We start from the raw sequence: 273,104 nt of genomic DNA, 5'->3' as shown, positions 1-273,104 counted from the left end.
AAGCCCCTAAGTTAGCGCTCCTTTGCTCTTAGTTTCCCGCTCGCTGCCGCCGCTAATCCACGCGGCAGCAGTGGGCGGGTGAGTGCGGGGGGCTGCCCGGGTGATCGCTAGATTGTCTGAGAAGCCCATAGAGGATAGCGGCAGTCTGCTGCCGCTGCTCCTATTCCACGGAGTGACGGCAGCAGATCATTGCTATATCAGTCGTTTGTTTTTCAACATGCTTGAAAGACAAACGACTGCACGATCAGCCGACATGATCGATGTCGGCTGATCGTTGGCTTGTATTCCACGGGACGATTATCGGCCGAATACGGCCGATAATCGTTCTGTGGAATAGGGCCTTTAGTTGTACAAGGCCTTGTCTTGTTTTTGAGTACTTTTGATTGTTGTCACTGTTACACTGTGCTGGATAAATAATATGTACTCTTGAGTCAGTGTCACTCCTATTAGTTCCCCCCTTCTACTTATTGGGTGCAGTGAGCCCTGTATAGAGACAGAGAAAGAAGCAGAGGTCAAATTGTAAGGAATCAACATGCCCCACACCATGAAATGCCTAGGTTTAGGTGATGGTGTGATGGGTCCACTAAGGGTGCATTCACATGTACAGGATCTGCAGCAGATTTAACGCAGCAGATTTGATGGCCCAGAGTTACTTAGCATTGAATCTGTAACTTCAAATCTGCGCCATCAAATCTGCTGCAGTTTTGCTGCAGATCCTGTACCTGTGAACGCACCCTAAAGGGGTAGTCCAGAATTTTTGAAAAAATTTTGCTTGAAATATTGCCAAACCCATTTACTAGTAGTTGATGAGGAGTGGAGTGACAATACCAAACACAACCCATGGACAGAAACTTCCCTGTTTTTGGAAAAAAAACAGCCTTGTTTTTGTTTTTAATGTTGGAAAACCCCTTTAAATTACAGGAACGCATGGCATCTGATGGGCCCTATTCATTATAATGGGGTCTGTCCAACATGGCCCTCGGCATCTCACTAATATAATATTTTGTCGGGAATTTTTACCAGAATCTATATAAAGTTCCTAGCTGAACCTCCAACACAAATGTGAACAGAGTCTCATAGTTCTGCGACATGGAGGAAAGTCCTGGCCAGTCACTACTAAGATATTTACCATTACAATGTCTGTTAAAACCAAAAACATCCCAGACATGATTGATGGAAAATTATTAAAATTAATATACTGTAGGTATGTCTTTTGTAGAGACAAGCGCAACTCATTGAATCTGATCGTTCGGCATTTGAATATTCAGAAGTTGTATGAATTGGCCACAAAACAAAAATGGAAGTCATATTTTTGGAATATGATCAAAATGTTGTACAATAGAGATGAGCGCAACTAGAGCATGCTGGAGTTAGATTTTTTGGCATTTGATTACCAGTAGCTGAAGAAGTTGGATGAAGCCCTAGGGAGTCCAAGACATAGGCCATAGGCTGTTCTATGTTTTCCAGGACTCCCTAGGGCTTCATTCAACTTCTTCAGCCACTTGTAATCAAATGCCAAACAATCGAACTCCAGCATGCTTTAGTTGCGCTCATCTCTATTGTACAACATTTTGATCATATTCCAAAAATATGACTACCATTTTTGTTTTGTGGCCAATTCATACAGCTTCCGAATAATGAGTCCAGATGGTACAAGCTTTCAAATCCTACGCTTTACCACTTAGATGAAATCAGTTCAGGTGATTCCAATGTTTCCGGTGGTTTACGTACAGCTTTATGAGAAGAACACATATTAAAGCGTAAGTTATCATTGATAGACGCAAAGCATTAATAACTCTGTATTTATTTTCATGCTTTGTAACATTCAACTGCCTCTAAAGTTGGGGTGTTCTTTTTGATTAGATTTTTTAACATCACAAAAAAGTGACCTTTTTCCTCCACCCTTCCCCATTGTGCTCTTACTGTCGCAGATATTTCAGCTTTGGAGTTATTGGATGTCTGATAGCTTTTGATATTTAGTAGTGCTAACACTGGGTTAAATTCTACAACTAGAATATTGTGCATGTCCCAAAACCACCTGAGCATATTGCCTCCCGCCGCAGAAAAAACGGCCGCCTGAACAATCCATAAGGGCAAATGAACAGTGACAGCGTGCTCATACAGTGCTCTTAATGGAACACAGTGTGAACGTACGGAATGGGAATATCTCATTATACGTCCTTGATCCCAGTGCCTGAATGCATCTGATGTTCACCCCAAAGCTGTATAGGCATTGAATTAGCCCTAATGCCCTAGTATTGGACATGTCCCAATGGTGTGCTCACACGGTTAGTCACCCAGCATGCCTATGTACTGCTGTAATGCTCCTCTGTGCAAATCCTGAAATGTGTTACTTGGCACCATGGCCTACGTACGTACCTGATCAACTTGTCACCATCACTTAGTATATACTGTGCTATGTTCTATTATAATCAGAAGAAAAACGGGTGTCCACCTCTCCAGTATTATAAAATACAAAAACTGTATTTCAGTCATCTTAAAACATGTAAAAAATTACTAAAAGTATACTAGCGCGTTTCAGGAAATATCCCTTAGGCTTCATTCACAAGTCCAGTGTTTTTCAAGGAGTGTGATTTTGTCTGCTCCGTAAAAAACACTGGACGTCTGTTGATTGCGGCGCTGGTGTTGTCTGTGGGTGCAGTGGGGGGCTGACAGGAGCCGACAGGAGCGGGGAGATGGGAGCCGGTGAGAGATGGGAGCGGGTGAGATGGGAGCCGGTGAGAGACGGGAGTGGGGGAGATGGGAGCCAGTGAGAGACAGGAGTAGGGGAGATGTTGGCCGGTGAGAGTCAGTAACGGGGGAGATGGGAGCCGGTGAGAGACGGGAGTGGGGGAGATGGAAGCCAGTGAGAGACAGGAGTAGGGGAGATGTTGGACGGTGAGAGTCAGTAACGGGGGAGATGGGAGCCGGTGAGAGTCGGGAGTGGGGGAGATGGGAGCCAGTGAGAGACAGGAGTGGGGGAGATGTTAGCCGGTGAGAGACAGGAGCGGGGCAGATGGGAGCCTGTGAGAGATGGGAGCGGGGCAGATGGGAGCCGATGAGAGGCGTGAGCGGGGAAGATGGAAGCTGGTGAGAGACGGGAGCGGGGAAGATGGGAGCTGGGGAGAGACAGGAGTGGGGGAGATGTTGGCCGGTGAGAGACGGGAGCAGGGGAGATGTTGGCCGGTGAGAGACGGGAACGGGGGAGATGGGAGTGGGGCAGATTGGAGCCAGTAAGAGATGGGAGTGGGGGAGATGGGAACCGGTGAGAGACGGGAGAAGGGGAAATGGGAGCCGGTGACAGGAGCAGGGGAGATGGAAGCCAGTGACAGGAGCAGGGAGTGGCATCAGTGCCACCATCCGCACTATGACCGGTCCTATTTTTTTTGTGGCAAGGATGACAGCATGGATGATGCCACAGATGGTGTGAATGCACACACAGGATTTAATCAGGAAAATCGTCTGTGGTCACAGTGGTCTGCAGCCTCGAACAATTTTACGGGACGTGTGAAAAGTCCTTAAAGGGGTTGGCCACTTTATAGTAAAATTGCTCAGTGTACAGTATTAGTAAGTGTACTCACTGTATATACTGACAGCAGCTCCCTGTGTACCTCATAGAGCTAATATCAGACACCCCTTCACCAGGCTGGGCTGCCCTGCGGTCCATAAGATTGCTGACATGGAGGAGCATGTGACCAAGCCCCGCACCCCTTTGTCCACCACTGAGCCTGTATATGTCTATGGAGAACACAGTGGACAGGGCATGGTCACATTCTCCTCCATGTCAGCCATTTTGTGGACTGAAACACCACAGAGCAGGGCAGCCCAGCCTGGTGAAGGGGAGTCTGATAATAGCTCTATGAGGTACACAGGGAGCTGCTGTCAGTATATACATTGAGCACACTTACTAATACTTTGTACTGACCTATTTTACTATAAAGTGGCCAACCCCTTTAATCATGGCAGTGCCATGGTGAAGGGCTATTTCCTGAAACGCGTTGGAATGCTTTTACTATTTTATATGTTTTAAGATGACTGGAATAAAGTTTCTGTATTTTATACTACTGGAGTGGTGGATGCCTGTTTTTCTCCTGATTATATTCATCACCTGATGGCTCCAGGTGCATCAATCCACCTGTTCCACGCTGGGAACCAACACCGAATGCCAAAGCACCTATGTTACAGTGGTGAGCTGACAAAGACTTTTTGTCGTTCTATCATCTATGTTCTATTATAAATAGCAGGTATATGTCTTTGTTTCCTTTCCCTATTTTTTTTAGCACCATCCAATTCACATTTCGAGGCGGCTTCGGAGCATTACTCTACAACGTATAGCTGACCCTAGGTAAAACTACTAATCGATTCTTAGTTCACTCTCATCCTATTCTTTCCGCTATCCCTCACGCTTCTTTTTTTAATCACCTTCCCCAGCCCCACTCTCTCGGTGCCAGTGTAATCTCCTCCTCATAATGAATGCAGCGCCTGCCCTGGAGCAGGAACAAGCGCTCATAATAAATGCTAGGAGTATTTGGTTTGTTAGGTTATTCCTTTTACTCTTATAATAAAATTGTATTTTCCCATCCTAGTTTTTTCCTCCCTTTCCTCCATTGACCGCGAAGAATAAGTAGCAATACGACTGTCCCTTTCTCCCGCTCGCTCTGAGAAATGCATTCGTGAGCGGTTTCCGAGAGGACGGCAGCAGAGCCAAGCAAGACAGACAAGAAGCTGAGGCTATGTGTCTTCTTCATGGAAAACCCAGTGACATAGAGAGTTCACCGCCCTCATTTATCCTGCGCTGGAGATCAGCAAAGCGCGGTGTTCTCTGCCAGATCTAGATTGTGTCTGTGTGTGTTCACTGGAAAGCCCTTGTGGTGAGCATGCTTATCCTCGCCAGTTCTTGTAACTCTTTCATTACCAGGGACATAGCTGCAATGAACAGCATCTAAAAAAATGGGTGCTTAATTGGAATCAATGTAAGATGCATTTATAAACATTGTCCTGCGTCATGAGTTGTGACCATAGCCCTTGTGAAAAGTTGATGCTATTTACTTTGAAGAGTTTAAAGGGGTACTTCGGTGATTTTTTTTTTTCCAAAACAACTGGTGTCAGAAAGTTATATACTGTAGGTTTGTAATTTACTTCTATTTAAAAATCTTAAGTCTTCCAGTACTTATCAGCGTTATTTTGTTTTCAGTTTGAGGATAACTTCACACGTACGGGATCCGCAGAGGATTTCACGCTGCAAGTTTGCAGCGAAATCTGCTGCGGATCCTGGTAGTGTGAAATTGAATGGGTCACAATATGTGACCCAGCCCCTTTAAACCCCCCCCGGCCCGCAGCCCCTGGTCCGGAGCATACATTACCTCGCTCCCAATCAGCCGTCAGCACTGATTGGCTGACGGGGACCGACGGGAGTCGGGAGCCTCACACACAACAGCGGGTTACATATTCTGCTGCGGATATGTAACCCCATAGACCTTCACACTACCAGGATCCACAGCGGATTTCGCTGCAAACTCGCAGCGTGAAATCCGCTGCGGATCCGGTACATGTGAAGCTACTCTTAGGGTATATTGGAAAATTCCATGTGGAATCCGCCACTTGTCCCCACTCGCTCCCGATTCCCTCTCCTCCGGCTCCATAGATTCCATTCTATGGTTGGGCGGATTCCACTGTCCGCCCAAAGAATTGACATTTCATTTCTTTGGGCGATGACGGAATCTGCCTAGGCATATAACGGAGCCTATGTGATGGGCAGAACTTCAAGTGGGAGCTCGTGGGAACAAGCGGCGGATTCCGCACGGAGTTGTCTGCGTATACCCTGAGACAGTGCTCTCTGCTGACATCTCTGTCCTGGACCAGAACCGTGTAGAGCAGTAGGGCTTTTCTTTAGGGATTTGCAATTGCTTTGGACAGTTCTCATGATTGACAGAGGAGGCAGCAGAGAGCACTGTGTCAAACTAAAAAGAATACACCACTTCCTGCAGAACATACAGTAGCTGATAAGTACTGGAAGACTTAGGTTTTTACTTAGAAGTAAATTACACATCTGTATAATTTTCTGACATTGATTTGAAAAGAAAAATATTACCGAAGTACCCCTTTAAGTCCATTCACACAGGTCACATTATTCATGGATTTCAGTGCAGAATACAAGTCAACATTTGCAAACAGCCTCCCATTGATTTCAATGGAAAATGACATCTCTGTACAGATATTACAGAACTTTTCACCACAGATTTAAGATCTATATTGCGAAAAACACATGACCCATGAGTCTCTACATGACTGTAGATCTTGTCATTATTACTGATGAGCTGATACAGGAAACCATAGAAAAGTATCTGATATAATGTGTTTTAAGTACCCACTATGTAGTCAAACATAGCTCAATATAGGAGTGGGTTCACATTTTTTTTGGGGGGGGGGGGGGGGCAGTTTTACGACCACTTTTTTTGAACGGCCATCATTTTGATGACAAAATACAGGTGCATTATGTAAATCGCAGCTGTAATTTGAATAATACATCCGTATTTTGGCACAAAAAAAAAGACTGTTTTGGAAACATAGCCATAAAGAGGATCTGTCACATATAGAGGAACTTCAGTGAAAGTGTCTAAACTGGGTTAGCCAAGAGAAGCACATGGCTGAGCACTTCACTCCCCGGCTCCCTGCAATCCCCATCTTGCTTTACAAGATGATCTCCATAGATTTATAATAGAGCTTTTCTTATGCAGGAAGACAGAGATTGCAGTGACCCAGGCAGTGCATGATCATATGCTTCTACTGGCTATATCTAGACATATGTGGGGTCTGAACACTTTTGACATGTCTCTGCATGTCTCTCTTGGAAATAAGCCACTGCCAGGCACCACATTATATGGTTGGCTGGCCCTGCCAAAATTGATGTCTGACATCTAATGTGTATGACCACTTGAACACCACAAAAGACTGAAGCTGGTCAATAGCAAATAATTGGCCAAACCCAGATTTGGAAGGGACTGCTCGATTTTGTCCAAACCCAAATGCTCTGTATTTGATTACTGGTGGCTAAAGAAATTGGATGCAGCCATGGATAGAGCTTATGGCCATGTTTACAAAACGTATGTTTAGCATAAATAACGGCCGTTGTTGCAATTTTCAACGGCGGCCGTGATTTCTGCTAAACATACGTTGTATTTGAATGAATGGAATCCCGTCTGGAGTGTATATACATAGGGGGAGATTTATCAAACTGGTGTAAAGTAGAATAGGCTTAGTTGCCCCTAGCAACCAATCAGATTCAGAGTCAGAGAGAAATGAAAGGTGGAATCTGACTGGTTGCTAGGGGCAACTGAGCCAATACTACTTAACATCAGTTTGATAAATCTCCCCCATAGTATACGCTCTAACCAAAATTGCATCCGGCCGCACAAAAAACTGACATTTCAGTTTCCTGCGGCCGCTATTCATTGAATAGCGGCCGCAGAAACATGTTAGTTCACACACTGGAGGGTGCGGCTCTGGCCGCACACTCCATTGTGTGCAGAGGTGAATTGGGATGCGGGCACACATGGGTGTGTCCACATCCCAATTCAACAGAAATGAAGATAATCCGGGTGGTAATGCAGTACTAGCCAGGATGATCTTCTCTTACACCAGCTGTTTTCATACGCCATGTGAACATGGCCTATAGTTGTATCCATGCTTTCCAGGCAGCCTTAGGGCTGCATCCATCTTCCTTAGCCACCGATAATCAAATGCAGAACATTTGGGTTCGGACAAAATCCAGCAGTCCCTTCCAAATTCTTGATAGATAAAGCACAGCATTAGGTGTCTGGCAGCGGCTCACCCACCTCCCCCTTCATTCTGAACATGTAAACACTCACCAATCTCAGCGTATATGTGTATGGGAGGATCGGTAGGGCTCGATGTTGGCTGAATGCTTCATGTGCGTGGTCAGCTTTATCTGCTGTAATAGCAGGAGTTCCTCAGTCCCAGTGGGGAATACTTCATTATAAAATGAAGTTCCCAACTGTGACAGTTCCTCACTAATTGAAATTGTAAATGAGGATAAAGGCTGCACAAAGGAAGAGAGAAGGCTGCATGTGGATCATGAGACACCAGTCTGACCTGACTAATCTAAGCTGGAAAATGCATAGTATCTCTGGCTAAAACTGGACTACATTCTTTATTTATTAGGCCTGAGATTCCTGCCCATGACATATTCTCTGATAAACAAACATTCTTTGTATATTATCAGGAGTAGGAAACTTATAGGAAATGCCCCAACACAAACCATAAAAAAAACCTGGAGAGAAAAAAACAACGTAAAAAAAAAGCTTTTATTCTATAGTACAAAGAGTCTTTCCTGAGCTCCTGAAGTGCAGCAAGCTGTAACACCTCCTTAGGCTATGTGCACACTGAGCAATTCTCGAGGAATTGTAGCTGAAAGTTTTCAGGCAGAATTCAAGCAGAATTTAAGCCCCCCATTGACTTCTATAGGATTCCTCTAGCAGATCTACAGAAGAAAATTCTGCTCGGAAATTCTGCAGTGTGAACAACAGAGCAGAAAACCCATTGAACACAATGGGACTTTGCTCTGCACATTTTTTACGGGAGGAATTTCAAGCTGAATTTCGAGCTGAATTTCAAGCTGAATTCCTCGCCTTTTCCTCAGTGTGCACATAGCCTTACTCCCCTCTCCCATACCTGAGCGTGCTGGAGACTCAGCTTCCAGGTGTCAATCAGTCAGGGAGAAGAAAGATTTCAGTCTGCAGAAGATCAGGAGCTTGGAAAGGCCTATTTGCATCTTATAGCATTTTCATACATTCTGGAAGCACAGCTTGAATGGTACAATGTGTCTCCTTGACCTATGTTGCGTTTACACAGGCAGATTTATCTGACAGATTTTGGAAGCCAAAGCCAGGAATGGATTTGAAAAGAGGAGAAATCTCAGTGTTTCCTTTATGACCGGTTCCCTGTTTATAGTCTGTTCCTGGCTTTGGCTTCATAAATCTGTCAGATAAATCTCTGTGTAAACGCACCCTAAGGGTAGCTTCACACGTACCAACTTGGCTAGGTCTTGGCAGATCACTTTCACTACATACACACAGCGGTCTGAACGACCGCTGCATGAATATAATTCTGCCGCCCGCTTAACCCCTTCTGATGCCGCCCGGCTCCTGCTCCGCCCCCGCTCTGTATACATTACCTGTCCTCGCTGCACGGGGTCCCGGCGTACTGCTCTCCCACCCAGCCAATCAGTGGCTGCGGCAGGGCAACACACTGATTGGCTGGGCAGGAGAGCAGCATTACGCCGGGACCCCGTGCAGAGATGACAGGTAATGTATACAGAGCGGGAGCCGGGGGGCAGCTGAAGGGGTTAAGCGGCCGGCAGAATTACATACACGCAGCGGTCGTTCAGACCGCTGTGTGTATGTAGTGAAAGTGATCTGCCAGGAGCTAGCCGACTTGCAGCGTTATTAACGCTGCAAATCGGTACGTGTGAAGCTACCCTAAGAGTAACCAATAGTGTGCAGCAAAATTCAGGCACAAAATCCTTTGTCTTAACTGAATCTAGAGAGTTTATGAATGCAACAGATTTATCAAACCGACTGGATGTGCGGCCAAGATTAATGACATGAACGATCCAGAGTATTGGTGCGTTTACACAGGCAGATTTTGGAAGCCAAAGCCAGGAATGGATTTGAAAAGAGGAGAAATCTCAGTCTTTCCTTTATGACCTGTTCTCTGTTTATAGTCTGTTCCTGGCTTTGGCTTCAAAAATCTGTCAGATAAATCTGCCTGTGTAAATGCACCATAAATTAGAGCTGTGTAAAAAGATCAGCACTCATTATAGCACATGTAATAGGGCTTTCCGTTTACTCTGTCCAGGACAGTCTGGGCCAATATGTACAGTAAGTATAATGGGAGATTATTTTTGTAATCACTTTACAGTCACGTGTCTGCACTTCAATATTCCACCCAAATTGTATAGAGACTGTGGAGGAAGAGCTATTTTCACATCCAGCCACAAATTCTCAATTGGATTGAGGTCTGGACTCTGCCTTTGCCGCTACATTAGTATGGTTGGATATAAGCCATTCCTGTGTAGCTCTGTGTTTGTGCTTCATGTTTGGCCTCATTGTCTCAGCTCTAAGACATTTTACCCTTTGCTGTCACAAACCTTATGAGATCCACCTCAATTTTTACAGCACTATCTTAATTTACAGTGCAGATGATGGGGGAAATTTATCAAAACTAGCACAAAGAGATATTGGTGCCGCTTCATAGAGCAACCACTTCCATATACCAAAGGGCTGCTGAAAAAATAAGATTTTTTTTTTTCTCTTAATTTTTTACTTGATTTCAAGATCTACCACATGAGGGTATGTGCAGACTGAGGAATTTGAAGCGGAATCTGCTCTTAATTTCCCCTTCAAATTCCTCCTGTAAAATATGAACAGAGCAATGTCCCATTGTGTTCAATGAGATTTCATTTCTGTTGTTTACACAAAAGAATTTTCTGATGCGGACAGTGTCGGACTGGCCCACCAGAGGATCGTGGGATCCCAGCTTTAGAACCTGCACAAACACTGACTGACATGTTTTTCACTGGTTCTTCATTGGTGGGCCCCCATGATCATTTCCTCAGTTAGGCCCCAGATACCCCAGTCCAACACTGGCCGCGGATCCGCTTTCCATTCAAAGAGGCGAAACATGTTTATTCTTTGAGCGGAGAGCAGAGACGCATGAGAAATCCCACTGAAGCAATAGGACAGGCAGAATTTCAAGCGTAATCTGACGTGTGCACTCTGCATTCCGCCTCTTTTGCTCAATGTGCACGGGACATGTTAATTCTTTGAGCAGATTTTGTTAGAGGAATCCTATTAAAGTCAATAGGGCTTGACTTTGCTTGAAGTCCGCTTGAATTCTGCTCAAATGCTGGATGGGTGGAGAGTCAAGCGGGGGCAGACGGCGGGAACTTCTGCGCACGGATTTCTCAGTGTGAACACACCCTTGGGGTGTATTCACACTAAGTATTCCCCGCTCAGATGTTTCCGTGGATTCCGTCGCTTGTCCCTGCTCGCAGCGGCGCATCTCCACCTGTTCCATATTCTCCATTCTTTGTACAAAAGGACTCCGCCGTCCGCCGAAAGAATTGACATGAAATGGAGTCTATGGGACGGGTGGAGATGCGAGCGGGGGCAAACAAAGGAATCCACACGGAGAAGTGATGAATTTCAAGCGAAACTTTCCTCTTCAATTCCTTGCTGAGGATACGTTCACACTAAGTAAAACAGTTGGAAATTTCAAGCGGAATCCTCGCTCACCATGTCAGTTCATTAAGCAGAGATCCGTGGAGAGCTGCGGAGAGCGGAGGCGCGTTATATATCATATTGAGACACTGAGGCAGGCAGGATTCCGAGCAGAGATCACAGTGGGGGTTCCGCTCGAAATTTCTGCCTGTTTTACTCAGTGTGAACGTACCCCTATTCCTTAGTATGCGCATACCCTGACTGACAAACTGTTGCCAAGACGCCATGTGCCATATTCAGCAATGTCCGCACCACCCATCCTTTCAAGTTGTAAAGAAACTTGTCACTCTTTCAGAGCTGTCCTAAAATTCTCGGTGGCCTAGTGCCCTCCTTGCATGCTCACAGTATTTAGAAGCAGTCTGCTCTAGTCAGATTTACAGCCAAGCTTTGTTCTGATACGGTCTCATCCTGAGAGTAGACAGCTATGGCCCATTATAAGAGGTCAGGCAGTGTGCCCTTAGCTTCTGATCTTCAGCCCGTCTGAGGGCAATGAAGGGACAAAGAAGCGGGACAGTAGTCACCACAGTTTGCTAAATTTCTCATTGTCATGTTAATTAAATCTACCTTGTTGGGGAATGACACGAGGCCTACCTGCAGAGCTGTGGATCCCTTGGGTTACAGCGGAAAATTACGCTATGGTGAAATGTATCAGCATAGAAAGGATTACAGGGAGCCAAAGTGAAAACCTCCTTTCTATCTTCAGTTGAATTTAAGCAGCGCTGAATCTTCCCTGGAGTGGCCCGCACGTGAAAATGACTCCAAGAGCAAAGTCATAACTCTTCCAGGAGGTCATAAAATATCCCAGAAGAACCTGGATAGCACCAGAGGCCTCTCTAATCTCAGCGAAAGTCAGTGCTCTCGGATCAATGGAATTCACTAGAGATTAATATTGTACTGCAATGTTCACACTCTGCAGATTTGTGGCAACTGAAAATAAGTTCCATTCATTTGAGTGGGGATGATTCTGTCCCATGTGCATCAATTTCTGCAAGCCCCATTGAGATAAATAGGGGAGGTGCAGGAAATACTACAACAGAAAGGCTATGTACACGTACTGTTGAAATTGAGTGGATGGCTGCTATTTAATGGTAAAAAATTGCTGTTGTTTTAAAACAACCGCTGTTATTTGCCATTAAATGGCGGCCATCCACTCAATTTCAACAGTATGTGAACAGAGCCTTTCTGTGTTTTCAATCCTGGTTTTGGTTGCAAAATACTGACTAAAATACTGAGCAAAAATATAGTGTGGGAACATAGCTTGTGGCCATGTTCAAACAACTTAAAAAAAAAAAGGGAAAAAATACGGCAGTATTTGGATAAATGCGGCCTGAAATAATGATCATGTTCTTTATTTCAAGCTGCATTTATCCAAATACGGCCGTATTTTGCTCTTATTTTTACGTTGTGTGAACATTGCCTGTAGGTGTAGGGCAGAAACAAGTATTCCGCTCCAAAACGTGCAGGAAAAACTACTTTGTATTGGAACTTAAAACTCTTATCCCCTATGTACAGAAAATAATGGATACGCGTCAGAGGAAGGGGACTTGAGTCTTACCTTGGAATAACTCAGGCACACAACCCATCCATTTATTGTCCAAGTAGATGCTGAAGAAAGCCGAGCCCTGTACCTGGTTATCTCCACCAGCATCATAGACAACAAAAATGGAGCAACAGCGATGGGGAAGGGGCAGTGCTCCAGACCAAGGATTACACTTCTAATAGCATGGGAACGACGCCGAGGAGGGGGGTAAGGAGACCTTCCTCCTTGGCGCCCTGTGCGCAATAGGGTGCTATCAGCAAGTTAGATTAGTCTAAGCTGATGATAGTTCCTCTTAAAGGGAGATCCCAGTAGTTGGACCCTCTGCAATGAGACAATTATCCCCTGTGGTGTTTTAAGTTGGAATACCCCTTTAAGGGAAATTCACTGTAAAAATAAATAAAAATAAATATAAATATATATATATATATATATATATATATATATATATATATATATATATCAGCTTGTGCTCAGAGTTTAAGGCCTCTCCTCTGTGCTTACACTTACATATTTTCCACTAATCCAAGAATCTCTCAGTCCTTACCTGACACTTGCTTCATGACTTCAGGGTTAATGACACACAGCCAGAGGCTGTAGACAGGCAGCAGAAATTCACTCACATTGTGCCACCTACTCAGCTGGTAGAGACAGTGCCCAGCCACCCAAGCTTCCATCCTTTATCAACCACTCCTCTGGGCTACTGCTTATAATGTATGTGGCTCATGACAGGTGCACGATAAGTCTTCACCTCAATATAACTCTACGGACAATAAAGGCCCTATTACACAAAGCGATTATTGACCGTACTTGACTGATTATTGGCCATTGCAGCCAATAATCGATTCGTGTGATAAAGGGCAACGATTAGCCGGCAGGAACGATGTCAGCAGATAATTGTCTTTCAACAGCAGCAGACCGCCGCTATATCCCCTATGGGCTCTCCCAACAATCTTTAGCTCCCAGAAGTTGGATGCCGCCCTAGCACTGCCAGGATACATGGATACAGCTGGGATAAGTCTGTTTTCCAGAACTTTCGATATACACTATATTGTCATTTGTCCACCATTTTCCAGTTCCTTAAAGCTGGAGCTACACAGCAAATCCAGAAACCACCAAATCACACTACCTACCACATATACAAGTCAAAAGGGTTGTGCGGCAACTCTCAGGTGGCTGCCACCTTGTAGTCACAAAAAAAATCCATCTTAGGTGGATTGTTTTTACAAGTGTCAGGTTGCAGTTGCTGCCACTTGTGAGTCGCAACGCAGTCGGGAAAGATAGCTGTTGGCTGAATGCCGGACAAGCTGTGTAGAAGCTACAACTACTACACATGTAATAGATTTTAGTTGTTTGAATGCTGTATCACTTTATGAGTGGCATGCCTGGGGTTCCGCTCACATCGTATTCAAGCCATTTCTGACATAGCTAGCTTTTTCCCATACTTGGAGCAACGAATCAGTTTGGCGCATTGTGTTCCCTCAGTTTGTTATAATGCACTCTCGCCCCAATAAGGAATAGTGCGCTGTGACCTCCCTTAATGGGGTATAATGTACTGTGCACCCTCAATACACTGTGCCCCCCCAATGAGGTATAATGCAATATGCCCCCCCATGAGGTGTAATCTTCTTTACCCCCTTAGCACACTGTGCCCCCCAATGAGGTATAATGCACTACGCCTCCCCCCCCAAAATGAGGTGTAATCTTCTTTGCCGTCTCAATACACTGTTCTCCCCAATGAGGAATAATTCACTATGCCCCTCCTTAATGAGGTCTAATATACTGTGCCCCCTCCATACACTGTGGCTCCCCTAATAAAGTATAATGCACTGCAACCCCCTCATGAGATATAATACATTATGCCCCCCCCCCCCCTTTAAAGGGAAACTCTGGAGAATCTCTTTTCTTTCAAATCAACTGGTGTCAGAAAGTTATATAAATTTGTAATTTACTTGCATTACTTGCAATTTGTAATAGTCTTGCATTACTTATCAGCTGCTGTAAGTCCTGCAAGAAATAGTGTATTTTCCCAGTCTGACACAGTGCTCTCTGCTGCCATCTCTGTCCGTGTCAGGAACTGTCCAGAGCAGGAGAGGTTTTCTATGGAGGGTTGTTACTGCTCTGGACAGTTCCTGACATGGACTGAGATTTTTTAATAGAAGTAAATTACAAATCTGAGTTTGTGTGATGGTACACTAATAAACCGTACAGCCTCCATGCACCGCTGTAGGGATTTGTTCACAAGACTGTGTTGTGTGCATGAGCCCCAACATTCCTATAGGTTTCTATGGGGTAGACATAAGCCAAGTCTCCCTCCGCATACAAGCTTGCATCCTAGCCTTATTTTTTGCATTAAAAATCAATGCATCGGCAGGTATAAATGAATAGCATCAGTTACTCCAAGAGCTTTGTATGATTCATTTACATATAGTTGACGACACTATTTCATTCATAGTCATAGAAAAACATATCCTGTGCAGTTTACGTTGTAATTTTTTTTTTCTATGAGTTCTAATGGATGGCGTCTGCCAGACTATACAGCGGCATACGCTGGATCCTTCCATCAGAGGTGTACCGCTGACATATAGCTAACCAACAAACTATGAACTGTTGTGGAAGCGCTGCACCGTGATTGGTTACTATGGGCAACAAGGTCAGCTTTTCTGCGATAATAATAATTTTGATAAATGAGGCTCACTAGATTCCCCTCCCCAGACCAGCTGCATGCTAGCTTACACGGCAGCGGCAGGCACATCGCTCGCTATTGCTCATGAAGCTGTTGTAGCTAGTATTGAGCAGATCTGTCAAATTGTTCGGCTTGGGCAACGTTATGCAAACCCGCATTCTTGATGTTTGATTCCCCTCGGCTGAAGTAGTTGGATGCCGCCCTAAGGAGTACTGGAAAACATGGAAACAGCCATAGTCCATAGGATGTATCCATGCTTTCCTGGCAACTGTAGAGCAGCATTAGAGATGAGCGAACCTGGAGCATGCTCGAGTCGATCCGAACCCGATTGTTCGGCATTTGATTAGCGGTATCTGCTGAAGTTGGTTAAATCTCTAAGGCTATGTGGAAAATATGGATACAGCCAATGACTATATTCATGTTTTCCACATAGCCTTAGGGCTTTATCCAACTTCAGCAGCCACCGCTAATCAAATGCCAAACGATCGGGTTCGGATCGCCCTGAGCATGCTCGAGGTTCGCTCATCTCTAAGCAGCATTCAACTTCTTTAGCCAAGAGTCACTAAACATTGAGAGATCGGGTTCGGATAACGTTGCAAAACCCGAACAATTTGACAGGTCCGTTCAACAATAGTTGTAGGTAAAGCTGGTCATTCATTACAGATAGCAGTCGACAGAATAAACGCTTGTTTATTTGGCTGTCTTTTCTAATCCCCACTTGCATGTACAGATTATGAATGGGAAAGAGAAGAAAGCCGCTGCCAGACTCCTGCGGCGGCAGCTTACCTCCTTGAGAACAAAAAGGAATGAGGATCATTATCCAAGATGCCCAATCCTTTTCTCCCCGACATCTGCCATTTGGGATAGTTAGGAGGCCCCCACATGGCGTGTACTGTAGACGGCTGTCCTAACTCGATGGGTTCATACCTGGATTATTCCTAATCTGTATACCTAGATGTAAACCAATGAGAGTTGAAATACGAACTGTCACATTGCCAAAGATTATGAATAGCCCCACCTCATTTGGAATGAGGATAACAAAGGGAAGACTTTAGTGTTTTATGTTTCTACGTAAGAAGAAGTGTAAATATTTGATTTGCACTTGAAGTAAAAACACACAATCTAATGTATGGGCTAAGAGAAAATGAAATAAGATGAATAGGGTTGTTAACTGCTTAAAAGACAGATAAGTCATCTTGAATGTGGAGTCTCGGCTATCAGATTTAAGAGAAAACATGCAGACCTGCGGATAAAGGAAAATCACATCAAGGGTTTATTTATTCCCATTGTTTATATACAGTAGAGTCAACATATTCTCTGCGCTGTACAGAGATTGCCATCATTCACACCAGTCCCTCTCTCCAGCAGAGATTGCCATCATTCACGCCAGTCCCTCTCTCCAGCAGAGATTGCCATCATTCACGCCAATCCCTCTGTGTATTTGTGGGTGGGTATAACAGATGTGCAACTGACAGTCGGAACGGGCCAGCGAGCGAAGGATCAAGTTTTCATTCATCAGCCCAAGAGTCCATGATTGCAAAACCCCTTATCTATCTATTAGTCCTACTACAGACAGGGCAGAGAGTAATGCTACGTTTACACGGAACGATAATTCGCCCGATCATACGAGTAACGATGTCGGAGTAACGTTTTTTTTTTTTCATAACAATCAGCGTTTAGATGGTACGATATATCGTAAGGAAATTCGTTTTGCGATCGCTTAAAGCCTATCTTACACATTGGTTAAATCGGCAACGGAAAACGATCTGCGAATTTTTTGCGAATAATCAACGACGATTTGAGAAGTTGTTTAAAGATTAAAATGAATGATTTCTCGCTCCTCGTTTGATCGTTCGCTGCGTTTACACGTACGATTATTGTAGGAATTCGATAGTTATCGTGCGAATTCGCATGATAATTATTCCGTGTACACGCAGCATAAGGGCCGTATTAAATGGCCCAATCAACAGTGTAAGGGAGTGCCGATCTAGCAGATTGGCACTCAATTACTGATCCTATTAGATGGCTCGACTATCATTTTGCAAGGGCTCTCTCTCTCTCTCTTTCTATATATATATATATATATATATATATTTAAATTAAAAGTTTATACTGTACTTACCCATGCTCCCCTGCGGTCCCGGTGCCTTTTTCCCCACATGTCCTTCTCCCTGCAGCTGCCTCTGACACTTCTGACCCCGTCTCTTCAGTGATAGGCGATCCAGCCAATCACTGACTGAGATAGAAAAGCCCCCCGGCCAGTGATTGGCTGAACGGCCTATCAGTACAGATATGGGGCCAAAACCGTCAGAGGCAGCTGTAGGGAATGGGAGACACTGGGAAAATGCACCGGGACACTGGGGGAGTCTGGACATGTAAGTATAAACTTTATTATTTTCCTTACACTGTCATCAGTCGTTTATCGCTATTGCACGTGTCAATGTACATGGAGCAATAATCTGCCGAAATGGGCTGATTTGGCAGATTATCGCTCTGTGCAATAGGGCCCTAAGCCCCTAATGCAGGATGTGAACATACCATATATTTCTCTGGAAAAGCTGGGTGACTATTAATCAGTTTTCCATTAAAGATCCTGTAGCTTGTATGTAGCTTTTTTATAAGGTCCCCATAAACCTTGGGGGAGATTTATTAAGACCGGAGTGCTCGTCTAAGGTAATGTAAATAAGTACACCTACCATTATGAAGAATGTGATATATCTGGGGTGTCCCGCATATGATGCTCATATTTGTCAATGTTAGACCAATGGGTGTATTTTTTATTTGTATTTCTAATCCAGCCGTTTCTATCGCTTTCCTCATTGGTACGGTAATATCTGCCTAGAAGTGAATAGAGCCTGAAAACATATGCAGCCTCTTATCTTCATCTGCATTCACATCCATATTTATGCCTGTATTTGATCTGTATTTGTGACTCGTCAATGGGAGAAAATATGGCTGAAAAAACACTGACATACGGGCTCATGCACACTGGCGGGGAGCCTGTACGGCGGTGCGCGGAGTCTGTAAAGCTCATTTAGTACGGAGTGGTGCAGCCTCCGCTCGATGCTGTGCAGCCTCCCTTGGTCTGTGTGTGTGGCTCATACAGCAGCTGATGGAGCATGCCACTATTTCTTTTTTCCTATGGAATAAAAACGGAGGAGGTACAGCAGAAGACTGGATGTGCCTTTATGGCAGCACCGTACAAAAGAGAGCAGTAACACGGCTGTGTGCGCCAGCTACAGACACATAAAAGAGACAATATACAGACACAATGGAGTGCCCACACACTACAACCCATTGCCTCTTTCTATAGCGAGCTCTTTTCTAGCCGTGCATTAATATGTATAGGCTTAACGGCAGCTTCTCCGCTCTTCAGTGTTAAAGGGTTAAAGGTTTTATCCGGGCCATAGATGTACTGATAATTTGCCCAAATGTCTAATAAATGATGCTCCTGCTGCTAAGCTATAATGAAGAATATCAGAACGTTCGCTAGGGTATAACTAGTGATGTTGATTTGTAGTAATGACCGTGCCAAGGCTACGACGTAAGTGCTTCTAAAGGGCGGACTAAATATTCATATCCAGCCAGAATTATACGCTGCTAATTTAGCAGAGGGTTGACCATGTTTCAACCTTCGCCGACTCTATATTCATATGGGTGTAGGCCGAGGTTTTTGCCCTTTATGTACGTGCTCTGCTGGCGGCCAGGCCCGAGCGCTCCCTCCTAGCGCAGGCTCCTCCCGACCGCACGAAGCGAGGCACACAGCGGTCTGACCTCTAGGTCAGCGCCCAAGGGCTGTGAGGGGGGAGAGCAGCCTGACAGACTCTGCAGGCAATCCTATTATGTCCGTGTTCACGCAGCTCCTCAGCCTGATCATCCGTCAACACACTGATGGAAGGGGAGCACATGTGGCAGGCAGGGCTCAGCCTCTCAGGGAAGCAATCATTCAGCGCGGCTGCATGCTATAATAATGCTGAGTAGATGCCCTCCTGGAGTTTATGTGTTTGGATAGGAGAACCCCCAGACTGGGCAGAATGCCTTCCTTCTCTTATCACAGATGAGCAAGCAGATCAGTGTGTAATCACAATATATACATTTCTACTCGCCTGTGGTTTTATTGAGAAAAAATACAATTTAATCATCCTGCTGCGTCTCTTAAATTGCGCCTTTGGGGAAGGAGGTGGAAGATGTTTATAATTTTTTTCCATCAAGGAGCGGTGCATGGAGCAGCCGTAAGAACAAACCGCATCTCGCCTTACAAAAAAATAAAACGGAGGCTGTAATGAGAAGCCATTTGGGCATTTGCAACAGAGTTCGCTATTTGACAGAACTGCATTAAGTTTATTTATGGGCAAGGAAAATGGTTTCCACTCACAAATCCCCCCAGAAAGACAGCAGTTATTTAGAGATCACATACTTGTGACGCCAGTATGCTAAAATCATGGCGGCATCGCTAAAGCAGAACGTAAATGGACGATCGTGCCTACTGTACCTCTGTGGTAATCAATCTAAAATCCAGCCATGTTCTAAAATTAGGATTCACCGCTAAGACAAGGGCTACATGGAGGCTTTGGCCGCAACCAGGGATGGCAGTGTTACGCACCATTTACACAGAAAGATTATCTGACAGATTATCTGCCAAAGATTTAAAGCCAAAGCCAGGAATGGATTTGAAAAGAGGAGAAATCTCAGGCTTTCCTTTATGACCTGATCTCTGTTTATAGTCTGTTCCTGGCTTTGGCTTCAAATCTTTGGCAGATAATCTGTCAGATAATCTTTCTGTGTAAATGGACCCTAACACTGCCTTGCAGCCAATGAAAGTTAGGGCCCTATTACACAGAGCAATATTCTGGCGAATCAGGCCAATTCAGCAGATCATTGCTCTTTGTAATAAAGGCAACGATCAGCCGATGACAATGATCATCAGCTGATGGTGGCTTTATGGTGCATTTACACAGAGAGATTTCTCTAACAGATCTTTGAAGCCAAAGCCAGGGACAGACTATAAACAGAGACCAGGTCATAAAGCAAAGAGGGATCTATCCTCTTTTAGGCCCTGACCTTAAATCATTGGCCGCCATGTGCGCATCACTACATGTAATAGTGATGCGCAGCCGACGGCTGATGACTGCATGAATGTTTTTAAAAAAAAAACTATACATACCTCTCCACGCTGCCTGGTGATTGGCTGTATAGTTTATTATATTACAAGGGCTGCATGGACATCGCTAAGGATATATATATGTATACAGCCCTTTTGCACGATTTTCAAGCCATATATAGGGCTCTGTAAGGGAGCGCCGAACCAAGCAGATTGCTTACACCAAGTCATCAGGCCATGTAATACTGCCCTTAATGTGGTAATATGACCCACGAGTTGCCATGACAGGTTTGAACCTCTGGTAACTGCAGAATAAGGCTATGTTCACACAACGTATAACCACGGCCGTAGTTCTTGCCGCAGAACTACGGCCGTAGTTTTGCGGTGTGGAACAAAGCCTTGTATGCAATGGGATCCCGGCCGGAGCGTACACACATCGTATTCGCTCCGGCCGGGATCTGTGCGGCACCGCAAATAACTGACCGGTCAGGTTTCTGCGTCCGGAATTCAGTGAATTCTGGCCGCAGAAAGACCTGTCAGTTCACACAGAGCTATGGTAAGCTCTGATGCGGGCGCACGCTGATGCGCCCGCATCAGAGCTCTGCGGCCGGAAAGATCATCTGGCCGGTACTTAAGTACCGGCTGAGATGATCCGGCCAGAGACCGGCCGTTCCGTGACCCGGCCGGGGTCACGAAACGGCCGGTCTCCTACGTAGTGTGAACATAGCCTAAGGGTGGTTCCACACTTCGGAATAGGGGTGAATAATCTGCCGCAAATTCCGTCTCTCACCCCCGCTCGTGGCCGCACACATCTCCGCCTGTGCCATAGACTCCATTTTATGCACAAGCAGATTTCAACATGTCAATTCTTTCGGCGGACGGCGGAATTCATCTGACCATAGAATAGAGTCTTTAGGATAGGGGGAAATCTGTGTGGGCATGAGCCGTGGCAAGAATAATATTATTCAACCCTATTCCGTAGTGTGAACCCACCCTTTTTATGTGAGGAGCTTATCACAAGTTATAACAAGCTGATTGGGGGGGGGGGGGGGTTCTACCTCCTGGACTCCGACCAATCCCTAGGACCAAAATCGCCCCCGAAATCGGTGAACTCCAAACTTGCGCAACCAGTGCTTCATTTATTCTCTATGGATTTTCTGAACACGAAATATTTCGCTACCCAATAAAGAATGGGCGAAGATTCATCCACGAGGGCACGGTGCACTCCGTTCATTCTAGGGACAATTTTGTGTATAGACTGAAAATAAATGTATGTGAAGAAGAAAAAAAAAGATAAATTTAGTTAGCTCTCCTAGAACACCATTCACACTAGGCAGGAGCACGTTGCTATGGCTAAAGTTGCAAACACACAAAAACACAGAAAAATGCAACAGCTCACCGCAATGGCAAGATACAGTGGGTCTGTATCTTGCCATTGCGGTGAGCTGTAGTAAAGGGTTGTATGGGGACATACATTTTTTTTTATATGGCTGGGGGTTATGTTAAAAAAGCAAGTCAAACTCGGCCTACCCTTCCCCCCCATCTCCAAAACTCCTGGCCTGACATCATCTGATTCCTGCTTGTGACCTGCTACAGAGGTGAGCCATCTTAGCAGGAACTGCCTGCTCTGCCAACCATTGATGCCGAATGAGGCAGAACAACAATACCGTTAGCGAACGGCTGAGCGGACAGTTCCTGCTCAACTGGTTCATCTCAGAAGCAGAAAGAAGTGAGAAGCGGAGGATGGGGGAATAGGGGGAGGTGAGTACGACTTATTTTTTTTATTTTAACACTACCCCTTACAATATGTTATGTCCCCAGACAACCTCAAATGTTACAGATCTTATGCAGAAACATCTGCCAGCAATCCACTCTGAAATTCTCCATAGAAATCTGTATGACTATTGTATAAAATTCACATGCGGCTGAGACTCTGTGCAACACATTTCCACATGTAATCAGGGACACCAATCGGCAGCAGCATTATTGTGTAATGACAACCAGTGGCTTCCTGGTGATGTCTGATAAATGTTCTTACCACACATGCTCAGATAAATATCAGGGGAGGTTGTTATCGGCCGTGTACTCAGAGTTACGCCTATGTATAAGGGTGGATTTCACGCTCGGAGTCTGCTTGCGATCTGATTAATTCCAACCGCATCTAACAATAATCGCTGCCTGTAAATGACCCAGAGTGATCGTTTTCAATTTACAATAATTGCTGCCATTGTAATTGATATTGATCTGACTCGTAAAAAAGTGTGTTCAGACAAGCCGCATTGTGGTGCTCGCTCAGTGTAAACAGGAGTCTTTTTCAGTCGTCTGCACAGGAATGACTGGCCGATGTCAGGCTGTGGTCAATGTGATACAGGAATCATTCATAATCTATCCACAAGTGACTGTATATCAACATACAGGGTGTACAGGGAAACCTTGAGTTACAGGTAACTTGGTCTGAAAGTGTTTTGTAACAAAAGCTAACAATTTTTGAAAAATTGTAACTTGGTAAATGAACAAGATTTTGTAATACAAGCCCCCCTTTCCCCACCCACATACCGTGTCCCCATCCTGATACTGTACTGGGTAGAAAGCCTTCTAATTTTAACCCACTGCTACCTGTTCAACTCTGCCCGTGATCAAACGCTTTCCAGCTCTCCACGTTAGGGATCCTGTAGAACTTCAGAGATGCTCCTGTGGAAGCGAGCAGCTCGGTCTTATCCCTGCTGCCGGAGGACTGAGTATGAGTGAGGCTGTGGCGCCCTCCTACTTTGGTGTTCGGCAGCCTAGATCCTGTGTGCACAGGCAGTACTCAAAAGTGAGTGCTTTTATTCTCCAGAACCTTGCCCGGACCTCTCCCATGCCACTGCCACGCACATGTTACTACCACCTTGCCTACACATGCCACTGGATGGTGTATAACCACTGCTTCCCTCTAACCCCTGAATTAACACCTTTGCTGATAGCTGCTCTAGGCAGTCGCACTACGACCAGCCTCCTAGAGAGTTGCGTGTGGAGGGAGAGTTAGATGATTAACCCCTTCTTCACTGATCGACAAGGCTCACATCACGTCTTTTTTGGGCCGTTCGACGGACGTTTTTGTGGACGTCAGTCATTTTGAGGTCAAATAACATCCATTATTTCAAAATAACAGGCGTTATTGGACCTCAAAATGACGGACATCCACAAAGACAGACATCGAACGCCCCAAAAAAGACACTGTGTGAACCTAGCCATGCAGCGTTCTTTATTAGAGATGAGCGAACCTCGAGCATGCTGGAGTCCATCCGAACCCGAACTTTCGGCATTTGATTAGCGGTGGCTGCTGAACTTGGATAAAGCCCTAAGGCTATGTGGAAAACATGGATATAGTCATTGGCTATATCCATGCTTTCCAGACAACCTTAGAGCTTTATCTAAGTTCAGCAGCCCCCGCTAATCAAATGCCGAACGATCGGGTTCGGATCGACTCGAACCCAAACCCGGTTCGCTCATCTCTATTCTTTATCCATACAGAACACCTTCCCTACCTTATCTTTGGGTTGTTAAACAATTCATCTGTGCTTTTATCATTTCTTATGGGAAAATTTGCTTTGATATATGAGACAACAAGCACATTCCCGGAATTATACTTGTTATCCAAGGTTTCTCTGTATATGAAAAATCCCATTGATAACATGGTATGACTAGCTCTGAGGTTCAAAGATTTATATATGAAGGAATTGCCTTTTATGCAATTCTCTAAGATTCCTTAATCGGCTCACAAAGAACGTGATGAGCTTCTAGTGGAGAAAATCAGATTCCCCATGGCTGTTCCTAGAGCCCCCAGTAAAACTACAGACTGCCGCGTACAATGATCTATAGTTTGCTTATGGAATGCAGTCTACAAAGTGGTGTTTTGTGAAAGGCTGCAGGGAAACCAAGGAGAATTTGATTTCCCACAGCTCCCTAGTCTAATTGCAGATTGGTCCTGTTCCCAGCCGAAGCATTGCAGCTAATAAAATCATCTAAAAGAATTGGAGATAATATGATTCCCTAATATATTACCTCCGAACCACTATTATTGCTGATATCCAGTTGTCCTGATGTCAGTTAGTAAAATACTGGAGTCGGTTTGATTGGATCACACATACACCTATATACCCGCACGCAACGTTTTACTGGAAAGCAATAGGCAGGCTGGCATTTGGTTAATAAATTGCTATATTGCTTTTCATTTCCCCCCTGCATTAATGGTGGCTTGCCGCATTATCCCTTAACAAATCAGCCTCCCATTGGTCACATACAGAAGGCCAGGGTATTTGTTAGTAAATTCAGCGCATGGTTTTGCCCCCATTCTTTGAACTTTTTGATAAATAACCTCGAGTTCTTAGACCATGACAGACATTTTAAAAGACACAATGCCGGTGCAGCTGCTCGGAGGCCAAATCATTTGCATAGTCTGGTAATGCCCCAAAACCACCTCTAATTTCCTGCGCATTCACAGCTGAGTGTTATGGACTATAAAGAAACATTTTAGTGGCATAATTGTGACTTCAAAGTGGGAGCCTCTATTTAATGAGAAACCGGAGCGGTGATGTGAGCTGCATATGAAAGTGCACAAAAAGCACCTACCATACACTCTCGCAGACTCTGCTCACGCCAAAGACTCGCTTTAAAAAAAACCCCAAAAAACGAGCGATTCTTCTCAAAGCCGAGGCGCGCAATAAAACACTCGTAACAGTTTGTAAACTGCCGGAGTGATCAAAAACTATTCTTTATAATATGCCCAAGTTGTTCCTATGGCGTCATGAAAGTACGGCACGTTTTTTTCTCCCCAGACAGCTAGTACATTCATATCTCCTATATCCCATTTATTTGCTCTTGCTTATAGAGCACCAACGTATTGTACAGAGATTATCATCACTCACATGAGTCACTTTTCCCAATAGGACAAAATAAATTCCCCATCTCAAACAGACACAGTAAGGTCAATTTCATAGGAAGCCGGCTAACCTTTCAAGATGTTTTGGAGTGTCTGAGAAAATAAGAGAAGCGCGCTCAAACTGCAGGCATACACTGATCAGCCATAACATTAAAACCCCCTGAGAGGTGATGTAAATAACATTGATTAGGTCGTGGTGATGATACACGCTGAGGGGGTAGGATATGTAAAAAAAGAAAGTGAACAGTCTAACAGTTTTGGAAGCAGGGAAAATAAGCAAGTGTAATGCTACGTTTACACGGAGCGATAACTCGCCCAATCAATCGTTTAACGATTTTAAAGCAACTATTTGGTTTTTATAATGATCAGCGTTTAGACAAATAAATCGTTAGAAAAATTGTAAGAAAATTCGCAAGAAAAATCGTTAATGCAATCGTTTTTAAGATCGCTTAAGCCCATCTTTCCCATAGGGTGAATCTTTGAAAGACTGTTTACATGAAACGATCTGCGAATTTTTAGCGACGATGAACGACGATTTGAGAACATGTTGAAAGATCAAAATGAACGATTTTTCGCTCATCGCTTGATCGTTTGCTGTGTTTACACGGAACGATTATCGCTCAAATGCGATCGTTATTGCGAAAATTCGAACGATAATCGTTCTGTGTAAACGCAGCCTTAGAGCCCTATTACACGGAGCTATAATCGGCCGAATCAGGCTGATTCAGCCACTTATTGCTCTGTGTAATAGAGACGACGATCAGCTGATGAAATGATCATTGTTTGTTTATTTAGGTCCACACCGAAAATCATCAGCCACCAAACTGCGCATCACTCTGTGTAATGAAGAACAAAATCAGCAGATGAAATGATGATCGGCTGATTTAGGTTTTAGGTTTCTTTAGGTACAGACCTAAAATCATCGCAGACTGCGCATCACTTCGTGTAACAATGTTGGCGGCTGACGATTGCCCAAACAGTTAATACACTACCTGTCAATGCCAGTGTTTGGCCTGTCAGCTCAGACAGGCTGCTCTGAAGCTGCAGCCCGTGGTGCCGGGACGTATACAGAGTACAGGAGAACACCGGAAGCGTGGACAAGTGAAGTATTAACTCTTTGGGCAAGGGCTGCATGGACATCGCTAACAATATCCGTGCAGCCCTTGTTAAACTATTATTGGGCTGTGTAATAGGCCCAGTAAAAGAACGCCGTTTACGGTATTGATTAGGCCTTCATCAGCCCGTGTAATAGGATCTGAGCGACACTGATAAGAGCAAAATGGTCATGAATTGAAACTGGGTCGAAGCATCTCCAATACGGCAGGTCTTGTGGAGTGTCCCTACGTGGAGTGGCCAGGGAAAAAACGGTAAAAACAGTGACAGGGTCATGGGCAGTACTCAAGGTTGTGTGGGGAGCAAAGACTAGCCTGTCTGATCTGATCCCACTGAAGAGCTAATGCAGCATCCATTACTGAAACAGTAACTGCTGCATAGACTAGACAGCCCACGCTGAGCCCTGTCCACAGCTGAAAGAACCTACAATCGGCATGTGAGAATCAGAACTATGGCATGGGCCAATGGATACAGGTAGCTTTGTCTAATGCATGTGTGTAACTTACCTGGGGAGGAGATGGCACCGGGATACACCATGCCAGCCAAGGCAGTGTTATTCTTTGGTGATACCTTAGGTCTTGGCATTCATGTCATTGTTACCTTGACATGTATCATTTACTGTTGCAGACCAAGTACATCCCTTTATGATAACATTGTTCCCTAATGGCAATGGCCTCTTTCAGCAGGATAATGCACATTGCAACACTGAAGACATTTTCCAGGTATGGTTTGAGGATCTTGATGACTTAAGATATTTACCTGGCCTCTATATTTCCCAGGTATTAAAGTGAAACTATCAACAGGCTAGAAGTATCTAACCTGCACAGGGCACTGAGGATGAAGGTGCATTTCTTATTTTCATCCTCAAAGCCATTTCCATGTAGTTAATCCTTATTCTAATTAGGCACTTTGGTGTACTGGAGACAAAACTACCGCCTCCAGTGCACCAAACCACCACCAGCCGCCCCATCCCTTCTAATGAATATTATCAGAGCGGGCCAGCGGGGGGGGGGGCGGGGCTGGTGCAGCCATAGGTGGATTGATGCACTGGGATCGATGCACTAGTTCCAAACTCCTAATTAAACAGCACCGAGGATGAAGGTAAGAAATATACCTTCATCCTCAGCGTCATGTGTGCTCCAGGAACATCAGAAGGTTTTAGGCTAGATACTTCTAGTTTCCCTTTATTCCAATTAAGCAACTGTGGTACCAGGGAAAAATGTGCTTTGAGTATTGCATTTATAAAGATATTCTCCATGCAGAGCTTGCATGGCAGCGTGGTAGAGTTCCCTGAGTATGTACTCGGTCAGTAGTTGAGCTAACCGTGACATCAATTCTATTGTGTACGGCTAGTGATGGTGGTTGTCATGACACCAGTGCTAGTCCAGCACACAGGTGCGTTGTTGGTACCTGCTTTGTATATAGCCGATTTGTACAGTTCCCCAATGGTCGGTGACCTGCCAGGCTGTGATGGGCTCCTGTCACAGTAGTCCTGAGTGACAATCGACCCACCCAGACTATTGGTACGGCCTACCACAGAAAGAGGAAAATGTAGAGGAGGTGTATAGGTGCTGGTGCAATGGAAGAGATGACTGAGTCCCAGTAGAATAAATAAAACAACTTTACTGAGTAGTCTCTTGGAAATACAGAACACTTTGGCAGGAGAAAGCTTATCTGGAAACAGGCTTTAGTGTTTTACTGGATCAGGGCTGAGAGATACTTGCAAGTGCTGATATAAGAGGTAGATGTAGCGGTACTTGTAGAGTTTAGAGTTGAGTAGTGAGAGGAGTTTGTTTAGAGGGTCCCAACCCAATGTAGTACTGTGCTCTGCCAGAAATTGAGAGAAGAATATTTAAGAGATACTTGAGAAAGAGAAATATTTGTGCCTGTGTTTAGACTGTGTTGTCTGACCTCCTTCTACCCTACAGTGTCGGGGTACTTGTCTTACTAGGGTAACACAAGCCCCAGTCGTGGTTACCTGGGTGCAGCTAAGTGTCCAAGGTTTCCTGGTTTCACCTGCGCTGCAAGAGTGCATAGACCTTCGTTACAGTAGCTTTGCTCTATCTGGGTCAGTCCTTGTCCTAGGATACTGCCCTGCACATTGTAGAGAGGTTCTTGGCGTGGGCTGGGATGATCTCTGACTTGCCTTCCTTGTAGCGTCTAGCACTGCATAGTGACTTTAAGTAGACTGAGGAAACTGAGAATCTCTGGTTGTCTCATACAATTGGGTCTCTGACTCACTAACTGGACTGTCCCTGACAAGGGTCCTGGCAAAGCGAGGACCTGGTTTAACTACAGAAGGGATGCCTTCTCTGTGTGTCTTCCTCCCATGAGAATATGCAAAAACTGCACTAGACTTCCTCCCACCAAGTGACTTCTTCCTACAGGGATGTGTATGGAGCCCTGTGAGTGGTGGAGAAGAATGTGTGTGTGAAGAGAAGGAAAGTGATTACAGCTGTGCAATAAGTAAAAGCTTACATAAAAACACTGACATCTAGTGGTGAAACCAATAAATACCTTCATCACCACCTGCCCTTGAGTAAAAAGCTTTTGCGACAGGTGTAGCACAAGAAACACCCATAAAGGGACACAACAGCAGCACATGGTATCCTTTCTGTTCTGTATAAAGCTGTGATAAATGTGATAAAGGTCAGTTATATTGAGTTTCTGTGATAATCAGAATTATACTGTTTAAATTAAAATTGCATCCTTCCCCATCCCTGGAAGCACTGCCCACACATAGATATATTCCTGAAAATGGCCATAGATATGAGATTTTTCTTGGTGGTTGTTAATGATTTTGTCAGATTCAAAATCTTGTGTCTATTATTATTGTATCCACTGGAAGACCCTCCCCTGATCATGACTGGGACAGATTACATTATAAAGGTCAAACACTATAAACTTTGCAGGTTACTCCTCCCCATAGAGAACACAGGAACGTTTGATCGAGATGAACGTTTATGTGTATGAGGAGGTCGGGAGAGACAACTGTCAGCAGAATGATCGTATGGCAGACAGTTACTGTAGATGTATGTATGTAAGATGTATCTATGGGGACGGGAGGGGTAAGCTGTAACCAAAGCGCTCTGATTGCAGCTTATCTTCCCAAGAACAAAGTTGTCGGGCAGTGAAATTCCATCACGTCTGACCCCTACACTTTATACTAAAGATGGTTGAACCAGGCTGCTCCGGGCCTCTTGAGTTTAAGGTGTGATGGATTTTCAGTGCCCTATCCCCTTCTCGGATAGATGATCTGCCACCAGAGCGGTCTGGCAGCAACTCATGCCTCCCTCCCCATGTGCTGAACATGTATATATATATATATATATATATATATAGAGAGAGAGAGAGAGAGAGAGAGAGAGGACTGGAGAAATCAGGGGAGAACAGGAGAGATATTTCGGCCAACTGTTAATGAAGGTGCGTGGGCGCCTTAAAGGGGATATCCGAAAAACAGGAAAGGTCCTCCACTTTTTCTTTCTTTCCATCCGTGCTGATACTTCCACAGATAAGAGGGCGGGAGCATAGTGCGGGCAGTGATCAATATCTGCGTGATGTTACGTAATGTTTCACCTGCGTGCAAAGCTTGCAGCGCCTGCATTATGCTCTTGCGCCACTCTTGTCTGCAGAAGTATCAGCATGGATGGACGGAGACAGAGGAAGTGGAGCACCAGAGAGCAGAAGAGGTAGGACCTTTCCTGCTTTTCTCCTCTGTTTTACGAGTTGCAATCCACTGATAGAAATGATAAAGGATGGACCTCATGTCATCTTTTTTGTATCTAGCCTTGACCTAACGTGTACCTCCAATTGTGATGTTAGTTTATTTGAAAAATGTCTATTGTGCAGCACCGTGCATTTCCATTTTTCTAATTTACATCAATTTGGTGCTGGAATAGGTTTCCGATCGCCGATTCTCCCTGCCGCATCTAACTATGCATTAGGAGAATTACATGGCACTGGGTCTCGTGCTGGAGACAGGAGCTATGGAGAGCGAGCAGGAAGCTCTGTCTCCTAATACATAGTTATATGCAGCAGGGAGCAGAAAAATAGGCACTTGAAAACCTATTCCAGCACCAAATTCAAAGCTGATGTATATTAGATAAATGACTACCGTGCACAGTGCCACACAATCATTTTTCAAAAATCACTGGAGATACACTTTAGGTTAAAATGTATTTATTTTATTAATATCCTGGATTAAGAGTTGCAAAATTTATCAAATTCTTTAATGATATTTACTATTTTTATGGTGCAAAACACTGGTTTATTTGGATTCCCTGGAGCTGTGGTCCTCTACTGCCAAGTTAGATACTATTATGCATTACGGAGTGTTGTGCTTCTTGCCATTGCACAGCTTACCCAACTGCAGATATACGGTTACATTTTCACCATCAAACTTTTTCCTCGTTTGGTTGTCTGCACCATGGAATGCCGTCTGTTTTTGCACTTCTTTGTTGGTCCCCATTGGCTTTAATGGGATCAATTGGGATTCCATTATGGCGTCTGTTCATTCAACAGGATCCAACCAGACAAAATCAAAAACTGCATGCTCTGTTTTTTTTTTGTGTAGACGTTTGGATGAATTCAGCGATGGAGCCTCCAACAGGTGGTGTAAGGTAGAGAAAACTGTCTAAAATCTCTTGCAAGGTGCGCAAAGTGTGATTCACTATTATAAATATGGGGCACCTTCTGCCTGTCTGATGTAGTTTAAAGCGACTCTGTACCCACAATCTGACTCCACCAAACCACTTGTACCTTCAGATAGCTGCTTTTAATCCAAGATCTGTCCTGGGGTCCATTCAGCAGGTGATGCAGTTATTGTCCTAAAAAACAACTTTTAGGCTATGTTTACACTACGTAAAACTACGGCCGTTGTTGCCGATGGCAACAACAGCAGTAGTTTTTGTGCAGTGGAACACAGCCTATTAAGCAATGGCATCCCGGCCGGAGCGTACACACATCGTATGCGCTCCGGCCGGGATCTGTGCGGCCCCGCAAATAACTGACAGGTCGCTCCGGCCGCTCGCTTCACTGTGTGCTATGGTAAGCTCTGAAGCGGGCGCGCGCTGATGGACCCGCATCAGAGCTCTGCGGCCGGAAAGATCATCCGGCCGGTACTTAAGTACTTAAGGGAGGAGGGACGGAGGGGTGGTGCAAAGTTAGGGCACAGATACTCCCATTTGGCACGGGCTGCAAGTTTAAAAGTTGTTTTTTAGGAGAATAACTGCATCACCTGCCGAACGGACCCCAGGACAGATCTTGGATTAAAAGCAGCTATCCGAAGGTACAAGTGGTTTGGGGGAGGTCAGATTGTGGGTACAGAGTCGCTTTAATGCAGTAATACAGTAAGTAATATACATTATTTAAGCCCCTATTACACGGGGCAATCAGAGGGAGCAAGCGAGCGAGCGCTTACCTGTCAGGTCAGCGCTCACCTGCTCCAATTTTCCTGCTCGCTGTAGGTGCTATTACACGCACCGACAGTGAGCGGGTAAGTGTGGGGAGGAACCACAGGGAGCTGTGGGGTGGGCTCCCCGGACGATCTTTAGATCATCCGGGGCGCCCTTAGGCCAGAGTGGCAGTCTGTTGCCGCCGCACAGAGTGACAGCAGCATTGTTCATGTCGGCTGATCATTGCCTTTTATTACACAAAGTCATTATTGGCTGTAACGGCCGATAATCGGCCAAATACGGCCAATAATTGCTTTGTGTAATAGGGCCTTTACCGTATATCTTACCTTTCCTGCCAGCGTCTCAGTCTTTTCCCTTTATACCATATCACTGTAGAAGTACTGAAGGTTATCTGGTCGGTAAAAACAGGGACAAGTATTTTGTAGCATAAGGCAGTTTGTGCCTAGTGTCATTATTAAAGGGGTATAAAGCATAAGATTTTTGACTTGAACTGTCAAGTACCCATATTTAAGAATTTCCTTAAGAATTTGCAAGGAAGGGAATGTTGTTCTCTATCTTACTTTGGAGCACGCTCTACTACACACGATCGGCTGGATAAAAGATACCTCTTGATTTAGGCTGCATATTAACTGCCAATAACAAAACCTGCTGAGCTCAGTGGAAAACGGCAGCCTGGCAGTGTGAAGGACAGACAAATGCCAAAAGACAATGCTATGACCCCCTCCTCATGACCCTGTATAGAAGTGGTTACAGCCAGGAAAAAGGTAACAAAGACTGCAGCGGTGACAAAGCGGGTCCTTCATTTTAATTACAGTCAAGAGCTTGCATGTTATATCCTATAACGCTATAGATTTGGGTGACCATCTTTAAAGGGGATGTCTGGTCTAAATAGCCTATTAGGAAACTGATGTTAAAGGAGAAGTCCTGCATTTTCTAAAACCCGACATCCTGCAGGGGGATGGGTGAAATTGTGTATATAGAAAAATACCGCTGGTGCTATTTACACTGTGTGACCAGGTCCCAAACCAAGCCGCTCACTTGGTATTAAGTCCAATGCAATAAGTAATGGGACACTACAACCTCTTGTTTGCGAAAAACTTGTTTCTCTTTATATATATATTTTGCAATTTTCACAATAAAGATGAAAAAATCTCCAACATACAGATAAACATTATAAAGAAAAACGTCACCACAGTGTGTTGGACAGACCCAAGATTATCTTCACACCCTGGCTTGGTGCTAGCAAGTCTCTGTCCTTCGAGGTTCTCACCCTCTGGGGAACGATGACGTCGACGCGTGCGCTACGTTTCGAGGGAGGAACCCTCTTTTTCAAGCGATGTCGGTAAGTGAACCCTCCACGATATTTATACCATACACGTAATTGATCACAAATCACTATAAGAATAAAGACATAACATATTAGAAAAATAGAAAATTACACTTACTAAAAACAAAGTCTATACATGTGCGTACATTACTTAACTTTTCTTTCTATAGGGTTAAATTGATCACAATTACTAACTTACCCCCACCTCGTGCCTGCGGTGAGCGGCAGGACCGGCCTCAGGACCCCCCTCACCGCAGAGCGCCACCTAAATATTCATAAAGAGTAAGAAGCTGGGTGGATTGGTGCACCAAGGGCTGTAGTACCACACCTAGTGCACCAAACCGCCTAATACATAGAAAAAAATTAGGATTTCAGGAAAACAGTGCTGAAGATGAAGGTAAGAAAGTAAGGTAAGGGAGCAGTGAAGACTGTTGGAACAGCATCTGCAGGGACTGGGCAAGGGTGCTTGCTTGCTTTTATTTTGGCAACCCAAGTCTGCTATAAAACCTTTGATATTGCTGGAATGGCTCTTTAGGCTGGTTTCACTCTGCCTTAAATTTTAGCAAAAATGTCAGTGTCCAGATCTTAGCCGTCATTGGAAGTTTATGAAATGCCATACTTGGAGTTTGTTGCCTTTGGTATTTTTCTATCCTCTCTGCCTTAAGTGGCTCTATGGTATATATTTTCCAAAATGCAGCTGAGGGTTTAGCGTTTAGGAATTTATCTGGCCCTTATTTGGAGGCCAGAAAAACGCCTCAAAAAAGCTGTGTGTGAAGCCACCCTTAAAGTGAGAAGAGGGTTTTAAAGCAATGTTTATGCCTGCTATCAGACTGCAGTGCTTTGGGGGAACTTGGGCAGGATCAGCCATGCCCTAGACTGTATTATAGATCTGTGACAAATAGCTATGCAATACGGCCCTCATACCCTGGTGTACCATTTTATACAGGGACACACAAATGTTGGGAGATATACTGTAGCCTGTATAGTGAACATACGTGAGTATGGCAGGCCTCAGTGCAAAGCTGCACAATCATCAGAACATCTGTGGAGCACAGATAAGTTAGATGCAGAACTTTTACAGCATCCCGCCCCAGTCACTGACTGGCTGAGTGGGCAAGCCATCAACCAGATCATGACGTTAACTCTGCAGAAGATGCTGGAGCCCCACGGGGGTCCCTGAGTGGCTATACAGAACTGGAGAGGCACAGGGAGAGGTGAGTTGGGATAGCTTGTTATGTTCCCCTTGCCCCTGCTGTTTGAAAAATGTTTCACATGGCCGGACTTCTCCTTTAAATTTGTTAGGAAACATGATATCTTATTTCCAAAAGTAGGTTTCTGAGCAAAGTGTAAGAGTAATCTGTGACAAGTTGTGTGTATCCCGGAATGCCCGTCCTGTCAGGGTGTCACTTGTTGTTACAAGTTCATTCTGGGCCCTCAGACTGCATTGTCCTGGAGAGTCAGCGCTCTCCCTGCATATGGCTTATATTTGGTCATAATGCAAACAAACCCCTCGCAGCACGTTTCACCTAACCAGATCGGTTTCACTCCCAGCTGTGCATGTTTTTTGTTCTCTCTCTGAGTATTTATTACTTGCACAGGAATTACTTAAGGCAAATTACTATAAAGACATCCCAGGTGTGAGACCACCTAATGGGAAAGTTCTCACCGTACTGAAACCCGCAATACTGCTATGGATCCATCAAGTCCCAGTCCTTTCTTCAGACCATATCCCTCCTTACACATTTAGCAGAACTACAGGGGTGATCATGGATCTCAGATAGAGGATAGAGATGAGCGAACTTACAGCAAAATCAGGTTTGCACGACTATAAGCATTTGGCATTTAAAGTGTCACTGTCGTTATAACTTTCAAAATCAACAGTAGATATGATACAAAGCAAGTTCACAATAAACATTCATTATTTTTATTATTTTTTTTGTTATCATGCTGTAAAACAAAGTTGAACTTACCAGGAATCCAGGTCCAGTCTCCTGAAGGCAGATTTTTAAACTTGTGCTGATTGAAAAAACAGACTAAACACAGGAATTCCGGCCAGTACAGAGAGTCACGGCTCAATATATCTGTCAATCACATGACTGTCTTCTCTCTGTGAGCGCTCAGATGGCCTGGGATACACGGCACTTCCTGTTTCCTGTTTTTTGAGAAAAAAAAGAGTCAGAAAACAGGAAGTGTTGTGTTTTTCATGATTCCATTATAAAAAAAAATAATGAATGTATATTGCAAACTAGCTTTATATCATATATATTGTTGATTTATATTTTGAAAGTTAAAATGACAGTGACACTTTAAATCCTGCTTGCTGAAGAAGTTGAATGCAGCCCCAGGACTACTTGGAAAACATGAATACAGCCATAGGTCTCTTGTGAGAACCCAAATTCACTGTAAGTTTGCTCATTTCTAGTCTCAGATATCATTGACACCACAAGAGTTTAGGCTTAATTAGAGAGGAGGTCATACAGTAGATTCCTGTTTAGTCAGTTGCTGGCTGAGGTGGGTCATCAATATGGCCAATGGTTGGCTGACTGGTCATTTCCTGTGTGTTGAGCTCGTAGGGAGGTAAGAAACACAGAGAGAGGTACCAGCAGATTTTATTGAGTGTTATATCTTACCTCCTTAGTCTTCTTAACCTTTACTTTCTATTCTTAAACAGCGGACATGGTGCGGACACATACTGAGCAGACACCATGTGAACGGAGTGGTGACAGCCTGTTTTACGCTCTAAGCCACTTCTAAGGACCTCCTATACTGCTATAATAATGTCCTCCATGCTGCTGCTGCTTTTTAGGGTATATTATATATTATATACATATACATTCTGTAAGCTCAAAATGTATCATCGCATACTTTTGATCTTCCTTTGTAACACTAAAAAGATAAATTTTTCATATGTTTCACTGCCATCGTAAGAAAACCTAAAAAAAAACTACAAAAAACTGACAAAGAGAGAAATAATGAATTAATGTTTATAAAAAGATTGTAGTAACCATGCTCATCAATCGTTGAGAAAGAGGAGGACCCCAAATCATATTGTCTTACATCACTTTCCTGTTTCACCTGGAGGATAAGAGTCTCTATGGACGTTTGGACCTGAAGAGCACTGCGGCGTGAAGATTGGATCCTGTTGTCCTGCGCACTGTGGTTATGTGTTATGTTTGTTATTGGTAGAACTATGCAAGTTTGATAGTTTTCAATGCAGAGTTACTTTTGTCATTTTGGGCTATACACGTTGGAGGTCTTATCAGAAGAAATGTGTCGTTTGTATGAAGTCCCTAAGGCTCAATGAGAATATACAAAAGAAATTTGGTATGCAGAAACTGTAAGCCTCCCTGGTAGAAGTGTATTTCCAGACGGAGGTATATTTTGATCCATTATTCTGGCTGTCGGGGGGGGGGGGGGGAGTCCTTTTTTTGCTGCTCCCCTTGCATAAGTGCATATACTTTAAACTGCTGATCATTCGTTACATTTGCATCAGTGAATAATTCGCTTTCCAGCTTTTTCTCTTTTAGATTTGGACTGTAAGAAAAGCAAAGTTTGCAACATCATTAGGAAATTTAGAAGAATCCTAGAATCTTCTATTCAATGAGGTAGCCTAATGTACATATCTAGTTAGCCAATCATGTGGCAGTAATTTGATACATAAAAACAGGCACACATGGTCAACGGGTTTAGTAGTTGTATAGGACAAACATCAAAGAAGAGATCTTATCCGATTGACTGCGACCTTGGATTGTAGGTACAAGATGATTGGTTTAAGGACGTCAGAAACTGATGACCCCCTGGAATTGTCATACACAACAGTCCAGAGAGTTTAGAGACTGGTGCATAAAACAAAACATATCCGGTCGGCGCTACTTATGAAGGTCGAAAATAGAAAATACCTTGGTATTAGGAGAGGTCAAAAAGAGAATGTCTAGACTGGTTTAAGCTGACAGAAGGCAACAGTAACTGCTATAACTCTGTTAGTATGCAGAAGAGCGCTCCTGAATGCACAGCATGTCAATCCTTGCAGTGGATGGACTCCAGCCAGCAGCAGAAGACAATAGCCGATTCCACTCTTGTGTGTTCCTCTTACCAAACCTGGACACTTGCAGAAATGTTTGCCAGGAGACATTTACATTTCTAATGCACCATGTCAACAGTAGGGTGAGAATGTGATGTAAATGACAGAGATCCTCGTCTCAAAGGTTCAGGCTGTATGTTGTGTAATGTCATCGGAAATGTTTTTTAGGATGTATTAGGTCCTTTAATAGGTATTATTGATGCTGATCAGCTGTTTATTGCCACTGTCTAAGGGTGACTCCCAGCAGCATAGTACAATGGCATAGTTACCTCATGCTAGCCCCATAAAGGTCACGTTCACATGCTGTAAGACATGCTGCCTGTGAAGTTCACCCCGGCCGGTACTGCAGTATCGTCTGAATGAACATTACTTCTTTGGAATTGGAATGCGGGCACATTTGGATGTGCCCGCACTCCAATTAACCAAAGGAGACAATTTAAAGTCCGTCCGGAGCCGCACTTTACATTGACTGCACAGTCAATGTCGTGTGACTGCTATTCAATGAATAGCGACCGCATAAAATTGACATGTTAGTTTTTAGTACGGCCGCATGGAATCCCAGTCGGAGTGTATACAGTGTTTATACACTCTGGCCGGGATTCCATAGTAATTAAATCGATCAGCCATTGTTTAATGAAAATATATGTTATGTGAACGTGGCCTAGTAGTGCATACTTTCGATCAGCACAGCTGTGTGATCTGGCATCTTCACCTGCTTCCTTACAGTGTCACAGATGCGTCCTACTCCCATGCTGCTCTCTGACCGCTGTATCTCCCCCTACTCCTCCCGCTGTCAATCATTTAGGAGGATTGGGGGCAGCCAGAAGATATGTCAGGTGAGCGGGGAAGTGAAAGGTCGCATCTGTCACACTTTTTATGAAAAAGGTGAAGATACCAGATCACACAGCGCTGATATTAAGTATACACTACTGATAAGATTGGCATCTGGAAATCTGGAAACTGGCAGCATAGATATATCCATACTTATGCTGTCAGTTTCCCTTATGCTAGTAAAGTGATTTGCAGCCGATAACAATACATTTTGAAGCCTGCTCTAAAGATGTGATCAGAGGAAGAGCAGGTGTTTTGTCCGCTCCTTGGCTGATTGCTGTCCCTTTTCCATGGGCTGATTATCGGCCATATGAGAGTTTCTAGGAATATTCATTTACAATAATCAGCTCATGTACAAGGCCCTTTACTTCTCACTCCTTATTCAGAATACATACATGCTTAGCCAAGCCAAGGTCTTTGAGTATATGGGCATCAAGCGTGACAGCTGTTGGACGAATAAGCTTGTTCGTCCAACAGCTATCTACAATGTATGGCCCGCCTTAGGCAATGTTCACATAACATTCGAGCCACATGTTACAAGTTTATGTAAAAAAAAAAAGCTCACATTACTATTTAACAATATACTCCCAATGCATACGCCAAACACATCCATAGAGTCCCCCTGACCCAGTATATGTCAAAATAATATCCTTTTGCTATATGTCTTGCTATTAGGTGTTGACATACCTTTTTTCCCTCTAAGGAATAGTGTAGTTAGTAGACTAAGCTTTTCCATGCAAAGTCAGATATTAAAAGAAGATGCACACATACTGTGTAGCATATGTTTCTTTTTTCCTATGAGTGAATTATAGAGATGTATATATATACAGTTACACACACTAGAGCCCTCCATTGAAGGTATATATGAATCCACTAGTACTCGTAAAAACAGATCAGAGGTCATATACCAATGACACTAAGAAACCCTTACTTCTGGATCCGTCAGGAAAAATATATCTAAATGACACCCAGTCAAATGTAGGTTAAAGGTGCACATTGACATATACATCACGTGAAGGCCAAAAACATGGTATACATAGCCCAAGCATGCCCATAACTTGAATTAACTCAAATAGGCTATAGTAAAGAAATCCTCAGTGCATGGCCTGTTGGGGCTCTTTGAGCAGTATGTTGACTATATATTAAAGCAACTCTGTTCCCACAATCTGCCCCACCCCCAAAAAAACAAAACAAAACCAAAACACATGGGATAGCTGCTTTTAATCCAAGATCTGTCCTGGGATCCGTTTGGCAGGTGATGCAGTTATTGTCCTAAAAAACAACTTTTAAACTTGCAGCTCTGTGTCAAATTGGCATGACCTAGAGTGTCTGGGCCCTAGGATTGCCACGCCTCTCCTCCCTGTCTGAACACTGCACCTGTGCCTTAATGATCCAACACATATGCAGTAATCATACAGGTGAGGAATAGGAGAATACCTGCCTAAGGCATTCCTAATGATGAAGAGTGCGAGAAGGAGGGACGGAGAGGTGGTGCAAAGTAAGGGCACAGACACTCTAGACCATGTCAATTTGACACAAGGCTGCAAGTTTAAAAGTTGTTTTTTCGGACAATAACTGCATCACCTGCCAAACAGACCCCAGGACAGATCTTAGAATAAAAGCAGCTATCTGATGGTACAAGCGGTTTGGGGCGGCAGATTGTGGGTGCAGAGTCGCTTTAAGTATGTTTGCATATTGTAAAGGTAGGTTTCTATATTGGGTATGCTACAAAGGTTGCTGTAGGGATATTACCCTGGGACAATGAGGCCAGTAATGCTAAAGCTACAACATGTATTAAATAGAAACATACTTGTTTTCTACATTCTGGAAATGTTTGCAGAGGTATCTGAGGATATTATATGGATAGTGCACATAATGGATCATCTAGTATTTTATGATTAGTGGTCCTTCAAAATTTGCACTCGACAAGCATTGCCATATGGTTTATCTTCTAATAAATTCATGAATTACGCTTAATTGCCTTTTAAAAACGTGCAGCAGTTTAGATTTTAATAAGAGCCGACTGGAAGCTTCACGCAGCAAAGACAAAGGCAGCAAAGTTAGTCAAAGGATTGTGTCCTCAAACAGTACCTCGAGTGGTACTCTACTTCCATCGGTACTCAGATCTTGTCCATGGAGTGCAGTAATATCATCTCTGGACCAGCAAGATCTGAAAAAAAACAAATTATGTTCAGCTGATCATTTGTTTCTCAAAGCCACACTGATCTGCCAGTTTTGTGGCTGGCATAATGATTTAAACAAACAATCCGATAGGCCATGTTGTTGCCAATCAAAGTCTCCCATGTGTTGCCAGCCTTAGTTTTGGTTCACATATGTCAAGTGATCCAGAGCCATCCCAAATGGGAACACCAGATGCAACAGACTTGATCCCTTGCAGCTGGAATCCCAGTGGTGCCAACAGGTAGGGCCAGACCTAGCAATCTTCCATAGTTACCCTCTGACTTGGTTGAGTTTGTTAAAAAAACACTACAACAAATAATAGCAACTGTGCTAGGTCGATGAATATATGTGACCCTAGTCTTTTACTTTATGGCATCAAGGCACTTGGAAAAGGAACTCCTTTAAAGGGAATCTGTCAGCACTTGGACCGGACCCCAGGTGCTAAGAGTATAGTATAGGTCTCTGTCCCCTTGTGTGCATACTGCATGTATTAAATGCATCAGTGCTGTAGATTTGATACAGTGTAGCCAAACACACTGTAACCAAGTGTCAAAGAGGAGTAGTGGCTTGGCATTTGTGCCCGCCTTACCACTACTTTGTCCTCCATCACCTTCTTCTGCACATGCATCATTGCTTGCATGGGCCGCACGCTGACATGCCAGTTCGTGTCTGCGCTGCTGAGCTCTTAGTCATGGCCCCCCTAATAACCACGATTGCGCAGGTGCCAGAGGAATGGCCCAAATGCGTTGTGCATCCCAACTGAGGGCATTGGCTTCAGTCTATCAGTGTGCATGCAGTTATCAGGTGTGCGCAACCGATAGCTCAGCAAGTGAACTGGAAAGTTGGTGCGTGCGGTCCTTGCCAGCACATGGCACATGCTCAGAAGAAGATAACGCCAGGGTGGAGGGGAAGGCCCAACACCAGTAAATATGCAGCAGAAATAGGCAGGAGGAAGTAGTGGTGAGGCGTGCTGAAGTGCGGCACTAACGCCAAGCCACTACTCCTCTTTGACACAGTGTGTTGGGCAACACTGTATCAAATCTACATCACTGATGCATTTAATACAGGCAGTATACACACAAGGGGACAGAGACCTACCCTACACTGTCAGTACCTGGGGTCCGATCCAGGTGCTGACAGATTCCTTATAACTACCCAACTGGTTGTATAACTGTATGTATGCTTTATGTAGCTTCTAAGATTGATCTTAAAAGTGATTTTTAGTACTTTCCGCTACTCACAGCCTAGAAGAGTCTTGAACCAAGTCTTAGGTACATTAGGGACTAGTATTTATGGGTATCATAAAGTTAATAAAATGAGGCTACAGTTACAAGTCATCACAATTTGATCTTTTCCTATTTGCTGTATTTATCCGCGTGGGATAGACAGATAATAAGGGGTACTCCGGTCAGATTAGAAAGAATACAGCACTTCCTGCAGGACATACAGCAGCTACTGAAAGACTTGAGATTTTTAAATAGAAGTAAATCTACCTTTATGTCTTTATTCCTAAAAGAAGTTCTACAATTGTATTGTGTGTGTCTATGTCTCTTGGGGTTTAAGAGCTCTGCATGTAGTCAATGAATAGGAATTCTGTGTACGTCAAGTGATGCCTATAGCAATAGCCAAATTATTACAATACAGAAAAGTGATATCTGTGACAAGCCAAGCAAAGAAAGTCGATAATACAGCTTCCCATTACCTGACTACAAGCAAAGATTTAAAGACCGAGAGGGCTCTAGTGGCGCAATTGGTCAGCGCATGGTACTCATAAAGATTTAAAGACTAATGCACAAAATATCTTAAGCCCCTATTACACGGAGTGATCTCCAGGAGCAATGCTCCTCATTCCCCGCCTGCTGCTGGCACTATTACACGCGCTGAAAGCAAGTGGGTAAGTGCAGGGGGGTGGCGGCACGGGAAGCTGCGGGGAGATCCACGAATGATCAACATTCTGAAAGACAACGATCAGCCGACATTGTTCATGTCTGCTGATCATTGCCTTTTATTACGAGAAGTGATTATTGGCCGTAATGGCGGATAATAGGCCAAATACGGCCAATAATCGCTTTGTGTAATACAGCCTTTAGGAAAAAACTGCACAACCTTTAATTACACTGTGGATTCTCTTTACCGATTTAAAAACTTCATGGAGTGTTCCACTATGAAAACAGTTACCGTGTTTACATCATTGGTTTCTAACAATCTCCATGGAAATTTGTGAAAAAAATGAGTGGAACCGAATAAGCTGAATTTGGGATGAGTGACTCACTATGTCACCAGGTCAAACCCAGAACGTCTGGCAGAGGTCGTCACAGAGCGTCAGAATCGGAACATACATTCCTTCCAAAGTGAGACATCTTATCCATTGCACAAAGCTCCGCTGCACTCTCCGCCTCTATGGCAGCTCATTATTAACCACATACACACACAAAATTTTTATCAGCTAAATGGAATGGAATTGATTGCATCTTCCAAGAATACTCGTGTGTATGTTAAAAATAACAGAAATAGAGCACTTAGTAAAAAAAAGTTGGATTGGATGTGAAATATACTCCAGTGTGGTTGGATCTGAGTCTGCCTGGGTTTACTTTAGCTCAATAGAGGAAATTACTTCTATAGTGGCATCCAACCAATCCCCAGACAGACACACACACACATACACAAATAAAGAGCATGAAAATGTCATGATTGGACACACAGGATATACCTCCAATAAATTCTAAAAGAAATAAGTATGATTAAAAAAAAATCGACCCTAGTAGCAAATTACTAGCACTAAATGGTGTTGTCTTCAGCTGGATCTTTGGGGACTCCTATGTGATTAAGGACCCCATTACACCAAACGATTATCAGCTGTACTTTGCCGATTACCGGCCATTCTGGACGATAATCATTTGGTGTAATAGGTCATGTTAAAAGGCAACGATGTCGACTGATTGTTGTCTTTAAAACATAACCTATCACAACGATAAAGAAAGCACAAGATAGGAGCAACGGCAGAAGACCACCGCTATCTTCTATAGGCCACCCTAATGATGTAAGGACCGTCTGGGTAGCCCCTCGTTCAGTGTAATTCCACATTGTTCCTTCATTTGCTGGCATCAGATAGAGTAAATGATCATAAGTAAGGGTACTATTAGACGGGTCGATGGGGGCCCGATAACAACTGTAAACGAGCGCCGATCTGCTAGATCGGCGCTAGTTGACTGGGCCTATTCCACGGCCCAATAGTTGTTAAACAAGGGCTGCAAGCAGCCCTTGCTTAGATGGTATACATTACCTATCCACGCTCCAGGGCTGCTGCTGCAGTCCGCTTCTCCCCAGGTCCCGCGGTCCCGGCCTGTGATTGGCTGAGTGGTCTGTCAGCTGACAGGCCGCTCTGAAGCTAGAGTGCGCGGGACCCGGGGAGAAGCGGTCTGCAGCAGCAGCCCTGGAGCGTGGATAGGTAATGTATATCGTCAGTCGCCGGCCGTGCACTGCTATTACACGTAGCGGTGCGCGGTCGGCACCCGACAATTATAGGTTCTAACCCATATCAACGATCAGCCGATGACAGCAATCATCGGCTGATCGTTGTCTTTATTACACAGAGCGATAAGCGGCCGATCATCGTTCTGTGTAATAGTACCCTGACTACTATCGTTCTGTGTATCATGGAGAACGATCGTTTATCGTTATTTGATAAAAATTGCTGAAGGCCCTATTACACAAAGCGATTATTGTTCCAAAACCAATTGATAGGTGTTATAGGTGAAAACGAGCGAACGATGAACACAAAATCGTTATATTCTCATTCATCATGATCTTTTAGTGTGTCAAAAAAAAAAGTTGTTGGTCTTTTTATAAGGCTCTGTTCACACGGAGTAAAACTGGTGGAATTCTCCGCTGCGCATTCCCGCCAGCCTCTGTGTCATACTGGAAGTCTATGGGAGGCTCGCCCGCCTCCCCTCTCCACGCTGAAGCCTCCCATAGACTATCAATGCGATATTCCGACAGTTTTACTCCGTGTGAACGGAGCGTAATAATTTCGCTAATTTGTTTTTTTAAAAAGACTCGTCGCGGAGATTACGCCGAGAACCTCCGCCCACAGACTCCGCACTGAATCCCTCATGCTATGTCCTTGAATGGGAGGGCTTGCGCACCTCTGCTCTCAGCTCAAAGAATTGACACGTCAATTCTTGGAGTGGAGAGTGGAGGTGTGCAAGCCCTCCCATTCAAAGACATAGCAGGAGAGATTTGGCATGGAGTCCGCAGGCGGAGGTTCCCAGCTGAATTTCTGTGCCAAATCCATAGTGTGAACGGGCCCTAATACAGTAATTGTTTAATAATCCTCACATAAACCTTTAATAGCTGTCAGCTGAATGTTTGTTTAGCTAACAGCTACCACCCCCAATCACTGCACACACTTCAATGTTCACTTTCACCAAACATTTGTTCGCAGGGGAAAGAGGAGGGGTAAGATGCTGTCAGACTCCTTTGGCAGTGGCTTATCTATCTGAGAACTAAAGAGTCCAGCAGCTGAAATCCAACTTGCCTAACCTTTCTATCCCCTCACCTCATTTGGGGCAGAGAAAGACTCTCCCCCAGCAATAATGGTTGTGAAAGGGGCCTTATTCTTCATCAATGAATGTTTATCTGAATAAGAGCCTACACACCAGTGGAAGAAAACGATTGATCTTCGGGTGAAATTTAACAACAAACAATTATTTTTGCCGACCGATGACAGACTTCCATTGTCTGGAAAGAAGTTGGCTGTAATTGAAATTTTTGTTCAATAGTCGGAAGAAAGGTCTTTTGTTTTGGAAAGAACTTTAGTCAACATACCATCTATGAAGAGAGAATGTTCCCATTAGGTTTCCAGAAAAATTGCAGATGTTCTCAGAATGTTCCCGAAAGGCAGCAACACATCCGGCTGTAAAGGCACACATGGGATGGTAGGTTCCCATTATTATATTCCGCAATATACATTTTTCCGGAATCTTCTAGGCTTTTGTATATCATAAAAAAAATGTATACTGATTCATACCAGACAGGGAGTCAATGGGGGCCTATGGGTCTGTTCAGCATATATGCTGGCAGCTTTCTCCAGAGTACAGGGCGAACGTAGAGCTGTGAACTGTCCGTAACAGGAAAGCCCCCGTTTCTCCCCACCTTGTAAGTACACATGTAGCTGCATTTATCTCATTTCTAGCTATTGTCTTAAGATCTAATTGATCTCCTTTGAAGTTAGCACAGTTGCCTTTTGGCAGCTCCCACGCAAGGAAAATTAACCTCATCAGCGAGCTTTTCTTGGTCTCGAGTTTCAAGTTTCAAATTGTACACACGTTTCACTTCTGCTTTGAAAGAGTAGACGTTTGGGGGGGAAACACGCCGAGATCTGGAACACTGAATAAGATCTGAATCGTAGCCCTGGATTCCTATTTGCATAGGAAACACATCCGGTGGATAGATCTAGTTTGCTAAATTTTTTAATACGTGCGTCGGTATCTATACTGGATGTATCGAATAAACACTGAGCAGACATTCCTGCCGCACATCAAACATGTTTTCCATTTTTCGAGTTTATCACAGCTGAAAGCATTTAGGTGAGGAAGGATGAAATTAGAGAAGCGAGTCCAGGAACTGCAGCACTGTAATGCACACCATGCCGTGGTGTGGGCTTCTCCATGAAGCGTGGTATCCTGCGGTTAACACTTGCTAGACCTGTCACTAAATCTTTCGCTTGCAGTGGTTGAGCAATCTCTCTGGCACAACACTACCGTGGGTCATTGCTAGGTAAAACTGGTTATCACTTCATCATGGGACATTATTAAAAACTGCTGGGATTGGCAGAAAATGGTTTCACCAGAGTTTTTGATTTTCTCCAACCATGGATTGGATCACTTCAAAGTGACTGAACACAACGGACATGACAGCTATTTATGCATGGTAGCAGCATGTGAAGAAAGAACTATTGGCTTAGGAGATTATATTAGGTTGCCCCTAGCAACAGTCAATTCTGGGTGTTGGTCTTGGTTATGTTCACACTAAGGGCTCTATTACACGGAACAACAATCTTCAGAATTGTCCCGATTTGGCCGATTTTAGCTCCGTGTAATAGAGACAAATATCAGCCGATGAAACAGACATCAGCTGATCGTTTCTTTAGGCCCTGACCTAAAATCATTGGCCACCAAGTGAGCATCGCTACGAGTAATAACAATACGTGGCCAACAGCTCCCGGTCTTCTCCTGCTCTCTGTATCTGTCCCGGCACCGCACGCTGTAGCTTCAGAGCAGCCTGTTTGAGCTGACAGGCCACTCAGCCAATCACTGTCCAGGACCGATGCGGCCAGTGATTGGCTGAGATTGCCTCTGAAACTGCAGCATGCGGTGCCGGGACGCATACAGAGCGCAGGAGAAGACCGGGAGCGTGGACAGGTAATGTATTAACTGTTTGCTAAATGACTATTGGGCCGTGTAATAGGCCCAGTAAATGAGTGCTGATCTAGCAGATTTTTTACAATATTGATCAGCCAGTGTAATAGGACCCTTACACATTGCTTTAATAAAATTATACTACATTGTAATATAACTTTATTTAAAAAATGTATATATATATATATATATATATATATATATATATATATATATATTTATTTTTTTATTTTTTTTTTATTTATGTAGTAAGTAGTAAGTAGTAAGGGGCAAGACGGCCAACTCTGCTGCCACAAACGTTTGTGTCTGGAACTACAGGGCTCTCTGTTCTAGAGCTGCTGAACAGCGCTATTTAGACCCCATGTGCTCTATTGTATATTCTTATATACAGTATGCGGGAAGGTGGATGCAGCCCGACACAATCGCTGTGTCCAGCAGCTCCTGCAGTGAGAGCAGTGATTGCTATCACCGCCGGCTCTGCTTCTAGTACAGTAAGAGGTGATAGGTCACTGTGCAGAGGCTGCCAGACACCGTGATAATGACGGGCAGCCTACACCCATGTCTGGTATATAAGATAATACAGTATCCAGGGGGAACAGGACCCTACTTAACATAGCATTGTTCAACAGCACTAGAACAGAGCAGGGGATCACAAACGTTTGTGGCAGCAGAGGGTCCACGTTGCTCATTACTGCTGCCACTAAATGGAAGTGTATACATAAATAAATAATAATAAAAAAATATATATATATTTTTTAATAAAGTTATATTACAAAGTAATATAAAGTCATTAAATCAAAGTATTGAAAATGAATGTTTAGTCTACGGAGTACCCCTTTAGATTACACATTAGAATAATGCCATCTGAACCTGCCGATTTCTGTGGGAACAAACAACTATATAATGTTGTATGATGGCCTCTCGAATGTCGCCCAACTTTCTTGGGAGATAAGCATTGTGTTGTGGGTGTTAAACCGCCCAATCCCTTCTGTTCTCAGGGAGATAAGCTGCTGCCAATATTACAACAACTTATTTCATTGAAGCACAAACATGCTTTGCTAGGATGAGTGTGCATGCGGATAGGGCAATTGGGTGAGACAACAGTCTAATGTGTATGGCCAGCTTTATCAATGAGGGAAAATCTGTAAGTGTTCTTTTACACAGCCCAATATGGGGCCATGCAAGGATGCAAGTGAGTGCCGATTAGCGAAGTTGCATGAATGATCACTGTATCGTTTGTGCAGCCATTTAAATGCATTGCTATTGGCCGCACATTTCCTATTTACACAGGGAGATGTGCGGCCGATAGCGGTGAACTTTGAAGTCGGACAAAATATCAGCTGACGAGCGGACATTTTTGTGCTCCTCTGTTGCACACTGACACTTTTGTGTCCCCACAATGTACCCAATGCGATTGGTTGAGCATAACTATGCTCAGACAATCGCGGCTGAGCAGCTGATGAGGCACCAGAGGGGGGCCGGCATGAGGGACGTCTGGAGCAGTCCAGTCGGCCTCCTAAAGGTTACGTCATTGTCCCAAGATGGCGGCCGGGGTTTACAGTAATGCGGTGAGTATAATGCACCACACTTCGGGGGTGGGGGGGAACACGGGGAAGGGGGCCTTTGCCTTAAATAACACACATTACAAAGTTGTATAACTTTAAGGCTCATGTGCAGTGTTTAGACAAGTGATGAATGGGAGAAATCCAGCCCAGGGGCGTTCCTAATGATGAAGAGGGCAGGGAGGGGCGTTGCAGGCCGAGGGCACAGACACTCTAGGCCACAACAGTTTGACACAGGGCTGCAATTTGAAATTTGTTTTTTAGGACAATAAGTGCATCATCTGCCAAACGGACCCTAGGACAGATCTTGGATAGAAAGCAGCTATCCGAAGGTACAAGCGGTTCCGGGGGCAGATTGTGGGTACAGAGTTGCTTTAAAGAACAGGATAGACGGAAATACTAAATGCAAATAAGTAAAGGTGGTAAATCATTGCCTAATGCAAGCTTCGATTAAATAGACTGGACAATTACACGGCTCCACTATGGTGCAGGCAGGGTCACATAAACCATTGCTGTATTGTTTATGTGGTTCTTTGCTTCCATCATTTGTCTGCCGCACATCCCCTGTTTACACCGGAAGATGTGCGTCCAATGAACAAGAATTTTTTACACTGTCAAAATAATGTGATCAGCTGACACACGAGAGACAAATGTTTGCCCATCCTCCAGCTGATCATTGAGCCATTGAGCTCGATAATCACCCCATGTAACAGTGCCCTAAGAGGAGACACCGATGCCTTTCAGGGACTAAAAATCATGAACACGAACTAGGCTGTAAGACAATACATGAACAATTTTGTTATCTGCAGTGTTTTTATACAGTGACATGTGAATGATGTGCTGTCTCTATAATGTGCTACTGCATAAAACAAGCAATAAAACTGCAAGAACAGGAGCTGAAGGATAGATTTAGCAAGTGTTATAGCTACATCTGTGACCCGTACATCCTGGTCGTGTATTGCACTTACACAATGGATGCAAAAGTAATTAACACCACCCAGTGTTGGCTGATCTAATGGAGACAGGTATTACATAATAGAATACTCTACCTGGTATTATATGCCCCCACCCTTGCAAGATGCTGCCAAACACTTTGATGTTTAACCCTGCTTTGATTTGTCAGGAAAAGTACAGTGACATGTCTCGGCTACGAGGAGTACAATGCGTGCGTGCGCATTTATAGCATCAAATGATTGATCACAGCTGTAATTGCTGCCTGTTAATGGGCAAAATGATGGCGTTCATTACGGGAGAAACCATCTGACAAAAAAAAAACGTTTAATACTGACTACACTTAGTATCTTTGTTTCTTTATAGAGCGTAGCCACTGCTGTAGGTGACCACATTATGGGGTATGACTATAAATATTTTGCTATGAATCACTAGTCCCAACATTCGGTGGGGCGCTACAGCTTTCAAATCTTTCATTAGCCATATCCTATTACTACTAAATATTTTATATATTTTATTACTGTATATGATGTACTGTATAATACTTTTTTATTATATTTAAGATTGAGGTTTGTTACTACCAAAAAGGCAGCGGCCGGTATGGGGCAAGACTACGGGTCCTTTTGGCGTCAAATCGATTTTTAACAATAAACGATCGCAAACGAGATTGTTTATCTTTAACCTGAAATTGCTCACCATATTACACAGAACGATAGTCGTTAGTTACGATCGTTACTACAGTCATTACTACGATTGTTTACTCCATCTGATCCCAGCAAAAGAAGGAACGATTTGGAACTACACTGAATGATTAGTGAACGATTAGCAATGATTTTAGGATCGGCTCTAAATCAACGACACACAAATGATTTTTCAATCGTTGCCTGCAATTACACAGAGCGATTATCGTTTAAATTCAAAGTATATAACGATTTTCCACACAATAATTATGCCGTGTAATAGGGCCCTTAGGTACCTGTCAGCTGACAGGCCGCTCAGCCGATCACAAGCCGTGGCGATCCCATCATGTGATTGGCTGAGCGGCCTGTCAGCTGCCAGGACCGGGAAGCTGCAGAGCACAGGAGAGAAGATCAGGAGTGGGAAAAGGTAAGGTGTTTGGGCAAGGGCTGCATAGACATTGCTAGCGATGCAGCCCTTACTGCCTGTTTATCGAGCTGTGTAATAGGTCCAGTAAACAAGCGCCGATCTAGCAGATCAGCGCTTGTTTACTTAAATGGTCAGGCCCTGAGGGCCCTATTACACCAACAGATGTCTGACAGATTTTTTCAGCCAAAGCCAGAGAACAGACTATAAACAGAGAACAGGTGGTTAAGGAAAGACTGAGATTTTTCCTCTTTACAAATCTATTCATGGCTTTGGCTTAAAAAATCTGTCACATATCTGTTGGTGTAATAGTGTCCTTAGACTGGTTGATTCATGCTATACATAAGATCTCAGATTACTTGCTATTAATTGCTATTACATGACTCTATTATTGCTGGATCATTTGGCAGCCCTTTGCTTTCATCCCACACAGGGTGATGTGTGGCCAAAGAACAAGGATTTCTCAACATGTTAATACAATGCAATCACCCAACTAACAAATGTTTACTCATTCACCGGCTGATCGCTGTTCCTAGTAGACATGGTAATGTCTAGCTAATAATCATCTCAGGTAATAGGGCTCTAGTTAAGTGTGATTTTGCAGTGCAGTTCCATTGGTGTGAATGGAGCTGAAGAACTACCATATCACACACAACAATGAGGACAGAGGTTGCACTGTTTTGGCAAGAAAGTAGCTGTGCTTTTTCTGATCATAGATAACCCATATACAGCGGATCTATCAGCAGTTTTTTGCTGACTAAAGTAAAGACAGCCTCTGCTGCCGCCTCTCTCCGCTCAAAGAATTGACACGTCATCTCCTTGAGCGGAGAGCGGAGGCACGCAAGCTCTTCCATAGTCAGGCTATGGCACACTGAGGCAGGCAGGATTTTGCTGCAGAGAGTTCCGCAGTCAGCTTTGCAGGCCATAGGAATGCCGGTGGGCTTTATTTTCTAATTTGTATAAAATCTATAGAGCTTAGCACTGGAGTAATGGATTGAAGTAAGTAAGTACATCTCCTGATTCATGGTAAGATGCCCTGTTGTACACTACTTTTTAGGCTCTATTCACACATCCGTGGTTCTGTCCATAGTTGTGAACCTGCAACATAGGGCCAATAAATTTTTGAAAAATTTTTGAACATAGAGCCAATTAATTTTCAATGACCCTATTCACACGTCTGTACGGGGGCTACGATCCGTGCCAAAGAAAAGCACAGGCCCAAGTGTGGACCCAACTTTATGTTATGGTTCGCTATCTTTAGGGTGGATTCACACATACCGTATCCGCAGCAGATTTCATGCTGCGAGTTCGCAGCGAAGTCCGCTGTGGATACCTTCCCCATAGCTTCAATGAGATTCCATACTCGCACTGGGATGACAATTCCGCTGCGAGTATGGAAATGCAGGTCCCCTTAACCCGCTGCTCTGGCGGCATCTGAGGCTCCCTGTCCCCATAGATCCCGCTTAGCCAATCAGTGCACGGCCTTGCCACACTCACTGATTGGCTGGGCGGGACCTCAGATGCAGCCGGAGAGTGGACCAGGTAGAGTATGCTCCCAGCGGCGGGAGGTTAAGGGGGTCGGCATTTACATATTCGCAGCGGGATGACAATCCCCCTGCGAGGATGTAATCTCATTGAAAATGACAGTTTGGGATCCGCAGCTGATATTGCTGCGAATTCGCTGCAGATTTGTTGTGTGTGAACCCACCCTTAATGTAGTGCTCTGTGAAGCATGGCGCACTACTGGTGCACGTTCTGTAGTGCAGTCGTGGGTCTGCAGTCACAAGCTGCACTACGGATGTGTGAATAGGGTCTTACTTTACTGACAGGTCCACTTTAAAGCTGTTACTTGGTTAGTTTGTGTGGGCAAAGCTCTCTGTCATGTTTTCTTTTCTTTTTTTTTTAAAGGTTTGTAAAATCTTTTTACTTTAAAGTCCTGTGCGGTTGCTCATTAAGGTATCACAAAGACATTGACATTCCCCTCAAAAAAAGTGCAAAGGATGCAGTCTAAGAGATGTATTATACAGGGTGCTTATCGGAAAAACAGACCAATCTTACTCCATGTTATAGTTCCAGCGATCATTGTTTTGGCATTTCAAAAAAAATCCTTGTTCAATGGCCGCACATCTCTCTGTGTAATAAGAAATGTGCAGCTGATGAATGATGGAAGTAAAGAGCCACAATCCTGCCGATAGTAGAGCCATGTCCTTAAAGGGATTATCCAGCGAAAATCTTTTTCTTTCAAATCCCCTGGTTTCAGAAAGTTATATAGGTTTGTAATTTACTTCTATTTAAAAATCTCAACTCTTCCTATACTTATCAGCTGCTGTATGTCCTGCAGGAAACTTTTCTTTACAACCTGGCACAGGGCTCTCTGCTGACATCTCTGGCTGAGACAGGAACTGTCCAGAGCTGCAGGAACTACCCATAGAAAACCTATCCTGCTCTGGACAGTTCCTAAAATAGACAGAGGTGGCAGCAGAGGACACTGTTAGACTGAAAAGAATAGACCACTTCCTGCAGGACATATAGCAGCTGATAAGTATGGGAAGACTTGAGATATAGCAGCTGATAAGTATGGGAAGACTTGATATTTTAAAACAAAAGTAAATTACAAATCTATATAACTTTCTATAACCAGCTGATTTTGGGGGGGGGGGGGATTTTCACTGGAGTACCCCTTTAATCTAGCCGATCGGCAGTCACATTAGGCAGGAATCTGCCCATATAATACCACCCTTAGGCAAGCCCTCAGCAAAAGGAGAACAGCTTCAGATCTATTCCCCAATCCTTTAAACCAAAAATGTTCTAAAAGGATCAGAGACAAGTGGCCTTTTCTCACTGAAGCTTATGGGCACACATCTGTGCTCTGCCGTACGCCTAGACTGCCACCCAAGCTTCTCCCAGTGATCTTAGCTGCCAAGAAATGTCTATAGAGATACAATGCTGAGACAAGCCGATGAAGAATATACTACAGGCCAGTTGGTGAAAACGGAATTCGGAATGTGTGAATGAATGGAAGCTGTACAGTCTGTTTATGGACTCATATTTAGGACTGGTACGAATAAGTAGCAAATGATGTAATAAAAGGAAATTTTTGGAGGCATGATCTGCAGCAGGGCATGTCACGAATGTCATGGAATGATGCCATCCAAGCAGATGCTGCCCAGTTCTGTAGCAAAAAGGAACTGGCAACGACTAACTATAAATAGGGAAGAATGAAGGAAGAAACCTCAGGAGGGCCAGGCTGCAGAGTCATATGATGTGGGGTAAACACATTTGGTATGCTATGACAGGCTGCGTAAAGCTGGGCATGGGCTGATAATTCCGCAGATACAGCTGATAATTAGCACTTGTACCAATAGCCGGTGCCAAAACTACTGTTCCAATCAATTGAAATCTGTTGAATCATTCATAACATCAGTCGATCCCCAGCATTTTTTTTGGTCGCTAATTATTCCACTAGCATTTAACAACAATCACTGAGAATTTACAATGGGAGGCACTGCGAGCTTTCAATCACGCTGAATTTTCCGATGATGAGAACAATTTGTAAATGAATAGATCATTCAGTCCTTAGGCTCGGTTCACATAAAGAAGCCGAAGCTGCACCAACGTGCGTATCAGTCGTACCAAAAAAAAACAATAACTAAAAAAAAAAAACACGCCAAAACTTTTTTTGTGAAACCGTGGGAAGAGAACGTTACCGGCCCACAGTTTCAGATCAGGTATGCCCCAACCCGAACGATCGGCATTTGAATCCAGGTGGATGCAGCCCTAGGCCATAGACTGTATTCATGTTTTCCAGGTAGTCCTTTTGGTCCTGACCCAAAATCGTCAACTACGCATCACTACACGTAATAGCGATGTGCAGCTGGCAATTCTGTAAAAAAATAATAAACTATATACATTACATCTCCATGCTCCCAGTGTCCTTCTGCCCTCTTCTCTCTTTTCTGAGCCGCAGTTGTAGCTTTACAGCGAGTCTCTAAACTGACAGGCTGCTCAGCCAATTACTGGCCGCTGGAAGCGAGCAAAGGGCAGAAGAACACCAGGAGCATGGAGAGGTAATGTATATAGTTTAAGGCAAGGGCTGCATGGACATCGCTACCGATTTCCGTGCAGCCCTTGTTAAACAATTACATGTGTAATAGGCTCAGTAAACTGAGTTTACATTATTGATCAGGCCATCATCGGTTGGTCTAATATGACCCTTAGGGCCCTATTACATGGAGCGATAATCACTCTGTGTAATAGGGCCTTAAGGTTCATATTAGGGAACAATCAGCCGATGATTATCGACTGATCATTGGTTTAGGTTTGGACCTAAAACCATTGGGCGCCAACCACACATCGCTACGTGTAATAGTGATGCATGGCTGACAGCTAAGGTTTGCCCAAACACCTGACCCCTTACCTCTCCCTGCTTCTGGTCTTCTCTCTTGTGCTCCGCAGGTCCCCAGTCCCAGTGGCTGCAGTGTCTGAGCGCCCTGTCAGCTGACAGGCCTCTCAGGTGCTGCTGCCGCTGGGAGCGGGAAGCTGCGGTGCACAGGAGAAGACCAGAAACAGGGAGAGGTAAGGTTGCAGGTGTTATAGCAAGGGCTGCATGGACATCACTAACGAGGCCCTGCAGCCCTTTCTGCACGATTATCGGGCCGTCTAATAGGTCCAGTAAACGAGCACTGATTTAGCAGATGGGTTTACTAAAATGATCTGGCTGTAGTCGGCCTGTGTAATGTTACCCTTCGGCAGGTTCACTTATCTCTAATGATGATGTATTGGAATCGGGGTAAATTCTTGTGTGTATGACATGACTATATAACTATGTATCTAGATTCTTCATGTACTGCAGACAAAACTGAGGCCAATGTCAGGCAAGAAAGAAGTCACTTCAAATATACTGCAAACATCTCTTAGCTCCAGACTTCATCCCTGTCTCACACTGCTCGGACTGCAACACTTGTAAAATAATAAAGAAAGTGAACAAAGTAACAAAAGAGCACATTCCTGCACTTCCACTTGACATTGCATTGTATTTGCCTGGCTTCCCATCCCCCACCTCCTGTTTACCATTTTCCAGCCTAGTCAGTATTCCTTAACAAATCCATAAAAACATTATTGAGGAAACTTACATGTGTGTCAGGGTCATTCTGGCCTTGTAATGAAAGATGCCTCCGAGCCAGACCTATTCCTTCCTGGATATAGCAAGACAGCCACATGGGATATAGGAACACTCAAAGTATCCATGAGGTTGGTGGGACAAGTATTGCTGATGAGTAGAGTGTGTATAGTTGTGGAATTTTGTCAAAAATGTCTCTAAAGGCCCTATTACACTAAGCAATTATTGGCCATATTTGGCTGATTCTGACCGCTACGGCCGATAACCGTTTTGTGTAATAGAAGACAACGATCAGCTGACATGCACAATGTCGGCTGATCGTTGTCTTTCAACAGGCTGAAACAGTAATGATTAGCCTATTAACAATCTGCTGCCGTCGCTCCGTCTAATAGGGCTGCCCGAAAGATCTAGTGATTACCTGAGCAGATCCCGCAGCTCCCCGGCTCTTACCCGCTCGCTGCCGACACAAGTAATAACGCTGTCAGCAAGCGGGGAACAAGGAGCAAGTGAGCGCTTACCTGACAGGTTGGTGCTTGCTTGCTCCCTCTCGTCGCCCTGTGTAATAGGGGCTTTAGGGTACAAACCCACACACCGTATACACAGCAGATACGAAACAAAAACGGTGCAGATTTGAAGCAGATTTGATGGTGCAGATTTGATGCTGTGTTCAGTTATTTAGATCTAATCTGCTGCGTATTCGTTGCGTATTTGTTGCGTATTTGCTGCGTATCTGCTGCGTATCGCAGCAGTAAATAAGCTGCGTATACAGTGTGTGGGTTTGTACCCTAATGGTGCGTTCACACCTACAGGATCTGCAGCTGATTTTCTGCAGCAGATTTCATTTAAATAACTGAACACAGCATCAAATCTGCTGCAGATCTGCTGCAGATCCTGTAGGTGTGAACGCACCCTAAGGCTGGGTTCACACTACGTATATTTCAGTCAGTATTGTGGTCCTCATATTGCAACCAAAATCAGGAGTGGATTAAAAACACAGAAAGGCTCTGTTCATACAATGTTGAAATTGAGTGGATGGCCGCCATATAACAGTAAATAACGGCCATTATTTCAATACAACAGCCGTTGTTTTAAAATAACAGCAAATATTTGCCATTAATGGCGGCCATCCACTCAATTTCAACATTGTGTGAACATAGCCTTTCTGTGTTTTCAATCCACTCCTGGTTTTGGTTGCAATATGAGGACCACAATACTAACTGAAATATACTGTGTGTGAACCCAGCTCAAAGATGTTTTTTAACCCTTCAGATGGTGGCCTGATACAAGAGACACTCTACACTGGTGCTTGTTAAAAGAGCCTATTAGGGTGCTCTTAAGCTGCGTTTACACGTAACGATTATCGTGCGAATTTGCGCGATAACGATCCAATTCGAACGATAATCATACGTGTAAACGCAGCAAACGATCAAACGACGAACGAGAAATCGTTCATTTTGATCTTTCAACATGTTATCAAATTGTCGTTCGTCGTTCACAAAAAAATCGCAGATCGTTCCGTGTGAACAGTCGTTCGCCGATTTAACCAATGTGCGAGATAGGCTTAAGCGATCGCAAAACGATTTTCCGTACGATATATCGTAACGTCTAAACGCTGATCGTTATGAAAAAAAATTGTTACTCCTACATCGTTAATCGTACGATCGGGCCAATTATCGTTTCGTGTAAACGCACCATTACACATGGCAGTACCGATCTGCAATAGCCACATGTTCCTAGGCTGCAGGTGGCAGATGGCATTGCCACATTAAGCAGGGGCAAGTTCAGTTGCCGTCTACAAATTTCAGTGATTCACTAAAGACATTTGTACATGCAACTCAGCAATAATTGTGGGTGACACCTGGACTTGACACTGCTCATCAGGTCATCTGCTCCTGCAATGAAGGGTCACATGCTTGTGTAAAGCCCCTATTACACGGGCCGACAGTGAGGAGCAAACGAGCGCTGTCAACACTCGTTTGCTCCTCGTTCCCTGCTCCCTGCTGGTGCTATTCCACGTGGCAGCAGCGAGCGGGTGAATCCGTGGAGGGCCGGGGGGAGCTGCTGCCACTCTTATTCAATGGAGCGGGGGCAGCAGATCGCTGCTATATAAGTCGTTTGTCTTTCAACGATCAGCCAACATAAACGATGTCCGCTGATCGTTGCCTCCTATTCCACGGAACGATTATCGGCCGTAACGGCCGATAATTGTTCCGTGGTATAGGGCCTTAAGAGAGTCCTTACAGGGCTCAATCATTGAGTGTTGAGCGCCACACCAACAATTGCTGGATCGTTTACGTGGACCTTAACCGTCATCATTGTTGGCCACACATCCACTGTTTAAACAGAGAGATGTGCGACCATGATGATTCTTAGGGCCAATGATCAGCCAAGAAAGTACCTATTGCAGGGTGTAGAGGGAGGGGGGTGTCTACCTACTGGAACAAAGGGGGTCTCCCTGCTTACTGTATGGGGTGATTACCTACTGACACAAAGGGAGTGCATGACTAATTGGGGGAGGGACCTGCCTACTTAATAGGGGGAGCTACCTCCTTACTGGGGATGCTACCTAATGGGGGGTGTTGATCTATCAGATGTTCATCCACCTACCAAATGGGGTGCTACCTGGCTACTTACAGGGAAATCCAATCTACCTACCAGGAAAGGACATGCCTGCTTAATGGGGGGGTAACACCGGTCTGTGTTGATGGTCTATATTCAGTAACAGTATGGTAGTTGGTGCTCAGTCACTATGCACCTGGGTGGACGAACAGAGTGGTTTGCGTGGTTCAGCCCAAGCACATGCATTGTGCAGTCCACATCTGTATTTACACATACACACAAGACTCTGTTTGGGGAGAAAGCCACTGCCAGACACTTCTGGTGGCAGCATATTTTTTTTTTTAAAACTAAGGGTTTGGGCATAGAAAAACAGAAAACGCCCTTCACTCCCCCATGTGCTGTAAATGGGATAGTCGGGGGACCCCTATACACATTAGATCAATGGCTGATCCTGTTAAAGTCAGAGGGATCATTAATATTATATGTATAGCTGGCTTGAGGGTTCCCATTCACATTTGACCTGCCCATAAACAGGCTTAGGGAGAAAAGTTGTTTCCAGATGCTTTTGGCAGCTTATCACCTGCAGAAACAAAGGACTGGGAATGCTGGCTTTCCTCTTTTTTCTCCCTAACATTTATGAAATTGTGCACGTTAGGTTTAATGGTGGTAGGAAGACGAGCGGCTGAGGCTTATCTCCCGACGAAACAAAGGAATCCGACATGCCTGATCCTTGTCTCCCCTGACGCTTGTCTGCGGATTCTGTTTATATTACTCTAACGTGTGTGGGCAGCGTTAGATCGGTCCTGACGAATCTTTACAATGGATTTTCAACGTGTTTACTTACATTTTTCACCGGACATCTGTTTTCAATCCATTTTTTTCCCTATTTTCTCTATTACTCTCAATTCCACTTCCTCTTCTTTGTGGGTTATTTTTTCTGTAGAACAAAGTAGATCAAAACCATTAATCTTCACTGCAATTAACTCACAATGACTTCAATGTAAGAAATAGTCTATTTCAAATAGCGTCTGTCCAAAAATGGAAAGAACGATAACAAAATGGAAATCCAGAAATGTATAGCAGAAGAAAATGTAAAGAATTCAAAGATCTGAACAGGTTATAATCCAGATTCCTCTCCAATAGTGTTTTTTTTTTTTTTTCCCTTGCATTCTCTGGCTGTAGTTCTGTTCCATAAGGAAATCCTAATTCTTGTAGTTCATCCTTGCTCATATTTTGTTAACAGGAGACATAGGTTAAAACATATAATGTCATTTATTGATCTAAATCTTTGCTCATTTTGGGCTTAGGAGTCAAGTGGGTGGTCCTAATCATTGGCTTATGGCTATACAACCCCAAGTACTAGAGCAAATGTGTCAAACTCAAGCCCTCCAGCTGTTACAAAACTATTGCAGCTCTTTACAGCTTGTCATAATATGGCAGTCTTCTATAGAAAGTCAATGGGTCTAATAGGAGGCCTAGTATAGATGTCTAAGACCCCCTTCACACATCAGGAAAATCTGATAAGAAATCTGGATAGATTTCCTGACACATAGGGTTCTATTAGGCACGGATAGCCACAGGGTCCTATTGGGCATGGATACCCTTCATGATTTTTCCCTGAAAAATGCACATGTGCAAAATGTCCAAAACTCAAGCGCAAGCACCGAGCAAGTGGTGGCAGGTGCTGACACTGGCCCTTTAATTGTAAAAATGGGGTGTTGTGTTTGACAGGGCCAGGAGCCAGTAGCTCCCAGCTCTGTCACTTTTCATAATGCTGCCTCCAGCTGGAAGAGGCCACTGTCTTTCTTACCAGCATTGTGATGTGCGGGTGATGTCACTTGTGCGCTCACGAGCCTGGAAGACAAAGAGAGAGAAGCCAGATGGCATTACCGCTGCAGCAGGTGAATATAGCTTCTTTTTCCTCCTGTTTTTATGGTCAGGAAACACTAAATGTGAACAGTGTTTCCTGACGGTAAAATGGCCACGGACGATGGAAGGGGGCCTTAGAGTATAATATCTTATCTCATAATGAAATAATATACAAAAATATTTTTATATGCATTATAGTTTGACTATATTTAGCAGTAGGGGGGCACTGATCATCCCCTGTCTTTGAATATATTTGCACCGCCAGGCAGGTCACACCTCTTGGCATTTATAGACAGTTATTTTCTTACATTACACTAGGAATGGCAGGAGGCAAGCCATTCACTTCTAGTGTGAATATAGCTCGGCCGCTCCGAAGAGCGGTGGCGGAAACTGCGAGTCAGACTGAAATGCCTGAAAATCTTGCACGCACGAACGAGCCTTAATTATTTGAATAGAGCGAAACAGGAGGTAATCACACAATCCCAGTAAGTTCAGCTAAAAATGGACCGCTGAAAAGTCCTAAGACTGCTTTTACTGTAGAGCATATGGCAGAAAGAGCACATTTTCTCCTAGCTCGGTTCGCGACGTACATTTTCCTCTCGGCAGTCGCCGCTCTGAATCCAGCCATCAGACAGCACTCTGTTTGCTCCCGCACCGGCTTCCTGTATACATCACAGCTGTCCTGCTCTGTGAGCTGGAGGAAGCCTGTTTGGCAGAGAACCTAACGGCAAGCCTGACTTTTCTTAAATTCCTTTTCTTATGGAATGCAATGAAAGAAAAATAATCTGAAAGTCATGCAGGCATTGCTGTTTTTTATCCTTTTTAGGACTGACCTGCAAATAGTAAAAATAAGCGCAGCTAGCAGACACTGGGGCTGGCCATATCTTTTGCAGTTGGAATGCTCATCTGGAAAGGGGCAGAGACATACAGATATTAATCAAGAAATTGTTGTGGCCTTTGAAATATTTAAAGGGAATCTGTCACTAGGTTTATGCTGCCTTAAATGATGGCAGCATAAACGAGTGACAGAAAAGCTGAAGAGATCGGTGTATTAAGTACATGATTCTATTCAGCCATTCTTCTAATATGCAGGAGAATAGGATTCTTGCAAAACCCCCTCTCCCCGCCCTCCTATACACAGCATGGATAGATAACTGCCAATCGGCAGCTGGTGGGTGGGGTTTTCTGTTACTCATGAATATCTGGGACTACTGGGCTCATGCACATAATGGAGAGGACTACTTATTGTCCATGTTATTTAGGAGGATATCTCTGGATCAGCTGCACAGAACAATGTAAGTGATATATCATTCTGTTCAGCTTCTCTGTCACTGGTTTATGCTACCCTTAAATAGGGCAGCATAAACCTGCTGACAGAGTCACTTTAAGTATTTGCATCACTAGTATATATCATCATGGGGATCTGACCGCCGGACCCCCACAGATCATTAGCATAAAGGGGGCACAGCACTGGTTGGGAGTGCGAGGTGCAGGGAGAAATTTAAAGCTGCACCCAGCGCTACAAAAACATGGCCACTTTCTACCAGAGACAGACCCACTCTTGTCTCTAGCTTGGGCAGGGTTTTGCTGCTCAGTTCCATTGAAGTGAATGGAGCTTAAAGGGGTTATCCAGTGCTACAAAAACATGGCCACTTTCCCCCTAATGTTGTCTCCAGTTTGAGTGGGGTTTTGAAACTCAGTTCCATTGAAGTAAATGGAGCTTAATTGCAAACCGCACCTGAACTGGAGACAACAGTAGGGGGAAAAGTGGCCATGTTTTTGTAGCGCTGGATAACCCCTTTAATTGCAAATAGCACCTGAACTGGAGACAAGAGTCGTACTGTCTCTGAAAGAAAGTGGCCATGTTTTTGTAGCACTGGATAACCCCTTTAATTCTTGCAATCATATACAGGCCATATGCAATCCCTTTATGATAAGTAAAATAGTACAATTGACATAAATCCACTGAGGGAGCAAATACGCATCACATCCAATCAGTTAGAAAATTGCAAAAATTATAAAATTGTGCAAACCAGGACTGCAACCCTGAAGATCAATGTAAAGAACAGCTCTTTTCTGCTGTTTTTGATCTTTTATTTCAAGGGAAAAAAAATAAGTATGGCAATGGCTCAGTATACGTCTGGCCTGAAACCGATGCTCAGCATTTTTTCTTTTCATGAGCAATTAGAGCCCAATGGTGTAGCTATAAGTAGAGCAGAGGTAGCAGACAGCACAGCCCGTACTCCAGAGAGGCTCATGGGCCCACAAGCTATAGAAGAACGGTAGCACAATATTAGAGGCACTAAAAAAAGGGTGTTCAGTGTGATAGTGATCGAGCTCCTGTTACCTGCAGGGGTCATAAATCAGCTGCAGCTTTTCTGTTGCACGCTACAAGCCAATTTTTTTTTAAAGGGAATCTGTCACTAGGTTTATGCCGCCTTAAATGAGGGCAGTATAAACTAGTGACTGAAATGCTGAACAGATCGGTGTATTACTTATATCATTCTGTGCAGCCGTTCTCCTAATATGCAGGAGAATAGGATTCTTGCCACACCCCTCCCCCCGCCATCCAGCTGCTAATCGACAGTTGATGCCTGTACACAGCTTGGATAACTGTCAATCAGCAGCTGGTGGGTGGAGTTTTCAGCTTCTCATGAATATCCAGGACTACTGGGCTCATGGACATAATGAAGAGGATTACTTATTGTCCATGATATTCAGGAGGATATCTCTGGATCAGCTGCACAGAACAATGTAAGTGATACATCATTCTGTTCAGCTTCTCTGTCACCCTTACATAGGTCACCATAAACCTACTGACACAGTCTCTTTAATGATATTTTAATATTCTCTTCTGATATTTTTCAAGTCTAATAGAGAAGCCTAAATGAAAAAAGCCCAAAATGGCATACCAGAATAAAGAAGCCCCATTGGCCCAATAGACCAGAGGAAGCATTGTTTAGTGTGTCTAATATTAACTGCACGCTCTCAGTTATCATCAGGCTGCAGCCATCGTGGGCAGGAAAAAGAAACTTCAAAATCTCACAAAAGATTTGAGGGGGAATTTACTAATAGCGATGTTTCACCCGCCGGTCTTCAGTAAAATCCCACGGCTATTGGATTTGGCAGACTCATTAGGATGCGTGCGCCCCTTGATGAATCTTCCACTGCAGCTGCTGCCCGTGCACTGCATGTAGAAGTGTACAGCATAGATCTCCACTATAGTTTATGGCGGCTACTAGTGTGAAGTATAACTGGAGGCCCTATGTCCTAGGGCAAGGGCAGTGCACGCTCAGTAGAAAGGCACAAATATTTGCATACATTTGCATATAGCAATCCCCCCCCCCCCCATAGTGGTTTTGTAAAGAACACCCTGTGTGACAGGCCCCCTAGGCACCCAGTTTCGCATACGTGTAATAAAGCTGCATTTTAGTATCTATAGCGCTGCCCAAGTCCCGGCACGACTGTGTGTCTAATGGCCAGAAGTGAAAGCATCATAGTGATCTATCATAGTGATCTACGATGCTGTCAGCTCAGGTCTCTAAACCTGCGGTCGCGCCACTTGCCTGATACTATATTCTGCTGTGACTTCGGCAGCCTTCGTATTGTGTGCCTTCTTTATGGTAAGAAAAATACAATGTGCACCTGGTCCTTTTACTGGTCCTTAGTATTGCCAGTGGCGTAGCTACCATAGAGGCAGTGTAGGCAATTGCTATGGGGCCCCTGGGGGAGGGGGGCCTGGGGATGCACAGGGAAGAGCGTCCTGTGTCCTTCTGCTTAACCCCTTATGTACTGCAGTGTGTAAGTGACCCAGAGTTCATTTAAATGCTGCAACACAAAACATGGTTAAAATCAGAAGAGAAAGAGATCACTGTTTCACAGCTCTGATAACCCCTGACCTCTGTTCTCAAGAGGTCCTGCAGAGGTCAGGGGTTATCAGTACAGGAGCCATCTCCTTCTCTTCTGCTTTTAACCATTTTTTGTGCTGTAGCATGTGAGGTTTGTGTCACTTACACACTTCAGTACATAAGGGGTTAAGCAGAAGGTAGTCTGCTCCTGCACCTATGTACTTAACCATAATGGCTCCTAATGGGCTCTTATAGGTAAATACAGTGGACTGACAGAGCAAGCAGCTATTGGCTCTTTGCTCTGCCAGTCACTCTTGTGACTGCCTCTGGCCACAAGAGATGTTATTTTTTGGCCATATCACTGAGCCCTTAACATAACATATATATATGCAGTGCTTTGTCTTGTTCGTGGTGCTTTGTCTTGTTCCTTTTCTTGACTACCCCTTTAAGAAAGGTTTGTTTGACCAAAACCTTCTGTGATGTATACTAACAGATTACCGGATGGATGCCTAATGCCAGTTACTAACAGATTACCGGATGGATGCCTAATGCCGGTTACTAACAGATTACCAGATGGATGCCTAATGCCGGATACTAACAGATTACCGGATGGATGCCTAATGCCGGTTACTAACAGATTACCGGATGGATGCCGAATGCCGGTTACTAACAGATTACCAGATAGATGCCTAATGCCGGATACTAACAGATTACCGGATGGATGCCGAATGCCGGTTACTAACAGATTACCGGATGGATGCCTAATGCCGGTTACTAACAGATTACCGGATGGATGCCTAATGCCGGTTACTGACAGATTACCGGATGGATGCCTAATGACGGTTACTAACAGATTACCGGATGGATGCCTAATGCCGGTTACTAACAGATTACCGGATGGATGCCTAATGCCGGTTACTGATAGATTACCGGATGGATGCCTAATGCCGGTTACTAACAGATTACCGGATGGATGCCTAATGCCGGTTACTAACAGATTACCGGATGGATGCCTAATGCCGGTTACTAACAGATTACCGGATGGATTCCTAATGCCGGTTACTGACAGATTACCGGATGGATGCCTAATGCCGGTTACTAACAGATTACCGGATGGATGCCTAATGCCGGTTACTAACAGATTACCGGATGGATGCCTAATGCCGGTTACTAACAGATTACCGGATGGATGCCTAATGCCGGTAACTAACAGATTACCAGATGGATGCCTAATGCCGGTTACTAACAGATTACCGGATGGATGCCTAATGCCGGTAAGTAACAGATTACCAGATGGCCGCCTAATGCCGGTTACTAACAGATTACCGGATGGATGCCTAGTGCCAGTTACTAACAGATTACCGGATGGCCGCCTAATGCCGGTTACTAACAGATTACCGGATGGATGCCTAATGCCGGTTACTAACAGATTACCGGATGCCTAATGCCGGATACTAACAGATTACTGGATGGATGCCTAATGCCGGTTACTAACAGATTACCGGATGGATGCCTAATGCCGGTTACTAACAGATTACCGGATGGCCGCCTAATGCCGGTTACTAACAGATTACCGGATGGATGCCTAATGCCGGTTACTAACAGATTACCAGATGGATGCCTAATGCCGGTTACTAACAGATTACCGGATGGATGCCTAAGGCCGGTTACTAACAGATTACCGGATGGATGCCTAATGCCGGTTACTAACAGATTACCAGATGGATGCCTAATGCCGGTTACTAACAGATTACCGGATGGATGCCTAATGCCGGTTACTAACAGATTACTGGATGGATGCCTAATGCCGGTTACTAACAGATTACCGGATGGATGCCTAATGCCGGTTACTGTGATATGGAACTGTATGTGTATTTAATAAATCTTATGGCCCAAGAGCACAAAATCTATATATGTGTCAAGTAGAGATGAGCGAATCTGCAGATCGTTCCTATCTGTATTCTGCTCATCAGGCTGTGAAGTCTGCTCTGCGCCTTTCCTCCCTGGGTGCTGGGAAAGATGGATCCAGTCCTGGGAAACTGGGAGAAGCTCCCCCGGACTGGATCCATCTTTTCCCAGCATCGGGGGAGGAGCGACACGGAGCGGAGCAGACTTCTAAGCCCCCAGCCTGATGAGCAGAATACAGATAGGAGTGTAGATGATATTTTACTAATGATATTTGCAAAACTACAACCTGTCAGGGCATGCTGGGAGTTGTAGTTTTGCAATGACTGGAAATCGATAATTTTTATACACTATATATATATATATCCTTAGATATAGGTAACATATATAGAGAGAGAGAGAGAGAGAGAGAGATCCATTTAGTTGTTTTGTCTTCATACAATATTGTAATACGTAAAGACTGCGTTTTTGTTGCGGTTTTTATTGGCCGTTTTTCTGTTCTCGGCAACAGCCGGCGATGTCTCCCGCACCGGGGCACGGCCGGTCTCCCGCTGTGCCGCGCTGTGTGGCTGATATTCCGGGCACAGCACGGAGCGCGGGAGGAGACGGTGCGGAAGCTTGCGGTGGTGACGGGCGGGCTGCGGGGAGACTTTGCGGCAGATGTCCGGGCCGCTGCTCGCTGACCCGTGCCCCGGCAGCCGCCTCAGACAAGTGATGGCCATTACCGCGCGCAGCGCCTCGGTAGCGTGTGACAGGCTTGTGTGCCAGGCGGCGCCGCTGAGGTGATGGTGGTGGAGGGGAGCGCGGCCGGGGAGGGCAGCCTACAGCCTGGAGGAGAGCGCCCGCCGCCGGCCTGCATCTGCTTCCCCCTCAATAACAATAACAGGAACGCGAGTGCGGGGAGCGGGGGTGCCGGGTGGGGGGTGATCCCGCCGCTCTATGGCAGACGCTCCGCTGACATTTAAGTGACTTCTACACACGCCGAGCGGCACGTGGTGAGGTAGAGAGCGGGGAGCGCCCGGTGCATACACGGAGACAGTCCCTCCCTGTAATCCGGCCACCTGCTGCCCGTCTCTCCGGCACGGAAGCCTCTGCCGGGCTGGGCGCGGAGGACGAGGACGGAGCTCATCGCGGATACGGAGCCCGGATGCCACCTTCCTGCCCAGTGGCCTAAACTTGGAAAGTAAGTCCGCGGCCGATGCCAGGAGAGCCTTGGGGCACAGGTCACGTGACGAGGTCCCTGCTGTCCGGCGCGGCCGATGCCAGGAGAGCCCGGGTCACGTGACGAGGCCCCTGCTGTCCGGCTCCTGCCAGTGTGAGCGCAGTGTGTGATCACAGCCCGAGGTCCGGGGGTACGGCGCGGTAATGCAGGCCATGAGAGTGACGCACGGCCATCCATGCGACATTGCTGCGCAGCGCGTCACACATTCCCGGCGGCGGAGGAAGCGACAAGTCTAACCAGCCGTGCGTGGCCGTGCTGTTATGGCGCATCTCTGGTGGGATGACAGAAGACATATGTCGCAGTAGTATCACGTGTGGGGCAGTGGCGCTGTGTAGTGATAACCTCTAGCTTTGGGCAGGGTCAGCGATCTGGCGCGCGGGATGCGACAAGCTGTGTCTCATCTGTGGGCACGGCCCGGGACCTGCGCCCCATCCGGAATGGGAGTGTCTAAATCCCATACCGCAAACCGGAATGAGGTTTACCGGATCGTAGACTCTGCCGGCAGCACCTGCACGGAGGATGATAGATAAGCGGAAACGAGACGCGACGTCTTTTGATAACGTCAGACGGACGTTTTTCTTGTTGTGCGTGTGATGGTCTGATCTATCAATAGGATCAGTAAGGGTGCGTTTACACAGAAAGATTTATCTGACAAATTTTGGAAGCCAAAGCCAGGAAGGGATTTAAAAAGAGGAGAAATCTCAGTCTTTCCTTTATGACCTGATCCCTGTTTATAGTCTGTTCCTGGTTTTGGCTTCAAAGATCTGTCAGATAAATCTGTCTGTGTAAACGCACCATTAGGGTCCATTTACACAGAAAGGTTATCTGCCAAAGATTTGAAGCCAAAGCCAGGAAGGGAGGAAATCTCAGCCTTTCCTTTATGACCTGATCTCTGTATATAGTCTGTTTCTGGCTTTGGCTTCAAATCTTTGGCAGATAATCTTTCTGTGTAAATGGACCCTTAGGGTACTATTCCACCAACAGATCAGACAACAGATTATCTGCCAAAGATTTGAAACCAAACCCAGGAATAGAATATAAACAGAGAACAGGTCATAAAGAAAAGACTGGATTTCTCCTCTTTTCAAATCCACTCCTGGGTTTGGCTTCAAATCTTTGGCAGATAATCTGTCGTCAGATCTGTTGGTGGAATAGTACCCTTAGACCTGTCAGCTGATCATCTGATGTGTACGGTGGATTCCCAACCGATGATGTCAGCGGAGAAGAGGATCGGTGGTCAGCTGCCCGTATTCCCGGGCAGAGAGGCAGCAGCTAGAGGAGGCGGCCTCCTTGTGTATATGGGGAGGGGGGAGCTATAGTATGTGTATGGCCGAGCAGTCTACCATCTGCCGGGACCCTGACAGCTTCCCTCTTATGCATGTGCCCCCACCCCCGTGTGTGTGTGTGTGTATATATATATATATATATACGCTCTTCTCGGCTGGGCATGCACACTAATTCTATAGAGCGGGGTAGACACCTCAGAAGACAGGTTAATACCCCAACCCACGTGTGTCCTGATGGTGGCTCCTAGGGCCCCCGCTGCCCCATATACAGCTCAGCTCCATCCAAGACTGACAGGATCTGCCGTCATATCTCATCTGTCATCAGTTTTATTATAAGAAGGAAGCGTCAGTGCCCCCCCATCATTACTGATACACGTCTGGAGGGGAGGGGGGTCAGGGGTGTCCGGTGTCCCGAGGAGGACAGTGAAACCAGAAATTTAAACCTTTATTTCCACGATTGTAAAAACGGCCGTTATTAGTGACCGTTATTTGCACGTCTTTTTACATCGTGTGAACATATCCATAGGATTAGGATACACGGGGTAGTCGCAGATTCGCATCGTCTGTCGGTGTTCTGTCCCCTCGTGTACACGGCCATCTGCCAGCAATTCACACACCAGACCGGCGTCTAGGCTCCGGTACCGTGCGCTCACACGTTATCCCCGTATATGATATCACACGGGTATACACTATTTATAATGTAATGGATACAAGTAATTATTGGAAATTGAGTATCGGATCTTGCTCAGAGATCAGACTGTGCGGTCGTCTTTATGCGATTTTACACTCGCTTCCTGCTCCTACACAGTATACGGTGCGGACACGGCGAGCGCCCGGTGCCAGCAGACGTGACGCCGCCGCCGCTCCAGACACGATGATCTCCTCACAATATGTTCCGTCCTGGAGCTCCTGCCGCTCGTCTGTGGAGCCGCCGGCGGGGATTAACCCCTCCCGTGCCGGTGTATTGTGTGAGGAACAATGCTGTGCAGGCGGCCCCGGGCCCGCACGCGCTCTCCTATCTCAAGGACATAAGCGGCTCCGCTCCCCGCGTGTGTGGGGATTAGAGCCGCCGCCGCCACCGTGTAATAGACGGGCGGTGATCATCGCGGATCAGCCGCTTCTCGCCTCCTCACCTATCGATTAACGCGCCCGCTGCTTATTAACCCCCGCGGCGGCCTCCCGGCTCCGCCACATTAGTATTCTGCTCGGTGCGCGTACTCCCCTGCCAACCGGACTGGAAGAAAATGGCGGTAAATGCGAGTGATAATAGCGGGGGCAGACGGTACCGGGAACGCGAGCCCCGCACATACTGCCTCCGGTAATAGTGGGGTGAGGAGCCCCGGTACTGGCGCACGGCTTAGGGTTAATATGCGGTGAGGAGCCCCGGTGTCGCACGGGTTAATCTCCAGTTAGGCTATCACGTAGGAGTGCCGGTTATATCCGGTGAGGAGCCCCGATACCCGCCGCTATCACATAGGAGTGCCGGTTATATCCGGTGAGGAGCCCCGGTGTCGCACGGGTTAATCTCCAGTTAGGCTATCACGTAGGAGTGCCGGTTATATCCGGTGAGGAGCCCCGGTGTCGCACGGGTTAATCTCCAGTTAGGCTATCACGTAGGAGTGCCGGTTATATCCGGTGAGGAGCCCCGGTGTCGCACGGGTTAATCTCCAGTTAGGCTATCACGTAGGAGTGCCGGTTATACCCGGTGAGGAGCCCCGATACCCGCCGCTATCACATAGGAGTGACGGGGTTATACCCGGTGAGGAGCCCCGGTGTCGCGCTGGGGTTAATCTCCTGTGAGGAGCCCCGGTGCCCGCCGCCGTCTCATGGGGTTAATCTCCGGTAAGGAGCCCCGATACCCGCCGCTATCACATAGGAGTGCCGGTTATACCCGGTGAGGAGCCCCGATACCCGCCGCTATCACATAGGAGTGCCGGTTATACCCGGTGAGGAGCCCCGATACCCGCCGCTATCACATAGGAGTGACGGGGTTATATCCGGTGAGGAGTCCCGGTCGGTAATTAGGGAGCCCTCCCCGGTGACCGCCTAATTGCAGGCTCGCGCTGCTCTCCCGGCCCGTATCCCGGCAATCAGCGATCTCCCGGCAGCAGCTGCGGATTAGGCGGCCGTCACGGCAGCTCCGGGGAGATTAGGCGGCTTAACCCCTCGGTGTCCGCTGCTGGCGGGTAGAGGCAGGTGCTGACTGACCGGCACCGGGCACCTGTATCACCCGTGCTGGGAGCTGTAGTGCCTCTCGCGGGGTGTGTAGGTTACGGAGCAGGCTGGACGTGGACGTTCACACTGTACAGAGATCTTTCTAGGACTGCACGGAAGATTATTTATTACTATAGTAACATAACAAGGACATTGGCTTATCTGTGACTGCGATAATGGCCAATGTTACTGTGTGTGAACAGCGCCTTATTATGGCCCCCCTTATGTCAGTGTATGGGGCCTGTGTGATCTCCCATAGCAGCAGTGATGCATCCAGGATGGCAGTGACACAAGGGCCAGATAGCTGGGATCTTCTGATTTTATATATATATATATATATATATATATTATATATACACAACCTGCTCTCATAGCCAGGAAGTGCAATGGCTGCTGCTATCAGACCCATAGACGTTAATGGTCCCTGTGGATCCATCACAGACAGGACACACAACTAGCAGGGTATAGGGATGTGTAGGATATGAGCGGCTTATTATCTGCCTCACCTACCACTAGTCAGATAGCAGGAGCCTGAGATACCAGTGTAGCCCCTGCCCCCCTTGTCCTGGGTGGGGGTAGATGAGGCTCACAGAGCACGGCAGAGATATCCTGGCTCCCATCACATGGCGGACGTCTCACATTCCTCCCGCTGTTTTCATAACATGGGCTTCTGTCTGTACTCTCCCCGGCTAGTCCCATCTTGCGGGTGGGGGGGGGGGGGTAGCCCTCCCTCTCCTAAGCAGATCATACATTAAGAAGCAATCTCCAGAAATGCGCGGTGTTCTCGCCGTCCTCTTCCCTCCGCAGCACATTTCCGACTATCGGGAACGGTTCCCAGATCCTGCGTGCAGTTATACATGTGCTTTTCTGTACACTGCGCTGGTGGTGACGGTCTGGCCCCGGTGTCTGCCGTCTCCGAGGATGAGCTGTGCCAGCGGCCACTGCTGGGCTATGTTTACACAACGTGGGGGGGGGGGGGGAAGGCGTCCGCTTTTGTTTAAAAACACATGGGCTAAGTTGATAGCAATAAATCACATTGCTGTCAATGGAATATCGGCCGTCTTTTCACAATTCTTCAGTTACGGCCACCTTCAAAAGACGTCCGTCATTGTTTTCATTGTGCGAAAAGGATGTCCGTTATTCCCAGACTTCGATGGAGTTTATTGATCTCACTTTAGGCCATGTTCATACTATGTAAGAGGCCGGCCGTTCCGTGACCCGGAGCGAGGGGTCCCGTCTGGAGCGTATACCATGCGTATACGCTCCGGTCGGAATCCCATAGAAGGAAAGGTAATGTATATTTTCGTAATAATCACGGCCGTTTTTACCGAAAATATAAGTCGTGTGAACATAGCCTTAATATGATACAATAACGTCCGTCGTTGTGCGAACATAGCCTAGTAACGTACCAGAATTAGGACTTCCATACTTGGTTTAGTGTCACGATTCTCTATAGCAAAAAGTGTTTTTTTAAATGGAAAATTACAAGTCCACGTAAAACGGTGAGGCCTGGTTATATATATATATATATATATATACACAAACACACACAAACATATACAAAGGGTTGTCCAAAAGTAGGTGCCTGTGAGGTATGAAAGGTGGAATCTGATTGGTTGCTAGGGGCAACTGAGCCAGTGTCACTTTACACCATGTTGATAAATCTCCCCCCTTGTTCACACTATGGAGTTTTGGTGCCAATTCCGTCGTGTGAATGGGCGCCACATACTGTGCACCTACTTTTGGACCACCCTGTGTGTGTTAGTTTATAATTATTATATAAAATATATATATATATATATATATATATATATATATATATATATATATATATATATATAATAATTATAAACTATGTCTTTGTCCATCTCGCACAGCAGGGATAGCTTTGGCTCTGTTCACATCTGCGTTGTGTTGCGGTAACCTGAGCCTCCTCCGGCAGTGAGCGGCAGCTGTGTCTCCGCGCGGTCCTGGCGCCGCCGGTCACAGCAGGCTGACATTGGGATGAGCGGAGCCGCGGGCGTCCTTCACGCTCCGTCTTGCACGTACACTCCATCAATAACACGAGTGAGTGGAGGGCTGATGGCTGCTAGTGCAAGAGCCGGAAGTGTGCAACACTATTGTAGACAAAACACGGGCAGCACCTGATGGCTATAACTCACTGGTGTCCGTGGTGCAAGGGGGATGTGACCCCGTAGGTTTCTATGTACTAGTGTGAACAGCCCCTTATAGGTGACCCCGGGTGTGAGCTGTCATACGGTGACAGGCACAAGCTGACAGCCTGAGGGATCGTGTAGGAGGATAGATGAGCTCAGTACATGAAGGGTTAATACGACAGCAAAGAGGGGGGGGGGGGGCGGCAAGATGTTCTGCAGCAGCGCTGCCCCCATACCTAGTGCAATGATCAGTATGCGGCCGCGTGATCTGCAGACACGGATCGGTCCCTTCCTCTCACAGTATATACAATGTACGATACAATGGCACGAGGAGATAGCGGTAACCGGAGGCGGCCGGTGCGCTGCAGGACCGTCATTTCACCGCATTATTAGTGATTGTATCTGCCCCGGGTCACGCTCATCCCCGCCCGGACATCCAGCCATCTTACGGGCTCGTGGTGTGCCCGGTATCGGTCATCCCCATACACGGAAGATTGGCGCGGATCGTTACTGACAGGCGGGGGCGGAAAGCCGTGTGTGTGATCAGACTGTAGTGTACACACGGTGCGTCCGGGGAGCCGGTGTCACTGCGGTGATCGGTCCCGAGCGGCTGCCCCCGGTGCCCGTCCCCCTCTATCACGCCCGTCTGTCGGGGCACACGGTCTCCTCCCGAGCAGCAGCACGGCTCCGCCACAATACATGGCAGCCATTTGTGAGGCGCGCGGAGTACACGGGAGGGAAGGAGCCGCGCGTCCTAATCTCCCGCTCACCGCACACCGGAGGCACCCGGGGTCAGCAGCACGGGGAAGCGCGGCGGCGGCCGGAGGCTTAACCCTGTCCTCTCCGGCCGGAGCCCACACACCAGCGGCCCCGGGAGCCTTGTGCAATAGCTGATTGTCAGCGCTTATCAGTGTCATTGTGTATTAGCATGGAATCGCACAGGCGGTTTTTCATGCAGTTTTTGAGCAGAGCATTAGGCTGCTTTCACACAGGGCAGGTTTTTTTTTTTTTTTTTTAACTGTCACTGCGGTTTTTCTGCTAAGGGCCAGAAGTGGATCAAACAGGAAGAGAAGTCCTTCCTTTATATTTCTCATTCCTTTTTAATTTATATCTGGCTTTGGCACCACAATTGCTGTGTGTGAAACCAGCCTTATAATAGAGACGTACCAGCCCTATAATGGAGACATACCAGCCTTATAATAGAGACGTACCAGCCCTATAATAGAGACGTACCAGCCCTATAATGGAGACATACCAGCCTTATAATAGAGACGTACCAGCCCTATAATGGAGACATACCAGCCCTATAATGGAGACATACCAGCCTTAGGGCCCATTCACACTACGGAATTGGCGCCGAAATTTTGTGCAGAACCCCCGAGCGCCAGTCTGCTCTCTGTTTGAAAGAGAGGGTGCACACGCCTCCGCTATAAGAATTGGCATGTCTATCAGACCGCCCTGTGGCCTCCGCTCTAAGAATTGGCATGTCTATCAGACCGCCCTGTGGCCTCCGCTCTAAGAATTGGCATGTCTATCAGACCGCCCTGTGGCCTCCGCTCTAAGAATTGGCATGTCTATCAGACCGCCCCGTGGCCTCCGCTCTAAGAATTGGCATGTCTATCAGACCGCCCCGTGGCCTCCGCTCTAAGAATTGGCATGTCTATCAGACCGCCCAGTGGCCTCCGCTCTAAGAATTGGCATGTCTATTGCACCGCCCTGTGGCCTCCGCTCTAAGAATTGGCATGTCTATCAGACCGCCCCGTGGCCTCCGCTCTAAGAATTGGCATGTCTATCAGACCGCCCCGTGGCCTCCGCTCTAAGAATTGGCATGTCTATCACACCGCCCTGTGGCCTCCGCTCTAAGAATTGGCATGTCTATCAGACCGCCCCGTGGCCTCCGCTCTAAGAATTGGCATGTCTATCGCACTGCCCCGTGGCCTTTGCTCTAAGAATTGGCATGTCTATCGCATACCCTAATAGTGATGTGTGGCCCGCATATTATTGTAAAGGGTCGCATGTACAATTTAGCGCTGGTTGGTGCAGCCCCTGCCTACAGGATCATGTACAGGGTTATCTAACCTGCATCAGGTGTGCTGGTGCTCGGGGTGATCGGATGCAGAGAATCTCGTCTCCCTGCATTCATCCATACTAAACCCTACTGGACAGAAGCCATTCGTTTCTATGGATCCATGTCTTCTTGGTTTGGCCAGGGATACATGGTTGCTCACGGTTGCGACACGGGTCGTGCGGCCAGAAATCACTGATCGTCCAGCATTGTGACTTATAGAAGGAAATCAGGTTGGATTGAGACCCTCAAGTCAATTGCAAGAAATCCATCCGAGATAGATGCCAGGCGACTCCTGGGTCACGGTCACTGCCATTTGTGGGATGCAACACCTCCATAGGTGGCGATGCCTGATCACTGCAGGCTGACATGGTGTGTCTATCCTCTCCGCATACAGGCAGGCCCAGAGGTCTTCTCCCCTAGATAAGATAGGACCTGTATGGTCTCCTGATGGTTCCCGCAGCTTTACCGCTTTGTTATTTCACTTGTTATCCATTGACTATAAGCATTTAGAACCAGTCCCCCATCTGCCCCCATCTCCCTGATTGTTGGGCTCTGGCTAATCTCTCCTTTATGTTTGCATTGTGTATTGTGTCGCACCTCTCTGGGCTTCACATGCTAATCACTGTGCAAGTTCCCGGCCCCTTTTTTTTTTTTTTCTCCTTCCTTTTACGAACTAATAAAAATGACGGCTGTTGATTACAAGTGCTCTTCACTCTCTGGTTACCATCCGCTTCTGTTGTAGTGTTTTCCCCTGTTGTTTACATGGATGTTTTTATATGCAGTCGTACTAAGGTCCCTAGTATAGAATACACTTGTGCTACACATTAGAGATTAGGTGGTAAATGTTACAGGATATATAATGAGCTTCGTTTTCCAGGGGTGAATATCAGGTGACCTATTGGGACTGATCTACAATGAAGCCGCCATTTTTGTGACCTAGGAATTGTTGCATATAAAGGACACATTGCTGAATCAATACCTATGCAGTATATAGGAGCTGCTTTTAAAGGGTTATTCTAAGTTGGAGGTTTTTTTTGTGTTCAGTAGATATTCTCCATTTGATTACCAGTGGCTGAAGACATTGGATGCAGCCCTAGGAAGTCCTGGAAAACATGCATACAGCCTATGGCCATGTTCACACAACATACAGTATGTTTAGCATAAATCACGGCCGTTGTTGCAATTTGCAACAATGGTTGTGATTTATGCTAAACATACGTTGTATTGCAATAAATGGAATCCTGGCCGGAGCGTATATTACCATGCGGCCGCACGAAATGCTGACATGTCAGTTTTCTGCGGCCGCTATTCATTGAATAGCGGCCGCACAGAACATGTCAGTTCACACAATGGCTCCGGCCGCTCGCTCCATTGTGTACAGCGGTGAATTGGGATGCATCCGAAATCACCAGAAATGTAGATAAATTAAGCCGGTACTGCTGCCGGGATGATCTCTGGACAGTGGACATGGACAGAGGTGGCAGCAGAGAGCACTGTGCAGACTGAAGAGAATCCACAACTTCCTGCAGGACATGCAGTAGCTGATAAGTATGGGAGACTTGAGATTTTGTAAATAGAAGTAAATTACAAATCTATATAACTTTCTGAAACCAAATGATTTAAAAGAAAAAAGATTTTCGCTGGACAACCCCTTTAATGTTTTACACAGGGCTGAGCACATAAAAGAATATCCCTTTAAATACACATGACCGCTTAGCTCGGCTGAGAGTGCACGTGTTGAAAACCGATGGAAGTCATCGCTATAATCCTCTGGCGGCAGCTTATCCCCTTGAGAACAAAAGGATCTGGCAAACATGACATCTGTCAGGGGAAAACTGGGAGGTTAATGGTTGATTGATCCTGCAAAAATTAGAACTTTCGGTGACTCCTACTGAATGGCGTGCAGCATGTGAATCTTCCCTCTTAACCGGGGGTAGGGAACCTTGGCTCTTCACTTGTTGCAAAACTACAACTCACACTTTAGCTTTGCTTTGGCTGTCCAGGCATGATGGGAGTTGTAGTTTTGCAACAGCTGGAGAGCCAAGGTTCCCTACCCTTGCTCTAAACAGTAGAAAAACTAGTCTACAGGCCTTTAAAACATGTCCAGGGATTGTCCAGCAAGGCCAGCCCTGTAACCATGTGCATATATATATATATATATATATATATATATATATATATATAATGGGTTTTTGTATACATCTATAATGTAAGGTTATCCCTTGCTAATATATAGGAACGTATACATGGCCTGTGTCTATAATATATCCCCTATATGTGTGTATACACAAATATTTATTTCTTTTTCTTCCTGTATCCTAGTAAGTGCTGTTCTCATAGCCGTTTCTTCCTAGGCCGGATGAGTGATGGGATTAGTGCATTACGTGGCACAAATAGGCCTCTCTTCTCTGCAGTGCAAGGCCGGCTCTTCCTGACAATCAGAGCTGTGCAGACTGATTCCCGAGCAATTATGTGGAGCCGGCACGGAATGATTTGTGTCGTCGTATTAGAAGTCTTCGTGTTTGCGTGCAATTTTTATCAGGCCAGGGGAAAAAAAAAAAAAAAGACTGCATCCCATAATTATGCCTTAAACGTGTAGCGGCCGTGAAAATATTACAATGCACAGCAATCCATGGCATCGATATAGAATTGGGACGCTGGAGCACTGATTTTCTCTCTGTTTTTTTTTTTTTTCCATACCGCTATGATTTAACACTGGAGAAGCAGACTATGACATGTTCTGCATATTTCTTCACTAATAGAGGCCTATACATATGCATATAGAGTATCTAGAGGTAAAATTAGCTGCGGTGTTAGACATGACCCTTCTGTGTGTACAGAGAACACAGTATATACGTACTGTATGCACATATTATACTGATATGTGATGACACTTAAAGAGGGCCTGTCACCATATTTTCTCCTATGAAGTAAACGGCTGGGTGTATAGTTCATCTAGACAATACTAGGGGTTATACATTTACATATCAATGGCGCTTGCTTTTAATAATTTGTATTAGAAGCTGAATGTATGTTCGGTCTCCGATACATCCTTCTTAGAGATGAGCGAACCTGGAGCATGCTCGAGTCGATCCGAACCCGAACGTTCAGCAGTGCTGAAGTTGGATAAAGCCCTAAGGCTATGTGGAAATCATGGATATAGTCATTGGCTGTATCCATGTTTTCCAGACAACCTTAGAGCTTTTTCCAACTTCAGCAGCCCCCGCTAATCAAATACCGAAAGTTCGGGTTCGGATGGACTCGAACCCGAACCCGGTTCGCTCATCTCTAATCCCTATACAAGAACTTATACTAAGGGCCCTACTACCTATTATCGCTCCTTGTGATAGAGACAACGATTAGCCAACTAAACGATTATCGGATGATCGTTGCTTTAGGCCCAAACCTATAATCATTGGCCGCCGACTGCACATTGCTACACGTAATGCGATGCATGGCCAGCAGCTAACAATTCTGCAAACAGTAAACATTACCTATCCTTGCTCCAGGGCTCCTGCTGCGGTCTGCTTCTTCCTGTCATGTCTAGTCGTGTTCCCACATTGCAATTGACGCAGGAAGCAAAGACCATGACCCAATGCTTGGATCAATAGCCGCGCAATAGTGCCAATTGAATCCCGTTGGTGATCACATGGGGGGGGGGGGACATATGGTGACTGTGAGAATGTGAGAACACGCTCTTAAAGGGACTGTACCATCAGGCCTGGGCTGAAGCACTGGAGGCGGGCTGACCCACCCCCAATGGGAGGAAACCACCGTTCCTCTATGATACAGCTCTATTGATTCTAATAGAGCAGTGTCATAGAGGGGCGGAGGTTTTCTCCCACTGAGGGTGGGTCAGCCCGCCTCCAGTGCTTCAGCCCAGGCCTGATGGTACAGTCCCTTTAAAGGTCCTTTTAACAAGCACTGATCAGCTTGTATGTTGTCTGCCCATGTAAAAGGAGGCTCAAACTTGAGTTGCTTAATATAGTAAGGTTTACAGTGCCATACATAGTGCACCCTAATAATAGTGCCCTAATAAATGTTAGCCACAGATCCACCCTCACCCACAAAGGTACCAGGTCCATGTGTGACATCCCAGTGGCCATGCACTTGCATGAGGGGATAAAAAAGCTGTGTGAACATGGCCAAAGATTACAAAGCCCTTATTTACACACCTGCTTCTTGTTTCTGTGTTGCACCTCTTTACTGACACGCAGAGCTCTACATGTGAGCAGCCAGAAGGTTATGCTTAGTGCACAAAAGAGAACAGGGCTGTTTGATGATGCCGCCGCCCTGTTCTCTGCTAGAAGGATGGGCCTGTGTTTTTAACAAGGCACATCTTTTTGTGTAATTTGGACATAGGCATGGGTTGTGCCCCCCTGACCTGGGGCATAGTTTAGCAACCTCATGTGTCCAAGGCGTTATGTATAGTGCACCCAGGCCATGCTTCTGTCACACACAGGCTTCCTGCCTCTTAGCAGACTGTGGCTAGGTTCACACTATGTAAAAATGACGTCCGTCTTTCATAACAACGGGCGTCATTGTGCAAATAACGTCTTATTTTTTAAATAATGGTTGCACATGGCTTAGAGTGGTTCTGTTATGAGGTCACTATATAGACTGCCTCTGTTATGAAGTCACTATATAGACTGCCTCTGTTATGAGGTCACTATATAGACTGCCTCTGTTATGATGGTACTATATAGACTGCCTCTGTTATGAGGGCACTATATAGACTGGGTCTGTTATGAGGTCACTATATAGACTGGTTCTGTTATGAGGTCACTATATAGACTGCCTCTGTTATGAGGTCACTATATAGACTGCCTCTGTTATGAGGGTGCTATATAGACTGGTTCTGGTATGAGGGTACTATATAGACTGGTTCTGTGATGAGGGTACTATTTAGACTGGTTCTGGTATGAGGGTACTATATAGACTAGACCTGTTATGAGGGTGCTATATAGACTGGTTATGTTAGTTATGAGGGTACTCTATAGACTGGTTCTGTTATGAGGTCACTATATAGAGTGGTTCTGTTATGAGGGTACTATATAGAGTGGTTCTGTTATGAGGGTACTATATAGACTGGTTCTGTTATGAGGGCACTATATAGACTGGTTCTGTTATGAGGGTACTATATAGACTGGTTCTGTTATGAGGGTACTATATAGACTGGTTCTGTTATGAGGGTACTATATAGACTGGTTCTGTTATGAGGGTACTATATAGACTGGTTCTGTTATGAGGGTACTATATAGACTGGTTCTGTTATGAGGATACTCTATAGACTGGTTCTGTTATAAGGGTACTCTATAGACTGGTTCTGTTAGTTATGAGGGTACTATATAGACTGGTTCTGTTATGAGGGTACTCTATAGACTGGTTCTGTTATGAGGGTACTATATAGACTGGTTCTGTTGTGACGGTACTATATAGACTGGTTCTGTTATGAGGGTACTATATAGACTGGTTCTGTTATGAGGGTACTATATAGACTGGTTCTGTTATGAGGATACTCTATAGACTGGTTCTGTTATAAGGGTACTCTATAGACTGGTTCTGTTAGTTATGAGGGTACTATATAGACTGGTTCTGTTATGAGGGTACTATATAGACTGGTTCTGTTATGAGGGTACTATATAGGCTGGTTCTGTTATGAGGGCACTATATAGACTGGTTCTGTTATGAGGGTACTATATAGGCTGGTTCTGTTAGTTATGAGGGTACTATATAGGCTGGTTCTGTTATGAGGGTACTATATAGACTGGTTCTGTTATGAGGATACTCTATAGACTGGTTCTGTTAGTTATGAGGATACTCTATAGACTGGTTCTGTTAGTTATGATGGTACTATATAGACTGGTTCTGTTATGAGGGTACTATATAGGCTGGTTCTGTTATGAGGGCACTATATAGACTGGTTCTGTTATGAGGGTACTATATAGACTGGTTCTGTTATGAGGTCACTATATAGACTGGTTCTGTTATGAGGGTACTATATAGACTGGTTCTGTTATGAGGGTACTATATAGGCTGGTTCTGTTATGAGGGCACTATATAGACTGGTTCTGTTATGAGGTCACTATATAGACTGGTTCTGTTATGAGGATACTCTATAGACTGGTTCTGTTAGTTATGAGGGTACTCTATAGACTGGTTCTGTTATGAGGTTACTATATAGACTGGTTATGTTATGAGGGTACTATATAGACTGGTTCTGTTATGAGGATACTCTATAGACTGGTTCTGTTAGTTATGAGGGTACTCTATAGACTGGTTCTGTTATGAGGTTACTATATAGACTGGTTATGTTATGAGGGTACTATATAGACTGGTTCTGTTATGAGGGTACTATATAGACTGGTTCTGTTATGAGGGTACTATATAGACTGGTTCTGTTATGAGGGTACTCTATAGACTGGTTCTGTTATGAGGGTACTCTATAGACTGGTTCTGTTATGAGGGTACTCTATAGACTGGTTCTGTTATGAGGGTACTCTATAGACTGGTTCTGTTATGAGGGTACTCTATAGACTGGTTCTGTTATGAGGGTACTATATAGACTGGTTCTGTTAGTTATGAGGGTACTCTATAGACTGGTTCTGTTATGAGGGTACTATATAGACTGGTTCTGTTAGTTATGAGGGTACTATATAGACTGGTTCTGTTAGTTATGAGGGTACTATATAGACTAGACCTGTTATGAGGGTACTATATAGACTGGTTATGTTAGTTATGAGGGTACTATATAGACTGGTTCTGTTAGTTATGAGGGTACTATATAGACTAGACCTGTTATGAGGGTACTATATAGACTGGTTCTGTTAGTTATGAGGGTACTATATAGACTAGACCTGTTATGAGGGTACTATATAGACTAGACCTGTTATGAGGGTACTATATAGACTAGACCTGTTATGAGGGTACTATATAGACTAGACCTGTTATGAGGGTACTATATAGACTAGACCTGTTATGAGGGTACTCTATAGACTGGTTCTGTTATGAGGGTACTATATAGACTGGTTCTGTTAGTTATGAGGGTACTATATAGACTAGACCTGTTATGAGGGTACTATATAGACTGGTTATGTGACGATGTACAGGTTTGTTACAGGTTGTCTTCGGCTACATGGAGCTCTTAGGTATATATAGCAGGCTTATTCCATGCAGTGCTGTGCATAATCTATATGGTTTCAGAAATGATGCTACACAATAAATTGGAGTAATGTGAAATGTAATACGTTCTAGTTACTGTCAGGTGGGATGTGGAGGAAGGGATATGTTAATTTAAGTTACCCCCTTTAAGGAAGCTGGATTGGTAAAAATTATACAGTGGTCAGCCCATCAAGGCAGCTCAGTTACCTGTGGTTGCACATGGCGTCATCATGTAAGTCATAACCACATGACACATGGTTCTCTACCCTGGAATGCCATCAGCATCCATTAAAATCAATTGACGCCCAATTATTTTAATAGGTGGTGAGAAATTCCAGTAGCAGCAATGCAAAGAAAATGAGAATTTATGTCCAGGCTCAACCAGCAATCTAAATCCCCATGATCATCATTATTTCACTCCATCGGAATAGGAAAAGGGATTGTCTGTGCTGGACAACCATTCATGATCTTTTTTCTTTGTAAGGTTCATACAAGAGGATGATGATTTCCTAGTGAAGCTCCACAATAAAGGGGACCTGTCAGCTTCATTGAACTATATAAGGCTGCATTCACACGTCCCGTAAAATTGGCCGTAGTCGCGGATCCGAGCAATTCACATGATCAATTCACATGATCTGTACATGCAGCAATTCACATGATCTTTAAAAATAGGACATTTCCTAGTGCGGATCGCGTCATGGATCCCGCGGCAGAGATGACAGGAGACAATGATGTGCTCTCCTGTCATCGCGTCTACTAGTCACCTCCTCCCCTGTGCTGACCGGCTTACATGTTCACGAGAAGTGGCCTGCCCTATGCTGCCTTCTTCTCCCGGAAGTGTAGTCCACGCCAACTCCGGTGAGCGTGTGTAGCCGGCCTGCACAGGGGAATAGGTGAGTAGTAGATGCGATGACGGGAGCGCACATCATGCACTCCTGTCATCTCTGCTGCTGGGGGGAATCCGTACCGGACGGCGGGGGCTCTCCGGTTAGGGGATCCGTGCCGCGATTCTCCTCCGGATAACGACACGGAGCGTGTGAAAAAGGCCTAAGCCTCAAGGCACCATAAAGGGATCCGGTCACGTCCCTGGTGGAGTGTGTACCGGCCCCAGTACCTTAGAGCTGCTGCGCACTGTGACAGTCTCCAGTGGGGCAGCAATTTATAAAAAACACTCTTTGATTGTTCTTCCCAGGACCTGGTAACTGGGCATTTTGGCGGAGCCACAGTGGCATGTAGTCACACTGCCTCCACCCTCTTCTCTATCACTCACATTTGAGAAGTCTAGTGCGGGGGTTGGGGGGATGTTTTTAAAAAAATCACTACGGGTAGTATTTAGGAGCTGCTGTATGTCCTGCAAGAAGTGGTGTATTCTTTCTCTCTGCTGCCACCTCTGTCTGTGACAGGAACTTCCAGAGCAGCAGCAAATCCCCATAGAAACCCTGTACTGCTCTGGACAGAGGAGGCAGCAGAGAGCTCTGTGTCCGACTGGAAAGAATACACCGCTTCCTGCACGACATACGGCAGCTGATCTGCCCACAATGTACACAGCCACATAGTCACAAATACACTACCTTTTGAGACATTGAAAACATGATGTGAATGGGACCCTGGGACAGATCTCTCCCATCACAGATTTGTGGTAAATACATAGTGTAACCATTGCTATCAGTACTCAGCAGCGTAGAGATGGCTAATGTCTGTCTATATTGTGTAGAGTGTATATATAGGTTACAGGGCATATGAATATTACAACCTATGGATTATGATGTGCCGAGTGGGTCACCTCATACAATAAAGCCGGCGGCGGCGGCAGCAGCGTGGAGACGAGCCACTGTTGGGCTGGTTGCTGGCCTCAGTGGCAGATGAAGGATTATGTCCCCCACCATCCTATAAACTAATGAGCTTTGGAGCCTTGTGATTAGACATGCACGGGAGTCCGCTAGGAGAAGATCCTGACAGCATGAAATATAATTTGTGATCTAGAAGACAGTTTCCAGGATAATCTCATTACGCTCCACAGACTCCCGGTGTTATTCTGTAGAAGGCGGACAATGATCAATTTACATTGACCTAGGGCCGGCAGAGCTTTTAGATGGTAATTGCCACATTGATTTGCATTGCAAAGGGGGGGGGGGGGTAAAATTAAAGGCGGAAGCCAAACAAAATGAAATGTACTGTGAAGGTGTGAAGCTGAGGATCGACATTACGTTCTGTGCATCATACTGTATATCTGCCATGTATTGCAGATTCACATGGCTGTAAAATGGTGGAGTTTTAGAACCTCTTTGTGATTTCACTATGGTCACATGATGTCAGAGGCAGTTTTTAAGAGGTTTGGAACTTTGATCCTCTTTTCACTGAATGATCTAACACCTAGGGGCACATTTATCAATATGTTTCCCTGGCGTATGCCATGGAAAAGGCGCAGATTTTTACAGCCAGTGATTGGCTGAGCATCCTGTCACTGCAACAATGGCTTCAGATGTGCCAGCAGTGGCTACGGGGATCAGGGAAAGCTAGGAGGACATCGGGGGAGCATGGAGAGGTAAGTATACATCTTTAAAAACTGTCGGTTGAATGATCGTTCTCTCCATTCATAGGAACATTCAGCATGGTGGAACGTTCCTGTGTTCTCTACGGGGAGGGGTAAGCTGCAGTCAGACTGCTTTGGTGGTGGCTTATCTCTCCAAGAACAAAGGATTCAGGCAGTGAAATTCCATCAAGCATGACCCGTTTCTCCACCAACATCATCAGTCAGTGGACTCCCACACATTATATATTGACAGCCGACCCTTGCGTGAGTTGACATAAGTATTGTTTCTGTCTGGTGGCTCATGACCCATTTTTTCCATATCAAAGAGGAGGAGTATGGGAGTAAAAATGGGTAAGTACTGTGGCCATTTCTGGGATCCCTATATATTGGCAGAATAGGGTTCTCTTGAGGCTTCAGTGTACACTTCTGAAAGGGAAAGATGAGATAGATGGCTCTCCATGAGTGTGGCTATCTTCATTGCATTGGGCCGGAAACATAGATGCTTTTTTTCAAAAACAGCACCACACTCAATTCTCAGGTTACCCACTGTATTACAACTAACCTCCTTTTACATCAATGAACTGAACTGCAATATCACAATATGTTTTTTTGTTTTTTTTTTCATCATAGTCAATGGGAAACATATGGAAGAATAAAGCCTGACATTTTCATGTTTACCATTGCCATTTTCTTATTATTAGACATGCACAGCGACGGGATCGGAACAAAATTCTACAACTTTATTTAGAAAGAAAAGAGATTACAGAATAAAACTGTTTATTTTAAATGTAAGAAATGTATATAGACTTATAGCTATATGTCTAAAGTATATAAAAAATAATAAACATGTACGTTATGTGTCTATTGTTTAGGCATCTGTTTCATGTAAAACATACATTAAAAATATGATTTGAACCCAGCTTGACACAAAAAGGAGCACCCCCCCCCCCCCCCTTCCCCATGTAGGCAACTGAGAAAAATTTTACTGAACACGTTTCTATCAAATCAGAAGAATAGTGCGCACCAGCTACAGGGGAAAAAAATCCTAATGGTCAGCTCCTCCCGAGGGTGATGGGTCCATGTAATACTGTGTATAGTCATTGCCATTAGGAGCAAGTTAATTATCTGGCGTCTGTGTCCGCGTTGTCGCGCTGGGAAACGCGGCTTTCATGGTACAGAGATGAGTAATATGCGGGCTCTCCTTCCACTATGGGTCGCGTAGAAAGATGAATCCTTTGTTATATGAGCTCTTATTGGCGTTCTCATGACATAAATCACAGCCGTACAGAGGCAGCAGAGGCTTTCGACTACCGAGACTCCGGCTCCTTATTATTATTACTGATGTCCTTGTGTGGTCGCTCTGGGGAGCTGCCTCTCTAATGTAAAGGTCACTGTCCCAGCTATCCCCAGCATACTGGGACATGTAGTGCATCATCATCATCATCATTATTTATTCTCTATTATTGTCACGTAGCATTTGCCGCTATGGTGCCTCGAAGCTTTTTATTCTACATTTCAAGATATTCCGACAGAACGGGGAAGGGCAGTTAGTTCTGGCACAAAGAAGGGTTCAGTGTAACCTCCTAGCATGCAGCCGCCCATCTGTCTATGTGTGACTTCAGCCTGTGTATAGTGATCACTGCGGGAAGGCACAGCAGCAAGCTGGTCTCGGAGAAGAGGGGGCACATGAGATCTTTGTCTGTCCCGTATCTCCATAATAGATCCGACATGTGTTAATGGTAGTAATGTGGTTCGTTATGTGGTTGGCGGTATACGATGTACGTACCATGTAGGAGCAGGGACTGGCTTGACATTTAGGCAGCAGTGAAGAATGCCTCTTTAATCCTCTAATTAATATTCACTGGGGGACGGCGAAGGGGTTAATAAGTACTTGGCTTTCAAGCATACTTTGTGTGTGCCCCCACACAGTGCCCTTTGTTTCTGCCCACTGGGGCATTCCCGCTTGTTACTGTGTCCTTTATCGGCGCCGTATGTCAAATATAAAAACCATTTCTAAGAAATATATATACTTACTAAGTGACTGGAGTGTGACCGAATCTACGAAAACGTAGAAGAGACTGCGTAAGGCGAGGCCTGGTGCCCGTCAACTGAGGTGTGAAGCTTTGTCCACCATGACTGATGTTGTAGGGAGAGCTCGGCCGTAATACGTTCTGTTGCTTAGACGTTCCTTATCTGCGTTATACGCACCGTTACTTAGTATACGGCACACCGGCATATCCGAGATAATGTTAACACAATGATGCACGTGTATAAAGGTGTCGTCTGAGCAAATCATGTCGCGTACGCAAATCAACAGTGTTGCTAGGTGACGGGATGTCATAATTGTCTGCAACAAATTTCGAAAAAGTTTGTTACCTCCCATTTTGTGATTTTGTTTTTATTCCTGGGGAGGTTATGACACCTACGGCATCTATGAATGACTTTATGTAGAAAACTGGTATCTCCGTCCACCCGCAGACGTGGCACATTGTGCAACAAGTTGGGACGGGTTTGCCCGTGCCCCTTACACTGGTATATGACACTTTCGTACATCCGGCAGGCATATTTTTAGCGTTTGCGTGTGCCGTGACTATATGTTTATCCATTTGCCCCCGTGTTCCAGTAAACAGGATCCTGGCATGGGCACCAATGGTCTGGCTCCAGCCTTGGGCTTTAGGCGGTCGCTCTTTGGTCCCCACATCTGTCTCCCCTGCCCGGAGATGACTGGTGGGGATTGAGGCACTAAGCTTGTGAGATCAGGTTTCCCGCTGAGCACCCGCAGGAGAAGTCAGCATTTGATTGAAGTTACACTTGGTTGTGAGCTCCCTGGGGACGGCCGCCTGGAAACACTAGAGCTGTCTCCAGCGCTCCCTCCTCCCTCCGCCTGTCTCTCTCGCTCTCTCTCCTAAAAGCCTTTGTGCAGTACGAGGCACGGATCGCTGAGCCCTCACAAGAATGTGCTGCTGTCTCTGCTGACAGGGTTGTGTTAGCTTTCCCCAGGCAAGTGGAATTATAGCTCCTTCACAACAACACAATATAACTCTTTAGCTGATGAATACGAAAAAAGCGCAGCCCACAAATACAACCCCGTGCTTTCCGCGTATCGATTGTCGCTATGGTTTCACCATATTATCCATCGTTTTAGACCGTCATCTGAATTTTGAAAATGTCATCTACATGTAGATTTTTTTTATTTATTTTTTTTTTTTTACAAGGAAACGTGACTATGCGGTAGATTGAACAGCCCCATTGTACCCCTTCAGTGTATAGAACAAAATCCGCAGCTAAATCTATGTGCAACAAATGCTAATGCTGGTGCAATTGCAGCACTCTAAGCATGTCTTCATACTGCTTTGTTGTGGAAATTGAAGCATACTTGCACTTTCAGGTGACTTTTCAGGATAAGCTGTCCTGCATGTGTACAATAAATAGCACTATTTCTGGCCATAGTTGTATATGGAATTTTGCACCAGTTTTCCGCTCTAATTTTAAGCTGTCCCTGGGCTATTGGGTGAAAACTAGCGGCTCTGATGTCTCCCATATTATGCACACACAGAAGAGGGTATCCTAATCCTTTATATAGTTATAGTATTTCCTCAGAAGCAGCAGCAGCATGGAGGATATTATAGAGCAGTACTGAGCAGTGTAAGCTGGGGGGGGGGGTAAGATAAAACACTAATTAGAAGCTGTGGCATGGAGGATATTAAAGAGTAGTACTGTGCAGTGCAGCACCATAGAGGTTATTACAGAGCAGTACTGTACAGTGTAGCAGCATGGAGGATATTACAGAGCAGTACTGTATAGTGTAGCAGCATGGAGGATATTACAGAGCAGTACTGTGCAGCAGCATGGGGGATATTACAGAGCAGTACTGAGCACTGTAAGCTTAGTGGAGTAGAATAAAAAACTAATAAGAAGCTACAGCATCTGTGTGTCTGTCTTCCTCTGCCAGCCGTCCCTTCCCCTCCCCTTTTCATAGACTTTTCTAGGCACCATAATGTGATCCCTCAATGATCTGATAAACTCTCTGCGTCACTTCACGGAAGAGGGATTTTACAAGTCACGGCCAACCCATTTGTTCAGCGAGAGATAAGCCGCAGCAGGAGCGCTCTCACTGTGGCTTACCCCTCCCCATAGAGAACACAGGAACGCTCAGCTGTGCCGAAAGTTCCTGTGTGTGGGGAGTATAAAAGGCGGGCGAGAGATATAATTGAAGGACGGATGATCGTTCGGCCATCAGTAATTGAAAGTGTATGTGGGCTTCAAGTGATCAGTGCAGGAGGCAGGGAGAGGAAGAGAGACAAAATATAAGTAGACATAGGGTTATTTTCTTATAAGGTATATTACAAAGGTAAGGTATATTACACATGTAAAAAGATTAATTCATGGCATATTTTTCTATAGTTAGTTTCCTGCAAAATCTACATGTGTTACTATTCTAATGTGGATTTCACCCTTGGCAAAGCAGATTAACAATGTCACTGCTGGACATGCCAAATAGTGCCTCTAGGATGAAGTGAACTTTGCTCCCTGCTCTGGGTACACACAATAAGATCACTTCTTTGTTCTGCCGCCAGTCAGCGTGTGCAGTGAATGTGACAACACGTGACAACAATCGGAAAGTACAGGTGTCACCATGATAAACAACTGTAGACTTCAGCTGGCGACATAGACAATAGTTGTCACATATTTTTTTAGGAACACCATAACCAGTGTGTGAAATCTGTACTAATTCATGTTCTCACAGAGGGGGCATTAGTGAGGGTTACACGTACATATAGTCTTACTGGTTTGTGCAATCTGCCTTTTTGCCTTGATTTTTCTACTAAGTCTGAATTATCAATATTTTTTCTGTCATTCACAAGAAATATAGATAGGACATTTTAAAAATTAAGGATTACCGTCTTTCTCCAAAAATAAGACCAAGCTTCATTTTGCAGGCTTTGTGGAATAAGCTTGAAATATAAGCCTTAGTGCAAAAATAAGCCTAGGTATGGTCAGCTGACCAGGTCCCTGACACTGGATGGTTGAGCATCAGCCAATCAGTGCCAGACTTGTTATGCTCCGCCCCCACCCGCTCAGCACAAGCTGCAGGGGAGGCAGAAGGGGTAATAAGATGCACAGTAGGGGGCATTGAATATGGGAGAATAGAGGGTACATGGGTAACAACTACAGGGGAGGAGGAGGGATGTATATAGTATGAAGGCCTAACTACAGGGGGACTTACAGTATAGGAGGCTAACAACAGTGGGACACAATATAGCCGCTAGCTACCATATAGAGTGCGGCTACAGTGTAAGGACATACAGTGTTTCTCCGAAAATAAGACCTACCCTGACAATAAAGCTGTAGCCCTTTTTTCAAGGGGGGGGGGGATTAAGACACTGATCAATTTTTGTAAAAACACGGTAGAAATGTATTTTGGACACCAAAAATATACTAGCCAATAATCGGATGAGATCTAATGATCTCATGATCTTTTCTGTCCTCTCTCTGGTCAAGCATGCAAGGAATTGCCACAAACAATGTGTTCTCCCAGTAGATAAGGAGAGCACAGGTGTTTTTGGCAATAATTTATACCAATTTATATGGTGAGTCAGACATACATCTTGGGCTCACAGCTATCCTTCCCAATTCCCTATAAACATGCATGCTTGGTGCACAGTTATCCTGATTCCATATAAACATGCATGCTTGGCGCACAGTTATCCTGATTCCATATAAACATGCATGCTTGGCGCACAGTTATCCTGATTCCATATAAACATGCATGCTTGGCGCACAGTTATCCTGATTCCATATAAACATGCATGCTTGGCTCACAGTTATCCTTCCCAATTCCCTATAAACATGCATGCTTGGCGCACAGTTATCCTGATTCCATATAAACATGCATGCTTGGCTCACAGTTATCCTTCCCGATTCCATATAAACATGCATGCTTGGTGCACAGTTATCCTGATTCCATATAAACATGCATGCTTGGCTCACGGCTATCCTTCCCGATTCCATATAAACTTGCATGCTTGGTGCACAGCTATCCTGATTCAGTATAAACATGCATGCTTGGTTCACATCTATCCTTCCCGATTCCATATAAACATGCATGCTTGGCTCACGGCTATCCTTCCCGATTCCATATAAACATGCATGCTTGGCTCACAGCTATCCTGATTCAGTATAAACATGCATGCTTGGCTCACGGCTATCCTTCCCGATTCCATATAAACATGCATGCTTGGCTCACAGCTATCCTGATTCAGTATAAACATGCATGCTTGGCTCACGGCTATCCTTCCCGATTCCATATAAACATGCATGCTTGGCTCACAGCTATCCTGATTCAGTATAAACATGCATGCTTGACTGTGATCTATCCTTCCCGATTCCCTATAAACATGCATGCTTGGATCAAGTAAGCATGCATGTCTATTTCAATAGGGAAACAAGGATAAAACATCCCCCTGGGCAAAAACAAAAATTATCTATGTTGAAATGCTACATGCCCGATTCTTCTTTTCCATCATGGCCGACATCAGGCCATTAGGCTTTCGCTCCATCTTGCCAAAGCCATTTGGATAGGCATCTTGTATGGTTAGAATTAAACTAGCCATATCCATTAGGTAGCTGCAGAGAGGAAGCCAGGCCACCGGAGCCACTGCCAGACATCTCTGGCAGCAGTTTATCTCTTGGCAGAAGATAAGAAGGTTAGGAGGCCTCCATACACATTACAGTGCTGGCAATCCACTGACAATCTAATGTATATGCTAAGTGGCTATACACTAGAGATTTTTCCCAGTTTCTGCTCACCGTCCATACATTTTTAGGTTAACAAACAAACGTGAGATGTCATCTATTTATTGTACTGGATTTTTTTTTGTGTGCCTGTTGTAAGGTGCTGTAGTAGAAATGACAGATCTGAGTTACAATACGACCCCATTTACTTATATGAGTGATGAAGTTGTGCAACACGGTGTTCACTGGTCATGCGACTAAGCTTAGTTGTGTAGCCCAAAAATGAGTTAGGAACTGTCTAGAGCAGGAGAGAATCTCCATGAAAAACCTCTCCTGCTCTGGACAGTTTTTGTCATGGACAGAGGTGGCAGCAGAGAGCACTGTGTCAGACATGAAAGGATACACTTCTTCCTGCAGGACATACAGCAGCTGATAAGTACTGGAATACTTAAAAACTTAAAATAGAAGTAAATGACAAATCTATATAACTTTCTGACACCAGTTGGTTTGAGAGAAGAAAAAAATGCCGGAGTACCCCTTTAAGCAGGGTATCCAACCTCTGCAACCTCCACCATTTCTTAGAACAGAAAGCCCCTAGCAGGGCAGAAATGCACTTTTGTTTTTTATGTAGTTGAATGGAAATGTTGAAATTGGCCAAAAGCGCTAATTCAGCTGTTTTTGACAGTCCCATTCATGTGTCTGATAGATAGGGGTGAGACCCCCCACTGATCCTACATTGATGGCCTTTCCTAAGTATACACTACCGAGTGAAAACTCCTTACAGATGGATTTTCCATGGAATTTCTTCTCTCCTTTGTTTTATGCATTATGTTTCTTGGCCAAAAATACTGCCCAAAAATTCTACAGTGAAATACGAAACAAAAAACACTACAAATGACACATTTTTGGACTTCTAGTGGTGTGTTTTTAACCCCGTAAACAAAGTATGCTTTAGGTACGGCTTTTATTTTCTCAAGTATTTGGCATAGGAAATGTACAAAGGGAAGACCTTTCTCATTTGGCCGGCTCAAAAACATCATGTGTGTCCTATGTGGATCCTACCATGATGCTAACGTGCTGTTGAGCAATAACAATTGCACATGTAAACTACATGCAAGCAGCGTCTTTTCAGAAATGTTCCAGTAGCAGGCTTCCCGGCACACCGCCCTCTTCTCTGACAGCCTGCCCGTGGCTGCCGCCGGACCTTCTTATCACAAATAAGCATGCTAGAGTTCAGGCTGGAGCTGTCAGTCAGGCAAGGCCATGCCACCCTTGTCCATGTTTGAACAGGGAGCTCCCAGATAAGCGTCTCCACTCCTTGGATGTGACAAAATAAAGGGCAGGATCGAAAATTACTAATCATTGCAGCAAGTCAGGGCCAAAGAGCTGGTGGAGATGAGAGCTTTACAGACAATGGGAGGTGGATATTATAGAAAGCTGAAATTATATCTTAGCTAGCTCAATTCCCAGCTTACACCGTCTCCTGAAGGGCAAATCTGCCTAGTTCTGCATAGATACAGGAGCAGAGGAGACACCGCAGTTTATCTAGATTAATTTACAATTCACAAGCTGACCATATACATAAGGCTAGGTTCACACTTCCGTTTGGGAAGCTTTGTGGTAAATTCCATTTATTCTGTAGGATCTGGGTGGGCAAAAAAAGCACTCGATATTTTTGTCCGTTCAAATAAACGGACGTCAGACGGAAACACAACGGACCCCATTGAAGTCAGTGGGATCTGTCTGGCATCCTGCTGCATTAGGACCTTATTACACAAAGTAATAATCTATTTAATCAGGTGATAACAATGGGACGGAAAAATGATCATTGGCTTATCGTTGTCTTTTAACATGTTCACAAATCATTGGCTGCGCAACGCTACGTGTGATAGAGATGTGATACTTACCTTACTGGCTCCCCCGGTGTCATGCTGCCTTGTTCCTTTTTTCTTCACTCACCTCAGCTGCCACCAACACTTCCAAAACCCTCTCTGAAGTGGCAGGCCGCTCAGCCAATCACTGGCTGGATGTCCCATTTTGGCCGGTGATTGGCTGTCACTTTAGAAATGGGCTCAAAAGTCCCAGAGGTGGCTGCGGTGATGAGCAAGGCAGCAGGACATCAGGGAGCCTGGACAGGTAAGTACAACTTCATTTTTTTACGCCAAAGCAAGGGCTACACAGACATCACTAGCAATGTCCATGAGGCCTTGCTGCACAAGTATTTCAACTGCCCGATCCTTTATTTCCTGGGGACAAAGGCTGCCACCAGCCAAGGCATGAGGTGTGTTTTTCTCCTTTAAGAATAAACACACGGCCGAGTATGCGTAAAATCAGGAGAGACAAACATTGAGGAGAATAGGCGTCCAGCCAACAGCTGTCTTATGTGTACTGAAGAACCGACCAGCTTTAAAAAAAAATTGGGTGACAAACCAAGGGGGGATTTCTAGGCCTGGTTCACACTTGGTGCTACTGTTATGGGTTGTTCCATGCTGATTTCCTTGGGGTAAATTCACACATAGCAGATTTCTTTACTAGGAGTTGGTTCCTAAAGCTGCTTCCATGGAAACAGTTAGTGGGTTTTTACTGGCTGTTTACTGGCTGTAATGAAGCAGGCATATTGGGGCAGATAGACAGGCTTATTTCCACCTGTGTTTTTTGGAGTATACAGTATACATTGAAATATACAGTCTGTGGACATACGAGTGATGGAGAATCAGCAGCAGGTGTGACCTGGCCTTATAGTATAACAGGGTGTGTTATGCTGAATAATGTGTTATACTCTATGCTGGCTAGACGATGTGCATATGATATGCCATCATTTATAATTTTACCCTCCCCCAACCAATATATATATATATATATATATATATATATATATGAGATTTTCGCACATCTTGTTGATGTAAATTCTGGATGTTGCAGTTTTCAAGCCAAAAACCCCCACTTGAGAATTGCAGCGCAATGCAAACTTTGAATCTAACCTAATCCTATTACAGGACACTAAAGCTACTTTCACATGGGACAGGATTTTCAGCAGCGGATTTGCGCTCAGAGAACCCGTAGCCTATTACTGTACCGGCATTATAAATGAGGTTTTAAAAAAAAATCTCTTTCTCACACTGCAGGAAACATACGCATGGGATGGTGACCTGCAGCTCCCCGCAAGTCAGTTTATATTGCAGGTCTGCTGTGGGCTTACTGCAGATTTTCCCATTGACTTCAATAGGGAAGTGGAAATCTGCATTAAGTGACTGTACCACCAGGCCCAGGCTGAAGCATTGGAGGCAGGCTGGGAAGAAACCCCAGCCCCTCCATGACATCACTCATTAGAATCAATGGAACCCTATCATAAAGGGGCTAGGGTTTCCTCCCACTAAGGGTGGGTCGGCCCGCCTCCAGTGCTTCAGCCTGGGCCTGGTGGTACAGTCACTTTAAATCCGCAGTGTTGTAGAGCTTTCAATGGAAAACTGCAGATGGGCAGCAGTGTCTGCTACTAGTGAATTGAAAAACATTCATTTTATTTATTCTATTTTTTTTTTTTAACATTTATTATAGGCCATCCTAACCCTGTCCTACCCAGAAGAAGGATGTCAGCTTGTTCATATGGGATATCTCCCCCAGTCTCCCAAATGCATGAACACTTAGCTCGGCCGAGCATCCATGTGTTCTGTATGAAGGGGAGAAAGCCGGTGCCATTATATCCTCAAGAACAAAATGACTGGGCAGTTTAAATCCCAAATGACTAATGCTTCCTTCCTCTGTGCCTACTAATAAAGGGGTATTCCACTTAAACATAACTTTTGACATGTTGCAACCATGGTGAGACTAACAATTCCTTCCATACTTCTTATTACCTATTCAGTCTCCTTCCCCCAGTTCTGAGCTGCTGCTTTCTGCAGAAAACACAAAGATTTGTGTGTGAACCTTTATCTCAGTCCCCCCCCCTCCGCCCTTCTAAGACAGCTGATGTAAACAAGTCCCTGGCAGGCTTTATCTGGAACTTTGTAGCTTCTTTGTAATGCTGGGAGGATTATTCTGAGGTCAAGTTGCTAATGAACTTACTGTGATTACCCCCCCCCCAGCATTACAAAGAAGCTACAAATGTTGCAGATACAGCGGGCCAGGGACTTTACATCAGCTGTCTCAGAAGGGAGGGGGGAGGGGGGAGACAGAGAGAAGGGCTCACATACACATTTTTGTGTTTTCAGCAGAAAGCTGATAAAAACACATATGGATGGCATTGTTGGTCTCACTATGGGCAGCAACATTTCAAAAGTTACGTTTGAGTGGAATATCCCTTTAAGGCTCCCATACACCTTCAATAACTAATCCGGCGGTCAATTGTGTTGCCTGCCTGCTGCTCGTCCTACCCAGACACAGGAATGTTCCTATGTTCTCTATGGGGAGGGGTAAGACACAGTGAGAGCGCTCTCACTGCTGCTTATCTCTTTCTTAACAAAGGGGTCGGCAATGATTTTCCATCACAACCGACCCCTATCACCCCCAACTTCATCTCTCGGTGTTTGATCGGGGAGACCCCATACACTATAGCAGGATGGGAGCGGCGGGTTCGGCCAACATATATCTAAAGGTGGCAGATTCGGCTGCAAGTCTATACAAATGTCAATGGTGATAGGGGTCGGTCGTGATGAAAAGCCGTGATGGCTTACCCCCTCCTCATAGAGAACACAAGAGCATTTGGCCATGCCGAACATTCCCCTGTAGAGGGAGGATGGCTGACGGGAGACATAACTGACGGACGGACGATTGTTCGCCATCAGTTACTGAAGGTGTATGGCTGCGTCAGCAAACCTCCATACACATCTGATGGTTGGCCAATCTGAAATTGGGTTTGGCCAACACTTATCTAATGTGTATAGCCAGCCTAGCCGAAATGTGAAATGGCCGATAAGAGGAAACAATAGGTTGTGTTCTTCCGCAACAATAGATGTCCAATTGCTTAGAAAACAAAGAAACTTTGCGTCTACTATCCCTTTAAACCACCCTGTTATCTCTTTTTTTATTTGTCCTCCACATTGGCTGAAGGTGAAAGTGACTTTATATCTAATGAATTTGTCCTTTCTATATGTCAGCGTTGTGGCTGGCGCTACACGTGTGGAATTTCCGTACAATTCTCCATAGCGGGGTCGGTGTTAGTAATGGCATGTTCTATCCTCCATCCAGTCCTACTGTGCATAACCTTTGACTGATTCAGCAGGCAGAGGGAGAAAACGAAGATAGAAAACAGGAAAGCACAGGGCGCTCGGCACTGAAGGCGTTAACATCTGCCTATGCAAATCCATCGACTTGCTTCACATCCTATTGTAATTATAATGAAGGCGAAGGGCAAGGACTGAACACTTTGCTAAGTCTAGAAGCCCCAGAGCTCAGGCTGGATGGGATAAAAAAAAAAAACCAGGGAAATGCTGATAAGACCAGATCCAGCCTTGTCACTGCTATAATGGGAGCGCTTACTGCATCTCAATCACTTCCTATGTATCATGTCTTCTGCCACCTCACCCTGTGACACAGTGATGGTGACATCCAGACAGTGTCACCACCATCCTCTCTGGAGATGTGATGGATGGCCTCACACATATTCATGCCGAGGGGGAGGGGTGTATTATAGCAGCATTACTTAAAGAAGACGTACGCTCAGGCGCTCGCTCAATGGATGCGTTTTCCTGCTTCCGATTGAACGGCTAATGAGGCAAGGGAATGTTCCTGCCAGATGAGCCATCGCAGATCGGATGCATAAAATATATACGGTATACGGGACTGTACGCTGCAAAGTGACTCTGCTTTATAGAGAAAAAATATTTGCTATCCAGCATCCATTTATATATGGCAGGATCAGGTAAGAGACTGAGCACAACATTCCCTGCCCCCAACCAATATATGCACTCTACCAATATATACATACGTATACATATATACCAATATATAACCAATATATGCACTCTACCAATATATACATACATATACCAAAATATACACTCTACCAATATATACATACGTATACATATATACCAATATAAACACTCTACTAATATATACATACATATACATGTATACCAATATATAACCAATATATACACTCTACCAATATATACATATACATGTATACCAATATATAACCAATATATGCACTCTACCAATATATACATACATATATGTATACCAACATATAACAAATATATGCACTCTACCAATATATACATACATATACCAAAATATACACTCTACCAATATATACATATGTATACATATATACCAATATAAACACTCTACTAATATATACATACATATACATGTATACCAATATATAACCAATATATGCACTCTACCAATATATACATACATATATGTATACCAACATATAACAAATATATGCACTCTACCAATATATACATACATATACCAAAATATACACTCTACCAATATATACATATGTATACATATATACCAATATAAACACTCTACTAATATATACATACATATACATGTATACCAATATATAACCAATATATACACTCTACCAATATATACATATACATGTATACCAATATATAACTAATATATGCACTCTACCAATATATACATACATATACATGTATACCAATATATAACCAATATATGCATTCTACCAATATATATATACGTATACATATATACCAATTTATAACCAATATATGCACTCTACCAATATATACTGTACATACGTATACATATATACCAATTTATAACCAATATATGCACTCTTCCAATATATACATACATTTGCGTACCAATATATGCATTCTACCAATATATACATACATAAATACCAATATATGCACTCTACCAATAGATACATACATATATGTAGACCAACATATAACAAATATATGCACTCTACCAATATATAAATACATATATATTCTAATATATAACCAATAAATGCACTCTACCAATATATACATACGTATACATATATGCCAATATAGGTACTCCACCAATATATATATACATACATATATACCAATATATACACTCTACCAATATATACCTACATCTACATGTATACCGATATATGCACTCTACCAATATATACATACATATACATATATACCAATATATGCATACATATACTGTAAATATATACCAATATACCATGATATGCACTGTACCAGTATATACATATATACCAATATATGCACTCTACCAATATATACATACATATACATATATGCACTCTATGGTGTATGCACTCTATCAATATACACCTACATTTTCACCTACATATACATATATACCAATACATACATACATACATATACATATATACCATGATATACAATGTACCAGTATATACATATACCAATACATACACAGAGGCTCATGCATACAGTTAGCTGATACTCAGAAAGTACAAGACAAGAAAACACTAGTAGGCTTCCCTGTTTCTTCTATGGAGAGCAGGGATGGCCTTGTCCTGAGCTTTTTGTATAGTTGGCTTCAAAGTTGAGAACTCTTGCACAGCTGCTTCCTCCATAAGGAAAGAAAAGGGGGAGGGGGGGAATCTCTAACTTCAGGTCAGTGGGGTAGTATACAGAGTGAATAAAGATTATGCATATAGCCTCAGCCACCTGTGGAAAAGGTGGCTTTAAATAAAATTGTGATAAAAAAAAATTCCCAGAAAGTTATATAGATTTGTTATTTACTTGTATTTAAAATGGCAAGTCTTCCAATACTTTTCAGCTGCTGTATGTCCTGCAGGAAGTGGTGTATTCTTTCCAGTCTGACACAGTGCTCTCTGCTGCCATCTCTGTCTCTGTCTCTTATCAGCTGCTCTGGACAGTTCCTGACATGGACAGAGGTGGCAGCAGAGAGCACTGTGTCAGACTGGAAAGAATACACCACTTCCTGCAGGACATACAGCAGCTGATAAGTACTGGATATTTTTAAATAGAAGTAAATTACTAATCTATTTAAGTTTCTATAACCAGTTGATCTGAAAGATATATTTTTCCCTGGAGTACCCCTTTAAACCAACAAGCAAGACAAATAGTTATTTCTACTATTAACTTTGGAGAAGATACTGCAGGCTATGACTTGGTTACAAAAATTGTGTATTTCTCAGATTTTATCCACTGTGGAATTTTCTTTGCAGCTGTAGTGTGATGCCTTACGGCATTGCCAATCCCATTTAGAGTACATCTACCAATGACAATCAGCTGATCACTCACCAATAAAATGGGGGGAGAGAAGGAATTCAACCGCCCGATCCTTCTGCTCTTTAGTGCATAAGCTACTGCCAGAGCTGCCAGAGAGTAGATCGGAAGGGCTAGCTGTCAGGAAGATATTCAGCTGACAGCCATTGAAGGTCTAGGGCCAGATTTAGGAGGGAAACACATGAATCTGTTGCGGTCTGGATGCGTTGTGGTTGGCGGCATGCAGTAGCTGCTTCTGAAATGTCGCTGTTATCCTGCGTTTTTTTAACACTTGCCAGTTTTAACAATTACACCCTAAGTGCTAAATAGCAAAAACTGCCAAGATTGAAAAAAAACAACACAGGTTAACAGCAGCATCATAGAGGCGGTTACTGCATATGGCCAACTGCAACGCAACCGCAATACAATCCGATGGTGGGTTTACACTAGAGAGGAACGGAACTCAAGCATGCGCCAGTCCGATCGCTCGGCATTTAATTACCAGTAGCTGAAGAAGTTGGTTGCAGCCCTGGGGTGTCTTGGAAAACATGGATATGGGCTATGGCGCGTGCCCGGGCCCAAGATAACCCTCCCCAGGCCGGTGCGGAGCGCAGATCCTAGGTGGCCCGGTGGGAGAGGGGCAGGGAGGCAGAGTCTCGAGCCAGTGGGACCGCCCAAGCCTCTCGCCGTCCCCCCGCAGCCACTGCCTCCCGCCAACCCAGACCGCCCAGGTGTCGGAGCAGACGCCGGTCGCGAGAGAAGAGGGGAGACCGGAGCACCACCCATGTGAGGGTTGCCGGGCGGGGATCAAAGGTGTACAGCTCGCAGAGGCACACGCACCGCCTCTCCTCCCAAACTCCCCCCGGGCGGCTCCCTGCAAAGGCGGTTGCGGGCCTCTGCTTCCGGCGCGCTGTTCCGACCGCCCCGGGCTCCAGCCCTTCGGGTTCTCGACACCTCAGGGGGGAGGCTCCGTCCTCCCTCCACCACCGTCCGCCCCGGGTACTGCTCGCCGCACACCCTCAACCCTGCTTGCTGCCTAGGGAGGAGGGTGCTGCGGTAGGTTTAGAAGTCTCAAGTCCTCCTCTGGTCCCTGGAAGGGGGGAGGCCGGGCACCCTAGCGCCTAGTACTGCATCCAACTTCTTCAGCCACCGGTATTCAAATGCCAAACGATTGGACTTGAGCATGCTGGAGTTGCGTTTATCTCTAGTTGTCACGATAGGAGACCCTACTTTATGATGTCCATATGCCCTAACAGGGCAACCTCTTAATATGCCATGGCTTTATTGTGTGCCACAATAACTGTCTGCAACCTTCCCATTCATCTGAATGAGGCTTACAGAAATCCAAATGACTTCCAGACAGTTGTATATGTCTCTATGTTTATATTATTCTGTACAACGCTACAGATTTGCTGTTCGGAACCGTCCTTATGGTCCCCATACACATTAGAAAAAAGTTGATGGAAAAAAAATGCTGATTTAGTATGAATGGCCAACTAACTAATTTGTAAGGGGACCTTCCCATGTAAGTGAAGAGGAGGATCAGGCATGTGGGACTTCAACGCCTTAATCCTATCCTCTCCATGAGAACACATGAATGCTGAGCTGAACCAAATGTTGAATGTGGTTGAAGCATGTACAGTATATGGCCACCTTAAAGGGGTTATCCAGGGAAAAAATGGGGCTGTGAAAAAGGGTACAAATAAAAAAGAGCCTACCCTCACCTGCCCTGATCCCCTGCAGCTGCCACATGTCACTGCCAGTTCCTGGTCCTCTTGGCTATTTCCTGGTTGCTGACCATGCGTTATCCTTACTGGGACATCTGCGCTTTACGACAGATTATCTGCCAAAGATTTGAAGCCAACCCCAGGAGTGGATGTAAAAGAGGAGAAATCAAGTCTTTCCTTTATGACCTGTTCTCTTGTTTATAGTCTGTTCCTGGGTTTGGCTTCAAATCTTTGGCAGATAATCTGTCGTCAGATCTGTTGATGGAATAGGGCCTTTAGCCAATCACTGCCTGAGGCGGGACACTGAGTGTCGAGTTCCTGCAGAGACGGTGTATCATCAGCAACAACTATGAAGTAGCCAATAGCATCAGGAAACGTGAGTATCAAAGCGGCAGGGGATCAGGGTAGATCAGTATGGATTCTTTTTTATTTTACCTTTTTTTTTATTTTATCCATGGATAATCCCTCTAAATGACCTTTTGACCACTTCTGCCTTGTAGAACCCAAGAATCAGCCAGACCAACAGCTGTAATCCGCTATAATCCTAAGGCTCTCTACCCATAATGAATCCCTTCATTTCTAATTGGACACCAGGTCAACTCTAAATACTCAAAACCGCCAAGACTGCTACAGCAGATACAAATACTCAATCATATAACCCAAGGATGCTACAATTCCTATCATGCCTGGACAGCCAAAGCCGAAGGCTCAACAGCTGGAGGGCCCAAGGTTCTCCATTCCTGATATAACCCCTCACAGAGAAGTCCATAGATTAAAGAAGCGATGTAGGCAGAAAAGATACACTGCGCCCTATTACACAAAGCGATTATCGGCCGTATTTGGCTGATTATCGGCCATTACGGGCAATAATAGTTTCATGGAATAAAAGCCAACGATCAGCCAATATGCACAATGTTGGCTGATGTTGAAAGACTTATGATTTAAATAGCAACGATCTGCTGCCGTCGATTCGTGTAAGCTCTGTGTAAGCCGCCGCTATCTTCTATGGGTTGTCCGGGCAATTGGCCAGCTCCCCGCGCGCCCCACCACACCCCCGCACACTTACCAGAGGGGAATGCGGAGCGAGCGCTGACCTGACAGACCGACGCTTGCTTGCTCTCGGAGATCGCCCTGTGTAATAGGTGCATTACGCCAAACTGCAATATGACCACATTGTATCAATGCAGTCATATGTCTATTGCAGGGTCCGAGGAAGCAGTGTATGACACAGGGAACCCTCCTAAAAACAATATGTTCCGGTTCGCACACATCCGAATCCAGCTGCCTGGAAAGGAGACCTTACGCTGTATCCATATTTTTCAGGCATCTCTAGAACCAACCGTACGTTCTCTCATCTCTAATTCTTTCTTTGTTCGTCTTTCCTTCATTTCACTCCGCAAGCATACCAACCAGCAGAGAGTCCTCCTAGCATTGGGGAAAGCATCCACCAGCATTGCAGACTCCTTCATTCCTTATATATTAGCAATTATACATATACCTGTTTAGGAAGGACGATGCTTGTCGGTAACAGACTGCTCTCGCTACCTGTCCAGCACATAAGCAGTTAACGTGCTGTCAGGTTCTTGAATAGCGCACCCCCCGCCCCCTCCCCATGTTGTTGCTCTGAGGGGAAAGGAAAGGTATTTCCTTAAATCCACAGAAGTGAGCCTGGAATGGCTCCTTAATTAAAATCCATTTAAGGACTGATTAGCCGTGTAATTTGCCCTAATACTGACGATTATGGAAATGTTCAACCTGACACAGATTCATAAGACGCTGCCACTCCTGACTGCAGGACAAGGGGGGCATCAAGTTCAAGGGGGGTGACTCTTAGCAGAGACCCCTACATTATTGTCATGGGACAATTAAATTGGAGTTTTTTTTAAAAAATTTATAAGATTGTTCAACTTGGCCTTGGTTCAGCTTTACTGCTGGCGGCTGTATGACAAGCGTCGTTTAACCGTACCACACGACTGGAAGTGGTGAGGAGCAGTAAGAGGAAGTATATGGTATCGGTAACTGACAAGGCTCGCCTTGCAATGTCGGGTAGGCCTGCTCTCTATTTTTAGATTTTTTTTTTGTTCCATACGGCAAACCGTCACGTAGGAACGGCAAAAAATTCACATTGACACACGGGAAACGCTGTTGATTAAAGAGAAGTTGGCAGAGCCTGGATGCTGCGGCAGGTGGGCTAAAGGGGATCCCTTGTAAGGGAGGTCGCCAGCTGCAACTCAAGCACCACGGGCAGACACAAGGCTGGTGCTGTTGCTGAGCTCTCGCTGTGAATTGTTAGCCTGGATTTAACTATGCGGTAAGGAGAGAATGTGAAGGCTGTTTACAGCTAGTGCAAATAATGTGACAGCTGTTAGATTGCGGGCAGCCCTCACCACTCTCCTGCGCTTACACAAAGCTCTGATTATGGGAGACACACAAGCGGGACTTACAAGAGCCTGGCAAAAGATAGATGGGGCTCGGATTGTGGATCTGCAGAGACAGAACAAGACTGAATCAAAGCTCTGTTTTATCCTACGCTCCCCTCTGTGGTAATAAATATGCCGGCGTATGACCACAGGTTGACTATAAAGAAAAGGAAAATCAAGCAGGTGCCACAGAGGCTGTGCCACAGCGGGCATGTTTACTGCATCCTCACAATGGCTTCTTCTGCGCCATCTGAGCCAAGTGTTTGAAGTGCCTATACACCGTCAGCCGATCTATTCTAGGCTCTCTATATACATGCATGACTTCTCTATAGGGAGGGGTGAGTTGCAACCAGACAGCTTATCGCTCCAAGAACAAATGGGTTGGGCAGCACAAACTCCTCATCCCTGACCTTTCTCTCTACCGACCTAATCTGTGGGTGGTGAGTCGAGAAGCCCACAGCAAGGGCTACCATAGAAAGGATGATACAGACCGGCCTTTTCTAGCAAGTGGACATGGCATTATACAGTAGTAATAATCGACGGAGTGCGCATACAAAGATAACTGTCATTTGCCGATTAAAGGGGTACCCCGGCGAAAATCTTTTTTCTTTCAAATCAACCGGTTTCAGAAAGTTGTATAGATTTGTAATTTACTTCTATTTCAAAATCTCCAGTCTTTCAGTACTTTGTCCTGCAGGAAGTGGGGTATTCTTTCCAGTCTGACACAGTGCTCTCTGCTGCCACCTCTGTACATGACAGGAACTGTCCAGAGCAGCAGCAAATCCCTATAGAAAACCTCTCTTGCTCTGGACAGTTCCTGTCTCGGACAGGGGTGGCAGCAGAGAGCATTGTGTCAGACTGAAAAGGAAACTCCACTTCCTGTAGGACATACAGCAGCTGATAAGTACTGGAAAACTTAAATAGAGGTAAATTACAAATCTATGTAACTTTCTGAAACCAGCTGATTTGAAAGAAAAAGATTTTCGCCATAGTATCCCCTTAAGGCCACTCACTGGGCTCCTAAGCCCAGATAGAACATAGGTTTTGATATATTCTACTGCCTAGAGATTCTTTTATTGATATAGCGCCAACTGATTCCATCTGATTTGTCAATTTAAACAGATTGAAGTGCCTTTCATTGTGAGGGGTTCCCTTACATGTATCCAACATGTATTTCCTCATACCACCATTAGTACTTGTATCTTGCTGGCTACACTAGGAAGTCGCTGTGAACGTTTCATCACTGGATTACTAAACATAGGTCACTTACGTTACAATATTACATCAACCCAGTATGTAACTTAAAAATATGCTAATTTAACACTACGACTCATTGAGTAACTAGTAGTTTGGTCCCATAACCCCATGTCACCCAAAATAAGAGTCATACAAAAAAAAGTATAAGGCTATAGTCACACACAATGAAAAACAAGAGAAAAATATGGACAGAATTTTGATTAATATTGATTGATTAATATGATAATGTGTCAGTAGGTTAGAGGCATCATATGCTGGGTTCATACTACATTTTTGCAATCTGTTTTTCTGCAAAAAAACAAAAAAAAAACCTAGATGCATGTGTGTGCATCCATTCTGATACATTTTTCCATCGATTTCCATTATAAAATATGGACCAAAACATATTTTTTTTTAACACACAAAAATGTGGTTAACCAAATTTTTTGTATGTTAAATAAAGATGCATTTTGATCGTTTTTTTTTAAATAATGGAAATCAATGGAAAAAACGGATGAGAAAAACAGATTGCAAAAACATAATGTGAACCCAGCCTTTCCTGCAGGTAGTTTCCCTTTAAGTGATGATGGCTCAAATATTATAACCTGATACCATTGTAACTTGGGGGATCCCTTGACTACTATAATTAAACTGCACCAAAATATTCTCTAATAAAGAACAATAGAAATCAAAATGTCAACACAAAACCACTTTCAACTATAAGATTGACAATATACAACCTGGCCCGTATAAGCCTTCAACTGTCCATGATTTATTTCCCGAAGGAGTCTAAAGGATATGACCGCCGGTGTACTGTATTTATACAGACATGCGTTCTTCATGGATTCCACAGAACAAAGCAGCATACATCCATGTTAAACGCAGTGTGCACAGATATAGGAGGGAATGTATAAAACCATGTACGCCAGTCAGGGGCGTAGCTAATGTCTCTTGGGCCCTGGTGCAAGGGGTCATTTTGGGCCCCCCTTCCTCGACCAAGTGAAGCTATTGGTATATATATATCTCAAGACTGATATTACCAATAATACCAGTATATAGGAAATATAATCACCATACATATTACCGCCATACTGTTACTAACCAAATTCTGTACACTGAGACCAATATTACCAATAATAACAGTATACAAGGGGCAGATATTACCGCCACACCATGGCCAACATATTGTAGCTGACCAAATCCAGTACACTAAATCCAATATAAAAAAGTACCAGATTACAAGTAACAAATACCACCACATACTGACTAACACCACTGTTGCTACTGACTTATACCACTGCTGCTACTGACTAACATCACCACATACTGACTAATACCACCACATACTGACTAATCCCACTGCTGCTACTGAATAACATCCAATATCACCTCATCCAGTCATATAGAGGTGGCCCCAGCTCTACACAGGTTCTGTACACCATATACATTACAGTGCAGTTATATCTGGTGACTCACAGGGGACGTCTTCTGATGAGAGTTCTTCCCTTTTCATCTTCTTCTCCATCTGCCCTGGGCCATTATGAGAACTTCACCGAGCCACTAATCCACAGAATCTGCCAGACAGACATATTAGGCTCCTCACTCACCATCCTCATCTTGTTACAAACTGCACATCTGTCTTGTCCCCTTTGTGCCCTCATTAGGTGGGTAGGCTGGCGCTATGTGATCCCCCTTATAGTTTATGCCCCCTCTGTGTAGTCCACTAAAGTACATGCCCTATTGCATACAGCCTCCACGGAGTCCCCCTTATAGGTGCCCCCCCCCCCCATGTTATCTCCCTTATAGATGCTCCCCCTATGTTATTTTTATGTTATGTTTTCTATGATAACTAAAATAATGAATGTATATTGCAAACTTGCTTTATATCCCATTTACTTTTGGTTTAGATTTGGAAAGTTTTAACAACAGGTACACTTAAGAGAAGAGGTCTGGGGTCGGCCTTTTTTTCTTGAAAAGAGCCAGAGGAGGTGGCTGAATATAACAACATACACCTGACATGTCATCCCCTGGATCCCCGCTCAGACCGAAACGGCGGCCGAGGGATCGGGAACCGGAGCGTAGGACAGCGGACCCCAGTGCTGGAGCCAGAGAGGTAGGTGCATGTTGTTATGTTCAGCCACCTCCTGCACGACTCTTTTGGGAAAAAAAGGCCGAGCGGACTTCTCCTTTAAGTTAAAACATGTTAGCGTAAGATACTACAAATATACAGTAAACGTGTTGGATCATGGGAGCCAGGGCTTCTCCTTTTAAGTATTCCACTAAGTAAAAAATGTTTACAATTGTTTCAGGGTAATAATTAGAGATGAGCGAACCTGCCGAGGTTAGGGTCGTATGAACCTGAACTCTCGGCTTCTGATTCCCGCTGTCTGCCCGCTCCGTGGAGAGGGTGGATACAGATGGAGGACCGCCTGGAAAACAGGGATACAGCCATAGCCATAGGCTGTATCCCAGTTTTCCAGGCGGTCCTCCGGCTGTATCCACCCTCTCCACGGAGCGGGCAGACAGCGACAGTCAGAAGCCGAGAGTTCAGGTTCATACGAACCCGAACCTCGGCAGGTGCACTCATCTCTAGTAATAATAATTTCATTTGTAATTCTAGGGTTACATTTATAGACGAAACCAGACATTACAGAGATTCACGAGTAACCGTCATGTCAAATATGAGGAGCGAGGGCCCTGATTGCAAGAGGGTAGGGTACTATTAAAAAAAAAAAAAAAAAGGCACTGATCCCATGCTGCTGCTGTTTTTTTTTTTTTTTTTTTTTTTTTAAGAAACAGCACGCAGCCATTAAGAACAAAATCTGATTATGTGTAAAGTAAAGAGAAAACACTTCCAAACAGTAGAAATGACCCCATTTACAGTAAGTAAATCTTCCCGGTGGCCTGAAGAAGATGGATACAGCCTTAGGCTGCCTGGAAAACATGGATACAGCCTATGGCTCATCTCTACCAAACAGCATTATATACATGCATAAGATAGAACCTGAGAAATAACTAGAGTGTCTGGAACGGATTGTATCATGTAGCCTTATGGTCTGTTTACACAGACAGATTTATCTGACAGATCTTTGAAGCCAAAACCAGGAACAGACTATAAACAGGGATCAGGTCATAAAGGAAAGACTGGGATCTATCCTCTTTTCAAATCCATTCCTGGCTTTGGCTTCCAAAATCTGTCAGATAAATCTTTCTGTGTAAACGCACCATTAGGGTCCATTTACACAGAAAGATTATCTGACAGATTATCTGCCAAAGATTTGAAGCCAAAGCCAGGAACAGACTATATACGGAGATCAGGTCATAAAGGTAAACCTGAGATTTCTCCTCTTTTCAAATCTATTCCTGGCTTTGGCTTCAAATCTTTGGCAGATAATCTGTCAGATGTTTTTGTGTAAATGGACCCTTAGCAAGGAGAATAACCTTAATATACTGAATGCAAATAACAAGAAGAACTAATGTAATAACATAGCCCCTAGGCAGGATCCACCTGGGCCTACTGCATGAAGGCTTGTGTAGGAACAGAAGAGTTGGAAGACTGATAAAAGAAAAGGGGAAAATAAATAATTGGGGGTGGGGGGGGGGTGGAGACAGTTATACTGCTGCTGTTTTGACGGCACAGAGCCCCAGCTGTTCACCACTAGGCTTGTCGACCCTGCAGGAGATACCTGCTTATGGGGGAGGGGGGTCAAGACAGTATCAAGGATGAGTATGCTTTGTTTTTTTTTTTTATCTGTATAGTACCCTGAATCAAAAATTGTTAAAAAAAAAAAAAAAAAAAGAGAGAGAGAGAAAATACTTACTAGGAAACCCCTTTAAGACCGGCATGTAAAACGCCAGTCTTTAATAAATTACTCTCTTAGTGTTGTACCTGGAAATAAATCATTGGTTTGGCTGTTATCAGTAGTCAGCACACTGTCTGCACACTAAGAGATAACAATATGACCAGGTCAGCAAGCATGCAGGCATGCACTGCTGGATCCTATATGATTCCACCCCAGGTAAGTCATCTGAAACCGGGCTTTACTCTCCATACTAGAGCAAATACTATTAGACGACGCTATATTTAAGAGCAAGGGAGCGCCGATCTGTCCAGTGTAGTACTGGGGTATCTGGGGCTCACCAGAGGAAATGATCCTGGGGTCCCACCAATGAAGAACCAGTGAGAAAAAACATGTCAGTCAGTGTTTGTGCAGGTTCTAAAGCTGGGGGTCCAGCTCCGGTCCTTTGGTGGACCAATCCGACACTCGACCCGTCAGGTCAGCGCTCGCTTGCTCATTGTTCCCTGCTGTCTGTGCTATTAGGTTTTGATTCATGCTTAAAAACATCGATTAAACATGAACTATTACACAAAACTATTATCGACTATAACGGCCGGTAATCGGCCAAGTACGGCCAATAATCGTCTGGGGTAATAGTCCCCTAAGGTAAGAGCTCTGGCCAGAAATCGCCCTTAAAGGTCTGCTCCTCCGCACAGTCCTCTCACCTCTCACAATACAAGTCTGCAAAATGTATATATTAATTTTTGCAGCAAATGAACAACTATCAAAATTCTTGGTGGCGGCCAATATATCAATAGCTTTGCAGCACCAGAAACCTCTTTGGTTTGGAAGGGGTTATGCATGGCACACTCTGACCAGTCCCTGATGTTGGTTCTATAGAGAGTGTCATGTCAGACTGCTGGGAGTCTATTTATATCTTGCTCCCCAGGGAGAGGTGTGTAACAGCTGAGCTGTCTACACATAATATATTCGCGTGCCTGTGTGTACGGAAAGTGTAAGAAGACGTGAAGAGAGCCATTCCCTTTCAAACCATCAGCAAAACATCAGGAGACAGGCACACCCATTCAGATGGGGAGCAGGAGCACGCTTAACCCTGTGTGTGCTTTCTCTGCGACAGAACATACAGGCATGTGATTCCCACTACTCTAAGGGGCTGCCGGCGACTATAAAATATCAGTGGAACCGACTGATAATTAAAGTTTTGCTGACAGTTACATTGAAATTAAATTTTTACCTAAAAAAGTTTAAAAAAAAAAATGTCACCCATTAAAACTCTTCTACTCCAGGAATAGTGCAGTAATATCAAGTAGATAAGACCCATAAAAGACTCTCTTGTAGAGCGGCTAGTACTCTAGTTTTGTTTTGTTTTTGTGGGTTCTTTTAAACATAAAAACCCTACAGTTCTGCAGCTACATTTAATTTAGGTACATATATAAGGTATTGGGTATAATATAGTAGCAATTCTCTGCGCTAAATAGAAATGCCCATTGGTGCAAGGTGGGCACCTACTTCTGTGTGACAGGTGCACGCTGAGAACAGTTAGCAGTTCCCTGTGGCAGGATTTGACTGATGAAACCAAGTGCTGAAGTGTGTGTATATCTATGTATATGTGTGTGTGTGTATGTATATTTGTGTAAGTGTATGTATGTGAATGTATCTGTGTGTATGTGTGTAAGTGTATGTATGTGAATGTATCTGTGTGTATGTGTGTAAGTGTATGTATGTGAATGTATCTGTGTGTATGTGTGTAAGTGTATGTATGTGAATGTTTCTGTGTGTATGTGTGTAAGTGTATGTATGTGAATGTTTCTGTGTGTATGTGTGTAAGTGTATGTATGTGAATGTATCTGTGTGTATGTGTATGTATGAATGTATGTGTGTAAGTGTATGTATGTGAATGTTTCTGTGTGTATGTGTGTAAGTGTATGTGAATCTGTGTGTGTATGTGAGTGTTTCTGTGTGTGTATGTATGTGAGTGTATCTGTGTGTGTGTGTGTATGTATGTATGTGTGTGTAAGTGTATGCACGTAAGTCTATCTGTGTGTGTATGTATGTAATTCTATTTGTATGTATGTGTCTGTATATGTGTTTGTGTAAGTGTATGTATGTAAGTCTATCGGTGTGTGTGTGTGTGTGTATATATGTGTGTAAGTGTATGTGAGTCTGTGTGTATATATGTGTGTGTGTGTGTATATGTATGTATGTGAGTCTGTCTGTGTGTGTGTATATGTGTGTTTGTGTAAGTGTTTGTATGTGAGTCTATCTGTGTGTTTATATATTTGTGTGTAAGTGTATGTATGTGAGTCTATCTGTGTGTATGTATATGTGTGTTTGTGTAAGTGCATGTATGTGAGTCTATCTGTGTGTGTATGTATGTGTAAGTGTATGTATTTGAGTCTCTCTGGGTTTATGTATGTATATGTGTTTGTGAGTATGTATGTATTTGAGTGTGAATGTGTGTGTAAGTCTATGTATTTGAGTCTACCTGGGTGTATGTGTGCATATGTCTGTGTAAGTGTATGTATGCGAGTGTATTTGTGTATGAGAGTATGTATCTGTGTGTGTAAGTGTATGTGAGTGTATCTGTTTGTGTATGTGAGAGTATGTATCTGTGTGTGTAAGTGTATGTGAGTGTTTGTGTATGTGTTTCAAATCACCTGGTTTCAGAAAGTTATATAGATTATATAATTTACTTCTATTTAAAAATGTCAAATCTTCTCAAATGTATCAGCTGCTGTATGTCCTGCAGGAAGTGGTGTATTCATTCCAGTCTGACACACTGCTCTCTGCTGCCACCTCTGTACATGACAGGAACTGTACAGAGCAGCAGCAAATCCCCATAGAAAACCTTTCCTGCTCTGGGGCAGAGATGGCAGCAGAGAGCACTGTGTCAGACTGGAAAGAATACACCACCTTCTGCAGAACATACAGCAGCTGATAAGTTTGAGAAGATTTTACATTTTTAAATAGAAATAAATTACAAATCTATGTAACTTTCTGAACTCAGTTGATCTGAAAGAAAACTATTTTTGCCGGAAAACCCTTTAAAGGAAGTTAAGGTGTCTAGAAGTGTTTATTTTTTAGCTTCCCTTTAAATGCGCATGCTCTCTAGGGCAAACTAAGCATACATGTATATGGTTATAATAAGAGGAAGAGGTCTCATTTACACGTTTTCCATTGTGGGGAAGCTTCTGATCATTGATCCATATTTGATATGATACATAGAGATATGGCGGAGTTGTCCATCATCTCTCAGCAATGTAGCATATCCAGATCACAGCTAGTATCCAATGCTACATTGTGCATTTATACAAAATAAATGTCAGGTGTGTGCAGGTAAGGTAGGAGACGCAGGCATGACAAGGTGCCCTTTTCCTATTGGGATATGAGCGTCTTGTTTACATGAAATAGTGTGATTCTTGTCACAAGACATTAGATTGATTTTGTTGTATCCCACCATTTTCCCTGGGATCTGCTGTCAATCTAATGACTCTCGCTGCTGTCAGACATCTTCCGCCGTCCGTTCTCAGTGGGGAGAAAATAGATCGTCTGGGAGGGATTGTTTCCAGCCAGATGTTTTCTCTGGAAATAAATAGCACTGAGGATACCTGGCAGCAGCTCACCCCATGGTCTATAGACCTGAACATGTGTGTTAAAGAGAACCACACGTGTTTATGATGAACTTGTCACTGGGAGTTGTCAGCGTAAGATCTTTTGGCTGACAATGTATATGTCTGATCTGCTCTGTATTGTAATGGGAGGTCGGTGTGGGTGCAAAAGTTACTATTACTACAAGATCAACGTCAAAGCAATAGAGATCGGCGCAACTCCAGCATGCAGAGTCCAATTGTCCGGCATTTGATTAACAGTGGTTGAAGACGTTGGATGCAGCCTTGAGGCTGTCAAGTCAGCACTCGCTTGCTCCTCGTTTCCCGCTCGCTGACGGAACTTTTACACGCGCCGACAGCGAACAGGGCTGCCCGGGCGATTGTCAAATTGTAGAAGATATTGCGCTGGACATCGACAGCAGATCCTATTCCGCTGGGCATCGACAGCAGATCGTTGCCAGGCTGATCTTTCCCCTTCCAGCCTGTTGAAAGACAACGATCAGCCAGCATGTTGGCTGATCGTTGTCTTATATCACACAAAGCGATTATGGGCCGTAACAACCGATATCGGCCAAATACAGCCGATAATCGCTTTGTGTAATAGGGCCTTTAGGCCTTATTCGCACATCCCGCAAAGTTGTCCGTGTGTGTGGATCCACAGTCATGGGTCAACTTATTGCCCATTGATTTCTATTGGTCTATTCACACAGTCCGTTCTACTGCGGATCTGCAATCCGTACCGCAAAAAAATAGGACATGTCCTAGTGCGGATTGTGATTGCGGTACGGATTACCAAGTCTATGGGATTCGGGTTTTTTTGCGGACGTCACAGATGTCACATTTGTGACATCTGTGGAAAAAAAACGCGGATCACATCGAAGCAAACTAGTTATTATTTTTTTTTTTTTACCAGTTCAATATTTTAGCTTATCTGGATACGGATGCAATTACGGACCATATTTTACGAATCACAATGTAAAAATAGTGGACCTGTATGTGGACTGGAAAAATCACTGAACAAATGACTAAGGCCATAGGGTGTATCCATGTTATCCCGGACTCCCTAGGACTGCATCCAACTTCTTCAGCCATCGGTATCCAAATGTCGGACAATCGGACTCGAGTATGCTCAAGCTGCACTGATCTCTAGAAAGCAACTGAATGAGGTCAGATACAGATTAGGCTCAGTTCACATCTAATTTTCGGCCTCCCATCGGGATGTATGTTGGCAAACTGTCAAAAAGGGATGTCGACGTAAAGCCCGACATGTCGCTGGCCAAGCTCTTGACCTTATTGCACCAAGTGTTACTACATTTCGTCCATTTCCCGAGCAGACACTGTTTATGAGTGGTTTATGAGTTTTTTAGGTCCCATGCAGACAGCAGATATGTTCAGGACTAGTACATTTTCGTAAATGTTCGTACGAACTTGACGCTAATTGTTTGTGTTTGCCGATCACGAACAAACATCATTTTTTAAGATATTCGAACGTGCGAACGTCTATCTCGTGATGTATGCAACTGCGCAAGTTACTCTTTGCACCTGATAATCTGTACGCATGTGTGTAACTCTAGACAGAACATGAACCGATCACGATCATTTTTTTTTGTGTGTTTCCGATCCAAACCAAACATCGGCATGTTCGCTCATCACTATTCAGGACATGGACTAAACATAGTCACTACATTCAGCATTAAAGTCAATTAGCCCACCGGCAACACATTAGACCAGGGGTAGGGAACCTTGTCTCTCCAGCTGTTGCAAAACTACAACTCCCATCATGCCTGGACAGCCAAAGCTTTAGCTTTAGTTGTAGTTTTGCAACAGCTGGAGAGCCAAGGTTCCCTACCCCCAGACTATCCGTCAGCATCCCTTTTTGACAGGTTGCCAACGTATATATAGCCCCAATGTGAGGCACAAAACAAGATGTGACCTTAGCCTTACATAGTAACAAATACGATTAAAACATCACATGCCGTTCTACAAACGTGTTCCGTATCATATTTACACTCATCAATAGCAGGGAATAGGGGATGGGCTTCTGTTCTAGGCATCTATGTTGTGTGGTCTCCTCTTATTGTAGTCATTTTACAATTCATTTCGGGGTATATAATGGTGTCGTATTTTCAGCTGGCAACAATGGAGTTAATCATGCAATCCGTTTTTTTTAAAGCGTCTCTTTAATCCTCCCACTGAACAGATCTCGGAATAGCTAATCTATGTGCGCTCCCGGAAGCCTCTGGGTTATAACTTTCCTTCCTTGCCTTTGAGCTTTCTTTTCAGCTCGATTCATTTCACATTGCCTGTATGATTTGGAATCGCAGGTGCCTTTTTTTTTTCAGTAGCCTTAAATTATTTTGTTTCATTGTGGCCATATTTGTGTTAGTGCGCGGCTAATTGCACATACTGAGAACCCAGGGTCTTGTAGACCAAACTGAAATAGCTTTTAATTGGTCTTTTAACAGTTGGCAGCAGTTGGTATACTGTAATTGCTAGTGGCAAGGCTTTCTATTAATGCTGACCAAATAGTGTAGCATGCCCGGCTCCAGCCGAAAAACTGTAGAAGCGGTCGACATGGAGGAGCAGAAAAGTCCTACCCTATATATAGTTTTCTATACCGTGACATTAGGTTCTGCTGGGTCCATTGAAGAGTAGTGATGAGCGAACAAGTTCGTAAAGCTTCGTATGTTCGTACGAACATGACGCTAATTGTTCGTATTGGCTGATCACTTTATTCAAACATGCAAACATTTATGTTGCAATGTATGTAACTGCGTAAGTTTCTCCCCCCACCAATTTGAAAGAGCCAATGAACGTGTGGGGAAGGAAGGGCACATGAGGTTATGTACCGTGTTTCCCCAAAAATAGGACATCCTCCTAAAATAAGACACCCCCACTATCCTACCAACTGGCCTAAAGTAAGACATCCCCCTGAAAATAAGGCACCCCTCGAAAGTAAGGCCACTACCCCCCCTCCGCTACTCACCTAATCCCCTCTTGGAACGCACGCACGCTCCCATATATCCCACCGGCCGCATGCTCTGCTGTATGTCCCACCGGCTGCACGCACCTGGTACTCTCCTACACGTTGGTGAATGAGCCAGAGGGGGTGGGGGAGAGCGCCATGGGGGGAGAGCCGGGGGCTGAGCGCCATGGGGGAGAGTCGGAGGATGTGTGTGTGTGGGGAAGGGGGGGGGGGAGTTGGGGGCTGAGTGGGGGGAGGGAGAGCCGGGGTGAAGAGAAATAACACATCCCCGAAAATAAGACATAATGCCTCTTTGGGAGCAAAAAAAATATAAGGCACTGTCTTATTTTCGAGGAAACACGGTAGTAACCATGTTCACTACGATTAGTGTCATTACATGTTCACTATGATAAGTGACATTACGTACATGCTATAAAGACGCAACGCTAAGGTGAATTTCCTCACAAGAAATTTCCTGATTCTTGTGCCGTTCAGTAGGGAGAGTGAAACGAGCAGGGACAGCATCTGAATTTAGTTAGGCAGCAATATTCACAGTGGTAGTTAGCCAGTGTAGGGAGGGAGAGTTGACCAAGTAGGGTTTAGAGCGTTTTATAATTGTCAGTGTAGGGAGGGTGACAGAATCCAGCATTTTAGCACTATAAGGATTAAGTTAAGTTTCTTAACCCTGTAGTGACCAGGTGTCCTCTGTGAAAAAAACTTAAGAACCCAACAGTCCTTTTTAGAGCTAATTTAGGGCTAATTTTTAATCTTTCTGTCTGGCTCTGCTGTGTGCCAGTGATTGCCAGTGCATACGCATGCCGAAAAAAAGGTTACATACCTCTATTACATATTTTGCGCTTCACACTAATAATCTGTACGCATGTGCGTAGACCGAAACATACGCCTCTACTGTTCATTCTTTATTTGTTCGTGAATGTTCGGCGAACACGATCCGATCACAATTTTTTTTTTTTATGTTCATGTTAAAATCCAGACCAAACATCGGGATGTTCGCTCATCACTATTGAAGAGCCGACCTTGACCCTCAGCAGTCGAGAAATATTTCCAGTGCGTTTCGTCCAAGGATCACCTTGTATATTAATTGCATTATTAGCAACATCATCAATTCTGTCCTATCGTTCCTTTCCTCAGATTGATCCCTTTACTATCAGGAGTGATTCGGGTAATAGAGGAGAGAGGCCAAAGGGAAATCAAATTCTGTTTATGGCGCCTGTATTCTGTCAGCGGAGAGAGTAGATGGGCTGTCGTAATGACCATCAGCATAATTCAGCATTGACAGCTGCTAAAAGTGCTTGGGAGAGCAGCTCCGGGGACTTTGATGTTTCTAGGGTTTTCCCATATTGCGTAAAGGGGATGATTTCAGTGGCAGCAATATCAGAGGGAATTCTTTGATTATATGTTGTTATATGTGAACACATTATAGAAGGTTATTTGTCTATATTATTTGCTATAAATGCACATTTTCTCTCTCCGTGCTTCCTGAGGATTTAATGTTTTCCTGGTGTGATGTAAGAGCTGTGCTGTGTGCTCTGAGCTAATCACGTGTCATCCCCCCTGAACACCCCCTCACAGCATGCAGTCCTATACCTAGTCCGAAACTGCAGCTCCATCCCCCTCCTTCCAACTTTTATTTACTGCAAAAGCATTAAACAATAGTCTTTACGGATAATTAATAAGTAACATAAGATACATAAAACAGTGTTTACTAAAAACCTCAATTGTTTGTCCAAATCTTCATCCATTTTCTGATAATCCATACCCTAATGTCACACTAGATTAAAAAGTGTCAAGTGGTGGAAGTCATGTAAGTCAGTTTTCTGGTCTGAATTGCACCAAGTTATTGCCTCTGGTGGTTTTATACATTTCCCCCAGGTCTGAAGAATTACCTGGTTGATATAAAATGCCATATTTTTTTGGACTCTAAGAAGTACATTGTATGCAACTTTCTACTCTTCCATAGAGCTAATGGAGTTTGCTTACCTTGCAGGGAGGGGACAGGACCTTTGGTGATGGCGATGTCATGAACATGAGGCCAGTCATATGCCTAGGAAAAGAATAGGACTATAAGAGGTACATATATTAAAGCTGATGTGTACTGTGTTTAGCAGAGCTGGGTATGTGTATACTGTGTTTAGCAGAGCTGTGTGTGTGCACTGGGTGTAGCAAAGCTGGGTGTATGTGTGTGTTTGTGTATGTAGCAGAGCTATGGCAGTATTTACCGAACCACAGATCTCATGACCTGAACTGACTGCATCATTGTTACCTATCACAGGTATTTATCATAAACCTCTATGATGCTGTCAGCTAGAGCCATTACACCTTAGGGCAGACAGGACATAACAAAGACTCGTTAATGCCTTTATATGACACTGGTGTGAAACAGGCCCCATGTACCTAAATGTAAGTTATGACATACAAACCTAACAGGATCTGACTTAAAGGGGAACTCCAGGCATTCACAAATATATGTATTTGCGGGACCTGAAAAGTTGACAAGCGGACTCCCGGGGTAGCATGGTAGGTAAGAATAGGCTATCATTTTTTCTGTTGAACCATCAATATTTTAAAAAAAATTAATGCCTGGAGTACCCCTTTAACCTCCTCTGCAACCCTAGACCACCAAAGTTAGTGACATTGATTCTGTCACTGTCCTAGTCCACCGGGGAGGTTACTATTTAGTATAAAATCTGTTTTTTCCTGTTTTCAGTTGTGTAAACCAGGGGTGCATCTTAAAGGCAGGGGCAGGGGGGAAACTGATTACAAGTAGTAACTAACCTCTCCACATGCCTACACAGGGCCGGCTTCGGAACCCCTGCCGGGAGGCATATTCCCCTGAGTTGTGATGATGTCACGACTCAGGGGAAAATGCCTGTCCCGACTGAAAGACCGGCCGCTCGGCCAATCAGAGACAGGAGCATTGTCCCGCCCCAGTCACTGAGTGGTTGAGCGGCCAGTCCATCAGCCGGGTCATGATGTTTTAGCGCCAGAGATCACTGTGGGCACAGGGAGAAGTTCCTTCTTATAATAAATTTCCCCCGACATCTGCCGGCTGCAGGATTTTGAAAAACACAAGACTTCTCCATTAAAGACTTCCAGTTTAAGTAGTTCACTGACATTATAGGCCCAATAATGGGGTTCCCGCTAGCAGAATCCTCTCTGAGAAAAGGAGAACTCCATTCTTCTCAGGTTAGAAATGGAACATTACACCAGCTATGGTAACAGGGATGGAATAGCAGGTATCATGAGATCCATAGGAGGTGGCAGCCAATAAGAGGACCCCCCATAGGCCTATTCTTCATAAGTGTCCTGCTCCTCCATTACTACATTTATTCCTGATGGGTCTGTTATCGCTAGTTCAGTCTTCAATGTTTCGATCCCGCTTGCAGAGACAACGACAGACGGAGACGTTTGTGATGCACAGAGGGGAGATTTCTAAAGGCTGAGGGATGTGTGTTATTCCTCGATGCATCTTCAGTGTCTCTTAAAGCAATGGTGTGTTTCATGAGCCTGGGAGACGGGAATGAAACAATGAATTTGCTATTCGAGGAAAAATATAGGTAGCTGGAAGGTGTAATTCTATGTGGGCCTGTTTGAGTGGGGAATTGAGGGGGAAGCAAATGTAAATGAAGAGGAAACTGATTATTTTAGAAATGTGTATTAGTCACTTGTTCTCCAGCTCGGAGGCAGGCCTCATTTGTACATCTGCCAGCTTCTTTGCATCTCTTGTGCTCTGCCACTGCGCTTTTCAACCTCGCCATACGTGTACTTGTAAGCTATCATATATAGAAGACCTATTCCATTAATGGTGCCTACCTACAGTATGAGAGGCTTGTTATGCTGTGTTGTTGTAGAGTTAAAGGTGTGTGATCCAGTGCTCTTAAAGGAGAGATCCATTGTGTGTACCATACGTCACACTATATAGCAATAGCATGTATCATCTTGGTGCTTCCCCAACAGATGCTCCTGAAGATCTGACTACACCATGGGCTAAAAATAACCAAACGGCATATAGAAATTCTATCTGAATACATCTTTTTCCTGTGTTGTTGCTAATTCATTAACATACCTAAAATGCAGTCTGCTTCCTTTCCAAGCTGTTTGATGGCAGCGCACCTGTACATGCCCAACATGCGCTACATCACCTATATACGTATGGGATATGAGCAAAAAAAAAAGAATTTTCCGCCGCGGAATCCCGCCTGTCTCAGTGTGCCATAGCCGTCTATGGGAGAGCACGCGCTCCTCCACAGCCGTCGCTCTCCGCTCAATGACATGTCACTTCTTTGAGCAGAGAGTGGTGGCAGCGGAGGAGCGCGCGCCCTCTCATTTATTTACATCGGTACACTAAGCACGGCGGGATTCCGCGGCAGAGAGATCCTGCCATATTTGCTCAGTGTGAACATACCCTTTAGTAGGATTGAGTGGAGAGGCAGAACTGTTCAGATTTGGCAATGTTCTCATAACCCAAACGCTTTGCATTTGACTACCTGTGGCTGCAGAGGTTGGATGTAGCGCTAAGGATAAGGAGCATCCAACTTCTGCAGCCAAGAGGAGTCAAATGCTAAGACTTCAAGTTTGACAACGGCTGTATCCATGTTTTTTAGGATTCCCTAGGGCGGTATCCAACCCCTGCAGTCGTGGGGAGTCAATTGCTGAGGGTTTGGAGAACTAATCCATAGTTTATGTTATAAGATTCCTAGTTGGAGTGAAACAGTGACTTTAAGGGAGAGCCACCTTCTCCAAGCGGTGTGAGAGCTACTTTGTAAATCTTTTCTATCAAATAAAACATATACCATCAGGTACATTGCTTTAAGGTTTTTGCATGAATAGATGGCCTGAAGCACTGAAGGCAGGCCCACCAACCCCCAGTATGATGAAACCCCCTCCCCTTTGTGACGCGGCTCCATTAAAATCTATTGGGTAAATGTGGGCAGGTGGGCGGGCCGGGGCTGGCTGTACCCGGAAATAGACTGGCGCTGTGCTTGGGAACCGGCATCCCCACACCGGCGTTAGTCTATTCATGTAAAAAGCTTAAGGTGTACCTGTCTTTATACAAAACTTTTGACATGTCATAGAGACATGTCAAAAGTTTTGATTGGTCTGGGTTTGATTACTCAGACCTGTACAGATCAGGAGATAGAGCGGGAAGAAGACGCTCGGCAGCCTGTCCACCCTCCGCTCTAATTTTTTAAAAAAAGAGTCGTACTTATAATGGGCTCCTATGGAGCACAACTCTTTTTTTTTTTTTTTTTTAACTCAGAGTGGGGGAGAGGAGGCACTGCAGCTGCGGTCCTCTCCCTGTTCTATCTCCCGATTGATACTGGTCTAAACACTCAGACGCGGACCGATCAAAACTTTTGACATATCTCCGTGACATGTCAAAAGTTTTGTTAAACGACAGGTATACTTTAAAGCCATGTACCTGATAATAGACTGTGCAGGTTAAATAGACTATGTGCAGTTTATGCAACCTTTAGGGCACACCGCAAAGATTATAGATGCGAACCAAGCTTTATTGTCAGTTATGATGGACAGAGCCAGTAGGTCTCTTCCTATTCTCTTCTGTTCTGGGTGCTACAAGCATTACGTACAGTGTTTTCATACAATCACATTATGAACGTATGTCGTTTATCAATAGATTTACAATAAAGGAAAAGTGTTGGGACATTTGGCTTAAAAATACCCATTTTGGGTGGGAACAGGCTACAGTGATGGTAACCCAATAGAGACGAACCATGGGTGGGGAAACCACATATCACATCCTAGGTTTTTGCAGTTTTGTAATGAAAGCGGGCTCTTTGTAACGATATTGGATCCCTGTCTGGCAATAAATAGATGAATATAATACCTAGCTGTATGTATAAAATAGCTATAATCAAAAAGCTGCCTCCTCCGATCTCTCCATAGACAAGTATCATATATTCACTCAGTAGGGTACAGGGAAACTGCCAGACACCTTTGAAAGCTGCTTATCGTAAGGACTGTAAATGTTGAAATCCAACATGAACAATCATTTACCTGCCAGGAGGCTCCAGTATATATTTAACCTATGGTGGATCCCACTGACATGACAGTAGTGTGAATGGGCACCAGCAGTCACCCGACTCCGTATGGAACACGTGCACAGGAACTCACACAGTTCTATGAAGGGGTTTGTGAATAAGCCATGTGGATTACTGCATGTGCGGCTCCTACAACGTGACTCAGTCTTCATGGAAGTCATGGTAATATTGTCTTACTTAATAAATAACAGGCAGCGTGTCATTACAGTGTCATACATTCATTCCTGATACAAGCTGGAATTTATTGGTCCCTATGAGGCTTCAGTGCAGCCGCCCCACATCAATCTCCCTGCTGGGATGAGATTTTCATGTTGGTATGCAGGGTATTTGTCTCATCTGTCCACAGAACATGGTTCCAGTGGTGCTGTGGGATAGCTGGGTGGTCTAGAACAAACCTGAGGCCGACAGCCAGCAGTATATTGATTCCTCAGTGATGGCTTCTTGTGAACATTTCATATTTTTAGCACTTTTGCAGTGGTAGAATTACGAATACAAGGACATATGAGCCTTTTTAGACCCAGTGGCCATACACCTTCAATGACTGACCAGTAGAGATGAACAAACCTTGAGAACGTTGGCCGAAGAAGTTGGATGCAGCCCTAGGACTGCCTGAAAAACGTGGACACAGCCAGGACTCTCTTAGGTTGCATCCAACTTCTGCAGTAATCAAAAGCGTTTGCTCATCTCTACTGCAGGCCAAATGATTCTTCGACCATCTCGTCCTCACCTTGTCCTCCCCATACACAGGAATGTTCAGCATGCCCGAGCACTCCTGTGTTCTCTATGGGGGCTAAGTCGCAACCAGACAGCTCTAACTGGGGGTTTTCTCTCCGAAAACAAAGAGGTCTGGCAGTGATTTTCAATCACACGTAGCTTATCGCTGTTGGTAAATTTTATTTCTTGAGCTGTTCTAAAACTTGGAATATTTTCTTTGTGGTCATAATGTGTCAGACCTAACATTATTCCTAAGGAGATTAATTGTTGGTGCATGCCAGGTAGAAGTATCTATGACCTGAGTTGATGCGTATGTTGAGGTCTACTGTTTCCTTGAACACATTTCAGTATGCAAAGACCGGCAAAACATCTGTAGCCAGAAGTAGCTGTGGTCGAAAGTCACTGTTTGATGTGAGGGACAGAATTGTAGCCAATAAACACAAAACTTCAGTCCCTTAAACTACTGCAGAGATGAATGCAGGTTAAAAGTGGTTGTACCACCGATACATCGCTTTGTGATTTTTACATCGATAGACTGGTGCAGGGATGCCGATGCCACAATCCTTTTTTTTGAACTGCGGCCCTTTTGCCACTGGAAGTCTTGTAGTTCTTCTAATTTCTATTTTGTTACAACCCATGGTCCGTTCATTGGCACCATCTTAGGTCATGATGTTACGGATAAGGGCGGGTCTTTTTCAGGAACGGACAATCCCCCAGCTGTGCCCACCAAGGATGAGCGGGAACAGAGCTGTATTTTAAATACAACAGCCTATTTTACTGCCTAGACCAGAAGTGAAACATGCTGCTGAAAACAAGGTCTGTGGATCACAGAAAGTGGTGATTTGTGGGTCAAACGGTTTAGAGAGATAAAAAAAAAAAAAAAAACAGCATTTTTTTATTTTTTTACAATCTGTCGGAAATTCTCCTTTAAGGGGCTGGCACAAGGAACTGCCCGCTCAGCCAATCAGTGGCTGAGGCGGGACGCTGTTGCAGCCACTGATTGGCTGAGTGGGCCATTTCTTATGCGCTCTCTGAAAACGGTTACAGCAGGGGAACAAGGAGGGTGAGTACAGATTATTTTGCTTCTTACCACCTACCTGAGCATAATTATAAAAATAAATACTGCCTAGAATACTTGTTTAATACATATTATTTATATATGCAAAACAAGAGTCCGTGGAGCCTCAGTTACGAGTCTCAAAACACGGGATAGCCAGATATTTCCCTGTCTATGTTCCAATACTCGCAACCGAGTGGGACTTAAGGGGTTATTTATCAGGGTGGTGTGGTGCTCTCCCCATCATGGAGGCACCCCGTTGGCAACAGGCTAGAGATATCTGGCTATCCCGTGTTTTGAGACTCGTAACTGAGGCTCCACAGACTCTTGTTTTGCATATTTAAATTTTTGGGGGCATCAGTGGAGACTCTTGATTGAGTACTTCATTGGAATTTTTTTTCGCTGTTCTCCTTGAGTTCAGTGATTACTGTGTTTTGTATATTATTTATATAGAAATATATATAGATACTAGCATACAATAAGTTATGTAGAATGTTCTTTTCTTAAAGTATGATACTTTTGGTCTTAGTATATATACTGCTAAAAATTGTTGCCTTCTCATTCCATTGATTTGCTGTGTCCTGGAGTCAAACCTCTGGCTGAATAAATAACAAAGGTTCATTCAGGAATAGAATTGATTTTAGGTTAGTGAATTACCAATTCAGAGGTTTAATCCATGGGAGCGCTCTCCCATTTTAAGTCGTTTCCCTGGGGGTGGATGCTGAATTGCCTAGAACAACCTTGGCAGAAAAACTAGCCCAGAGCACACAGCGGGTGCATTCTGCTTCATTCCAGCGGTTAATAGAGCTGTAACAGCATTAGGACGTGATGTCACAACGGCCTGTCATTGATCCCATGGTCATGTGTTGTCTCTTTGGTGTCACACATCATCACATTAGAAATTTCTTGGGAAATTGTGGTTGCTGGAGGTCAAAGGTCGCTAGACGAACCCTATAAATGTATCACTTCTGGGCAAAAAGGACGCCAAATAAATAGGAATGCCCTAATTCACCACGGAGTCTCCACGCAACCGAGTACAGCCTATGTATTTTCTACTGCATAAGGGGGATCATCAGCCGGTAATGAACCTGACCTCTTGAATGAGACCGTCCGTTCCATTTCTGCTTCTTTGCTTTCATATACAATATACAATTGCTTCCACTGCTTTTGACCGGAGGCATTGTTTCCTGAATGAGTCATTGACTGTAGCCTGTTATTATTGAACGCACAGGTCAATATGATGTTTTTTTCTTGTATTTCTGGACAATTTTGTGCGCTTTAGTGAAGAGTTCTGCCTCTTTCTAATTGCTAAAAGCTGTAACTGGGCATTGTTATATTTTGGGGAGGGATTTTTCTTTTTTTACCAGTTCGATATAAAAATAATGAGGATTAGATTTTTTCCTGTTGTACTCACCTCCTTTAGTCATCATAGAATTAACATATATGTTCAACTAAGCCAAACATGAACGTTAAATGCATCTGACAGCATACCCAGTGCATCTAAAACTTAAAAAAGAAATGAAATTGAAAGAAATGTAAATTAAAATAGGGTGCTATGAAAATAAAAAATTAAGGCATACTCACCTGCCCTGATTTCCTGCCACCCATGCCTTCTAGTCCAGTTGCTCACCACTGCCTCCTGGTTTTTGTGATGCGCTGTCTCCCTAGAAACTGCTAGTTCAGCCAGTCGCTCAGTGTTCGATTGAGTGGACAGTTCCTGTAGCGGCTATGTGTAATAGGAACCAATATAGTGTAATAGGATACCTGATAGTAAATATCAGGTATCGAAAGCTATGAGAATGGCAGTGGTGGGGGATTGGGGCAGGAGACTATGATTTTTAATTTTCATAGCACCCTGACTTTTCTGGGGCTGACATACCACTTTAATTAAAAAAAAAACCCTTCTATCACTTTGTGTGTTCAACCCTTATACAAACCTTTGTGTCTCCATAGTAACAGACTACAAAACAAACTCTGTGTAGTCTGATCCTGCAGTTTTATGAATAGTAATGCACTAAGAATACATACATTAGCCTAAATATATCAAAGGATATAAAATAGAAACTGGTGTAAACTGCCTATAGCAACCAATCACCGCTCAGCTTTCAGCTCTGGTAAAATGAAAGCTGAGCTGTAATTGGTTGCTGGGAACAGTTTACACAGCCAGTTTCTGTGTTACACAGTTTGATAAATCTGGGCATTACTTATATGATTGGTCTTCTCCAAGGACATTGCCCTTATTATTATTTGTCAAAACAGGTTTTAGACTTGTTGGATAGTTTTTCACCGCAGATGGTCATTATTGCTGAAGCGTGGCTTCCAAATTGTAAATATGAAGATAATTTCCTATGTGGGTAATGCAGGTGTTCAGATCAGAGCTGACGAACAGTGGGCAAAAATATTTTCATCCTCGAGAATTCCTTCATGGATGTTTGAAGACAAATGATCTGTTGGGTGGTATTAAAGGGGAACTATCAACAGGTTATAGGAATGTAACCTGCTGATATGTTCCTATTGCACAGGAGGCACCGAGGAGGCAGGTATGTGTCTTACCTTCTCAGCGCCATACTGGTGCAGTTAGTCATTTGTTCCATGGTCCGGTAAGACCATTAGGAGCACTGGGGCACCTGTGAAGAGCACTGCTGGGTCGGCACTATGGGGGCGAGCAGTGCTTCTAACAGTCTCACCGGACTGTGGAGAAATGAGTAACTGCACGGGAATGGCGCCAAGGGGGAAGGTAAGAGACATACCTCCCTCCTCTGCCTTTCCTGTGCAATAGGGACATATTAGCTGCTTAGATTTGTCTAACCTGCTGATAGTTTCTCTTTAAAGGGGACTGGCAGCACCTTGTAGCTGCCAGGCAGCATTTTCAAAATATAGGTCTTTAATCCCCGATCTTGGTAAGTAGGCATGGGGGCAGAGCAGCAGTCACAGCCGCCTCCACCCTTCTAGCAACTCACACATGACTGGCATCCTGAGCGCTAGGAACTTAAAGGGGTTGTCCAGACTAGAAAAAACATAGCTGATTTCTTTCAGAAACAGTACCTCCTTTGTCCTCAGTTTGGGTGTGGTTCTGCAGCTCCATTCCATTCAAATGAATGGAGAGGAATTATAATACCAAGCACAACCTGGGGACAGGGGTGGTGCTGTTTTTGCAAAAAAACTAGCTGTGCTTTTTCTAATCCTGGACATTAATCCTCATTAATGCAAAACGCAGTGCTCAATATGTTACTGCGGCTCTATCCCCATGGCTATTTACCCCGTGAGAGAGCTGTGCCTAGCAGCTCTGTGCCCGCCTAGTGTCGGACTGGCCCACCAGAGGACCGGAGGATCCCAGCTTTCGAACCTGCACTAACACTGACTGACATGTCTTTTTTCATTGGTCCTTTATTGGTGGGCCCCCAGGATCATTTCCTCTGGTGGACCCCAGGTACCCCAGTCCGACACTGTGCAGCCCGCCAGTTCTGTTTACTGGTCTTTAATGAAATCTGTGACTACGCAGATGTGAACCTAGCCTTAAATGTACAGGAGCAGGCTTTGAAGCGGGTATGTTAGTAAGGATTTTACGGAACACTGCAGTCAGATGGCTACGGAGTGTACTGTATATAGGCAACATTATCCTATTTTGTGTGGAGCTTTAAATTTGTCTTCAAAGATTTATAGACAAGCCTTTTCCTTTACTTTGTTGTGTTCCAATTTTTATACTGTGAATTAGCTAACATTCTTCAAAACAGGAAAAGAAGCATCTCCTGTTGACACGAGGGTACTCGGAGTGTGTAGAAATCTTCTTAACAGATGGATATGTCATTGCTACTTCTGAAAGCCAAGGTGCACATATGTACTTCACCTGCGGTGTACAGGGATTGAGGTCATTGTGGGTATGTATCTGGTTGTGCACTAGTCACTGGCAGCATATAAGCAATCTGTCTCATGAGGAGTTGCCATAACCTTTTGTTTGCTCAGAAGATGCCCAAATAGGCAGAACCATTTCCTTAGTATCTTAATGCTATATCTACTGGCTCAAGGGGTAATTGCAGAAGGTAAAATATTACAACAAATGTTAGAAGCTCACCGGATGTGTAGTAGGAATAAGATATTATTAAAGGGGTTATCCAGCGCTACAAAAACAGCACTCTTGTCTCCAATTAGAATGTGGTTTGCAATTAAGCTCCATTTACTTCAATGGAACTGAATTTCAAACCCCTCCCAATCTGGAGACAAGAGTGGGGCAAAAGTGGCCATGTTTTTGTAATAATCGGCCGAATCAGGCAATTATTGCACCATTTAATACACACAACATTCAGCCTATTATCTGCTGATCGTTGGTTTAGGTGATGCGTGGCCGACAGCTGATGATTGTCCAAACACCTGATGCCTTACCAGGAGCGTAGTGGCTTATGATTGGTTGAGCTGGGTCAGCTGACAGGACTCTCAAACGTTCTGCCCCCGGGACCGGGAAAGAAGACTGGTAGCGACGAGAGGTAAAGTATCGGTTGTTTGGGCAAGGGCTGCATGGACATCGCTAATGATGTCCGTGCAGCCCTTACTGCTCAATTATCAGGCCGTCTAACAGGTCCAGTATACGAGCACCAATCTAGCAGATCAGCACTCGTTTCCTAAAATGATCGGCCCGTGGTCAGTCCGTGTAATAGTACCCTAAGGCCACATTCCTACATTGCAGCCACCACATGCAGCTGAAATCCGGCTCCTTTGTGGCCACCATTAGCTGCTGTGTCAGTACAGTAGCATGAATATTAATAGTAGATTCACATGTAACTAGTTTGCGGCGGATTTCACTTCCACTTTCAAATCTGCTGCAATACTCGTCTTTTTTTTGCCGACAATCTTCTATGTTTCATGTATCGCAGCGGATTTGCTGCGATATATGCAGTGTGAAATTCCCTGCAAACTCATGAATCTAACGTTAAACTGATTCAGAGCTTTTGGCATCATATTGATCCTGGGAGGTCTGGTCATAACCTGAATGTCGATGTCAGTGTTCCTTTATATTTGGCAGGCTTGCATTACAGTAAGGTACAGTATATAGGGTAAGCCATTTGCAGACATTTGCACAACTGTATCATCCCAGTATATGTTTTTTTCTATGTGTCTCAGAGTGACGTGGGATCTGGCAAGTATCTTATGAGTATAGCCAGCTGCATGTGGAAATAATAAAATATCAGCTGATCTGTAGTTCTGACCCTATAGTAATGCCTGGAACTGCCATCACCAGATGTGCGTCATAATTGCTGCATTGTTTTCACATTAATTATTTTAGAATCGGTGTTCAGTAGGTGTTACTAAAATGTTTATACGGGCCAGCGCTCTGTGGGGCATTCTATCAATAATGGCAGAGAAACTCTGAAAACGACACTAGATGCATGTAATCTTCTCATTGTATTGTGTTAGTATAGCATAGGCACAGTGTTGTCTGCCACATGTTATCATAGAGGGTGAGTTATTGTGCTGTCTTAGGGCTCTATTACACGGAGCGATAATCAACGATCAGCTGATGAAACGATACAGACCTAAAATCATCGGGTGTCAGGCATGCATCGCTATGTGTTATGGCAATGTGCGGCTGGCAGCTGGTGACTGTGTAATAAAATAATGAACTACTACATAACTCTTCCCGTTCCCTGGCGTTCTGCCAACTTCAGCCTGCTCCTGGCACTGTCTGAAATTTTTTTTACAAGGGCTGCACAGACATCGCTAATGATGTCCATGCAGCCCTTGCTACCCGATTATCAGGCAGTGTATGGGCTCAGTAAGCGAGTGTCTATCTAGGACTTCGGCGCTCGCTTACATTAGGTCATTGGGCCATGCAAAAGGGCTCTTAGAAATCCATAAGGATTTCTCAGCTGTGGGGGCTGCAAATGAGCGCCGATCAGCAAGAACGGTGGCTCGTTTGCTGTGCCTTTACATGGCATAAGAAATAAAGCAGATGGGCTGCATCAAAGATCCTTGTATTGCTCATGCAGCCCTGGAAACTGACAGCACTGATATGTATATACTGTTTCTTTGCTGTCAGTTTCAAGATCACAAGCAGCAGTGTATACTTACCAACAGTGCTGCTCTTGATCCGGTATCTGGCTGTCTGGTCCTTGTGCTGACTGTATCTTCAGACTCCGCCACCTCGGGCTGTTATTGCGGAGGAGGCAGGGCATGAAATTATAGCAGCAGCCGGGGGGGGGGGGGGGCAGACAACCAAATGCCAAATCACAAAGCAGCATGGCTGGTAAGTATAGACTACTTGTGACCTTATATTATAGGCTGCAGGAGCATTTATAGCAACGCTCCTGTCCAATAATCGGCCCTTGTAAAGGGACCAGTATTGTAAGATTGTATTGGTTGCCTATAGCTTGTTAATATAAGAAAGCTGAGAATCTTACTGTAAGACTATTTTATAAATCTCCATAGTCTCAAAAATTGATATACACCCCACAATAAATCTCTTGAAGGGGTCATATTACAGCTGTATACCAATATTAAGGGCAATCTGTCAGCTACAGATCACATAACAAACTGCGGACAGGGAGACACATGGTACCTTTCATATATCTGAGTCAAGAGATACAGCCATAGAGAGATTGCGGCATTATGATCCAGTCCCCAGCCAGCCGCTCACTCCGTCAATATTTTCTCATAGACTTACATTGAAAAGTATTGACAGAATGAGCGGCCGACCGGGGAGTGGATCACGCTGCCGCAATTTCTCCACGTCTATATCTTCTGATCCATACCAGCAAATCCACATCAGATCGTACAGGTTTTGGTGTGGATTTGCTTCTGTGGATTTAGAGATTTGGGGGGAGATTTATGAAAAGATGTAAATATACACCTGGTGTAAATTGCCCACAGCAACCAATCACAGCTCAGCTTTTACACCAGGTGTATATTTACACCATTTCAGAAATCTCCCCCTTTGACTTTAAAAAAAACAACAACATATTGTCAGTATGAGAAATGAAAGCTCAGCTGTGATCGGCAGCCATAAGCAACAATGAGACTTACTGTACGACAGCCTTATACGTCTCCCTCGCCCCCACTGTATTTCACATCTGCAGTTGTGGATTTTCCTGCGCAGTCTATCTGCAGCTAAACACCTGCAGACTTCAGAATCAGAACTAACAGCAGACATGCTGCATGTGTGAAACATGCAGGATAATATCGGCATGGATTATGTGTGGATTTTGTTTCCAGTGGTGGCAGAGACTTACGGCCGTGTCGGGCCATATAGCCCAATGCGTGGGGTAAGCAAGCATTGATCTGCAGCCCTAGATTTAAAGGGGTTTATTGAAAATAATAAAAAAGCTATGTTTTCCTCTACACACTCCTCTGGTGTCTTTCTGCTGTGTCCCTGGATTCCCCGCTGACCGCAGCCTCTGACATTTCTGAATCTGTCTCTGCAGTGACAGCCTGCTGAGCCAATGACTGGCTGGGGCGGCTGTCACTACAGAGACAGGTTAGTCTGTGGAAGTGTCGGTGGCAGCCACTGTCAGCAGCATATTTATGAGTTTTTACACTGACACAGAGTACCCCTTTAATAAGCCATCACAGGTAATGGATGATGCAGGTAATAGATTTTCTGCATGGAGATTCTGTATGGAAGATCCAAACCTATTCCATTGTGACTGTGCCATAAGGGTGCGTTCACACAAGGCAGATTTAGGGCCCTATTACACAGAACGATAATCGGCCCGTGTAATAAACACAACTATCAGCCGATGACGACGATCAGCTGATCGTTGATATAGGTTTGGACCTATAATTGTCGCGGTGTGCGGCCAGTAGCTGACGATTTCCAAACTCCATACATTACCTATCCATGCAGCAGGGCTCCTCTTGCGGTCTTCTTCTTCCCAGGCCCCGCGCGCTGCTGCTTCAGAGTGGCCTGTCTCAGCTGACAGGCCAATCAGCCAATCACTGGCCGGGACCGCCGCGGCCAGTGATTGGCTGAGCGGCCTGTCACCTCAGACAGGCCGCTTTGGAGCTGCAGTGCGCGGGACCCGGTGAAAAGAAGAAGATCGCAAGAGGAGCCCTGCAGCATGGATAGGTAATGTATGGAGTTTAAGCAAGCTCTGCAAGGACATCGTAACAATGTCGATGCAGCCCTTGTTAGACAAATATCGGGCCGTGTAATAGACCCAGTATGAGCGCCAATCTAGCAAATCGGCGATCATTTACAGTTATTATCAGACCCCTCGCCATTGGCCCGTGTAATAGTACCCTTAGGCTTTATAAAAAGTCACGCACATGCTGTACACTAGAGATGAGCGAATCGCTCATCTAAACAAAACAAAGCGCTTTGTTTGATCAGTGATCCGCTCATCAGGTCGGCTGCTAGCTCTACTCTGCTCCCTGCCACACCACTAAAGGTGCCAGGGAACAGCTGGATCCAATCCTGGGAAACTGTTATAAGCATTGGATCCAGCTTTTCCCAGCATCCTGGGAGGATCGGCAGGGATTGGTGCTTCCAGCCAGTCGACTTGATAAGCGGAGCGCTGATCAAACAAAGCACTTTGCTTTGTTTAGATGAGCGATTCGCTCATCTCTTCTGTAGACCACACCCCATTAGGATGTATGGAAAGGATTTTGTGCCTCTGTAATGTCAACCACATTTTACCTTAGAGAAATGAATACACAGGTCAGGGCTGGTCTACTTTATAAGAAAAAAAAAATAATTCTCAGAATATTCACTTCCATCCTCGTCTTAATGCCATTCTTACTATAGGATCCTTAAAGTGGGTTTTTTATGTATTTTACAAAAAAAAGTAAACAAGAAACAGAAAAATACCGTATACAAGCAATATTATAAAGTGAAGGTTTGTTCACACAAGGACACCGCATCTTTCTTTATGTAATAAGGCACTCAGAGAAAGTGACACAGACCACTTCCATTAAGCACCATTATTTGCAGCTTAGTCAGATTAGTTAATGGTACTTGAGGCTGACTTCGTCGTATTAACCCCTTCCATGCAGAAAGAGCACGAACTCCACTCCTGTCTCTCCGCGCCAGTGACAGTCTCAGAGCACGGTATAATTAATAGGATCACCAGATGGCTCTAGTTATACGGTATGGGCTCAGACAATCCTAGGTTTTAGATTTCTGTCCCCAGGGCACTTCCTTGGGGAAAACACAGAATGCCAGCCCTGAGTTACACTTACGCTAATACTGAGACCACCTGGTTTCCAGCCATCAGAAAGACCAGCGCAACCAGCCCTGGCTAGCAGCTCTTGTTCTAGTCTCCCCCCGCAGGAGCTTGAACTAAAAAAAAATAAAAAAAATTAGTACTTGGAGTGTGGTTATTGTGCCGTTCCGCGCTACATTTCCATTATAAATATGGAAGTTTATTGTGATAGCAGTTCAACTAATAACATATTATTTATCTGTATACGTAAGTGACAGCACAGACAGCAGAGGCTATCGATTTTACAGCCACAAATAATCCACCAGAAAGCTCCTGGCTGCACAGCCGTCTCCCGCTCACTGGAGGTTGATGTAATTTAGTTAGATTGCGCTGGTTGGCAAGGTTGGTATCTATAACGTTAAACAGGATTGACGACCAGATGACATTTTGGTAACGTGAAGTTGCCTGCGTGTACCTGGTCATCTGCGCATAGTGGTCATCTGCGGATAATGTGGGCTGATCAGCTGGCTCCAGATTACCAAAGACAGGCTGTCAGGGCAGGTTTTGCATGTCCCATATCAACCAACTTCCTCCAGGGAAAACTGCAGTGAGCTGTAGAAAACATAGATGTCAAGGTGCAAGGACTGGGATGAATTAGGCATTCGGGGCTGCAACATGTAGGAGTGACCGTGGAAGCACCATGCTCACACGTTGTGCCGCCGTGCTCTGTTGTTTTCGCCTGTAGCAACCAATGCGGATTGAAAGTATTGGGTGACCATGAGCAAGGCCGCTGTTTTTTATATGCCTCCATGGTGACCGATTTTGTTATCTGGTAGACTCCTCGGCAGTATCCAGTAAAAATCTTTTTCTTTCAAATCAACTGGTTTCAGAATGTTATATAGATTTGTAATTTGCTTCTATTTAAAAAATCTCAAGTCTTCCAGTACTTATCAGCTGCTGTATGTCTTGCAGGAAATGTATTCTTTTTAGATCGACACAGTGCTCTCTGCTGCCACCTCTGTCCGAGACAGGAACTGTCCAGAGTGGGAAGGGTTTTCTATGGGGATTTGCTGCTGCTCTGGACAGTTCCTGTCTCAGACAGAGGTGGCAGCAGAGAGCACTGTGTCATACTGGAAATTTCATTTCCTGCAGGACATACAGGGGCTGATATGTATGGGAAAACTTGTGATTTTTAAATAGAAGTCAATTTCAAATCTATATAATTTAAAGAAAAAGATTTTAGCTGGATAACCGCTTTAAAAAGAACCTGCCATCAGTGTTGAGTGGACCTGTCAAACTGTTCGGGTTCAGCAATGCTCTCTGAACAGGAGTGCTCTGCATTTGATTACCAGTGGCTGCAGAAGTTGGATGCCACCTTAGGGAGCCATGGAAAACATGAATACAGCCATAGGCTATATCCATGTTTTCCAGGACTTCCTAGGGCTGGATCCAACTTCTTATATGCGCTCTTCTCTAATAGCAACTTTCTTCGGATAAAGTCTCACATTTTCCATTACTCAGATGTCACTGCTCCGTCCTCTGGTTTTCTGGTGGAGTATATGTGGCAGTGAGATCAGTCTCTTCTATATACAAATAGTATTACTAAACTCCTATGACATGTAGTCATGCTGCAGGCACCCCTTATTGCTTGGCATCTGATGTACCACATTAAATGATATGGAATTTCAGCCTAGTGACCTGACATACCCTCAGCACTCAGGCATCATGCACGTCTGCTTTTTTTGGGTCCATCTGCATTCTTTTACTATCCATCCACTTTATTCCTGAGGAAGCGGAGCAGATAGCATGTGCACATGTAACCTGAGGCGACAGGAACGAATGTGTCGTCCTCATCGGGATCCTGTAGCTTCATCTATTTACTCTGTCAATGCCAAAACTAAAGCGGATATCCCACCAAAAGCAGTTATGGCATATCCACCTCTGAGACCACCACCTAGCAGGTAACTGAGATCCCCCGATCAGCTAGTGATGTGGTCACCACTATCCGGTGATGATGGAATGGATGTCAAAGTTATCAAAACATCTGAAAAATATCTCTAGTCGATCCCTACCTGGATGCGGCAGCCCGTGGACATCTGTTTGGTGAGGTGGGGTGAATAAGGCTGGACACCCCACCACACACCCATCCGACATTCATGGTGTGGCCTGTGGATGCACAAATACATTTAATGAGAAAAGCTGGAAAAAAAAAGCTGTTCCAAATGTTTAAAGCTGGTCCTAAATTTCTTATAGCCAAACCCGAGTGTCGATACAGTAGCTCTATCGTCTGAAGATGGATGCCAGGTGTCAATCAGACATAGGCATTAACTTTATAAACCCGGGCAACCCTTTGAAGCTCCTGATACCACAACCACTCCTGATCTGGAAGTTTAGACTTCTGGACCACTGGTTTACATCAGCTTTGAACAACGGTCCTTAGTAAACCCCACAGCTGTAGGATAATACCGATTGATTAAGGGGCACACACATATTAAAATGAATGTACCAGCAGGATCTTTACATTAAGATCTTTACATCTGGCATAGGGGTGCCAGTGCCGTAATCCTTTTTTTGAATTGGTTGAATTGAATTTGAACTTGGTTCCCACGCACGGTGCCAGTCGATTCCTGGTCACCAGCCCGGCCTAAAGCACTGGAGGCGGGCCCGTCCCCAGTGTGGCAAAACCCCTCCTCTCTGTGACGTGGCTCCATGGATTCTAATAGACCGCGTCACAGAGGGGAGGGCAGAACGTTAGTGCTTCCAGTGCTTCAGGCCAGGCCGGTGACCGGGAATAGACCGGCATTCCCTCTCCCGTCTATGGATATAAAGATCTTAAAGCGATGTACCTGCTGGTACATTTGCTTTAATAAATAAGGCACGGCAGAGGCTGCACCGCACAGCATGCTTTAAAATTAATGCTGCAATATATGCTGTGTACACTTGTGACACGCCCCTTTGACATATAAGCTTCACCCTTTTTTTTTTTCTTTTTTTTTTTTAATCCTGTCTGGCATTGAGAGCTAAACAGGTGGCTTACACAGACACTAGCAACTAGAGCTGAGCAAACTTCGGGCTATGCCGGGGTTTGTCTGAACCCCAGCGTGCGGCATTTTATTAGAGATGGCTGCTGAAGTTGGAGGCAGCCGTCCTGGAGACCTATGGTTATATCCATGTTTTCCAGGACTCCCTAGGGCCGCATCCAAATTCAGTGGCCATCGCTAATCAAATCCCGCACGCTTGGGTTAGGATAAACCTGAGCACAGAGCACGCTTGAAGTTTGCTCAACTTTCCTAGCAACCTTTTAATGTAGGAGGTTGATACATTTTCCCTTATATGTTTTTTGTTCCATGTCCTCACTTACAATGCTTGGCAGCCCATGACTGACATACAAGCACACTATGACATTATACAGCATTGTTACCCAAGTGGCTCGCAAACTGTTGTCAAACTACAATTCCCAGCATACTCTGAGTTGTTATTTTGCTGGGAACAGCTGGAGAGCCACAGGTTGGTGAGAAAAAGTGACGCAGCGTCTGCCAGAATGACCAGGTCTGAGTCTTCTCGCCGGGGCTGGTAGTGACAGCAGGCGTCGGCGTCACAGGGGACATACTTTATTAATAAATGAAGCTCTGCCCCGTGATAGGGCTTCTTTAATGAGATTTTTGTCTCACTGATTTAATCACAGCAACTAAATTATAGCATGGGACGTTGTGTGATTTCCTCATGAAATTGTGATCACTGACTATTTAATTTGCTGCGAGTGACGATTGCTGGCAAAAGCTCCATCATGCTGTGCCCCCGCTACACCGTCTCATCATGCCGCATTGCCGCCCATAATCACTAGATTTTTGCCGGAGGATCCCTCTGATTTTACTTGTAAATCACATATACAGAGAAAACATCCAGGAAAAGACGTCCCCCGACAGGTTCAGTTTTTCGCGTTCAATCTATGTTCTCCCTAGAGATTTAGTATCAGAGGTGTCTGACGTCTTGTACCCGCTCTCACTTTACGGAGATAAGCGAAACATGTGAAAGTACATGTTAATGGGGTTACGGAGGCAGATGGTTGCTGGTTATACCCATTAGAGAATAAAGGGTGAATGTCCCACCATACAAATCTAACCGCAACCAACAAATCTGAGCGTGTGCAGACAAGCCACTGAAACATGATGTTGAACTACCTTAGGCCTTTTTCATACACTTTTTTTTAACATTAAAAGGGAACTGTAAAACGTAAATTTCGACTATTTTTTCCAAGCATTTTTAAATGTAGAAATTCTTGATTTTATAGCACCAACATATTCTGCAGCACGTAAAAATCTTGTCATCAGTCACCGTCCCCATTGAAGCTTACAGTCTAAATTCCAAATCAACCTACTAGCAGGTTAGGGTACTATTACGCAAATCGATTATCAGCCATACCTGGCCATTCCGGTCGATAATCGTTTGGTGTAATAGCTCATGTTGAAGGCAACGATCAACTGACATAAAATACATGATGTCGGCTGATCTTTGATTTAAAACATGAACTAAAATGACGATAATGATGGTCTGCTAGCCGTCGCTCCATGCAAGATGGGCTATTGGGCTATTTGGGCTATTGTCCGGTTAGCTCCTCCCGCTTAATTTCTGTGTTTGTAGCAGCACAGATAGTGAGCGACAACAAGGAGCAAGCGAGTCGGCACTCGCTTGCTCCCTTATATCGGGCCGTGTAATAGTATGGGAGGAAGCCTGAGTACTTGGAGGAGACCCTCACAAGTAAGAGGAGAACATGCAAACTCTATGGAGATGTCCTTTAGTGGATTTGAACTCAGGACCCCTAACCACTAGAGATGAGTGCAGCTCCAGCATGCTCGGGTTCCTCCGAACCCAATAAGCGGTGGCTGCAGAAGTTATTATCATCCCTTTGACGGTATCCATCTTCTCCAGCCACCCGTAATCAAATGGTGCACACTGGAGTATGCATGCTCAAGTTGGGCTCATCTCTACTAACCATTTATTTGTAACATGGGTTTCTCAAGTCCTATAGAGAAGCCTATAGGGAAAATCTCTAGACTAAAGGAGGTTTCCCAAGCAAATGTAACAGTTCATCCTATGCCTCTTTGTTCAATACTTACTTGGCTGCTCCCGCTGTAAGATCTTCATTTGTTGCATCTTCCATTGCCATCCTGCTCTCCAATCACGGGAGGGGCAAGAACAGGAGCGCAGAGGGAAGTGGAAGATCTAGCAGTAGTGGAGGTAAGTATGCCAGCTTTTGTTTCATATTGCACAGAGATATAGCGCTGTTACATTTGCCTGGAAAACCTCTTAAAGTTCACTTTATTGTAGACTCCCCTCTCATAGCATATTGCACCACCTTTGTATCGTGCCATAGATTCCACAAGGTGTTAAAATTGTGCTACGGGAATATTGGCTTCTGCCGACAAGATTGCTTCATCCAGTTCCTGCACGTAGGATGGGGCACTAACATGCTCTGAGCAGCTCATTGTACCTTGGCCCAGAGACGTTCTATACAGTTAAGATCTGTAGAGGGTAGAGAGGCAAGGAAAACCCGCTATCACCTTCCTGAAACCAATCCATGACTATATGACTTTTGTGGTATTGTGCATTGTCCTGCAGAAAGAGATCTTCTGCCATAGTTGCAATAAATGGATAGACTTGGTCAGCCACCAAACTCGGATAAGCCTGTCTACCCAAAGGACCATGCACAGGTATCAGAGGGCTGATCGAGTCCCCACACCAGCCTATCGGGGGTATTGATTCACATGTCTTATTCCAAATACTGCTCATCCAATCAAGATGGCGCAATAGAAATCTGAATTCATCTGAGAAGGCAATGCTTTTCCATTGCTCAGTGATCTGGTTTTTGCACTCTTTTGCCTTTCTGTTTCCCTTAGACAGCAATGGCACTGGAACTGATTGCCTGCTGTTATAGCCCGTCCGTGCTAAGGAACAGCAAATTGTGCATTCAGACACATTAGCTGGAGCACCAGCGTTTTATATGACTGCAGTTTGCTTGACTGATTGCTGACATCCTCCTCCATCGCTTTCCTCAGTGAGTTATGTCCGCAGGATCCCCTTACACCGGATGTTATTCCTCAATCGCACCATTCTCTGTACGTCCTACAATGCTGCAGGAAAATACCCCACAAGGTTGGCACTTCTGAAAGCCTAACCCTCTGGCACAAACGACCGGGCATCAATTTAAGTCACTCACATCACTGGATCTTCCCCTCTCATTTGGATTCACTGTATGTGAATTCAGCCTCAATGGTGGTAGGGATGCTCCTAGGGGACAATAGCCTTATATGATACTGAAGTGCTATAGTATAGTAAGGCTCCTATTCCACAAAGTTATTTTTTAACGATTAACTTTAAACGATCTCAAAGGACCTGAAATTGTTCACTCAATTACATGGGGTGGGGGTGGGGCGATCGCTAGATTGTCCGGGCAGCCCATAGAAGATAGCTGCAGTCTGCTGCCACCGCTCCTATTCCACCGTCTGACGGCAGGAGATCACTGCTATACTGATAGTTGATGTTTCACAGTGTTGAAAGACAACGATCAGCCGACATTGTGCATGTTGGCTGATCGTAGTCTTCTATTACACCGTAGCGGCCGATAATCGCTTTGTGGAATAGGGCCCTTAGACCACAGCCTTCTAGGAGAGTTATACTGAAGGCCTATAGTATAACTTGAGTGCAGGATTACAGCTCTGGACAATACAATAAAGCCCTGACCTTCCTCCAGGCACAAGGGACCTGACAGTAATAATAGGAGGTCAATGCTCTAATGCAGGGAAGGGGGACAGGTGGTCCCTACAGCTGCTGAAAATAAAACTACATTTCCCATCAAGCCTGGACAGCTGTCCAGGCATGATGGGAATTGTAGTTCTGCACCAGTTGGAGGCCCACCAGCTCCCCTTCCCTGTTCTCTCATGGGGCCGGCAGAGCCGTATGTCGCTGGATTGTCCGTACTGACCTTTATGTGCGGCTCACAGACGTTTTTCATTCGCCAGCGGTTGGCTGATAATCACCCCGTATTGTTCCCGATTACACGTGGCGATTATCATGCGAAAAGACGTTATATATAGTTTGAATTTACAGGATAATCTGTGTGTATGCCGTCAACCGGCTAAAGAAAATCGGTTCGTATGTCGTTGATCGCATCTTTCTGATCATAAAATCCTCGCTAATCGTTTGTTGTGCGTCACCATTTATGGAGCGTTTACACAGATTTATCTGACAGATTTTTGAAGCCAAAGCCAGGAATGGATTTGAGAAGAGAGTAAAGGCTGTATTCCACGGGGCAACTATGAGCGCTCGTTTTCTCCTCGTTTCCCGCTCGCTGTCCCCATTACACGCAGCGCCAGCGAGCGGGATCTGCCCGGGTGATCGCTTGATCGTATGCTGCCGCTGCTATTCCGTGGAGCGACGACAGCAGAACGTTGCTATATGAGTCGTTTGTCCTTCAACATGCCGAAAGACTTATGCTGCGTTTACACGGAGCGATTATCGTTTGAATTTTCACGATAACGATCGCATTTGAGCGATAATCGGCTTGTGTAAACACAGCGAATGATCAAGATGCGAGCGAGAAATCGTTCATTTTGATCTTTCAACATGTTCTCAAATCGTCGTAGGTCGTTCGCTAAAAATTCGCTGATCGCTTCGTGTAAACAGTCTTTCACCGATTTACCCTATGTGTGAGGTGGGCTTAAGCGATCTTAAAACAATCGCAATAACGAATTTTCAAAACGTTATACCGTTCTGTCTAAACGACGATCGTTCTAAAAAACACATCGTTACTTTGAAATCGTTAATCGTTCCATTAGGCGAATTAATCGCAGCAGCAAAATCGTTTATGTCAGCTGATCGTCGCCTTCTATTACACAGGAGGATTATCGTCCGTAATAGGGCCTTTACTGGGATCAGAAGGAGTAAACGGTCGTAGCGGACGCCGGTTACGGTGAACGGTTCAGGTCGTTTGCCATGGTTTATCGTTAGAGAAGACGATAACTCGCTTTGTGTAATATAACCTTCCCTGTAGATGAAGGGGATATGGCAGCGGCAGCCGAGCAGGCTTTGTTCTCATTTGCATCCTATTACCGGGGCAGAAGCGCGGCTGTGTGCCCGGTTACACGGAGAGAACGCCTGGCCGCGGCCCGTGCACCGCACTGTGCGGCTCTGCAGGCAGCGGCGGTTTTCCAGTCAGTGTGTACGGGGTGAAGGCGGCCGTGTAATGTGCCCAGCCATTTGCCGTATAATGAGACGTGCCGCTTCCCTCTCCCCGGGGAATCTCCGTGCTGGTGATCGGAGCGGAGGAGGGGGCGGCGGGGAGGCTGGGGGGAGGGGCGCCTAATCAATCAGCCGCTCTTCAGGCTGCTTCTCGCTAAACGAAGGAAGCGCGGCTTCTGTCAGGCGCGATCATGGAGATCAAACGCTCCGCGCCATGAATGGCCGCCTTGTTAACCCTCCCGTACACTATCTGCGCACATCTCCCTATAAAAGAGCCTTTCTTCCCCCGGCTAATGCACGATTAACCCCGGCTGTGCGGTCACTTCCCGGGCCGTGTCCGCGCTCTGATCGGCCGGCCGGTGCTGGCGGGGAGGCATGTGTGACGCAGATGTGGCGGGGGACGGGAAGGGTTACTGCGCTCCGTGTGATCAGCGCCGTGCGGAGGCTGAATGGCTTCCAGACCTCAATCCCTGTAATATTGCTGCAGGGAATCCAGCTTTAATGTTTTATTAATGTAATCCCCGAGCAGAGCGCCGCTCTCCGGGAACGGGGTCAGTGACGGGAGCTTCACCGGGACCCCTGCTTAACCCCTGCTGTGCCGGACAGGGAGGCAACTACCTGAGGGTGCCAGACCCCTGCCCCTGCTTTACGGCTGATATACGTGTACTGTACAGGGGGCCACTACCACCTGCTTTACGTCTGATGTGTATACTATACAGGGGGCCACTACCTGAGGCGGGGCAGACCCCTGCCCCTGCTTTACGGCTGATATACGTGTACTGTACAGGGGGCCACTACCACCTGCTTTACGGCTGATGTGTATACTATATAGAGGGCAACTAGTACCTAAGGGCGCTAGACCCCTGACCCTGCTTTACGGCTGATACATGTATAATGTACAGGGGGCAACTACGTCAGGGTGCCGGACCTCTGCCCCTGCTTTACCGCTGATATGTGTATACTATATAGGGGGAAACTACCTCAGGGTGCCGGACCCCTGCCCCTGCTTTACTGCTGATTATACGTGTACTGTACAGGGGGCCACTACCACCTGCTTTACGGCTGATATGTGTATACTATATAGAGGGCAACTAGTACCTAAGTGTGCCAGACCCCTGACCCTGCTTTACGGCTGATACATGTATAATGTACAGGGGGCAACTACCTCAGGGTGCCGGACCCCTGCCCCACCGCTGATATGTGTATACTATATAGGGGGCAACTACCTCAGGGTGCCGGACCCCTGCCCCTGCGTTACCGCTGATTATACGTGTACTGTACAGGGGGCCAGTAACACCTGCTTTACGGCTGATATGTGTATACTATATAGAGGGCAACTACCTGAGGCGGGGCAGACCCCTGCTCCTGTTTTACGGCTGATATGTGTATACTGTACAGGGGGCCACTACCTGAGGGTGCCAGCCCCCTGCCCCTGCTGTCTAATATATGGCTGATAATGTATACTGTATTGTACAGGCCCACTGCCTGCTTTATGGCTGATATATGTATACTGTTCAGGGGGCCACCACCCCCTGCTGTCTAATATATGGCTGATAATGTATACTGTCCTGTACAGGGGCCACTACCTGAGGATGAGGGCTACATTCCCCCTGCCAATGTTTTATGGCTGATAAACTGCACAGGAGGCTTGTAAAGCGAGCCTTTAAACCCTTACAGTAGAAACAGCAAGACACTCCTCATAACCAAAGACACCCATAGAAGTGACAGAAGGTTTTATAACAGCTACAGCCATATCCAACCAGCACACTCACAATGTGATGATACATATATTAAAGGAATACTCTGGTGAAATCCTTTTTCTTTTAAATCAACTGGTGTCAGAAAGTTATATAGTTTTGTACTTTACTTCTATATAAAAATCTACAGTCTTCCAGTACTTATCAGCTGCTGCATGTCCTTCATGAAGTGATGTATTCTTTCCAGTCTGGAGAGCAGGAGAGGTTGTCTATAGGGCTTTGCTACTTCTCTGGACAGTTCCTGACATGGACAGGGGTGGCAGCAGAGAGCACGGTGTCAGACTGGAAAGAATACACCACTTCCTGCAGAACATACAGAAGCTGATAAGTACTGGAAGACTGGAGATTTTTAAATAGAAGTAAATTACAAATCTGTATAACTTTCTGAAACCAGTTGATTTGAAAGAAAAAGATTTTCACCGGAGTACCCCTTTAAGCAACAGAAGCAAGTGCTAGGTGTAAGCTCACCTCTCTGCCGATATAAGGTAACAAGCATCCAGAAACCGTCTCCCCTTACACAGCCCAGTGCTCTGTAAAGAAGTGTGCCAGTGTTCACCTCCGCTGAAAACTCCACATTTGTGAATATATTCATGTGCTTGTTGCTTTTGGCGTAGTTTGTCATGTTACGTGGTGACACATCAGAAGGCTAGAAGAGGGCGCAGTTATAAAGTTTTACTTGATTTACTGGGTTTTATTGCTGTCTGTGGTTATTAAACATAGTTAACAAATATCCACATTGCCATAAGGAAGTCAGCGAAGTGCGGAGTGAAGAAGGTGATTTCAGTTCAAGGTCACAGACGGCAGCTGCCAAGAGTCACCTTAAAGAGGAATGCCAGGTAAGCTGGCACAGGGTGGATTCAGTAGTTATACAGGCCGGGAGTTGTAGGGAAGTGGGTAATAGGATAAGGGGAGCAGGGTACAAGGTTACAGGATGAACATAGCGAGAGAAGGGTAATAGGATCAGCGTGCTTCACCAGTCTACTGTGTTTCCTAACACAGCTGAAAGGCAATACCGAGCAGGGCCTAACCTTTAGCCTCTCTGACATCTTGTAAATTGTAGTGCGGCAAACATCTGCAGCATCGTGCCGATGAAATGTCACCAAATTCTGTTTGCACCTCATGTAGATCACTAGCTGTGGTAGAACAAAGAAAAAAACAGCATTAAAGGGGCACTCCGGTGAAAAGCTTTTTCTTTCAAACCAGCTGGTGTCAGCTGGTGTATATAGATTTGTAATTTACTTCTATTTAAAAATCTCCAGTCTTCCAGCACTTATCAGCTGCTATATGTCCTGCAGGAAGTGGTGTATTCTCTCCAGTGTGACACAATGCTCTCTGCTGCCACCTCTGTCCATGTCAGGAACTGTCTAGAGCAGAAGCAAATACACATAGAAAACCTCTCCTGCTCTGGACAGTTCCTGACATGGACAGAGGTGGCAGCAGAGAGCACTGTGTCAGACTGGAAAGAATAATATACTACTTCCTGCAGGACATACGGCAGCTGATAAGTACTGTAAGACTGGAGATTTCTAAATAGAAGTAATTTACATATCTATATAACTTTCAGATACCAGTTGATTTGAAAAAAAAAGATTTTACCAGAGTACCCCTTTAATTCCCTTATGGAGGAATAGCTATAATCAGTGAAAGCTCTTCTGTAGAGAGACTATAGTAAAGTGTTTTCAACAGATACCAATATCCCCTGGTATAAAGAAGCTTCTCTCCAGCATGGTAGTGGGATCAATCTAGACATAAAGGGGGAGATTTATCAGTGATGCGCCCCTGGCGTACTACAGGGAGAAGGTGCAGATCCTGGCCTTCTCCCTGGCATGCACCAGCTTTGATAAATGTCCCGTAAAGTGTTTTAGTGGGGATGCTGCAAAAATGTAGATGCTGAATAGAACAAGTTTTGTTCACCATACGATGAAAAAACAAAACTAGATGGTCTTAAACGGCACCACTCTTGTCCTCAGGTTGTTTGTGGCATTGCAACTGACAGACCCATTGACTTCATTGAAGATCGTTGGCATTTTACCCTACAATATAGTGCTGCATATTATAGCATTTTTGGTGGATGTGAGCGCATTCTTCAAGTGATAAAATCACCTCATTTCATCGGTGGAAAGTGTCAGCTAGGCGGGGCCTCACAGTAGTTGAGCCCCCTCTCCAAAGAGAAAATGGCCCAAGTGCAGTGAAGCCCCGCCCAGCTGACACTGTCCACAGATTAAGCAAATTTTAGAGCAAAAAAGACAGATAAAATGTGTGTGTGCTGCATCCAAGCCTGTGGATGATGCAGAGAACCCCACATAGAGTAAGGGGGTGACAGTATTACTTTAACAATAAGGTGGTGTCAGGCATAGATAGATGTGTCCACGCCATGGTTCCCAGCAGATATTATTACAGAGAAATGAGAGGCCGCCTGACACCTAAGCAGTGGATCGTCTTCCTGGGCACATGGGAGGACTGGTCAGGTATAGCCCAGCATTGTGATGTTTATGCGACCCCCATGGCTGCCCTGAGCGAGAAATCACAGGGATCCTATAAAACAAACTGTAAAATAAAGCCCCTCTAAAAGAGGAGGCAGTCCTGTCATGTTGGAGCCTACATCTGTACAAACACACCGCGTGGCCCCAGTCTAGGGCCTCTTCCATTAAACTCGCACACATATGTATACAGTAAAACCACCAGGCAAAATTGCATTGAAAAGTGGTTTTCTATGAGGTAATATTCTAAAGAAAAAAAAGGCCTTAATGCATAATGTAAGGTAGACTGAAAATCCGTCACACAAAGTCTGGTCTTCTCAAAGAGGTGGTCTTTCGGAGACGTGTGTGTGTATATATATGTATGTATATATATATATATATATATATATATATATATATATATATATGTTCAGCAGTAGCAGCTAGGAGTGAGGAAACTCCCCCTGTTGTGTTGCGGAGCCTTGTTCTCTCACAGGCAGTGTGTGTGTCTAATTCCGTGCATGTGTTTGTGTGTGGGTTTTTCCTTTCAACTTCAAGTTTCCTGTCGGCTGAAATGAGAAGGGAGACGAGGAGCGTGTGGGGGAGGGGGCGATGAATTCAAGGCTTCGCGAGCAGACAAGTGCCGGGAAGCGCCGCGTCTGCTGAAGCGCAGTCTCCCACGTCTCATCTCGCCAATGACGGCCGCTCCCCGCGCTCTCCTCGTCCTCCTCTCTTCTATTCTTACTTCTGTGGCTTCCACGTTTTCGTTGTCAGGGATTTGACTTTGTCTAGAAAAAAAGGGGATTGTGATAAAAATGTGCACAGATTATATAATGGAGCGTAATAAGAAAGCACGGCGTTCACCGTAAATGAAAAAAAAAGAAAATACAGCGGGCGTGATGTTGTGTATTCTCCTCACAACAGGACGAGATACGTGGGATATGTCCGTATCGCTGGCTTCACGAACGAGTGTAAATAAATAACCTCCTCCTCCCCCGCAGCTGCGCCAGCACGCACACCAAATTTAACTCATTGTGTGCTCTGTCTTACTAGAGTCGCATCCACATCACATATAATATCAGAATACTATTAGAAATGGGTGTAAATCCATGCGGCATCGTGCCCGGGGCTTATTCATAGGCTTCTGTAGCCCAGGAGAAGTCTACTTGTTGACGATTGGTCCACTATATGTTTTATTTAAACGATACAAAAGTTTGTTAATGATTGGCCGATAATCGTCCTGTGTAATGCTGCGTTTACACAGAACGATTATCGTTCGAATTTTTGCAATAACGATCGCATTTGATCGATAATCGTTCCGTGTAAACACAGCAAACGATCAAGCGACGAGCGAGAAATTGTTCATTTTGATCTTTCAACATGTTCTCGAATCGTCGTTCACTAAAAATTCGCAGATCGCTTTGTGTAAACAGTCTTTCAAAGATTCACCCTATGTGAAAGATGGGCTTAAAGGGAACCTGTCACCCCCCGTGCCGGGGTGACAGGCTCCCGACCCCCCGTTAGAGCCCCCTATACTCACCTAATCCCGCCGGGTCCCGCTTCTGGATCCGGTCGGGTGACGGAGATCTCAGCCGCTGCAGCCCGGCGCGCGCGCTGAGAGATGATTCCAACGCTAATAGAGAATGACGGAGCGCTGGACTCTCCTGTCATTCTCTATGGGTGTTGGACTCATCTCTCAGCGCGCTCGCTGGGCTGCAGCGGCTGAGATCTCCGTCACCCGACCACCTCCAGAAGCGGGACCCGGCGGGATTAGGTGAGTATAGGGGGCTCTAACGGGGGGTCGGGAGCCTGTCACCCCGGCACGAGGGGTGACAGGTTCCCTTTAAGCGATCTAAAAAACTATCACATGACCATTTTTCTTACGAATTTTCTAACAATTTATTCATCTATATGCTGATTGTTGAAAAAAAAACAAATTGTTACTTCAAAAAAAAAATCTCAAGCCTTCTAGTACTTATCAGCTGCTGTATGTCCTGCAGGAAGTTGTGTTTTCTTTCCAGTCTGACACAGAGCTCTCTGCTGCCACCTCTGTCCATGAGAGGAATTGTCCAGAGCAATAGCAAATCCCCATATAAAACCTCTCCTGCTCTCCAGACTGGAAAGAATACACAACTTCCTGCAGGGCATACAGCAACTGATAAGTACTGGAAGACTAGAGATTTTTTTAATAGAAGTAAAATACAAATATCTGGCACCAGTTGATTTGAAATATTTTTTTTTTTGTGAACTACCCCTTTAACACTGCAAAATCCCATGCACTTTGCTTGTATCAAAGGGGGAGGGGGGTGTATTTTCCGACTGCAGTGGAAAAAGCCCCATAATATGTCAGAATTAAAGTAGGCGAAGAGCTCATATAGACATTGTGTCTTCACGGCTACAGCTTTTTTTTTTCTTTAGGAAAAACAAACAAGCCATTGATGTGCATGCACTGTGCTGGTACGTAGGCCGGGTCTGCACAGACTTGTTGTAGCACAGCAGCCAAAGTCCAAAGTGAAGCACTAAAATGTACAGCAAAATAGCAAGATAAACGCTGGAGTTTAAAAAAAAAAAAAAAAAAAAAAAAAAAGTCTCTTGAGTCACATGAGTGTGACATGTGCACCAAAAAAAAAAAGTCTATTCACAGCTCCAGACTCATAGAGAATCTGCGGCTGCAGACAGACGCCACCGTAAATGGCAGTCAACATGCGTCGTGTACTACCATGACAAGTCAGAAGCTGTTCCACACTGGAGGTACACTTGAAGGGGAAGCTGTCATAAAGCAACCTGCCTTTAATGATGAAACATTCGCTTCTATGACTCAGGAGCTGCAACACCCACAACAGGTAAAAACCTGGAGATTTAGGCCCGGGTTACACACTGATGCACGACTCTTTACGTCAGTCAGGACGGCTGTTTGCTTTACTGCTTCTGATCACGAGTGCAGCAAAGCACATCACTGACTGTAGCCTATAGGAACAGTAAAGGTCCAGAGTTTTAAATCTTCACATATCAGCCTTTACCCTTACTGGGCGAAAGAGCTCCTGAGTCACCTCACTCCTCCAGTTTATCACTTCTCAGATGATACTGGAAAATATTTGCTAACGTACAGTAGAATCTGTGAGCTGTGACCTGAAAAATCACCCTCTTCATGTTAGAAAGGGCACTCATCACGTAGAAGTAAGACTTCTAGCTAACGCTGGCCATAGAAGTGAGACAATTGTAAGCTGAAACGTGTGATTCAAGCTGTTTACCCCAATTGTTGGGTCATTAACTTGTCACATTCTTGTGGACAACAGACCTAATAGAACTGGTCAGAAGCGTGATGTGCGGGTCAGTAGCTGGGTGTAATCTCATAGGCCCTAATAAGTGGGTGTGAGATTGTCTAGTGTGGACAACCCTTTAGGCTGAATTCACACACACTGTGGTTTTGGAGTGTTTTTGTTGGCAGTTTTAACTTTTTATTTAGTTTATAATGGTTTCAACATACTGGGAATAACAATAATTATATAACAATGTACAGTATAGCGGGGGGGGGGGGGGCTCAAGAAGGCTAATAAAAAAGAATTGGGGGGGGGTACAAGGAAGTGAGGAGGGGGGAGCAAGGTAAAAGGAGGAGGGGGAAGAAGTTAGTGGCTACACACTGTTCCCAATAGAGCCAGGTCAGGAAGAAGTGGTCTCAAGGTCCTCAATATGGCGGATATTAGAGATGAGTATAGTAAAAATGAAGCAAAGCGCTTTATTAGCTCGGCAATCGGCTTATTAGCCTGCTGTTTTTGAACTCAGGACTGGATGCAGCTTTTCCCAACACCCGGAGCGGGATGAACTGCAAAGACAGCAGGCTAATAAGCCGATTGCCGAGCTAACAAAGTGATTTGCTTCGTTTTTCCTATAAGTTCGCTCCTCTTTAATGAGAACAAGAGATGAGCGACCCTGGAGCATGCTCGGGTCAATCCAAACCCGAACTTTCGGCATTTGATTAGCGGTGGCTGCTGAACTTGGATAAAGCCCTAAGGCTATGTGGAAAACATGGATATAGTCATTGGCTGTATCCATGTTTTCCAGACAACCTTAGAGCTTTATCCAAGTTCAGCAGCCCCCGCTAATCAAATGCTGAATGTTCGGGTTCGGATCGACTCGAACCCGGTTCGCTCATCTCTAATGAGAACATACACTTAATGGAGGTTTTCCCACAAATTAAATTCATCACCTTTCTGCAAGTTCACATGCAATGTCATGCCATTGACCGCTATAGGGTCAACACTTCTAAGACCATATTAAACTGTATTGTCTGGAAGGTGCAATAAGACATCTTACCGGAAGAACACACAAACTTTGGATTCCATCTGCATTCAGTAGAGATGGAGATGAGCAACTCGAGCATGCTTGGGTCTGTCTGAACCAGAACGTGCAACATTTGATAAGTGGTGACTGAAGAAGTTGGATGCAGACCTAGGGAGCCTGGAAAACATAGATACAGCCATAGGCTGTATACATATTTTCCAGGACTCCCTATGGCTACACCCAACCTGATAACCAAATGGTTTGGACAGACCCAAACATGCATGAGGTTCGCTCATCTCTAGTAGCCACATAAATTATTAATGCCCCCCCCCCCCCAATCTAAACAATGCATTCACATGGCTGCATGAATGATCCTTAGGCACCAGTCAATGATATTTACAAAGGTACTAGCCCCCACTGCACAAGCTATTGCGTAAATTGGATTGTAATGTAGATGAGAACATCAGAAAACGATACCCAGCCTGGATACGTGGTTCGGACACATTCTGGGGATCCCCCCTATAATCTGTAGGCAGCAGCATTGGCCTTATATATGCGTTCTGTCCCATTGTGTGCGCGCATTGGTCACGCTGCTGTAATTCAAGTCCTTGCACACATAAAATTATTAGGTATTTCCATTTCTTTTAGTTGAATGTAAATTTGTGGTTTGCCCGCACCCCTGATTTATATTCCCCCAATTCATCCTCCGTCTGGTGATTCATGCATTGCAGGCTTCCACACACCATGTACGGTATATTACATCTCTGCATCCCTCTTACTCTGTGTAATTATATGTCAATGAGACTGATGTATCGGCACTGCTGTTTTCTGTCACTGTTGCAACAGACTGACATACCCAGTTGCTGCATGTACAGCGCATACCTCTATATATCATTAAAATCACATCATTACTGCTGTGTCTCTTCCCTTTGTCTCCTCCTGAAAGAGTGGAAGTCTCGAGCAGCGGCTGGCTAATACAGCCTAGGAGAGAAAGCGTTAAACCTAGTTAATGCAACTCTTTAGAGACTTTGCTCCAGGCCTGAATTGCTTGCATAATTACCTGAAATGCACATTACTGCCAGACCTGCCCCCCACTGCATATAATTCTTCTCCTAGCTGTCTCCAGCAGCTGAAATCCCTCCACCTCCTTTCTCCAACACTCTCTTTAAAATGGCGCAGACGCCTAAGAACTGGGAACATTTACAGACATTAATCCGTCGATAATAAAGGGGGTGTGAGGATTCCTCTCCGAGCTACAATGGGAAGATAGAAAAAGTTCACGAAGAGTCTATGAGCTGTGTGATGAATACGCCGGCCTATAGATTCTCCTAGCCGGGCCTCGGATCATATCTTACCTTTTTACTGCAGAAGATCAAAGTTTGCAGGTTATTGACACTGTGGAGAAAGACTTGGCCTCGGCAGGGTCTAGAAATTGGTGTATTCTGTAATTCGAGAGATTTATTCGGGCACAAAAGTCACATAAGAATACATTCACAATGACTGTTAGGCCCTATTACACGGGACGATTATCGCGCGGAAAATGGTTCTATCGTTCGAATTTAAGCGATAATCGTCCTGTGTAATTGCAGGCAATGATCGAAAAAATTTTGTGTGCCGTTAATCGTAGATGTGACCCTAAAATCATTGTTAATCGTTCGTTCACTAATCGTTCATTGTAATTGCACATTGTTCCTTCTTTTGCTGGGATCAGATGGAGTAAACGATGGTAGTAACGATCGTCACTAACAACTATGGTTTTGTGTAATATGGGGAATTTCAGGTTAACAATACAATCTCATTTGTGATTGTTAATCATTAAGTGCTTAGTGTAATGCTGCGTTTACACGAAACGATTATCGTTCGAATTTTCGCAATACCGACGCTATTATCGGCTCGTGTACACACAGCTTGCGATCAATCGACGAGCGAGAAATCGTTCATTGTGATCTTTCAACATGTTCTCAAATCGTCTTTGGTCGTTCGCTAAAATTAGTAGATGGCTTTGTCTAAACGGTCTTTCACCGATTCACCCTATGTGTGAGATGGGCTTAAAGAGGACCTGTCACCTGACAGGCTCCCGACCCCCCGCTAGAGCCCCCTATACTTACCTGATCGCGCCGGGTCTGGTTTTTGATCTGGTCCGGTGATGGAGATTTCTGCGCCCGAAGCCCGGCGCGCGCTCCTGAGATAAGTCCGATGCCCATAGAGAATGAATGGTGAGTCCGACGCTCCATTCATTCTCTATGAGTGTCGGACTCATCTTAGGAGCGCGCGCGCTGGGCTTCAGGCACTAAAATCTCCTTCACCGGACTGGATCAAGAAGCAGGACCCCGCGCGATCAGGTAAGTATAGGGGGCTCTAGCACGGGAGGTGACAGGTTCCCTTTAAGCGATCTTAAAACGATTGCAATAACGATTCTTTCAAACGTTATATCGTTTAGTCTGAATGCTGATCGTTATAAAAAACACATCATTACTTCAAAATCATTAATCGTTCGATTAGGTGCAGTATCGCTCCGTGTAAACACACCATAATAGGACCCTTACAGCCGATAATCGCTTTGTGTAATAGTAATGTTAAAAGGCAACGATCATGCACGATGTTGAAAGACCAATAATGCAGATAGCAACGATCTACTGCCGGTGCGCCGTGTAATTCCATCGCTCCCAATATCTTCTCTGGACTGCCAAGACAATCTAACGATTGCCTGGGCAAACACCCCACCCCCACAGCTCCAACCCCATCCCCACCCCCCTTACCTGCTCGCTGTCACACGTATAATAGTTCCGGCAGAGAGCAGGGAACGGAGAGCAAGCGAGCGCTGATCTGACAGGTTGGCGCTCGCTCCCTCCTCTGAATTGGCTCGTGTAATAGGCTTTACTTTTGAAACCCATTTTGTGCCTTTTGCTTGAATCATTATTTATTCCCCATTCAGGGGGCAGTGTGAATTGGCCTCAGGCTCAGAGTTGTATGAGTGGATGTGCCACTGTGCCTGGATAAACACTGAAGGGGTAAGGACAATGCACAGAGTACTGTGACCCTTTTGTTCTGCTAACCACTGGGTGTTCCAGGGGTTGGACCCCCACTGGTCACATATTGTGGGTCCTTTTATCTCACATTGGATATAAATATGCATGAGTCAAAGCCAACTGGACAAAGCTATTTCCTTAACTGTAACCTTAGAACGTACAATCTACAGTGGCATTGGTACACGAGCCATGTGAAGTCATTACCATAGCAGCACAATGGGGAAGAGTGACATGCCAATAGGCCAGGTTTGCAGCGTTCTGGCGTTAGAAAGAATAGGGTTTGTACAGAACAGCAAAACTATTAAGGCCTGACAGCACAAATGACATATGACTGACAGGGTATCTTTGTGCCAAGAATGGCATAGCCTAGGTAGTTGTCCAGACTTGGCCCAAATACAGAAATTAAAACTGGACGTATGACAAAATGTAGTTATGGGACCTGATACGCTGGGCGATTATCTTGTATAACAGGGATGGGGAACCTTGGGCCCTCCAGCTGTTGAAAAACTACAACTCCCATCATGCCTGGACAGCCGTTGGCTGTCCAGGCACGATGGGAATTGTAGTTTTGCAACAGCTGGAGGGCCCAAGGTTCCCCATCGCTGCTGTACGATATCATAGAGTAAAAGTTCACATTCATTGTCAAGTGTATACTCTTGCGTGACCAGCGTGAAAATGCTCCTTTGTCACCTATCACACCTCGTACAATGCCCTATAGATATCAGTTTGTCGACAATATAGCTCCTCTGCATTCCGGCAAGAAGGAAAGACCAAGCCATCTCAATGATATTACGGCAAAACAGGATTACTGCAACGTATTTATTGACTGGCTATATCATCGATACCAATTTATCTTGGCGTGGGGAAGAACCTTTAAGTCCTTGAGCGTAATCTAGGTGTGATCCTCCACCCCCACCTTCGCCACCACCGACCTGACAAGTTATTGTTGTCGCTGAGACCGGCTAGCCTGGGTTTAACCCTTTGTGTATTTCCTGTGAAGAGAATGGAAATAGCTGGCGAGCTTCCTGCTCGTTGTGCTGGGGATTAGAGTCAGAGATAAGTAAAGTAGCAGACGGCTTGTGTTAACACCTGCAGCGCCCGATAAGATCCCTACAAGAGTGCGGCGCCCCAAGCATTTGCAGCCCTCCCTGATGGAATGACATGTGCTGTTGGGTCATACTAGACACTGGCATCACATCCCAGGGATGGCCAGACCTCCCAGTCAGAGGCACATGGAAGGGAGCAGTGCTCTTATATAGAGCATGGGTTATTCCTCAGCTGCCATCGCTTCGCATCAGCACGTAATGTTCTCTGGAACGAGCACCCAGTGCGCCCTACAACACCCCCCTCCCCCACTCACATCATCATGCAGGTTTTTTTTTTTTTTTGCATGCTGGAAATACATGATGACTGTCTGTATAATGCATGCAGCATCGCGGAGAGAGAATAACACCATTAATACCATGATAGGAATTACTGTATTGCTTCATGTGTCATGACTCCAGGGTCCCCCTCCCCCCGTTCATAATAAGCTTCTATATTACCGAGCGCAGTCTGTTTTTTAACCAGTTGTGCATACAGCTATAGTATGTTGCCTCTTTTGTATATTTTTTTTTTTATACGGTATTAGTATTACAGATGGAATGTATTGGGGCAGGTTTAGGTTACACAGTGCTGTAAGAGGTGACATGTTTATTCAGAAGATTTTAGGCAGTTGTCCGTTTGTGTTCTGTTTATTGTACCGGAATTGAGGAAGTTTTTTTGTTGTTGTTTTTTTGTCGGATTTAGCCATTAGAAGAAAAAAGTATAAAAACATTCCCATGCAGTTTCCAGTACTAGAACTGTAGGCAATAGTGTATTTTCAAAAAACTTTAGCGTGCCATAAAAAAGGTGTAACAGCTGTCTGTGAATGCGCAGTCATTCAGTTTATGTTAAGCCAGTCAGTCTACCAGAGGACCAGGTATAGGTATGCACTAAAGATGAGCACAACTCAAACATGCTCGAGTCTGATCGTTTGACATTTGGATCATTTGAAGAAGTTGGGTGCAGCCCTAGGGAGTTTGGAAAACATAAACATAGCCTATGGCTGTATCGAGCATGCTTGAGTTGGATCGTGTGGCATTGGAATACTGGTGGCTGAAGAAGTTGAATACAGCCCTAGGGAGTCCGGGAAAACATGGATACTGCCATAGGATGTGTTGAGCACGCTCATCTCTAAGATATACCACATGGACTCTGGCCCTTTCACGATTGGAGCTTCCCTGTATCCAGAAGGTAGATATGTGACCCCCAACACGTTTTCAGTGTGAATCCACACAGGGATGGGAAAAGCAATTGATCTGAGTGGCTTGGCGCAAGGTCTGGTCATTGGTACTAGACTAGCCGAAAACTGCCGAACCTACAGGATTAAGGAAAAACATCAAGGGAAAGTGGATCCTTTGGGCATAACCAACTCATTGACACAAGGACTCGGGAGGGTTTCAAGAATTGGTTTAAACAGGTGGTGCACAGACAAGGAAAGTGCAGCCAAATACATTGCTGGCGTTCCAATAACAGGTCCAAAACTCAACACATCAGGCTATAACAACAGATAACTAGTCCGAGTGCCATTAACATATTCTACCGATAATTTCTTTGTGTAAGAGAAGACAATGATCTACCGACATGCACGATGTCCGCTGAACGTTGTCTTTCAACAGGCTGAAACAGCAACGATCAGCCTGGCAACGATCCACTGCCGTTGCACCATGCAACAGGAGCGGCGGCAGCAGACCACCGTTCTCTTCGAGTAAACGATTTAACGATCGCCTGAGCAGCCCCTCTTGCTCTTACCCGCTTGCTGTTGGCGTGTGTAATAGTGGGGAACAAGGAGCAAGTGAGTGCTGACCTGACAGGTTGGAGCGCGCTTGCTCCTCTAAATCGCCCCGTGTAATAGGGGCTTAAATCAACGATCAACAACACATGAACAATTTTTTGATCGTTGCCTGCATTTACACAGGACGATTATCATTTAAAGTCTAACAATTTAACGATTTTGCGCACAATAATCGTCCCATGTAATAGGGCCTTTAGAGCGTCATCCATTAACTCTTATACATAATTGGTAGTACAAAGCAATGTAGAGCGTTGCTTCTTTGTGTTTATTTTTCTCTATTCGCTTCCATCGATGAATTGCACTCCTTTCCCCATTTGCACTTTTTCTCTGCTTACCCTTTGTCCCGGCAGAGACACAGGGAAAGCTGCTGCCAATGTTCTGCATGCTCCTATATCAGATGCTTCAGTGCCCCCATAACAGTAGTAGCAGCCAGTTATGTATTACAATCGATATACAGCTATGCCTGCCACGCATACATAATAGCCTCGCTCCACACCTCTACCCTGCGCTACAGAATACATTAGCCGTCAGGCTGCGTGTGAGACCTACACCAGCAGACAGCACTGATTGAGACTCCAGAGAGCCTATATAGGTTGACGCCGAGCCTTTCACTAGAGAAGGAAGGAGACAGGAACACTGTAACACAAACCTATGAGGAGGCAGCTTACCCAGTTCTATGCGCTGTGCCAGCAGCAGAACAGCCTGGTTATCCTACTAATCCCCACTCTGAGGTCTCCCAGTAGATTGTGATTTACTCTTCGGCCAACGCTGGTTTGCAAGTACAAGTGCTCCACCAGATATCCTTATTGTTCAGACATATTTGCATGGAAACTTGCAGGCTGACTTGGCCATTCATTTACAAAATCACCAGTGGAAAATTCATCAGACCACAGCTCATCCGAAAATCTGTATAGGTCTTTTCAACAAAATGGGGCAGGGATTTTAAAAACCATACACATTGGATGGTCACCAATTAGAAGAATGTGTGAATATTGCTTTAGGCCTTGTTCACACGTAATAGTAGTTTCATGGCACAAAGTTCAATCCATGTGTTTTTTTTTGTTGTGAAAAGATTAGTGGGAGGATCAGGAGAAATAAAGAGAGCCACCTGAGAGCGGATAAGGACCTGACATGGCACCCCTCTCCCACTATGCCTGCCTGTAATAAACTACCTCTCCCAGCCCTACTACTACTGCTCCCAGCCCTACTGCTACTACTTCCCTAGCCCTACTGCTACTACTACTCCCAGCCCTACTGCTACTACTTCTCCCAGCCCTACTGCTACTACTACTCCCAGCCCTACTGCTACTACTACCCCAGCCCTACTGCTACTACTACTCCCAGCCCTACTGCTACTACTACTCCCAGCCCTACTGCTACTACTACCCCAGCCCTACTGGGACTACTACTCCCAGCCCTACTGCTACTATTAACCCAGCCCTACTGCTACTACTACTCCCAGCCCTACTGCTACTACTACCCCAGCCCTACTGCTACTACTACCCCAGCCCTACTGCTACTACTACTACTCCCAGCCCTACTGCTACTACTACTCCCAGCCCTACTGCTACTACTACCCCTGCCCTACTGGGACTACTACTCCAGCCCTACTGGTACTACTACTCCCAGCCCTACTGCTACTACTACCCCAGCCCTACTGGGACTACTACTCCCAGCCCTACTGCTACTATTAACCCAGCCCTACTGCTACTACTACTCCCAGCCCTACTGCTACTACTACCTCAGCCCTACTGCTACTACTACTCCCAGCCCTACTGGTACTACTACTCCCAGCCCTACTGGTACTACTACTCCCAGCCCTACTGCTGCTACTACTACTCCAGCCCTACTGCTACTATTACTCCCAGCCCTACTGCTACTACTTCTCCCAGACCTACTGCTACTACTACTCCCAGCCCTACTGCTACTACTACTCCCAGCCCTACTGCTACTACTACTCCCAGACCTACTACTACTACCCCAGCCCTACTGCTACTACTACCCCAGCCCTACTGCTACTACTACTTCCAGCCCTACTGCTACTACTACCCCAGCCCTACTGGTACTACTACTCCCAGCCCTACTGCTACTACTACCCCAGCCCTACTGCTACTACTACTCCCAGCCCTACTGCTACTACTACTTCCAGCCCTACTGCTACTACTACCCCAGCCCTACTGCTACTACTACCCCAGCCCTACTGGTACTACTACTCCCAGCCTTATTGCTACTAAGGCTAGGTTCACACTTCGTTTTCAGCATCCGTTTAACGCATCCGTTTTTTGCAAAAAACGCATGAAAAACGGATTGCAAAAAACGGATTCATTTGTGTGCATCCGTTTTTCCATTGACTTCCATTATAAAAAAAAACGGATCCGTTTTTTTTGGCGGACCAAAACGGACCAAAAAACGTTGCTGACCCTATTTTTCTGGACGTTAAAAAAAACGGATCCGTTAAACGGATGCTGAAAACGCAGTGTGAGCCTAGCCTAAGGTGGGGTAGCCAGTGTGTGTGTGTGTGTGTGTGTGAAGAGGGCCAACTCGAGGTCTTTGCACTGGGCCCACCAGTGTATTAAAACAGCCCTGCCCCCTTGTATACCTGACCCAGCTTGAGATTTATCTTCCAGGTGTCATTTAAGCAGGGAGGGGGAAGTAGCAGTTCAGGAGCTCAGAAATGCCTCTTTGACTCTTTGTATCAAAGAATAAAAGGTATCATGTGTCTACTTGACCTAACAGCTATCGCACAGTGTCAGCAGTACGGAATGTGAATTACAGCTGACAGATTCCCTTTAATAGACCTGTCAAGCTGCACATACACATAAGTTCAATTGGCCAACAGCTATCTCACCCGATCCTCTGTTCTATTGTCACACCTGAGAAAGAAGTCAGACCAGCCTCGAAACGCGTTGTGTCTGAATAAACTTTACTTATACCTGACGGTTTCTGATGTTGGATCTGCGCCCGGCACCCATGCTTTGGAGTGGAGGAGTTGAGTCAATAGTTAGGATCCTCTATTCTGGCATCTATGACGAAGGTTTGTCTCTCAGAAAACAAAAGTATTGGGCAAATGATATCCAACTTGCTTTATGGTCTCTTCTACAAAATCTGCTGCTGGGGAAGAGTCAGGAAGCCCTCATATGCATTAGCTAATGCAGAAATGTTATATCACCCCCTATGGAAAGGATATAGATTTTGTAAAATTTAAGAGAATAAGTATATGGCCCACCTATAGAATTGTTTTTGCTTTGGTTGGGGTGGGTGCCATATTGAAACTCCTCAATTTAAAGATCGGAGCTTCCTCCCCAAACTAAATCCACAATACAGGAAGGGCAACGTGAAACCATTCCCTCTCTGGTGCATTACCTCTGCCAACCGGCAAACATATCAAATAGCAAGACCTTACCCAATAAATCTTGCTCTGGCCAATGTCCCCACCCCCCGACTGCCAGCCGAGATTAGCAACTATCCGAGGGTCATATAGTGTAACACAATCCGCGCACCCTGGAGGTGGCTGGTAGTCACCATCTATTTTAGAATCTGAACTCTCCACTGTATGGAAGGCTTGATTCCGTGCCAGGGCACCCCTCCCATTCCTGCCCTACAGCAGTGGTGTGGCTTTCCTCTAGGTTAGAGGCTCAAGGTTCCTTATCAGATACTCACATACCAGGGCCAATTATAAAAGGAAGCAATAGGTTTTTGGAATGTGAAAAGATACCGGAATAGAATTTTCACAAATACTGTCATCTACTGTATCTTTCCATTCCAGAAACTAGATGGAAATGTAAAATCTCCAACTACCCATGAAAAATTTGCCTCCCTGCTATCGGGTGTTTTTTATATTTTGCCATGCAGGCTGTTACTTGTATTAGTTTCCGATTGTTCATGCCGCCTTGTCCTCCAGAGTTTAAGAACTTATTGCTTATTATAAATTGAGTGCAGATAGTGAATCTCTACAGCCCTTATTGTGGGATCTCAGCCTTTTCCCGCACACGTCTCGGAACTCATCCAGGCTTTTAACAACGCGCATTCCCCCGGCTGGGAACAGCTTTGCAACAACAAGCTACGAAAACGCCTCTTTCAGGACAGATGGCAGACTATTTCCGTTCAATCATAGCCTGTTACGCTGCATCTACTCAGCTAGAATGCTGAATATTCTCCGTGATTGTTCATCTGTCCTACAACCCTTTTTTCTGCCAGAGAGGCCTGCAGTGTATCGTAGGGTAATGTTCTCAAACTCCCTCTGACAATGCTGGCTTAACCCTAGAGCTGCTGTCTGGCTCTTTCCTCCACATTATGGATATAGAGAATAGAAGAAATAGAAATCAACACTATGGAGGTACCATGCATGGGTGTCTTCCCAGATATCTGTTTATACAGATAAAGCTCATAAAAAGTTACAAAGCTTTATAACATACCTTGTATCCACCATCTCCACCATTGTTAAGATCGTTGCTTGCTGTTAGTGAATAGAAGTATTGTTTCTATGCGGAAGCTGAAAGTCTGTCCGGTGAGTCACACTGGGCATATGGCGGAGTTGTGTGCACATAGATGTGCATGGAGGCCACAAAGCCTCTGTCTTGCACCGTATTTTTTCTGCCTGTATTTCTTCCAAAAAGAGGTGCATGTACTTGACACCAGATCTTCATACTTGTTCATGTAATTTATTTCCGGACATTGTCCATAGACTTTAGTGCATTTTTTCATTTAGAACAACGGACAGTGTTTTGAGTGCCAAATATTGGCCATTGTTTATGCGTAGTGGGTACATAGCCTAACAGGGGTGCGTATTGTACCACATGTTCAAAGGTCTGTATATAAATGCAGTGCATAGGAAAACAGAACAGGCAAACTAAAAAATGGCCCATAACAAACCCGTTTTTGATTATCTCCCTACTGTGTGTTTCTGTAGGATTCATGTGGAATCTGACATCTATTAGTCAGGAGCATATAGAGGCACGGAATGGGCCCTTAAAGGGGTATACCTTTCCACGCTCCCCTGGTGTCATCCAACGCCATCTCTAGGTCCCCGGCTTAACGGTCCTGCCTCCACTTCTGAGATGGACTTATCTGGCAGTGACAGCCTGCTCAGCCAATCACTGACTGAGACAGAAGAGCACCGCGGCCTGTGATTGGCTGAGCGGGCTGTCACTCGCCTTGGAAGTGGAGGCAAGAACATTTAGCCAGAGACCCGAAGATGACATTGGAGGACATCGGGGGGAGTGCAGAAAGGTAAGAATAGGCTGTCTGTTATGTTCTCTCCACGGGCAGCAACATATTAAGGGTAGCTTCACATGTACCGGATCCACAGCGGTTTTCACGCTGCGAGTTTGCAGCTGAATGGGTCCCATCAGCCAATCACTGCTGCCGTGCACTGATTGGCTGATGAGGAGCGAGGGGAGCCAGGAGAGTCACACACAGCCACAGTGCCTAGTAGGTATGCTTGGGGCCGGGGAGGTTAAAGGGGCCGGGTCCCATTCAGGCAGCGGATTCGCTGCCTGTATGGGACCCATTCAGCTTCACACTACAGGATCCACACCGGATTTCGCTGCAAACTCGCAGAGTGAAGTCCGCTGCAGATCCGATACGTGTGAAGCTACCCTTAAAGTGACTGTACCACCAGGCCCAGGCTGAAGCACTGGAGGAGGGCCGACCCACTCTTAGTGGGAAGAAACTCCAGCCCCTCAATGACGTGACTCCATTAGAATCAATGGAACCCTATCATAGAGGGGCTAGGGTTTCCTCCCACTAAGAGTGGGTCGGCCCGCCTCCAGTGCTTCTGCCTGGGCCTGGTGGTACAGTCACTTTAAGGTTATGTTTCAGCAGAATACCCCTTTAAAGGCCTCATCCATACATCCTCTGGGAGGGGCCTGACTAGGGGATTACCAGTAGTGTTGAGCTGATATGTCAAGTGCCTTATTCTCATGTTCCACGCACACAATGTAAATACGGACGGTGTACAGTGGAACGGATTATCAGAACACCCAGCATCATGTATCAATATGATGCCAGGAGAGCCAAAAGTGTTTAAATCTTTGCGGGACTGTACTGACACAACTGATAATTCTTATATTCCGTTCCACGGCACACCGTTCGTATATAGGGCATGTGTATGGAGTATGGAAATAAGGCCAAACTGTTCAGGTTCTGCAACGTTCTCTGAACGCTCAGCCTTTGATTCCCTGTAGCTGTAGAAGTTGAATACAGCCCTATGGCTGCCAGGAAAACATGGGGTCCCTAGGGCGGCATCCAACTTCGAGTGTTCAGGTTCGGAGAACATTGACAAAAACGAATAGTTTGATAGGTCCGCTCAACACTGATTACCAGGCAATGTGTCAGTAAAAAAGGAGGGCACAGGGATAGTGTATCTGTATGTTGTGTGTATAAGACTGACCCATTGGACTGAAATCAATGGGTCCTTTCACAGGATCCTGATTTACTGACAAATAAATCTGATGTGTGCATGAGTCCTAACAATGAGCCCATGATACCAATATCAAGTATATGGGCATAGAAAGAGTAATCTCTCTGATTTGCCAGTCTATGGGATACAGTGGGTGTATAAACTCTTCCACTCTCTTATAGCTGTCATCAGGAAGATCAGGATTTAACCTAATGGTCAGCAACAAATGCAAACCCCGATTCCCACAGATCAGTGACCAGATCGCTAATGTAGAGCTGACAGGGATGTGTATGTAGTGTGTCCGTATTATATAGGGCTGTGTATGTAGTGTGTCCGTATTATATAGGGCTGTGTATGTAGTGTATCCGTATATATAGGGCTGTGTATGTAGTGTGTCCGTATTATATAGGGCTGTGTATGTAGTGTATCCGTATATATATGTATATATGTCTGTGTATGTAGTGTGTCCATATTATATAGTGCTGTGTATGTAGTGTGTCCGTATATATAGTGCTGTGTATGTAGTGTGTCCGTATATATAGGGCTGTGTATGTAGTGTATCCGTATATATAGGGCTGTGTGTGTAGTGTATCCGTATAGGGCTGTGTGTGTAGTGTATCCGTATATATAGGGCTGTGTATGTAGTGTGTCCGTGTTATATAGGGCTGTGTATGTAGTGTATCCGTATAGGGATGTGTATGTAGTGTATCCGTATATATAGGGCTGTGTATGTAGTGTGTCCATATATATATATATATATAGTGCTGTGTATGTAGTGTGTCCGTATATATAGGGCTGTGTATGTAATGTGTCCGTGTACACAGCACTGTGTATGTAGTGTGTCCGTATATATAGGGCTGTGTATGTAGTGTGTCCGTATATATATAGGGCTGTGTATGTAGTGTGTCCGTATATATAGGGCTGTGTATGTAGTGTGTCCATGTACACAGCACTGTGTATGTAGTGTGTCCGTATATATAGGGCTGTGTATGTAGTGTATCCGTATAGGGCTGTGTATGTAGTGTATCCGTATATAGTGCTGTGTATGTAGTGTGTCCGTATATATAGGGCTGTGTATGTAGTGTGTCCTTGTACACAGTGTGTCCGTATAGGGCTGTGTATGTAGTGCGTCCGTGTACACAGGCTGTGTATGTAGTGTGTCCGTATTATATAGGGCTGTGTATGTAGTGTGTCCGTATAGGGCTGTGTATGTAGTGTGTCCGTATAGGGCTGTGTATTTAGTGTATCCGTGTATACAGGGCTGTGTATGTAGTGTGTCCGTATTATATAGGGCTGTGTATGTAGTGTGTCCGTATATAGGGCTGTGTATGTAGTGTGTCCGTATATAGGGCTGTGTATGTAGTGTGTCCGTGTACATAGGGCTGTGTATGTAGTGTGTCCGTGTACATAGGGCTGTGTATGTAGTGTGTCCGTATATAGGGCTGTGTATGTAGTGTGTCCGTATATAGGGCTGTGTATGTAGTGTGTCCGTGTACATAGGGCTGTGTATGTAGTGTGTCCGTATATAGTGCTGTGTATGTAGTGTGTCCGTATATATAGGGCTGTGTATGTAGTGTGTCCGTATATAGTGCTGTGTATGTAGTGTGTCCGTATATATAGGGCTGTGTATGTAGTGTGTCCGTGTACACAGCGCTGTGTATGTAGTGTGTCCATGTACACAGCACTGTGTATGTAGTGTGTCCGTATATATAGGGCTGTGTATGTAGTGTGTCCGTATATATAGGGCTGTGTATGCAGTGTGTCCGTGTACACAGCGCTGTGTATGTAGTGTGTCCGTGTACACAGGGCTGTGTATGTAGTGTGTCCGTATAGGGCTGTGTATGTAGTGTGTCCGTGTACACAGGGCTGTGTATGTAGTGTGTCCGTATTATATAGGGCTGTGTATGTAGTGTGTCCGTATATATAGGGCTGTGTATGTAGTGTGTCCGTGTACACAGGGCTGTGTATGTACTGTGTCCGTGTACACAGGGCTGTGTATGTAGTGTGTCCGTGTACACAGGGCTGTGTATGTAGTGTGTCCGTATATATAGGGCTGTGTATGTAGTGTGTCCGTATATATAGGGCTGTGTATGCAGTGTGTCCGTATATATAGGGCTGTGTATGTAGTGTGTCCGTATATACAGGGCTGTGTATGTAGTGTGTCCGTGTACACAGGGCTGTGTATGTAGTGTGTCCGTGTACACAGGGCTGTGTATGTAGTGTGTCAGTGACGCGGCCGCTGTGTGAGGGGTGAGGGCGCGCTCGCACGTCTCCTGCCCTCCTCGCTGTGGACGCAGCCGGCGCTCCGTGTCCCACGATTGATTGACCTGATAAGGAGCGCGGGGCGGGCCCGGCTGCAGCTGCTGTGGCTGGCACTTGTTTTCCCGGCTTTAACTGTATCACTGCTGGTTCTGTGGGGAAGAGGAATACGGAGTATAGAAGCTTATTTTAGGGAGGAAGACATTCAGCACCTTATATACCAGCCCTGGGGCATAGATATAGCATATATAGCATAGATATATATGGGTTTCCAGGGAAATAAAACTATAAGGCTGATACAATGTGCCCCTGGCATGTGGCAGGAACCATGTACCCCCACCATGCCATCACTAATATGCGGCATGATGTTGTGCGGCTATTAGGGCCTGGTTTTGAATGCATGCAGTGACTGCAGTGTGGGATTTAGAGATACAGATGTGGTGATACTAGTGATCATGACAGACGCCGGGATGAGGTCACATATAGTGGCAGAGATCGATTGCCCGCTTCATGTTTTACCTTACAGGGTTGTCATCCAGAACGACAACCGTGAGCGACAAGTCACTCAGAAAACGGCTGTCTGTAATCCCTGGTGTGAGCCCAGCCTAGGGTCCATTAGACATAGCCGGATGCTCCTCGACACCTGATGCCAAGGCAACCATGGCGGTGACCGGGAGGATTTCTCTTTGGGAATCTCTAAGCGTCCTCTAAAGCCGCTTTCACATGAGAGTATTTTGTATCCATATTACAAGTTTTTTGTGGGCTATAATAGAGAGTTATTGTTTGACGTTATTCACATGACCGTATAAAATACACATGTAACACCCATTAGAGTCTATGCAATACTGATGACTTATTGATGCTATTCCATCCGTAATATGTCTGTAGTTCAGATCCGTATGACGGACATGTACTAACACCTGGCACATTCACTATGAGTTTTACCTGTGACTTTGCACAGGCAAGATCCTAGGTGGATTACAGTACAGTATATGTAGATGAGATTTAAGAATTTTCACTTACATAATATGGAAATTTTCTGCATGGAAACTCACAGTGGGGACCACATAATGAATCTGCTGCCTGTAGACCTACAATCCATCTTCTAAAAGTGGTGCAAAACTCTATACGTAATGACCTCCCTCATTCCCCCCGCCACTGACATATGGAGCTGGTCCCATTGCACAATGCTTCTAATGTTTGGAGTTGGCATGTGTTTTGCCCGCTCAGCCAATCAGTGGCTGAGGCACGACACCGCTGTGACCACCGATTGGCTGAGCATTCAAAACCCCATGTCGACCCTCAAACATAAGAACCACTATGCGATGGGACTGACTCTGTTAGAATACCAGTGATGGGGAGGAGTGAGGAAGGTGAGTATAGGGTTTTAGTTAATGTTTTGCACCAAAAGTATGAAATTGAATAACTCTTTAAAGTGATATTCCCCTTACTGCTCCCCTTACTCTCACTTCACTTCATCGGTGGACAGTGTCACCTAGGCAGGGCTTCAAAGCAGTTGGGCCCCATCTTACTGCTGGGGAGAGGGTCCAGATGTCATGGAGCCCCTACGTAGGGGGCACTGTCCACTGATAAAATAAGCAGAAAGAAGACCAAGTTTTATACAAGTATATATCGAATGTGCAGCATCTAGACTTGTGGATGGTGCGGAGAACCACACGTAGAGTAAAGGGGGGGGGGTGACAATATCACTTTAAGGGTGCCTTCACACATTCCGACTCGCAGCTTATTTTCCACAGAAAATCCGTAAGGTACAAATAAACGCATATAATACGCCGCTGTGGGAATACATTGCCATTGAGTTACATAGTAATCATTATCGCAGCGGATTTCATTGCAATAAGCTCGCAGCGTGAAATCTGCTGCGAGTCGGTACGTATGAAGACACCCTAAGGACTTATTCACACACAACATATTTGGTGCAGACAGTTCTGTAGTTCTGTGACGGCACACATACTTACATGTTACTGTATCCATTCATTTCCAATTGTCCTGTAACAGTTTTCTCCATCGTCCCAATTGACTTGTTTTCACATAGCACATGTCAATAATTAACTTTTCGTGTTCCTACAGTTCATGCGCTATTAACCATCTAGTATGCTCTTAGGTAAAGGATTTGTCGGTAATTTTCAGTTCTGCACTATTAGGCCTTGTTCATACTGGCATCATGGTTCTCGTTGCCCGTGGCAAACAGAAGAGCATAATTTACTGTTGTTCATCCCACTTAAATAGACGGAAACCTGACCAGTCCATATGTCAATGGAATCCATTGCAAAGTGACGTCAGTGTGAACAGTGCCATGGCACTAGTGTACAATTCTGCAACGACTATCTTGCTAGATCTAAACTTCTTGACTAGCTTGTTGAGAATCCACAGCTAAGCCTTAGCTTTGTAGGATTTAAGGTCTAATATCTTGGACGGGGGACATGCTTGAAGATAAAATCATTTAAATCCATAGAGTTATTACATTTCATGAGAAGCAGCTCGGATGGCCTGAAAAGGTGTATGTTCTGGCTGTTCCTATATAGGTCTGAAATCAGAGACGTGCATTTCACTCGGGATTTTATTGCCCTATTTTTTTGGTCTCTAGCCACAACGGTATTGTAGAGTACATGGCAGGGTGAGTAGACAAGATGACCGAATGTAGGATTCTCCCCGATGCATGATTGAGACTAAACCGGTGGAGGGTTCCTACCTGATTTATGGAAAGAAATGAAATATTTATATGGCTTTCAAGTGCAGTCAGTCATCGTATCCGGGAGCAGTGGCGTGTGCTCATAATCCCACATCCGCTGGATGCTGCAGCTTACAGATTCACAAGACTGTGCTGCCGGTGGGCCTTGTGCCCACTATACATTCAGCATCACAAGCCTCAGTTTTTTCCATGCATCAGGGAAATTATGTGTAGTTTACAGATGACCAGTAACTGGTAAAGTATCATAAATTGTCAGATTATCACATGTACGTCTCTGATTTCTTACCTTGTCTGCTCCATCAGATCCTGTATTACATTGGATTGCGTCTGGGGGAGGATATCTCCATAATACAGGGTCCTAGTACTGGTCTGTAGGAAATCAGTGTGCTGTGTACAGACCTCATGTACATGAGGCCTGATGATATTTCCAACACCGGGAGCAATTTTCCTTTTGGAAAATCATTCCAATTGTTGCAGCGATCTGGTATTCTTGTATTGATGCTAATTCACCAAGAGATGCTGACAGCCAAGGCTTCTTTTATACTGAACTATCGGAATACAGCATATAGCAGCTTGGGTACAGGGGCTGTGTGGCTGCTTTAATGATGGTTTATGCACATGTTAGAGTTTTTGCCAGGATTTTCCAAAATGAAGTCAAACCTTCTTTGTTTGGGTGCGTTCACACTACGGAATCTGCGCAGAGAACTTCTCGGGGATTTCACCACTTGCCCCTAGTTTGATCTCCACTGGTCCTGTAGACTTTATTCCATGCTCAGGCAGATTCCGCCATCCGCTCAAAGAAGGACATGTCGGAATGGATGGCGGATGGCGGAATGTGCCTGAGCATAGAATGGAGTCTGTGGGACCGGTGGAGATCCAAGCTGGAGTGCATGGGGGCAAGAGGCAGACTCCATGGGAAGTTCTCTGTGTGGATTCCATTGTGTGAACGCACCCTTAGGGTACAAACCCACACACCGTATACACAGCAGATACGCAACAAATACGCAGCAAATACGCAGCAGATTTGTTGGTACAGATTTGATGCTGTGTTCAGTTATTTAGATCTAATCTGCTGCGTATTTGCTTCGTGTTAGCTGCGTATTTGCTGCTTATCGCAGCAGTAAATACGCTGCTTATACGGTGTGTGGGTTTATACCCTAATGGTGCGTTCACACCTACAGGATCTGCAGCTGATTTTCTGCAGCAGATTTCATTTAAATAACTGAACACAGCATCAAATCTGCTGCAGATCCTGTAGGTGTGAACGCACCCTAAGAGTACAAACCCACACACCGTATACGCAGCTTATTTACTGCTGCAATACGCAGCAAATACGCAGCAGATTAGATGTAAATAACTGAACACAGCATCAAATCTGCACCACCAAATCTGCTTCAAATCTGCTGCGTATACGGTGTGTGGGTTTGTACCCTTATGGTGCGTTCACACCTACAGGATCTGCAGCTGATTTTCTGCAGCAGATTTCATTTAAATAACTGAACACAGCATCAAATCTGCTGCAGATCCTGTAGGTGTGAACGCACCCTTTAGGGTACAAACACACACACTGTATACGCAGCAGATCTGCAGCAGATTTGATGCTGTGTTCAGTTATTTAGATCTAATCTGCTCCGTATTTGTTGCGTATTTGCTGCGTATCGCAGCAGTAAATACGCTGCGTATACGGTGTGTGTGTTTATACTATGAGGGTATAAACCCACACACCGTATACGCAGCTTATTTACTGCTGCGATACGCAGCAAATACGCAACAAACACGCAACAAACACGCAACAAATACGCAGCAGATTAGATCTAAATAACTGGACACAGCATCAAATCTGCACCACCAGATCTGCTTCAAATCTGCTGCGTTTTTGCTGCGTATCTGCTGTGTATACGGTGTGTGGGTTTGTACCTTGAATAACCATTTGTGCAGACCTCATTTCCTTAAAGGGCACCTGTCTCGTGGCTGGAGTTGTCCCACCAACAATACTTGAATAATGATTGGGGGTTTTAATGCTGGGATCCCCCCCACACACACCTCCTTCCTCAATCATGAGAATGGGGTATAAATCTCCCACTGGAATGAAGTGATGGTCACTAGTGCCCACCGCCACTCCATTCACTCTCTATGAAGCTACGGCAAATAGCCAAGCAACATTCCCAAGGACAGTGACTGTAGCTGCAGTGCACATGTGACCGCTGCTTTATTCCGATGATCCTGAGATCTCGGACCCCCAGCAATCATACATTCATCCCCTGCCCTGTGGATAGGGGATAGGCATTGTTGGCGCAACAACCCGTTTAATCTCACGGGGGAAAACCTCTAGTTGTCTAAAATCAATGGACCCTGTGTAATGCATGGACACAGCAGTCCTCCTCAGGGAGACACTCTTTGCAGCAGCTTTCTGCTCTGGCTAATCCCAGTAGGGTTACCACTCTGGAATAAACTCCATATAACTTAAAAGCGGAAATAAAAAAAAGGTGTTTCCGAAGACGTCTCTATAGTGGAACATATTCATATAGAAAGTGATCTGCCACGAAAACCTGCCTTGTGTTCTGGCAAATAAAGGGTCCACACGTTCTGGTGCCCATCCCCCCCAGTAACTCCAATCATGTTGGTCTAGACTAATTGATTGCAGATAGAAGAGCAGAGTAGCACACCAATCACCTCCACCTCCTCCGCAATCATTGGAGAAGCACAATGACTGACAGCATTAGTACATGTGCGATAGCAGCGGAAGAAATATCTCTGCTTCTACTCCAGTGACCCTGTCAGTCACTGCACTCTTCATGGAGTCAGGCAGCCAAGTTATTTGTCTATCATGCTTTTGTTATTAAGCAATGAGGTATAAATGGGACAATTAAAATCCGGGTGTAAAGGGGGCCGGTCAGCAGGTTTCCAGGTCTATTCTGTTTGTCCTGTATACAAAGCAAAAAAAAAAAAAAAAAAAAATTGGAGCTACTACAGAACTTTGTTTTCCCATTGGAGAGCAGTGTCTGGGGCAGGCAGCCACTTCTCTTACGCAGACGTGCTTGACGGAAAGTGGCTGCTTGGAAACAAGGGTAACTAATAAACCAGCTTGTCCTGTCTCTGGTTAGTTATACGCCATCCCAAGACGGGTGAGCTGCCTGCCCTGGGGACAACAATAGACCCGCCTTCTCCTTTCTGTATCAGGCATAAAGAGCCCCGTATCGCATGGACATAGAACAGAATGGTGAAAGGGCTGACAGACCTCTTTCTCTCCATATATTTATATTCACGGAGCGGCCGGTCTCTGAAAAGATCATCCCAGCCAATACTGCAGTACCGACCGGATGATCTTTGCAGCTGCAGAGTTCTGATGTGGGCACATCCGAACTCCCCACTGCACACTATGGAGCATACGGCCGCAGCCGCTCGCTCCATAGTGTGCACTGAAAGGGTTTTCTGCGGCCGCTATTCACTGAATAGCGGCGGCAAAAAACTGACATGTCAGTTTTCTACAACGATGCGAGAGATCCCGGCCGGAGCATATACTATGTGTATACGCTCCAGCCGGGATTCCATAGAAGACCAGGCAACGTATCTTTCCGTAAAAAGTACGGAACTTGGCCTAAGACTTTATCAAACTGTACTGTCTGGAAGTTTCACTGAAGATATCTTACTGGAAGAATACGCAAACTTTGGGTTCCATCTGCATTCAGTAGAGATGCTTAAGTCCATCTGATCCCGAGCATTAAGCATTTGATTAGGGGTGGCTGAAGAAGTTAGATGCAGCCCTACGGAGTCCTAGAAAACATGGATATAGGCCATAGGCTGTATCCATGTTTTCCAGGACTCCCTAGCACTGCATCCAACTTCTTCAGCTAGGGTGGGTTCAGACTGAGGAATTCTCGCGGAAAATGTCAGCCGAATTCCGTCAGATGTCCGCCCGCACGGGCACGCGCCTTTCTAGTGTGAACCCACCCATACTGCTTAATAAATGCTGCACACTCAGGTTCGGATGGACCCAAGCACACTGGAGTTGGGCTCATCTCTAGTACAGTATTCCGTTTTGGTTTTCCGACATTTTGACTGAAGAACAGTCTTGCTTTGAAGAATGACATTTTTCTCTTAGCATTTAGATGTTAGCTGTCCGAAACAGTTCAAAGTGACCATTACTCCAACTTTTTCTAACATGGATAGGCGTCTTTATGGCTGTTCTTAATGCAAGATAGATCATAGTCAAAGAAGACAAAATCCATGGTTCATATGGTACTTGCTACAACTAATCGGAGCAAAGCAGAAGCCTAGCAGAGCAGTAGTGTCCTAAAATGTTGGAAATAAGTATTCTGACCTGCTGAAAATTTGCATGTCATGTGGGCTTCCTCTGGATGAACCAGTTTCCTCATTCACTGGGTCCATGGCAATCATCTGTATATATCATCAAGTATATCTGTATTGCTTTGTGCAGGGGTTGTATATTTAGAACCAATTACAGAATAGTATCTGGTCCTGTTAGATCAGGAAATCCTTTGCTGAGACAAAAATTGCCACTTATTGAAATGGGATGTTATGGATTGTAATGGTGTGTTTACACAGACAGATTTATCTGACAAATTATTGAAGCCAAAGCTGGGAACAGACTATAAACAGGGAACAGCCAGTCCTGGCTTTGGCTTCAATTATCTGTCAGATAAATCTGTCTGTGTAAACGAACCATAAGACACCAGATGAAGCAAGAGGGCGCTCGATCCTGTGGTATATTTTTTGCTATCTGTATAGGTAATGAATGAATATGTATTTAATCATTAGTTTAATGCAGCAGGAATTAAAGGGAGCCTTCAGAGGAAATCATCTGCTGTGTTGGATTTATTTTGGCCATTTCCAGGTGCTTGTTGAAAAATTATTCAGGCCAAATGGCAGATCTTCATCCCAGATCAGGTCACAGATCTACACAGAGATCGATCAGCGATTTATTGGTTTATTCTGACATTAGAAAGCTTTTTATATAATGCTGCCCTGTTGAAAAACAAAATAATAAACATTGTATAATTACCTCTCTGTGCTCCCCTGGTGTCTTGCTGCTGTGTCTCTCCGCCGCCGCTATTTCCGAAACAAACTTGTCTTGTGGGTGAAAGCCTGCTCAGCCAATCAGTTTCTGAGGCGCAGTCCGATCTCAGTCATTGATTGGCTGTTACTCCTGAGACGAGTCTGTCTCAGAAATAGTGATGGGCTGCAATCAGCGGGGACACCGGAGATGCTACAACAGGACTCAGGGGAGCGTGGAGAGGTAAGTATAAGATGTTTGTTATGTTTTATATATAAAAAAAAATCCAACCCCAGATAACCCCTTTAACTTAGGACACTTGAGATCTCAGCCTTCACAGAACAGCCATAAACGGCAAGTCCTCCAGAAACCATCTGTCTGGAATCCTTAATGTAGGCAGCTTTAGACCTGCATCTGTGGCTCCCCAGCCGGATGCTCCCAGTTTGCAATAAATTATAGAACTAAAGCTTTTGACAGGTAATCTGGCCACACCTTACAGTGATGCCTGGGCAAGGCACCAATGTATATATAGATACCAGAGCTACTGCCTGCAGATATTGACTTCCACTATGAATATGACAGACAGACGCAGTATTGTACCCTACTAGAGGTGGCATTGGGGAGTAATAGAAGAATACGATCGTCCGCTTGGTTAGGAGTTGCTGGTCATTTTATCTATCTGTACATTATTCCTGTTGATTTTCATGGTTTATATGGATAAATTGAGGTCTAGTAAGACTGCCTGACAGATATGTCTCTGCTCAACTTCTCCCGCTGGATTGCAACCCGTCCAATCCTGCTGTTTTCCCATGGAAATATAAAACAAAACGTGAAAAACTATTAGGTGGCGTCACAAGTGTGTCTACATCGTGCGATGCCAGCTCCTGAGCTGCAAAACTTGGACGGGTAGGACATTTGTATTACAAACGACTGAGTTTGTGAGTCAACTCCATTTCATATGAAAATCTTGGACAGGCCCGCAATAATCTGGGGAAAAGCTATTGCTCAGTGCGAAACTAGGATTTGTCACCTTTCTGTAGCCGGATAAGCCAGGCAAAAGGGAACCTTGAAACCTCCTCCTCTCCAAACAGGCAGCGGCATAAAGCAGGTCAACAGCCGTCTACACAGACGTTTCTGAAAACAGCCCCACCCCTCGCTCCCCCCCCCCCCCCCCCCATCCCAACAAGTGCTGCTCTAGATGTCAATATCCATGCGAGCAATTCGAGGTCATTCAAGGAACAAACCCGCCACAAGTCACTGGAATTACTTTCCGCGTTATCCAGTTGATAGAGGGGAAAACTTCAAACGCCCCATAGGACAGACTATTTTGTGTGATATATCATACGCTGTTATGGCTCATAAATACAAATGCATAAAGAAAAATATGAAATATTAAGTGTAGTATTATATCTCCACCAGTCAGCCATAACATTAAAACCACCAACAGATGCAGCGAATAAGATGTATTACCTTGTGACAATGACGCCTGTCAAGGCAGGAAGTGAACATACTGTTCTCGAAGATTATGTTTTGGACAGGGGGGGGGGGGGAGAAAGGCAAGGGTAAAGGATCTGGGCCTAAAGGATGAAATTGTGATGGCTGGGCAACTCCAAAATGGCAGGTCTTGTTGGGTGTTGGAAATATGCAGTGATTACTACTTACCAAAAGTGGCCATAAGAAGGACATCTAGTACATTTGTGAGTTGTGGGTACCAAAGACTAATTAGGAGAAGGGTCCATTTCACAGAAAACGGTGTATGGGGCTGCATAACCGCAGACTAGCTGGGCTGCCAGTGCTGACCGCCAAAAGGGCTAACAGCGGGCACTGGAGCATCAAAACTGGACAACAGAGCAATGGAAGAAGGTGGCCTGGTCTTGGCACTCCAAAGGCCTGAGAAAGATGGTGATGAGTTCATAGTGTTGATCAGATCTCAATCCAATGGAACATCTATGGGATTTGCTAAAAAAACAAGTCTGATCCATGGGGGCCGCACCTTACAACATTAAGAGCTAAAGATGCCATCTATCTTATATTAAAACAGAAAATGTCAGTGGAGAGAAGTGTCGGGATGGACTTTCAACACCCAATCCTATTATTGTCAGAGGGAAAAGCTGGTACCAGAGCTGTCTGGCTGCGGTTTACCCCTCCCCATAGAGAACACATGGACATTCATGCATATGGAGAAGCTGGGAGAGAGAACTGTCATCCACCTATAGTTATTGAAAATATATGGGCACCTTTAAATATGAATATACACAACTGGAGTATTTTACACCTAGAGTTCATCTTCTGGACTTTAGACTGTTGCAATATACCAGGGTGCTCTCTTCTAACTAACCATAGAAAATACTTCAAATGGCAAATACAGTAATATCCAATCAGGCATGCCCCGTTCTCAGAATTATAAACCTGAACGAGATAATAATTTCCAGTCAGGTCCCTGGTGCCCCACACTCCAGCCTCAGCAAGTGAGGAGTTCTAGCATTGCATGTGCCATATACCAGCGAGTGCTATTCAGTCACAAGGCAGCGGATGTGGCAGCTTCCAGTAATACTTGCCACTCCCTCCTCCCTCCCTGGGGCTGGTGCGTGGGTCACCAGGGACATAACAGGTTCTCTAACAGAGACAGTCTTGATATTGCAGTTGCAGGCGATTGCAATAGGTCCGGCTCCTGGCACATATCTGATTTTGTCACAAAAAAGCTGGTCAGACATTTGGCTGTCCATGTATTACAGCGATGGCTCAGGTCTGACAGAATGGGATCACCCCCCTCTATGACATCCATCTTGTGGGCATTGGTTGGCATCATGGGACAATCTGTATTAGTCTGCCCCTGGCTGAATGAAGTCGAATGCCCTCTGTCCTATGGTCCAGTACTAGGGAAGTCTTAAAGCCTAACTGGCTCTGCTTATAGACAGAATCTTAGTGCAGTAGAACTTCTATAGACATGAACTTTTAAGATCACATATACTTAATGATGTTATCTGATTCATTCTATTAGAATAGGACCTCAATGTTAAAAAAGTGGTGGCTTGGTATTGCAGCTCTGACCTATTCACTTCAATGGAATAAAGCTGTAGTAAACTAAAAGTACAAAGCTGTTTCTTTTCCTTTGTGAAAATGGCCCTTTAGGGTACTAAGTAGGGTCTCTGTCTTTTGGTATATAAATTTATCCGTGGTGAATGCTTTTGTAATGGATAGACTGAATGAATTCTTGGCCTATTTGGTCACTGTTAGGCTGTTATGTCATGCAGACTTGGAATGTACATATTGTTGAATCTGTATTTATATTTGCATCCCTTTTCTAAAATATTTTTGTAAATTAAAAAAAAAGAAAATGAAAAAAAAAAAAAAAAGTACAAAGCTGTGCCTGGCAAACAAAGAAGGGGGAACTGGCATTTGCTGGAGAAACCATTCAAACAGCTGATTGGTTACTGTGCTTTAGGTCGGTATTACACGGCCTGACCCCGTAGTGTAAGCAATCACTGATCTGCCTCGCTTACCGATTGGTTTATACTTACCTATTCTGCCCCAGTGTTTTTTAGCCTTTTGCCCGTGTTCTCTGCTTACCGCTGACGCTTCTGGCCCCATCTCTTCAGTACAGGCTGCTTAGCCAATCACTAGCCAGATGGGACAGCCCTGCAGCCAGAGATTGGCTGAGCAGCTTGTCACTTCACTGAAGAGACCGGAAGTGTCAGAGGTGAACATGAACATGGGTGAAAGGCTACAGGACAACGGGGAAGAATAGGTAAGTATACACTTTATTACTGTCTACAGCCATCGGCCGGCGGATGATTATTTTTAAGAAAGTTTAAACGACAACAATCAGCCAAAGATTGTCTTTTTGGCTGATCATTATCTTTATTACACGGAGCAATAATCTGCCAACTCGGCCTGATTCGGCAGATTATGGCTCTGTGTAATATGGCCTTATCCCCCATACACCTTCAATAACTGATGGGGAATGATCACCGGCCCTCCCCAGACATGCGAATATTTGGCACGGCTGAGCGTTCCTGTGTTCTCTATGGGGAGGGGTAAGCCACAGTGAGAGCGCTCTCTTTGTGGCTTATCTCTCTCAACAACGGGGTTGGCCGTGATTTTTCATCATGCCCAACCCCTATCACCACCCACATCATCTGTGGTGGTTTTTCTAGAGACGGAACCATACACCTGATACCGGTGGCGGGTTCAGCCGACATAAGTGCAAGGCATATGAGGACCTTTAGAGTAGGGATGGTCCGAACCGAGTTCGGTTCGGGTTCGTATGAACCCGAACTCTCGGTAATGATTCCCGCTGTCTGCCCGCTCCGTGCAGCGGGTGGATCCAGCGGGAGGACCGCCTGGAAAACTGGGATACAGCCATAGCCATAGGCTGTATCCCAGTTTTGTAGGCGGTCCTCCCGCTGGATCCACCCGCTCCACGGAGCGGGCAGACAGCGGGAATCTGATGCCGAGCGTTCGGGTTCATACGAACCCGAACCTCAAAAGGGTTCGGACCATCCCTACTTTAGAATCAGAATAAAGATAAAGATAACCTCTTTATCCCCCACATTCCAATCGAATTATTGATACACACTGTTATAAAACCCTATATCATACAGCAGGATACCACTGAATACAAAGGCCAAAAGCAGCTAAAGCTGCCAAACACGTTGGATTGGGCATGTCTTGTATCGGTATTAGAGCTTTAAAGTGTCACTGTCATCATAGAAAACTTTTGAGATGTCATAGAGAAATGTCTAAAGTTTTGATCGGTCGAGATCAGAACATTCATCGTACCAATCGTCAGAATGAGCGGGGAGAGGACCGTGCTGCAGCGCGTCTGCTCCCCTCTCTGTGTCAACATAATCAGTTGGGCTCCATAGACTTACATTATGAGCCCGACTGATGACATGGCACAGAGCCGGGAGAGGACCTTCTCCCAGCTCGTTCTCTTGATCAGTACAGGTCTGAACACTTAGACACGCGATTAACGATCTCAAACGACCGCTATTGCGAAAGACCTGAAAACGTTCACTCATTTCCATGGAGCGATAATCGTTACTTATGATTGTATTTGCGATCATTTTTTCTTCGCTATTGCGTTCGTATCTACTGCGAACGATCAACTGACGTCTTATTCAATGCGATTGTTTTGCGAACGAGCAACGATAAAAATAGGTCCAGGTCTTATAAAGTGATCAACGATTTCTTGTTCGTTTGTTAATCGATAACTGCATTTCAACCGAATGTTTATCGTTTAGATTCGAACGATTTAACGATTATCTGAACGATAATCGTCCGGTTGAATAGGACCCTAAGTCTAATGCTGGAATGAAAGGTATCAGGTTCTTATGATGTCTTCTTTTCAGGCTTGTAGGTCCCTGGTTGGGCTTAAACTTACCGCCATATTACACTTGCCTGAAACCGGGCTTACATGTCCTAACTTCCCCTCCTGCAAACTTTCCCTCCCCTCCAGGATTGCCACTAATCCTCTCCTTCCTAAGGCAATAGTAACCATGCTGCACGCTTGGCTGATCACATTGTGCCTGTCTGTGGTGGAGTTGGAGAAGATTGCTGAGAGCTTAAAGGAAATCTGTGCCCCCCCTCCCGATCACCTACCGAGCAGGCAGCACCCGTGGATAAATAACAGTAAAAGCATTTGGGACATACCTTTATTGCCTGTGTCTATGTTTGTATGTTAAAAAAAAAAAAAAAAAAACGCCTTCATTTGGTCAAAGAAGAGAATGGTTTATTGATATCCTAACCCAGTAGGCAGTCAGGGGGTAACAGGCTCGCGTTAAGCCCAAGGTTATGAACTCCCATAAGGGCCTCTGTCAAGCTTTCCAGTGTTTTTGACAAGTATAATATAATTCTTGTAATCAGGAATACGGAATACCAAAAATTCGTCACACCCTATTAAAGTTAATGGGGTCCCAGGTGACCATTTGTGTCTGACGAACGTAAGGCTGAGTAGAATAGCAGTCTGGCAGGTTGCAGTCTTACCAAATGTTTTCTTTGGGAGCTGCGCAGCACCTGGTGTGTCCGCCCACCTATACCTCCTATTATAGTCATAGCTGAATGGAAGCTTTGGGCTTCTTAGGATGCAGTCACTTCATTTTTTTTTAAAGGGAAACTAACAGCAGGTTAGAAGGATCTACCCAGCTGTTATGTCCCCATAGGACAGGAGACACTGGACACTACGTGGCTGTCAGTACAGTAGCGCAAAGATTTAGGCTGATTTGTAGCTTCCAGTATCATAATAAATCATAATGCTGGAAGCTCCATGCCTCCGGCCGCAGTATGGACTGTAACCAGGGAACGTGTGAATGCCCCCTAACTCCGCGTCTCCTGCTCTATGAGATTCTTCTACCCTGCTGTTAGTTGCCCTTTACGGATTACACTGAGATATAGGTCAACATTCTGTCAAAAAAAAAATGCAGACATAAAGCCCGGCGTGTTGCTGACAGGCCCATAGACTTCAATTGGCCAAATGTTTTCTGTGACTATTAGAGATGAGCGAACCTGTAGCATGCTCGAGTCCATCCCAACCCGAACTTTCGGCATTTGATTAGTGGTGGCTGCTGAACTTGGATAAAGCCCTAAGGCTATGTGGAAAACATGGATATAGTCATTGGCTGTATCCATGTTTTCCAGACAACTTTAGAGCTTTATCCAAGTTCTGCAGCCACCGCTAATCAAATGCCGAACGTTCGGGTTCGGATCGACTCGAACCTGAACCCGGTTTGCTCATCTCTAGTGACTATGTTTGGTCCAATTCCTCAACATAGAGGGGGAGATTTATGAAAGGGTGTAAATATACACCTGGTGTAAACTGCCCACAGCAACCAATCACAGCTCAGCTTTCAGCTCTGGTAAAATATAAGAAGAGCTGTGATTGGTTGCTGTGGGCAGTTTACACCAGGTGTATATTTACACCCCTTCATAAATCTCCCCCCAACAATGTCTGTGTGGGATTCCACTACACAGACAGAGTACATGGCAAGAAGTTGACTGTTCGTAGTCTTAGCTGCTGCCATTATCGTGTATAGGATTCCACCATGTGGATCCGTTTATCTTAACGTCTTAGGCTACATTCACACATCTGTAGTGCAGCCAGTGACCGTGGACCCGCGGCCTGCACTACAAATGTGCATCTGTAGTGCTCCGTGCTTCACAGAGCACTACAATGCCGCTTCATTACCATAGCGCTCCGTGCCGCAAAATGCAGTTCCCATTACATGTTCTTTTTTTTTTTGCGGCACGGATTGTGGCCCCGTATACACGTATGGACATGTGAACGGGACCATTGAATACCATTGGTACTATGTTCTGTCCGCAATTGCGGACAGAACAACAGACGTGTGAATGTGGCCTTAGACTAAGGGTCCATATACACGGAAAGAGTATCTGACAGAGATTTGAAGCCAAAGCCAGAAACAGACTATACACAGAGATCATGTCATAAAGGAAAGCCTGAGATTTCTCCTCTTTTCAAATCCATTTCTGGCTTTGGTTTCAAATCTTTGGCTTTCTGTGTAAATGGACCCTAAGGGCCCTACTACACGGAGCGATAATTGGCTGAATCGGGCCGTTTTTCTCTCCTACTAATAGAAACAACGATCAGCTGATGAAATGATCAAACAAATGATCAGCTGGACCTAAAATCGTTGGGCGCCAATCTCGTGTAATAGCGAAGCGCGGCCAACGGCTGACGATTACCCAAACACCTGATCCCTAACCTTTCCCTGTTCCCGGTCTTCTCTCCTGTACTCCGCAGCTTCCTGGTCCTGGCGTCTGCGCCTTCTGTCATCTGACAGGCTGCTCAGCCAATCGTGGCGGTCTGGTCCTGCGATTGGCTCAGACACTGCTGTTGCTGGGAAGCTGTGGAGCCCTTGCTGCACGATTATTGGGCCGTCTAATGCTGTGTTTACACGGAACGATTATCGTGCGAATTTCGCACGATAACGATCGAATTCAAATGATAATCGTGCGTGTTAACACGGCGAACGATCAAGCGACGAGCGAGAAATCGTTCATTTTGACCTTTGAACATGTTCTCAAATGGTCGTTTGCAAAAAATTTGCAGATTGTTCTGTGTAAACAGTCGTTCATCGATTTAACCTATGTGCGAATTATCGCTACGTGTAAACCCGGCATAACGGGTCCAGTAATAGAGAGTTGACCTAGCAGATCACTATCTAGCAGATTGGCGCCCGTTGACTAAAATGATTGGGCCAGATTATAGTTGGCATAATCGTTAACGATCTCAAACGACCGCTATTGCGAAAGACCTGAAAACGTTCACTCATTTCCATGGAGCGATAATCGTTACTTATGATCGTATTTGCGATAGTTTTTCCTTCGCTAATGCGTTCGTATCTACTGCGAACGACGTCTTATTTAATGTGAACGATTTGCGAATGTTTTGCGAACGAGCAACGATAAAAATTGGTCCAGGTCTTATAAAGCGATCAGTGATTTCTCGTTCGGTCGTTAATTGTTAACTGCATTTCAACCGAACGATTATCGTTTAGATTCGAACGATTTAACGATAATTGAATGATAATCGCCCGGTGGAATAGGGCTCTGAACAGATCTTTTATCGCAGATGTGAAGGCAGCCATAAAACAATATTACATGGCCTGGCGGGCCAGCGTTTGCCTCCCCCTTGTTCCCTGCTCGCCGCACCGTGCTATTACCGGAGCAGCAGGAGGTGCCGCCCGAACGATCCTTATAATGTCTGGGCTGCCCACTGATGTCAGCTGCCCCCACTCCTATTACAGGGAGCGACCTGCATCATCCATGATACCATGTGTTACCCCTGTTCTCCCACTGTAATAGGCTCTTTATAATGTATAGGAGCAGCCCCCCAGCCGTGCCCCCTATAGACTAGTAGCAGACAAGAGCCTCGGTCACATTGTGCGGCTCCCGGGGGCTCGTGCGGCTTTGCGGGCCGCAGCATGACGGTGTCGGGATACGAGGTGGTTACGAGCCTCAGGCTGCGAGCTCAGTGTGAGAGGGTTAACGGGAGTGAAGCGCTCATGTAGTGAGCAGGGAGAGGTGTTGGAAGCTTAGCTGCCTGCAGCTCTTGTGAGGACTCTGAGGCCATAGACAGTGGAAACTGGAGGCTCGCCAAGCTGGAGAGGGAGGAGAGCGGCGAGGGAGGGCGCGGGCGGCGGGGACGGGAGAGAGCCCGGAATACACAAAGACGAGCGCACACCCACACACGGCCCGGGGAGCCCGCACATCAAAGGGCCTCACCACAGACTGCTGCTGTCACACAGAGAAAGCCGAGCCCCGGGACACAACCTACAGCGGCTGCACAACACCGTCCACCGGCCCAACTGCTCAGTGCAGGGCAAAGTACATGAGTGCTGGAGAGGGGCTATAAGTGTCCTCTCTGATTCTGGGAAAGCTGGGTGACCCCTGTACCGGAGGCCCATGTGTATCCTGGTACAAGGACAATGGCCACTTACTGTAATGTGCTGGAGTGCCCCTGCTCATGGACCTATAGGTATAGAGAGGACAGAACCCACCACATACAGGAGAGATAACAGCCAGGGAACGATCCGTGACAGATGAGCCCACAGATCCCATCCCCCTCCCGGATACGTTTTATCACAGTCACAGATTACAACGCCTCTTATTAGCAGGCACTGGGTCTCCCTATGTAATCCCTATGAGCGGCCTCATCCATGTGCCGGAGGACCCTCGGGGATGATAGAGATCTCTCCGCAGGAGAGCCGTGCAGGGGCTCAGCGCAGCCGGAGCAGGATTTCCTTTCTTCTACAAGCCCTCTCTGGCTGCTCTCCTATTGCAGTATATACGGTATTCTCCGCGTTCACATTCAAACGAATCCCGGAGCCAAGCGAGGAAGTTCAAGGATTGTGTGAATGCAAATTCTTCTGGTAAGAAATCACCCGGGATGGCTGCAGCGTGGAGCAAATACGGGAAGGTCTCGCGTGGGGCTCGGGGGCTGCGGCGTCTGCACCGGGGATGTGGGAGATAGTCTCATAGTGCTGTGCGACATTATCCCCCCTCCCCCCCTGCGACATTTATATCAGGGGGATTAGTGATGGTGCCTGTGGGGGAGACCTCCTGCGACATGCGTCTTATCATGTGTGTCAGAGGATGGAGACAAAGCCGCCCTGTGTGCATGCGGCGCTACTTTCCTACTGTACTGACTGGCACCTCAGTGGTATCTAGGGGCCCCAATGTACTGACTGGCACTTCAGTGGTATCTAGGGGCCCCAATGTAATGACTGGCACCTCAGTGGTATCTAGGGCCCCAATGTACTGACTGGCACCTCAGTGGTATCCAGGGGCCCCAATGTAATGACTGGCACCTCAGTGGTATCCAGGGGCCCCAATGTACTGACTGGCACCTCAGTGGTATCCAGGGGCCCCAATGTACTGACTGGCACCTCAGTGGTATCCAGGGGCCCCAATGTACTTACTGGCACCTCAGTGGTATCCAGGGGCCCCAATGTACTGACTGGCACCTCAGTGGTATCCAGGGGCCCCAATGTACTGACTGGCACCTCAGTGGTATCCAGGGGCCCCAATGTAATGACTGGCACCTCAGTGGTATCCAGGGGCCCCAATGTAATGACTGGCACCTCAGTGGTATCCAGGGGCCCCAATGTAATGACTGGCACCTCAGTGGTATCCAGGGGCCCCAATGTACTGACTGGCACCTCAGTGGTATCCAGGGGCCCCAATGTACTGACTGGCACCTCAGTGGTATCCAGGGGCCCCAATGTACTGACTGGCACCTCAGTGGTATCCAGGGGCCCCAATGTACTGACTGGCACCTCAGTGGTATCCAGGGGCCCCAATGTACTGACTGGCACCTCAGTGGTATCCAGGGGCCCCAATGTAATGACTGGCACCTTAGTGGTATCCAGGGGCCCCAATGTACTGACTGGCACCTCAGTGGTATCCAGGGGCCCCAATGTAATGACTGGCACCTCAGTGGTATCCAGGGGCCCCAATGTACTGACTGGCACCTCAGTGGTATCCAGGGGCCCCAATGTACTGACTGGCACCTCAGTGGTATCCAGGGGCCCCAATGTACTGACTGGCACCTCAGTGGTATCCAGGGGCCCCAATGTACTGACTGGCACCTCAGTGGTATCCAGCAGATCCCATTGTAAGTCATTGGGATCCGTCTGCCATCATAGTTTGCGTCATATATGGAAAGCATGAAGCAGATGTGAGCGGAGCCTGGGGGCTATAGTAATGTCATATTCCCGTTGTGTTACTACCCTGCACCTGGGAGAATGGTAAGTATGCTGGTACTGATAGGGTGAGAACGGTAAGTATCCTGGTACTGATAGGGTGAGAACGGTAACTATGCTGGTACTGATAGGGTGAGAACGGTAAGTACTTATCCTGACAGAATGGTAAGTATGCTGGTACTTATCCTGGCAAAATGGTAAGTATGCTGGTACTGATAGGGTGAGAACGGTAAGTATGCTGGTACTGATAGGGTGAGAACGGCAAGTATGCTGGTACTGATAGGGTGAGAACGGTAAGTACTTATCCTGACAGAATGATAAGTATGCTGGTACTGATAGGGGTCAGACCCTGCCACTGGCACAGTATATGGCACCTGAGCATAGTGGGAGTCTAGCAGACAAGCCTTGGGGTCAGTGGTGGTCCTGATGATGTGAAAGCCCCAGGGCATACTGGGAATATACCATCAATACATCCTGGGAATATACCATCTATACATCCTGGGAATATACCATCTATACATCCTGGGAATATACCATCTATACATCCTGGTAATATATCGTCTATACATCCTGGGAATATACCGTCTATACATCCTGGGAATATACCATCTATACATCCTGGGAATATACCATCTATACATCCTGGGCATATACCATCTATACATCCTGGGAATATACCATCTATACATCCTGGGCATATACCATCTATACATCCTGGGAATATACCATCTATACATCCTGGGAATATACCGTCTATACATCTGTGACTGATACATTGCTCTCCACTAGAAACTCTATACCAGTATCTGTGGCGCTGGTGGTGACTGGGCCCCCTATAGACCTGAAGCCTGGCAGGTTGTGATGTGATGCCAGTGTGTGCCCAGCCTGGTACAGCATGGGACCATGGCAGGTTACAGCATAGATGGCGGCCAGTATGAGCCCTGCATTATCTGCTCTAATGTAGGAGGAAGTAAGAAGCCCTCCAGAAACAGGACGATCACTCCAGAAAACGGCTGCAATTGTACTGATGAGTATCGGCTATTGTGGGGATCAGTGACAGAGAACCAGAGGAATAAGGCCAGGTTCACACTGCAATACAGCGATACATCACAATAGGGCCCTGTTCACACTTGCATCCTTTAGGACAAAATAACGCAGCGTGATGTGCTGAAACCCCTGACGGAAACCTGATGGGGTCACGGATGGTGGATACCGCACCACTGTGCCCTCATTGTTCTTCCCCTATGAGGGTGAAGAACAATGAATAAAACTCTGATGTGAACCTAGACTAATCAATAACACCAATATCGCGTTATGTGTGCGGTATTGGATGGTGACATCCCTTATTGTCCGATGACATCGCTATATTGCGGTTTTCCGGACAGTCCATGTGGTGTGTACAGGTACATAGTGTGTATGGCGGCCACATCCCCGGACACCGCGCACAGTCTATTCTCGGGCACGTGGGTGACCCCGTTTCCCGGCAGAGACAGCGAGCATCCCGGGCGGAGGACGGGGCCGTTACAGGAAGAGAGATTACACGGAGGAAGAAGAGATGGAAAGAATTAGCGCAGCCTCCGCCGCCGCCGCGTGTGTAATGAGGACATGATGGGGAGACAGGCAGGAAGAGCGGGGGGGATGGGCGGAAGGTAATTGCCGCCTGTCTGGGGAGTGTCAGCGGGACATCACGTCTCACAGAGAGAAGAAGCGGCAGCAGCCGGACACGGAGCTTGTCACGGAGGACGGGGACGGTGTCACATTCTCCCGAGCACGTGTGCGCCATTATCAGCGGACATTACACGGTGCGGCTCCGTGCGCTGCCGGGCTTCCCCTCAGCACCACAGCCGCCGCCGCTCCCCCAGCTAACACCGGGGGAGGAGAGGGAGGAAGCGAGAGGGGGAGGGGGGCTGGCGCTGCTCCTGCTGCCGCCTCCCACCGCTCATCTTTCTTCTTTCCTGGGGGCTTCGGAGATTGACCTCGCTAACCCACCCCCCACCCAGCGCCTCCTCCCCCTCCTCCTCCCGGGGAGGGCCGGATCATTCTCCTCCGCTGTGCGCACCCGCCCGCCGACACCGCTGCTGCTGCTGCTGCAAATAACAATAATAAACTTTAGTAGGTCCGCGGCGCGTGAGGAGAGAGGAGCGCGGAGAGCGGCGCTGTGACGGCGGGAGCCCCGGACTCCGGGAACAGGACGCCACACTCGCGGGATTATATATATATACACTTCTCCGGGAAGGATGCTGCGGCGGGACTGCCGTACTATCAGCGGGAATTACACGGAGGATCGGTGCCGGACACGGACCTCTGCTGCCTGAGGAAGCTTCGCTGCTGAGGACGGACTAGCCCCGGTGCGCAGGTAGGAGCGGGGTCCGGGGACTGAGCGGTGTGTGCAGTGACGGTTCCCGGGACAGCACTTGTCCGGGATGGCGCAGTTGGTTAGTGGTGACCGGTAGTGCTGTACCGGGAGCGCAGTCCGGACATCACACTTCTATCGCTCTTCTACGGGAAGTTCCCTTTTATGTCTGTTACCGCGGGTCCGTGCTGCGATCCCCACAGTGCGCCGTGTCACCGATCACCGCGATCCCCGGGGGGGGGGGGGGGGGGGGAGATATCGGGGAATGTCCCGGGGGGCGCAGCCTGTGTCCGGAGCGCATGAAGTGTGCGATACGGAACTGTACGGACTGTACTGTATGTATGGTATATGGTGATATCTATCGTGTAGGTGATATTTACTATATACAGATTCTATACGTACTGTATAGATGTTATATGTACTGTATAGACGCTAGGATACTGCTGTATTGAGGTTATATGTGCTGTATAGGGGATATATGTACTATATAGACGCTATGATACGTACTGTATTTTACGCTATATGTACTATATAGACGCTATGATGTGTGCTATATAGACGCTATGATGTGTGCTATATAGACGCTATGATGTGTGCTATATAGACGCTATGATGTGTGTGCTATATAGACGCTATGATACATACTGGATAGACGCTATATATACACTGGACGCTATGATACTGCTATATAGACGCTATGGTATGTGCTATAGACGCTATGATATGTGCTATATAGACGCTATATGTGCTATATAGACGCTATGATACTGCTGTATAGAGGCTGTGATACTGCTATAAAGATGCTGTATGTGCTATATAGACGCTATGATATGTACTATATAGACGCTGTGATACTGCTATATAGACGCTGATATGTACTATATAGACTCTGATACTGCTATATAGACGCTATCATATGTACTATATAGACGCTATGATACTGCTATATAGACGCTATGATATGTACTATATAGACGCTATGATACTGCTGTATATACACTATAATATGTGTTCTATAGACGCTGTGATACTGCTATATAGACGCTGTGATACTGCTATATAGACGCTGTGATACTACTATATAGACGCTGTGATACTACTATATAGACGCTGTGATACTACTATATAGACGCTGTGATACTACTATATAGACGCTGTGATACTACTATATAGACGCTGTGATATGTGCTATATAGACGCTATGATATGTACTATATAGACGCTATGATACTGCTGTATAGACGCTATAATATGTGTTATATAGACGCTATGATATGTGCTATATAGACGCTATGATATGTGCTATATAGACGCTATGATATGTGCTATATAGACGCTATGATACATACTGGATAGACGCTATGATACTGCTGTATAGACGCTATAATATGTGTTATATAGACGCTATGATACTGCTATATAGAGGCTGATATGTACTATATAACGCTATGATACTGCTGTATAGAGGCTGATATGTACTATATAGACGCTGTGATACTACTATATAGACGTTGTGATACTGCTATATAGACGCTGTGATATGTACTATATAGACGCTATGATATGTACTATATAGACGCTATGATATGTACTATATAGACGCTATGATACTGCTATATAGACGCTATGATACTGCTATATAGACGCTATGATACTGCTATATAGACGCTATGATACTGCTATATAGACGCTATGATATGTGCTATATAGACGCTATGATATGTGCTATATAGACGCTCGGGGGTGCGCTCAGTATTGTTCCATACAAGTTCTGCCCGGATCGCGCATACAGCACATACAGCGCCCGTGTTACTCCCGTATTATTCTATGTACGTGACGGGCAGATTATCACGGGAATAGCGCATCGCCCCCTGCGCGGAGCCGGATTAGCGGGTGGTGTGCCGGCTTTGTCTCGGCTTCGGGTCACCGGTGTCCGCCAGTATTCGGTGGTGTCTGTGGTCTCCGTTGTACTCATGAGGCGTCTGTCCGGGGACTGTGGCCGCTGTCATTGACACCATTGATTTCCGGTGACAGCTTTGGTCAGGATGATGTGTGAGGACACCGGGCTCCAGTTGCCATAAAATATCCGCTAATCTATAAGGCGAGCTCCCCCCCCTCCTCCCTCCGGATCCGCGCCCCCCGCCGCGCGGCTGATTGCAGCAGCACACCATTAATCTTGTGTGCGGGCAGGAGACGAGACCGAACATCCGCCGAGCTGAATTATTAACGACCAGTAATGGAAGTTTCTTCTAGATGGCGGGGGACGCGGTACCGGCTGCCGGGACACTGAGTGCGGTTATCATGGTAGCTGTGCGGGTAGTGAGGGGTTAAGAAGCGTCTGCTCCCGGGGATAGCACGCCGTATTATGGCCTCTCCCGGGGAGCAGCCGGAGGAGCGGGATGTGGTGCGGATTACAAGGAGTTAAGTCTCGCTCTCTTGCGATCACCTCAGGACTCCTGGCAGCCGCGTGTTTGTTCAGCCGCCGCCGCTGTAGTCTCTTCCGTCACGGAGCCGCAGCCGGGGCACGGCCGGGTTATCGCCCGGGGAGGACGGGGTTAATGACTGATCGCTCCCCGCGCCGTGCGGCTTCGGCATTTTTTCCGACTGGATAATCGTGTTTGCTGTAAGTTGCACTTTTGAACTCCTGAAGTCAGAGCGGTGGCTGGAGCGGAGCACGCGTGACGTGGGGGCCACAAATAGCTGCGGATTGTCTGTTTGGAAAGTAAACAAGACTGAATGTATCCGCCGTGGTGGTGCAGCACTCCGTGTAGTGGTTATAGTGGTGGTGCAGCGATCCGTGTAGTGGCTATAGTGGTGGTGGTGCAGCACTCCGTGTAGTGGCTATAGTGGTGGTGGTGCAGCACTCCGTGTAGTGGCTATAGTGGTGGTGGTGCAGCACTCCGTGTAGTGGTTATAGTGGTGGTGCAGCACTCCGTGTAGTGGTTATAGTGGTGGTGCAGCGCTCCGTGTAGTGGTTATAGTGGTGGTGCAGCACTCCGTGTAGTGGTTATAGTGGTGGTGCAGCACTCCGTGTAGTGGTTATAGTGGTGGTGCAGCGATCCGTGTAGTGGCTATAGTGGTGGTGCAGCGATCCGTATAGTGGTGGTGCAGCACTCCGTGTAGTGGCTATAGTGGTGGTGGTGCAGCACTCCGTGTAGTGGCTATAGTGGTGGTGCAGCACTCCGTGTAGTGGCTATAGTGGTGGTGCAGCGATCCGTGTAGTGGCTATAGTGGTGGTGCAGCGCTCCGTGTAGTGGCTATAGTGGTGGTGGTGCAGCACTCCGTGTAGTGGCTATAGTGGTGGTGCAGCACTCCGTGTAGTGGTTATAGTGGTGGTGCAGCGATCCGTGTAGTGGCTATAGTGGTGGTGGTGCAGCACTCCGTGTAGTGGCTATAGTGGTGGTGCAGCACTCCGTGTAGTGGCTATAGTGGTGGTGGTGCAGCACTCCGTGTAGTGGCTATAGTGGTGGTGCAGCACTCCGTGTAGTGGCTATAGTGGTGGTGCAGCGATCCGTGTAGTGGCTATAGTGGTGGTGCAGCGCTCCGTGTAGTGGCTATAGTGGTGGTGGTGCAGCACTCCGTGTAGTGGCTATAGTGGTGGTGCAGCACTCCGTGTAGTGGCTATAGTGGTGGTGCAGCGATCCGTGTAGTGGCTATAGTGGTGGTGCAGCGCTCCGTGTAGTGGCTATAGTGGTGGTGGTGCAGCACTCCGTGTAGTGGCTATAGTGGTGGTGCAGCACTCCGTGTAGTGGTTATAGTGGTGGTGCAGCGATCCGTGTAGTGGCTATAGTGGTGGTGGTGCAGCACTCCGTGTAGTGGCTATAGTGGTGGTGCAGCGATCCGTATAGTGGTGGTGCAGCACTCCGTGTAGTGGCTATAGTGGTGGTGGTGCAGCACTCCGTGTAGTGGCTATAGTGGTGGTGCAGCACTCCGTGTAGTGGCTATAGTGGTGGTGCAGCGATCCGTGTAGTGGCTATAGTGGTGGTGGTGCAGCACTCCGTGTAGTGGCTATAGTGGTGGTGCAGCGATCCGTATAGTGGTGGTGCAGCACTCCGTGTAGTGGCTATAGTGGTGGTGGTGCAGCACTCCGTGTAGTGGCTATAGTGGTGGTGCAGCACTCCGTGTAGTGGCTATAGTGGTGGTGCAGCGATCCGTGTAGTGGCTATAGTGGTGGTGCAGCACTCCGTGTAGTGGCTATAGTGGTGGTGGTGGTGCAGCGCTCCGTGCAGTGGCTGTTGTGGTGGTGGGGAGCGCTCCGTGAAGCCTCTGGTGTGGTGGTGGTGGCGGGGAGTGCTCCGTGCAGCCTCTGGTGTGGTGGTGGTGGTGGCGGGGAGTGCTCCGTGCAGCGCCAGACTCCGCTTATGTCATGTCATTACGCGCAGACACGGAGCCGCGGCGATTGTAAAACACTAATTGCTCCGTTTTATGGCCGCCTCTTAAGACGGGCTGGATGTGACCTTCTTTATACCGGCGCTCATTAAGCCTTATACAAGGGTTACAGATGACACACGGGTGGCGGGTGACGTGACGGCAGCTATTGCGGGTTTTTTGCGTCCTTTCCCGGAGCGCTGAGACGCGAGCAGCCCCGTTCATCCCCGGTCTCCCGGCCGTCTCGCGGAGGATATGAATATGTAAGCAATTAGGCGAGATGGGCCATTTCATAAGCGCAATAAAGCACTGCGGGCCGGGAAGTGACAGCTATAATGCGCAGCTAGAGGGCTCCAGCCGTGCGTTACGCGTCTCACTGCGCACTTAACCCTTTTATGGCTCTGTCTGCCAGATGCCGCACACGGAGCCAGCATGCCGGGAGCGATGTGTGTCCCTGTCCTTACAGCTGGTGGCCGCCTCTCATGCGTTATCCCTGGCCAGCAGTATACTGGTAACATTACCATCTAGGTACACTTATCAGCACTATAGCTACTTATATGGCCACTATTATAGCTACTTATATGGCCACTATTATAGCTACTTATATGGTCACTATAACTACTTATAAGGTCACTATACTTATATGGTCCCTATAGCTACTTATATGATTACTATATGCTACTTATATGGTCACTATAACTACTTATATGGTCACTATTATAGCTACTTATATGGTCACTATAACTACTTATATGGTCACTATTATAGCTACTTATATGGTCAATATAACTACTTATATGGTCACTATACTTATATGGTCCCTATAGCTACTTATATGGTCACTATAACTACTTATATGGTCACTATACTTATATGGTCACTATAGCTACTTATATGATTACTATATGCTACTTATAGCATCACTATAGCTACTTATATGGCCACTATACTTATATGGTCACTATAACTACTTATATGATTACTATATGCTACTTACATCATCACTATAGCTACTTATATGGTCACTATACTTATATGGTCCCTATAGCTACTTATATGGTCCCTATAGCTACTTATATGGTCCCTATAGCTACTTATATGATTACTATATGCTACTTATAGCATCACTATAGCTACTTATATGGTCCCTATAGCTACGTATTTGGCCATTACACGTATATGGTCCCTATAGCTACGTATTTGGCCATTACACTTATATGGTCCCTATAGCTCCGTGTGTGTGCGCCAGTCTCCGTGTAGGCTGCTTTGTGATGAGACTCCATATACATGGATCAGCGCTCCTGCCGTGTGCCGCTCCGTGTGTGAATAGCAGTGCGTCTCCCCCCTCCCCCTCCTAGTCAGATGCAGGAAGCGGCGGCCGGCAGTAAGCACACACTGATCAGACGCTCCGGGGCCGCTGATAATCAGTGACGCAGGCGGCGCGGGTTGGCACCGGCTCAGTCGTTGCCCCCTGATGCCCTCTAGTACTTTCCTGAAGTAACGTCATCCGGTGTTAACCCCTTGGCTGGCTGTCACTAGTGCTGGCGTTCCGTGTCCTCTCCCTGTGTGATCTTGTACGGTCCGGAGTCACGGGTGGGCGCACACAGCAGACAGTGTCACCCCCTCGTGTCCATAGAGGCGCGCACATAAATACACGTCCTAGGTCCGTGGCCGCAGGAGACAGCCCGGAAAGTGCGCGAAAGATCGGGAGCTGAGGCGGAACGAGCTGCAGGCACGGAGCGGAGATGAGATGGCAGCCCCGCGGGGACAGCTGCGAGCGTTCTGCGTGATTAATACGGATAATAAACGGCCGCTCCCGGGGCTCCGGCTGATGGCTCACCGCAATGGCACACAGCGAGCTATAACACTGCGCCAGTGCGTGTGGTAACCGCGCTAATAACACCGCGCCAGTGCGTGTGGTAACCGCGCTAATAACACTGCGCCAGTGCGTGTGGTAACCGCGCTAATAACACCGCGCCAGTGCGTGTGGTAACCGCGCTAATAACACTGCGCCAGTGCGTGTGGTAACCGCGCTAATAACACCGCGCCAGTGCGTGTGGTAAACGCGCTAATAACACCCCGCCAGTGCGTGTGGTAAACGCGCTAATAACACTGCGCCAGTGCGTGTGGTAACCGCATCACGCTCCTTACATCAGCTAGGATAGGTAAGGTGGCCGTGACTGTCACCATTATACTAATGTAACATGGAAACAGTCGATATCCCTTCCCTCCAAGGTGAATGATGGGAGCTGAACGGGACACAAATCCGGAGCTCTGTCCCTATCTGCTAAAATAAAAACCAACTGCCCCAAACTGATGTGTGAACAAAGGCTAAAAGGCCACATAGTCACTGACCTGTATCTATATCTATCTGTATCTATAGTCACTGACCTGTATCTATATCTATCTGTATCTATAATCACTGACCTGTATCTATATTCACTGACCTGTATCTATATCTATCTGTATCTATGCATATGTATAGAACCTATCACCCCTCCCCCTTCCCTGTATCCATCCCCTCCTTGGTTGAACTTGATGGACATGTGTCTTTTTTCAACCGTATTAACTATGTAACTATATAATCACTGACCTGTATCTATATTCACTGACCTGTATCTATATCTGTCTGTATCTATAATCACTCACCTGTATCTATATCTATCTGTATCTATAATCACTGACCTGTATCTATATCTATCTGTATCTATAATCACTGACCTGTATCTATATCTATCTGTATCTATAATCACTGACCTGTATCTATATCTATATCTGTCTGTATCTATAATCACTCACCTGTATCTATATCTATCTGTATCTATAATCACTGACCTGTATCTATATCTATATCTGTCTGTATCTATAATCACTCACCTGTATCTATATCTATCTGTATCTATAATCACTGACCTGTATCTATATCTATCTGTATCTATAATCACTGACCTGTATCTATATCTATCTGTATCTATAATCACTCACCTGTATCTATAATCACTGACCGGTATCTATATCTATCTGTATCTATAATCACTGACCTGTATCTATATCTATATCTATCTGTATCTATAATCACTGACCTGTATCTATATCTATCTGTATCTATAATCACTGACCGGTATCTATATCTATCTGTATCTATAATCACTGACCGGTATCTATATCTATCTGTATCTATAATCACTGACCTGTATCTATATCTATCTGTATCTATAATCACTGACCGGTATCTATATCTATCTGTATCTATAATCACTGACCGGTATCTATATCTATCTGTATCTATAATCACTGACCTGTATCTATATCTATCTGTATCTATAATCACTGACCGGTATCTATATCTATCTGTATCTATATTCACTGACCGGTATCTATATCTATCTGTATCTATAATCACTGACCTGTATCTATAATCACTGACCGGTATCTATATCTATCTGTATCTATAATCACTGACCTGTATCTATAATCACTGACCTGTATCTATAATCACTGACCTGTATCTATAATCACTGACCGGTATCTATATCTATCTGTATCTATAATCACTGACCGGTATCTATATCTATCTGTATCTATAATCACTAACCTGTATCTATATCTATATCTATCTGTATCTATAATCACTGACCGGTATCTATATCTATCTGTATCTATAATCACTGACCGGTATCTATATCTATCTGTATCTATATTCACTGACCGGTATCTATATCTATCTGTATCTATAGTCACTGACCGGTATCTATATCTATCTGTATCTATAATCACTGACCTGTATCTACATCTGTATCTATAATCACTGACCTGTATCTATATCTATCTGTATCTATAATCACTGACCTGTATCTATATCTATCTGTATCTATAATCACTGACCGGTATCTATATCTATCTGATCTATAATCACTCACCGGTATCTACTTAGCCTGGAGAGCTTCCTGCAGCATAAAAAACACAAATAACCAAGCTATATGCTGCACCACAGACCCTGCCATGTGGCTTATCCCATGATGGTACTTATAGACAGGGGCAGCCTCATGGGGGTGGGGCGTTTTATTGCTTTGTTTAGGCTATGCTCACACAATGTAAAAATAAGTGCAAATAACAGCTGTTTACCCTTCTTTTTACTTAGTGGGGACATAGCCTCTGTGAGTATATTTTACAAGTGATTAAATAAAAAAAAATTAAAATAAATAAATATGTAGCGTGCATCTATCTATGTAGACACTACTATTTTCTAGTATCCGTTTTTAGTAGGTGTTATTTTACTCCATGTTCCTGTGTTTTTAATCCACTCCTGGTTTTGGTTGAATATAAAGACTGACGGCAATACTGTGTGTGAACATAGCCTGAATGTGAATATTCCTGGCCATTGCGGCAAACAAAGTAGATCTACCAGGGATGCTGGGAGATCACACTCCCCAAGCCTGCCACCTCCTGGGGTAACTAGTGGCCGCCATATGCCGTAGTACTTGAGGCCTGCGTGCTGTTCCATTTGGCGCCCTTTCCGCTGTCTGCGTAATGAGTGTCCCCACGGAGCGCGCAGTGTAACGTCCTGGCCTCCTCTAATAAATGACAAGCCAATTTACATGGTGTACTCAGACGGGAGAGTCGAGCACGTCGCCACTTTTATGTTCTATCGGTGAAATGTTGCCTTTCTGGCAGAGATTAGCACTCCGTGTCCTATCGGGCTGTGTGATGTAGTGAGACACATAAACACGAAACCTGCTGGAGCAAGTCACCGCATAGTTTGGCTCAAGTGCATCGCGCTCGTAAGAAATGCGATCATTGTGTGGAAGCAGCTGTTTCCCCCTACACTGCGCCTAGCACTGCGAGACTGTCTCCTGTCATGTGTCCTCCAGCTATTAACCCTTCAGAGTCCCCGCTCGTGTTCATCGGGGGAATGGAAGCGAGAGAAGCAGCGCAGACACACGAGTGTGAGAAAGCTTTGGAGTGGAAGCACGTCACCAGTGTAGTAAGAGGGGGGCTCTGTTTAATATCCCCACCCTGGTTACTTGTATAGACCAAATCCTTTTGCAGGGAATCTTTTAGACCACCCAGAAGAAGACGAGTCGGCCGTATCATCGTGGCGTAGCATGAAAACGTCTCGTAAGCGCGTCCGTACAAATAGCTGCGCTCCATTCCGGAGTGTGAAGGGTAAAGTCAGCGCTCCAGCTCGCCTACAGCTGCGAGGAAAGTCACAGAGGAGGCTGTCTGCATCGGAGACTGTAAAATAATAATAGGAGCCTGTTTAATTCTCGGATCGCGTCTCGGCACAGCAGGGGGAAAGCAGGAGCGCTGTGCGCTGCCATGTGTATGCCCCACTGGTCCTGCTGGCGATGGAGACGCCATCCAAGCTGATTAGACAGCGCTCTCATTATTTCTTCTAAGACGTAGTAAACAGGCAGGCCTACGTGCATACATATTCCGGCTGGGAAGCAGCCATGTCAGGCTGCCGAGAGGGTCGCCGACTACAGGCCTCATTCACATTGACCCATCCTAGCCAGAAACTGTACGACTAGGTTCACACTATGCAAAAACGACCGGCCTTCTTTCATAAAAGCGGGGGTCATTGTGTAAATAACGTCCGCCATTTTACTTGGCGTGAACCGATGAGAAATTAGATGCCAGGTTGCATCGGTATATGAATTAGTTCTTAATAAGAATATGGTGGCCAATTTCTCGGGAATACGGAAACCATAAGGAGCGCGGCCTGTTTGGGTATTCCGTTCCCTTAGAAGTGAATCTTCTGAGGGTAGAAAAGAGGCCCATGTGCCTGACTGGTACAATGGTGGCGGGAACCCACCCGGCCTGTAATAAACAGCAAGGGGTTTCCATTCAGGCACATGGGCCTCTTTTCTACCCTCAGATATGGAGTGTCCCATGCTAGAAATCCAGCGGACCCCATTATAGTCAGTGTCATAGGTGTCCTGTGTGCAAGGAATCCAGCACTGCTCTATTGACTGAGCAGAACAATGGACTGGTAAACAGTAGTGTGAACACAGCCTAATGCAGCCTCTGCGGTTTACTTTTTATTTAGGATTAGGAATAATATTTCTGATGATTACATTGGGCTTCAATGAGGTTTTCTAATTTTCCAAGAAAGTAAGAATAATGGCTATATATATATATCATATATATATATATATATATATAGCCCGGGCGAGTATACGGACGGGCTAGTCTCGTAGTCCGGTACCGTCTCCTGCCCCGGGCTCGGCCCCCACACCGGCCCCGTATACACGGAGGCTTGTTACACGCAGGAATGTGTTCCCGCACTCACTGGCCCGGTCTTTGTCATCGCCTCCGGGCTGAAAGCTGATCGCCCGCCGCGGGGTAGCCTCCCGGATTAGCGCAGCAGCTGTACGGTGTGTGGTGGAGCCGGCCGGGCCCGCAGCTCCCGGTACACGGGGCCGTACAGTATCGGTGTATGTGCGGCTATTGATCAGCGGCAGCTCCCGGTACACGGGGCCGTACAGTATCGGTGTATGTGCGGCTATTGATCAGCGGCAGCTCCCGGTACACGGGGCCGTACAGTATCGGTGTATGTGCGGCTATTGATCAGCGGCAGCTCCCGGTACACGGGGCCGTACAGTATCGGTGTATGTGCGGCTATTGATCAGCGGCAGCTCCCGGTACACGGGGCCGTACAGTATCGGTGTATGTGCGGCTATTGATCAGCGGCAGCTCCCGGTACACGGGGCCGTACAGTATCGGTGTATGTGCGGCTATTGATCAGCGGCAGCTCCCGGTACACGGGGCCGTACAGTATCGGTGTATGTGCGGCCATTGATCGGCAGCTCCCGGTACACGGGGCCGTACAGTCACTGCTGAGCGGCAGTGATCCCCGCCGCCGCCCCCTCCTCTCGCTGATTAGCCCGGCATTTAGCAGCGCGCCCTCCCCCCGGAGCAATTACGCTCCAGCCCTGGAATAAATCACGCGCCGCGATAATCCTGTTAATAAAACGCAGCTTGTTCCTGACACTTCCCTCCCGCGGCTCCCCGCACCCCGGGCTCACACCTCCGCCGTCACGGCACACGCGGGGGAATGCGGCCGCTAATCCGCGCTCCGCACCGGACATACACCTCTTGTATTACGGCCGCTTTATCCTTTTGAGTCCTGTATAATATGTGTGTGTCCCCGGCCTTGTGGCAGCTGCCGGGCGCTTACACGGTGACATACAGTATCAGCTACGGGAGACGGAGACCTGAATGCAGCTGCCCCCGTATAGCGCTCACATAAGCCATCGTGTACTGCGTGTCCTGTCTATGGTTCGGGGTGATCCCACCTATATCCGTGTACTGTATGTATCTGTATGGGGTGACCCCTCTGCAGGATAGCAGATATATATGATTGTGTACTGTATGTCCTGTCTATGGTTCGGGGTGATTCTCTCCCCCCCCCCCCCCCCCCCCATATAGCACCCACCTATATGGTCGTGTAGTGTATCTGTGGTTTGGGGTGACCCCTCTGTCGTATAGCAGATATATATGATTGTGTACTGTATGTCCTGTCTATGGGTTGGGGTGATTCTCTCCCCCCCATATAGCACCCACCTATATGGTCGTGTAGTGTATCTGTGGTTTGGGGTGATCCTCCCCCGTATAGCGCAGACGTATATGGTCGTGTAGTGTATGTCCAGTCTATGGGTTGGGGTGATCTCCCCACTGTCTCTGTATAACGATACACACTTATATACAGGGGGGGGGGGGTTCTATACAGAGCCAATGTAAAGATCACCCCCAAACCAGAGACAAGACACACTACACGATGATATAGGGGGGTGCTATACGGCGGAGATCACCCCAAACCAGGACTCACACTACACGATCATATAGGGGGTGCATGTCCTGGATTGGGGTGATCTCCCCCTATATCATCGTGTAGTGATCTCTGGTTTGGGGTGATCTCCCCCTATATCATCGTGTAGTGATCCCTGGTTTGGGGTGATCTCCCCCCTATATCATCGTGTAGTGATCCCTGGATTGGGGTGATCTCCCCCTATATCATCGTGTAGTGATCCCTGGTTTGGGGTGATCTCTCCCGTATATCATCGTGTAGTGATCCCTGGTTTGGGGTGATCTCCCCCCTATATCATTGTGTAGTGATCCCTGGTTTGGGGTGATCTCCCCCTATATCATCGTGTAGTGATCCCTGGTTTGGGGTGATCTCCCGTATATCATCGTGTAGTGATCCCTGGTTTGGTTTGGGGTGATCTCCCGTATATCATCGTGTAGTGATCCCTGGATTGGGGTGATCTCCCCCTATATCATCGTGTAGTGATCCCTGGTTTGGGGTGATCTCCCGTATATCATCGTGTAGTGATCCCTGGTTTGGTTTGGGGTGATCTCCCGTATATCACCGTGTAGTGATCCCAGGATTGGGGTGATTTCCCCCTATATCATCGTGTAGTGATCCCTGGTTTGGGGTGATCTCCCGTATATCATCGTGTAGTGATCCCTGGATTGGGGTGATCTCCCCCTATATCATCGTGTAGTGATCCCTGGTTTGGGGTGATCTCCCCCTATATCATCGTGTAGTGATCCCTGGTTTGGTTTGGGGTGATCTCCCGTATATCATCGTGTAGTGATCCCTGGTTTGGGGTGATCTCCCCCTATATCATCGTGTAGTGATCCCTGGTTTGGGGTGATCTCCCCCCTATATCATCGTGTAGTGATCCCTGGTTTGGGGTGATCTCCCCCCTATATCATCGTGTAGTGATCCCTGGTTTGGGGTGATCTCCCCCTATATCATCGTGTAGTGATCCCTGGTTTGGGGTGATCCCCGCACTGGCCGTGTTCTGTATGTGTGCTCTTCACGTTCCCGTATACGTCCGTGTCTCCGGCTCGGGTTTTTATACTCTTGTAAATTCTCTGGCCAGGAAATTGCTGGTAATCTCCTCGGTCCGCCCCGGGTGAGTGCCGCCCCGTCCGGGCAGGAAATGATGGCGCCTCCCGCCGCCGTCACCTCTCACCTGCCCCCCATACAGACACGTGTGCGGAGGAGATCGCGGTAACGGATCGCTGTGCCGCTCATCTCCTACTGCGCAAGATATCCTCCCCCCCGCCACCCCGGGGACAGCCGTGTGCTGTCTCTTATATCGCACGTTGTCTCCGGTTCCCCGTGTCCGTACACACGTCGCGGTAACCTAATACGGCAGCGCTCGCAGGAATAGAGACGTGTAGCGAGGCGGGCGCGGTACGCGGGGATTTCTCGGTAGCGGGGCTGCTAATCCCCGGTGATGTGCGCGCCTGTCTTGATCTGGAAGAACAACTGCTTTTGGGATTAAGCAGCCAGCGCTCGGCAGTAGCCCCCCTCCTCCCCCTGCGCCTCCTCCTCCTCCTCTGTAGCTGCCACACAGAGCAGGACGTGCCTGGCAGGGGGAGCGCGGCGGCGGCGGCGGCGATGTCTTCTCTCCTGACACCGGGGCTGAGGAGAGCCATCCCCTCCCCCTCCCCCGCCGGAGCCGCGCTGACATGTCATCTATCAGGAGACGCGATCGTGTCCTGTGCGCGGAACAGCGCTCCGCCTGGCAGCCCGTGATTTATCTCCACGGGGAGCGCTCGTATATAGCCGGGACCGAGCACACGGCGGCTCAGCCATTATACACACAGAACGGCCACTGTGCTGCCGCCAAGGGGTTAATAGCCGGCTGCTAATGACAGCAATTAACGGCTAGAGGCCGGCCCGGTGATCGCGGGTGACAAATGGCTCCAGCGTGGAGCGGGTTAATGAGATCAGCGAGTGAGTTGCTTTTCCTTGACCTATAAACGACCCCGATTTGCATCCCCCCCCCCCCCTATTATTACTGGGAATGTCCCCCCCCCCCCCCCCCCCATGTATTATTAATGACCCGGGGGAGTGTGGCGGGCGGCGGCGGCTGCATCCAGCTCTCCCCGGCCTCCGGTCTCACCTCCTTCTCTCCCTTCTCATGTTTCCGCACAGGGGGACACGCTGCAGTAAGGGGGCGCCATGCTGTCCGCTACCCCCCTCTATGGGAACGTGCATAGCTGGATGAGCAATGAGCGGGTCCGCATGTGCGGCATCACCGAGGACAGGTAATGGCCCCATCCATCTACATTACCGCGGCTACCGGGGCCGCCCATCCATCACCGGGAGGAAGACAGCGATCCCTGCAGTGTGATAGGAAGACAGCGATCCCTGCAGTGTGATAGGAAGCCAGCGATCCCTACACTGTGTGATAGGAAGCCAGCGATCCCTACACTGTGATAGGAAGCCAGAGATCCCTACACTGTGTGATAGGAAGCCAGCGATCCCTGCACTGTGTGATAGGAAGCCAGCGATCCCTACACTGTGTGATAGGAAGCCAGCGATCCCTACAGTGTGTGATAGGAAGCCAGCGATCCCTACACTGTGTGATAGGAAGCCAGCGATCCCTACACTGTGTGATAGGAAGCCAGCGATCCCTACAGTGTGATAGGAAGCCAGCGATCCCTGCAGTGTGATAGGAAGACAGCGATCCCTGCACTGTGTGATAGGAAGACAGCGATCCCTACAGTGTGATAGGAAGCCAGCGATCCCTACAGTGTGATAGGAAGCCAGCGATCCCTACAGTGTGATAGGAAGCCAGCGATCCCTGCAGTGTGATAGGAAGACAGCGATCCCTACACTGTGTGATAGGAAGCCAGCGATCCCTACACTGTGTGATAGGAAGCCAGCGATCCCTACAGTGTGATAGGAAGCCAGCGATCCCTACACTGTGTGATAGGAAGACAGCGATCCCTACACTGTGATAGGAAGCCAGAGATCCCTACAATGTGATAGGAAGCCAGCGATCCCTACAGTGTGATAGGAAGCCAGCGATCCCTACAGTGTGATAGGAAGCCAGTGATCCCTACGGTGTGATAGGAAGCCAGCGATCCCTGCAGTGTGATAGGAAGCCAGCGATCCCTACAGTGTGATAGGAAGCCAGCGATCCCTACACTGTGTGATAGGAAGCCAGCGATCCCTGCACTGTGTGATAGGAAGCCAGCGATCCCTACACTGTGTGATAGGAAGCCAGCGATCCCTACACTGTGTGATAGGAAGCCAGCGATCCCTGCAGTGTGATAGGAAGCCAGCGATCCCTACAGTGTGATAGGAAGCCAGCGATCCCTACACTGTGATAGGAAGCCAGCGATCCCTACACTGTGTGATAGGAAGACAGCGATCCCTACAGTGTGATAGGAAGCCAGCGATCCCTACACTGTGTGATAGGAAGACAGCGATCCCTACACTGTGTGATAGGAAGCCAGCGATCCCTACACTGTGTGATAGGAAGCCAGCGATCCCTACACTGTGTGATAGGAAGCCAGCGATCCCTGCAGTGTGATAGGAAGCCAGCGATCCCTACAGTGTGATAGGAAGCCAGCGATCCCTACACTGTGTGATAGGAAGACAGCGATCCCTACACTGTGTGATAGGAAGCCAGCGATCCCTACACTGTGTGATAGGAAGCCAGCGATCCCTACACTGTGTGATAGGAAGCCAGCGATCCCTACACTGTGTGATAGGAAGCCAGCGATCCCTACAGTGTGATAGGAAGCCAGCAATCCCTGCAGTGTGATAGGAAGCCAGCGATCCCTACACTGTGATAGGAAGCCAGCGATCCCTACACTGTGTGATAGGAAGACAGCGATCCCTACAGTGTGATAGGAAGACAGCGATCCCTACACTGTGTGATAGGAAGCCAGCGATCCCTACACTGTGTGATAGGAAGCCAGCGATCCCTACACTGTGTGATAGGAAGCCAGCGATCCCTACACTGTGTGATAGGAAGACAGCGATCCCTACACTGTGTGATAGGAAGACAGCGATCCCTACACTGTGTGATAGGAAGCCAGCGATCCCTACACTGTGTGATAGGAAGCCAGCGATCCCTACACTGTGTGATAGGAAGCCAGCGATCCCTACACTGTGTGATAGGAAGCCAGCGATCCCTACACTGTGTGATAGGAAGCCAGCGATCCCTACACTGTGTGATAGGAAGCCAGCGATCCCTACACTGTGTGATAGGAAGCCAGCGATCCCTACACTGTGTGATAGGAAGCCAGCGATCCCTACACTGTGTGATAGGAAGCCAGCGATCCCTACACTGTGTGATAGGAAGCCAGCGATCCCTACACTGTGTGATAGGAAGCCAGCGATCCCTACACTGTGTGATAGGAAGCCAGCGATCCCTACACTGTGTGATAGGAAGCCAGCGATCCCTACACTGTGTGATAGGAAGCCAGCGATCCCTACAGTGTGATAGGAAGCCAGCGATCCCTGCACTGTGTGATAGGAAGCCAGCGATCCCTGCACTGTGTGATAGGAAGCCAGCGATCCCTACACTGTGTGATAGGAAGCCAGCGATCCCGGCAATGTGATAGGAAGCCAGCGATCCCTACAGTGTGTGATAGGAAGCCAGCGATCCCTACACTGTGTGATAGGAAGCCAGCGATCCCTACACTGTGTGATAGGAAGCCAGCGATCCCTGTAGTCTCAATGTGATAAACACGATCTGCTAGTAATCCACAGATCCTGCCAGCCCCAATAACACACAAATTGATAGTAACAGCCGATCCCTCCAGCCCTGATGTGATAAGCAGATCCCCCCCCCCCCCCCGCCCCGATAACGAGGATCTCATTAATCCCAGGTTCCCATCATCTCTGATCTCCTCAGCTCTCTCCAGACCACAATCGGAGATCTAATAGTAATCTACCGATCCCCCAGCCCCGATAACATACAGTCTAATAGTAATCCCCCAGCCCGATCTAATAGTAATCCACCGATCCCCCAGTCCTGATGTGAAGGATAACATTAGCCCTGATAATACACAATCTACTATTAATCGGCCGATCCCTCCAGCCCCGATGGAATAGTCTTTATGTAACTCCCCAGCCCCGATCTATAGAACACGATCTGTTATAGTCTCTGGGTAATTCACTGATCCTGATGTGATGGGCATGATCTAATCTGCCGATCCCTCCAGCCCTCATGTCCGATCCATAGCCAATAAGTGACCCGCCGAGATATAAGACACAATGTAATCGAGTCCATAATCCCTCCCTGATGTGAGGACACTAGGGGGCTCCTGTCCTCCCCTGCCCCCGGGCACGGCACTCATTCCTCGCGGACACACGGCCCCTCCCTACAATCCGGTCACAGCTGCTATTATTGATTAGGAGAGTTTTTCAGCCGTTTCACAGGCGGCAATAGCGACATCTGGAGGCCACACGTGGTACTGCCTCATTCACAAAGCGCAGGAGAAGAGAGCTAAGCTGCCAAGAGAAAATCACCCATACAGTCAGCGTTAGATCATCGGTTATTTGGGGTTAGGGGGGAGGGGGCCTCCTTATTTCAGCTAGTTATAGTATGTATTGTGGTAGTCTTTAGAATAAGGGTCATTAACAACACTTAGATATTGTACTGCAGATGAGTAGCAGTGTTGTATTACATCCCACAGTTCACAAACTCTATTCTTAAAGTGGCATACCCCTAAATTAAATATGTACTCATTCACAGATCAATGATCAGATTTGACTCTTTATAAATGAATGTTTTGCATGTAATAGGGTTTAATTTACCCATAATCCTTAAGAATTTCTTGTTTCTTTTCAGGAAAATTCTTATTAACGATGGTGATCTGCAGAAAGCCAGACTTGAGCTGAGAGAGGATCATCTCGGTCACACCTTGGTAAGATTCCTGACTAAAGGATATCTTATTCACAGGCCATGTTCACACTTTGTGTGTTAGTATATTGCCTATATGCAGGGTCTCCCTAAAGCCAATAACTTAGGTCCCTACAGCGCAAACTCCTTTTTGCATTGTAATTTTAGATTATGCAATACAAGCCTTCTCCACTTTGATGTAATGACCAGTTACTGCCTTCAAGACAGACTGTTCACCTCCTATAGTGTCTACAGCTGAGCATTTTAGTAGAGATGACAGGGAGCAAGTATAATTATAAGTTGCTTTTCACAGTGCACTCTGTTCTCTTAGGAAGCGGTGTAGTGTTTAGTACGGACATGGCATTATCTTCCATATATTTAATTGAGTCTGTTTAGTTAAATGGGCAGGCGATGCTGGAGGTCACCATTCTGCGCGCACAGCACTGTTTCTAGGTCACTTATGTCAAACACAAATGGAGAACAGAAAACAATGGGGAAATTTGAGGGTCATAACCCAGAGCAGTTGTGGACATCACTATCTTGCAAGCAATGTGATCCTTTCCCTGACTTACAATACAATGTAGTTTTATAAAACATGTGCCATAAGTTGTCTCTATATTGACCATGATATTTTTTTTCCCTGTGCAGGTGGATGCAGCAGCCGTGCATCGAATGGACAGCCTAACCGCTCTCAGCATGGAGCGCGCAGGTCTAATGCAGGAAAGTTTAAGAGTCCCTGGAGGTATGGTCTACTCCAGTCTATGTGGCCTTGGCACAGAAAAAGTTAGAGAACCATCCAATTCCATCCCAGGGCTTGGATATGCACCTGACCGGAATCCCGAACTTCAGTTCAAGCCAAATGCTGCTGACACAATGGAGGCTGCCCAGATGACTGGAAAACAGCCCAATGGTTTTAACTCCTTGTTTAAAACCCCACCAGGACTGCAAAAGACGCCTGTCCCTACAAGTGAAGCACTGGTTTTGGACAGATCAGTAAATGACAAACAGAGTCCCCTTGACGTTAATGGTGCTAACTATTTAAGGATTCCCTGGGTGCACTCCTATATGGATAGTGCTTCACCGGCTTTGTATCCATTCATTGATTCACCAAATAAGTATTCTTTAAACATGTATAAGGCGTTTCTACCTCAGCAGTCAGCTTACAGTTTGCCACAGCATTTAACCTACTCACCAGTTTGCCCAAATGGTGAACGCTTTGTATATCTTCCACCGTCACCTTATGTAACATCCCATATTCCATCAACCCTGGCACCGCCTATGAGGATTCCTGCACCATCAGCAGCTCCGACCATACCCACTACTGTTCATTGCTTAGAAAAGAGCTTACAGTGGAAAATGGGGATGAATCCAGGGACCACTGTTGATCCCCATGCCTATTCCCATCTGCAAACAAGTAAGCAGCCTAGGATGCCATGCACAAAGTCTATGGCTAGCAGCATGTCACCTGAAGCCTCTCTGTTGTTGGCACCTTCTCAGAGACCATCTCCTAGGCTTCATCACTCAACTCAACCAGACGGCTACTCCGATTATCAGTCATTTGTGAAAATCTCAACACCGCCCACATCTGTCGTTCACACGAAACCACACACTAGCATAATCAGTGACCTCACACCTCTAAGGCCATCCAGCACCAAAACAAGCAAAATCCTGGACGGAGAAAACACACAGATGCAAGCACCCTCCAAAAGGTATTCAAAAGAAAGAAGGGAAGACAAGTCTCCTTGCTTGTTAGAAAAGCAAACACCTCACAAAGAAGGGACTGAAAAACCACTTGATTTGTCATCAAAGCTTAGCGACGCCGAAATGTCGGCAATGTTACTTTCAGGGAGATCTGGAAATGCCATAGGTATGTGCACCAGGGACATTCAGAGAGAAGCCATATCTCCTTCTGCTGGTGTAAGTGCTATCTTCAGACCTGAAATGATCAGTACCGCATCTTCATCATGGGTAGTACCTGGTATGAGCGGCACTGAAGACATGAGCGCCATCATGATGCCACTAAAAAACAAGGCCTTGGAAAGGGTTATGCCACAACAGCGGAGCTCTTCCTGCCCCCGTATGGGCAGCTCAGAAGTAGTCATCACAAGCAGTTCTGGATGCATCTCTAGCGCTGGGCGTCCTGCATCTGCTTCACCCGCACCAAATGCCAATGGTGAGAGTAAAAATCCTGAAGACGGCAGTAAGTCTGCTATGCAACAACAACAACTTCCACCTGCTAGCTCACTTAGCAAGAGCAGCAAAGTAGCAAAGCCTTCCATAATGGAATCAACCATAAAAGTGAGCGAGAGTGGACTGCCCCCTGCGCCTATGTTCTTGTCTCAGAGTGAGCCCTTCTGCTCGGCGCCCTTGGCTTATTCAAGCAGTTTTATCCCATATCAAGTCTCTGAAAGCCTTGCATTGTCTCATTTACATCTACATGGAAAAGCTCCTGTGTATCCTCACCCAGTGTTATTGCCCAATGGGAGCCTTTTTCCTGGTCCAATGGCACCAAAGCCTGGGATTTCTTACAGCATACCAACTAACCGAGATTACATGGCCTATCAAGAGTCACTGGGTATGGTGCATCCAATCTTACTTCCACCATCTGCAATGGAGTTGAGCAAAGATGACAAGACGGAGAGAAGGTCTAGATCTCATGAAAGGCCAAGGTATGAGGAACCAGTTGGGAGAAGGCTATTGGATATATCAGATTCCACGCCAAAGCTCAATTTGGAAGCTTCTTCGGATAAGAGCATGAAGTCCCAGCCGTCCTCTATCGTAACAAACAAACTTCCTTCTAAGACTGAGCTGCTGAGTTCCAATAGAGAAAGAGAGGCGAAATGCGAATCCAACTTTATGAATGGTTTTGTGCCTGAAAAGCATATAATGCATGATCTGCAAAAACCAGAACAGGGAACCCAGGTCAGGGATTTTATATCACCTAGAGCAGAGACTCCAAGAAAGAATGATTTCTATGTTCCCAAGCAGTCTCAGAGTTCACCCATTTTCCAGGCCAGAGAGGAAAATGTATCTGCAAGTCAAACGATGGACGTCCCTGCTGCCGAGCTGGGTGCGCAATTCCTGATTCCAAGTCAAACTCAAGAGGCCCCAGCTGGGTTTTATGGGCAACCCCAGGAAAAAACTCAGCCCTTTGTGATGGCAAATGGCCATTCCGACACGGAAGCAGCTGAGGCCATGATGAGAGACAGTTCCGATGAATTTGAAACCATAAATGGGAAACTTGTGAAAACCAAATCTTCCAAACTGACTAAAAGGATAGCGAACTCCGCTGGCTACGTGGGCGACCGCTTTAAGTGCATGACCACCGAATTGTATGCTGATTCAAGCCAGCTAAGTCGTGAGCAGAGGGCTTTACAGGTGAGTTTCCTGAAACTTTTTATACTTTTTTATATAGATAGCATAGTAAGCAGTGTACTGATCAATGGAAGTAGACCAACAAGTTGGTGCATGCACAACCCCCCAACCCTTATAACTTGCACTATTTTCTGTGTATAATAAACTACATTCCTAACTGTAAGCGTTAATAGATGTTTTATAATGCAATGAATAGTAAGGTCACAGCAAAGTTATATATATATATAGTGTTATGCTATGTAGATAGGTAACTATGAGCCGATAGTGATGCGTTGTTCATGTCATATTGTATTGGATGATTATCCAGATAATGTATTAAGTGCCCATTTTAATTACTTAGATGGAAGGCATACAAGAGGACAGTATAATAAGTCCACCCGCTGCTTACTGTGAGGTCAGTCCTTAAAGTTTTTATTATTAGACTCTACTGCATTATTTTCTTCATTTCCGAGTATGTGACAGGCCATGGTTTTCGTGTCTGACATCCCGCTGTAAATGTCTTGTTTGCTAATGTTTACCTTGCATGTAGCCAAGCATCTGAATATGTTCCCTTTTTTTTTTACGTAATTCCCTCATCCTTAACCTTTTTTTGAACAATATGAGTTTGCTCATGATCCGGAGGAAGAACATCAGACGCATTTGTTTAATTCGCCATGCGATCAATGTCGCTTGTTGTATTTAGGCATGCTTATGCATTTTAAACAGACGCTCTATAAAGTTGCATCTCTTACAAAAAAAGGTGGTCAGCGGGTTGTGAAGGCTTGCGGTGTCTTTAATGTCTGGGTAACTTATGGACGTATATGCTAGGATGCCAACGGCCCTTATCCAGAATAGACGCCGCTGTAGGGTTCTTGCACGCTGTATGAGATATGTCCTTTACCGCTGTAAGGATCCTTTCAAAATATTTTCCCATAAGTGGAAAAGTAATGAATTTCCGCCATGAAGTCTATTGAGAAGTTTGTTTAATTGATAATTCTCTTACATATAAAATGTCCAAACCATCTCCATCATGGCAACCCCCCCTATGATAGGCAGATATACTTGGTTTCCACAGTTTTCTTTGAGCAATGAATAGTTCCAGCTATAAAGAGCAGTAGAACATTGTCACAGTCCCCCACGCTCCTGGTAAAATCCATTGTAAGCATGGTCCCCGTACTGACTAATATTGAACATCTGCAGTTGTTGGAGCCGCCTTCCCGGCAGATAATTTCTCCCGGCTTGCCATCCGGCTATGTGACTGCGAACGGTTAACACCGAGCCCCCTCCTTCTCTGCGGAGCGGCTGGCAGCATGAAGTGAGAAGGGCAGAAGTGTGCTTTTCATGAATAATTTCCAGAGAATGACCGGGCTGAGCATTGGAACTGACTGCAGTATTAATTCTCCAATGTCAGGAGTCACATCACAAATTCATAACCGCTGTCCCTTTTAAAGGAGACTACACCTTGCGCGTGTGGAAATTAAAATTAGATTTTGCTTTAACTCTTCAATAGGCAAAAATTTTGGCAAAAAAATCCGTATAAAAATTGAGAAAGCCGTTATGTAAATCCTGTACATACTGTTAATCCTATATAGCTGTTTATGGAGAAGATTGGTGACCACTGTTATGGCCTTCATTACTGAGATTGTCACCCAACGTTCCCATAGTCCAGAATGTTCAGAGGAGTGGGGGATTAGGTGTTTATTCCTATATTGCTTAATAATTTAAAAGCTAGGATTTACTGTCCGTAAAAAATGATATACTGAATGACGGCAGAATGGATATTCATGAAGGTTAACTTGTACGTCTAAGGGCACGTCCACTTCAGTGAAATTGTGTGTGTTAATAAACCAGCAAAAAGGTGTTCTGATTATACTGTATGGTATCAATAGGTGGTGTATTTGTGACCATGGTTGGTCGTGGTTTACCACCCATAAATAAACCATGTACTGTGGTGAAGCAGACCAAATATAGACACAAGTAAACTATGGTCGGACGGTTCTCCTTTATGGGTATGCTGCTATACAGTACATCAGTGCACTCTTTTGCTTGTTTTCCAATGTGTGCGTGAAGAACACGCCACTTCAATAATGTGAACATGACCTTATTCTGTAAAAGATCTGCAGCAGTGTTTATATTTAAAAAAAAAAAAAAATTCAGCCGCTTCTAAGCCAACATAGGTACGGTTTCTGTAAAAGTCATAACCAGGCATTGATTCTTGCAGTGTTGTTGACCTGTGCATATCAATATTTCTGTGGAATTAGGTTGTCAAACATGTATTGCAGCCGAATATTTTGTTCATTACGCCTTTCTTTTTAGCGTGCTATGATGCGCTTCTCAGAGCTCGAAATGAAGGAACGGGACGACCACACACCTACCAAAGACTTGGAGACTTGCAAGCTCAGTAAGTCCGATGTGAAGCTTTCTGCAGAAAACGTTAAGCCAGCAACGCCAGCCTTGGGAGATTCTGTCGTCGGCCAAAGTGAAGGTGAGGAAATCTGAGTGGAGCCAGACCGTGAACTGTCTCCTTTATGACCGTAGTCTGAGGCCATTGAGATATTAGGCGCTAGTCTGAAGTGCAGCGTGTGTTTCATTAGCTTCGACATTTTCCAGGCACCGGTACAATAAAGATACTAGAGCAAAAGGATTAGGTGATATCGAGAGTATGGGCATCGTGCCAGCAGCCAGACGTCAGTGTCTTGTGGTTTTTCTTTAAGACCTTAGTAGTGTTCACCAAAGCCTTATATAATCCTCTCTGGTTAGCTTTGTCCTGCTGTTTGCGAGCTTACTGTAAATGCTGGAAGTTGGTTTATAGATAGTTCCCTGTTTTTTGGTGGTTATAATGTGGACCGGAATGCAAATGGACAAAGCCTCGCTATGGTCCGCAGTTACCCGAAGTGATCTAAATCTGGCCTGTGACTATATTCAGTCTGGAGTTGGTTGCCATTAAAATGTTTAAAAAAAAAATTAAAAAAATCAGGGAATCATTTACATCGGGAGAACTGTAACAGTGGCATAGTTTCCATACGGCCACAAAAATCCGAGTTCTGTAAAGGAGAACAGGATCCAGATGTTGTTCCTAATCCTGGCAGAGAGCCTGAGATCGCAGAGTGTGTGGTCCCAAAGTGACCACAGCCCGCGATAATGATACAGAAGAAATAACTGCGGTCACAGGATGGTAGCCCTTGCCCCGTATAGTTCCAATTGCAGTAACACACTCAAGCCGTACTGACCCCCTGCCCTGCACTAGTGTGATACTCACCATGAGACCAGTCTGCGTCTATCTATAAGGACGTCCCTCGTGTGATGCTTGCATAAAATTACCTCATATAAGCAGAGATATAAACCGATTATAATCCCCATTGCCCCGTGTCTGCACAATTTCCTCGGTGTCTCTTAATGCTGCGCATCACATTAGTGACACAATAGGGGTGAGGTTATTGTACAATGCCTGGTTAATGGGTATTGGAGCTCCATCTGTGTTAATTGCCACTCAAGTCTGGATCGCAGGGCTTTGTCAATCCCCACTGCACGCCCCGCTCGGAAGCCAGTGTGCTGTGCTGAAATCATCGCAACCTGTGCTGGTGGCTGCAGCGAGCAGAGAACATTTTCTGTTCCATTACAGCCTCGCAGCTCTGCGGTGCGGAACATCTGTTTCCAAGTAGTTTCCTTTTCCCAGTCTTTTAACCCCTCTTTTGACAGTGTCTATAATGATCTTTAAAAGTAAAAGATTATGTGTGAAAGTTTTACCAATGGAGTTATATTCAGACGTACACCGATCAGCCGTAACATTAAAACCACAGATCAAGTGAATAACACGAATTATCTTGTGACAGAGATGGGGCATGTTTTGTGATTAGTCAGTGATATATTGGAAGCAGGAAAAATGGACAAGTGTCAGGAGATGAGTAACAAGCTACATGTCTGAGAGCATCTCCAAAATGGCAGGTCTTAGGGGGTGTTTATAGTATACAGTGGTTTAGTACCTACCAAAAGTAAGGTCCAAAGAAGGATAACTGATTAATCGGTAACAGGGTCATTACCACTCATGTGGTCCGGCCCCACAGAAAAACTACCATATCTAGTGTTTAGCGGGTTTGCCAACAGTCTCCGAACCCAAACGCTCTGTATTTGAGTACCGGTGGCTGCAGAAGTTGGATGAAGCCCCAGCCTTTGGCTGTATCCATGTTTTCTATGAGGGCTGCATTGAACTTCTGCAGCCATCTGTAATTAAATGCATCGTGTTCAGGTTTGGAGATCAATTTGACTGGCACACTAAACACTAACCACAGCAAAAATTTTAAAAAATTAACGTTGGCTATAGGTGTCTATAGCGAAAAAACACAGTACATCACTGCATGCTTTATAGCTGCGGACTGGACTGAGAGACCATGCAGACCACCATCTACCAGTCAGTAAAAGTGGCCACAGTCGGCATGAGCAGTGGAAGAAGGTGGCCAGTAATCACTGGGCGTCTCCAGAAGTCGATGGGTCGGAGCTGTTTTGATAGCATAGTGGAACCTATTGTTTATTACGTCAATCCCTGTTCTCTTGCACTGAATCCCCGCTGTAGCAGTCTTCGTCCCCCTACTTTATTCTGCAGTCTTCTGCCCTCTTCTCCCCACCACTGGTGTTGCCCATTATTCTGATTACACTGAGTTAATATTGTGTTTCACTCCTGCTGTGCTAATGGCACAAGTCCTCCAGCTGCCCAAACAGAGAAAAAAAAACCCGGTCATTGTCCTTAAGTGGTTTCACATTCTTTTATCCGGTTTGGGAATCGGGGGCCCTCGTACGAGTGGCAGTAAAGCCGTCCCTGTTGCCCAGGAGACCAGTAAATGTTGCTATGGTGATTCATCTGCGGCGCTGCTTCTCGCTACGAGGGAGAGATTATGGGATGCATGTGCTGCGTGAGTCATATGATTGTTTTCAGATCAAATGATCGAATGATCTAAGAAACTGGCGTGCAAGCATCACATCTGTGCGAGTCACGTGCACGCTCGCTGCTCCGAGATAATGAAGCAACAGACAAATCTGAGATCCTGAGATGCCAGTCAATGACTTAGACGTGCCGAGGAGTTTGTGATCTCTTCTCTGCCTTCTCTCCAGCAAAACCGTTTCCTCCTTTGTGCTTATCTCCCTTAATACAGCCCTTATAGGCACCTTCTTTGTACCCATTGACTTGTTCAGGGGGATTTCTAAAACTTTGCACATACTAGCTGTGAGTGAGTGCTGGTAGACAGTAATATTAGAGTATAGACTTCTTAGAGGAGGATAAAGAGGAAGTTTATTTCTTTTAATGTGGATGTTTTAAATTTCTGGTACCATAAGGTTAGGAGGAGTAACGCAAATGATTCTGTTTTACAGCAGCGGCGTTACACATCAGGCTATTGGCTAATGGTAGTACAAATTATACCGCAATGTACCTATAGTGTATACTATGCCCAGTTTGCTGTATGACAGTATATGTTTTGTGTCCAGCAGATAGAATTTACTAGAATCTGAGCATTTTTTTGGGGAGCAGATGGTAGTTTTTTGGGCTTTGCAAAATTTTACAGTTGCACAAAAATGATCAAGTGCCTTGATAATTTTTGCTAATTTTTTTGTGCAATTTTTACCTAAAACAGCTTGGCTAAAATAATTTAATACTGCACAAAAATTAAAAAAATTGTACATTAGCCGAAAAAAAGTAAGTTATGTGAAACCAGGCCCCTTCCTGGCACAAAAACAAGAGAAATAAACTATATAAATCTAGCTAATTTGTGTTGATAAATGTTGCACAAAAATATATACAGTGTGTGCGAAAACTCACTATTAGCTCATAAAACGAGCGCAAACAAGTTGATAGAATTGGCCCTATGGTGGTGCACCACGGCATGCCATACCTGTATGCCCATGTCTTAATGTATATCAGCAGTGCATACCTGATGTAAATGGGGCTTTGGGATCTCTTGTGGTGGAAGCTGTCCTGCCTACTAGTAACGTGTTTCTGTTAACTGGAGTATTCCCTCTTTGATAAAGGAATACGACCGTATTTTCTCAATGTTAACTGAATGCCGCACTGGTTTATAGTGCACGTTTTAATCCTTGCTCCTTCACCTTCCAGGTGATCTGAAGACCAGTAATGGAATCCTGACTGACACATCACATCATTCAGTAAAGACAGCGGCGAGTGACGATACGTGTCATACAGAGAAACTCATTTCCTGTGATGCAGCAAATCAGAAACCCGAGCCGACAATAGATGGAAACCTACAAGGCCAGTGTGTGGGCTTAAAACGGAAAAAACCTTGTGAGCCCTTTGTCAGTGACCATGACCAACATTCATCCTGTGAAGAAGTAACAGCAGAAGATGCAAGGGCGAAAAGGAAAAAGACTGGTGAGTAGTTAGAAGTTATTCTAGTAATAATCTTCATGTGCAAATGCAGAAGTGGCGGCAGTGATATTTTGTAACCTATATGTGTTACTTAACGGACATGGGGATACTACTTCTCCATCTTCTTACCATGATCTATAATAGAACGTTATGGCTCCTTTTTATTTTTTTGTTAATGGACCCCAGAAAATGAATACTCAAACACATATGATGCATGCCTGTTTTGGGACCAACATAGCCTTCCCAAAATAGTCACTGTGTTGTTAACACTAAAAAAATATTTTTTTTTTCCTTTTTTTTTTTTTTAGATGACTGGCCAGAGAGGGAAGTGCCAGAACTTTCTAAAAAATCCCTTGAAGAGTCCCACTGCAATGAGGTGACCAACCTGAAAGTGTGTATTGAACTCACTGGACTGCACCCCAAAAAACAAAGGCACTTGCAGCACTTAAGGGAGCTGGGACAGCTCGGCAGAAAGGAGGCTCCCGATTGTCGGGAGATCACAGACGGCGAAAACAAGCACAGAAGCGTGGAGGAAAAGCCATTCAAATCTAAATCTGAAATCAAAAGCTCCAGTGACTTGGAGGATCTTAATGGAGGTACGGAGCTGTCTGCACGGAGGGCAGGGTATTCTGATATTTATTTATGCCTTTAGAAGGGACGGGATTGCTGTTTAATTATTAATGCGGTGGGAATTGCAGGGTTAAGCAGACTCCTTCTGTAAGAATCCATATTCATTTCTGTGCTCCAGCTGTGCGGCATTTAACGTCTTCAATTCTCTCCCCCGCCCTTCCTTTTTCTCGCTTTTCCTATCTTCAGACATCCCTGTGTCTACGCACACGAAAGGCTTTACACTTGGCTGCCCAAGTAGCAAACGGCAGAGTCAGACAAACCTTTCCCCAGCCCCTAGGTTAGCAGCCAAGCAGCAGAAGATTAGAGAGGGCCGCAAGGCTTATGTGCCATGTACAGATGAAGAGGGGAGTCTCCAAGTCGCGTCATTGCCTGAGGATTACACAGAGTACGAGAAGCCCTCTGGAAAACGGCAATTCAAGACAAAGCACATGACTCCGCTGGAGAGAAAGAGAAAAAGGCTTCTAGCAGGGGATGACAGCATGGATAATGGAAGTGCTGATGAAAAGGTACTTTGCTTGTTATGCTTTAAACTGTATTGGCAGCCTGTATATAGGCAGGTTTATATGAATATGGATATCCGACAATCTGTAAGGCTGTGTTCTCATGTTGCGGGTGAGAACTACACGTGACATCATGGAAGTCAATAGGGTTTTTCAGCGTAACCTTAGCTGCAGACAGTATAATCGTCATCCTCATTGACAAATACAATTCTTGTAGCTAACGTTGAAAACTAAGCCTGTGGTTTATGGATACATGACCGCCGCAATGTGACCCAGCTTGTCTTTTAACACAAATGAAGACTTGTGAAACCCACTCGCAGTATTTACAGGAAGTTGGTCGTGACTAATGGAATGACTTGCAGAAATCAGGGTGTTACTTAAACTTGCAGTGTGAAAAGAAAGAACTACAAGTTCCAGCATGGCCTACATCTAGCTTAACTGTAACTCATTCTGATGTACCGGCTGAGAATCAAGTATTTATTCTTTTACCGTAATAGTAATTTGCTCTGGATTAACACTGTACAGGTTTTAGGCGATTGCACAGCATACTTCAGTTGCGCTTTGGGTCAGTATACTGGTCTTGGTCTGCTGGTGTGTATGCTTCTGCTGTACTTTGGTTAGTATATGTTCTTAGACTAATGGTTTGTATACTTGTGCTGTAGGTTGGTCAGTATACTGGTCTTAGGCTGCTGGTCTGTATACTTATGCTGTACATTTGTCAGTATACTGGTGTTGGGCTGTACGTTGGTCAGTATACTGGTGTTGGGCTGCTGGTCTGTATACTTATGCTGTACGTTGGTCAGTATACTGGTGTTGTGCTGTACGTTGGTCAGTATACTGGTGTTGGGCTGCTGGTCTGTATACTTGTGCTGTACATTGGTCAGTATACTGCTGTTGGGTTGCTGGTCTGTATCCTTGTGCTGTACGTTGGTCAGTATACTGGTGTTGGGCTGCTGGCCTGTATACTTGTGCTGTACATTGGTCAGTGTACTGGTGTTGGGCTGCTGGTCTGTATACTTGTGCTGTACATTGGTCAGTATACTGCTGTTGGGCTGCTGGTCTGTATCCTTGTGCTGTAGGTTGGTCAGTGTACTGGTGTTGGGCTGCTGGTCTGTATACTTGTGCTGTACGTTGGTCAGTATACTGGTGTTGGGCTGCTGGTCTGTATACTTGTGCTGTACGTTGGTCAGTATACTGGTGTTGGGCTGCTGGCCTGTATACTTGTGCTGTACATTGGTCAGTGTACTGGTGTTGGGCTGCTGGTCTGTATACTTGTGCTGTACGTTGGTCAGTATACTGGTGTTGGGCTGCTGGTCTGTATACTTATGCTGTACGTTGGTCAGTAGACTGGTATAAGGTGTCATCACCATAGGCTAGATATTTTGTGAATGACGTTATAATTCTTTAATCATTCGGATGCATCCTCCTATACGGACGCATTGGGTAATTTGCACTGTATTTGTATTTTCTTCCCTCTTTAATTGCCTGACTGGAGGCTACGCCCGGAGAATTATTCCTGAAAGGTCCGCAACATATTATTTTTTGCGACAGGCAGCATTTCACAAGTGAAAGGATTAATAGCTGGTTCTGTGCTAACTACATTGCAGTGCAACAGAAAGGTCACCCGCTTATAGATTTCTAATATTTCCTGCTTCTCCATAGACATCTTGAAGTCATTCATTGTGTTCCATTATATTATGTCTGCTGGGCTTGTGCATTCATTTTCTGTTCCCATTTGTTGCGTTCCTTTGTACTTTATTATATGTGTTGATTAGATGTGTTTTTGTGGGTTTTTGCCTTCCTTCAGTCCTGGTCTTTATACAGATCCCTCTTTCCCCTTTATTAAGTGTGCGGCCTTTGACTTCACACAATCGTGTAGCAGTAAATTCCCTATGATGGGGTGATCGCTATGAAGAGTAGATAATTCTCATCTAGCGCACTAGTTCATGACAAAAGCCTGAAGCAAGATTTAGGACTTTAAGGTTCACCGCCTTATTCTGGAGCTTCCTCTGACGCCATAAACTTTGTGTTTCTTTACAGGTCAGCCTAAAGGGGTATAGGAAACAGAATGAGTTTTCTCCAGATAGCTCCCCATTGAAAGTGCCAGATCAGATGACTCTATTGCACACGCCATCCCAGATGTCACCGCTGCTCAACCACATACAAGAGATGACACCGAGTCGCCCGATGCCACCCGAAGCCCGGCGTCTGATTGTTAACAAGAATGCTGGAGAGACTCTCTTGCAAAGAGCAGCACGGCTGGGATATGAAGTAAGTGCTTGTTGTAGTAGCGACAGATTTTATCAATCCTGTATGCCTTTATGACACCCGGCCCACTCATGCACCATATGCCATGCATCATCCAAAGTTTTCTTCTTCCTACTAGTGTATAATGCCAGTATGTGCTTTTTTTCTTTCTTTTTTTTTTTTTAAGTAACGTAATGCTGTTTTTTTTCACGTACTGAATCTATTAGTCATGGTTCACTGTCATCTGCCAACATTACCCAGCCATAGCAATTTTATAGTAGTAGCTTCAATTAGGAACATTCTTAAAGGGGTACTCCAGCAAACTTTTTTTTTTTTTTCTTTCAGCTCAGCTGGGGCAGAAAGTGCCATAGATTTGTAATTTACTTCTTTTAAAAAAAATCTCCAGTCTTCCAGTATTTATCAGCTGCTGTATGTCCTGCGGGAAGTCATGTATTCTTTCTAGTCTGACACAGTGCTCTTTGCTGCCACCTCTGTCTGAGACAGGAACTTTCCAGAGCAGCAGCAAATCTGCATAGAAAACCTCTCCTGCTCTCCAGACTGGAAGGAATACAACACTTCTTTCAGGGCATACAGCAGCTGATAAGTACTGGAAGACTCGAGATTTTTTAATAGAAGTAAATTACAAAACTCTGGCACCAGTTGATTTGAAAGAATTATTATTATTTTTTTTTTTGCTGGCGTATTGCTTTAAAGGGAGTCTGCCATGCTTTCTGAACCAAAAGTCATAGCGGCAGTCCCCGGTGGCTTCCGTCTGCCCTGCCAGCCATATTTATAGATTAATAGATATCTCCCTATATCCAAACAGGGAAAGATCTATCCATCTTGGCTGGTGGGGTGGGGAGAAATTCCCAGGGACTACCATAGAAATCGTGGTCCAAGCAGCATGAAAGTGATGACACTATACCTAAAAATGGTGGAGTACCTACTACGTACTGGTTTTTGGATGCAATCTTGGAAGCAAACTCTTTTCTATCTCCTTATCCTTTTTATTCTCTCCCATGGAATGGTCGGCGGGCAGATCCTACCAGGCAAAGCCTGAATATAATAGGGGCAGACATGGTGAAAGAATGGTCGGGGGGCAGATCCTACCAGGCAAAGCCTGAATATAATAGGGGCAGACCTGGTGATAGGATGGTCGGGGGGCAGATCCTACCAGGCAAAGCCTGAATATATTAGGGGCAGACCTGGTGATAGGATGGTCGGGGGCAGATCCTACCAGGCAAAGCCTGAATATAATAGGGGCAGACATGGTGAAAGAATGGTCGGGGGGCAGATTCTGCCAGGCAAAGCCTGAATATAATAGGGGCAGACCTGGTGATAGGATAGTCGGGGGCAGATCCTACCAGGCAAAGCCTGAATATAATAGGGGCAGACCTGGTGATAGGATGGGCGGGGGCAGATCCTACCAGGCAAAGCCTGAATATAATAGGGGCAGTCATGGTGATAGGATGGTTGGGGGGGCAGATCCTACCAGGCAAAGCCTGAATATAATAGGGGCAGACCTGGTGATAGGATGGGCGGGGGCAGATCCTACCAGGCAAAGCCTGAATATAATAGGGGCAGTCATGGTGATAGGATGGTTGGGGGGGCAGATCCTACCAGGCAAAGCCTGAATATATTAGGGGCAGACCTGGTGATAGGATAGTCGGGGGCAGATCCTACCAGGCAAAGCCTGAATATATTAGGGGCAGACCTGGTGATAGGATAGTCGGGGGCAGATCCTACCAGGCAAAGCCTGAATATAATAGGGGCAGACCTGGTGATAGGATGGTCGGGGGGCAGATCCTACCAGGCAAAGCCTGAATATAATAGGGGCAGACCTGGTGATAGGATGGTCGGGGGCAGATCCTACCAGGCAAAGCCTGAATATAATAGGGGCAGACCTGGTGATAGGATGGTCGGGGGGCAGATCCTACCAGGCAAAGCCTGAATATAATAGGGGCAGACCTGGTGATAGGATGGTCGGGGGCAGATCCTACCAGGCAAAGCCTGAATATAATCGGGGCAGACCTGGTGATAGGATAGTCGGGGGGCTCTTGTCGCACATAAATCATTTCAAGATGAGTGACAAGCGTATAGCCAGGAATATCAGACAGTGTTTCTTACACGTAAGTCACGGTGATGTGTAGGGTCTTTTTTTACATTTGTTGCTATAACCGATTCTGCACTTTCCCATCCTGAAACCTAATTGTGAAACCCTTTAGTGGTTTTCGTTTTCAGAGAAATGTGTCAGTTGTCTACATTTTCTTCATTACCAAGAATACTCAAAGGGGGGTGCTTTCCAGACAGCGCTGACACTGTCACCATCCTGCTTTATTCACGTTCTCTTCTTCTCAGGTTAGAAGAAAGTAAAACTAGGTTCACATCCTCACCCCACTATTTTCTTTCTGAAATGCCGGCTTCAGATATTTCCATTGTGTATATTCAAGCCTTGCCAATGCCGCCGCGTCTGCTGAAACCTAGCATATTCTCTATAGAGAATAGAATAAACGGGGGCACACGTTTTCCTCATGTGGATTGTGCCCAGAGTTATGTCAGATTAGGCTGGATTCCAGTTATACTTGAGATGCTGATGTATACGTGAGCTAATACAAGGGTAGGGAACCTTGGCTCTCCAGCTGTTGCAAAACTACAAATCCCATCATGCCTGGAGAGCCAAAGCTTTTTTGCAACAGCTGGAGAGCCAAGGTTCCCTAGCCCTTAGCTAATACCTTGCCTTGTTGTCTTATGCCACTATTGTTGCTGGGGTATCTTACATAGTTCCTTGATAGAGATGAGCGAATCGGGTTCGAGTCAATCCGAACCCGAACTTTCAGCATTTGATTAGCGGTGGCTGCTGAACTTGGATAAAGCTCTAAGGTTGTCTGGAAAACATGGATACAGCCAATGACTATATCCATGTTTTCCACATAGCCTTAGGGCTTTATCCAACTTCAGCAGCCACCGCTAATCAAATGCCAAAAGTTCGGGTTCGGATCGACTGGAGCATGCTCCAGGTTCCATCATCTCTATTCCTTGACCCTACATGAAGTAGTTGCCAAGTCTTGATACAGAACTTTCCAATCTATTTGTGTTTTATGTTGGTCAAGAAACACTATGGATATTTATTTATTTATTATTATTATTATTATTATTATTATTATCTTTTTATTTATTTTTTTCTTTCCAATATATGTATGTAAACTATTATGTCACGGTCAGTGGTGCTCTTCTCTCGGGTGCGTCTGCGTTTCCAGCCAGACTGTAACATTATATAGTAGCTGATGCCTTTGAGAACAGGTTGTAGAGTCACTGAAGCATGCTTCCTTGGCCTCCTGCGTGTCAGAAAACCGATCTCTGGGCTGGTAGCACGCAGTTGCCCGTACCTGATCCTGACACGTGACACGGGGATATCTTTCCCTCTGTTGGACGAGCATCTCATTCGCTTGCCGCTTCTCGCTTCAGTCTAATATGTACAGCCCCGACTAAACTCAAAAGGCTTCATGCTGTATCCTAGCGACCGTCTCCTCGGGTCAGGCGCGCCCAGAGCACAGATTAGCGTGCTCTCTCCCTGCTCGGTTTGAATCAGAATGAATAAAACGCTCTTGAGCTATTCTCTCCCCCTCCCTCTGCCTGCTGACTAATAACAAGCTTGAACGCCAGGCAGTGAATCAACATGCGCGGCGTCTCTGAGCAGTCTCCTTAACCTTTATAGATCGGCAGAGCAGGTTTCCTGGATCCTACGTCTTCTGAGAAATGGCAATATGCTTTACGTGCAGCTCGGATGCCGCTTTGCCTTGCATGCAAATCATTCAGCTGCTGCTTATGTTCCCTTTCCCCTCTCTTGCTCTCTACTCAGTTGCTCAGAATTTTTTTTTTTTTTAATTGGCTAAAAACAGACGGATGTACAAGAAAATGCATGGGAGATCACTGTCTTATCTTGTGTGTGTATATAGACAATATAGAGTTCTAATGCCTGCTGGAAGAGTAGTTTTGTAGTTCCTGAACGGATGGGAAATGGGCATGTATACAGTTGTACGCACAGGGAATTACTTAGACAGCCCAATACTCCCATAGGGTAGCTTCACTTGGACTGTATCGCAGCGGATTTGATGGTGCAGATTTGATCTAAATAACTGAACACATCATGAAATCTGCTGCGGTTCCTGGACATGTGAACAAACCCCAAGGCTACATTCACACTACAGGATCTGCTGCAGATTTTATGCGGTTTTCATTCATTTAGTTACATTGATATTTGCAGTTACATGATATACTTTGCATGCGATTGTACCCTAAAGGCTTCATACCCAACTGGAGCATAATATGGACTCTCATCCATGCAGCAGAATTTTAAGAGGTCTCTGCCCGCCCCCCCCTACATCTATAGAATGCATTTTGACGCATTGTACTAAAGGCTTAGAAACACATGGTCACATTTTTTTCCAGATACAGAACCACTCTTGTCCACAGTTTGTGTGTGGTTTTGCAGTTCCGTTGAAATGAATAGAGCTGAATTGCAATACCACACACAACCTGGGGACAGGGGTCAAGCTGTTTTTGCAAGAAAGTAGCTGTGTTTTTTCTAATCCCCTTTGAGGCTATATTAGACTACCTGATCCACAAGTGCCTGTCTCATTACAGAGCGTACGATGATTTTTAAGCATGTCCGAAATGACCGATCAGGCGATGAACAAGCGTTTGCTCATTCATCGATTGATCACTGGCATTATTACATGAAGCCTTCAGCTCAGTGTTCGTTAAAAGGAAATCAGGTTTAAAGGGAACCTGTCACATTAAACATGCAGTCTGCAGGTAGCATGTTATATAGCAGAATGTCTGCAGAATGGGCTTTATCTTCAATGTGACAGGTTCCCTTTAAGCTGGCCATATATATCAGATAGCTGTTGGCCAAATACTCATTCTGCTAGCGTGCATGAGTTAATGGGGAGAGGGGAGAAAGCAGCTGCCGTACACATCTGGCATTGACTTCTCTCCCCAGGAATAGAAGCACAGGACAGGTAAAAAAAACGTCTGCCTGATCCATCATCTGTCAGTCGGAAGGCCACCATGCACATGGTCCAGCCAAAATCAGTGGGCCTGACCAACAATACTGTGCCCGATCTGCTTTAGTGTTCAGCTAGCTAAGCTGGTTCTTGTTTTGATGGCCAGAATTCCCTTAACTTTCCTTTTTTTGCATTTTTCCTCAACTTTCAATTATCTGCGGACATTAAGGATTATTGCATTGATTAAACTTGACATCATGCTGTAACCTTTCATATCGATACAAATTGCCATAATTTGCAGTCATTCAGGTCCTACCCAGTGCTTATAGCTTTGCATTAATTATGACTATATTAGCATTGTGTGAACTTAAGACAATGTCAACCGAATATTAAATGACTTCAGGTAGCCGGCGTTAGAAGATGGGAATAATGTCTGCCGTACATTCATGCAGCTCAGCTCCCGTTTTCTCTCTAGTTTTGGAGCTGAATTGTCGGCTGCAGGTTTTTTTTTATTTTTTTATATGTGTATGTTAAAGGAAGGCCGCACTTTGCAATCCATTTAATCATAGCGACCATCTCCAATTTCTTTTCCTGCAGGAAGTGGTTCTTTATTGCCTGGAAAGCAAATCCTGTGATGTTAACCACCGAGACAATGCAGGCTATTGTGCACTACATGAGGCTTGTGCAAGAGGCTGGCTGACTATTGTTCGGCATCTTCTGGAGCACGGGGCGGATGTCAATTGCAGCGCACAGGATGGTACAAGGTGGGTAGCTGTTGGCAAAGATTGCAGAGGGAGGAATTATTTCTACATTCTCGGATCCTTTAATGTATCAATTACTGTAATGTGGCCATAGTAAAAGCGCCGTAAATCTGAGCAGGCGAAACGCCGAATGTGTTTGATATCACGGCTCGGCCCCGTTCGCTTTAATAAAGCTGAGCTGAGGCACTAGACACACAGACTGGAATGGTGCGGTTTCTACAAAGATGCATGTCTGGTTTTTCTCCTCTTAACTCCTTGAATGCATCATTTATATGGCATATCTTGCTAAAGGAGAAAGCAGCTACAATTCCGATATGAGAGGTTCTGATCTTTTCTCTTTTCCCAGGCCTATCCATGATGCTGTGGAGAACGATCACTTAGAAATTGTGCGTTTATTACTGTCCTATGGAGCCGACCCCACGTTAGCGACATACTCTGGGAGAACTATTGCCAAAATGACACATAGCGAGTTGATGGAAACCTTCCTGACTGGTAAGTCTCATTCTGTAATGTGATACTAGTTTGGCCATAGTGTTCAATATGTTATCTTCACTTTAGGTATCTATCTAACTAGAGATGAGCAAACTTCAAGCACATTAGTGTTTGTCCGAAACTGAACTCTCAGCATTTGATTACCGATGGCTGAAGAAGTTGGATGCAACCCTTACGAGTGCATGAAAATATGGATACAGCCTATGGCTGTAGGCATGTTTTTCAGGCAACCTTTGGGAAGCATCCAACAATTTCAACCATCAAATGTGGAGATTCAGAGTCGGACGAACACGAGTGTGCTTAAAGCTTGCCCATCTCTTGTCTAATTCCTCTCCCTTGTGTTGCACGTGTCTCCCATGTATTGATATTCACCATATTGTATGCCTGCTTGCAGGTGTGAATCATGGTAAATCGATGCAAAAGGAGACCACATCCCCCCTGCTCCTTGCCGCACCCCCCTGCTGACCCAACAGATAAGCAGAGCATAGATTGGCATAAAGTTACAAACTTGCATGAACCAGCCAGTTTGTGCAAAAATGTGCGACTTTTTGCCTAACTACTCCAGGCGCAGCTTTACTTAATCCCCCATTGTGCCTTTGGTATGATCCATGTCCAGATTTAGATAATTGTGTATAGTGCAATCACAAAATAGCAGAATAATGTATCCTGTATGTGAGGGTGTGTAATGGGTATGATGCAGCTTAGAACTGCAGATTGTTATTGTCTACATCTTTTTATTTCATTAACTCTTCATGAAAGAACATGCACAGTCTTCTTATCAAGGACATTTTACCATTATAAGACAGCAGGGTACAGTTACTGGCAGCCTCGCTACGCAGATGTGATAGCTGTTTCCTTCCCCCTCCTCCTGCTGTACCAAAGACAGCTAAATTAGGCAGCGCAAGTATGATCTTTGCTGTCACGTAATGAGAAATCCCAGCGACTGGATTGAAACCTGGTTTAACCCACAGGTTTAATAGCTCCCGTAGCTGCCGTAGGATGTCTACGCTGCCCCTGCTGTCAGGCTTGCGTCTGTTTAGACGGAATCGCTTTTAGATGCTGCTTTCTGAGATCCTTATTTAAAAAAGCGAGTGCTTTATATAGTCAAAACACATTTACAATCAGATTAATATACAGATTAAACGTATCTAGGGGAAATAACAGTAATCTATAACAAATAAGATGAATTAGCTGCACAAATGTTTGGTGGAGATCTGTCCCAATGAGACAAACTGTATAGTAGAAATCCACTCGTAAGTCACTGCATTTTGATTACCGGTGGCTAAAGAAGTTGGATGGCTGCCTGGAAAACATGGATACAGCCATAGTCTGTATCTATAGTTTCCCAGACTCCCTAGGGCTGCATCCAACTTCTTTAGCCCAGGGCGGGACTTCAGGATTTGGACAGACATCAGCATGCTCGAGTTATGTTCAGCTTGAGTTACATTTATCTCTGGTTATCGCCTGTTCCATTTGTTTTGGTGGTGCATCTGTAGGGAATGGGAGCAAAATGATGTATACTGCAAACAGAGAAGAGGAAGGTTTATCTGCCCTTGACCTCCTAACGTCCTCTTACACACAAAGATTTCTCTGCCACAGGCAGCCGCAAATGAGCTGCAAGCGGCTGGGCTGCACGAACAATCCTTGTATCATTCATGCAGCCATGGAAACTGACGGCACAGGTGTGTGTGCATATATAGATAGATAGATATAGAGATATATATCTGTTCTGTCAGTTTCCAGATCACACAGCAGTACATACTTACCTAGTGCGATGCTGCTGCCGGCATCATCTTCTCTGGCTCTCCTGTCAAGCTGCTGTGTCTTCAGGCTCAGTCTCCTCTGGCTGTCAATCAATTTAGAGAAGGCGGTATGAAGATAGAGAGGCTGGACCGGAGAGCCAGAGAAGAGGATGCTGGATCACAAGAAATGCACTAGGTAAGTATGCACTGCTGTGTGACCTGGAAACTGACAGCACGGAAATATACCTATCTGTGTTGTCAGTTTGCCGCCTGTTCTAAACACACGATCAGCTGAGGTTTGGGCATTTTCCCAGTCCTCAGCTGGTCACTGTCACGTTTACACAGGCTGATTATAGGCTGAAGGAGCATTTTTTGCAACACTTCTGCCAGATCGGCTTTTTAAACACTATAGGTGGTGCTGGCAAATTTAAAAAAGAAAGTGTTTTGTATAAATAAGGGTTAAAAAAAATTATAGCAAATATTTAATAGAAACCTAATGTTATAACTCCTTTATAACCTGTATGATCATATAATGTCATATGTAAGCCAGTTCAATGCATATCTAACTTCTTTCCCCCTCCCCCCTTTCTCTAGAATACTTAACAGATTTACAAGGTCGGAGTGGAGACGACCCTGGACTCTCCTGGGATTTCTATGGCAGTTCTGTCTGTGGTGAGAATCATTATTATGTCTTGTTAATTAGAAGAAACAAAAAAAAAAAGTCCTTACAAGCAGATTATAAGCTCCGTTGCTGGAAATAGGTTGTGACTGATGGCAAGATGTGTCTGCCTCGTGATGGGTGGCTTAACAGGTGCTGGAACTTGTACAATATACAGTTATTTCCTAGTGTCACATTAATTACAGGAAGCCAAGGAGGCAAATTGTAGATCATAGGAATGGGAACACATGAAAGCTGAAGCATGAGGCCTGTGTACATGTAGTAATTATCGCAGAATGGAAAATGAATCAATCACCCATAAATATGGGAATAATCTAAAAATGTGTGGATGATAGTATATTGGACAGTGTAAACAGAACAATATCTGCATTTGGCAAATCGCCCACTGCTCCTTAGTCACATTGTCATCTATTCATATACATATCCCTATATCTTAGTCATGTCATTTAAACTTGACAAGCTGGAAGTCCATCAGTCATCACAGGGACCCGGAGCGTCTGTATATCTGATGATTTAGAGTAATTTACAGTCATTTATAATAGCCTTCTGATTTAACCCATTAGGAGAAGAGTATTCATGGGGTAGTTAATCTTGTTCTTATCGGTCTCCCTTCAGATTCAAAGGATGAGAGCGGATTTGATGTGTTGGCAAATCCACCGGGTCCAGATGACGACGATGAAGAAGAAGATGGTTGTGTGGATGCCTTTGAGTTTGAGTTCTCAGAAAGCCCCCTCCTACCTTGCTACAACATCCAGGTGTCTCTCACACAGGGGTAAGTGATCATGACAAGGTGGAATAATCTTATTTTTAGATTACAGAACAAAATGCCCTTATTTCTGCTCTTTAGCCTAAGTATATTTCATGCTTGAGAAAGCTTCAAGTAGTTGTTGTTAAAACAACCTTTAGATATATCCATGGTCAATGTCTAAGTTATTTGGGGCACACTCCTTTAAAATTGGAAGGTTTTTTTTTACCTTTAAAGAGAATTAACAAGGGAATTGCTTACTCTTCTGGAATGCAGCCGGGCCCCGTAACTGTCCGTCTGTGTCAGGATTCTGCAGTGTGTGCAGAAGTCTACTGGACCCCCCCCCCCCATACACATGCTGTCATTTATAGGCAGGCAGTAAAAGTGAGCATAGCTAAGTTATTGTATCTCTGATACTTCCCAGTCAGCAGGGAATAAAAAGGAGGCGAGTATACTTTAAAGGGAACCTGTTATCACTTTCTCATGCTGTCTGAACCATGAGTCATTGGTGCTGTCCCTGGTGGTCTGTCCCGCTGGCTGGTAGCGCAAGGAGAAGTCACTGGGGACCACCCTGACAGCATAAAAGTGATGACAGGTTTCCCTTTAAGTGCAAAATCCTCTGCATAAATATCCATGTTGGGTGCACAAGGATTGTTGAAAACTCTACTAAAAGATTTTACAGGGAGTCTGAAAGCTGACAGTCCTGTGTAGAGGTCAGGAGGGAAAGTGTAGGGGTCCTACTAGACAAAGCGATTTTTAACGATAAGCGATAAGTAATAAACTATCTCAAACGAGATTGTTTATCATTAACCTGAAATCATTCACCATATTACACAGAACAATAGTCGTTTGTTATGATTGTTACTACGATCGTTTACTCCATCTGATCCCAGCAAAAGAATGAACAATATGAAATTACACTGAACGATTAGTGAACGAATGTGGTATTACAGTAAACGATTAGCAAACAATTAACAATGATTTTTAGGGTCAGATCTAAATCAGTGACACACAAACGATTTTTCGATGGTTGCCTGCAGTTACACAGGACGATTATCATTTAAATTCGAACGATATAATGATTTTTCAAATGATAATCATGCATTGTAATAGGGCCCTTACTGTGCCTTCTGCATGACCAATAAAAATGTGTCCAGAAGACGAGCTCTCCCCCAATGAGGAGAGTTATAACTGCATGGAGGAGCTGAAGCTCTCTGTACACACAGCGGTGGGCTCCTAAGGCAAAGAACCGCCTCCTGGACACTTACACAAAACCCACATGAAAAAATGAAAAGATTTCTACTAGTAATAATATATACATCCATTTATACACAGGGGGCAGCACAGTTACTAAATATTTTATTTTTTATTCTATTCTAGGCCCAGGAACTGGTTGCTTCTGTCAGATGTCACCAAGCAGCAAAAGATCTCCTCCCAGTCTTTTAGCAGCGAGCATCCTCACCTTGAAATAGTCAGTATTACAGAAGCTGAATTCTACAAGCAAGTCTCACTAAGCCAGCTCTCTTCTGCACCAGAAGCCCTTGAACACTTCAGCCCAGACAGCAAAGAAATGCTCGAGCTTGTGGAATTTACAAGTGAACTGCAAACATTATTTGGATCCTCCATCGAGTGGTTGGATCCTGAAGGAGACACTTCTTATGCCAGTTGTTAAAAAAAAAAAAAAAAAAAAAAAAAAGCCAAGTCCTTACCCAATTCTGTACAATAATTTCTATTTTGTGAATATGTGATATAGAGAGAACACTATTCTATAAATACCGATGTAAAAAATATAATATCTATAAATACATATAAATATATATATATATATCTCCATATATGAGGGGTTTTTTTTCCTTTTGTTTTCTCCCCCTCAGAAATCCTAAATAGATTTATAAGGTTCCGAAAAGTTCAGTGCACATTTTGCTTTGGGAGATATAATAATTTCTTTGTTCATTGTAACACTTTATTTTATTATATATATTTTTTGTAATTAAGACTGACTTTTTTGCAAAGCACTGAAGGCACGAGAAATACTTTATAAGTTTAACAAGTTGTGGACAGAAAAGAAGTGGCACTTCATGACCTTTTTATGTTTACAGAAATTACCAGTTTTTTTGGTAACTGTTGGATATGATCCAAATTTTTGTAATATAAATTTAAAATTCTGCACATATAAATAACTATCCATAGAAAATCGTTTGGAGTTTTGTAATCTAATTTAAAATCTTTTTGACATTTTTAGTTTTCACACCTCGGTCGAGTGTGCGCATAGGCGTGTGTGTGTATATATATGTGCATTTATATATATAGATGTGTGTGTGCACATGCCTGTATACATATATAAATATATACATACATTCAGACGTTTTATGCTCTAATTTAAAGACAAAGACTTTGAGCTATTTTTTTCGCTTGTAAAATATTAAAGCTGTAAAATAAGGTGTTGCAGTCCAGATGAGTTGTATATAAAAATCAGATTTCCTGAGATGTGTGTGCAATGTTTTCAGATCTGTGTTTAAACTTTGTAAGTAAACCACCTGCCTTTGTATTTATATTTTACAAGATTTTTTCTTAAAAAGGCAATAAAAACTGTTCAGTAAATGGATATTGTGAACTCGTGTTTCTCACTTTCTTTTAAGGAAGTTGAAGCTGACTGAATACTTCAGGAGGAATCGGTCAGATCTAGAGATGAGTGCAACTCGAGCTTACTTGAGTCTGATTTTTTGGCATTTGAATACGAGTGGCTGAAGAAGTTGGATGCAGCCCTAGTGGTCCTTTTAAACACAACGATTTCTTGGCTGTGGGGGCAGATGATTTGCTGTGCCTTTAGACTGCACAAGAAATCTAGCAGAAGGGCCACATGAATGATCCTTGTATCGCTGGAAACTGATAGCCGGATATGTGTGTATGTGTTCTGTGTGTATCAGCAGTCTATACTTACCAGCCACGCTGCTTGTGATCCGGTATCTAGCTCTCTGTTTCTTGAACACCAGGTGTATCTTCAGGCCCCGCCTCCTGTAGCTGTCAAACATTTCAGAGGAGGCAGCATCCTGAATATAAAGCCAGTGGCCAGAGGGCCGAAGAACCAGATGCCGAATCACAAGCAGCAAGGATGGTACTGAAGAATAGACTACTGCATGTTATCTGGAAACTGACAGCACAGATATATACATATCCCAGAACACTATATATATATATATATATATATATATATATATATATATATATATATACATATCTGTGTTGTCAGTTTCTCTTCATCATTCTCTGCCGCACAATCCCTATTTACACAGGGAGATGTGCAGCCAACAAAGAAGCGATCAGCTGATAATCGTGCAGTGTAAAAGCCATAGGCTGTATCCATGTTTTCCCACACTCCCTAGGGCTATGCTCCCACACCGTCATAATGACGGCCATTTTAAGTGGACAGACACCTTTTAACGGAAAATCACAGCAGTTGTTTCGAAAGCTACAGACGTTCTTTACTGTTAAATGACGGCAATTCACTAAAAAGGTCCGTCATCATGACTGTGTGTAAATGTAGTCGGGCTGCATCTAACTTCATTTACAGGTATTTAAATGTTGAACGATCAGACTCGAGCATGCTCTAGTTGCCCTGACAAGGGCTCATAGGCAGAATTAAGCCCCTTTCTGTTGCGTTAACTTTGGTCGACAATATTTTTGAATATTTGTCTACTAATAGCCATAACTTTTTTTTTTTTTTCACTCAGTGCCAAATGGGGACTTCATTTGTGGGGGCAACTAGCACTTTGTAATGGCATCCATCATATAGCGGAGGCATTTATCAATCTGTGTCTTGGCATAGATCAACAAAAAGACATGGTGTAAAGTGAAACTGGCTCAGTTGCCCCTAGCAACCAGAGTCCACTTTTCATTCCTCATAGACTCTTTGGAAAATGAAAGCTGGAATCTGGTTGCTAGGGGCAACTGAGCCAGTTTCGCTTTACACCATGTTTGACAACTTACACCATATAACTTTATTACATTAAAATCGATAAAGTCCAGAAATCTAGGTACAAGATGTGTGGTTTCAAGGTAACATGCAACACAGCCAGTTGTGGGTGCAGGTATACTAAAAATGTTGCTTGATAACCGATAAGAAAACTCAACATAAGTATGTGTGGCAGTCTACCACTGTCACAATGTCTCGACGCATTTCCCAGGCTCAAACTGACTATTGTGAATGTACACATCGTTTGCAGACTCTCTTGCTCTGTTCTTTCCATACCCATATAAGTAGATTTTTTTCCACAATCAACATTGAATATGTATCCAAAAGAATGATCCTACCATTGGATCCCAAACCCCCTGTTCTTACTGTACTATTGAGCAGTGGGGGTCCTATCCTGATAGATGACAACTGTAAATTGAGGGAATGCCCCTATAAATGTTAATATTCTGGTTGCCTTAAGCCACCACTAAGGGGAGCTCACTGAAGGTAATATTACTATACCATATAATTCAGTAGAAGCGGATACTGATTGTATTGTACAAATAGAATGGGAGGACAGGATTCTTGTGGTATCACCTCTGATACAGCAAGTTTCTGAAGAGTTAGAAATATCTCACTAATCAAAGGTGTCTATGTAATACCTGGCTGTCTACACGCAGCTTTAGGCAGCCATCAAATATCTGCAGTCACTTGCCATTTTCAGCAATCAAGTAACACTGACATACCTGTGTGATACATCTTGGATAGTTGCCTCATGTAAGGGCTCGTTCCCACTGAGGAAAGGTAGCGGAATTCCGCGACGGAATTATCCGCCGCGCAATGCCGTTAGCCTCCCGCTCATAATGGGAATCTATGGGAGGCGCGCGCTGCTGCCCTGTCCGCGCTGAAGAATGAACATGTTCATTCTTCAGCGCGGACAGGGCAGGAGCGCGCGCCTCCCATAGACTCCCATTATGAGCGGGAGGCTAACGGCATTCCGCGGCGGACAATTCCGTTGCGGAATTCCGCTACCTTTCCTCAGTGGGAACGAGCCCTAAACCTCTCAATAAATTGTAATGGATACATCACACACTGCAGATGTGGACTACATCTGGCAGATTCGGCTGTCTGGCCTTGGCTCAGAAGTCACAAATTCTGTGGTATAGTGAATATCAATTATACTTCATATCAAGATTACAAAATGTTTAAGCCCTGATTCACACAAAACAGATAGATAGATAGATAGATAGATAGATAGATAGATAGATAGATAGATAGGCGGAGCTTAAATCAGTTAGGATTCTGTTGCAAGTTTACTTCAGGAATAAAAGATAGAATGTTGACTGACATGAGGTGAAGTATCATCTCCCCTCTCTGTATTACACTGCCCAGCCACTGTAGAGCTTTACAGTACAAGAATAACAATATTATTCCTTTATTTATATAGCTCCAACCTATTCTGCAGCGCTGTACAGAGATTGTAGTCCCTCATATTGGCCCCTGTCCTCAATAGAGCTCACAATGCTTTGAGAGTGTGATAAAATCCATCCAGGTATTGGGGGAAATACATGTAGCTGTTATCCCAGGACTCCAATACTACAAAGCAACATGGCTAACCTTTGTGCTCCCCCCCCCCCCCCCCACAACATGGCTAACCTCTGTGCCCCCCCCCACAACATGGCTAATCTCTGTGCCCCCCCCCCCCACAACATGGCTAACATCTGTGCCCCCCACAACATGGCTAACCTCTGTGCCCCCCCCCAACTACATGGCTAACCTCTGTGCCCCCCCCCACAACATGGCTAACATCTGTGCCCCCCAACAACATGGCTAACCTCTGTACCCTCCACAACATGGCTAACCTCTGTGCCCTCCACAACATGGCTAACCTCTGTGCCCTCCACAACATGGCTAACCTCTGTGCCCTCCACAACATGGCTAACATCTGTGCCCCCCTACAACATGGCTAACCTCTGTACCCTCCACAACATGGCTAACCTCTGTGCCCTCCACAACATGGCTAACATCTGTGCCCCCCCCCACAACATGACTAATCTCTGTGCCCCCCAACAACATGGCTAACCTCTTTACCCTCCACAACATGGCTAACCTCTGTGCCCTCCACAACATGGCTAACCTCTGTGCCCCCCCCACAACATGGCTAACATCTGTGCCCCCCTACAACATGGCTAACCTCTGTACCCTCCACAACATGGCTAACCTCTGTGCCCTCCACAACATGGCTAACCTCTGTGCCCCCCCCCCACAACATGGCTAACATCTGTGCCCCCCTACAACATGGCTATCAGCTCCTGCTCTCCTCCATGCCATGCTGCCCTTACTGCTGCAGTTTCTACTGGGCTCAAATGTTAGCTCCTCCTACAGGGGTGTGGCTAAAGAAATTTAGATTCATAACCCCACCCACCTGATCACTGACTGTTCCCTCACTGGCAAGAACAGGAAACAAAAAGGGAACACAGGAAGTAAACAAACCAAAAAAACAGGCAGCATGGTCATGTGACTGAGCCTGAGAACACAATAAGCTCTCTAAATAAAAAACACAAATCCCAGACAAACCCTTTAAGTAAAGATCAGAGGTGGGTAGATACTATAAAATAACCTCAGTAATCTCAGAAACTTTGGAGCTAAGAACTAAGAAACACAAAAGGGATGTGCCATGCCCAACAAGATATGAATGCCCAAAAACCTTCACTATGTTTTCTTTAGTTTTCAAATATAGGAAACTCTGGGTGCTCAGGCATGGCAGTGATAATTGCTATACAATAAAATGAGAAGATTTGGTAACTTATCTCCAACAGATATCTATGTGCTATACATTCAAACAAAGCAAAGTAACCACGACCATGTAAACTCTAATAAGTGACATTAACAGGTTTTTCAAAGAAACATGCACATGAAACATTTCCTTTTAATCCTCTTCCCGTCATAGAAAAGAAATCTGAAAGAGCCCAGACACGCCGTTAATCCCTTCTAAAGACCGGCTTGTACAACAATGTTCTACCTTTTCCTGCCGAGAAAGGTCTACATCACATTGATTCTGCAATGTACACTGCAACCGATAAAGGGAGGACATAAAGGTACACCATGAGAGGCAGATGAAATTATCATAGAGACAAAGGGAGGACTCAAGCTGCAGCTCTACAGCTGGTTGACATTCATTTTATTTTTCAGCATTCAATACATAATTGCTTTGTAATTTAGCCGTGACGAAAAGAAAGTTATGAAGACTGGGATGTTTGTCTTATTCTACTAAAAAGTCAGCACCCCGAATAATATATCCGTTCAATATCCGGTCGTCCTTGGATCGATCTTTGAAGAGTGTGGATAGAGATGAGCGAAGCAAATCTGGCTAATCAAAATTCGCTTTGAATCGAAATGTCAATTCGCTTCATTCTGCGATTCGTTAAGGAAATTCGCAAAAAAAACTAAATGGCGGCTGCACATGCTGTCTGGAGCGTCACTGGGCAGGAGAAAGGGATTAACTATAATCCCTAGCGCCCGTCTAATTAACTGCAGGCCCCTCTGTGATATCAGCACCTTCCCATCACCCTCTATGTAAGGAGGTTCGGTAATGGAGGTGGCCAGTCGGCTATGTGTGGAGGAGAGAGCAGGATGGCAGCAGGCAGTTACAGCAGAGCAGGGAGAAACTAAGGGTAGGTTTACAATATGGAATCTGCGCAGAGAAGTTTCGGCTCGTACCCGTTCACGGCCATGCGCATATCCGCCCATGCCATAAACACCATTCTATGGCCGGGCCGATTCCGCCTTCCGACAAAAGAATAGACATGTCAGTTCTTTTGGTGGAATCCGAAACCGGCCCGGCCATAGAAAGGTGTCTATGGCACGGGCAGATATGCGTACCACCGTGAACAGGTATGAGCCACGGAATCCGCCTGAACTTTTTCAGGTGGATTCCGTAGTGGGAACCTACCTTTACAGAGTCATTAGGGACAAATAGGAGAGGAATGGTAGAAATTGGGTGATTGACAGGCTGATTGACTTTTTTTTTAAATTGTGATTTTCCAACTTTTGACCCTTTTACAACAACTTGCTTTTACAAACTCGTTCTTCTGTGATAGTCCTAGTACTGTAGCTACTATAGTTTGGGCTGTTTTAATGAAATTTGTTAAGATTCGCGAATCAAATTTGACCCAAAAATTTGCGAAGCTCGTGAAACAACCTCTAATTGTGGACGTCTAGTGAAAAATTATAATTTGGTTGTTTACTTAAAGGGGTATTCCAGAGAAAATCAATATATTAGCAATGGGAAGGGTTAAACAAGGTTAACCCTTTCCTAATATACTTACCTGTCCTTTATTGGCCCCCCAAGGAGATCTCCGGTCCGGTCATGTGAGCGTCCAGCCTGCGACTCCTGGATCCTCTCTCCTTCCGGTCCGGTGATGTCACCATACCCTCCTGCCTCCGGCTCTCCTCCTTATTAGCAGCAGAGCACTGACTGGCTTGGTAGTGAGTAGCCAATCGGGGTTTAGTGCTACCACTACCCCGATCCTCCCGGCCCCCTCCTTCATGTCGCAGGCTGGAGTCGCAGGCTGGACGCTCACATGACCGGACCGGAGATCTCCTGGGGGGGCCAATAAAGGACAGGTAAGTATATTAGGAAAGGGTTAACCTTGGTTAACCCTATCCATTGCTAATTTATTGATTCCCGCTTTAATGTTTGCAGTAAGCACCGGAAAGAAGCAAAAGGTCAGATTCTCACAGGGCAGGTTGGTGCAACATCTGAAGATATGGCCGTTGTATCAGTCTGTCAAGATGCTATGAATGTCGACATGTGCACTTACCCATAAGGTTCTGAAACTACAAAGGAGTAACTTGAAGTCCCCAATTACTAATGCCAAGATTTGTAGTGAGCCCCCCCTACCATGTGGACATATGGACATCAGAGCGGAGGCTTTCCACCACTCAGGATTAGCCGATGTACCAATACTAAGCAGTGGCTCTTGATCTAGTGGACTTGGGTTGTCAGAAAATTAATACTAGGAATATTAACCTCTACCATTGCAATTGGCAATTAATGATATCCCAGCTGTGCTTGATGGGAGACAAGACTGGAAATGCCGCAGGTAGCACATTTGGGCCAAACACTCACAGTAGCACAAACCACATGCAGTCTGGCCTTGTTGTGTTGAGAGATGGCTCTTGGAATACTTCAGAAATGGCCGTACCACAATCAAATCCATGTAACACTATTTTGTTAGTTTGCCTGGAATGAAAACTAGAGGACTATCTGGCTGCCATACATTATGCCACTGCACACCATAATCCTGGGGGTGGGGCCGGTGTGACGTTCCCTCCTGAAGGCCTCGTTATGGTGTTGCCCACGTGGTCTTCTGGCCAATCTCTGGCTATTTTTATTCTATGATATCTTATCTTTACATAGTCTTTAAAGATCGAAGTGGAATTAATTGCAGAAAAAGATAGCCTCCATTGCCATCTTGCTCTGCACCTTGATAGCCTTTGAGAGCAGCAGGATTAGGTCAATGGAACATCTGTAGCTGGACGTCTGTCTCATACGTCAATGTGATGAATGATGGCTTGTGTAGACACTGTTCAGCCTCCTAGGCTTGGTGTGTGACTGCAGTACAGAATGGCTGATTGTCCCCCATTCTTCTAATCTAATGATCCATCTATGCAGAGGTTCATCTCTGTGCACGTATTGTCTTTCATTGCTGGTCTACCAACCACATGTAACTTCAGTGCTCACATCTCGGCCTATATGTGTAGTGATCTGCCCGAATGATAAACCAAAGTCTCTCAGATCAAGGATCCTGTCACTTGCGACGATAGTGACGATAACTGGCATGTTAACGCACAGGTGAAACAGCACAATGACAATGTACTGACTTGATCTAGTTTCTGAGGTTTTATGTGGCTAAAAAAACCTTGCTGTCAATGTGTCCCTATTTCGCGGGTAGACTTGAGGAGCAAATGATCACTCTCAGCACTCATTTGCTCCTTGTTCTCCGCTCACTGCCGCCGCTATTCCACACGGCAGCAGCGAGCAGGTGAGTCCGGGAGGGACGGGGGGAGCTGCGGGGGGGCTGCCCGGATGATCGCTAGATCGTCTGGGCAGCCCATAGCATACAGCAGCGTCTGCTGCCGCCACTCCTATTCCACGGGGCGACAGCAGCAGATCGTTGCTGTATCAGTCGTTTGTTTTTTTAACATGTCGGCTGATCGTTGCCTTCTATTACACGGGACGATTATCGTCTGTAACGGCCGATATTGGCCCAGTACGGCCAATAATCGTTCCGTGGAATAGGGCCTTTATACCAGTAAAGCATCCTCTCACATGCCATAGAACTGCAGAACTTAGCAACACTTCTTCCAACACTACTTCCTGCAGTGACCCTTTAAAATGTTTAAACACGACAAAATTACAGTAAATTGACTGTAGTGCAGCCCTGAGCATTGCAGTCATTCTTCTAAAAATTTGTAGGTATGATTTTAGGCTATGTTGTATATATATATATATATAAATATATGCTGTATAAACAATGACCGTCTATGGACAATTGCCGGAAATAATTGACATGATCATTGTTTCGATGGCGGTGGCAAACAATGGCCAGTGTTCAATACATTGTGTGAAACAACGGCCGTTGTTTGCATTGACCAGTGCAAATCATTGCATCAAAAGAACGGCCATTATGTAAATTGAAAACCTGTGTGACAGAACTTACTATAAATACTTTTATATTAAACTTTCTAATATATTTACTGATTTAATATTCTCATGCTCCCCACCGCAGGTATCCCTTGGTTTTGTTTAAATATATTGTGCTTTCTCTAACTGTCTTTGTACATTCAGGAGGAAGGAGTCAAAAAACAGGTTTTCTGCACAGCTGACAGAATGATACTTGCCGCGTGCCGCACACGGTGCAACAAATGTTTCCTATTGGAATATATAAAATAAACAAATCCTCTAAATATACTTTATTTATTATTTACTTTAAACATTGTTTTTGCTCATAATAATGAATATCAACATACAACCAAGCAACAAATCTAAACGCAGATCAGTTTAAGGCCCAGTTCACACTGAGCAAAAACGTTGGAATTCCGTGGTGAATCCCGTCGTGTTCAGTGTCCTGCAGTATCTCTATGAAAGTGCGCACGCCTCTGCTGCTGCCGTTCTTTGCTCAAAGAATTGACATTTTCAAAGAAAGCAATTCTAAAATGTATATATCTATGTATCAGTGCATTAGGAACATTTAGGCTACGTTCACACGTTCCTTTTCTTAGTAGACAATATATTATGTTCACAATTTGTCCTCTGCAATCCTCAAAAATGCATTTCTAATGCATCTGGATTAGAGATGAACAAGCCGGGTTCGGGTTCGAGTCGATCCGAACCCGAACGTTCGGTATTTGATTAGCGGTGGCTGCTGAACTTGGATAAAGCTCTAAGGTTGTCTGGAAAACATGGATACAGCCAATGACTATATCCATGATTTCCACATAGCCTTAAAGCGTAACTGTCATTTCAGGGTCATTTTTCTGAAAACATTAAATATCAACAGTACAAGAGATTTTAAGAAATTCTGTAATAGGTTTTATGTACTAAAAGAGTTTCCTTCTGTACTGAAAAAGCAATCTCCCAGCCTCCCCCCTCACATCAGATGAAGCAGGATTTCTGTGTCCATTATGTGGCTATGGAGAGGGGAGGGGCTGTTAGGAGTGACTGAGCACGGAGCAGTCCTGCACAGCACAACACCCTGCAATCTTCTCTCAGTAAGTTCATAGATAAGCACTGACCTTTCTGACACCCAGGGGCGTAGCTAATGTCTCCTGGGCCCTGGTGCGAGAGGCCAACTTGGGCCCCCCCCCCCTCCTTTCACGACCAAGTAATGCTATTGTTGTGTGTGTGTGTGTATATATATATATATATATATATATATATATATATATACACACAGTGGTGCCTTGGATTATGAGCATAATTCGTTCCAGGACCGTGCTTGTAATCCAAATCCACTCTTAAACCAAAGCAAATTTTCCTATAAGAAATCATGTAAATGCAGACAATTGGTTCCGCACCCCAAATATATTTATTATTCTGTACTGTACAGTAATGGAGAGGATGGGAAACACAAGGGCTGACAGAGACTGCAGGGAGCATGAAGGAATGAGCAGGGCAGATGTGGGCACATACATGCAGCACTCTCTGTCCGGGGAGAGAGGGGTTACAGCTATGGAGAGATTACCCCCCCCACACACAGTCCTGTCCCCTGATGTAAGCCCCAGCCTGAAGGGGATCTGCTATGATTTGGAAGGTGTTTAGAGTACAGTGCTGTAGACCCCGCTATGCAGGCCATGCCCCTTCTCCACTCGCGCTCCCACCCAATACAGGAAGTTCTTAAACCAAAGCAATGTTCTTAAACCAAGTCACAATTTTGAAAAACTGTGAGCTCTTAAACCAAAACGCTCTTAAACGAAGTTACTCTTAAACCAAGGTACCACTGTATGTATATATATATATATATATATATATATATATATATACACACACACACCAAGACAGATATTACCTATTACCGCCATACTGTTACCGACCAAATCCTGTATACTGAGACCAATATTACCAGTAATACCAGTATATAGGGAGGAAACATTACCGCCACACCACAACCACTACCATCACCACCATATTGTTACTGACCAAATCCAGTATACTAAATCACCTCATCCAGTCATATAGAGGTGGCCCCAGCTCTACACAGGCTCTATACACCATATACATTACAGTGCAGTTATATCAGGTGACTCACAGGAGACGTCTTTTCTGATCGGAGTTCTTTCCTTTTCATCATCTTCTCCATCCGTCCTAGGCCGTTATGAGAACTTCTCCAAGCCACGAATCCACAGAATCTGCCAGACAGACATATTAGGCTCCACACTCTGACACCATCTCCATCTCTCTACACATCTGTACTGTCCCCTTTACACCCTCATTTAGTGGGTAGCCCTGACTCTGTGACTTCCTAATAATATATGCCCCCCTCTGTGTATTCCCTCTCCCCCTATGTTGCCCCCCCAAATAGATGGCCCCCTCCCTTATAGATGGCCCCCTCTACCCCCTCCCTTATAGATGGCCCCCTCTACCCCCTCCCTTATAGATGGCCCCCTATACCCCCTCCCTTATAGATGGCCCCCTCTCTCCTCACCCTCCCTTATGGATGGTCCCCTCTCCCCCCACCCTCCCTTATAGATGGCCCCCTCTCCCCCCACCCTCCCTTATAGATGGTCCCCTTCCCCCCCCCTCCCTTATAGATGGTCCCCCCCCCTCCCTTATAGATGGTCCCCTTCCCCCCCCTCCCTTATAGATGGTCCCCTTCCCCCCCCTCCCTTATAGATGGTCCCCTTCCTCCCTCCCTTATAGATGGTCCCCTTCCCCCCCTCCCTTATAGATGGTCCCCTTTCCCCCCCTTTATAGATGGTCCCCTTCCTCCCTCCCTTATAGATGGTCCCCTTCCCCCCCCCCACCCTCATAGATGGCCCCCCTCTTTCCCCCCACCCTCATAGATGGCCCCTCTTTCCCCCCACCCTCATAGATGGCCCCTCTTTCCCCCCACCCTCATAGATTGGTCCTCTTTCCCCCCACCCTCATAGATGGCCCCCTCCTTCCCCCCACCCTCATAGATGGCCCCCTCCTTCCCCCCACCCTCATAGATGGCCTCCTCCTTCCCCCCACCCTCATAGATGGCCCCCCTCTTTCCCCCCACCCTCATAAATGGCCCCCTCTTCCCCCCACCCTCATAGATGCCCCCCTCCTTCCCCCCCACCCTCATAGATGCCCCCCTCCTTCCCCCCCACCCTCATAGATGCCCCCCTCCTTCCCCCCCACCCTCATAGATGGCCCCCTCTTTCCCCCCACCCTCATAGATGGCCCCCTCTTTCCCCCCACCCTCATAGATGGCCCCCTCTTTCCCCCCACCCTCATAGATGGCCCCCTCTTTCCCCCCACCCTCATAGATGCCCCCCTCCTTTCCCCCCACCCTCATAGATGGCCCCCTCTTTCCCCCCACCCTCATAGATGCCCCCCTCCTTTCCCCCCACCCTCATAGATGGCCCCCTCCTTTCCCCCCACCCTCATAGATGGCCCCCCCCTTTCCCCCCACCCTCATAGATGGCCCCCTCCTTTCCCCCCACCCTCATAGATGGCCCCCTCTTTCCCCCCACCCTCATAGATGCCCCCCTCCTTTCCCCCCACCCTCATAGATGGCCCCCTCTTTCCCCCCCCCCTCATAGATGCCCCCCTCCTTTCCCCCCACCCTCATAGATGGCCCCCTCCTTTCCCCCCACCCTCATAGATGGCCCCCTCCTTTCCCTCCACCCTCATAGATGCCCCCCTCCTTTCCCCCCACCCTCATAGATGGCCCCCTCTTTCCCCCCACCCGTACAGGCTGATAAGAAAAACAAAACTTAACTCACCTGACATCGCGCTCCCACGTTGATTCTCACTCCTCCTGGTCTGTCCCCGGCTGCTGCGCGGCTGCCGGGGGTGTCGCGTCTTATCCCCGGCAGCGTGCGCATCCCAGAACTCCCTGCGCGCCGGAAACCGGAAGTCAGGGCCCAAGGCGCGCAGGGAGTTCTGGGATGCGCGCGCTGCCGGGGGTAAGACGCGACACCCCGGCAGCCGCGCAGCAGCCGTGGGAAAGACGGAGCCAGACTCTTGTGACCGCAAGCAAAACAATGCTTGCGGTCACAAGAGTGATTGATCGGGGGGCCCCGCGGGCCCCCCTTGTGGCGGGCCCGGTCGCGGCGGCGACCCCCGCGACCACGGTGGCTACGCCACTGCTGACACCTGAATTTAGCGTTTTAGGTGCCCAGACAATCTACAAACAACTGACCTTCATGTCACCTCTTCCTGCTCCCTCATCTCCCTCGGCCCCTCCCCCCTTCATAGGCTTACAATGGAGAGAGCAGAGCCCGTCTTCACTGGCTTCTCTGTAATGAAGACGTGTTTGCCTGATAATGCACAGATAGGAAGTCAGGGGGGGAGGCTGGGAGATTGCTTCTTGAGTACAGAGTACAGTACAGAGTTTCTTAAAATCGCTTATACTACTGATTTCTGCAATAAAAAAAAACATGACAGTTACGCTTTAAGTTCAGCAGCCACCGCTAATCAAATGCCGAAAGTTCGGGTTCGGATCAACTCGAGCATGCTCCAGATTCGCTCATCTCTAATCTGGATCATCTGTATTTTTTCAGATCCATAAGGGGGAAGTTGCTAGTTGAAATAGCTGCCAGAAGGAGCTACACTTGTGACGTCAGATTTACGGATCAGTATTTTGCAGGTGTTACGGACATTGCCTTCTTAATATCTGCAAATTACGGATGCCCCCATAGACTTTTAGTGGTGTATACGTGCCAAATTATGGGCCAAACCAAGGCGTGTTAGTATTTTTTGCAGCACAGTACACGGCCAAATCACAAATCCGTAAAATTACAGATAGGGGGAATTGTGGTTCCGCTGTACCACCACTAGCGATAGTTAAGCTGCACCACGGAGTGGAGTCTAAAGGGGCTATGGTTTTCACCAGTGCCTACCGCAAGGTGGGTAAGACTTGCTGCGGCAGACGACCCCCCCCCCGGATCCCTACCCCTAAATTGGCTTGCTAGTGGCGGCGGGCGAGGTACAGCTAAAGACACATAGTCAGGTAGACAGGAATCACCGGCAGAAACCACTGACAGGAATGAGGGGCAAAAGCTAGGGCCACACACTTGAGGAAGCATACACGGGTCCACCACAGGGTCTGGGTGGAGGTCGGAATTTATAGGGGAGTGCTCTATGGCCTCTTTAGAGCTGTGAAAGCTGGCATGCTCGCACACTAGGAGGCAGGGAATTCTTGCACCGGCCGGGAGGACACAGTACAGGAGCATGGACCGATGAGGCACCCCAGGGGAGCAAAGAGGAAGTTGCACCCGACTCAGGCATGTGGGCTCTGGTCAGTTTTGGACTGGGGTACCTTAAGCCCACCAGGGAATTTGATTATAGGAGCTCACCCTACATAACGGCCCTGATGGGGGCAGCATAAATGGGTAAGTATATTAATTACTTACCCATCCAGATTGTACCCCCTGTCATTTGGCATCCTAGGCCGTCGCCTACCCCTGCCTACAGGGGCGTAGCTAATGTCTCCTGGGCCCTGGTGCGAGAGGCCAACTTGGGCCCCCCCCTCCTTTCACGACCAAGTGATGCTATTGTTGTGTGTGTGTATTTATATATATATATATATATATATATATATATATATATACACAGTGGTGCCTTGGATTATGAGCATAATTCGTTCCAGGACCGTGCTTGTAATCCAAATCCACTCTTAAACTAAAGCAAATTTTCCTATAAGAAATCATGTAAATGCAGACAATTGGTTCCACACCCCAAATATATTTATTATTCTGTACTGTACAGTAATGGAGAGGATGGGAAACACACGGGCTGACAGAGACTGCAGGGAGCATGAAGGAATGAGCAGGGCAGATGTGGGCACATACATACAGCACTCTCTGTCCGGGGAGAGAGGGGTTACAGCTATGGAGAGATTACCCCCCCCCCCCCACACAGTCCTGTCCCCTGATGTAAGCCCCAGCCTGAAGGGGATCTGCTATGATTTGGAAGGTGTTTAGTGTACAGTGCTGTAGACCCCGCTATGCAGGCCATGCCCCTTCTCCACTCGCGCTCCCACCCAATACAGGAAGTTCTTAAACCAAAGCAATGCTCTTAAACCAAGTCACAATTTTGAAAAACTGTGAGCTCTTAAACCAAAACGCTCTTAAACGAAGTTACTCTTAAACCAAGGTACCACTGTATATATATATATATATATATATATATATATATATATATATATATATATACACACACACACACACACACACCAAGACAGATATTACCTATTACCGCCATACTGTTACCGACCAAATCCTGTATACTGAGACCAATATTACCAGTAATACCAGTATATAGGGAGGAAACATTACCGCCACACCACAACCACTACCATCACCACCATATTGTTACTGACCAAATCCAGTATACTAAATCACCTCATCCAGTCATATAGAGGTGGCCCCAGCTCTACACAGGCTCTATACACCATATACATTACTGTGCAGTTATATCAGGTGACTCACAGGAGACGTCTTTTCTGATCGGAGTTCTTTCCTTTTCATCTTCTTCTCCATCCGTCCTAGGCCGTTATGAGAACTTCTCCGAGCCACGAATCCACAGAATCTGCCAGACAGACATATTAGGCTCCACACTCTGACACCATCTCCATCTCTCTACACACTGCACATCTGTATTGTCCCCTTTACACCCTCATTTAGTGGGTAGCCCTGACTCTATGTGACCTCCTAATAATATATGCCCCCCTCTGTGTATTCCCTCTCCCCCTATGTTGCCCCCCCAAATAGATGGCCCCCTCTACCCCCTCCCTTATAGATGGCCCCCTCTACCCCCTCCCTTATAGATGGCCCCCTCTCTCCTCACCCTCCCTTATGGATGGTCCCCTCTCCCCCCACCCTCCCTTATAGATGGCCCCCTCTCCCCCCACCCTCCCTTATAGATGGTCCCCTTCCCCCCCCTCCCTTATAGATGGTCCCCTTTCCCCCCCCCCCTCCCTTATAGATGGCCCCCTCTACCCCCTCCCTTATAGATGGCCCCCTCTACCCCCTCCCTTATAGATGGCCCCCTCTACCCCCTCCCTTATAGATGGCCCCCTCTCTCCTCACCCTCCCTTATGGATGGTCCCCTCTCCCCCCACCCTCCCTTATAGATGGCCCCCTCTCCCCCCACCCTCCCTTATAGATGGTCCCCTTCCCCCCCTCCCTTATAGATGGTCCCCTTCCCCCCCCCTCCCTTATAGATGGTCCCCTTTCCCCCCCTTTATAGATGGTCCCCTTCCTCCCTCCCTTATAGATGGTCCCCTTTCCCCCCCCCACCCTCATAGATGGCCCCTCTTTCCCCCCACCCTCATAGATGGCCCCTCTTTCCCCCCACCCGCATAGATGGCCCCCTCCTTCCCCCCACCCTCATAGATGGCCCCCCTCTTTCCCCCCACCCTCATAAATGCCCCCCTCTTCCCCCCACCCTCATAGATGCCCCCCTCCTTTCCCCCCACCCTCAAAGATGCCCCCCTCCTTCCCCCCCACCCTCATAGATGCCCCCCTCCTTCCCCCCCACCCTCATAGATGCCCCCCTCCTTTCCCCCCACCCTCATTGATGGCCCCCTCTTTCCCCCCACCCGTACAGGCTGATAAAAAAACAAAACTTAACTCACCTGACATCGCGCTCCCACGTTGATCCTCACTCCTTCCATCTGTCCCCGGCTGCTGCGCGGCTGCCGGGGGTGTTGCGTCTTATCCCCGGCAGCGCGCGCATCCCAGAACTCCCTGCGCGCCGGAAACCGGAAGTCAGGGCCCAAGGCGCGCAGGGAGTTCTGGGATGCGCGCGCTGCCGGGGGTAAGACGCGACACCCCCGGCAGCCGCGCAGCAGCCGTGGGAAAGACGGAGCCAGACTCTTGTGACCGCAAGCAAAACAATGCTTGCAGTCACAAGAGTGATTGATCGGGGGCCCCGCGGGCCCCCCTTGTGGCGGGCCCGGTCGCGGCGGCGACCCCCGCGACCACGGTGGCTACGCCACTGCCTGCCTACCCTTTGTCCCGGCCCTGCATAGCACACACACATGCACGATACGCATATCAAATCCTTAGGGGTTTGATGATATCCCTGAATTTATAATTTCCCTGCAACATACAGTATATATGATGTACATATGAACATATATATGATACATGATGTATATGTACGATGGTGTCCATGTTGCTATGATATGCTGTGATTGGTGTGACCCTGTCACTTGAAAAAACCTTTTGACAAACCGGTAGGTAGGTATAAACCTTGCGATGCATGTTTTTTCTTCAAGATTTGAGTGTCCCTTTAATCCAGGGATACACACGTACATGCAGGAGTTCTACCGTCCACTGCTCTATACTACTTGCTCTCATTGTGCAGGTGATGGATCTGTGTAGCAGGCAGGTGTCCAGCTTTATGACTCTGCTATATGTGATGGATCCCCAACTCCCAAACATAATAAGTTACACCAAAGAAAGCATAATAAAGACACAACACATTGTAATCAGGTGTCAAATGGTGCCAATTTTATTTAAAATTACAGGACTCTGAAAATGGCAGACCCCTGACTCACAGTCACTCTCCAGCACTCAGGCGAGGAAAAACCCCTGTGGGGGAAACCTCGAGGGAGCCATGGCTGGAGAGCTGCCCCTAGGCTTAGAGGGTAGCACCATACTATAAATATAATAAACTGGATATGAGAGAGATCTGGCTGCAATATCTGTCACCTTATTGATGGCGGATGTATCTCTTCTCCCTCACAGATCCAGGTCCACTTCTCAAGATGGTGGAGACTTGATGAAGGGGTAGTCTAAAACGGACCACCCCTTTTCCGCTTCTAGAACCTCCAAATTACATCAAGGGTAGGGGGCAGTAAAGTGTAAAGCTCAAGGTCCTCTGGCTCATCCAAGATGGCACTGATCAGGGCTCGGTGGGGTGCTTTATGGAACCTTCTCTATGACATAAGCGCCTGTCATCACAGTGCATGGTTGCCATGGTTACTGCAGGTAAACACATCTGAAGAATTAACCTATTAATGACTGTCAATGCGCTTTACTGCAGAGGTCGCTAAACACACTTGTGACCAAGCAAACAGCTTATGGTTAGGCCTCACTAAGAACACTAAATAATATGGTTTCATGTGGCCCATAGCAACCAATCACAGCTCAGCTTTTGTTTCTCAAATTACTCTGGTAAAATAAAAGCTGAACTGTGATTGGTTGCCATGCGTAACTTATGGTGCGTTTACACAGAAAGATTTATCTGACAGATTTTGAAAGCCAAAGCCAGGAATGGATTTGAAAAGAGGATAGATCCCAGTCTTTCCTTTATGACCTGATCCCTGTTTATAGTCTGTTCCTGGTTTTGGCTTCAAAGATCTGTCAGATAAATCTGTGTGTGTAAACGCACCATAAGACAGTCTAACTTGCCCATAGCAAACAATCAAAGCTCAGCTTTAATTTTATAAGAGTTTGTTAAGCTATGAAAGGTGAGCTGTGATTGGTTGATCAGACCGTGTTTTGTCTCTGGCAGGTTGATAAAGCTGCTCCATTGCTGTAAAGTTTATTATGATGATGACTGAAAACACATGACATCAAGCTTCCCCATAATGCTTTTTTAGTCAGACCTTTTTCCCTACCTCCTAACTTTTTGGAGGGACACTTGTGGTTCACAGACATTTCTATAGACTACAGTTCACTCAGTTTAGAATCCACTGGTATACGGTTAAATACAGCGGATTTATTAACATGAAGGAGACTGCTGACAATCTGATGTAATTGTATGTGGAAAGGGCGGCCAAAGAGTATTATAAATAAAGCTGTTGAAATGAATAGAGAAGGAGGAGATCCCTACCTGGATATTTATGATGCGAGTTGGTTGGTGAACTCCAAAGTCTCTCAATAAGTTCACCAGTCAAAATGCATGTTAAAAATCGCAACAGATATCCGCATTTTGTGAACACAGCCTTCTCCCAGAAACAGCTCCACTCCTGTCTATAGTGTAGCTCTTCCTTAATAATATCCAGTAGCCACCGGCCTCCTGCAGCTCCTCCAGCTACAACGTCACATACTGGGCTGATGGATCGCCCGCTCAGCCAATCACTGACTGAGGATGGACACCACTGCAGTCATTGACTGGCTGAGCAGGCAATCCATCAGCCAAGTATGTGACATTGCAGCTAAAGGAGCTGAAGCCGTGATATACACAGAACCTGGTCGAAAATGACTGAAAATGAGTATGTAAGTTAACTCCCCGCCATACATCGCCTGTTCCCCGCTCCGGCTTGCTTCGGGGGTTCTCGGCTGGACATCCCGCTTAGCCAATCAGTGGCTGCGGCAGGGCAGCTCGCTGATTGGTTGAGCGGGACAAGCAGATGTCGGGAACCCCTGAAGCAAGGTGGGGCAGGGAGCAGGTGATGTATGCTCTGGCCGGCAGAGGGGTTACTTACATACAAGTATGTATTCTTGTAGGGATGAACAGGCACTGGACCCACAGCAGATTTTGCTGCAAATTTGCAGCATGAAATCCGCTGCAGATATGGTGTGTGTAAAGGCACCCTTAATGGATGGACTCTGTCAGCTGTAATTCATGTTCCAAACTGCTGACACTGTTAGATGCTGTTAGGTCAAGAAGACACATGGTACCTTCAATATATTTGTCTGTGCTTCCTTAGAATAGAAAATGTTTTTACTCTCTGGTACAAAGAGTCAAAAAGGCTTCTCCAAGCTCCTGAATAGCTAAAAAATCTCCTCTCTTCTCCCTTCCTGCTTAATTGACACCTGGAAGCTGAGTATGGAGAACCTATATCCAGTCCTGTATACTCAGCTGGTTTATGTGTGTGTGTGTGTGGGGGGGGGGGGAGTTACAGGTGAGTGCACATAACGTGTACATACATATTACATACAAATATGCCCAATACATACACAGATATAAAGAAATGCATATTACCTATATCCATACATAGTACACACACCCTACACAGGTATAAAGTAATTACCTATATGCATGCATAGTACCCACACACACACACACACACATGCAGATACACACATCTACACATCTAAACAAATGTACATTACATATGCGCATAGATAATACACACACATGCACCATACACACAGTCTATACATACACATACACCTCGTACATATGTACTGTAACAGTGCTCCCTCTAGGCCACCCTGAAGTGTTTAGGCCTACTGTGGACCCTCAAATAGTACTTAGGCCCCTCTGTGCCCTCAAATAGTAGATAAGCCCCCACTGTGCCCTCATATAGTAGATACGCCACCTCTGTGCCCTCATATAGTAGATACTCCACCTCTGTGCCCTCATATAGTAGATACGCCACCTCTGTGCCCTCATATAGTAGATACGCCACCTCTGTGCCCTCATATAGTAGATACGCCACCTCTGTGCCCTCATATAGTAGATACGCCACCTCTGTGCCCTCATATAGTAGATACGCCACCTCTGTGCCATTATATAATAGTAAGACCCCTCCTATATAGTAAGACCCCTCCTGTATACAATGTATCAGTATAGGGAACCTATATCCAGTCCTGTATACAATGTATCAGCATAAAGAAGCCATATTCAGTCCTGTATACAGTGTGTCAGTATAGAGAACCTATATCCAGTCCTGTTTACAATGTATCAGTATAGGGAACCTATATCCAGTCCTATATACAGTGTATCTGTATGGAGAACCTATATCCAGTCCTGTATACTCAGCTGGTTTATGTGTGGGAGGGGGAGTTACAGGTAAGTGCACATAACGTGTACATACATATTACATACAAATATGCCCAATACATACACAGATATAAAGAAATGCATAATACCTATATCCATACATAGTACACACACCATACACAGGTATAAAGTAATTATACAGTATGCATGCATACTACCCACACATACATGCAGATACACACATCTACACATCTAAACAAATGTACATTACATATGCGCATAGATAATACAAACACATGCACACAGACTATACATACACATACACCATACACAAAATATATATACTTCATGTCCACAAACACAAATGTACCTCTGGTACAGGAAAGCACCAGGTACAGCTCACATGCTGGATGTGTAAATAAGGTCTTGCTCAATACAATAACATACATCCCAATTTTTGCTTGGAGGGAAGAGGGGCAGTTACGGCAATGCACCACGCCCCCTATAACCATGCCCTCCCCATAACCATGCCCCCATAGCCTCACCCTCATATCCACGTCACCTATTACTATTATATAAAAAACAAATATCGCCGCATTGTGACTTATACCCCCATACCATTACTACAGAACATCCACTATACAAAGACCAGTATCTCCAATACACTGACCCATATGGAGGTGAATACAAATGCTGCACAGGCTCTTTACACCATATTCTTTACACCACATATGTGATTACAGTACAGCTACATTCAGTGACTCACAGGGGGGCGTCTTCTCTGATCGGAATTGCTCACTTTTTCTTTTCTTCTTCATCTGCTACAGTCAATCATGAAAACCACTTCTGGCAATACCTTGTCCCTGAAGAATCTGCCAGACAAATATTTTAGGCTTTTTGCTTTTGCACCATCCTCACCATCTATACAAAGTCCCCATCTATATTGCTCCTTACTGTAACAGTGCTCACTCTAGGCCACCCTGAAGTGTTTAGGCCTACTGTGGACCCTCAAATAGTACTTAGGCCCCTCTGTGCCCTCATATAGTAGATAAGCCCCCACTGTGCCCTCATATAGTAGATACGCCACCTCTGTGCCTTCATATAGTAGATACTCCACCTCTGTGCCCTCATATAGTAGATACGCCACCTCTGTGCCCTTATATAGTAGTAAGACCGCTCTGTATAGTAAGACTCCTCCTGTATACAATGTATCAGTATAGGGAACCTATATCCAGTCCTGTTTACAATGTATCAGTATAGAGAACCTATATCCAGTCCTGTATACAGTGTATCAGTATGGAGAACCTATATCCAGTCCTGTATACAATGTATCAGTATAGAAAACCTATATCCAGTCCTATATACAGTGTATCAGTATAGAAAACCTATATCCAGTACTGTATACAGTGTGTCAGTATAGAGAACTTATATCCAATCCTGTATACAATGTATCAGTATGGAGAACCTATGTCCAGTCCTGTATACAGTGTATCAGTATAGAAAACCTATATCCAGTCCTGTGCTGTACAGTCTGAGTTGTATACAATGTATTAGTATATATAACATGTAACAGGCAGCAGCTGCAGCTTACAGAGCATTGTCTGTGTCAAACTCGCAGTCCTCCAGCAAAGCTTTACATATCCAGGCCTGATGGGAGTTTTGCAACATCTGGAGGGCTGCAGTTGGGGTTGTAGTTGTGGAGCAGTATGCAGCTGTCAGGACATGCTGGGGGTTGTAGTTATGGAGCAGTATGCAGCTGTTAGAACATGCTGGGGGTTGTAGTTGTGGAGCAGTATGCAGCTGTTAGGACATGCTGGGGGTTGTAGTTGAGCAGTATGCAGTTGTCAGGACATGCTGGGGGTTGTAGATATGGAGCAGTATGCAGCTGTCAGGACATACTGGGGGTTGTAGTTGTGGAGCAGTATGCAGCTGCCATTGTCCCCTGGTAGTAAGTCCCCCCTCAGGTAGCCATTGCCCCCTGGTAGTAAGGACCCCCCCTCAGGTGGCCATTGCCCCTAGTAGTATGCCCCCCCCCTCAGGTAGCCTTTGGCCCCTGGTAGTAAGCCCCCCCCAGGTAGCCATTGCCACCTGGTAGTAACCCCCCCCACAGGTAGCCATTGCCACCTGGTAGTAAGCCCCCCCCCCCCCTCAGGTAGCCATTGCCCCCTGGCTGGTAGTAAACCCCCCCTCAGGTAGCCATTGCCCCCTGGTAGTAAGCCCCCCTCAGGTGGCCATTGCCCCTGGTAGTAATCCCCCCTCAGGTAGCCATTGCCCCCTGGTAGTAAGCCCCCCCCCCCCCCCAGGTAGCCATTGCCCCCTGGTAGGCAGTACTCCTCTCTCCCATGTGGACAATGCCCCCTGTACAGTAAAAAACTAAAAAATCCATGAACTCAGCTCTGCAGCTGGGCTCCTCTGTTCTCCAGTGTCGTCTCTCCCTGTTCTATGTGCATGAGTAACATCTCTCATGTGCTGGAGCTATAGGGGAAAGAGCGCCTCTAGTGGCCGGAGGCAGAATGATGCCTTCGGCCACAAGAGTTTTGGCAGAGCATGACGCCGATGTCTCCTGTTTTGCCAGTGTACTGGGGTGTGGGGGCTGGGCACTAACGGGACACATAGGGGCTGTCCCGGACTGTCCCGCCGGACCCGGGATAGTTGGGAGGTATGCAATAACAGGGCCATGAACCATGGTTTCAGGGCAATCACAGCTTGCAGACAACAGGGAAGAGATTCTAGAAGGTGTGAACATCCTCCATGGTGTAGATTTTTCAGAGAGTTGGGAGCAGATCTCACAACCTGTTCCAGCATATCCCACACATTTTCATTGGGGTTTGGGGACCAAGACAGTGGGAAGAATTCATTGTTGTGTTCCTCCATCCAAATATGGATGCAGATGGTCAGCTAACAGTTTCTTATAGTGTTTCCTATTCAAAGATTGTAGTATGATGCCAGGAAAACATTCTCCAGACTATAGCATGCCACCTCAGGCTTGTTGAACCCTACAGGATAGCTTTATGCTGTTTATGCCAGATGCACACTCGCCCTCCAAAGGTTTTGGCGAGAAATCTTAAGCCATGAGTCCAAGATTCATTGAGGTCTTTCCTTGAAGTGTTTGCAGTGATGTAGGGATATCAGGAGCACCCTTGTCAGACTTCGGCTATTACACCAAGTTGATGATCAGATGGGTATTGTGGGAATTTGCCTTACTTGCCCGCTGCAAAATTCCCACAATTATCATATGTCAACTGGGTGTAATAGTCTGACAAGGGTGTTTGCAAAAAACAGGGCCATATACTCAGTACCCCCAAAATAATGGCTTCTGAAAATAGTAGCACACTCAGCAACTCACTACACATATAATCCCCCAAAGTGCTGCACAGTAAATAGTTTTGAACATATTGTACCCTCAATAAATATGTTATAGAAAGTCTATGCAAGTTTCTGGAAATCCTCACACTGCTCGCACCACTCTCTGAGCAGTGTCAAGCTGACATAAACTGGTGTAGTGTCCCAGCACAGGGGTGCCACTAAGTTTCTTATGCATCTGGGCAAAGATACTCAGGTTCTCAGAGGGATGAAGAAAAAGTGTATTGTTTGTTTTTCCCCCAGTAGGTGTCGCTGTTGTATTCTTTGTGTATAGTATATTGAGCCGAAGGAAGCATTGGGTTGACTGTATTTTATCACATGTTGTTTTTTTATCCTGTCACAGGTGCAGGCCTGTTTCCCTCATTTTTCTGCCCTATCACCTCTCTTCTCTCTTTTGCACGCACAGCCCAAACAATCCTACACTAGCTAAGGGAACCCTACAAAAGGTGCTAGTTCCTGGTGGGAGGGTCTACTTTAGTCAGTAGAGAGAGCAAGACACACACAGAGAGCAGTTCCTGCTGCAGTGAAGCCAGGGCCTGGCTGAGGCTAGGACCCTTGTCAGGGACCAAGACGCAGATTTCTTCTTTGCGGTTAATGACTGCTAGCATGCAGTGCTAGACCCCTCAGGAGGACATGCTCTGAGGCAAACCATGTCAACGCCAGGGCTTCAAGCTACACTACACAGGGCAGTATACCTTAGGCTAGGTACTGACCCCAGTAGGACAGAGCTGCTTTTAAAGCCTACATATCCTACTGTAACACACAGCTATTCTGGGAAGTCTTGGAAAGTCTGCTCAACCCAGCGCAGGGACCTGGGACCTCGTACTACCCTAGCAGGACGGGTACCCCAACACTATAAGGCATAAGGAGGTCAGATGACAGATATCTAAACATGAGTATCTTCTTCTCTTCTCAACTACGTTATGAGCAACACCTTGACAAGTAGAATTAGCAAGCAATAAAAGATATAGACCCAAGATGAGAACCTCTTGTTACTTCGATTAGAGGTAGAAAATAGAATATTAATTTTAGAAGGAATCTGCACTGCTGGTCCGTCTGAATAAAAGGCAAATGATATCAGCTGAATGTTAGTTTGTATTTGGGTCCTTACATCCGCTGGCTTCACACAGGTTTATTTCAAAGAGCATAGAAGAATAAGAGAAGCCTCTTTGTGTGATATGTGGCTGGAGCTCCCAAACACTCTCTATAGTTCAATGAAAAGGAATCTGTTAAAACACGTAGAGAATTTGTTACAGGAAAATCAGGCTGTCCTTCTCAGAAAGAAAAATGCTTGTCTCTCTACTTATGAGCCACTTGTTCCCTCGTTCTCCCCCTGCCTACTGCACTGATTATTCACCCTGAATATCCTGATAAAATCCATCAGGTCTATATATTTTAGTCAAAAGTTGGCCAAAGCGGCTTATTTCGGCAGGACCGTCCAATGGTCTAAAATGTATAGGACCTCCAGAATCTTCCCTGACTGATGATGTCAGTGAAAAAAACAAAACGGTCAGGAATGTTAGATTTTAACTACCTGTTCCTTTTGGTCTCAAAGAGATAAGTTGCTATTGGAGCTGTCTGGCAGTGGCCATGAAAAATTTTTCATGTATATAGAGAGATTGGGAGAGAGAAAGATGACGGCTGTGTGAACGTTCAGCTGACAGATAGTTAGGGTCCCCCTGTGTGACCACCTTAAGGGTGGTTTCACATGTAACGGAATCGCAGTGGACTTTACACTGTGTATTCCGCAGTGGAATCCGCTTTGATTCCCGCTACTGTGAGTTTGAGTGGGGTTACATACTAGCAGTGGAATTGTTATTGCCGGCCCCCTTAACCAGCCCCCGCCCGGAGCATACTTTACCTGGTCCATAGTCTGGCTGCATCTGAGGCTCTCAGCTCCCGTGGGTTCGGCCCAGCTGGAGCGCTCCTTAGAGGCATCCAGAGCGAGGACCAGGTAAAGTATGCTACGGGCAGCCACGGGTTAAGGGGGCCGGCATTTACATACTTGTAGCAGAATGACAATTCTGCTGCGAGAATGTAACCCCCACTAATACACACAGTAGCGGGAATCACAGCATATTTAGCTGTGGAACTTGCAGCGTAAAATCCGCTGTGATTCGCTACGTGTGAAGCTGCCCTACAAGAGCATTATGTAGTGTCCCAATACAGGGAGCATTATGTAGTGTCCCAATACTGTGCCACTTTTCTTCCTAACACATCTGTCATCACGTACTATGTATTTCTATGCTCTGGGCTGAAGGTCTGCACTTTACTATTTCACCCCTAGGTGTCTCACTGTTCTCACAGCTAAAGTTATTTTAATAGGTTCCACTTGTCTCTTGTTATGTTTGCAACTTTGCTGTTCAATCCTTGAGCTGGATACCTTACAACAGCGTTTCCACTGGGGTGCCGGGAGAACCAGCCAGGGGTGCTGCGGGATCCCAGTGGGAATTGTGACACTGTCACTTTAATATCCCTAGAAGCTGTGGCCGCGCATGGGGGATATTATTACCAGGGGCAGGCAGGGGGGCATTTATACTAAGGGGGGCTGCATGGGGGAAATTATTACTAGCGGCAGGCAGGGGGGCATTTATACTTAGGGGAGCAGCATGGGGAATTATTACTAGGGGCACAGCATGCCAGGGGGCATTTATATTGAGGGGGGCAGCATGAGGGAATTATTACTATCGGCAGGCAGGGGGGCATTTATACTGAGGGGAGTAGCATGGGAGACATTATTACCAGGGGCACAGCATGCCAGGGGGCATTTATACTGAGGGGGACAGCATGGGGGACATTATTACTAGGGACAGGCAAGGGGGCATTTATACTGAGGGGGACAGCATGGGGGACATTATTACCAGGGGTAGGCAGGGGGGCATTTATACTGAGGGGGCAGCATGGGGGAAATTATTACTAGGGGCAGGCAGGGGGCATTTATACTGAGGGTGGCAGCATGAGGGGAATTATTACTAGGGACAGGCAAGGGGGCATTTATACTGAGGGGGACAGCATGCGGGGAATTATTACTAGGGACAGGGAGGGGGCATTTATACTGAGGAGGGCAGTATTGGGGCCATTATTACCAAGGGCACAGCATGCAGGGGGGCATTTATACTGAGGGGGACAGCATGAGGGACATTATTACCAGGGGAAGGCAGGGGGGCATGTATACTGAGGGGGGCAGCATGGGGGAAATTATTACTAGGGGCAAGCAGGGGGGCATTTATGCTGATGGGGGCAGCATTGGGGAAATTATTACTAGGGGCAAGCAGGGGGCATTTATGCTGATGGGGGCAGCATGGGGGAAATTATTACTAGGGGCAAGCAGGGGGGCATTTATGCTGATGGGGGCAGCATTGGGGAAATTATTACTAGGGGCAGGCAGGGGGGCAGCATGGGGGAAATTATTACTAGGGGCAGTCGGGGGCATTTATACTGAGGGGGGCAGCATGGAGAACATTATTACTAGAGGCAGAGCAGGGAGGAGGGCATTTATGCTGAGGGGAAAAGCATAAGGGGCATTATTATGATGAAAGGCACACTAGGGGTATATTATTACTATATGGAGGGCACAACAGTTGGCATTATTACTATGTGGGGGCACAGCATGGGGCATTATTATTGTGTGGGGGTATACAGTTTGGGAAGCTATAGGAGAGAGAAAGGGAAGCAAGTTGCTAGAAATGTGCCGAGCCTAAGATGTCTGTCTGGCAGGTTCTGAAGAGATGAATTGGAGCTGGAAGAAATCGTCACGGTGGTCTGGACCGAATAGAGAAGAGAAGGGAAAGCCACGTCTCGGATTAAAGAAGACGTCACCTGTGAGTCACAAAATGGTGTTTTTTTATATTGTGTACTACAATATTTAGTAAGGGTGTCCCGAGCTAAATTTTTTTCCTAAGGGGCGCCCCAAGGTGGAAAAGGTTGGGAAGCACTGCCTGACACACTTGCACCTATCACACACCAAGGTTGTGTCCTTTCCAGAAAGTTCCCCACCAATGGGAGATTACCCTGTCCTTTTCTATAAAGCCCTCTGAAGATTCCTAGGTGGGAGTTCCCGTCCCATCAGCTGGATAGGAATGAACAGCATTTACAACACTAGTAAAGTGGATGATATTTTGTAAATCTCAACTGCAATCCGTGCAAAAAAAAAGTGCAGTAGAAATTGACCTGTGGTGCGGACTTTAAATCCAAAAAATAATAAATGTGTTGCATTATCTGCAGATGTATTGCAGAGTTCCCTCATTAAAGGGAATCTGCTGCAATTCATGTTTCAAACTGCTGACACTGTTAGATAGCTTTTAGGGTACAAACACACACGGCATATACGCTGCGTATTTACTGCTGCGATACGCAGCAAATACGCAGCAGATACGCAGCAGATTAGATCTAAATAACTGAACACAGCATAAAATCTGCACAACCAAATCTGCTGCATATCTGCTGCGTATCTGCTGTGTGTGTTTGTACCCTCAGGGCCAGGAGACACATGGCACCTTTCTTATACCCTCCTGTGCTTATATAGTATTATATAGTACGAAGAGTCAAAGGGACTTTCCTAAGCTCCTGAACTGCAGCAAGCTATGGCTATGTGCACACTACGGAATTCTTGCGGTTAACTCGCTACTAGTTCTGCCGGTTCCATAGACTCAATTCTATGGTCAGGTGGATTCCGCCGTCCAGTTCATTCTTCAGGCGGTATAGAATATAGAATGAAAGAGTATAGAATGAAATCTATGACATGGGCGGAGAGTGAAGCGCGGGCGTGCAGGGATGAGCAGCGGAATCTGTGGCAAGTTATTTGCATGATTTCCTTAGTGTGCCCATACCCTAACACCTCCTTACTCCCCCTCCCATAACTGACCCTGCTTGGGACTCAGCTTCCAGGTGTCAATTAAAGAGGGAGAGGGGAGAGAGAAGGAGCTTCCAGGTGTCAATCATGCAGGGAGGGGGAGGCATTCCAGTCTACAGAAGATCAGGAGCTCAGGAAAGTCTCTTTGATTTTTTGTACCAGAGAATAAAAATCTACATCCTGAAAGCACACTGGATATATGAAAGTGCAGTGTCTTGGAGCAGGTATACTCTGGGATGAAGGTCCTACCTATGCTGGGCAGCTATTCTTCTATTCAAGCTCTGCAAAAGTCTGCAGAAAGTACTAGAGAAGCAATTCAAGAGTCTGCGGGAGATACTACAACAGTAAGTCTATTGTCACTACATTAGGGTCTGGATAGGACCCCATTTACCCTGAACCAACTGTCAGTCTACTACCACTATCTCAAGCCAGACAAGTATATTCCTACCAGTGAGAGGCTGCAATTATCTAAACTATACTTATATATCTATGTCTATTCAAGTATTCCAAGTACCCAGCTCAAGGGAATCAGTATTTCTGTGGCGTTAGCACTTTATTCAAGAGAGACACTGTATAGTATGTATTGCTGCTTTAAAAATTTAGTAAACTATTTACTAGTTAATTCTGCTAGACTCTGTGGTTCTGCCCTGCATCATACACTACAGGGACTACCTACACCTGTTCTACTTACAAGAGTTGTGACACTTGTGGTTCACTCTAGGAAAGCTTTTTAGGGTGCATTTACACAGACAGATTTATCTGACAGATTTTAACAGCCAAAGCCAGGAATGGATTTGAATAGAGGAGAAATCCAAGTCTTTCCTTTATGACCTGTTCTCTGTTTATAGTCTGTTCCTGGCTTTGGCTTTAAAAATCTGTCAGATAAATCTCTCTGTGTAAATGCACCAATAGACATTTCTATACTTTTTAATTCAAGGATGCAATTACACATACAGGATCTGCTGCAGATTGATGGAATCACACATACAGGATCTGCTGCAGACTGATGCAATCACACATACAGGATCTGCTGCAGACTGATGCAATCACACATACAGGATCTGCTGCAGACTGATGGAATCACACATACAGGATCTGCTGCAGACTGATGCCATCACACATACAGGATCTGCTGCAGACTGATGCAATCACACATACAGGATCTGCTGCAGACTGATGCCATCACACATACAGGATCTGCTGCAGATAGATTCATTTAGTTACCGTATTTTCCGGTGTATAAGACGACTTTTTAACCCCGAAAAATTTTGTCGGGTCGTCTTATACGCCGACTATGGTCGCCCCATACAGTGGTGGTGGGGGGGGGGGGATGCGCTCAAAAATGGCCCCATCCCTACCGTATGGGGCGACCATTTAAAAAAAAAACAAAAAAAAACAGTTAACTCACCTGGGCCAGTTCCCGGCCTCCACGCACCTTCTCCGCTCCTGGTTGAATGACAGGAGCTTCGGGTACTTCCGGAGCCTCCTGAAGCCTCTGTCTATCTTCCGATGCTCTCCCGAGCAGCCGAGTGTCTCCAATTAGACACTTGGCTGCTCGGGAGAGCATCGGGCATCCCCGGCGCAGTCAGTGTACGTCACACTGGCTGCGCCGGGAACGGGAGCGGAGAAGAAGACTTGCGGAGGCCGGGAACGGGCCTAGGTAAGTTTTTTTGTTTTCATAATTTAGCTGCAGTTAACCTCTGCCTGACCGCAGCAGGGCTGTCAGGCAGGGCTTAACATTTTCCGGCGTATAAGGCGAACCCCTGACAATCTCTTTAAAAGTCAGGGTCATGCTATACGCCCAGTCGCCTTATACGCCGGAAAATACGGTACATTGATATCTGCTTATCTGTAGCAGAACTTCTATGTGTGACTGCATCCTTAGGTCCCATTCACATATCAGTAAACCTGTCTGTAATTGCTGACCCATAACTTTGGACAGGATTACCAATGTGTTTCAGTAACTCTCCGGATTTGCAGGGACCCACCGTAAAAAAAAATTACACAGACGCACATAGGATTAATAATTTTTTGCTGCATGGATTATGTCCCCCAACACATAACACCTACACCTGTGTGTATGGAGCCATATGATGTGCATGTGTGAAATTATGTGTAAAAGGGGCCATAATGTCACATGATTCATCTGAATATATACATTTTTAGGATGATGGATCTGACGAAGAGGGTGACTTTTCTTGTTCTTTTGATACAACTACGCCTCCCATCATCTCTCCGAGAGAAGCGCTCTGCAAGCCATTCAGCGCCTTGACACCCTGGGACCCCTGAAAGTTGGGACCTTCCTGTTGCGATCTTCCATTGATTTCCCACCGATTCTCCGGCCACCCAGGAAAGGCAGCAGACGGTTTTTATGTCCAAGTGACTGGCGGTATTGGGCTCGGAGCAAAACCGCCAAAGGTGAGCGGCTAACTTAGCCATCTCAGTTACTGCTATAGCTTGCGGTCTCAGGCTATGTCTGCCTATGGTGCTCTCTCTCTTTTCAGTAATTTTTAGGATCCAACACTTCACTATATGATGGAATAATATGCAGGTTTGGGTCTGTTATACAGTAAGAAACCAGACACTTTCTAGAGCAACATAAAAAGTTTATTAATGCATATAATGCAGGGACATGTATTGGGCAAAGAGGGACGTGGGTCAAAAGTACGGACTGTCCCTCCTAAAGAGTGACACTTGGGAGGTATGTCACGTCCTGCAGTGGTACCGCAACACCTGCTCTTGCAAGTTACACCTAGCAACCCTGGGTTGCTACAAAAGGTACCATGTGTCTCCTTGTCCTAACAGCTATTACTGTGTCAGCAATTTAAAATGTGTGAATTGCAGCTGAGAGATTCCCTTTAACAACTTGAATAATTCAGCAGGTATTGTGGATATGCTGCGGATTAGCAGCAAAATCCACAACTGTGCAACATTTTCTGACAGCATCAAATGAGTCAGCAGTGTGGTCAGGCAGTAGGAAAAACAAGTTAAAGGGGTACTCCGGCAAAAATCTTTTTCTTTCAAATCAACTGGTGTCAGAAAGTTATACAGATTTGTAATTTACTTCTATATAAAAATCTCATGTTTTCCATACTTATCAGCTGCTGTATGTACTGCAGAAATAGTGTGTATTCTTTTCAGTCGGACACAGTGCTCTCTGCTGCCACCTCTGTCTGTGACAGGAACTGTCTAGAGAAGGATAAGTTTTTCTATGGAAGATTTGCTACTGCTCTGGACAGTTCCTGCCTCGGACAGAGATGTCAGCAGAGAGCACTGTGTCAAATTGAAAAAAATCCACCATTTCCTGTAGGGCGTACAGCAGCTGATAAGTACTGGAAGACTTGAAATTTTTTTTAAAAAGAAGTAAAATACAAATCTAAAAAACTTTCTGACACCAGGTAATTTCAAAGAAACAAAAATGTCACTGGAGTACCCCTTTAAATGCTATGGCGAGGATGGGAGAGATAACTGATTGCTCAGCCTTTAGTTATTAAGGGTGTATGGCCATCTTAAAGAACTGAAATATATACCGTACACAGCTGCACAGGTGAGTGGCGTCATCCGCACAGACAGGACAGCTTGGAGAAGAGAATAGAAACACACCTGACATTCACAAACACAACACAAAGCCATCTCCCAGCTGCCTAATTATTTCCCAGGAATTACAAGAAGCGCTCGGATAAGGAAGCGAGCTCTCACTATAGGTAATGGGAGTTTTTACGTTCTAAGCACAAACGCCGTCATTTGCAACATGTGGGGTAAGAGAACACTCATACGGAGATGATCACAATACAATACAACCTAATTAGATGTATAGCCAATAAAGACGCGGTAAACACATCAGTGAGTACAAGTCTTACATAGAAGCGCAGCTAGCGAGAGGCATACACAGGTGTCAAGATGCTAAGTCTGCCGCAATGGTAATCCACCAGCATCTGCAATTATCCTCGCTGTGGATTGTCGACTCCCTGAGTGTTCACAAGGAAAATAATTACATGGGAAGAGAGAATGATAGAAAATTGTCAGAAAATGGGAGGAATAGAAATGATCAAATATGTTCTGGAAATACTTCTAATTAATATTTCAAACTTTTCCCACAAGAGATTAGTATAATTATTTGAATATGAAACAAAATATTTTGAGCAAAATGTAGCTTGTGCATGAATTCGGAGAAATATAAAATCCACTTATATTGTAGCTCCATGCCTAGAGGCTTGTGAACACTGAGGAGCAAAGGGCATAGAGACTATGAGGCTCCTTATAGCATGACCTATGTGCACGGTGATAAAACACCACTGGACTCCTTATGGACATGGCATCCCTTAAAGGGGAACTCTAGGGAAAATTTATATCTAGGCTTGCAGTACTTATCAGCTGCTCTATGTCCTACAGGAAGTAGAGTTTTGCTATTGGCTGCCACCTCTCTCTGTGACAGGAACTGTCCAGATCAGTAGCAAATTCCCATAGAAATTTCCTTCCTGCTTTGAACAGTTGCTGTCATGGACAGAGGTGGCAGCAGAGAACACTGTGTCAGACCTGAAAGAATACACCTCTTCCTGCAGGGCATACAGCAGCTGTTAAGTACTAGAAGACTTTGGATTTTAAAGGGAGAAGTAATGTACAAATAAATCTATATAACATTCTGGTGTCAGTTGATTTAAAAAATAGTAATTCTTCATTGTAGTACCCCTTCAAAAAGCAGGAAACTGTCAAGACTAAGCAGGGGCCCAAAAACAAAAGTCAAAAAACTTTAAGAAAGTTTTTTTTGTTGTTTTTGCCTTATCCTGTTTAGACCCAGTCCTATTTTGTTGCTAACCGTACAGCTCCTGCATGGAGCCTCAATATGTCCATCTCAATATGTTTCTATAATAGAGGGCAGTTGATGAAGATTCAAAGATAAGAAAAAAAATATCACCGAGATTCAACTTATCCACTTTATCTCTGGCTTGTGTGAGGTCGCCTACTCTGAACCCACGATGATCTGCCATACCCCTGGAGAACAGAATGTCAAACATGACATGCCTCCTATCTCCTCTGCTTCCTGTTCTTCGTTTCTGTCTCTGAAGAAATCGTGTTTTACATGCTGGGGAGCAGATGTGCAGCAGCAGATCTATGTTGAGACAATGAGTAATTGCTGCCTTATGCTGCGTTTACACAGAGCGATAATTCAGCCAATCTAACGATTTAGAAGTAACAATGTGTTTTTAATAACAGCGTTAAAACAGAACGATATATTGTTTGGAAAAATCGTTATTGTGATCGTTTTAAGATCGCTTAAGCCCATCTCACACATAGGGGGTGAATCGGTACAAGACGAAGTTTATGCGAAGTGATCTGCGAATTTTTAGCGAATGACCAATGACTATTTGAGAACATGTTGAAAGATCAAAATGAACGATTTCACGCTTGTCGCTTGATCGTTCGCTGTGTTTACACGAGCTGATTATCGCTCAGTCGCGAAAATTCGAACAGTAATCGTTCCGTGAAAACGCACCATTATATGTTATATAGGGGAATGCCACTGGCTGTAAATAGAGGCGATGAATGTAAAAGAAGAGAGGAATCACAAAAATTGTAGTACCAGTAGGTTGTAAGGGTGTGTTCACACAGAGAAACAACCGTGGATTACCCAACGCGCATCTCCACCCTTGCCATAGACTCCATTCTATGGTCAGGCAGATTACACCGTCTGCCCAGAGAATGAACCTGTTCTTTGAAAGGACGGTGGAATCTGCCTGATCTTAGAATGGAGTCTATGGCGCGGGGGCGAGTGTGGAATTCCTCAGTGTGAACATAAGGCTGGAATCACGCACGACAATTTTTTGTGGAATAATACCACTGCAGTTTTTGTGGATTCAAATGAGTAGAAAATATAAAGGGAGGACTTGTACTTCTCTTTCCTGTTGGATCCACTTCTGGTTTTGGCACAAAAACTACGGTGTCAGTATTCCATGTATGAAACCAACACAATCATGCTAACAGCAAGGCTTACTAACATACAAATAACATTGCTACTCATTTATATTCCTACAACCCACTACCCCAACAAGTCCACATCAGACCATAGTATATTTTACCCTCTATTAATTGCCATGTAGCTACATATATTGCGCTTATATCTCCAATGTTCACAATGTCCCTCAGCCTATTGCACAATAATACAGGTAGACTATTACTTGTTACATAACAATACATGCACATGCTAATCATATTATCATGGCCGGCTTACTGCACAGGACCTATGCATAGCACCATAACAGGATTAAACTATATTACCTGGGCCGGAACATTGTTGTGGAGTGTGGGAATCCCCGCAGCACGCCTCAAAGTACATTTTCAATCTATGTCTGGAGGTCAGCACGTCCTTATACCTTGTAATATGGGGGTCATACAAGCAGCTATAAATAGAGAAGACGTACAGTATGTGAAAGAGGCGATGACTCACAGGAACTTTAGTACTTTACATTGTAATCCTGCTCACAGCAAGCCTTTCTAAAATACATTGCCACTCAGAGCCAGGCAATATATTACAACTGATATACATAACAAACATAGCGGCACTGACTCATATTACAAACATAATATTTTATTTTACTGTGTATAAGACTACTTTTTATCCCAGGAAAATCTTCTCATAAGTCGGGGGTTGTCTTATACGCCGGGTGTCGTCTTATAGGGCGGGTGCTGAAAAACCTTGGGACCAGACTGGAGAAATTGCGGTCGCCGCATGCGATGGGGGGGAGGGCTCAAAAACACCCGCATCCCTTGTACCCTATTACCGTACTTTCTTCTCTGCCTCTCAGATCTCGCTGCTGTCTGATGTTTTTTTATTTGCTTTTTTTTTTTTGGTGTGCATTGGAAGAGGGGTAGTTTTATATGGCGAGTATATTCCAAACTCTATACTTTAACTGGAAAAGTTGGTGGTCGTCTTATACGCCAGAAAATATGATAGTTATAAAATGTGCCAGATTACCAATAAAGGACATCAATACAAAAATACCATCACATTTTTTGTTTGTCCTTCCTACCTGTACCTGCACCTGTTTTGGTGCACTGCTATGTTGCTATAATGAAGTTAGAAGAGAAACTACTGGTGAGTGCCGCTTGTCTACTTCTTTCTTAATAAATGCGTATACTTTACAGAATAAAGTTCTCTCCTCTAGCTTTGAGCTATGACGAAATAAATGACACATACCTAATGAACTTCACTATTGGTGCGTTTACCCAGAGAGATTTATCTGACAGATTTTTGGAGCCAAAGCCAGCAATGGATTTGAAAAGAAGAGAAATCTCAGTCTTTCCTTCATAACCTGTTCTCTCTTTATAGTCTGTTTCTGGCTTTGGCTTCAAAAATCTCTTAGATAACTCTCTCTGTGTAAAGGCACTCTTAGGGACTTTAATGTGCTCATAGAGAGTGAGCTACAATGTCCTGTAGTAGAATGCAGGTCTAGCGGATGTATTAGCCAGAAAGCTCTGGTCCCAGACTGAAGCCTAATTTTTGCATTCATATTATGGCTGTTAAGGCCCTTTTACATTCCCCAGTCTGCAGCCACAAACAAGTATGATCAATGTGATCAGCACTCATAAGTAGTGCCATCACAAGGTGCTATACATTGTTCATGTGGCCTTGCCTCTCAATCGCTGTATTGTTTGTACAGCCAATAAAATGCATTGTTAGTGGCCGCACATCTCCTGGTTAGACAGACAGATGTGTGGCCGATAATGATGATTTTACTTGCACGCATTTGCTCGCTCTTTGGCTAATTGCTAGCCACATGTGTTCACACACGCAGTAACGCTATGAAAATCCAATGTGGGTGCATTATTTAATTGCAGTAATTAATCATTTCATTGTTGGCTAGACGTCCTTCATTGTTTTAAAGCAATGAAACTCCTACGTATGAGAATGTACCTTGACATGGGCTGACTATTGGGTAAATGGGCCATGAGCACTAAAAGAGAAGCATGACCTCTGAATATGGTCTCAATTAGTGCATCTATGATCTGGCCTTCCACACATCCTAGATGGTAGTATCCGAGAGCAGGGGTCTACTGCTTTATTTCTGCAAGTATAGGTTGGTACTGATTGTGTGTGTGTATGCTTTCAGACTGAAGCTGTGGTGTGCTACTCCCACCACTAGGTGTCACTGTGACTTACACCTTATATTGCACAACTGAAGGAGAAACTGTGAAAAGGGCTAACTGATTGCCCTATTGATTATATGTATTTCATGCCACTGTCTGCTGATTTCTGCTTATCCAATCCTTGAACTAGCTACCTCAGAGGTCCCTACCCTACCACAGAGCGTTATTTTTACTTCCTTTGGTTAATCAGATTCCCCTTCTGAAGAGATTTTTCCAGGCCCCGGCCTAAGGCCAGAAGCCATTTGTGGAACTTTAAGCATAACCAAAACCTTCCTTCAAGCTTTATCGTCTTAGCCATGTCCGGCTAGTGCATAAAGGTGGTGAGGCTGAGGTAAAGGGTATCAGGGGACGGCCTGTCTATGCGGTTATTCTTTTCTCAATCTAAGGATCATTCCAGGTACAAGTTAGTAGTTAAAGAAGAAGTCTGGCGAATTTTTTTATTAAAGTATAATGTTGCCCCCCAAAAGTTATACAAATCACCGATATACACGTATTACGGTAAATGTACATAAAGTGTTTTTTTTCCCTGCACTACTGCATCAAGGCTTCACTTCCTGGATATAATGGTGATGTCACGACCCGACTCCCAGAGCTGTGGGGGCTGTGGCTGCTGGAGAGGATGATGGCAGGGGGACAATGAGGGACACAGGGCACTGAAGGGACACTGAGCATCCCCCAGCCATCATCCTCTCCAGCAGCCACAGCCCGCACAGCTCTGGTAGTCTGGTCGTGACATCACCATTTTATCCAGGAAGTGACATCACCATTTTATCCAGGAAGTAAAGCCTTGATGCAGTAGTAAATGCAGGGAAAAAAGCACTTTATGTGCATTTCCCATAATAAGTGTATATTGGTGATTTGTATAACTTTTGGGGGACCATACAATACCTCAATAAAGATTTTCGCTGGACTTCTCCTTTAAGCTAGGTGCATTAAGCCTAATCTCTACTGCAAGTTGCTAGGTTTCTTTAGAGGTTGCCCCAACAGCTAGCTCCACCCACAAGGTGGGGCCTACATCACTGGATCTGTGTCACTCCCAGCAGCGGATTGTAACAGGTCCGTTTCGGGCGCTAGCCCGGGGCCCTGAGCTCCTGGCTACTTTCAGTGGTGTATTGTCTCCTGGCTACTGTTCTGCCATGATTTGCAAACTATTTATGATTTTTTACCACAACTTTGCACAAATCAGGGCATCATGACATCATCTATCCTGTACTATGAACACCAGGCTAGTGCCGCCACAGTTACTGTGGGGTAGAGTAGCCCAGGCTTGGTGAACAGCCCGGGGCCTATGGTAAAATGAATCTGCCCCTGGTCACTCTGTGCCCATAAACAGCTGTAGGTGGAAACTCGTACCAGTGAGTATAAGTAACTATTCATTAAAGCCCCCCCACAGCTGAGAATCCTAGAATCCAGACAGGACCCAGCTACCCTGAGATAGTTATAAGCCCTATACTGTTCTCAAGTCATCACTGCTAAACCTAACTAAGGGCTAACTCAAGTCACCGCTCCTGATTTATCATGGTTTTTGCCTAAATCGTCATGCAAATTGTCACCTTGCACAGAACCTGCACCTGGCACAGGGCCGGCCAGATTTACTAAGAGTCCTACGTCTCTTAGTAAATCCAGCCGGGAAAAAGGGGTGTGGGGCTTTATTTAAGAGCGGCATACTCATACGTCCCCCTCTGTCTTCTGTAAACTCAGCCTGTAATCCGCAGAAGTAATGAAACACAGTCACATACAAGCGATGCTGGAGAAGGCATTAGAAGCTACAGTGCATTTTAGATCAACAAGGCATCAGCTCCCAGATCTGGTCTGTTAGTACTTTGGGGGCACTCCCAGATCTAATTGAAGTACTAACGAGATTGAGGTTAGATTTCTACTGTCATTTCGAATTTTGTTGCTAGGAAACAGGATGTTATGTCGGCTCTCAAAAGATGCTGCCTCCTCCTGAAATAGTATTATAGGCGCCCCAAATTATATCAGCTGCAACCCATTTATGTAGAAAATGAGGCTGCTCATGCAGCCGATGGATGTATTTGTATTGCAGCCGTTTGATTATTTTCTCCTCAGTCTAGGCAGTGATGCATTTTTTTTTTTTTTAGTTTTTTTTTTTACATGAAATTCCATGAAATGCTTCCTATGCTTTCACCCAGCAATGAGATAGTTACGTGTTTAGCCGTTATACAGAACAATTGCCTTCTGTCAGTAGTTTCCAGCCCTTCCTGTGAATTAGAAGCAGAACGAACCCAGGAGACCTTGTTATAATCTGGAATCGTGTCCAGTACGTCATGTACCATATTAAAGTGTGATATGCAAACTATAGTAGAATTTTAGCATGTATCCAGTACAGATTTTTTAACATAATATAAAATGTTTATTGTTTTATGGTGGCTATACACATACAAAAAGACAGAGGGTCAATAAGAGGTGCGACTGAAGAGGTAGTCAGAAAATGACTTTGTTCGTTGTCTCTGTGCTTATCTTTTGGCTGCAATAATATAATACAATGCATTCAGTGCTCAGTTGCCTGGATCTCATCTGATACGGTCATCCAGATGGATGGTCACATCACAAATGTATCCGGAAGAGTGGACAACAGCATCAGATTGTGGATAGAAAGCCGCTAGCCAAAGACATTTATTAATTGTCAGACATGAGATCTTCCATATGACAATTAGGATGGCTGTTTCCCCCAATATCATATATGTTCTGCAGACCAGAGGTGAAAGGCTGCCAGATGCCTCTGGTGCTTCATATCCGAATAGAATGTGATTGATACAACCTGTCTATGTAATTTTGCAGTTGACAATAAACACCTTTTGGCATCATGTGGTTTATAGACCCATTTTTTTTTTTTAAATATATTCTTAGGGGCCTATTCCACGGAGCGATAATCGGCCGAATCGCTCCGTGGAATAGAGAGAACGATCAGCCGATGATCGTGTCATCGGCTGATCGTTCATTTAGGTTCAAACCGAAAATCATCGGTCGCCACCCGCACATCGCTAGGTGGAATAGCAGTGCGTGGCGGGCAAACGACGATTTAAAAACATCATACTTTACCTATCCAGGCTGCAGGTCTTCTCCTGCGCACAGCAGAAGCTTTGGAGCGGCCTGTCTGAGCTAACAGTCCGCTCAGCCAATCACTGGCTGGGACAGCCGCAGCCAGTAATTGGCTGAGCGGTCTGTCAGTTTAGACAGGCCGTTCCAAAGGTTCAGGAAAAGGAGTGCAGGAGAAGACCTGCAGCCTGGATAGGCAAAGTATAAAACATAGGCTGCAAGGACATCGGTAATGATGCCCCTGCAGCCCCCGCTAAATGATTATCGGGCTTTGGAATAGGCCCAGTAAACGAGTGCCGATCTAGTAAATCAGCGCTCATTTACATTGTTGATTGGGTCCTGGTCGGCCCCTGGCATGGGACCCTTATATTAGCAGCAGCTCCATTTTTGCTGAAATGTAGTGCCAAATGAACTGCATAAACACAGAGTTAAATGGTACATTTCTGCCTGTCTGCTGCTACATACATGTTCTTCCTAGTGGTAGCTGCAGGCAGTCTAAAGTTACAGGGATATTCCCATCTGGAGTTTTACAAAGTCTGCAGTGTCCACAAGTAAGAACATAACCAAGAGATCTCTTTTGGCGGTTCCGTACATAATGGATGTGGTGGCCCACAGCTCCCTTCAGCCAGGATTTTGAGGTCCCCATACATAACTTGTCCCCATGCGAATACCTCTTTGACCATTCAGTTATATTAGTTTGAAAAAGATAAACCTTCAGCTGTGAAGATATTTAAAAAATTATGTTCTGTGTTCACTTTAACCCCTTCGGGACCAGGCTAATTTTCGTTTTTGCGTTTTCATTTTTTCCTCCTTGTGCTTAAAAGGCCATGGCACTTGCATTTTTACACCTACAGACCCACATGAGCCCTTATTTTTTGCGTCACTAATTGTACTTTGCAATGACAGGCTAAACTTTTGCATAAAATATGCTGCGAAACCAGAAAAAAATTATATGCACAGTGAAATTGAAAAAAAAACCACAATTCTTTTTCTTTGGGGGGGTTTTGTTTTTACGCCGTGTGGCCAATGGAAAACTGACATGTTATATATGTTCCTCAAGTCGTTACGATTACAACGATATATAACATGTATAACTTTTATATTATCTGATGGCTTGTAAAAAATTCAAACCATTGTTACTGAATATATGTTCCTTAAAATCGCTCCATTCCCAGGCTTATAGCGCTTTTATTCTTGGGTCTATGGAGCTGTGTGAGGTGTCATTCTTTGCGCCATGATGTGTTCTTTCTATCGGTACCTTGATTGCGCATATTCAACTTTTTGATCGCTTTTCTTTTTTTTACAAATTTTCTGGATGTGATGCAACCAAAAATGGGCAATTTTGCACTTTGGGATTTTTTTCGCTTATGCCGTTTACCGTGCGAGATTAGGAATGTGATAAATTAATAGTTCGAGCGATTACGCCCACGGCGATAGCAAACATGTTTTGTTTATTTATTTATCTTTATAACATGGGAAAAGGGGGGTTATTCAGACTTTTATTAGGGGAGGGGGCTTTTTATTAATAACATCACTTTTTTTTTACTTTTACACTTATACTAGAAGCCCCCCTGGGGGACTTCTAGTATAAGTGCACTGATCACTCATTGAGCCATGCTGAATATAGTTATACAGCATAGATCGATGAGAAAGGCACTCGTTTGCTTTCGGCTGCTGCAGCCAAAAACAAACCAGTGCCGAGGCGGGATCAGCGCCATCTTGGCGGAGACCCCGGCCGGGACCACACACGGAGATCGCTCCTCCGGGACAACGTCCCGGGGGAGCGATCTCCGCCACTAGACACCAGGGAAGCTCTGGATCCGGTAATCGGATGCAGCTGTCATCTTTGACAGCTGCATCTGATTACCTTATTAGGGGGCACGGCGATCGGACTGTGGCCGCTAATAGCCGCAACCCCGGGCTACATGAGGCACCCGAGACCGCGGCGGTTCAGAGCGTACAGTACGTACAGTTACGTCTTTGTGCGGGAAAGGGTTAAAGGATCTATCAGCTGTAATTCACATTCCAAACTGCTGACATGGTTGGATAACTGTTAGAGCAAGGAGGCACCTGGTACCTTTCATATATTCATTCGTGCTTTCATAATGTTCACATGAGCGGACAGAAGCACCAAGAAGTGTGGACAGGTAAGTATAAACGTTATTATTTTCTTTACACATTCATCAGCCGTTGGCCACACATCGCTATTATACAGAGTAATGTGCAGTTGGTGGTCGATGATTTTTAGGCAGGACCAAAAGACACAATGGTCGTTGTCTTTATTACTCGGAGTGATAATGTGTCGAATCCGCCTGATTTGGCAGATTATCGCTCCATGTTATAGGAGCCTTAGATATGATAGATAGATATAATAGATAGGAGATAGATAGACGGATCTGTGATGGAAATGAAAGAATACCAAAATGATAGAAATAAAAATACCAAGATCCTTTGGTGTGGACAATAAAAAATTCTGCTATATAAAACCATTTTGACATGAACACTGTGCCGGGTTTCTTGTAGGATGCATTAAATCTGTCATTGACATTTTAAAGATTTATCATATTATGCCTGGATCTCTTTAGCTCCGGGATGAACATGTCATGGCCGGTTTTATAGGATATCCACTGGTCATCTGGTGTAATGTTTTTTTTTCTCTTTTTTTTTATTTTTTTTTATTTTTTTAAACAATGCAGACAGCATAAACCAACCACAAAGCATTGGAGCCTTGTTAAGTTAAGGAGACATTCGGAAATTCATTCCTAGCACAGACATTTCATATATTTTGGGAGAAAAGTCATTCTCGGATGTCTTGTCATAACCTTGTGACAGTGTTACACATAGCTGCCACAATTGTTATATTAGATTCTTTAAGACCAAGATCTCCTAAAAAGAATTGTCACATAATAGAATATATTTATTTTTAGAAGAAGCCCTGCTAAATAAAGAAGTAAGGGCACCTGCGTGTTCTCAATGGTCCCAATTCCCTGTACTGTATACAGAAGAGAGCATGCTGTCTCTAGGTTTATTACAAGCTCAAGCCATGGCTTCTAACTCCTGTTTACAATTACTTATAAAGTGGCGTTCCTATGCTCACTTAATATGCACTAAATTCTGGTGTTTATGCCATAATGTATGCAGTGGTATCTGCCATATGTGCTAAAGATGGAGGTATCCCTTTTATAGCAAATGATTGGGGTGGGGAGAGGGGGAAAAAAAATAAGAGGGGGTAAACGGCTGGACAATGAGATGGACAATGGCTGCGCAATGCTACTTTGCTTAAAGAGGCACTGTCACAATTTTTGTTTTTTTTTAAAGAAATCAACAGAGGTTTTGATTGCAAGCAGTAATACAATATACTCACTTTTATTATTTTTAAGTTGATTTTTTTTTTTATCTTCAAATAAACCTTATACATATGGCCAAACTGTGGTCCATGCTCCCTCTGTGTTGATATTTGGTCTTTTCTCTGTTCAAAAAAAGAGACCAAACACCAGAAGTCCCAGTCCATTGTGCGCTCACACAAGGAAAGACACCTGTTCATCATGCTAGTTGTATATCAACTGGGGGAAATTAACTTATCAAGTCTGCTGCTTACCAGGAGACAATGCTCTTTCTTGTGCAACAATTCACAGTAGAAATTCACTCATCATTAAAGAGACTGTCAGTAGGTTTATGGTGTCCTATCTCAGGGTAGCATAAACTAGTGACAGAGAAGCTGAACAGAATGATTTATCACTTACACTGTTCTGTGCAGCTGATTCAGAGACCTCCTCCTGAATATCATGTACAATAAGTAGTCCTCTCCATTATGTGCATGAGCCCAGTAGTCCTCAATATTCATAAGCGGAAAACCCCGCCCACCAGCTGCTGATTGGCAGTTATCTATCTAAGCTGCGTATAGGCAGTCAGCTGTAAATCAGCAGCTGGAGGGGGGGAAGGGTTGTAGCAAGAATCCTATTCTCCTGCATATTAGGAGAACAACTGAGCAAAATGATGTAAAAAAATACCGTTTAGCATTTCTGTCACTAGTTTATGCTGCCCTCATTTAAGGCTTAATAAACAACCTAGTGACAGGTTCCCTTTAAGGAGGTCCCCAGCAGCTGCTCCCCTCCTTGTCAGCCCTGAGCGACCTGTCTTTTCCTATTTGTGCTGCAGGATCCAGCCCTGTAACTACTTACCCTGTTCCCAGCAGCTTTTAAAACTATTATTTCTCTGAAACATCTGAGTGTTTCAGATTAAAGGGAACCAATCACACAAAAATTGGCTATAAAGCTAAGGAAACGTGCTGGTAGATCAGCCAGCACACTTCCTAACCATCCCCTTGTCCCCTCCGTCCCTTGTACATACAGCCGGCAAAGTTAGTTTAATAAATAGTCTCCCGGGCTCTATGCAAATTACCTTGTAACTAGTCACGGTGGGCGGGCGGCTTTTTCAAGTAGTCACGGTGGGCGGGTATCTTCTTCAAGTAGTCACTGTCCTGGGCCGGCTCCGGCGCTGTAATCACGCCCCTCTGGGCGTGTGTAGAAAGCTCCGCATGGTGACGTCATGGGGGCCGGCATTGCACGTCGGCCTGGCCGACGTCTTTACTAAGCTGTGCATGCGCAGTACTGCGGGTGAAGCCGCTGCTGTACTACGCCGCGCAGGCGCAGTATCACAGCGTCTTCTCCAGCTGCACCGCGCATGCGCAGCTTAGTTAAGACGTCGGCCAGGCCGACGTGCAATGCCGCCCCCCCCCCTAATGACGTCACCATGCGGCGCTTTCTACACACGCCCAGAGGGGCGTGATTACAGCGCCGGAGCCGGCCCAGAACACGGACTACTTGGAGAAGACACCCGCCCACCATGACTACTTGCAAGGTAATTTGCATAGAGCCCGGGAGACTAATAAACTAACTTTGCGGGCTGTATGTACAGGGGACGGAGGGGACAGGGGGATGGTTAGGAAGTGTGCTGGCTGATCTACCAGCACGTTTCCTTAGCTTTATAGCCACTTTTTGTGTGATTGGTTCCCTTTAAATCATAGTTTTCTGTGTTTCTCTTATTAACATGTCGTGTAAGGGCAGCGGTTACAGCACAAGGTTCTGCAAAATGGCAGAGAGGCCATGTTTAGTTGTGGCAGCATCACCATGACAACCACAGACGCTGTACATAGTGCAGTCACTAACAGTTACAGAGCGGTTGGGTGATGTGTGCAGGTTGTATTACTGTAATGCGGGAACCTTATGTGTCCTCCTTTAGTTATCTGAAGAGTTAGGAGGTATGGATGGTTACACTAGTCCTGAGCGTTTCACATTGCAACTACCTTTGTTTTATTTAGTGCTCTTGTTGCCCTAAGAATAACCGGCTTGCTTGGTCACACGTGTGTTTAATGACCCCTAAAGTAAAATGTATCACCAGTCATAAAATGGTTTACATGTCGGCTCACTGTGGGTACCTGTAGTCACCATGTCAACCATAAACTGTGAGGACAATCACTTATATCATGGATCAGTGCCATCTTGGATGCACTTGAAGACCTTGAGCTTGATTCCTTGCCCTGCCTTACCCTTGATGCAATTTTGACATTCTAGCAGGGTAAAAGGGGTTGTCCGCTTTAGACTACCCTTTTTACCGAGTATCCAACTTCTTGAGAGGTGGACCTGGATCTGTAAAGGAGAAAAGGTACTTCCACCCAGCCATCAAAGGGAACCAATCATCCCAATTGTCAAACATCCCACTGAGCACGCTGACAGGCAGAGCGCTGTGACTACACACGGGCGGGGAGCTGCCCAGATGACTACTTCCCTGCCCGTGTCTGTCACGAGCTGGGGGAATAAAAGTAATTTTTCCCGGTATAAAGCTCCTGCTGCAGCTGCGGCCGGTATGTGCCGCGGCTGCTGCAGGAGCTTTATACTTTGCTCCAGGGAACCATATCAGCCCAATTGGGCTGATTGGTTCCCTTTAATAAGGTGCTAGATCTCGCTCACATCTGGTGTAGCATATGTAATGACTATTTATGTTATGTTGTCTTTAAATACGGGATAATGTACACACTCTTAAACTATTAGTAT

The 273,104-nt window shown here is 45.4% G+C and overlaps 2 protein-coding genes across 25 annotated transcripts; one reads left to right on the top strand and one right to left on the bottom strand.

The window, feature by feature from the left end:
• Positions 1-33,229: 33,229 nt before the first annotated feature.
• On the bottom strand, positions 33,230-142,763 carry LOC138768031 (uncharacterized). Of its 18 annotated transcripts, none has more exons than XR_011358918.1 (8): positions 142,600-142,763; positions 134,209-134,302; positions 132,174-132,273; positions 117,153-117,216; positions 59,051-59,143; positions 40,403-40,481; positions 35,370-35,551; positions 33,230-33,467 (listed from the first exon to the last, which is right to left on the bottom strand). XR_011358918.1 is itself a non-coding variant. In XM_069946029.1 (6 exons), the coding sequence occupies exons 1-5, from the start codon at positions 142,751-142,753 to the stop codon at positions 59,073-59,075; spliced, it is 483 nt and encodes a 160-aa protein (XP_069802130.1). In that variant the 5' UTR covers positions 142,754-142,763; the 3' UTR covers positions 40,353-40,481; positions 59,051-59,072. The 18 variants fall into 18 exon arrangements, 10 of the variants coding, with proteins under 10 accessions (XP_069802130.1, XP_069802133.1, XP_069802135.1 ...); XR_011358921.1 differs by lacking the exon at positions 117,153-117,216 and adding an exon at positions 60,017-60,060; XR_011358923.1 differs by lacking the exon at positions 132,174-132,273 and adding an exon at positions 60,017-60,060.
• Positions 66,761-226,983, top strand: BCOR (BCL6 corepressor). 7 transcript variants are annotated; one of them, XM_069946019.1, is made up of 17 exons: positions 66,761-67,011; positions 106,686-106,891; positions 117,160-117,242; positions 199,063-199,175; positions 202,721-202,796; positions 203,420-206,149; positions 206,487-206,540; positions 208,442-208,610; positions 212,229-212,501; positions 212,807-213,094; positions 213,315-213,634; positions 215,669-215,899; positions 221,479-221,645; positions 221,989-222,134; positions 224,471-224,548; positions 225,171-225,327; positions 226,681-226,983. In XM_069946019.1, the coding sequence occupies exons 4-17, from the start codon at positions 199,090-199,092 to the stop codon at positions 226,970-226,972; spliced, it is 5,067 nt and encodes a 1,688-aa protein (XP_069802120.1). In that variant the 5' UTR covers positions 66,761-67,011; positions 106,686-106,891; positions 117,160-117,242; positions 199,063-199,089; the 3' UTR covers positions 226,973-226,983. The 7 variants fall into 7 exon arrangements, with proteins under 7 accessions (XP_069802120.1, XP_069802119.1, XP_069802124.1 ...); XM_069946018.1 differs by lacking the exon at positions 106,686-106,891; XM_069946023.1 differs by lacking the exons at positions 66,761-67,011; positions 106,686-106,891; positions 117,160-117,242 and adding an exon at positions 181,030-181,054.
• The last annotated feature ends 46,121 nt before the right edge of the window (positions 226,984-273,104 follow it).

This window comes from Dendropsophus ebraccatus, chromosome 11 (assembly GCF_027789765.1).
Source record: "Dendropsophus ebraccatus isolate aDenEbr1 chromosome 11, aDenEbr1.pat, whole genome shotgun sequence".
NCBI lineage: Eukaryota > Metazoa > Chordata > Amphibia > Anura > Hylidae > Dendropsophus > Dendropsophus ebraccatus.
This window is presented reverse-complemented; position numbering and strand designations above follow the sequence as displayed.

Excerpts from the sequence above, each read along its gene's own strand:
- LOC138768031 (XM_069946025.1), bottom strand. The coding sequence starts at position 142,753 with ATGACAAACTACGCCAAAAGCAACAAGCACATGAATATATTCACAAAT. Across the intron at positions 134,303-142,599 it reads TACCTTATATCGGCAGAGAG|GCCACACCATGAATGTCGGA; the intron begins GTGAGCTTACAC and ends GTGCATCCACAG. Across the intron at positions 132,274-134,208 it reads CCACGGGCTGCCGCATCCAG|TTCAAGCTCCTGCGGGGGGA; the intron begins GTAGGGATCGAC and ends ATTTTTTTTTAG.
- BCOR (XM_069946018.1), top strand. The coding sequence starts at position 199,090 with ATGCTGTCCGCTACCCCCCTCTATGGGAACGTGCATAGCTGGATGAGC. Across the intron at positions 199,176-202,720 it reads TGCGGCATCACCGAGGACAG|GAAAATTCTTATTAACGATG; the intron begins GTAATGGCCCCA and ends GTTTCTTTTCAG. Across the intron at positions 202,797-203,419 it reads ATCATCTCGGTCACACCTTG|GTGGATGCAGCAGCCGTGCA; the intron begins GTAAGATTCCTG and ends TTCCCTGTGCAG.